The following is a 282,073-nucleotide window of genomic DNA, read 5'->3' on the forward strand; positions in this document are numbered from 1 at the left end:
CAAATATCTTGAGGTCTTGTCCACAAGTGAGAGAAGAATGGAGCGGAAGATAGGCAGGTGCATCGGTGCAGTGATGCCGACCCTATCAGTCTGTCATGGTAAAGAAGGAGCTGAACCAAAGACAAAGCTCTTTATTTTAAGTTGTGGGTCATGACCGAAAGAGCAAGATCCTGGAAATAACTGGCCGAAATTAGATTAGATATTAGATCAGTGTGGGTTCTCTCTTACAGAGACTGAGAAACTCCATCATCTGGGAGGGGTTTAGTTTAACTTATTCATTGCCATCCCAGTTAAAATGGATCTTTGACATCTATAGCCATCCATGGCAGTGCAGGGCTTGGCATTGCAGGCAATATACCCGCAAATGCAGCCAATTTTACAGTATGTGCTGGTAAAAATTTTGTTTAGTTGCACGGCGCAAGTATGTTTTAATTAGTGCGGTGCAATGGCTCATAGTTGATCTGTACAGATCAAGTGCCACGGTTTGGGTCGTACATAGTCCGCAAAGGTCAACTTCAAAATAAAAACTAATACACTGACGTCAATGCAAAAGCCTTGGTAGACTTGTATTTTGAAGTTGACCCCCATAGCGTGTGCTGGTGCAGTGGCTCAAGGCGGCTAGCTTGAACGAAAAACAAACACACTAGCTTGAACAATGCGGCTAGCTTTAAACAAAACACTAAACTAATAATACTCAGTCACAGTATAGCAATTTTATTTTCATCAATCACCTGAGTTTCGATATATCCCCTGCAATGTGCTCACATAACCCCTGTTTGGGAAACACTGAAATAGTGTTGAAGGTCCAGATTTGACTAATCATAATGTTTTCCCAAGAGGAAGAGGGTTTGGAGATATCACTATAAGAGCTGGCTCCTCTGCTTTGAATGAAATAATGTTCACATAAAAGCAATTTTATTTTTTTCAATGTCTTATTTTGCAGTTGTATAAAATAATTGACCTGTTTTGTTGCAGACAGTTCTTGTTACAGTACAATATTTTACAGATACATCTTGAGTTGCTGTCAATCTTCACGTCATCTGAACACACTATGCAAATTGAGACAACTATATATCAGAAAATATGGTCATGCTGTTCCTCCCCCCAGAAAAGGTGCGATCTAATCCTGTGACCAACTGAAGTTGTTAATAACCCAATGGCACTAGTGCGGCATATTCAATCATCCATCCATTGTTTTACGCTTACCCGAGGTCAATTTGCAGGTGCAGCACCTTAATCTCCCTAGCCACTTCGTCCAGCAACTCCTGTGGAATCCCAAGCTGTTTCTAAGTCAGCCGGGAGACATAGTCTCTCCAGCGTGTTCTTAGTCGTCCGTCCCCGGGGCCTCCTTCAAAGTGGGACATGCCCTGAACACCTCACCAGGGATGCGTCCAAGAGGCTTGCTCCTCTCAATGCGGATGAGCAGCTAGCTCAAACACTGCAGGGCTCTACACTAACTTTTGCACTGGTAGCACAGGTGCTAGGAAAACTGTTTTCGTTATAAAAGATGACCACTTTTTTTCTATGACAGTTCGGGGTTGCTTTGTGTTCTATTGATATTTGCTCTCCTCGTGGTTACAATACTAAATCCGTCTGTCCGATGTGATGCATGCTGGTGAAATATTGCGTGTAGGTTGTAACATGAAGCTAGCTGCGGGCGGCTAAGTGACAGATTGAGAGTTTGCATTGATGCCTGGGATTTGAGATGAGATGTTTATGACAGCAGCCATTCATTAGACTGACACCTCAGCATTTTTTCTTTATACACACACACACTTTCAAGGATGTAGTCCGCCTTTCACCCAAACTCTGGATGCATGATGTACAGTATTTCTTTAGTCTTTTACCAGTCGGGTTTTTTTACCAAGTCAAACAGACTGTGACCACTTGAAGGCACATGGGCCATGGACGAACACAATTTCTGGGGCATATTGTTATGAAGCATTTATTTTCACTTTTACTCTTTGATTGTTGCCAACTGGGGTAGTCATGGGGAGTGACATAGTATTACCCCACAATTCAGGATTGTTTCTTAATCATGTGACACATTTTTTTGGACTTGATGCAGGTCCATGCTATACTCAGCTGTAAGAGCTCTCTACTCAGTTCTATTCTGGTTGTGGTTGTACTTGGCAGGGTGTGGGTAGACTAAAATGTACTCTAATATTCTGCCCCTCTCATTTAGCTAAAAATGGTAACCAAACACCTCTTGGCATTATATAGAGCATTTTCTCACCATCATACATAGCTTTCAGAGAGTGCCACTCAAAATAGCATTACATTACACTGAGTAGTGTTTCTCATTTTTGGGATTCAGTGTGGTACCTCACTATGTGTTTCTACAAAAAGGGAATAGCTGATGCTTACCTTCTAATTAATCTTATTAAATGGTGCAACTGTACCTATTCCGGTGCAATTTGATGAGAAATATGCTAAAGCTGTTGGCAGAAACATGTCAAAAGCAGGGTAGATGATTTTGTTTTGAGGGGCAAACAATCATACACGCCTGCACACCTGAACTGGTTTGTGTCCCAGATTCGATACGATACGATACGATATACTTTTATTTTCCCCGTGGGGAACTTTTTCCTGGACTCCGTCCAGCTGCAGTTTACAGTAAGGAAAAAACAACAGAATAGAAAGAGATAAAATCAAAATTAAATAAGAAGTGCAGCAGTAGTTTACAGTGAGAAAAACAACAGAATAGAGAGAGATAATTAAAATAAATAATACACACACTCCTATATATATATATATATATATATATATATATATATATATATATATATATATATATATTGATTCATGTATTCATGTATTGCTGACTTTCAACTGCGTGTCAAAGTAAACAGGCTTGGCTTTTTAATGTTTCCTCCAAATGTGACAGCATGTGGCTCCGTTTAAGGAGGGACACAAAACTTCAAGCAGGACACTTTTAAGTGTGCGAGCTTGATGCTTGTTAAGGAGCACGTACATACACACTCCCATGAAGAAAGTTCTTGGTTTGAATCCCCCATTCTATGCGGTGTTTGTATGTTCTCTTTGTGCTCGCATGGGTTTTCCCCTGCTAAGTTCATTAAATAAAGACATGAAACTGTCCATGGGTGCAAACGATCGCCCGTATCTCCTCTCAGAGTCAGCTGTGATAGGCTCTGGCTTCTCCGCTACAGTTTACAAGTGTTATAAAAGATGAATGGATGTTTTGCAAATAACTGAAATTTGACATGTACCAAACAGACCTACGTATGTGCTTATATTTGTGTTAACTACAGCATTTTGCCCAAACAGTTCAGTCTGAGAAAACTGACAACTGAGGTGTAGTTTTTTCCATTTATTTTGGTATATTGCATGTTCTTTGATAGGCCTGATTTCGAAGGTCAAAGTTCCCACAAGTAGGTTTTGAACCAATTGCTACTTGATCCAGCTCTGTGCAGTGAATATTTTTCATTTGTGACTCAAGAGGGGCGTTAACAAGACTCCCTTATTGGTAAACATTACCGCTGTGGTGGCGGTAAGCTACTTAAGTAGCTACAGCTGCCCTGGGGCAGGCTGACGGAGGCGTGGCTGCCAGTGTGCGCCTACGGCCCCTCCGACCACCACCAAACATTCGCACCTTCCATACACCAGTGTGAGTAGCACTAGAGGCGATGTGTGTGAAGTGCCTTGCCCAAGGACACAACTACACATGACTTGGGGAGAGCGGGGATCAAACAGCCGACCTTCTCTACACCCTGAGCCACGGCCGCCACGCCCTTAGCACGAAGCAGCACATCCAGCAACACCAGCATGCCATGAAACTCAGTGTTGCCCCTCAGACCTGTGGAATGAACCATTTGCTTTTTTGTGTATGGGACTGGAGGGTAGATGTGTTTCAATACAACTACCTCTTCCTGGATACATTGTTGTCTTCTTCCTCTAGTCACTTTGTCTTGGCATGTTACCTCCTGACATACATGTAGTTTGAGGACAGTGAGAGATCATGCAGCAGAGTGCATTATGGAGGTATCAAGTCTGTTTCGCAGTAAGGTGCCATTTTCATGGTGAGGCATCACCTTGCAATTACCCCCCACAAACCACAGCAGGGGGTGTGTAATTTAGCACTGCAATGATTGATTGGTCTGTTTATATTTTACTTTGGCCTGACAGGAATCTTCCAAGTTCAAGTCTCAAACTCCAAGCAGATGGCCCAGGCAGGTCTTTGAAGGAAAAGCGTAATTAACCTTTGCAGGAGAATAACAAACTGGAACACAGTTTCGCTGCGGCCTGGCTGGGCCGCTTTGATGTGGTTTCTGTGTTTGCTCCATCATGCTCTGGATGGGGGCAAATTCTGGTGACCTGGACTGCCGAGGGGGATGTCTCACCCCGTGGGTCCATTCGCAAACAGTCTAATCTACAAGGAAATATAGAGACATGTACCGCTATATTTATTTACTATGGAGTTTGGACAATAATAAAGCTAGCTTAGCTTTATTTGCACATGAGATAGCATAATTTATAGTCTTGTTCAGAAAGGTTACAGTGTTTAAATAAGTGAACACAATTAGTTTACCTAAAACTGGACACTATATTCCAAATTAAAATGTTTGCTTGATTTTATTTATTTATTCTTTTGCGAGCTTAAACATTTATTGTATATCCCTAGCTAGCTATTGTCATATATATTTTTATATTTATGCTATATATAGCCTTTGTTTCTGATTGTCTCCATCTGGTTCCAGGAAAGATTCTGCTAAACTTCTTGTCGGGTTGACCTCTGACCAGTTGTCTTTGATCTTTTTCTGCTTCGCTTGCGGATTCCACTCAAAGGCCAGACGTGCTCTGTTTGTTGTTGGTTTCCTAAGTGTGCGTCCTACCATTTCCTCTTCGGCAAAAGGCAACATGATCTCAGGTATTCTGATGAATGCAAACCATTCCATGGCATGCGATACAAGCCATTCAAGAATACCATTTGCAAACCTTTTTCAACCTCTGTTCAATTGAATACACTACAACGGCACATATTTAATGTTCAAACTGATGAATATTAGTTACTGTTTTGTGTTGTGTAATTTTGCAAATATTCTCTCATTTTGAATTGGAGATCTACAGCACGTTCCGAAAAAATCTGGGACAGAGCCAACAAAAGACTGGGAAAGTTTAGGAATGCTCAAAAATTTGGAGCATTCCAAAGGGGAACAGGTTAATTGGAAACAGCTGAGTGTCATGACTAGGTATAAAAGGAGCGTCCCTGAAAGGCTCAGTTGTTGACTTGCATGGAAGTGGGTGAGGTTCACCAGTTTGGGAACAACTGCTTGAGCAAATTTCTTCATTTTGGTTCTCAGCATACAATTGCAAGGAATTTAGTGATTTCATCATCTATGGCCCAAAATGTCCTCAAAAGTTTCTGAGAATCAGGAGAAATCTTTACAAGTACGCGCTTGAAAGCCGAAAACTAACACTGAAAGGCCGAGCATTCGATCCCTCAGACAGCACTAAATTAAAAACTGGCATCATTGTGTAAGGCAGAGGTCTGCAATTAGTGGCCCATGAGCCATATTTGACCCGCCACTAATTTGATCTGGCCCACCAAATTACGTTGATGAGAAAACTAATTAGGGATGTTACAATATTTGATTTCATCGTGGTCATTTCTCAGTATAAAGTAATGAGCTGTACTGTTTAAAATGTAATTTTGTTGAGCGTGTTGCTTTACAACGCTGCTATAGCATTCTACTTCCTTGTTATCTGTTTCACAGCCAATTGGGTGGCTGCATATGCAATATACATTAATAGCATAATAGATATTACAAATGTAAATAATGGATTGACAGGGATAGAAATACATGGTAATACACTCTAAAAACAGTTGGGTCAAAAGTAACCCATTTATGGATCAAAAATGGACCGATCTACTCCATGGGTCAATTTGACTCAACTTTCTGGGTTGTTTTATACAAAATAATCCAATTGCTTTATCCAAGTAAAGGATCTGACCAATATTTATGAGTTGTTTTATGCTGAAAGACCCATTTCTTGTATCAAAGTTGGGTCAAATTGACCCAAGTAGAGGATCGGTCCATTTTTGACCCAACATTTTTTAGATTTTTTTGTCTTTAACAAAACCTTTGAGAAAATACATAGACGGTGTACTGTGAACTCTCCTGCAATAAGGTGAGGCTTATTGCATTACCATGAACTTCACAATAATTATCATACTGTGAGATTAATACCAGGATGAAGCCAAACCGTGAGCTTTATATAACCAGCACCTGTACTTGGAGAAAATTAGTTATTTTGTAGTCTGTATATGCCAACCTTTGGGTCAATTACTTCAGAATGCCAATATAGGCTATCGTGGCTATGCATATGATGATTGGAGGCGGCATGGCTCAGTTGTAGAGTGGTCATCTCCCATCTGTGAGGTTGCGGGTTCGATCCTCACCCCTAGTGACCATGTGGAAGTGTCCTTGAGCAAGACACTGAACACTGATTTGCTTCCAGAGGACCTGGCAGCGCCCTGCGTGGCAGTAGCCGACCACTGGTGTGTGTGGTTTAGAACCCTGTAAAGTGTTTCGTGTCTGTGAAAAGTGCTATACAAATTAAGCTTACTTAGTTACTCTAAGTATATTTCATCCCATAGTGATATTCTTAGTAGGAAAAGCAGCCTGCAATTGAAGTGTTAGGAAAAAATTGGGCCCTCGGCCAAACTTAGTTGCCAATCCCTGTCGTAAAGAATATTGCCATGTGTGCTCAGGAACACTTGAAAAAAAACATTGTCAGTTCACACTGTTCGTTAAAAGTTCAAACTCTAGCATGCAAAGCAAAAGCCATATATCAAGACCAGTCAGACATTCCGCCGGCTTCTTTGTGCCCAAGCTCTTTTGAGGTGGAATGACACAAAGTGGAGTAGCATTTTGTAGTCTGACGAGTCCAGATTTCAAACATTGATCTTGTGTTCTCCAGGCCAAAGAAGAAAAGGACAATCTGCATTGCTGTCAGCGCAAAGCTCAAAAGCCAGCATTTGTGATTGCATGAAAGGTGGGGGGTGGGGGTGTTTCTGCCTATGGCATGGGTAACTTGTGCATCTGTGCACATTCCACAAGCCACATTCTGCATTTGGTACAATGGCGTGGCTTCGTGATAAGAGTGCAAGTACTAGACTGGCCTGCCAGCAGTCCAGACCTGTCTTCTTGGAATGTGTTGTAGTCATCAATTTCAAAATGAGTGAATATTTGCAAAGAAATTAAGTTTATTAGTTTGACCATTATTATTTTGTCTTTACAGTATATTAATTAAATATAGGGTGAAAATAATTTGCAAATCAATATTCTATTTTTATTTATGTTTTACACAACATTACAACAATAGTTTATAATGTGAAAAAAAATTGCTAAACCATACACATGAGTTATGTCTGCAACATAATCACTTTGTACCTGCCACATTTATGCACAATCCTCTCCTGCCACATTATCCGGTGGGTTTTGTTTTTACTGCAACTGTCAGATTATAGACTGCAAACTCTAAAAGACTCCATCAAGCAGTGAGAGCTGGAGGCTATTTTCACTCTCAGTGGTGGCTTTTAATTTGTTGGATTTTTGTGGGAGCTCCATCACCAGCAGACCGTAGAAAATGCAGTGCTGGTTCTCTGCTCATTAGCCCTGTGTTGCAGCTTTCCGCACGACAGCCTGAAATGCTGCGTCGCATTGAAGACACCTTCTTTGAGCTCTGTAGTGATGACCGCAATGTGCGACATTCACTCACTGGACTGGTGCTTGTCAGTAGTTCTTGTTTCAGGTCAGATCAATAACCTGATTTAGTTAGAATGCTATGTGATTTGTAGTTATCGGAGGTAAATTAAGTACTAGAGACATTCTGTTGAAATCAATTCAGCGTTCACAAACTCTGGCTTTACATGTGACACATTTTTGTGGAGTTAATGCTAAGCCGTCCCACTGGATTCTTGACATTGGCTTGTTTTGCTTCTTTCTTAGCATTAGCCGCGTTTTCACCGCAGGACGTTTGGGTTTGGGGAGGGGGGTAGGGACTTTCACAGGAACCGTCCTCTCAGCCGGCCCGCTTGTGGCTGTGTCTCCACTGCGGAGTACGACCTATTTCGCGACGTCACGAGTTTCGATCGACACGTACAGTAAACACCGTGCGACGGTTTCTCCCGTGACGTCACCCAAGCACCGCACGACAAAAATCACAACGAGGAAAGAGAAAAACTTTAGGTGGTTGCTGTTTTTTTCTGCTTTTTTTATGTACTTGGCGTTGATGGATGGTTTGAGTGAGAGGAGACGGCATCTAGATGAAGAATTTGAAAAGGCTAACAGTAGAGCGGAACGAAAATAGGCAAAGGATTAAACTGAGAATGCATGCAATGAATTGTCGCGCATGAAGGTAAAATTTTTTTATACTAAATAATTTTTAGCCAATCAGCACGAAAGCCCGATCAGGAGTTTATCGGGCCAGCGTAGTACCTACCCTCGAGTAGGACCTGCGCTCATCCCCGTAAGTTACTGTATCAAACACCAATCCGACGTCGGCCAAATGTGGCCAACGCTTACCCCCTGTGACGTCGGCCCAGACGGTCAGCACGTCGCGTAAATGACGTAAATACACCGACTATTACATACCTTCAGCGCATGCGCGAGAAGTAATTCCCCTCCGTACCATCAACGGCGGTAGTCATTATTCCTTAAGGCAACCGGCAACCTCTTTACGGGTGCGGGATCCCTCGTGCTGTTTCAGCACCGCCACCTGTCGGTCGAGAGGGACGAAATAGAAACGTAAACTCATAGAGATGTTGACAGCGGCGCCGGGGTAAACGCGGCGGCCAGCTGGTGAAGCGAATACGGGTGTTGGAACAAACTTCGTTCCCGAACGCATGGATGTACTCCGTTGTGGCGTATCCTGGATCTTGCAGACTCCTGGCTGCTACTGATTGTCGGTTTACCCAAAAAACTTCGACCGTGCTGCCCTCTGCATTTTAGACGCAGTGCCGACCTCTAGCTTCTGAAGGAGCTTCCTCGAGAAAGGGCCATGCACCTATGTTTCTCCCACAAAGATCATTGACAAACAAAACCTTCAATTTGTGGGTGTTTTTCCTTTCCAACTGCCTGTCGGAGACCTGGACTGTCGCTGGTGTCCACCGCTATGATTGAATTACTACCGCCTGGCTGACTGTGCTTACTTGGACGATCCGAGGACGTCGGGCTGAGATGGTGGAACGGCGACTTTTAAAAACAAAACAAAAAAAACTAATTTAAATGTAAACGATGTCTATTTACCACATCGATCACAGCTTTGAAGCCACCTTCTTTGAAATCGGCCAAACTGTCACTGTTCTGTGTCATTTACCGACCTCCAAAATACAATAAGGACTTTACTTTTTAAATCTTCTTGCCAAAATCATGATGAAATATGATCATATAATCTTTATAGGGGACTTTAATATTCACGTGTGCTGTCCTGAAAAACCATAAAGTTGAGTTGAGTACTGAAGGAATTGTGTGATTACTATTTTAAGTGTAATCTTTGCGTGTTCAAAATGATTGTATCCGAGATCTGATGAACAAGGTTCCTTGCAAGGATTTATTTAAAAGCTTCCAAAGACACCGTTAGGACGCCACATCTGAATGCAACGTGATGACCCCAAGTGTGTGACAATTTACAGAACATCGACTCATTTATACAAAAAAGATAAAAGGTTCCTCCTCCCAGCTCTTGATTGAACAAAGGGCAGACATGTCATCTCCTAGTGAACAAATGTGTAATGTTGTTAGTAAGCAGACGTTTACATACAGACATGTTGATTCCAGGTTGGACAAAGGTGTAATCTTATTAGTAAACAGACATTTACCTACAGTTCCCCTTCTTGACTGGGGGAAAAATGCAATTAGGATCTAACCCCAGACTTTTAGACTCCAATGCCAAAAGGCTCTAAATAACATCATGCACATTCCTATCTTCAATAGCGTTGAGGGTGAGAGGATAAAATAAAGTTCACAAAATCATTACTCCACTGTATTATCTTAAACACTCATGATTATATCACATTGATATGCCTATAAGTAAACTCAAAAACAGTAAAACATCAAATTGAAAATATTAAATGTCTTCAGTACACTTGCTCTTCTTGCCCAGTGTGCGGATTTGCTAGCTAACAGCCAATCACAGTGATCAAATGCGCCCGACGCCTATTCAACATGTCAAATTTGCTTGAAACGCCCCCCAAGCACCCCCCCCCAGACGTCTACTAACTCGACCCGACTTCACAACAGTAATTTATACACTGATCAGACGCCGCATGCCGTCGGCACAACGCTGTCCGACTCCCGACGTTGGATTAGTGTATCTAGGCCTTAAATGTGGTCCGGTTGGGAAGGCTCCTGCCGTGGAGACGAGCACATACGGAGCTGGCCCCGTATATTTACCCCGAAGTTCCTGCGGTGGAAACGCGGCGATTGTGTGTTAGGCATTAGATTTGTTTTTTTTGCACACTACTGCAGCAACCCTTGTATGTGGTTCACGGATTGTCTGGTTTCCAATGGACTGGAGGGACTGTGAAGGCAGTGTGAGACTTTTTTGTAAGCTAGTTAGTGCGTTGTTGTGGTCTTGGCGTGGTTACGGCCCGACAGTAACTGTTCCAAATTGTTATTAAGAGTTGTTGCTAGCTTGCTTCTCTGCCTGATTATTTCCTACACGCAACAGTACTAATTAGTGCCTCTTACAAATAGTAACTGTGGTTTATGGAATAGTGATTTAGATGATACTTTATACGGGAAAGGGTGATGTTGTTTTCTCAAGATGTTATCTAGCAGCAGCTTGAAGTCTCTCCCACAGAGCGCTACAGTATTTTTTCCTCCGTCAACGACGTCTCCATGCGCATTTTTAACAGGCAGAAGGAACAATGTGGGCCTTGTGAGGGCTTTCCATGAGGTTTTCTTTTTTTTTTTGTTAAGGACGTGGCATTTCAGAAAAACTGCTTCCTTTCACTCCTCTACAATGGAAATGGCTTTTATGTGTCAATTTGGTGCACAGGCTGCTGATCTGGAAAACACACGTCGTTCACTTGATTTTGATTCAAACATACAAATTGACAACTTGTATGTGCTTCTTTCCCCTTCCATGAGTGTTAGTCTTTGAAAAGATTGTGTCCACAGTGGGGAAAAATGTCTGTGGGGGTGGAGAGCAATGGTTGTAATGTGTACAGACTGACTGCTACTCATTTCTATTTGCTGCAGTGTATAGCTTATATTTGGACTAAATGGGCCATTTCAACACCTTGACACACGACCCACATGGGTTTCAGTTCCTCTGTCATCTCATCATGCTGTGACTTGAAATGAACCCATTTGGAACCCCACTTGATTTGTTTTTGTCCGTGGTCAGGTTGTTACACTTGACTTACAAGTAGTTTTAGACAGTATGGATAGGTTGGTAACACTTTATAATAATGATTGTTAGTTAATCATTTGCGATGCATGTGTTGTTTGTTGATAACAAACAATAGCATGGTAAGCAACTGAACATGATTATGTGTTGTCACGAGAAAAAGATTGGGAAATAATATGTTGTTGTTATGAAAAAGATAGTTTGTTAATGATAACAACTAGTAGCAGAGCACATGGTCAATTGAAAATGTGTTGTCACTTTATAATAAGGGATGCAAAGGTATTTGCAGATGATTTGTACACACTAAAATATAAGTTGTCTTGTACGTTGGAATCACCAATATTGAAGTTCGGAGTGGATCTGCAAAAAGGTTTGTATTACTGTAATACCACAGATACAAATTTTTCAGCATTAATTCATAATTTCCCATAATTTTCCCATTATGACCTAAGGACATTCCCTTATCAAGAGTGAATCATTAGATAATGTTCACTAATTATTAATTAATAATCATTCACTAGTTGCAAATTACTGTGCTTCAATATGAGTTAATTGCTCATCATGACTTCCTCTTTTGCTAATGCATGTACAAGTTATTAACTAACAATTTGCAAATTATTGATTCCTAATCTTAATATTTACAATTTGTCAGTTCAACATTAGGGCCTCGTTCACATGAAAGCCAGTTTCAATGTATCCTCACAAGTTTCTTACCGTTTAGGCTATTCGTCTACACAATGGCACGGTTTCGGAGCTTGAAACCGATCACTTTTGAAATTGGGCTCCAGAGTGGAAAGATTTCAAAACGCGCCCCGTACACGTCCGTCTGGACACCATATGCAGGATACTCCAGTGATGACAAAAATGGTCGCACCTTGATGACAACGCATTGTCGCAGATTGATGACGTATGCGCCAATTCTCACGAGAGTGCGCGCAAACTGTCAGTCTGTCAACAACAATATCGGATAGCTGTGTCTTAGTCGTTTTGCGCAGCCTCCTTAGCTTGCTTATGCTTTTGCAGCAAAATATTTTGCTTCTTTATTCCCACGTTCAACAAGCGGTGTTGTACTTTAATCACCCGCCATTGTAATTTCTTCTATGTTCGTCTTTTTCATGTTGTTTTGATACATGCAAAGTCATGTTCCAATAAAGTTAGAAAAAAAAGTGTTCGTCTTCTACGCTTTTCTTGTTGGAAGATAAGCTTTTTCTTCCGCGTGTTCGTTTTCTTTCGGGTAGTGAGAATGTTGGTTATCTGAATACAGGCTGGAGATCGATGAACAGTTCCTTCAAAGCTTTTATTTCTACAGAATATTCCGGGCACAAGTGAGTTACAGACAATGACTGTAGCTTCTCACAAGTGCGAAGATTACAGAGGATTTACAATATTCTTATACTATCTTGAAGGGCGGTACCACACAGTTTCCAGTAAACAGTTCAACCGGAGTTGACCAGACATGAGATAATACTCAAGGACACTATTCAAACACAGAACAAAGCCCATTTGAGGAATAGAGGAAGTTATTCAGTCATGACTACACCTGGCAAAGATAGCGATATCATTCATGGTGAGGATATATCTGCAGAACAAAGATCTACTGCGGAAATAAGAAAATTAAAACAGTTATGACTAAATCTGGCCAGAAGACACACTTCATTCTCATGACTTCATCTTTAACTAATACATTGCAAATGATTAACTAACAATTGATAGTATAAAGTGTTATTAAGTTGTTGTTTTTTTTAAATATAGTTTTGATTGACAGGAAGCATTCATCTTTGCAGCCCTAGTTGTGATGCATGGCGTACCTTCAGGGCCAGGCGGTATGCAGCATCGGAGATCACTTGTCAGATAAGTTGTATTTGCACCTGCATCACTGATGAATTGTTATCATAATATTACTTTAATTATAATAATGCATGCTGGATTATGAGTATCAATGATTGATTTTTGTGCGTATTGAAGCAGTTGCACCAAAACGGAGTGCACTGCTACTACTACAGAAATTGTTATTGATTCAGTCTTCGACTACTTTTAATGCCAGTCTGGTTCTCGCATTCTTCTTGCTAAATGAGTGTGGAGTATTTTGTAGTGTAGCATAGCATCTGTACTTTGTTTATGTTTGACCTTCCCTCCTGCCTTCTCGAGGTTGTTCCTGATGTCACTAACAGCTGTATTAGGGTATTTCTTTACAACTATCAACTTTTTTCCATGGGCCACTGCTGGGTTTTTTTCCATGGTAAACCCTTTCGACATCTGTTACTTAGTACACCAGTGATTTGTTTATTCTTCAGAATATTTCAAATGGTTGTATTGGATATGTATGTTGCTCTGATTGATTTCCTGATGTTCTCTCAGCTTCAATTGCATGTTTTTCACTCACTTGACAGCATTCTGTTTTTCACTACACCTTGAACGAGTTATAAATATTATGTTCACATGGGCAAAACCTTACAGACAGTGGGCCAAATCCACTACAAATGCACTGTATCTACGGCTAACACCATAATTTGCTTTTCATTTGAGTATTGCTCTAATCATATACCGGCGCAAATACGCCCACAAAGTTTGACAGTTGAGCGCAGTTTGCACCTGATTTGCTACACATAGCAATCCTGGATTTGCTCCAAGAATACTATATGGCAGAATAATAGCAGTTGGGAGATTAAATTATCAGAAAGTGAGTTTGGACCGAGGAGGTGCAAAAACAAGAAACAAGAAAACAGCTTATGGGCATACGTTTACCTCATTAAGAGCTATTAAGCTGTAGTGAGAAGAGAGGAATAAACGTCATTCATTTATTCATTCATTTAATGTCCCTAAAATACAAATGATCCCCACCCCCCTAATTGATCGTTGATCAGCTCAGGCTACATCATGTCTTGCAGGCCTACATCACAAAATGCAGCACTAGCTACTAGCGCTAGCATGTTACAACAAAAACAACATTGTTGATTCATCACTTATTTTCATACACTTTAACAACAATTTCAACTTTTAGGCTGCTGGGCAAGGAAAATAGAGACCTTAAGGAGAGTATTTGGAGAGATTTCAAAATATTGACCACTAGATGTAGTTTTAGATAGAGCTAGCCATGGATAACCATTTTTACAATCTTACAATGACACTTACTTTAACCAAAATGGTCAGAACACACTTTGGTAGATGTTGAAGAAAAGGATATTTTTCTTCCGCGTGTTTGTTTTCTTTCGGGTAGTGAGAATGTTGGTTATCCGAATGCAGGCTGGAGATCGATAAACAGTTGCTTCGAAGCTTTTATTTCTACAGAATATTCCGGGCACAAGTGAGTTCCAGACAATGGCTGCAGCCTCTCACAAGTGCAAAGTTACAGAGAACTTACAACATTCTTATACTATCTTGAAGGGCGGTACCACAAAGCCCCCAGGAAACAGCCCACCTGGAGTTCACCGGACATGAGATACTTTAAAGGCATTATACTAACACATTGACTTCAACCACAGACAATGGCCCATTGTTGTGGAAATAGAGGAGGTCCTCCAGACATGATGACAGCCGGCATGAGATAAGACTTACAAAGAAATCATACTAACACACTGACTTCAACCACAGACAAATGGTCTATTGTTGTGGAAACAGAGGAGGTCCTCCAGACATGGCCGGCAGAAATCGCGACAACACTCACAAAGACACATCCACAGATAAAAGTTCTACTGAGGAAATAAGGAAATTAAAACAGTTATGACTAAATCTGGGCAGAAGACCCTCTTCATAGACTATGTCGGTTGGAAATCCTTTCGATTTATCTTTGCAATTCCGGACTAACCTCAGAACCAACTGGCAGATCCGTTTGGGAAAGGAGGGACATTTTGTACAATACTTTGAGTTGATTGGACGATGCAGCATCTTTGCACATTTGTTTTGACCAATCACGGCAACGGATGAACATTTCGTCTTTGGTCTCGTCTTAGGGGGGTAAAAATGCACTAAGATCTTTACCAGATAAAAATGCATGAAACACCTCTCGCTGTTCAACATTCAACAAGGAAACGGTGAGTAATTCTGCGAGAACAGAATTAATTGCAGAGTCCATTCATCTGTCGACAGCAAAATGGAAGGCGAGCATTGAGGGGCACTCTACATCTAATTTCCTTGTTCCGTTCTCTTAACAAAAATGTGTAGTTAGCATTTAGTGCAACAGGTGACTGACTATACATGCACTGAGGAACCATATAATTACTTGTTAAGTGTTAAATCCATATAGATTGGCTTACATGAATAAGCTGCTCTATTTTTTTGCCTGATGGTCTGCTTGCCAAATTTTGCTTGTTACCCTGTAGCGGGACAAGTTCCCACCTGAGCAGTTATTCCGCTATGTACAATAACACGCGATAGAATTTATGACTGAAAGGCTCAGTTGTAATCAAGTGGAATTTTCCTGAAAGTGATGACGGTTTTAGTTTAAAACAAGCATGTCAAGTCGTTGAGAGGCCAAGGAGTGATGTTTGCTGTCACAGTGTTACCGGCTTTCAACTGATTAAAAGTACCGGTATGCTACTTACTTTACAAAAATCATTGCACATTTAAAGTTTGTGTAAAGTGTTAAACACAATACTTGAGTAAGGGCATATGCTGTTTTTCGAACTGTCACTGAAAGCAACCACACCTCACAGTTAGATAGATAGATAGATAGATAGATAGATAGATAGATAGATAGATAGATAGATAGATAGATAGATAGATAGATAGATAGATAGATAGATAGATAGATAGATAGATAGATAGATAGATAGATAGATAGATAGATAGATAGATAGATAGATAGATAGATAGATAGATAGATAGATAGATAGTATTAGACATTATTAACATTTTTAATTCTTTATTTCATATATTAACCATGTTGAAATGTTTTAAGGATGTGTAGAGCAGGTGAAATAGTGTTGAACTCAGTATAATTTGACCTTAACCTTGTTTTTGTCTAAAAATTCCTCCTCAGTGGTTTGCGCACACACATTCTCTTCGTGAGAACAGATTTTGCCACACACATACCCTGAGAGCACCATCACTCATCGCCACTCTAAATCCAGTTCAATTTGTTTGTGAGATATTGTTTTGGGAAAAAAGTACGAAAAGTACCCTGAGAGTATATTTTGTCTAAAAAGATGAACACAGCTGCGGACTGTGTACGAAAATAATATTATGTAACATATTGTGTGAGAACCAATCTGTTTTACTTATTCATGATGGGAGGAGAATAGGTGTTCTCCTACTGATTTGGACTCTTTAAAAGCTGTATTCCGCAAAAGAGGGGGCACACGCGCACCCTTTAATTCCACCTTTTATGTGATGTTGAGTGTTGCCGTGACCGGAGATTCTCTGAAATAAATCATGCTTGCAAGGAGTTTTTCTTACAGGAAATCTGTCTTCAATCTTTTGGAACACGCAAAAGAGGACAAATAATTAGCCTCTTTCAAAAGATAGATAGATAGATAGATAGATAGATAGATAGATAGATAGATAGATAGATAGATAGATAGATAGATAGATAGATAGATAGATAGATAGATAGATAGATAGATAGATAGATAGATAGATAGATAGATAGATAGATAGTCATCCAATGAGGATGATGATGTGTGACAACTGCAAAAGGAATTTTTATCCCAGTTACAAGTTTAGCTGTGTATATGTTGTGTATGATGTTTAAATAGTGAATTGGTGGGAGGAAGATTTGTTTGGAAGGTGTAACTCACATTATGGTTGTAGGCTAGCGGGCTAGCTAGCAAGAAGCTACAGCGCGTTGCATGCCGCTGGACTCTCAGATCAAACTTTTGCTAAATTCCAGTGAATTTCCTCCTCCCGTCCGTGAAGCTTTTTCAAACTTCCCGCGTGTGGAGGACACGACTAGTCAGTTCGTTCGTTCCCACCTCCCCGACATGTAGCAACAGTCCCACTCGCGCGGGCGTGCACGCACTCTCTCTCGCTCTCGCTCTCGCTCTCGCTCTCGCTCTCGCTCTCGCTCTCGCTCTCGCTCTCGCTCTGTCCTTCTCTCTCGCTCTGTCTTTGTCTCTTTCTCTCTCGCCCTCTTTCGCACTCTCTCTCCTTGTAGAAATTGTAATCCCTCGAAGTAATCCCCATTTTTCATAAATTGATTACGTGTTTTTTCCTGTAACTGTAATGGCATACATTTACATTTTTTTTGCAATCTGATTACGCAACGGCGGTACATGTATTCCGTTACTCCCCAAGCCTGGTGATGTCACACACCATCTGATTCAAGTACGTAAATTAGGATTATATTTTTCATTTGACACGCCCAGTTGAGCAAATGTCTGAATTACCACCCATTTGTGTGCAGCACGAATGTCTATCATTTTGAACTGCCTGAAAGATGAAAATGTTAGAGACTTTCTACAGTGTAAACCTCTAGTCACCAAATTTGGTACTCTACATTATGATATTTAATCGACCCCTCCTCCAAGACCAGTAAAAATCATCTCCTGTAGTTGTTGTTTTTAAATCCTGCAGTAGACAACGAAATGAAGACACCCTGCTGTGTGGAGTCTGCACCTCTTATGAGTGAAGATAAGGTCAATGGATTACTGGCACGGAAAAGACCCGTTCTGGTTCCCCACTTTGACAGGCCGCTGTTGGTGGTCTGAGCAGGACTCGAGTCCTCTATCATTCATATCATGTTGCCCTGCTAAATCAGCAGACCCTCTTCACTCACGAGCTAGCGTTGCTGCAAGAACAGCCCCCACCACTGACCATCAATCACCTCCCTGACGGCAACAACAACCGTGAATGGCCAAGCCACTCGTGCGCTGTCTTCGCAGCCATCTCATCTCTCTATTTGTGTCTTTTTACATCTCCTTTTCCAGAATCACTCATTGCAATCATGTCTTTTCTCTTCATCGCGCTCTTCTCATGTGCCACTGTGTGTATTATGGGAAACCGTAGCATGACTTTACCGAAACAGAATCCTCAGTAGAGGACCAGGAGAGGTTTATGGTCGGTCATGGTGGGCCCACCTTTAAGAGTCTGGCTCCAGCACACGTCTTAAAACAGACAGATATGTGTTTTGATCGTGTGCCGCCACTGCTTCTCCATCCGGTGCCCTCCAAGAACTTTTCACATTATGTAATTAGGACCACACATACGGGCCAGCTGAGTGCAGCAGTTCTGCCTGCAGGTGTGACCTGCTGTCCCACCTCAATCTTGTGATGGCAGGCCATTGGGATGGTGGTGGGCATGTGAGCTTGGAAGGTGACTCCTGGTGCCAGTGTTGGGTTTCAAACTCGCCCGACAAAGGGAGAAGCTGTCAGGCCAGCGAGGGAGCAAAAGGGGTCCTAAGAGGGTGATGGAAAGGGTTTGAAAAAAAAAAAAACTGAAAGAAAGAGAAGCTTGCACTTTAGAAAGCCCCCTGCTGTTGCTATTCATGCTGAGAACTAATGTCTTTCATCAGAGAACCCAGTCGTCATCACCTGTAACAGCCCTTTTTTTTTTTTAAATGAAGCACCCCCCCCCCCCCCCCTTTTTTTTGCTAGCTGGTTGTAGTTTGATACATACAGTCCTGCTCACCATTATTGGCACCCATGAAGGTAAAAAAATAATCAAGAAAACATTTTATTTTTTTATAGAGAACTTGTGTTTTATCGGAAAGACCAAATAATTAAAAAACAATAAACAATGAGCGGAAAATAATAGAAAACTTGAAATGTGCTCTGTCACTGGTATTGGCACCCTTTCCTGTAAATCAGTATGGGAACACCATTGTGACACACCTTTGGTAAATCACAAATGAGAATTCCCTGTTTTAAATTGTCTGAGGGGTGCCCTTATTGCTACACGTGCAGTGTTTTCTATTTCTTCTTTGGAATTATATTATATAAATTGAAAAATAATTTCCTTTGTTAAATTACTTTGGACATCAAATTAAAAGGTCCTGATGATCTAAATTTGGTACATTTTCATTTATTTCTGAAGATATTGAAGAAATCATGCCAAAAAAATAAAGGGGTACCAATAACAGTGAGTAGGACTGTACTGAGAGTAATACTGCAACTGGTTAAATGAGCAGTGGTTTTATGTCTCACATAGAGAGGTTGCTTGGAACCCTGGTTTACCAGATACTAGAAGTCGTATCTGGTAATATGCTTGAGGTGAGCTGTGTCGCACTGACGAGGTAACATGCTGTGGAAAAAGCCAGCACGCTATTATTTTACAAATGATGACAATCAATCCAGATGCAATGTGTACTCTATAGTACACTCTAAAAACAGTTGGGTAAAAAAACAAAAAAACAAATTGGATCAAGAATGAACCAACCCAATTTTTTGAGTTATTTGACCTAAAAAGTTGCATAATTCATAACCCACAAAGCAACCCATTTTTGTGGGTTGTTTTGTGGGTTATTCATTTGACCCTACTTTTTGGGTTAATTGAATTACCCAGTTGAATTAGGTCCAAAAATAAATAATAGTAATAATAACTGACCGACTCTTGAGTTATTTAACCCAAAATGTTAAAAACCAAAATAACCCCAAAGGTTGGGTGAAATTCAATTAATAACCCACAAAGCAACCCAATTTTGGGGGGGTTGTTTTGTCTGATATAACTTTTTGGTTAATTGAATAACCCAATTGAATTGCGTCAAAAGTGGACTGACACAACTTTTTGAGTTACAGTATTAAAGCCAAAAAGATAGGTCAAATTAAATTAACAAATTTTTGGGTTGGTTTGTGGGTTATTCATGTGACACAACTTTTTGGCTTATATTAAATAACTCAAAAAGTTTGTCCCTTTTCAACCCAATTTATTGGTTACTTTTCATTTTACCCAATTGTTTTTGGAGTCTACTGTTTAATTTTAACTGATTTCATTACACACGTCAGTACGTTGGTGCACATATAATGTTGCGTTCATGTGTGCCATGGAAAATCGACAACTCTTCCACTCCCGCACAACTTTTGAAAGACGTGCTTCAGAACCGAAACTTGGCACCTAGGGGTGTAACAAAAACGTTTTGAACCTGAAATCCGGTTTTGAGTTTAATGATGCGAGTGCGCTGGCACACGGACTAATGAATTGGTCCAAAAATAGCTTGAACCGGCCGACAACAACATTGGTCAAATTATATTCTTTATGTTCACCCTTTGTATCAGACCAAATTATTATTTATTTTTTTATTAATTAATTGATTTATTTTATTTATTTATTTTTTATTTATTCGTGCTGCTTGCTTTTATTGCCGATGCTCCCAAACAATCACAACCTTCTGTGACTCGACCTGTCCAATGAGGGTTTCAATGAACATCTCTTTTTTTTTTAAATCTTTTTTTTATATATATTATTCACACAAAAATTCAATGTACATCATGGTGAAGTTAGCCTTCTTTCTTGCCCAAATTATTTTGATTTGGTGTTCGCTATCACGTGCTGATTAGAAATACGCAGATTAGTTGATTTGCATCGCCAAAAATGGGGTGAAGTAGGCGAATTTGGGGCGGGAAACGACGTGGAATCTGCTGCGCACACCGGCTGGGATCTTTGGCATTTATAAAGGGGAATTGCGTGCTGGTGTGTCTACGCATGGTTTTATAAATAAATAAAAAATTCTGTATACGTGGCGTTTGGGTTTCATTCCTAAGTACTTTTGTACACAGGTTCTCACGTATAGTCTTATAAATGAGGCCCCAGGTCCGGATTGGGCGGGGCGTGAATCGGCAGGCAGGAGCCCACACATTAGTTTCAAAATCACTCGTTTCGAAATTCGCATGTAAATAAAGATCATTCGCATCATTTTAAATTTACTCTCATAGTTAATCAACAATAACTTCAACTTTGATTACAGGCCATTATATTATATTTGGCACTGACTGCCTGCCTTTGTTACTAAGGGTGTTACAGAGTTGCAATAATTTAATATAAAAGTAGCAAAACTTAAATCCACTAATAGAAAAATTAACAACATAACTATATTAAACCTTGTCTGTACAAAAATAACCCATAAAAGAGGCAAAACACAATCTCAAGTGTTACTAGTAACAGCAACACAGCATAACGGGAAAGCCTTCTACGATTACCGTTGCTCTCCAAGTTAGCATCAGTCAGCTAAGTAGTGCACCAGAAGTGGTGAGAATACATTTCAAAATAAGAGTACAATGTTAGCTATATTAATCTTGCTGGTTTAACTTCATTTGGTAAGCGTGTTTTGTGAAATGTAAAATGTCCTGTCTCTTTTTTTGCCCATTTTATGTCCACATTCTTGTTCAAATAAACAATGATCGTGCTCTTGTAATGACATTTTTGATCAAATGCAATATGAATATCGTTGGCGGGAATGCTCATCTATTTTTACATTAATACACAAACTGTAAAAGTGTGTATTTTCATTAAGATGTGAACTAAAGTGGGCCGGTCTGAGCTCAGAAATTCCAGGGTTGAAAATGAGTCCCAGTCATGACGGTGAATTGGGAGTGCACAAAATATTTTCTTTCTCCCCTGTGGTGGGTGGGGCGTAACAAAAAACAATTAAGACGCATTGAAATATATACATTTATTTTCTCAACTGAAATGTGCAATATGAAAATATTACTAGAAGCTTATCCTTAAGCCTGGTTCACATGGCAGGAGAATTGGCCCGATTTTAGCCCTGAATTTCCCCTCCCGACAATTGTAATGACGGGCCGACACGCAAACGATAATCTTAACAGGTAATCCTGCCCGTACAGATATCAGCCCTTGGAAGGACCGCCGATTTGAAATCGGGGATATTCAACATGTTGGATTGTTTTGGCACGACTTTGCTCCGTGTGCGGTGTGCCCCGAGGACAAAGCACCGCACAGCCGGTTGACGGTGACGTGCAGCCAATCATGCAGCCGGTGGGGAATCCAAAATCAAGACAGTCATGACGCAGCAGAAAAGGCTGCCGCGGCTCCATACACGCATTCTATTTATTCTCGTGATGTTCATGAGGAGCCGCCAGTGCGACGTGACCACCTACAAGAACTGTGAGATCTCGCGAGAGTCGAGGCGGGACATTACGAGAACTACGCTCAGAAGCAAATCACTCTTCAATGGAAACACCTACAAGTCAAAACGATCACTCTATATCAGCAAAAAAAAAACATCACCTTTGCTGCCATGTTTCTAACCTCTTCAGGCCGAAGCAGTCGATTAGACAAGATTTGAGTGAATCAGCCCCGCCCACTAACTTTGACGGGCGAGTTTGACATCAGTATACATTATTGTTGTCTAAACATTTTGCACAGGAATTATTTTTGAATAAAGGAAACCTTTAAATAACTTTTATGCTGGGTTTATTAGATTAAAATCGAATAAAGTCGTAATCGTCCTGAATGTCTGTAAAAATCGAGATTTTATTTTTGGCCCATATCGCCCAGCCCTACTATTCGATATGTATCTCGATACACGAGATACATATCGAATCGTACTCATGTCAGAGATTACCACCCCTCGTATCGACCATCCCTACTTTATAGTGTATTACTAAAATGGCTGAATGGCCTCAATATGTTCTGGCAGTGAATAGGGTACAAACAGTTGTCCTGCTGTAGAATACATTAAGAATTCTAATGTATGTACTTTATTTGACGTTTGCATGTGACGTTCTATCAGTCACATGATGCTCCGCGGCAACTGTATCCACACAGCAGACAAAGTTCCCTCGTCTCCAGTGTCTCTCAATTGTCCGTTTATAAACAGCAAAGTGAAAGAGACAGGGATACGGTAGTGTGATATATCGCCATTGGCGACAGATTTGACGCCAACACTCTGCCACCTCTGTTGCCTGGCCTCCCACGCTCCCCAGGAGTTGCCGGCTCAACTGGGCTAAACTTAACTCCGAGCCCAGCCTGAATTTTGGACGCTCATTACCACACCCTTCCTTGTCAGTGCCGCCGCCGCCGCCGCCTTCTTCCCAAACACATGCGTTTGTGTGCTCGCAGCCAAAGCAAAGAAGCAGCTGCCAACCTGCTGTTGCTGGCTAATGGTGAGTCCTGACACGTCCAGAGCAGAAGAGAAGAACACGCAATGTCAAATGTAAAAGTGAATTCTAAATAGAGCCCGTCTATAAATACATTGGAGCTGCACCAACTAGGAGACCAGTGGCACCATCCAGAAATATATTGTATTGTTATTGATGGGGACTGCGACCTCCTCTATTTGGCTGTGTGTTGGTGTGGGTGGGAAAGTGGAAACAGGGCGTGGCTTCTTGTTGTCATCCACGCAAACAGTTTTCTCGCAAGGTATGACTGAAAGAAACATTGCCCAGAGGTGTCAAACTCATTTTGGTACCAGACAATTTTAGGTACGGCTTCATTTGATGTTGTTGCTTGTTACGTGGAACTAAATAGGTGTTTAACTCATTCACTGCCATTGACGGCTATAGACGTCAAAGATCCATTTTAGCTGCGTTGGCAGTGAATGGGTTAATCATCTAATTATATTATTAGATATGCACAAGAAATTGATGGACTCCTAGTTTTGAAATCAAAAGCCAAGGATAATAGTTTGTTCAATTTATGTAAAATTGGTAACTAAAACTAATAAAAATAATAATTATCGCAACATTATTTATTACACTTAACAATTTGAAATGTTGGTACAGATTTTACTAAGGAAAATGACAGTAGGGCTGAGCGCTATAGCCAAAAAATTGAATCTCTCTTCTTTTTTTTCAGTCATTCAGGACCATTACTATTGTAATCGATTTTAACCAAATAAACCCAACAAACGTTTATTTAAAAATTTAATTTATTCAAAAATAATTCCTGTGCAAAATGTTCAGACGACAATATTGTATACTGATTCTAAATCAATTTTAACATAAACTTAACATTCATAGTTTGTGCTTAATTGCCACAATTTAGTTGTTGGTAGTTATTGTAAACATGTCTGCCACTTGTGGAAAATTACAACTCACAAAAACATCTGGATGTAACAGAACATAAGAACAACAGCTTTTAACTCATTCACTACCAGCCATTTTCACTAAAGCAACCCCCTTCACTCCTGGCTTTTTTATTGGATTTTGACTGATTCTGTAAGGCCCAAAGAATATTGTGTTCTTTTTCAATAAAAACGTAGAACCGACCAAAAGCAACATTAGAGTCTCTTCTTTCATCAGGAAAAAAAAGTATATTTGTATCTGTTTCAGTTTTTCAGCAATTAGCATTAGAATATAGCTAAATTTCATCATTATTCACAAATCTGTTTAAAACTGTGGGAAAAACAGCTTTGTTGCAACATGGCCCTGGTTGATCTCTTATATTCTGCTGCCACCTGATGGATGTTTTTGTTAGAACTACCATTGCTTCTACCCTTCTCTTAAATTCAGAGGCTGCATCAAAGCCTTCTGTATAGTCTAGCATAAAAAAACAACAACAACAAAAACATATAAATCCATTTTTGGGACACTGGTAATATTTAAAATAGAACGTAATTATACGTTTTGGGGAGCAAATGAGTTAATAATCCAGAAGACATAATTCAATTTTAGACAAGAGAGCTATCATTTCATCACTTTTTGACAGGAATATCATAAATGTTTATATTTGAATCATTTTTAGCTGGAAGAAAGACTGGTGAGTGTGCGCATGAGTGAGTGTGTTTGCATATCTCAGAGTTGTTATCAAGAGTAAGAGTGAAATTCATCCAAACGTGCCATCATATATCTTCGCTATGACTGTTGAGCAGTTGAGTAACTGGGGAGAGAATGATGGATCTTTTCATGTTTTTAAAACAGACGAACCAAAACACAATCTGTTACCCAAATAGGCTCTTAAATGCCCTTTATTTCATCTAAGTCCTGCAATTCAATAATTCCTGCATTATTTCATCATTGTCTTATCACACTCAAATATACTGCCCGTGTACCCATCACTTTAACCTATACGTTAACCATAACAGCTGGAAAAAGTTCAACAGCCAGATGACAATCCTTCATCTTTCACACTGACCTGCATGGACGACCAAAAACACTTGAGCATGCATATGCCAGCACTGCAGTTGTACAGAAACACTTCACACATGCGCGCCAGCTGCACGTCGTCCCGCTGTGATATGTGTGACATTTCAATGAAGACTTTGGTAAGTAATGCGCCTTCACCGGCTGCAGTAAATCTTTCCTGGAGATGCACAAATGCCATTACAGCGCCGTCTTGCGTCATGATTGCTTTGTCATGTGACACTTCATATGCACGCAAATGTGTTCAGAACGGCATCAGTCACATGAATGGTGATGTTGACGATGTTCAAGTGGTAAATAATCAAATGGTTGAAAACAGTGCAATGTCTTCGGACTATTTTTCGAATCTCTCGTTTGGTCATGTCCATGCGTATTTTTCCAGGTGTTTTAATAATAGATGTCAGTGGCACACTTTTGTCGAAATACCCCAAAGGATAAGTAATTACAGACATAGGGCCTGATTTACTTAGATCCAAAACATCTGGCGCTAAATTGCATGTTCACTCACTCTAACAGATCGCAACAACAGCAGGTGTAAAAGTGGTGGAGACCGCTGTGTTTAAAAAAATAAAATATAAAGGGTTATGCGCTTTAGGTAGTGCTTTTAACAATGGAACATTTAGGAGCAAGATCACAATGACGATGACCAATGGATTTGGAAGTTTTAGAGGAAGAAACAACCATTTTACTGAGTTAAAGAAAAATATATCATTCTGATCACTTTAGAAAAGCCAGAAACCTTTTTTTTTTTGCCTGCCCACTTTTTTTTTTAAACCAGAGATAACGCTTGTCAACAAACGCAAACACCTAAGGTTTTCATAATAATAATAATAGTAATAATAATAATAATAATGATGATAATAATAATAATAATAATAATAATAATAATAATAATAATAATAATAATAATAATAAGGCTTTACACGATTTTTGGGGGCCGAAAAAACGGAAAAAAAAATAAAAATCACCGATCTGATCAGAAGATGGAGTAATTAATCTTCAGTATTTAAACTACCTCCACTTACGGGTGATAGGTACAGGCCCAGCCAACAAATAGCAAAAAAAAACACGTATAGCCTAAATGAAATGCACGGGGCAAAAAAAAAAAATGCTGCTGAACATGAAATATAACATAAAATGTCTTATTTCATTGAGACAATTTATGACGTCATTGATAAATCGGCCAAATTAAGACATTACAGCCAATCACTGATTTCGCAGCCAATCAATTTCTTTTCCGAAATGTCATAGCTCTAAATTATGCATTTTTGAAATGAGCATTAAAAATACACTTGGAGCCATCTCTGATTAAAATTTGCTGTTGGCCAGTGTAAATGGAGTGAACATTGCTGTGGACGCAATGGGCCGAATGCAAGCCGATCTACTCTTCTGGAAGCCACAACATGTTTTATAGCTGATCCAAGGTCAGCGAAGACGCTACTGGTGAACGAGCATGCGCTCGCCTTGGCTGCTTGCCTGGTTGGGTGGGCTTGTTGGTGGCGTCCGGGGACCGATTTACCAATTCCAAATGTTTGGTACTAGCTGCAACTTATACATGGACATTACTCAAGATGAACTGAGCGAGGGGTGTGCAGACTTAAGTCTGGGATTGCTAACGATATGAATCAATGTCTATGACTGATGCGTAGTCAGTTCTTCTTTCGGATGTCAATGTTGCAAATGATATGATGTGATCGATGTAACCTGTAATAATGTGTCTGAAAGGGAAAAATGAATAAAACAAATAAATAAAACAAAGCTAATTTAATATATTGCTTATCTAATATGGCTATAATATAATATAAAAATTAAAAAAGAAATACAAATATAATATAAAATGGCCCCAATCTCAATATTGATGACAAAAATAACAAATATTGTAAAATAAATAGTTGAATACCTCTCTGGAAGTGTCTTTGAAAAGGAAGAATTTTTAACTCAGTTTTTGTTTAAGATTTTATTAGATTATGCAGGCAGAAGAAATATTAGCACTCATGTTATGTAATCCCATTTCCAAGTGTTTTAGTGTTCGCGGCAGTGCCTAATAACCTCCTGCTGATGGATGTAGTCATGTCATTTATTTTCTATGAATTTGAGCTGCTTTGATATTCTAACAACATTGACCGAGCTCCCAGTGAGAACAACCTCAACTTCCTGTGTCAACAAGGCTTGTCCGGTGCAACCATGAGAACGGACGTCTGCTGGACGAGTCAGGTGGTGGTCACGGAGGGGCTCGCTGACTCGACTTGCACTACGTAGAAGAAGAAGAGGAAGAGAAGGAGGAGGGGAAGAAGAAGAGGAAGAAGAAAGAGAAAAGAAGGAGAAGGAAAAAATGAGGAAGAAGAGGAGGAAGAAGAAGAGTGAGAAGGAGAAGAAGAAGAAAATGAGGAAGAGGAAGAAGAAGAAGAAGCTTGTCTACCTGGAAGCTTGTGTGATGTTATTCCCCTGTAGTGGCTGTCTGAGAACTGGAGAACGATTGAGAAAGCAGGCAGCTGTGCAAACATCGACTCCAGCAGGTTCGTAACAGATGTTGAAGGTTCCATTGTGTGTAGGAGATGAGAGCCACAGAAGGAGACTTTATCTTTGCTACCTGATGCTCACTGGCCAGATTAAATGTTCGCCCAGACTGCAAATGTGGATTTTATCAAAGTATGGGAATGGAACTTTCACTTCAATGGCTGATGTCTGTACAAGTATCTCGAATTGTTTCTTGTTTGGAGGTTTTATTTCCGTAGCCCCTTTGCACAACTTTGGACTCTTTAAGAACATGGAATTTTTTATTTTATTTTGTATTTTTTCATACGGCTGTAGCGTGCTGCAAACTTACCAAGCTTATATGCAACATTTTTGCATTGTGAACTTTTTGTTTGTGATTGTGATTGGTTAGTTGAGATCCAATCATGAACCAGAAGTGGTGACATCATCCAAATGATGCGTTTTATTGGTCTAGACACGCAAATATGTCATGTCCACTGCAACCATCTATGGGTCTGAAGGGGTTAAGAAAAAGGCCGGCCATACATGCACAGGATGAGCCCAGGTGCAATCAAATCAAATATCCACCATGCAGTTAAAAAAATAAAAACTCTGGCATTTTCCTTTTGCTGATTGCCAGATTAACTGTGGCCAACACAGTGCACATTTTTCCTTTAATCATTCCCATGCACGTTCCTGGGATTGAGAAAATTGCTGTCATAAGTGGCATACAGAAATATTCGGTCCCCATGTGAAAGTAAACACAGACAAAATTCACCCTCGTTTGTTTTTCCAATTGTCTGTAATCAAATCACAGTAAAAGTGCAAATGGTTTTTGAACAAAGGATTTTTGCTATTGTTGTCAATCTACATAAAAATAATAATAATAATAGTCCGAGGAGTCTTCCAATACATTCTTCCTGCATCTCCCTCTTTCTTTTCAAGCCTCTCATCTGCGCAGCCTCTCATTTCCCCATGGCCATTAATTAGCGCTCACTTATAGGAAACAGATGACTTAATAGATTAGCGGCATGTTTTAAATTACTTTAGTACCTCCATTGTGGTTCTCAAGCAGAAACAAGAAAGCATTCCTCTGCCCGCGGGCCAAAATTCACAGGGGTTGAAGAGTGGCAGGACAGCTGGGCTCGGCCTTGTGGAGGCTCGCCATCCTTCTTCTTCTTCTTTGTTTTCCCAGGCACACAACTGTGTTGTCCCACACACATCACTCACGGCTTGACATGAATCCGTGTCTTGAAAGTAATTCCTCTTTTCAGATGTGATACTGTACCTTGACTCCCCCCCCCATGCTCCCCCACCCCCCAGCAGTTTCATCTCAAGTTCTGCACTTCAAGGAGATTTTCCTGATTAGTGTCACAGAGCCCGGTGGATGACATGCCTGACATTTTGCTCCACTTCAGCCTCTGTGCAGCTCAACCCGTGCGGTCTTCCATCATATACTGTACATATACAGGATTAGTCACGCATGGCTTTCCCTATTTTGGCCCGACGAGGAGCTTACAAATGCAACTGTAATCCTCCTCAAAGACTTCCAATGTTATGTCCGCTACTCGGTTGGTAAACAACTCCCACTGCCTTTCATTCTGCTACTGGACTTGAGCTCGGGTTTGACCTCTGTTACAATGCTTACGCTAGTATGACCTCTGTCAGAGGTATACTGTTTTGATGGTTTGTTTGTTTGTTTGTTTGTTGGTTGGTTACTTTCGAGGATGGTCGGAAGTCGGATATATCAGAGTTGTTTTTTCCCAGTTCAGACCCGAAAGCGTTCGAGGCAAAAGTAAACAACCAAAATGGCGGATAGAGATCAATTGTTTTTTATTTTGGTCCTCAAAAGTAATTTTGACCTCCAGCAAACATGCCTTCTCGCAATTTTGCAATTTTAATGTCATAAGCATTCCATACAGTTCGGTAGTTCGCTGTATAATTTCATGCAGGGAGATAGCAGCATACTGACACGTACGTTGTGTTACGTCAAGTTATGTCGAATATTTATGAATGAAGAAAGCTATCTAGTTTTATACGTGAGAAAAATTTGTGTTTTACCATTCACGGTCTGTGTTTCCAAAGGAGAGTAGAGTCAAGTGACAGCATATTGTAGGCCGTCGGTTCACAAGTGGGATTTCCGAGTTTCCGTACACACTTCCTGGTTTGAACTCGAAAAACTCCGACTTCCGACCATCCTCGAATGCAGCATTAGTAGACTTTACATCGATCTGATAGACTGGATCGTGATCGGATGATATTTTGCAAAATCGGTGATCAACTGTAATGTGATCTTTTGTGCGATAGATCAATGGTGTGTGTCATTGATCGGAGCCATGAAATAAAACATTATCGTAAAAGCAACCTCGATCACTCGTGACAAGATTACGTATGAAGTCAATACAATTTGCGTAGATAGAGGCCAATCTGTGCCAGACCAAATGGCTTCACAAAGCGTCCTGTGAACAGAATGTGGAGCCTGGAAGTTGGCACAGCGGGTAAGAAAGACCCGTTTGAACCAAGATAGCAATCGGATTTAGCATTAGAAATCGCAAAACACTCAGCGATATTCATGCACTTTTTCCTATTAACGTTAGAGAAGGAGATGTTGTAAACATTAAACATCGCATGTTATATTTAATGTTTATCAGCATTTTTTGAAATAATTTATGGAGTTTAATGTATTATTTTTTACAATGCATTTCAATGGGAGTCAATTGAACATAAATTTTATCTATGCGGGGGACAACATATAGTAGGCTAAATCTACAAGTCATTTAATAGATATGTTCATCATCTTCTAATCGATCTGATGATTGAGTATTGTTATTCAAATTCGTTGAACAATCCCAAAAATCCTGATCATGTAAAGCCTCATTTTTTAAAAACTGTATAAACAAGTTATTTAAATAAACATATTACTCCATCGTGATTATATTGATTGTCTTATCTTTTTCAATTTTTTTTTTACTGGCTGATCTTGTTAGTAAGTCCACCCCCCGCCACCACCACAATGCAAATGATACAGTCTCGATCATTTCTTACTATATTATATTATTCTCCATTAACAAAGAAGCAGCCAGCTGATTATAACACAAGCAAAAGAACACTTTTAATGAACTTAATTTCAATTGTTGCCTTCCACCGACCACAGTATCAAGATTGGTACACACCCAACGGTCATCATGATCAAGGAAGTAAGTAGCCTGCAACCCCCCCACCACCACCAAAAAATTACCTTTATCTTAGGGGAATTTATTTTTCTTTTTACTGTTTGAGTCATGATGGAACCATTACTCCTCTTCAGAATAAAAAAAAAAACAATCCGTTCCCATCATTCTTCATGAACCAGGAAAAGGATTCCTCAAAATTAGAATTGAAAAACACAAGCAAATTGTGGCTTGTACTTGTTGCCAATATAGCATCGTACTATCAAAAATATAAACACAATACATTTAGAATTGACATGCAAATGTACAAAGTAATAAGAGGCATATAGTGCACAATATTGTAGTACTGTAATAGGAGTATGCAAATAATGATGTGACCTTCCAGTGCCACATGGATGAATGCAGTAATCATCAACTTATGAGTCGATGTAAAAAGTAAATGGCAAGCGTGAAGAAGCTGTTGAAATGTCTGGTGCTTTTGTTTGACAGTCGTAACTTGGCGGCAGGCTCCATTCTTGACTGCGCTTGGTCACCTACAGCACCAGTGAAGCTCTTTTCTTTTCCAAATGAGACAGATCATTTCTTGGCACCGGCTGAATGTGGTTACACTTTCTTACAGGCCACCTTTGGGTTCCAACTTTTAGGGTTTGAAAATACCACAAACCAGGGGAATTACCTTTAAATGTTTGAGCTATTGACATTTGATTTGGTTTACAAACTACTACTTAAGGTACTTTTTTTTTGGTGCGGTGTGAATCAACAGCTATTATACATTTATGACTCCTCCATCTGGTCTTGATTAAGGTAATTGAAGTGTATTTAACATTTATATTATTTCTCTCACCTTTCGTGTGGTAGCAATACTAATGTAGCTATGCTGATGTTTTTGTTGGTTGTTAGAATAATGCTTACTTCATTCATATTGCCCACTTTCACGCTAATAAAAGAAAGGTTAAGTGTTAACAACCAGAGCTCCCTGGTTCCGAAATGTAGCTCAAGTAAGCTACGTGAACTTCCCAACACCAGCGGGCATGCTAAAAGAACCTAAACACTGGATTTAGAATTTTGTTTCTAAAAACATTATACATAATTGAAGGAGATTGCTGAGTATGTAGTACATAGTACTCAGTTGTGGAAATATAGCATTAAAGTGTCTCAGCTTTGACTTTTGCCGATTTTTTTTAGGCTATGGCTAAAATGGTGCCTAGCTACACACACTTCGGTTCAGGCATATGAGTCCCCCCACACCACTAAATAAGAACTCGAGGGCCTTTCGTCTGCATTGCTGGCTATTCGGCGCAGTTGCAAGTAAAAGTTATAATTACTTGGCCCAATTCCAAAAATATAGTGTGTAGTTAACTAGCTAGGATGCCACAAATGACAAGTTCCTTCTCCGGTTCCTCCTGCTTGCGAGTTTAATCTTTGCTGTCGAGGAGGACACCCGATTCCCTGCTGCAGTCTGTTATGCTAGATAAATGGGTGTCTCTTTCAAAATATAATTTAGTTTGTGTGGTGCAGGGGTGCAGCTGGGATTTTTAAACTGGGGTGTAGCTACACATTAGGGGTGTGAATTGCCTAGTTCCTTGCGATTCGATCTGTATCACGATTCATAGGTCACGTTTTGATTCGATACAGATTAATCCCGATATGAATCTTTAAGTCGATTATTGTGATTTTTTTTTTTCAGTAAACTTGTACAAGCACGATAAAATTTGTATGAAAATGTTCTTCATGCTCATAACTGTATTTAACATTACTTTTAACAGCATTGAAATAAAATATTATGGCTTAATTTTCCATTAATATAACATTCTTCCATGCTTAACTCATTCACTGCCATTGACGACTATAGACGTCAAAAATTCATTTGAACTATTTCTATTAGTTTAATTTTTTTTCCACTTTTGTTAACACGAGTATGAAAACCTAGAAAAAATGTATTGTACATTTAGAACAGATATAAAATGTGATTTAAGTTAACTATTGAAGTCATGCAATTATTTACAATTAAAAAATGTAATCGTCTGACGCCTCTAATTTTGTATTTTTTTCTTTTTTGTTTATTTACTTAATTATTTAAACTCAAGATTAATCACAATTTTTTTTATCTGTTCTAAATGTACAACACATTTTTTTTCTAGGTTTTCATGCTCATGTTAACAAAAGTTAACTAGTAGAAATAATTCAAATGAATTTTTGACGTCTATAGCCGTCAATGGCAGTGAATGAGTTTTAAAGTGTGAACTCTAACCCTAAGTAGGATGTTTTGTTGAATATTTCCATCAAACATTGATGTTTAAGCATCGATTCGGCTGCATATTGAATCGATACGAGAATTGCACGCTGTATCGCGATATATTGCTGAATCCATTTTTTTTAAACACCCCTACTACACACTAAAAAGCCGCTGTCAAATTCTTATTTGAATAAATACAAATAATTGTGTAAAATCTACGTACGTGAAATTCACACTTTAAATAAAATTTAAAATTTAAACATTGGGATTTCCCTAAAGTGCATTAAAAAGCAAAGCATTAAAAAAAAATCATGTTACATTAAATATGATGTGAGGAGCAGATTATGTTAACTCCACTGTTTCATAATAGTGGGTCAAAGGTGCATGAACGGCTCGCTTTTAGAAATCGGCAGATAATTGACATGGTTGTTTAAATTAACACTTAATGTGTGGGCATGCACTCCTGACACCCAACTGTTTACATAAAAAACGATAAAAATATATCCCTCTAAAACAACTAACTCAAACAGATTTTACAGGCATGTCATGTTTTTAAGAATGCATTTTGTTCACACAAAATGGCGTGTAAATTGATGTATGGTATGGATTGGTGGCAGCTGGCAGCTCCGCGGTGATTTCTGTATAACTAGAAGCATATTTCTTTGCTTCCCCCTTGAGAACAGAACACATTCCTGCCACCTCCTGTTTCACAATTCTGTGAATAAAGACGCATTTTGCTGTGCTGCATTGCAAATGAGAACTAAAAGAGAAACGCATACTTCCAGTAGTAAACCTCCACTTTTATTGCTTTTAGGTACCCGTAAGGGGAAAGGTGCCATGTGCATGCATGTTCACTATCCACAATTCACAAACATGGTCAAGTCATGTCAAGCAGTCATTGTCATCTGACAAAGAAAACTTTGTGTTTTTTTTTTATTTATTAGGAGTTATCAACTCCTCTGGGCCTATAGGTTTCTAAAAGAGTGCTTGGAGCACAATGAGAGGAACACGCCAAAGGAAAGCCCAATCCCCCAATTCTTCGCCCCCCTATTCTCACATTGAATGTTGGCAGCCTCACACTGAACAAATATACAAGCCAGTCTGCTCCTGCTTTGTTTCCTATCCCTCCCTGTGAACCTTCACTGACTCTGATGTCCTTGACGTTGTACTCAATGTCTTTGGTGCTTAAACCCTGTAGCTAGCACAATAAACACCTCGCGGATGGGCCCAAACATTGAGGAGGTTGCACTTCCTGTCAGCATGCGGTATTGCAAAGAAAGACCGGAGGAATGACAGGAAAGGTGACTGAAAACAAAAGTAGAAAAAATATAAAGGGAGAAAACGGAGGCCCGATTATCGTATGCCACTGAAAGATTATCCTGACCTCCTGTGGTTTGCTTAAGAAAGGCTTGAGCTCACAATCGTAAATATTTAGTCATTCACCGCAAATAAATGTCAAGTTAAATGGTTTTCAACCAAAATATGGTTACCACACTAACACTTAGCCTGGTTTCTTCTATATCTTGTCCCGCTACTTTCTCTTCTTTGTATTTTCTGGCTGTCTGGAATCCCTGTGGCACCATGCTGCCTCTCACAGGCCAGATTAAGTACTACAACAGAAATCTGTTATTGTAGACTTGTGGTTGTCGATGGGGACATCGTTATGTGTGACGTGTGCACACTACAAACGCAGAAGCACACACTTATCTTGTGTGGAGTCTGTCTCATTTAAATAAAATAAAAAATCCGATGTTACCCAACAAGATGTATCTTGATACATTACCAGCAAAACAATATTCACTCGAATTAAGAAGCGGTGTGATTTGACACACTCTATACTTTGAAGCCTAGTCACTCTTTACATCAGTGTGGTATGATACGATGCAATGCGATGTATATATAAACAGTTTGCATTTAATTTGGTGTACTTAAATATGGCCTCACATCACCTGTTTAACAGTAAGTAAGTCATCTGGTGGTGCTACTTTGAATAACTTAAACACTATTTTCTGCCATCCAAGCATGACGAATGTTAAAGACGTCCTCACAAATTTGCCTACCTGACATCTCTGAATTCTTTTTACTACATGCTTATTTTTAGACGGATAAGGATGGCTGATGATCACAGCGCATGCTTTTCAGGATTTACGATGGCGAGTCTATGCAGGACAGTGTGTACGTTGCCTCCCTTTCGTTTCTGAAATTTGGCCGCACGCATCTTTAACATTCCGTGGCTAGGCCAGCAAAGCAGGGAAACCCCAGCACTGAAATAAAGCAGTCAGCAGTCTGAGGTCAGACAAGCTCATATCAGCTCTTCGGTTCCTGCCAAGAGATGAGGTCCAGAGGAATGACAGGCCTGGTGTGGAGAGAGTTCATTTCAGTGTCTTGAAATAAGAGTGCGCGTGTGTGTTTGAATGGCAGCAAGGCAATCCAGCTGTTGTGCACCATTAGCTCTAATCAGCTCTCTGAGCACTCTGGGTGTTCTGAGACACTTCCACACACTGGCACTCTACAGGATATCACTCAACACACACACAAAACCACAAGCACTGGGTTTTACCTTGAAACCAGCAAACGATATTGATTCGTATCAACTTCCTGTGGTAGATGAAACTTTGGAAGAACTTGTACAAATGTGTGTGTGCGTGGTTGTTTGCATCCTGGTCTGAGCGTGCTAGCTATCCAGTCTGTGGCTCTCGCTGCGTTCAAGCGTCAGCATGTGTTGCACACATGTTTCCAGGCCTGTGAATCAGTCTTTGTGTAGAGCTGCATCCTTTACAGCAGTTAGTGTATTTCCTCCTATTACAAAACGGCCTGAATGAAAGCATTTTCAGTCCTTTATGGGTCCACGTGTATGCTAACAAACCTTGAGCAAGGAAACAAGTTGTGACTCCTCACACACACACACACACACGCAAACATATGCAACACAACAGATCGGCGCTGATCCCCTATCAACTTGGACAGTGACTGATCCTCATGGGCCGTTGGGGGCCTGTCCGTGACACTTCTCGTTCCCTCTGTGTGTGGGCCCATTGAGCCCGCTGAGGTTTCCCCAGCAGACTTGAACCACTGCTGCTCTGCAACAGCTGCCCAGAAAAATCAGAGCGGAGGAATTCCAACTTCAGAAAAGCCTGAGTGAAATATAATGTGTACATTGTAAATAAATCAATTATGTTCATGTTGAGCCTGTGTTGAATTTTTTTTTGCTTAACCCATTCACTGCCATTGACGGCTAATTATTTTTAACTACAGTATTTCTATTAGTTTAACATTTTTTCCACTTTTGTTAACAAGAGTATGAAAACCTAGACATTTTTTTTTAATAATCTTCTTTTATTTTTTTTTAAAGAAAAGATTATTAGAAATTAGGGGCGTCAGGTGATTAAATTATTAAAAATTAGGGGCGTCAGGCGATTAAAATTTGTAATTGTAATTAATCGCATATAACTTCAATAGTTAACTCACGATTAATCACAAATTTTATATCTGTTCTAAATGTACAATAATTTTCTTCTAGGTTTTCATACTCTTGTTAACAAAAGTGGGGGAAAAAAGTTGAACTAGAATAGAATAGAAATAGTTAAAAAAAAAAATACGTTTATAGCCGTCAATGGCAGTGAATGTGTAAAAGAAAGTATCCAAACTCAAGGAGAGGTAGGGGTTACATGTGTTTATGGGGGAGGAAGGGGGGATGTCACATTTAGCTACAGTAATTTCTGGACTATAAGCCACTACTTTTTTCAATGCATTCGACCCTACGGCTAATACAAAGGTGCGGCTCATCCATCAGATCACAAGGGGGCGCACTATAAAGGAAGCGCAAGAGCATCAGGCAGAGCAAAACAAACCAAGTGAGCCCAAACACAGTAGGAGAGACAGAGCGAGACAATTTGCGCCCTCATTATGGAAAAGAAAGTAGCGGGAACCAGGTGCGGTAACATTAAAATACCTGCGGCTTACAGTCGGGTGCAGCTTATATGTGTAACAAACTTGAGTATTCCCCAAATTTAGCTGGTGCGGCTTATAGTCAAGTGCGCCTTATAGGCCAGAAGTTACTGTACATAGTGGTTGTGAAAACGGTGTTCTTTCAAGATATGTAATGCCCAATTTTTTTTTTTAGTATTTATAAAAATGCAATGGTTTTGACATAATTCCTACACGGAACTAAGGACCAATTGAGTATGGTATGCACGTATGTTTTTGGCATGCCAGACTTATGGGTGACTTCCATGTTCATCCTTAAGTAATTTTGAGAAGAATGTACAGTCAAGTGTTACGTGACACACCTCTTATGACGCCGTCTTTGGTATCACAACAACATCATTTCCGCTGACAGCCTTGCGAGGAGATTTGTCCTGAAATGGATCGCGCAAGGAAGTAAATAAACAGCCATATGTCCCCATGGATGTTCAAAAGCAAGTCTTTTTACCACATAGCCATATTTGCAGAGCTACTCAGCACGTCTGCCACTTTGTTGTTGTTCTTTTTTTTTTTTGGTTCACATTTGCACATCACGTAAACTAAGCCCACAACATTATATGAATGCATAGAAAATAATACATGTTTTAAATAAATTATAAAGATGAACACATTTCATTTACAGTCTCACTGCAGACAGTAAATCACAGACGGCAGACAGGAGTCAACAACTTTTTCATTTTTCACCCACCAATCAGCGTAGCACATGCAAGCCGAACCGTGCATGGAGTGTAATCCATACACATCACGGATCAAAGATGATCTGTTGCAAACGCCAAAGTGGCTAAAGTTACAGTGTCACCCGCCACAGCTGAAATTCAACTGCATTGGGCGGGTTGGTGGGTGTTAATTTCAAGCCCTGCTGTCAACCTGTGCACACATGCACAATTGATCTAAGTGGACATGCATACAGTAATGGAGAGAAGTTAGAGAAGGTCCGAGTGCCGGTGCCTCAAGAATCAATTTCCATGCTTGGTCTGTAATGAAGCTAAGTCCTTAGACTGAGCTACTGCCATAAAGAAATAATCAGAAAAACATGTTTTTTTTATGGAATTTAAAGGAAAAGGCGCCTCCTGCCATGGTAACAAGAACTCAAAGTGTGGTGTCCACCTACAGGAAGTCCTTTTTAACTCATTCACTGCAATTGACGGCTATAGACGTCAAAAATTAATTTGAACTATTTCTATTAGTTTCACATTTTTCCACTTTTGTTAAGAGTATGAAAATCTAGAAAAAAAATTATTGGACATTTAGAACAGATATAAAATTTGTGATTACTCTTGAGTTAACTAGTGAAGTCATGTGATTAAATACAATTAAGAATTTTAATCGCCTGATGCCCCTAATTAGAAAAAAAGAAAACAATTATTATTAAAAAATTAGGGGCGTCAGACGATTATTATTATTTTATTGTAATTAATCGCATGACTTCAATAGTTAACTCACGATTAATCACAAATTTTATATCTGTTCTAAATGAACAATATTTTTTTCTAGGTTTTCATACTCTTGTTAATAAAAGTGTGAAAAAATGTGAAACTAATAGCAATAGTTCAAATGAAGTTTTGACGGCTATAGCCGTCAATGGCAGTTAATGAGTTAAAGTGTACGTTCCCTGGTTACTGTTAATTAGCAGCTGAGCGCCTTCAGAAGCAAACAACGTCCACAACACGAGAGCCGAGTCGTCTCACTTTCCCTACTCCTCTTCACATAAACATGCTGTTCCAGCTGACTCACCCGAAGCTCCCCTCACACACATCTACACACTCTCACAAATAAACATACACACAAGTGATGCGCACACCAACATTTGGCCTGGACGCAGCTCGGCACATTCTTGCGGGGCATGTTGACACCCCGACAGGCAGGATCTATGAGGACTTTCTGGCATGGCGAGCATTTTGTTATTCCAACAAATACTGACTCCCATTGCTCGCAGCCACAGAGCAAATAAAGAATCAAGACGAGTTTTTCCGTGGCACCACACGCAACGTGGTGACTATTGACACGTGTGATTACTTCTCAGAGGCAGGTTTCGTGTCATATTTAGTCAGAAAGGTATCTGCAGACCATGTAAAGACCATTAAGACCCACACAGTAAATTCTGTAGAGTCAATTTTACTCTAAACAGTCTATTTGGTCCCTCTCTAAACAGAATAAATTTTACACTTGGAAGAGCGTAAAATATTCAAAGCAAATTTTGGTCAAAGTATTTTTCCTGTGTAGCCTCTACGAGAGAATTTGCCTATCCCATGAAAAAAAAATGCTGTATTAAAGAGTTTTCACTCAGAAATTAAAATTTTGCAATGAGAGATTTGGACTAAATCTTACTGTTTAAATAAATAAATACAAATAAAATCACTCATGTGTTGAGGAACAAACCCACGAAATGTAATTATTTTACTGTAACACTTTTGGGTTATCATTGGAATGTGCCGTTAGTGATAATGTAGTGGTCTATGGGTATATTTAAACAAACTGCATAGTTTGACAAAAAGGAATGTACTCTTAATGTTTTATTTTTTGCCAGATATGACAGTAGGAGATAAGAAACATAAAACTGCATACACAAAGTATACGACAACCCAGTAATTTAGGATTCACATAGAGTTATGCAAGTTTCAAAATGCTGGATTTATAAATCCCAAAGTCTGCTGGACTAGGCTCCAAAGCACCATGACCCCAATGAGAACAAGATGGATGGTTAGAAATTACAGAGCCTAGAAAGCAAGAATCTCAATAAAATTGGAATGCAGAGAGTTGCAATCTATTGGACTACAGTATTGTACAGAATATTACCGTACAAGTAGGAGGCAAGAGTGTTCGCACCCACAACTGTGGTGCCTTTGAACAAGCCGACAAAACCCTGAACTGCTTCCTAAGGGTGACAATTGTCACTCCATGCTTTAGTGTCACAATTGGTGTTTATACTTGGAGTTTTCATGCTGTTAAGAACAAACTTTGCTACATTCTTCATTAAAAGTGGAAATCAACCTTAAATATTTCTTGACAATAATGACCTCACTAGTCTAAACATGGCATTCCTATTACAATTATTACATTTGTGGAAAATGAGTTATGCAGCAAAATCCAACCGTTTTTATCCATCCATTTTGCCACTTGCTGTCGACTGATGATGATATCACAGTTGCTGAGGGCTTAGGCAACGACCAATCACAGCTCACCTGCTTTCTGAAACTGACTTATGATTGGTTGTTAGCTGAGACCTGAGCAACTGTGATGTCATTTTCACTTGCCAGCAAGTGGCAAAATGGCCGCCTTCAGATATTGATAAAAACTGCTGTATTTTGCTGCTTAACTCATATTCCACTAGTGCAATATTAACCAGAATACCGTATTTAGACTAGTGGGGCTGAATAGAACATATTATTGTTGAGAATTTTTTTTTGTGGGTGGGGGAGGGTTGACTTTCCCTTTTTTTTATAGGGTGAACAAATGTCCTCTTTTACCTTGTTATGTCCACTTTTTTCCATCCTGTTGGGCAGAAGTGGTTATAAATTCTATTCATGAAAATGTCTGGTTTTCATTGTGGGACAAACGGTGATGTTTCCACAATTGGTGGACCACGAACTGCTCACAAGGCAGAGATCGCGAGAGATGTAGGGGGGGGGAGGTGGGTTTTGGGTGTGTGTGTGCATGTGTGTGTTATTATTGTAGTTACTATTGGTCATCTTTTTACATACCTCACTACCTGAGCTTTCAAATAAGGTCTTGAGCTACTTCTTCGGCCCGGAATTTTAGCTCACTGGTAACACTCTGAGCTCACAAAGCGGAGCTATTGTCAAAAAAAAAGAAGACGGTTGGGCTTAGAACATTGTGTACACAGTTGAAAGGCTTGGTAGTAGTAAAAAAACAAAAACATTACATTCACCCATAATCAATAGTCTCTTGTCAATATTACAAATATCAGAAGTACGTACAATTGAAGGATTTGTGATCAAAAGGGATATCATCCGTGACACAGCCGTTGGTTTAGGGAGGAATTTAATCTTCTCGACGACTTTCACTACGTCTCCTGCTCTAACTTGCAACGCACCAATTATCTTGTTGTGGTCTTTTCTGCTTTCATAAATAGACTTTCTTACGCCTGAGGCTCCTTTCAGGCTCTTTTAATGATCATAGGATGTCTATTCTAATGTGGGGCAAAGGACTGCTAATGCTAAACACATGCGCGCAGGGCTTTACAGTGAAGACGGCTCGTCTTTTAAGTGATAATTATTTGAATCCTCTGCTTCTCGCAACATGTGCTTTACATGTGAGCCAGCCTGCAAGACAAGTGTAAAATGTTGGAAGACTTTCAAAGCCACAAGTGCGTGCGTGTATGTATTATTTCATGGAGATTAAGAGAATCGTGCCTTTCTTCGTTTATTTCGCCCTTATTATTGACAGTTTCTCTCCATAGTGTGTGTGTGTGCAGCCCACTTGTTCTTGGCACACTGAGCGCTGGCTGGAACATGACTCAGATGCCACTGGAGCAGGGTGCGTCTCCTGTTGCCAACTGCACACATTTTCAAAGTCAAGATATGCAAAGGCCAGAGTTACCCTTGTTTGTGAGGAGAGTCAAAATTGCTTGAGCATTAACAGCAATGTTTAAATTACTGTATGTTATTTTGCTTCGTGTAAATGCAAAGGAGAGCTCAAAAGGCCAGTGAGTGCTGCAAAGGCTGATTCTCGGGCCTTGTGTGCCTCCAGCCCATGTCCTGCCTAATTCTTCACTTCCCACACAATTTTCCTGCCTTTGAAGCCGGCGGCCAGACAGGATGGCCCACATCCTGTACGAGACAGGAAGGAGCGCTTTCTGTGCAGCTCCATGGATGACCTACAGCACAGGTAACAAACTTAAGACTAGACAGACGAATCTGGCATGCCACATCATTTATCAAGCATTTGTGTCTACTTTGTTTCTTGCAAAAATCTGTTCTAAATTTTTTTTCACCTGTAACTTTTGCAAGCGTTTTTTTGTTATCATTAAAAAAACAAAAAAACATTAAAGTTAAATTTTCATTGACATCTGATTTCAGATAGCCATCAATTTGTTGTGGGCCGTGGGTAATTAACTCATTCACTCCCAGCCATTTTCACTGAAGCAACCCCCTTCGCTCCCGGCTGTTTTACTGGATTTTGACTGATTTTGCAAGGCCTACAGAATATTGTGTTCTATTATTATAAAAACATGGAACTAACTAAAAGAAAGATTAGAGTCTCTTCTTTCATCAGGGAAAAAGTATATTTGTATCTGTTTCCGTTTTGCAGTAATTAGCATTAGAATATAGCTAAGTTTCATCATTATTCACAAACCCGGTGAAAACACTGGGAAAAAGAGCTTGTTGCAACATGGCCCTGGCTGATCTCTTATACTCTGCTGTCACCTGCTGGCCGTTTATTGTAATAACTACCATTGCTTTAAGCAACCTCTTCAGGCCAGAAGCTGCATCAAAGCCTTTTGTATGCTCTAGCATAAAAAACTTATTATTTTTTTAACAAAAAAAAAACAAAATAAATATAAATACGTTTTTGGGACCATGGCAATTTTGTAAAGGGAGCAAATGATTTAAAGGGGAAATCAACCTTAAACATTTCTTGACAATATGTTAAATGTAACCAGAATGCCATATTTAAATTAGTGGGACTGCAGACTGCAGATGTCTGATACCACTCAACTCTTGAGTAGTCATTGATACCAAGTACTACCGATACCACTGCGATACATAACATTTCCCCCCTAAAAAAAGATGACAGATGATTTTAAAGACCTGCTAATATAGCATTTTTCCTTAAAATTACTTGAAATTAAAGGCAAATTTATATTCTTCTCATTTCTATTTCCTGAAGGTAAAATGGCCACAAGAGGGAGGCCGATAATGGTACAGTTAAATGATTTTATAAGAATTCCTGATTTAAATGAAACGTAACATTCGGGTTTTGGGATATATCACAGTACTGAGACAGCCTGGATCAAGGTTTTAAAAGATATTAGAATCGATATGGACATGGGCATGCTCTTGTCTTAGTCTTGCTGGATCTAAGTGCTGCCTTTAACACTGATGACAGATAATTTTATGTAACCCTGGGTGAAGGCTCCTCTTCAGAGAGACACGACAGGGTATGTGGTGTTCCCCAGAGCTCAATTTTAAGCCTGTTACTTTTTAATTTATATCTCTTGTGTCTCCTGATGACCCAGGATCACTTGATGTCCTCTTTAACTGTATTTTATACATGAAGTCCTGGATGGTAGCAAATTTCTAACAGCTCATTCGGAACAAAACTGAGGTTTTAGTAATTGGTCCTGAAGCTCAGAGAGAGAAACTTTTACCTAAACTATAGCATTATGTCTTAACCCCTCTCAACAAGTTAAAAACCTGGGTGTTATTTTCGACTCTGAGCTTATATTCTACATATTAAAAATGTTATAAAAACAGTTTTTTAACACTTAAAGAATATAGCCAAAGTCCGTCCGTTCCTCTCTCTCTCTCTCTCTCTCTCTCTCTCTCTCTCTCTCTCTCTCTCTCTCTCTCTCTCTCTCTCTCTCTCTCACACACAAACACAGAGAAGCTAATGCATGCTTTTATTTCTAGTCGTATCGATTACTGTAATGCTCTCCTTTCTGGTCTTCCTAAGAAAACAGTTGCTACTCTCCAACTACTACAGAATTCAGCAGCCCGTGTGCTGACAAAGACCAGAAAGCGGGAGCATTTTACGCCTATTTCAAAGATTTTAAGGTTCTGTTATTGACTTATAAAGCTCTTAATGATCTGGGTCCCTCATTTTTATTAGATCTGCTTTTACCATATCAACCCTCGCGGACTCTGAGGTCCTCTGGCACTCGTCTTTTAACAATTCAAAGATTTACAACTAAAACCCATGGTGAGGCTGCATTTCAATTCTATAATCCACATATGTGGAATGGCCTGCCAGAGGACCTTGGGGCCGGAGAGAATGTCGATATTTTTTAAAGGAGGCTCAAGACCCACCTTTTCAGTTTAGCGTTTGGCTGGTTTTATTTAATTTATTTATTTTTGTATATCTCTTACTTGTTAATTTTATTTCACTTATTTATTGATTGACCTTTACTTTATCCAGATTTTCATTTTCGATTTTTTTGTCTTTTACCTGTTAATTTTACTTCACTCATTTATTGTTTTAATTTTATTTTCATTCTGATTTTATTTATTTGTATGTATTTCTTACTTATTCATTTTACTTTACCTATCTATTTATTTCTATCCTTTTCTGTTTTAGCTCCAGTGTTCTTCACTGGGGACTGTTCACGTTGGGGGCTGTGTTTGTCTCTGGCTGTGGGGTTACCACCATGTTGGGTGGGGGGGCCCTGGCTCGGCAGATGATGGTTTCCTCTGTTTTCCTGGGCTGGGGTCCTCCCTGGGGTGGCGTCCTTGCGGCTGGGGGCTGGGCATAGCGCCTGGTGTGGACCTCCCCCAAGGATGGCGTATCCTCACTTGTGTGGCAATTAGTCCGTTTGTTATACTTATGTGTGGGAATATGATGTTATTGGATTATGTGTCTAGAGGTTGGGTGGGCGGTGGAGGGAGTGTTTTTGTTGTTGTTTTTTTTCATATGTAAAGGACTTTGAGTTGTTTCTTTACATGATAAGGTGCAATATAAATAAAGTTGACTTGACGATACCTGGTATTGGTACTCCGCCCATTCCTGTGTCATAATGTGATGAGACAATTATAGACCCCTAACGTTAACCATGACAAAAATTACTTTGACCTACATTACCTTTTAAAAATAGACATTCTTGAAGCCTCTTATTAATATCAAGAAAACATACCCAGTTTATGGCGGTCATGTTTGTGATGGACCTTACATCAGCAAGGAACAGCTGACTTTTTATTTCATTGGACACGGGGCCCAACATTCATGTTTATATAGAAAGCTGATTTTTATAGCCTAGATCACAAGCAGTTTTGGATCTGGATATTATTTTCACACAAAGCTTTCAATAAAAAGAAATGATAGCATTATATATGGCATCATTATTTTTGGATGCAATTAAAGGGGGCAGTAATATCCACATTTTTTCCACTCATGTTTCATGATTGCAATTTGCAATCATGATCTGGGTCATTTCAGAGAGAAAGATGTAACATTAGACTTTATTTTTAATCGGGTTATGCATTTAGATTTTACTACCAAATTTGATATGCACCCACCATATTCACTCTACACCACCATCAACCTAAGCTGTCTTTTTTACTACGCTCTACACTGAGGTCTGTGTTCCATCCGTCTGCAGTTTGATGTTAAAAGGAGCAAAGTTGAGAGTGCAGTTCCTTCCAAACCCTTTTTCATGCCCATTACCCAACTGTCGCTTATTTTTGGACATGCAGGCATGCCACTTTTGCCAGACTATTGCTTTTCAGTGTAATGAAAACGGGCACACATCCAAAATGCTTGGCCGCCATCCAGAAAGCAAGAGTGACAGTGGCTGTTGTGCAGTTCCACAGCTGAGGGTAAAATTATTGCTGTGTGTTCAGCGGCAGGAGTCCCACCTCTGGCAGCACAAATCGGATTTGCTGCCCAGTCCGTGCTCAAGTTTGGGAACCTGTCTCTGCCAAATATACAGCTTTAATTTAGACTATCAAGACAAAGTACAGCGGTTTTGAAGCCACAGCACTGCAACTAGAGACCCCAAGGTTCATAAAGAGAGAAAATAAGCTGGAAACGCACATCACCACTTTTTTTTCTCTTTTGAAATATATTTGTAGTGCAACATATTTACTTCAAGTGTAAGTTAAGATTGGTTTTCAGATCTGCTGCATTTTGTTGACAGTGTACAACCACAGCTCAGAGCCCACTGTGAATCTAAGTGAAAAGAGCCCCCTTGTGGCAGTGGTGAAGTAGAACTTCCTCAGTTAAATTCAAGTTAGTCACATTTGTATTATCTTATGTGGTATCAAAAAGTTCTGCCGCTACAGACCCAACAGTTTAAACAAGGCTGGAGCTATACTTTAGGTGATGGAAAAGCAAACCTCTTCTACCTGTGCAGATTCTCCAAGAATGCATATTGATAAACCCTAACCCATAACCCAGAACTCGTCAAGAAAGTTTTCCCAGAAGGCTGGTGGGAATTGGCAATGAAAGTTCAACACCTGGGGCATTACAGGAAACAGAGCAAAGTGTTGCAAACGGTTTGTTTGCCAAGCTGAGGCTGCGGTGCAGACGTGTCGGCGAAGAACAAGCTGAGCAAGCGCGGATGCCTGCGTGGATCCAGCAGTCATCCTCTTCCTGGCACTTGTCAATGCACGCCCCAGCGAAGAATATGAATAGAACAGCTGGCTGACTAATAAAGCGGGATTTGGATGTGTGTGTTGTTTTTGGAGGGCAGTTATATGTAAAATCTGTTTGGTATGCAGATCTCATTACCTGTATATGGTTTGTTTTATGAGGGGAGGGAATTATGTTCATCAACATTGAACTTCAAAAGAGGAACTCTCCTCTTAGGTCCACAACGTTACGTCCTGCCAATGAAAAATGAGCGTCTGGGATAGGCTCCAGCGCGCAAACACCCCCTGCGACCCTTGTGACAAGTGGTTAAGAAAACGGATGGATGGAGGTGGATTTGCTGCTTAATTCATATTCATATTTATAGCAAAATTAATCAGAATGTCGTGTTTACACTATATTGGGGGTGGAAAATATTATTGTAAAAATTAAAGAACATTTTTGGTTTATTTCCTCCCTTAAAAAAACGTAACCATTTTGAAAAGTGATATGTCAATAAGAAAGCGCCTCATGGAATCATGGCAAGAATATTTGTAAACAACATAATAATAGATACACAAGAGTGCGTTTGAAAACCAAACATAGGCATATACGTACATATCTGGTGTGTGCAATGAATCAAAGAGCAGAAGGAAAGGTGACAGGGGCCATTTGTTGTTGTGGCTTATAGTCTCAAGAAAGTGACAGCAGTACCCGAATGCCAAGCGGTGCTCAAAGTGGGTCGGTGCTCAATCACACAGTGCCTGTGTGATATACGTACTACATCACAAGCGCACCTGTGCAAACATTGAGAAGGAGGGGCAGCAGAGGCATTACCTTCGAGTAAGTTGCGTTCTGCACACTGTAATTCTCTATATCTTTGTTTATGTCAGTTTGGTGCAGTAGTTGTGGATACGAATCAGGATAAAATAGTCTATAGTGGCTGCTCTGTCTGTAAATTTTCTAATTTGTCAGTGGTGGATGTAGTCTCGTCTCAGGAAACTGCTGTCTGACTCAAAAGATGAACTTTTTCCTCTCATGACTGCCAAGACCACAGCAATTTATTTTATAGTTTTATTTGCATCCTCAGGTTTATGTTCTTTGTATTTTATGGTTGACAGCCTATATGGTTTCTGTGACTCACCCCCCCCCCCCTTCCCCCCAAAAAAGTGACTGATGCCAAAGCACTGTGGTGTGAGTGATTGTATGTTTAGGCGTGTCTAGAAGGACCAGGGTGTTATTTTATGTCAAAGGTCTCTCCATTGATGGATGCAGAATATTTCTCAGAGCCAAAGGTTTCTTTTACAACTTATAGAAGAGAGAACGCAGACTACAATACACTATTTTATTCGAGATGAGACAGAAGAGAAACATGGAGCTTCACGCTGCACATTTGAAGCCGGAATGAATAAAATACTGCTCATGGAGAAATTAAGGGAACACCTAAATCACACATCACAGTTGTCAAATCTAAACTTTTAAGAACCAAACCCACCCAGATCACTGACTTTGTAAGGACTGGATTCAGTCACATCTAGTGCAGTGGTTCTCAAATGGGGGTATACGATTATCCCTGGGGGGTGCATGAAGGTACAGTACTTCAGGCGTTTACGAGTAATATATTGAAATAGATTTAAAAAGTGGCATCAATGCCAAAATAGAGCTTGATCACAGCAGTTTCCTGGAATGACAAAGATTCCCAGTGAAGCACAAGCCCAGTGGCTCACTAAAATGTCTCATTAAGTTCAAAACACCCAGTTCAGTGCAACAATTAAAAGTTGTAAAATTGTCAGTCTAATTTTAAATTGTTATATACATTAAGTTTTTTTTTAAGGAGTTTCTGCATTTATTTAAAATTAAGTCATTTTTTTATTTTTGAGAATGGATCTCAAAGGTGGACACTTTATGATGATTTTTTTTTTATGTGCACAAATCTTTATAATTATTTATTGTTATTTGTTAGTTATATAGTTTTATTAGTTATATTTTATTAGTTGTAGTCTATAGATACTTCTACAAATGGAGTTACAAAGTTTGATATATCAGACAGTGCTGTCACGGTCTTTTTTTTTTCTTTCCTTTTTTTTAACTAACTTTGCTTTGTGCTAGTTAGGTGGTACTTGGTTTAAAAAATATTTCACAGAGGGTATATCATTGAAAAACGTTTTAGAGCCACTGGCCTATTGCATCGAATACTAGCAGCAGATGTCAATTAGTGCACAGTTTTGCCTCACTGGTAACATGTCGTTTCCCTACTAGTATGTCAAAGTTGTCCCACCATGAGTGTGCAGAAATGTCATACAATAGTGGAAGAAAGCAGTGGAAGCAAAATATTAGTAAGACGCAGTCGTTCTAAATGTGTGCTCAATGATCTTAAATACAAGCAGGAGGATTTTGAATTGGATGCATGACTGAACCAGGAGCTGTTGGGGGACAAGGGTGATGATGTGTTGGATGGAGGGAGCTCGGGTTATGATGCGGGCTGCTGAATTCTGGGGCTGCTGAATTCTGGGCCAACTGAAATTTATGGCGGTATTTGTGAGAGAGGCCAAAAAGGACAGAGTTGCAATAACCCAGACGAGACTGTGCACAAGGATGGCGGCAGTGTGAAGGGGGCATGGAAGGGCGGAGACAGTTGATGTTCAGTAGACGGAGGTAGGCGGAGCGGGTAATTTTCTTTAGTTTTGATGTGGGATTGGAAACATGTCAAAGATGATTCCCAGACTCTTAACTTGGAGTGAAGGTGAAACGGTAGAGATGTCAATGCTGAGAGGGAAAGCTGGCTGTTTTGGAAAGACTAGAGTTTCACGAAGTTTAGTGTAAACCAAGTTTTTCATTTCAGAGATGCAATCGGTAAGGTAGCGCGTGTGGAAGAGGGTTTGGTGGGGAGGTATAGTTGGATGTCATCAGTATAAAAATGGAATTGAATGTTAAATGTATGGAAATTATTGCAGATGAGGAGGAGGAGGAGATAGATGAGGAGGAGGTGGGGCCCCAGGACAGAACCCTGGGGCACACCTGAAGTGCCAGATGGGGGGAAGGATTCCAGGGATTTGAGTTGGATGAACTGATTTTACTAGTATATGGACCTTAAGCTGGATATTGAAGAAATTCTCAAACGCTTTTTCCTATGCCTTGTGTTTAGTGCAAAAGTGTTTCCATCTGTGAAGCGAACAGGAGCAAATAGAACATGAGCTAATCGTGTTCTCTAGCAAAGGACAAACAGGCTGCATGTGCCAGGCTGTGAGCACAGGTCCTACTGGTGTATGTCAGACCCTGTGAACGCTGAGGAGTCTGTGTATGAACATTTTGAATTTGGAAAATGGGTGCATCTGAGAGAGCGCCTAAAAGTGGTCCTGCTGGAGGATCCGCCTGGTGTACTGGCCTGTCTTCTGATATCATCTCCACCTACTTGACACAGTTCCTAGGGAAGTGACAATATTGACACGCTCAATTTTTTTTATTACTTATGGAGTAGAACAAATGTGTAAGATTGATTTTTTTTTTCAAGACCAAATAAAGCCAGAAACCTCTTTGGGTCAAAGCTTGATAAATTCCAGACTCTCGCAGGACTAAACATAACAAATGAAGACCAGCAAGTGTCACCGTTAAATCAGGGATTCTGGATTGGGTCAAATTGGGGGACGGTCACATTCATGTCGTTGGAGTCTTTCAACAAAGTTGCTTGAAATTGATCCTGATATAACCGGGAGGGAACGGCCTGTGTTTGACACACATTGCACATGTTTGAGCCTTTATTTTTCTTGGTTTTCCTTTTTTTTCTATCTATTTATACTGCATTGATCTCTCCATCTGATAAAATGTGTATAAAAAATCTCTATGTCTATGTGTCTTGACTACTAAGTCAAAAGTTTTACCCCAGAGTGTAAACACTTATACAAGGTTATTCAAATTGGCAGTTTGAAGGGGAAGGTAGCCGCCCCACAATATTTTCAATAACATCCTCTTTAAAGTTTTGCTCTTCTCGTGTGTAAAGAAACTACTTAAGAATTGTACATTTTAAAAGCTTTGTTTCCTCATTTGCACTTTCCTTTTTGGCTCACATGCCGTGTGGAAAATGTCCTATAACCGTTTACTTGTTATGAATGTACGTGTGCTCATAAACATCTTCTTTTTTCCTTTTTTTTTCTGCTGATTTTTTCCGAAGGCTAGACTCCTGGGCCAGACTTGCCAACCCCTGTCATTAAGGGAAGAGAACATCTTGTAAAGTAGTTCATTAAAAGTGTTTATAACTCCAAGTACATTAGGCAGCCTTTTATTTCAAAACACATGGAATTATTTTATATTAACTAAACATTGGCATAAGATGGAGTAAAATAACTTGCTGTATAGCAGAGGGTGACTTTATTTCTAATTTGACAGTTTCTCTGTAAGCTGGTAGTTTTCTAGCACTTACATTCAAAATCCTGAATAAGCAGAGAAGAGGGGAAAAATCTATAAAGAGGTCTTGTTCACCTGACCAAACAGCTTCTGAACAAACAGCCGTTTGTGTTGTAATTTTGGCTTCCCCATCCCCACTTTTAGAAAGAAAGGTAAATATACCTCTCCGGGCTATATAGGGTGCACCTGAATCAGCCCATGGCAACCAGCAGATCTCCAGTTCATCGGAGCCAGATATGGTAAAAGTGCCACTAATGCATACATGCACTCTCAAATTCCCCAAAACACAATTTGCAGGTCACATACCACATATCCTTGCATAGCTTCAATATGCTGTTGATCAGAAGCGTGTCATACACATGTTGCTACATTGTCGTATGTGTTGGCAGACACAGCCCTTCATTTTCTCAGCAGTAATAAGTGAGTCCACGTGCGGTAATCATCAGCTGTGTGTCTGCAGATGTGTCCTCTCCGCCCCTGGTGGCTCGGTACTGTGGGAAAACCTGTCGGATGATAGAAGACCCCGACATACGTAAAAAGGTAACTGAAAAGAATAGAATGTTAGCATTTTGCTGAAATTATTATTCTGCTCTCGGAAGAAACTCTAACCAATACACCGTACCAGAGTGTACTGCTATTAATGTGGGGCCATGGTGAGGCCAGACTAAGTGGCTTCTGTTTATTTATGTATGAAAAATACTGGAATATAAGATGGCTGGCCTGCAGACACAGAGGCCCTGCAGACCTTCTTCCAACGGCAAGAAAACCAACTGGGCCAAAGAAACTCTCCATGACACCACAGCTTTATTTTTTAGCCAAATGTACTCATTCAATCTCGTACAGTAGCAAATATTTCTGTCAGTGAAAGAAATAAATCATGACATTTATGACTTTAATGCTTGCTATACAATCCCGTGTGTATTGTGTGGTATAAAAGCTAAATTTCATACTGAATCCTCAGAGGGGAATACTGCAAGCCGGTTTAGGAGAAGAACGTTAAAACCAGTCCTGAAGCTTCTTCATAAAGTATACCGTGAAAGAAAAAAACAAGAGCTCTGCTATTTCAACAACATTAGAACATTCTTCAGTGGCATTAGAAAATATTTGGAGAAACCCAAGACATGAGGCCGTGGTGTTGGGAGAGCTATCGGGCACGAGCTGCCAGGAGAAGATGTGGCTTGGAGGAATGTGCACAAACACAGTTGCTCTTTTGCTGCATTGCAACTGCGCCACTCTTGATGTGTCTGGATTTGCACTTTTCACATCAGTTTCACAAACTTTACCAGCACAAACAACTTGGTCACTACCTAGTGATGGATAAAGGAAGCTTCATGAAGCACTTGTGATATTTTTTGACTCCTCTAGATGGCACTCTTGGATTAAAGATGCAGCGGAAATATAATCATTTTCCTTTTTAATAGCATTTATTTAAATCAAGAACACCATCTAGAGGAGTAAAAAAAATATATTGCAAGTGCTTCATGAAGCTTCATTTTCCAATCACAACGCACAAACGACATACTTTTATGGTATTTTGTTGAACTAATCAGATCCCAAATATAATGCCAAAAAATGTCGATATGGCAACAAAAACAATCACATTAAGCAAATTTGCACTTATATAGCACTATGGCAGTTTAAAGATGCTATTTTTTTAACACATTTTATTGTATTATGCCAACAATAATCCCTCAAGGAGAAAGTCCATTTACAGTGTACAAAGCAAGGTCTGGAGTTTGGTATGGAATAACCTGTAAGCCCTGACTTAAACCCCATCAAACACCTGTTTGTGGTTAACTTGAAAAAGATTGAGACCTAGACCGTCTCGTCCAACAGTGACAATATTCTGTTTTGACCAGGTGTCCCAATACTTTTGTCCATGCACTACTTCTGGTTAACTCCCTGTTAGGCCTTCCTAATTATTTTGCGGGCAGATGATGGTTTGTGGCTGTTGTTTCTGGCCCTTTTTAATGCGCCCTGTCAGGTCACCAGCTGCCCTCTCAGCAGACAGCAACTGTGTTTACACAACCTCCAATTCCAGCGTTTTCATCTGTCAAGTTTGTGTAAATGAGTCAGTGCGAGTCAAGCTTGACGGCTGTTATTTTCTTCATTGCACAGCACAGTCACATGCTGGTTGGTGCTCACACAGAATCATACCTTTGTGGAGTCAAACTTGATCTACTGTGCAGTTTGCCACGTGCTATGTGGTAGGTCTTGTTTTTGACACAGCTGGACCATTTTTGATGCACCAGGTTCAATTTTCACGTAGCATTAACACGGCACAAGGCATTTGATGTTACACACAGTGATGTCGGTAACACGTTACTTCTAAATGTGCAGTTATCATGGAGCAATTTTAAACTAATGAATAGTAAAATATAGAAAAACACCCGATTCCTGACACCATATAATACTCACTAAAGTCACTGAACAAATACATTATAAAACACCAAATAAGGAGAAACTTGGGTATTGAACATAGAGAAATACATTGGGGGAGTATTCAAATTAACATTCACATCTGAGGGAGGGACATTGTTTTCAGTACATTGACCTGACCATTCATATGTCCATAAAAAGCAAGAAAGCGAAAAACTTGCATTTAAGATGCAAGCAAGTACAATCACTACTTTGAGTTTGTATCAGCTAAAACTAAAATATTAAGGTTTGTTGCCGTCAACAGTGTTATCTACATAGCCTTAATGACAACATGTCAACATTTTTTACAGTCTCACCCGATTGTGACTGCAGGAAGTCCCCAAATGAAATTGTTATATTTATGAATAATGTACACTAGAAATGTTGAATTTTGCCATTACATTAATAGTTCAATGTTAAGTAAATAAGTATTTTGAATTGTGTATATATATATATATATATATATATATATATATATATATATATATATGTACATACATACACATGGACACCTTGTTAAAAACAATCACCAGTCTTTCGATTTTTCAGGAAACACAAAAAACTGAACCATTTGCATCATGAGATGATTTTGGCAAAAAAATTAAAAATTGCAAAAAAAAATGACTGAGGCAAATATTTTAAGAGGGTGACGATATAATAAAAACAAGTACCAAATTTGTTAAGTGAAATCCTGAAAATATTTTTTATTAAATTAATTATAAGTCAACAGGTGTTATCTACATAGCTTCAATGACATGTCAACATTATTTACAGTCTCACCTGATTGTGACTGCAGGAAGTCCCCAAATGAAATTGTTATATTTATGAACAATGTACACTAGAAATGTTGAATTTTGCCATTACATCAATAGTTCATTGTTAAGTAAATGAGAATGCTTTTAATTTAGAAAATATTACAAATGTATTATTTGGATAATGAGATTTTGACAAAAAAATAAAAAATTGCAAAAAAAAATGACTGAGGCAATTATTTTAAGAGGGTGATGATATAATAAAAACAAGTATCAAATTTGTTAAGTGAAATCCTAAAAATATTTTGTAATTGACATAATTATAAGACAAAGAGGTTGCTGTCTTTATTATTAAAACCTGGTGCCTTTTTTGTTAAGTATGGTAGTCAGTAACTGCTAAATATAACTATTAAAGTAACTTGAAATCTAACCAACTTACTTTGATAGCAAGTAATCAGTAAAGTAACTAAGTTACGTTTTCAAAGTAAGTGTGGCAACACTGGTTGCAAATTATTAAAAGCATGCAGGAAATGCATGTGTGAAAATGCTGGTTTACTGGTAGTTTGTTTTGGATTAATAGAAGCTTTAAGTAGTTCTGCCAAGGTGTCAGTCATGTAATGTTGGAGTGAATGGCAGATTAAGGTTCTTTTCATTGCGCACCCGTGGGGACTTGTAATAGAATTTCAAGGCAAAGCTATGTCCTTGCCTCAGTGAAAATACAGCACGGAAGGAATTTCCTGAAAAGAAATTCAATCCATTTGCCATTAAACAGCACAATATGCACTGTAGGAATCATCAGCATACTGTAGCATCGGGTTTGAGGTACATCTGCGATCATATCTAAAATAGTAGCTGGTACAGTTTGCATTTCAAGTATTTAAGTATTTGTTTCTTAAGACAATGTAGATAGGTCGTGTATGGACGGGATCAACGGGCAGTCAAGGATGTCAGCGGCTTCACTGAAGATGGCTGAGGAAGAAGCGGTAGTAATCCACGGCTTTCCTGTGCGGGTGAGTCTCATGGAGCGCGGCTGGTGTTGAGTTTCCATTCAAGCAGCTGGGCCAGGGTGTTGTTTCGTGGTCATCCTTCAGCCCTCTTTTGAAAGCGGATCGTCAAGCACGAGTCGCTCTGTGAGGCCCGAAGGACTCGGCCACCTCTGTCCTTACGTGCCTGTTGTGGACACAGCACCTGTGATCTTGGCCTAATGTGGGAACACAAGATGGTGTGAAGGCGGTTCAGGTGATGAAGAAAGACAGGACGGCGAAAATAAATGTTCTCAGCTCAGACAGGGTGTGGACAGCGAAGCTGTGAAGTAGCTCTCTCGCTGGGAGAAGAACTTGACACTGACCTTTGCCAGATTGAAGATTGATTGATTGAAGATGAAGCTTGACCATGTGGTGATGGGAATTTCCCCAACATGGGAAAACTTCAGGGTTAATTTTTTTCCCTTGTATTTTGTCTGGACACACACGGTAGAAAATAATTCTGTATTTGGTTTTGTTTGGCAGGGCTCTTATGTTTTATTTGGAGCCATGAACTAAAGGATGAGTAGTGCAGTTAGACCAGATGGAGCCCAGAGACCACTGGAGATCTCAGAAGCACTAAAAATACTGTGTGAGACGTCTTTTTTATTTGCAGTCTTTGATCCTCAGGTGCCTCCTGGGATATGGAGTCCTACCATTGGCAGCTCTAGTGAGGAGCCCCTAATCCCCGTGGCACCTATTGGAAAGCCCTCTTATAGTTGTATTTTAATTTATTTTTTGATCATGAAGTCAAATCTACAACACCACTGAACCCCACATACTGCACAAGCTCAAATCAAAACTCCCAATTAAAGCAACCATTTCCTGGTTTGTTTAATCAATGCAAACGTGAAGATTAGAATTTCCCTTCAGACATGGTCAAATGTAAGCAAACAAATTGGCTGCTAATTGTACACTTGACCAAGATGACAATGGTTGAAAAAAAAAAAATATATATATATAATTATGACTAGGCCTATTGTATTAAATACTTAAAGACTAAGACAGATACTGTGCCCTTGTTTTTATTCAAATGTACTTTCCTCTCCCACCTGGAGAATGTTATCACCATCCCATGAAAGGGGTAATTTCCCATTTGACAAAAAAAATTAAGAATTAAACTCGTCCAACCCAAGGAGATAGCTGCTAGCAGTCAGATGATAAAACAAATGGCTGGAAAATAATTGTTGCTCTTGAGAAAGTGTTTGTTCTCCGCCTCACTTATTCTTCAGGCTGTGGGTGTAAATCATTGCCAGCCTGAAGAATAAGTGAGGTCAAGGCTGTAGGTAGGCAACATGCCACAAACACTGAAACTAAAGACACTAGATGAATTTAAAAGCTATCACAATCTAATGCTGTGCCAGGAAGGACCTACAACAATATTTCAGCAGGTAAACAATACTTGCATGTATTTTACATATGTTTTCTTTCTACATAATGAATCTATGGTTTCAAAAATATTAAAATTAAATATTCTTAAAACAGAGATTACTTGGTTGGGGAATGTGACTTTCTATCTATCTATCTATCTATCTATCTATCTATCTATCTATCTATCTATCTATCTATCTATCTATCTATCTATCTATCTATCTATCTATCTATCTATCTATCTATCTATCTATCTATCTATCTATCCGTTTCCTACTGTTTATCTTCATTGTGGTCTCTGGTGAGCTGCAGTTTATCTCAGATGACTTTGAGCGAGAGATAGATGGGGTGTCGCCTATCAATACACATTCATACCATTTGACAATTTAGTCTTCAATAAAAAAATATATATATATTTAACCCCTGGGCGTTATTTGTCCATTTTTTGGCTTTTTGTTGGTTCTGACCAAGCCATTTCAAAATAAAATAACGCCCAACGTTTTCGGATTGTTGGAGGAACCGAGTTACCTGCAGGAGTTCAGATTGCCTTAATCTGATATTCCATATTTGCTATTTTATATAATTTCAAAAAGTATTTTAAAATGCCAAGTTTAATTATATATAATGCACCATGTATGGATTGTCATATATGGCAAATAAAGAGACGTAATCTTGATATTAAAACACGCCTTACGTAATTAAGTAAACGTCAGAAGAACCCCCTCCCACTTGCTTTACCTACAAAATCCAATGCTGCCACTAGATGGCGGAATATCATCATTTATGAACATGTGACAGTCTGTCGTTATGGCAATGACGCTGACCAGTGCAAACCGTAAGCACCTCACATTATCTTACTAAATATAATTGTCATTTCACCTGAGTACATTTCCATGGGTTATTTGCTTACATGTACTGGTGTCGTTGGTAGATAAGATCATAACAAACTTTCACTGAATACCTCGAGCTGAGATGGTCTCTCCTTGCTACCCATGATGCATCGCTTTATTTAGTGTTGTCGCTTAGGGAGATGATAGGAACCTGATCCAGACAGCCAGACGGACACAGCCGTTCTCCGCTCTCCTCGCCCTTCGGCAGCATCAGCGACATGCTCGGCGAGGCACAACATCCTTAAGCCGCGGTGGCTTGTCTTGTTTCACCACGATTTGCCCGTCTTCGGTCAAATTGTCCACGGACGGAGTTCATTTCAGCCTCAAGGTAAGCAAGCACACAACGTCATATGTTAACGGGGGCGAGGGGTGTGTTATGTTATCGTTAGCTGTCCCCGGCTAAGCTAACATCCTCACAAAGCGTCACACGGGAACTTCCCATTTTATGGGCGCGCAATTGTTTCATTCAAAGAATGTCGTTATCGCCTTCGTATTGTGTTTAAATGGCCCGTGCACATGCGTATATTGTCAGTTCCGCATTCCAAGCGGGTTGCCAACTCTGATATGTTCCATGCGAAAGGCTTTTATGTCTTAGAAATGCCCTTCATCAGTGAATAAACATGATGGTATGTGTCCAAAATGCTGATGGGTGCCTTCCTGTGGGCCTCGTCTCCACGTATCGTCCACAATGCACAAACCATCTTGCATTAATTGCACCCGTTTTCATTTTCAGTAACAGCTACTAGGACGTCTCTTTTGACCCTTTCCAATGAAGACACGAGCATAAGACAATGTTCGTTTTAAGGCTGCATTGGTGTCCTGATAAACAAACAGGAAGCGATCTGCTCCAAATGTAGGTTAAGCTGTGCCGCTCGGCACGGCCTTTTGTTTACCACTACCGCGAATTGAACATTTTTAGCTTGGTACCGATAAAGATGCTCGTGTGTTCGCTTTGGACCTTGGCAAGATTATGGTACGGTGTCGTCCGGTTGATGTATGCCGCCTGGATGCAACGTCACGTTGTGTGTGGCTGGCTTTGGGTGCTGTCCGCAATGCAGAGGTGCTGAAAGTGGAAGTGCACTGCGAAGTATGCAGCATCCACCCTTACACGCTCACGCACAATCATACACACACACGTATTAGGTATACTTGCACAATGATCAAAAATGAATATGTTCCTTACTAGTTAAGTAGACATTTGACTTCATTTTTCTGACGACATTTTGATACTTGAAAACAGACTTTGTCAAAATAGGATCAGAACTTTTTTCAGCCTTCACTGTTAAAAAAATGAAAAGGAGGAATCTTGATTGAAATACTTTGCCATCACAATGGTAGAGAAATTCCTCAGACAGTGTCAATCAAATCCAAAACATGTAAATCATGAGCTCAAAGCGGTACCCAATGTTGTGTCAACGACTGTGGGAGTGCCGTGCTGAGGCTGTTAGCTGGTGGCTAATGTTTCATGCTGCTGCAGTTCATTGATTATTAATGTTGTATCTGGAACGTTCAACACAAGCAGGTTTTGGTACACAGCAATATTCCAATGCTTTTACGTAAATGCATGCTATCTCTATGGTTTGGCTGATTATAATCACCAAAGGGGGAGCTTCACTGTCATATCCGACACAATTGTCCGCCTGGAGTCACCTTGATGTGATGGCATGACTGGTGTGAGGTTATGCCTTAGCAACAACACGGAAAGCAATCTGAGCTATTCTAGGAAAGGGGCTGGGGTGAGAGCAATGCTTTACTGGAAGGACTCAACATTACTCATCAATAATAGATCAACTCCTCAGCCTTTATGGCTCACCAAATGCAAATGTTTTTATTGTATTTTATTTTTATACTCCCTATGTTTTAAAGATTCTCGCAATATTTCACTCTTTAAGCAATACGGTCAAAGGCGTGTGTCCAATTAGGAGGTGTTATATATTATTTATAGTATAGTGATGTTATCCGAGGGCTGTGGGAAGCATGTATCAGATGTATGCAGACTTAAAGATGCTTGCGTCACTCTCAGAGGCCTGTTACGTTAGATCAATGTGCTCCAAGCTCTGCACCCACTTTAGTTTCAATTTCCTTTCTTTAAAAAAGACACAACGTACAAAATGCATTCTTCTCAGAAGAAGAGGTGATGCCTTGTACCAGATTTAGATTTATTGTTTTAGGCAAACAAATATATAAAATTCACAACAGTCAATTATACCATACTGTATACATGGTGTCCGATTTGGTTAGCACTGCCTCTTAGAAGCCATTTTTTAACATCACATGAGATGTGAAAATCTGCACGTTGTCAGATTAACTGATGGTGTATTCAGTATGTATACCTTCTCCGTGCCAAACAAACCTTGACGCCTACTCATTCTGCCCAAATCGAGCTGGACCAACTTTTAATGATGCTGGATCAGCTTTATGGTTTATTCCAGGTTACAATCCAAACGCCATGCAATGAACTTAGTGTCATAATGTCATCAGATCATGCAGCACAAGAAGACACGTCCTAGAATTGGTTGTCATACAAATATTGACTATAACTGCTCCTGTGTTAGTGTAAAGACTATGTAGTGTTCTGATTTATGCACATATTGGAGTTACATCGCAAACCAAGAGAGCCATGGCCTGATACTAAAAGAAAATAACTTGTAAGTTGTAGAAGAAATAGAGCCTTCTTCTCAAGCATACCTTTCTTTTGTTTGTGTTGGTTGTACTAGGGATGGTCATGATAATCAATTAACTGAGAGTTAAGAATTCTGTTCTGTCGATTGTGTGGTATCGATTGTGGCACGTGTCCTGAAGCATTTCAAGAAAATAGAGTGCACTGAACTAGAAGAGCAACATTACGTCAGCTATGGGAAGTTTCATTCACATCATGGCTACTCCTCCAGGCACCATTATTTTGTACAATATTAGCATTGAAAAGGGGTGCTCAAAACATTCAAGCACCTTTTATGATACAGTAATTTCTGGACTATAAGGCGCACCTGACTATAAGCCGTGCTGGCTAAATTTGAGGAATACTCAAATTTGTTACACATATAAGCCGCACCTGACCGTAATATTACCGCAGCGGGTTCCTGACACTTTTTTTTTTCATAATGAGGCTGCAAATTGTCTCGCTCTCGTTCTGTCTCTCCGACTGCATTTTTTGCTCACTTGGTTTGTTTTGCTCTACCTGACACTCTTGCGCTTCCTTTATAGTGCGCCCCCTTGTAATCTGATGGATAAGCCGCACCTTTGTATTAGCCGCATGGTTGACTGCAAGAGAAAAAAGTAGCAGCTTATAGTCCAAAAAGGACTGTACTTGTTTTTGCCAAGGATGTTTGGTGGAATCTCTGCATAGCAGGCTTCAGAGAGATTCTCACATCTCGTACTGTTGAAAAAGTCACAATTCATCTAAAACTGGTGTTCCTCAAGGAGTCAAATCATGCCCACCCTATTTTAATTTGCTAGGTTATTTCATTTCAATTTTTACTTCCATTACAGATAGATTATAAGAGACCTTAAAGTTACCCTTGTTTACATTGTAACATTTTCCTTCTTTTGTGTGTGTGCGTGTGTGTGAATGTAATCAGCCATGGCATCGGCCAACGTTCCGCTGGAAAATCAGCTGCACAGTGCACAGAAGAACCTGCTGTTCCTCCAGCAGGACCACGCCAACACACTGAAAGGGCTGCATGCGGAGATACGCCGATTACAACAGCAATGCACAGGTGACTTTCCCGCTTGATGTTCCTTTAAGAATCTTTCTTTTTTTTGAGAGAGATCAGTATTGTTCATTCGGCAGTCTTACCGAGTCAACAAGTCAACGTCTCATCATCATTGCTCTCTTTTGTGTGTGTATGTGCGTGTGAGTTTGTGCTCATTAATTCACATGAAACCTGTTAAAAATACCATACCCCTTCACCCTAACCGGGTACTTCAGAGTCCTGCCAGTCATGAAGTTGTCAGGAGACCAGAGGAAGGAGCAAAGAAAAGAAAGATGAAAAAAGGGCAATCCAGCACCAACCATACAAACACCTACTTACCAGAATCTTTCACCAACCCCAGAAACATCTAAATTCCAACAAATTAGGGAGACCTCAAGAGACCAGAGGAAAGACTAAAGAAAGGAAGGAAAGATAGATGAAGCCGAATGAGATCCACAAACACCAGCCTCCACTGATTCAGCGATCAGTGGGAGAAGCAAATTATGTTTGAATTTCAGAGGAATCTCATTCTGTCGCCAAGAGGAATTTCAAGGGCAAATAGCATTGACAGAGAAATCTCTTTAATCTTGTATCGATCCATATCTCTATTTGCCTGACACCTTTTTGGTTAAAACTGTTCATTTTGGTCACAAAAAAATGCATAAAAAGCAAAACACATTACTGTACACACTTGTTGAACTAATTACAAAGCATATCGTTTTAAAAATGTGTAAAATGTGAAAAGAGTAGAGTGACTTTCATAATAACAGTAACCGCTTCTTTGTTGAAATGTGCCTGCGAGCTGCCTGATGATCACCCTCTTGTATTTTCACAGACCTGACATATGAGCTGACAGTGCGAAGCTCCGATCCTTCAGGTAAGATCCCGTTACCAAGTGTGTTTCTCCATTTCTAAATCTGTGTCGAAAATTCATCATTTCTAAGGGATTTCTTTGAATCTGATCACAAAATGGCGAAAGTGTACGACATTCACAGCAGGCGGCGAGCTGTGAATCATTGCATTGTGGATCTCCTCATTGTTCATTAGATTTGTCTGCTGTTTGCCAAGTGCCCAACCCCCACGTTGCCATGGCTGACATCATGTGACTCAAGTACTGATACTGGCTAACAGGACAGTTGTTTAACAACCAGGGAAGCTCCAAGCAGGCAACATGCAGCTCTAGTTCTTTTAAGCTATATATTTGTTTGTATACAGCCTGATCCTGCGTGTTGCTGGCTTCGTTTTTAATATGGCTCAGACCAGATTTGTAGAGTATCATAAGCGGCTCACTCATGAGAGGGTGAGGGAGAGGCACTATCATGTCAATATGGGCCATCAGAGATTGGAGTGCAGGAAATGAGATTATGTGTCACAGCCCTAATGCACGCACGGCTTGCTCAGCATCACGGCGCCTGACAACATACCACAAGTACTTCAAAACATGTATAGCAATTCATCTCAATAGACAGTTTTCATTTTGAAAAACTGGAACAAACAATAATCACGATGCTTTCTCACTTTATTATACACATTTTACATATCAGTAACGGAGCCATCATATAGTTTGTCTGGGGTGTGGCCATGTTGAAAAACAACAAAGGTCATCAGAGAGCGAGGTCCTTGGTGTAATGTGAGACAAGAACGTTCTGTACACAGCACGAGTACTCCTAATGATATGCTTGTCACCTTCAAAATGCCCCTGGTTTGCTCTCTTCACATGGTTAAAAACAGGTTGGCATCGTCATTGACTGGACTGGATGACTGATGGAAGTGCCCACCTTTTGGCGTGTGCATCAGCACTTTCAGCAAATTCTTGATCATGCGAAGCCTCACAAAAAAACACAAGAAGGACCATGTGTACTCACCGCGATCGACAGAAGTAATGTGTGCATTTTTTTCAAGGCTTCACATTATCAAGCATTCGCTGAAAGTGCTGAGGCACACGCCAAAAGATGGGCACTTCCATCAATCATCAATTCCAGTCAATAACGATGCTCACCTCTGGTTAAAAAATCCCAACAAGCCAAATGACAGATTGAAGATAGAGATAGACCGGTATGTTTCTTTCAGGGCCGATACTGATGCCGATTATTAGTAGTCAAGGAGGCTGATAACCGATATTTGAAGCCGATATATTTAAGTCCAGATTTTAGCAAGGAACATTAGGTAGACATATGAATTTATTTTAAGGGCCACATAAATTGACGATGTAATGTGTACATTATGTAAACATACATGATTTATAGTGCATACTGTTTTATTGTGTATATCACTGGGGTCGCACCTGAATTCTATGCTGTGGGCGTTATGTTTACTAATTATTAACCAGGGTTTCCCCCGATGCTTTATAGGCCTGGTGGGCCGGCATGCTTTTATTTTCACCCCGTCAATGAATATTAGGGATGTAGCGAAAATGACAGTCGTGGTATCGCAATATTAAAATTGCCAGAATATCGTTGTCTTCATGTCACAATATTAAAAACAGCACATCTGTTAAAAAAGTGAGATTGTGTTCCATTTGTGTAGTTATAGCACCCTCTGGTGGTTAGTTTATTAGTGCAGTTTAATTTGAATTTGGAATGTTTTGGTTACTGCGGTGGTTTTCTCTCATATAAATCAGTCATACAACAAATACCTTTATTTTATTTATTAATTTCTGCAAAATCGTGAGTTTTTACTAAGGGTGCTCAGCCGATTAAGATTTTTAATCAGAATTAGTCACATCACTTCAATGGTTAACTCACAATTAATCACAAATTTTATATCTGTTCTAAATAAACAATAAAATCTTCAGTAAAATATTTTTCCTATGTTTTCATACTTTTGTTAACAAAAAATAGAAAAAAATTAAACTAAGAAATATGGCTGCATCTTTTAATCATTGATACAGTAATTTCATAATTTATAAAATTAAGTTAAAATATACAAATATGTACTGTACTGTAAAAAACGAGTGTGATATTGATTTGTGTTGAGGTCATTTTTCTGCCACTAGATGGCATAATTGCATTTGTAAGACGGTGACAGCACAGTGCATTTTTCTTTTCATTTTTAGAGCTATCTAATCTTTAACGTGAAGTAACTTGTGAAATTCTGCACATTTTTAAAATTGTAAAATACAACTTGACCCAAGTCTCCCCAAATATATGCATTATTATTACATTTATTACTGCAAAATTTTAACGTGGCAGCTGCATTGTGACTGGAATTCCCCCAGTACAGGCTTTCCATGTAGGGGGCGGTTACTAATCGCGCGTTAAAGGAACTTTAAATTAACTCAAAATTAATGCACTAATTTTGACATCCCTAGTTTTTACACAGTATCGCGAGTTGTTTTTATATCGCCAACCTCCCCACAATATCATGATAATTATCGTATCATACTGTTTGGATATTGTTACATCCCTAATGAATATGATTCGGCGCTTGTCGTTCAACATCAACGGATATTTCCCGAGCTAAATTTTGTTTATCGTCCAATCCAACCCAAGATTGAGCAATGCAAAATGTTGAAAATGGCTTGTTTTCTTTTACGGTGCAATATTTATGATTGAACAAACTTGAGTTTTTTTGGGAGGATTGGGCGCAATGCTAGTAATATGTACTGTACTGTTCCATTAAATTGTATCAAAATGTCACTGTTATATTGTTTTCATCATTGTCCTAACTGGTCGGTATGGCTCATGCAGACAGCGGCGAGGTGCGATGCCTAGAGTTGCAAAGGAGGTGCGAGGAGCTGGAGGCGGAGCTGAAGAAGAAGGAGGAGGAGAACACGGAGCTGATCAGGGACCTGGAGCAGAAGAACGCCATGATCTTCGTGCTGGAGAACACCATCAAGGAGCGGGAGAAGAAGTACCTGGAGGAACTGAAGATGAAGAGCCACAAGCTGGCCGTCCTGTCCGGAGAGTTGGAGCAGCGAGCCAGCACCATCGCTTACCTCACGTCGCAGCTTCACGCCACCAAGAAGAAACTCCTGGCGGGCAGCTCCTCGGAGGCCAGCCCCAACGTCAGCCCGGTGGCCTCCTTCAAGCCCACGCCTCCTCCACCCAAAGACAGGCAACCCGAAACCCCGCGCCGCCGTATGAGGAAGAGCCTCTCCCAGCCCCTCCACCCCGAGCTGACCGAGGTGTACCGGCTTGGCACCGACGGCAAGCGGGTGGTCCTGCGTGAGGCCTTGGACGCTATGCCCGACCCGACGCCCTTCCTGCAGGCGGGGAGAGAGTCTCCGGATCTGCAGGTGGTACGAGAACGACCCGCCGTCATCCCGCCTATCGCCTCGGAACGCCCGCCCGTCACTCCCTCGGGGGCCATGGCCAGCCCCCGGCACAGCCCGGCTCGGGACCGCCAGTATAGGGCTCACGTGGGGGTGGCTCACCGCATCCCCCATGGGACCCCACCCATGGCCCCACCCCAAGCAGAGCTGGAGACTCTGGCAGTGGACCAGGTGAAAGACGAAAAGGTTGTGCGGAAGCGTACTGGGGCTGACCGGACAGTTTAAAGTAGTCGCACACGCACATGAATGCACACACGTTACGTACACTACTCTCAAAATATTCTGGATATTCGGCTTTGCTGTACCTTTTCCTGAAACACACCAATACACTACTTTTTGGGCACCTTCTGGCGCCATCTTGGTGCCCAAGCAACTATGTTGAACTGAGCGGAGGAGCTCCATCTAGTAAGGCCTTCTTGTGGCATTGTTAGGCAAGTGCAAACCCTTTTGAGCTGATGTCAGTTTCTCACTTTAACAGTGGGGACGAGGGGGTAGTCAGTGTTCAATTTGACCTCTAAAATCTTGAATGTCCCACTGTCGACGTGCACTTCTATGCCTTTCAGTGACTATTCGAGTCTCTCTTAAGTAAATCTCTAACTTACAACCTGTTGATGACACTGAAACTCTAAGCTCAGCATGTTGAAGAGGACTTTGATTGTACTGGTTGAGACACGTGCATTGACAAGTTCCGATTTCAAATTAAGTTCGGGTGACGTCCATTTTAGGTACATCCTGAAATTTTACCCGACCAATTATGCCATAGCCTTTGTGAGTAGTGTATACATGGAGTCCTCGAGTTACGGGCGAGTTCCGTTCCTACGTTGGCAATGTAATCAAAATTTCGACTTAAGTCGGAATTCACTGTTAAAGTCAATATTGACATCAAAATACTTTGTACGGTAATCTTGCGGTAACTTTTAGGCTCGTGCTAGTCGGAACTAATATTTCGTTTTTCCGCACGGACATTCATTGCTGACGGACGGCAAAGCGGAGCTCGTGGGAAATGTGACGCCGGCCTGCTCGATGTACGTCCATTGCTGGAGGTAACAACACAACTTTAAATAACTTAAATTACTGTGGGAAATCAACAAAAAAGAAGGTGCTACGGACGAAGCACGGGCGCCGTCAAGTCGAAACGACGTAACTCGAGGCCAAATATACACACGGAGGCTAGAGAGGAGCCCAAGCACTGTGTAGCCTGCTTTCTACGCAAAAAACACTGCAACGTAAACAGAAAATGACGCAACGGATCAACAGACGTTTCTTCGTGCACATTTGAAAAGGACGACTGTAGCGCAAAGCATGCCAAATGTTTCTTCTTTACAACCCAAGCGAGTGTTGTATTATACACGCATCATTCTGTCCTGTGTGGTGCAATCAACACACCCTCAGCCAAATATCTGCATCAGTGCCTGCTTGGTGCATACACGCACATCCACATGACGCAGTGTAGTGACGGCGACCAGTTGTCTCAGGACGTCATGACAAACGATATAATTGAGATGTCTACAGCTGCAAAGGACAACGGCACCCGTTCAGCTAATAATCTGAATGTCTTTCACCGATGTCTTTCACCCTCTTGCAAAGTCAGTTCAAATATATGACTGAAGGTTGCATAATCAAGGTGAACTGGTAACGGCACATGTATTTATGCTTCAATTCAATGTGAACTAAAAGTCGTGTATTTCTGGGAAGAATAATAAGGACTGAAACATCTCTAATAGCTCTGTGTTATTTGTGATAAAAGGGCATTTGGAAAAACACTGCTGTAATAGGATTTTGTGATATAATTATACTTTATGAAGGCTGTACATTTGTAAGTAATTCCTTTTTTATTTTTATTTCGTGTTTATTAGAGAATACAACGACACCTCAGATGGTAATTATTGTCACTTTATATCCTGCTTTTCACACAACACTTACCCTTAAATAATAATATAAATCCACACAATAAAGCTTTTTTTGGTTGCCTCCTTGATTCTGTAGATGTTGACATGCATTTTCCTGCAGCACAGCAGGCTACTTACTGAATGGAGCCGAGTTGCTTGAAACCCTCACATAACGGGCTCCTCCAAATAAAATTGGTGCATCTTCAAAATGGCCGCTATATAATAATTCTCATAGATACAGTGAGAAACATCCATTTTCTATGCTCAGGCTCTATCCCAGCTGAATTTGGGCAAGAGACCTCCCTTCTCCCTGGACTGCTTGTAAAACAGACAATCACAAAAGCGGAAGAGGAAGAGTGGGACACGGGACAAGAAGGAGGAGGTGGAGAGCAATCTTTTCTGATCAAATCCTGACTAGGTCCTGAATCATGGTCTGAGCATGAGAGAGGCATACCTGAGAGTCCAGCCTAACCTCAACCGTTTCACTGTCGCTGGAATTATCAGGACCTTCAGAGTAGAGAACAAGTACTACAGTAAATCTATTTGCCTTGTCTTCTCTGCTGTATAATATTGTAATACTGCATATCAATAGAATACAGTGTGCTGACAGTATTTGTATTTTGCAGGACTGAAGAACAAACGCATTGTTTCTACAGCGCAGGAGCCAGAAATTGTGAACATGTTGAGGGAAAACAATGCCATCACACTGAAGCAAATCCAAACGAGGATCCTTGCAGACCATGCAATATTCCATAGACCATGCAGAGGTGCCTTGCCAGAGAAACCATCCTCTGTGATGTGGGGTGGATGAGGCCCTGTGGCCAGATAGAAACGGGAGACTTGATGTGGTGTAATTCCTCCTGTGGGGGTGTTTGAGGCAAACTTATGACTTTTTTTCCTTTCTTTTTTTTTACATGCATTTTCTGTAAATAAAACAATGAATTGTTGCATACTTGTGTGATATTTTATGCTTGAAGAAGTGAGCCAACACACCCGTTTTCCAAAAGGAAAAATCCATCATTCTCATGAGGCATTGCTATTCACATTGTATGTTGCATTTTTATAATTGGGTTTTCAATTTTGCACTTCAGTGTGCTGTGAAGTCTTGGTAGTGTGCAACAAATGCTGAGCTTTGTGTATCAATTGACTGGTACGTGTGTGTCATTCAAGAATGTGTGTACCAAATGAGAACACGAGTTCCATTTTGTGACGTAAGAGATTTGATGGCAAAGTGTCGACTTGAAAAGGGAGTGTCAGATCTAGCATCTTGTGTGTGTGAGGTTTTCAGGTTTGTGTGTACAATTTGAAGGAATGCGTTAAGTGTTTTGAGAAACGTGTGTTACGAACTGTGGAAAACTGTAAATTTAATCCATGTCTTGGAACATCTGAAATTAATGAAGGCTCCAGTCTGGAGGGCCTGAGCTGAGCACAACTGTTGAGTCAGATTTTGTATCCGCTACGTCAACGTGCCATAATACAGTATGTATGTCATGTTTTTTTTGTTTTTTTACAATGTTTTGGATTGACGAACATGTATGATCTAATTTTGATTAGGATAGATTACCATGAAAACAGTATTTGATATATATATATATATATATATATATATATATATATATATATATATATATATACACACACACATATATATATATATATTTGAATCAATACTTATAATTTTTGTATTCATTGTTAAAAATCGAAGTATTTTTAATTCAAAGTAGCGTTACGCGATTAACGTCCTCGACTGCAGTGTTCATCAGAGACCCCTGGTGGTCAAAACTATAAAGACATGTAAATCCGGAAATTTCATAATGTAATTTACAGACTCACTGAGAGTGAAGAATGTTCAGGGACAATGTCATACAGCTGACAAAAAACACAAATCTGATTAAAATAAATTTTATTTGCAGGAAAAAATATTGAGTAAAACTCACTTCTCGGTCTTGACAAGTACACTTAAGCAAGATGTGTGTGTGTGGTTTGATATGCATCATTTGGCAAACAACATTATGACAGGAAAACCAATACATAACATTTACTACAACTATACATACACTCAAACACAAACTGCTTTTAATTGTCAAAGTCATCCTAAATTAAAAGCATTCCCAGTGGTGGCATACCAAAGAGAATACAGTATTTCAAAAACACTCATTAAAATTTTGACCACAACCAGATGAGAGATAAGCGGAAAGTTTCTTATTTTCTTCTTTGGCATGCATCCACAGCAAAGGCATTTAGAATTTAGACTGAATTAAGTGCCTTTAACCTGTCTTTACTTAGTAACAGCGTTAGTTTTACTCTTCTGCTTCTAGCTAACAGCAAAATTCCAGGTCACTTTAGTTTGTCTTCACAATGCAAAAATCTTCTTTCCTTGTACTGCACGGTCCTGCATGGGGAGGAAAACACCTTGTGTCATTTTAATATTTTTGGTTAGCGGTATTATTCCATTGAAAAAGTGATGGCAAATGACAGCCCACCTGAACCTTTAGAGTGTCAGCAGCTCAAGTTCTTCTTCCAGCTGCTTGGTGCTAATATTCAAGTCAGTGTCAGGGACGGCGGGCAGTGAATCCAGCAGGTCGTCACCCGGGATGCTCGGCAGCAGCTGACTTGGAACCTCTGGATTTGTGGTGGATTCACCCAATAGCGATTTCAGTTCTGCCTCCAACTCATCATCATCTACAAAAAAAATAAATTAAATTGTATCTTTTATCCTCAAATAGATGGAATAGTGACATGCTTCATTTGTGTTGTTTACAGAAGTTTCCAGTACACAGTGAAATACCAGGTGTTGGTGATATTAAAGGAAAACAGGACAAATCATCTCAAAACCTTTTCCACTCTTAATGTTGAAAAGTAATTGTGATTTTTTTTTAGAGAGGGAAATAAAAATAAACTGTGGTTGCAAAAGTATGCACACCCTCATAATTGGGGATGTGGCTGTGTTCAGAATTAAGCAATTGCATTCAAACTCATGTTAAATGGCAGTCAGCACACACTTGCCGTTTAAAGTGCCTCTGATTATCCCCAAACGTCCAGCTGTTCTAGTAGGCTTTTTCTTTCGAGCAGAAGCCTGAGGTTTTGTGATAACATTCACTGCTATTAGGCACTGTTCATAATTCCCTCCACCTTGACTAAGGTCCCTTTTCCAGATGCCACAAAGGATGATGCTGGACCACAATATTTTCCAATGTGTGGAAAATATTTCCTTTCACACAAATATTTACTTTACAGTTTTTCTCCATAGGTTTGGCACATTTCTTGAAACTGAGATGACATTTTCAAAACTGCAAGCTCATTTGGCCAAACAGACTTACATTTGTGCAAAACCTATTAGTTCATTAGCAAAAGCACATATCTATCCCAAAACTGGTCAAACACGCTTCACTCCAACTTCAAGTTCCGTTACTGTCACAACTACAGAGATCCTTCTCAATTGCTTTGGCTCATCTGCATTCACTTGGTGTTTTTCCCAAAAGTAACTTGGGTGGTTTTGCACACCATGGATCATCTGCAAAAGCTCATATCTCTCCCAAAACAGCTTACCTATGTGTCAAAATCAAATTTCTGTCTGTGCCCCACAATGCATCATCCCTTTGGCATTGTGTGAGTTTTGTCACAACAGCAGAGGTGCCGCTAACAAAATAAAATTATATATAAATCTGAGGGGGGGATTTTTACAAGAATAGTTTTTAAAGTTTGCAGTTAAGGATCCTGAGACACCCTGCAAATATGGCAGCTCCTTCACCTGATACTCTATATTAGTAAAAAAAAAAAAAAAAACAGCCGTGGCTGCAATTTGAGACGTACCTGTGCCGGTCACTGCTCCAGATATGGCTTGATTCACCTCATCTTGCTTGTCACATAACTGGTTCGATGACAGAGGATTTGTTTTAGGACCCAAAGTGTCAAACTGAGTCAAAAGTATGCAATATTACTTTTCAAATGAACTTGCCTCCTGGATTTGATCAAGAAGGCTTTCAGCGCCTTCTACCGTCACGTCGTTGAGAGAGAGTCTGAGGCTGGCCATTCCCGCTTGGTACGCTTGGAGAACCTACAACAAGACACCATTTCAGCATTGACAGACAACGTTCATTTTCAGCCTATTTGTTTTGTACGAAGCTACCGTTTTATCCGTCTGTGACTGGGCGATGCGATCCAGGATGCCTCTGATGGATTCTAGCTGTCCAAACAAGTTGTCTGCTCTCTTTTCCACCCTTTTCCGGCCTCTCAGACACCTCAGTGCCTGTTGAAGGGACAATAAAGAGGAAGACTGAGTGTAATGAATTTGATTGGTTTGTTGTTGCCTTTAACCATGTTTTGGAGCGTCTTCAGCCCTCACCTGCGTTTTTTTCCCTTGCCGAAGTAGAACTCTTGCCTCTTCTTTGCACCTGGGCATGAGTAATACAAAGCAGCTTTAAAAGAAAAGTACCTAATCAATCGTGTGTGACTGCTTTGTGGGTGGCAGTGACCAAGCAGTAAGTCAAACAAAGACACGTGGACTACAATTGCTGGGTAATTCATCACAGCACATTTTAGCAATGCCCAGAAAACACACATTACGAGCAGTAAAGAAAGAAGAAATCAGCATGTGTGACTACACAACGTCACTTATTTGGGCCAATCATTATTTACTACTAATAATCTATCTTTGCTTATCTCTATGCCAGCGTCATGTGACAGGCAGAAGTTGTGGCTGTTATTATGAGTTGATGTACTTATCAGCCTCCAGGCCCAGTTTCTCCAGACGCTCCTCCAGCAGTTTCTCACTACGCTGTAACTGGTAGATTCCGATATCAACATCACTGACAATGGAAACACGACCCTGCCCCGGCTGGCAAAATTTAACAATCTGTTAAAAAAAAAGAGACATAAAAAGACAGCTAGGTTGGAAAAAAGAGGACGAGAGGTCATTTATGGAGTGATGCGTTATGTAGTTTACCTTCTCCCCCTCATGCAAGAAGACCGCCACTTGTTTCTCCCTCTGCAGCTGCAAAAGAGCCATGCACAGAGTACTTTCATCAGCACACTCACTGGAGGAGAGTGTATACAGCTCTTGAAATGACACGACAGAGCGACTCGCAAATTCGCTGCTTTGGTAAATTCTGAGAACTTCAGCTGCTTTCTCCTGGGAAGAAAAAAACAATAAAGAGTGGAGTTACCATAAAACAACATAAATGGAGAAAATACACCATCCTCATCTGTTTGTCTACAGTTACACAAAAAAAGTTTTACATTGTATTTAACTATATGCGTAGGGTAAATATAGCGGAATATCCAAAGTTGAACACAATCCATTCCGTGAGACTGGATGACTATTACTATTGATTATGTAATCACGCACAGAATGTAGATTTTGTGGAACGACAATGGCAAAAATAATGTTATTTTATTGCTTTTGTAAGACTATAAATCTTGCCACTAAAGGGATCACATAATAAAATCTCACTTTAGGGTACCTAAACAAACAATTAAAACATAAAAGTAATTGCAAAACACACTTCTGGAGTTAATCATTTAGATGCTCACAACTTGCATATTTGCATAACATCCCACATGACTAGGATTGTTTGTTTGAATTACCAAGTTTCATTCTGTAAATGATGGTTAAACTCCCAAATTGGGCAACATTTGAGACATAATTTTTGGAGGTTCTTCCCTATATCATCTCACTGCCAGTGACTCTCTATTCTGATTCTGGTGCACATAAATGGAAGCTGAGCAACACACCTTCACCAGTTCGATGACAACAAAAGACTCCTCCAAAGGTACTCGGCTTCCTCCTAGTAAAGAGGAGAAAGTCCATTTGAGAGGCTTCACCAGCAGGAGGCCGACACCCCATGACAGCCAGCCACAATCAACATTGGCAGCAAACTCAGACTCTCTCTGAAGCTGGCCACATCTGGAAATCCGAAGTGAAAGGGAAATACATGTGAATGTTGATTTAATGGAGGCCATTCAAAACACCATGTTGTCAAAAGTCTGTTAGTTCCAGAGTTGGCCGCTGTTGTTTACGAGCGCTGTGGCTCAATCAACAGACAGACTGGTACACATATTTTCAGGTTGAGTTGAAGTCACCACATATATATACAGTAAGACTTACGTCATGTTTATTATGTAGGAGGAATTTTGGGATATCGGAAGAAAATAGCATGGAGAGAACATGCAAACACTGACATTCAGTTGTGAAATGTAGCAGACCACCTCACATTGCATTGCATGAAATCGGAGCTTATAGTGCAGTATTTACCTAGACATGGACTGGATGACAGTTGTCAAGCCCAGAGGTGATTTTTCTTTCCTCCTGAAGGTCTTGTTGAGGTCCTGCAGATTGACACACACAGTGCGGCTGTGTCTGCAGTTTTGGACGACCAGAGACGTCCAGAAGTCCATTTTACTGTCCCAGTCCATCGTGTTCACGTCGCGGTTCTCTTTGAAGTCGGAGAATAGAAAATTCATCCGTTCGTCGTCGTCCCATTCTGAAGGTAGTGTCGTTTCGACGGTGCTTGACATGTTTGAGGCAAATAAATTCAGAAAGTGCTAGCGCATTTTGTTGCAGCGGAAATTTGTTGCTGCGCTTCCGGTGACAGCTGGAGATCCCGGAAATGGACGACGTACTCGCAAATCCTATTTATTTATTCGCAATCACAACATCCTCATTACTTGATCCTGTTACATCTTTGTGCTTCTCAGCAGAAATCTCACCGAGACTAGAAGAACAACAGAGGAGCGAGGCGGGACTTTTTTTTTTTACGTCATTTAATGAAGACGGCAACTACCTATGACGTCACACAATTGAACTGCGTCACAAACGAACCCTTTTTTCTTTTAAATTAAAGTATCACCTTTACGTTTTATGTTTCAAGTGCTTAACACTACCCATCTCCCCCCGTAAAACTGTCAAAAAGTTTTTATTTTCTTATTGTGGCTACATGCATTTGTCAAAATTACATCCGAATCAGCCCGGAAATGGACCAGCCGTTCACATTTTGACAGCGCGATCATATGCAGGGGCTGACGAGTCGTCCACCACTTTGAACTTTATTTAAGTGTAGGCTACTATATGTCTGAGTGTAAAATAACCAATGTCTGGTCATCAGCACAGATATACAGGACATCAAAGGAAGACTTTTTTTTTCCTGAGGGGTAATAAAGCGTGTTTTATTCATACTTCCCTGTCAATAACTTTACATTGCAACACTGGAATAAAGATTTGGGACTAACGTCCAAAACATACATTAGTTCAAATTCAAAGTGGTTATGGATACCAATGCACAATCCATCCCGATATTGAAGTTTCACTCCTAATTTTGCCAACGCACCCCCCAAAAAATATATTTATTTAAGATTAACACTATTACATCATATTTTAAATAACAAATACAAGATCTATGACAAGCAACTAATTTGTCCTCTCCAAGCATCTTATAATTTAATCCATTTGAATAAAATGTTTGTTACTGCAGAAAAATAAAATGAAGACAATCGTAAGGATATCAATTGCCATTAAAATATATATTTTTTAATGTGAAGTGCTGCACTGATGACTTTAGGTTTTTAAATTTTTACATGCATAACATTCTTTCTTCTTTTTTTAAACAGATTTCAAACAAAACATCGTTTTCCAGTGACTGATTCAATAAATGCTCATACATTTCAACAATAGCAATATATACAGAAGCAGTGACTTGATATTTCAGTCAACATGGCACTGAGGCTTAATTATACCATTAATGTAGGATTTCCTAGGACTTAACTTTTTGAAGTTAGTCATTTAAAAAAAAACATGTAAAATAACAAAACTTCCATACCAGTACATCTCAATCAATTACAATAGTACAAAAGTTCCTTTATTTCAGTTGTTGAAATCACAAGGTGAAACTCATTATCCAGATTCATTTCATTCAAGTTTCCATTAGCTGTAAACTATAATAATGAAAGTAATACAAACTGAGCATTTTAATATTTCACTGTATAGTGGATTTATATACAGTTATACATCTTTTTTTTTCTTTTCGAATTGAATTAACAAAATAAATTGAGTCATCCGCAACAAAATTATTGGAGATGCACCTTTTGTTGGCACGTCATATTGTCTCTCACATTTCTACTTCACACTGAGATCGACCAGCAAGTGCTGATAGGCCAGGGAATTGCCCTTGAAGCTGGCAGCCAGCACGATGTCCTTGTTGTCGACCGACACCAAGCTGAAGGCCCTTGGGGCCCTCATGTTGATTTCTTGGAACGGCTGAAAGCGCTGAGTGAGATCATCCCACAAGTACACTCTTGAAAAGGAGAAATCACTCCCAAGGATAAGATACTGCCGAAGTCCCACCGTGAAGGGATACACTACCATCGAGCCGCGAGATGGAAGAGTCTGGATCTCGATAAAACGCTGACCTTCCCAGCGGAGGATCTTTGAGTCTCCAATGAAGCGTGTGAGGCAAAGGTAAAGCGCCTTTCTAACCCAGAAGTGTTTGACCATCTGCACGTCAGCTTGCTCTGTGATTTGGGAGAAGAAATCAAATTGCTTCTGGCCACGGTTCCACTGGTAAACCACTGGCGGCTGAGTGGCGCTGGAGAGGATGAGGTGAGACTTTCCTCCGACATCGAGGAACTCCACATGGGTGTCGCGGTGCCAAGGATGGAGGGACTGATAGGAGTAAAAACCATTGCTGTTCCATCGGTAAATGCTGGTTGAACCGGCCTTAGAACTGTCTGCTACTACAAAATACCATTCTCCATCCAGCTGGAACGTCTCCACAAAGTTGGGCTTCTTCACCCGAGTTGTGTCAATGTCTTGTATCTTCACAAAGCGAAGAGGGTCCTCTTCCCACCTGCAATTTCATGAAAATCCTTATTGTGGTATGGCATCACAGTTAGCAAGCAAACTGTACAAGGAAACGGCATCTGTATTATAGGGTCTTGATTTGAGCTCTTGTTTTATATTCATATTCTGATGCCAACCAAATATCGTCAATCTATAGCAAAACTAAAGGAATTGGTGCCAAGTTTCCAAAACCTATGGAGGCTAATGCATACACATGATGTCACATGTTTTTATTTCTTTTCAACGAACTGTATATGAACTTGATAGGCTCCTGCACCCCCGCGACCCTAGTGAGGAATAAGCGGTTAAGAAAATGGATGGATGGATGAATATGAACTGCAAGCCAAAACAAGTGTACATATTTCTCTTTTTTAAAATGGAAGACAACCCGAGAATTTTTGGGGGGGACAATGATATGTTCTATGCAGCTCCAGTGGTCTAAATATGGTATTCTGGTTAATATTGCTTTAGTTAAGCAGCAAAGTCCAGCAGGTTTTATCCATCTCAGGGGACGGCCATTTTGCCACTTGCTGTCGAATGAAGATGACATCACAGTTGCTCAGGTCTCAGCGAACAACCAATCACAGCTCAGCAGGTTATTTATTTATTTATACAATAGTATGTTCTATGCAGCCCCACTAATCTAAACGGATAAATTTTGCGTTGTTAGAACATGAATCAGGACGCAAAATCCAGCCGTTTTTATCCATCTCAAGGGATGGCCATTTTGCCATTTGCTGTTGACTGAAAATGACATCACTGTTGCTAATGGCTCACGTATCGACCAATCATGGCTCACCTGATTTCTGTAGCTGAGATAGGTTGTTGCAAGTGGAAACATGGCCGCACCCTGAGATGGATCAAAACAGGTTTGCTGCTTAACTCATATTCCACAAACACAGTATTAATCAAATTAATGTGATTGCCCTCTAAAATAATGATTACTAATTATTTGACGGGTGAGCTCATAAAACCGAGAGTCTCTTACTTATAGATGTGAGAGCCACCAAAGAGTTGAGCCACAACCATGTAAAGTGTGTTGTTTATCACCACTGGCTTGCAGTACAGTGCTGAACGAGCTGCAAAGACATACAATGTAAAGGCAGGATTTTTAAATGACACAATAAAAACAGGAGGTCACAGGAAGGATGTTACATATTTGTCACCATAACTTACACGTAATATTATGAAATGTCCTAAAGGTCATCTCTACATGATCCCACACATAGAGAGTGCAGAAACCTGATTCAGGTTGAGAGAAGGCAACAAACTGATCTCCGTTGAATTCATAAGACTCCACAGAGACGGAGTGGAAAGGAAACGTTTCATAAACAGCAAAATCTGAAGAACAGAAGAATCGCAAATCACAAATTTGCCATGAGATTTCTCTTAATATCCAAGATTGAAGAAGTTGAAACCTGCACTGATGCAGTTGAAGTCTCTCGGGGCAAGGTCATGGATTCGGCGTCCCTGGAATTCAAAGGGGCTTGCACAGTATATGGGAGGAACGGAAGTATTGGTATTTTCTATCCAGTCAACCAGCCACTTGATCTTACAGTCACAGCAGAAGGAGTTTCCTCGCAAGTCCCTGAAACAAGCGATGCAACACGGAAACCATTTTTTGTCTTAAAGTCCGTTTAGTGGCTGAATGACAGCATCATTGTCAACTCAGACAAGCTTACAAACAGACACTTACAAATCCGTGAGGATGTCCAGATGTTTAAAGAGATCTCTGGGCAGGTGTTGCAGCTTGTTGTTAGAGAGGGATCTGAAAAAGTTCCGTTGATGATTCAGTTATGCACCGCTCACCTTAAATCGAGACTACAAATATTAGACCAGAGTGCAAAATGGCATGCCAGGAGTGATGACATACTCACAAATGAGTCAGAGATTTTAGTCCTCTGAAGGTATACTTTGAGAGAGTTTGGACATCATTATTCTCGATGAACCTGGGATTAAAATACAAGTTATTGATTTGGAGCACTAGATTATGTTTTATTAACTCATTCGCTGCCATTGACGGCAATAGACGTCAAAAATTCATTTGAACTATTTCTATTTAACCTTTTTTTCCATTTTTGTTAACAAGAGTATGAAAACCTATAATTTTTTTTGTACATTTAGAAAAGATGTAAAATTTGTGATTAATTGTGAGTTAACTAGTGAAGTCATGCGATTAATTACGATTACAAATTGTAATCGCCTTATGCCCCTAATTTTTTTAATAATCTTTTCTTTAAAAAAAATTAAAATACAAATTAATAAACTTTTTTATTTCTTCAAGAAAAGATTATTAAAAAATTAGGGTCGTAATTAATCGCATGACTTCACTAGTTAACATTTTTTTATATCTATTTTAATACAATAAAAAAAAATCTAGGTTTTTAAAACTCATGTTAACAAAAGTAGGAAAACAATGTTAGATTAAAAAAAATAGTTAAAATGATTTTTTTTACGTCTATAGCCGTCAATGGAAGTGAATGAGTTAATGCAGGCCAAATGAACAAAAAGCAACTTTTAGAAGCTAGTAAAAGAGATTTACAAATACGTTATTATTATTATTAGTAGTAGTATTATTATATATATTATATGACTTTAAGTTGGCCACAAATTAAGATGTAGAAAATGCAGACTAATAGGAATTAATTTTCAAGATTCAAATACTTCTTATATGTGCACTTTCTGGCAAAGTACACAAATGACAGCATGTAATACAGCATTGAATCTCCTTTGTTTTGCATTTTGATACATACAGAGAATATGCTGTGCAATCGTTCATAGGAGAACAAGGTTAACATTTACAGCAAGTCGCATAGATAACGACATTCATCACAAATGCAAGTGACCCACTGGCTTTTGTCTGCAGTCAGAGGCAATAATCAGTACACATCAAGTCAACCTCTAAGTGCTTTCCGAAGGCAAATAATTCAAATGGCACATTCATCACTTTACATTGTGGTCTTATTATTGGCTGCTTATTATTTATTGCTCACTTGAATTAAGTCAGCTTATAAATGAACAGAACATGACAAGCAGAAAAATTGTGCAAGGCCAGAAATGTCTCAAATCAAAGTAGGATTATGTGTTTTGCCAAATGTTTATAATACGTCTTCAAATCCATATATAATAATTCAAATGGAATGCACCAGTAACCCATGTCGTGAATAATCAGTCTCTAATGCATCGTAACCTGATGTTATTTACATTTACCACCTAAATGCATCAACTTGTCCAAAGATGGCAACTACCTGTTATCCATCCAACCATCCATCCATTCATTTTCTTGACCGCTTTTCCTCACAAGGGTTGCGGGGGTGCTGGAGCCTATCCCAGCTGGCTTCAGGCAGTAGGCGGCACCCTGAACTGGTTGCCAGCCAATCGCAGGGCACACAGAGACGAACAACCATACTCACAATCACACCTATGGACAATTTTGGAGAGTTCAATTAACCTGCCATGCATGTCTTTGGAATGTGGGAGAAAAGCAGAGTACCCGGAGAAAACCCACGCAAGCAGAGGGAGAACATGCAAATTCCACCAAGGAAGGCCGAAGCCTGGAGTTGATATCACGTCCGCTGCACTGAGAGGCGGACGTGCTAACCAGTCAGCCACCGCTGCCCGCAACTGCCTGTATGTTAAAGTAATTGAATTTGTACTCACAGGTACTGCAGGTGAGATAGGCCAGCAAAAGCATCATCCGAAATGGTGGAGAACGTGTTGGAGTTCAAGAGTCTGCAGATACAATCAAAGTTGCAAAGGAGATGCTTTAGTAAAACAAAAAAATACATGCAATAAACTACAGTATATTCAGATTCAAGAATTTTTTTTTTTAAATAAATGGAATATTTTAAAAAGCATTTTCAATATGATTTCCAACATTTGAGATGCGCAGGTTAATACACTTTACAAGATTCATGTGAACTCCACTTTGCTGTTCATTGCAAATGTGTCCTGTATATTGTGCAATGCAGTACTATGTAGTTCAGTGCACAGTAGAGTTGCACACTATAATAGTGTACTACTGGCATTACATTTTCAATACATCACAATACATTTAATGTCATGTCTGAATATAAAAATGAGAGGTTGCAGACTCGCACACAAAAATAAGAGAGGCACTCATGATTGCATGTGACAGACAAATGGGCTTTTGTCAGGCCACAACTGAGGCACTCAGTCATCAGGGATGACACTGATACAGAAGCACGACTCGTATTCCTGCTCTGTCACCACTGTTTTCAAATGCCATTCATTTCAAGTGGCTGGCGTGCTTTCATTGTCAAAGCACATTAAAAGATAGATGTATGTTCCTATATGGCTGGTTCTCAGGAAGTATGATCCAGCCAGATGCTTGAAAGTCCGTATTTTTTCCCACTTTACAATTAATCACCAGATTTCGCTGCTTGTGATATTTGTGAACGTTCTGCAGAGAGAACATAAACAGCCTTACTGAGATTTGTGGTGTCAATTGGTGAAAAATAGCTGTTGTGAACTTTTCCTCTTAAAGTGACATGCCATCACACCCACGTAATTAAGGGTCCTTTATATTCTTAAAACCTGTTACTCACTTTCAAAAATAGTTATTCACCAATAAAACCCCAGAATGTCAATGCAACACAACACCATTTAATCAAGTCCCACGCTGTCCATAATTTGACAATACATCTGCATAAAAAATTACGTTACACGCTCTGTGTCCACGCGTTACCTCTGACAATTTACTACGGTAATGTAATGCATACTTCCACCAGAAAAAAACTTCACTAAGTTGAACCACAAGTTCACAGTGAAATATGATGTTACATTAAAAAAAATTAACAAGCAAAAAAAAATACAGTAATAATAATTTTAAGTAAGCTGCATGTCGAGCGTGGTGTCTAGTTTTATTGGTAACGCAACATACAATGAAATCAAAGGATATATTTTCCCTCTGGTGGTTACATGCACTATTCCTTCAGTGTTTTCTTACATGTGAGTAAGCAAGATTTGAGCGACACACAGTTCTGTTGAGGCATTTTGTACTTTACGAAGAGAACAGCTAATAAGTTGTGGCGTTAACGTGATCCTCGAAAGCAACATGGCGGCCATTGTTCACCGTTCAGAGGTAATTTTCTATATTTAATTGGTCATTTGTACCAGTTTTTCAACTGAATATCTTTGTATGAAGGTAGTGAAGGTCAATTTCTGGCTTTGAACCAAAAGTTCATTTTTGGGCCCTCATGTCACAATACCTGGACCATACTTTCTGAGACCCTTAAAAAGAGAGAAAGTAAATCGGTTACACATGTTTGAAATGAAGTACACTGTTGTTGTGATACACTTACAGGAACTGGAGTAGGTGAAGGTGCGAGAAGGCTCCCTCTGGGATGGCGGTAAATGCTGCGTTCACCATCGTCCTGTGCAGACGAGCAAGGATGTCCGTTAACCAGGAGGGAGATTTTACAGGCAGGGCCGGAATTCACAAGCGTGACGTCATGAGCTTTAAATGAGTTTTCGTTCCCAACTGTTGACCTATTTCATTACATTGAGTGATCCTTAGAGGACAGGCAGAGCCAGCGGATCTGTTGCCAAGCGCAACAAGCGGTTCATTCTGTGTTCCATGTTTGGCATATATGAGAATGTTAATACACAAACAAAAACATTGCATAATAAAATGGCATGCTTTCTGTTTTTTCAGCTGATGAAAACACACAGTGCATGCATTTTACTTGTCAGGACATTAAGCAGGATGACATCATCATCAATGATGTCAGCTATGACTTCACACAAGTGCAGGAAGAAAACAGTTTCAACTCACAGAGAAATGATCCCAGGTGGGAAGCTCTTTGGTATTGCCTTTGTATCCACACAAAAGGCACTATCTTTGGTACAGGAACAGGTCGCAGGACAGCGGGGAATCTTGATGGCCTTTTTGGTGTTTGTGTCTCCAGGCAGGCAGAGAGACAGACACAGAAGCAGCAAGTAGATCACACTCAGGCATCTCGGTCCAAGTTCCGTCATACTTGAGCAGGAGGAGAAGGTGAAGCCGCGTGAGCAGAGAGCAGGTGCCGTGTTGGGAGACAACGAGCGCACTGCCTAACAGCCGAGCACTGATGTCGAGTGCTGAGTTGAGAGAGAGGGGACGGGCTCAGGAGGGGGGCCGAGGGGGCTTCCTGTGTCTCCTGGGTGCCCTGCCGTTTCCCTGGTTTCATGTTCAATGCTGCGAGAGAAACTGTGCAGCAAGAACGACGAGAAATGATGCTTTCTTGCACCAGGCGGTACCACTGAATTATTTACTATCACTCAGAGAGTACAAAAAAAGGCTGAAGATACATGAGGCACAAATTCAGTCTTTTACTTTTTTCATACTCTACATAGACAAACAAGCATCCATACTCACATTCACAACTAAGGATAATTTAGAGTCTTTAATTGACGTAAGGAACATGTTTTTTGGAATGGGGGGGAGGGGGAGTTGTGTACCTGGAGTTAACCACACAAGCACAGGGAGAACATGCAAACTCCACGCAACAAAGCCGGAGCGGCTACATTTGAACCCAACGACCTCTGAACTGTGAGGCGGTAGCGCTAACCAGTCTGTCAATGTGCTGTAAACCTAATTACTTAAGAATATAGCCTACAGTAGATACATAAATAAAAACCTCTTAACACCCCTGCTTACATGTCAGGTTGTTGTGACCTATATAACATATGCATCATTTGAAGAAAAAAAACCCGAAAAAAAAAACTTTAGAGTGGGGAAGTAAAAATAAACAATTGAGATACGGTACAGGTGGTTGCACAAGTGTGCACACCCTCTCATGACATTTTTTCAAGTTACATAGAGCAGCACAAGCCATCATGTGCAGTGAGCTTCTGGAGCATCAGAGAGATCTCATTGTTCAAAGGTATCAGTCAGGAGAAGGGTACAAAATGTATTTTTGCAAAAATACATTTTAAATCTCCAAAATTTATGTGGGGAAATATGTTATAGTCTAATTTGAACTTTATTGCTGTAATTCCAAAATACTGCCCTGTCCTCAACAAAAGTGCACCATACAATGACGCAAAGGGGTGGCAGCAAGCTTTGAGGCTGATTGTGTTGCAGGTGGGCAGCAAATCAAAATGTGAATGAAGATAGCGTTTTCATATCATTAATCTCCGTCAGCCACTCCCAATTGACACCAAGATAGAAGTTAAGATGGACCATTATTAGTTGAGTGAGTTTGCCATACCGCCAAAAGCATATTGCAAGCCAAAGGTTGAGCTGCACTATATTGGTTTACAGCAGGGGTGTCCAAACTTTTTCCTTTGAGGGCCGCATACAGAATAATAGAAAGATGTCAGGGCTACTTTGACATTATCTGACTTTGTTAAACAAACTAAAACTAATAAGTCAATTAATTATGTACTATAGTTTATCTAGTTTTTAGTTGTTTTTAAACATGACAGTTTAGAATTTTTCTTGATTTTGGGGTGGCTCACACTCCTGTATCCCACAAGAATAGATCCGGCCCAGCCCTCAGCAAATCTCCACATTCAGAATCAAAGGAAGATTAATTTAAAATTTAAAGCATTTAAAGTGTTTATACTTGAGGATCTTAGTTAATCATTAATGTGATATGTTCACAAACTAAACCTTGACACAGACAGCGGAACATGGAAGAAATTATTTTTGCTTCTGGAACTGAAATATCTGACTTAATTAAATTACAAAGAAAAGTATTTCTATTTTAGATCTAAATAGTTTCTTTGTATATGTAGAAAAGCAGACTGTGTCAAAAGTTTTTTTTTTGTATATGCTGAAGGCCGCTTGAAAATGGATGGTGGGCCGCAAATGGCCCCGGGCCGTAGTTTGGACATATCCGGTTTGCCGCGTAGCTAGTGATGAGTAACATTAGTGAGTAACATTTCCTGATGCTTAGCCAATATTGTATGTTCTATGTGGGAACTAAAGACTCAGTACTGTTTTGGAAAAAAATGATCTGAATACAAATTCTGTACAGTACATGTAATTTTTTAGATGTCTAGATGTCCGCGTCTCACCCAAAATGAGTCAGCGACCACCTTTCGGGTCCTGACCCACCAGTTGATAAACATTGGTGTAGACAACAAGCTAGGGCTCGTTTAAACATAATTGTCCACAGTCCACATATTTCCAGTCCTAAAATGAGTCTGATTCACTTAAACTGAATTCATCAACTCTATATTGCCAAAAGGGTGTTGATATGATGACTATTAGTGGTTGTTTGCATCATCCATGTGATTGACAGGTAATCAGCCCAGGGGTACACTGCCTCTCACCCTAACTCGAGACTCAATCTTCAAATGATGCAAAGGGCATTAGCAGTTCAGAAAACATGGACTGCTGCTGCTGCACTTTGGAAGAAAAACAAACACCACAAGAGGGCGCTAATGGCCATCAATTGAAGCAGCATGAGCCATGCAGCGTTCATGGCTGGTGCCAGGCATTACCAACTTCTCCTTACAAGGACTCTGTTGTCACAATCACAAGCAAGGAGTCCTCACGAGATCAGTTAGGCAGTCAACAATTAAAAACTTAACACAGTGTCCTCTGTGTCCAAAGCACAATTGCATTATCCAGTTATTTGATGTCCATCTTCAATAAAATCCTTCTTTAAAAATTCGCCATAGCCATGTGCTTTCTTGTCTGCAAGATGCAGCACTTCTTTTTGGTGATTAGAATATTATCTTTCAAAGATGCAAAAAGTTGAGCGCAGAAAGTCTTCGGTGGCTTAAGTGTTTTAAGGTTTGTTTTTGTTTTGCTGTAGTTTGATGCTAATCAGAGGGCTTGTTGCAAAGTAGGCCTATTTGAGCAATTATCCCTCAAGCCTGATATACCACTCAGTAATGTATAGTACTGAGAAAGACTGAGAAAGAATTAAAATGTCAGTGGGCTACAAAATTATGGGTGGCGTCTTAGCTATTTCCCGGAAAGCAGCTGTTGCTATGGTTTATTTTCTTTTGTGATTTTTTTCGGTTTTGTCCTGCTTTTAACAAATAGTGCAAGTGGTTGCAAGTTATGCTCAGTGTTGAATATTAAGCCCTTCCAACTCTGCTTGAAAGAGCAGCTGGCAGGCCCAACTTGCCCTCTATGAGAGGGCAGAGCAATCAAAAAGACTTGCTAAATAACCACACACAAACCTCATTCATTCAACTGTTGTAAGAAAACACTTCAGTCAAGCTGAAACTGACACCCGTTTTGCAGTTAATATATAATTATTTTAACAGTTCATCGAAGATCATGACATTCTTTGTCAGAGGTGCTGGAGAAGAAGGTTATTTGTGAAAGCAGATATCAGTGTGGTTTTCATCTTGGTTACGGAACATTGGGTCAGCTCGACAACCTCGGCAGGTGTACTATAGCCTCCCAAATACAGGGTTTGCGCTCCCTATACGCTTGGCAGCAATAAGTTGAATTGGTTTCTAGTGAGGGTCGGACTCTGTCAAGACTGCGCTTTGTCATCGATTCTGTTCGTGGACAGAATTTTGAGGTATTGAACCAGGCGGTTTAGTCGTGTTGCATCTACTTTTTGCAGATGATGTGGTTCTGTTGGCACCATCAAGCCGTGATCTTCAACTTTGGATGGAGCTGTTTGCAGTTGAGTGTGAAGCAGTTGTGATGAGAATCAAAAGCTCCAAATTTGAGACCATGGTTGTGAGTAGTTAAAGGGCGGCGTGCTCTCTCAACGTCAGGGATGAGATCCTGCCCCAAGTGGACGATTTCAAGAACGTTAGGGTCTGACTTTTGTTCTAGGAGTGAGGGAAGGATGAAGATGGAGATTGACAGGTGGATCGGTGAGGCGCTTGCATTGATGCAGACCGTATCGTTCTGTCGTGGTGAAGAAGTAGCTGAGCCAAAAGGCAAAGCTCTCAATTTACCGGTCAGTCGACGTTCCCACGTTGAACAAGACAAGGATACAAAAGCTGAAATAAGTTTCCTCCACGAGTTTCCCCGAGCTCTCCTTTAGAGATATAGTGAGTCAGAAGAGGGTCCAGATGAAGTGGCACAGGCATTTGATTTGGATGCCTCCTGCAGGCGTCCCCGGTGATCTATTCAGGGCATGTCCCAGGAGACCATGGGGATGACCTATTTGACCACATCAAGACCAAATAGACTCAGTTTTAGAGTAATATTTGCACTCGGAAGAGAGTAAAATAAAGAATTGGAGAAAAAAAAGTCATTCAAGGGATGAGGGACGAGCTCATCTCCTTCAGCGTGGGAGACTGCCACTCTACCACCTGAGCTATACCTCTCCTACTGTTTGCTTATTTTCAACAGCACATTGTTTGGTCTCGGCGTTACGAAGATTCCAGCTGGCACGAGCGATATACTAACACACAGCAGAAGCTGCGTGGCTCAGGGAGTAGATTGGCTGTCTTCCAAGATGAAGGTTATAAGTTTGTTCCTCAACCCTTGAGTTGCTTTTATGTTTTTCAATTCTTTATTTTACTCTCTTCCAAGTGTAAACATTACTCTAAAACTGAGTCTATTTGGTTCCACTCTAAATGTCAAATGCACTCTACAGAATTCACTGTGTAAGGGGATGGGTAAGCCGACTCAGAATTAGCTCTGCACATGCACAGTTGTGATGTGTTGATCATATTTGAGTTTAATTTAATCCCACTTGAAACAAAGCCTTAAGTGGACATGTGTTGTGATAATATTAAAGTGTGTGGGATGTTTTGGGACACATTTTAATATGTTGTATTAAATAATATAATAAAAACACCTAAATCAACACTGAAGAATAGCACCTCAGTGCTGGTCTTGACCAGTCTTTGCAGAAAATCCAGAGTCCGGCCAGTCCGAGATCAAGACAAGACTAAGACTTTTGGAAGTCCAGACCAAGACAAGACCTTCAAAATGTGATCTTGAGTGCTATACTACTACAAGTTACCGCTCATTCCAAGAGCTCAACATTAGTGATTGCACTTCAGCGAGCAGGATTTGGCAGTACTAGTCAGGTATTGGTAGTCAGTCATTTGTTAAAAGATCTTATGCCCGGCTCTCATCACATCTGCCACCACACTACTGTTATTTTTAGTCTTTTAGACTTTTAAGACTCCAAACACAGCATAGAAAGAATTGTTCTTAATTATAAAGGATCATGTTAGAATGGAAATTTCCACCTTAGTGCCAGTTCTGTTTTAAACCCACATCCCATTCTGATTATGGGCCAAGGAGCCTGAAAAGGACTCTCTGTCTCTTTCCACTCCCGTTTCATTCATGGTTTGGCCTCTTGGCCGCACAGGAAACAGGAACAGCAAAACAAGAAGAAAGACTAAATCTGTTTCACCTAAGTTCTTTTCCAGGGAAAATCCCAGCTGCTCCAGGCAATGCATTTCAGACAGGAGCCACAAAGGTGATAAGACCTCAGACATGTACACACACAGACGCACACTTTTATAGTGTCGATTGTTTTGGAGACTCGACTGCAGCATGTCTGGCAACAACAAGAGTGTAGTGCATAGTGAAGAACAGACATGCACAAGGGCATAAATAACTGGGTGATTTAGAAACATTAACTCATTAACTTCATGAGGCCACCAACTGCTAGATGGTTGGAATGCAGTTGGCCGACCCTGAAAGTGAGCCCATAGCAAACGTCCTTTGAAGCGCAAATGATACATTCACACATGACCATGAAATTCAATTAGTTAAGTGTTTGTCCAGAAAAGTTTAAATTTAATGGCCCATTAGAGCATTGCGAGTATGCAAATACAATTCACATTGGAGGGTATAAGCATTATTCAACCTGTTGCGGACGACCAGGTGGTGTACAACATTTAATTTAGCTGTGGGCCTTTTTAGCAAAGTGACCATCTCAGATTTCTTGCTAGTTCAAGGTAACTTAGCCACTGGATGTTATGTCTGCCAGTTTCATGACAGGCTTAGTTTGATTAATGAGAGTACAAAGACATTTTTCTTTTGGATGGGTGATGATTAGAGTCTTGTGCACATTTGCTCATCAGGTCATCAGCCACACAAGGCCTTCACGGTTGGAAAGAGCTGAAATGAGCGAGACATGCAGGATAGCCAAGGTGATGGCACTATCATTAGTGACTTTATAATCAGTCCTCATTCATCTGTTCTATTGACTAATTTTCAGTATACATTTTAAGATTCCAGGTAAGGATAACCTCCCCAAATAAAAGGGCATGTTTCTTTTAACTGTGGAGATGTATTCCACCTTTCCCTTGCCTCCACCCCTCAAGCAAAGCTGCCATAAAAGACAGGTGATATACCTCTTACACAGGGATGTGTCGAAGGAATGCATGTGCAGGTATCCTGCTGCCTGTAGGGACTGTGGAGAAAGGCCCAACACTCCCATTGATCCTGTGTGACAAAGGCCCTGACAGGCCCATATTATATGTCGGAGCCTGGAGGAGGTGTCTGGATCTCAGACTTGTGCTGAAGAAAGTCGATCTGGTGAGAAAGAGGCGGAGCCATACCTGGAGGCATAGTTGTTGTTGTTTTTTTGTAAGGATGTCAACACACACCTTGCAAGAAGAGAATCCACTACAAACTGACTAACCTCTTTTCACTGACAAAGAAGCAAACCCATCTCATTTTAACCTACCACACCTGTGTCACTAAATACTATGAAAATGCTTTTCAAAAACAACACCAGATTTGTTTGGCTATGAGACAAAGTCCTAGCAGCTTTCAGCTTCTTCACTAGACCCAGGCTAATAACACCGCATGTACACTAATAAGGACATGACCACCTCAAATGCTCAATAATCTATAAATAAAAAATGTTCAATAAATTATACTGTACAGTACATCTCTGTCTTCCAACTACCAACACACACTAGAATCAGATTAAAATTATTTAGTTGGAGAAATGTATTTGGGGCTTACAAAATACAATAGCACATATACCCCAATAAACAAAATTACAATTTCAACTTCAATCTCACAGCACCCTACAAAAATGTCCCACAAGCACCCTCTCCAGGAACTCCAAAAAAGGTGGGTACTCGTAGCTGCTACACTTACAGGACAATACAGACAATCTAGTCTTCAATTAACCTAACAAGCATGTTTTTTGTAATGTGGGAGGAAACCGGAGTACCTAGAGAAAACCCATGCAAACATGGAAGAGTACTGTACATACAAACTGTCAATATGTCCAGATTCAAACCCTTGCCTCAGAACTGTGATGCTGATGTGCCAAGCACTCATCCACGAAAGGGCACGAAATGTGACTGCTCATCCAGATCACTTCAACGCGGATTCTGTTATCTTGTTTACGCCATGAAATATATTTTTTAAATGTACTTTTGCACAGACAAAGCTCTTTCGGTAGAGCACAAGACTCTTAGGGCTCATCAATCTCTCAATTGTAACGTTCCTAGCTACTCAGTCCTCAAAACATTGAAAGCGACCTGGAAGTTGTTTTAACACCGACATATTAAGGAGCGTCTCAAACTCGCATGGAGGTGCGATGATCGAGCATCGAGGAGCTTCCACCGACTAGCTTAAATAGAGGGATGTCTGATGTATACTTTGTATACTGTTCTATTTGGAGCAGTACTTGATACCACCACTTTACACCAATTTTAATTGAAGATGATTGGGAAAACAAAATCATGTCCTGTATGAGGCTGGAACTCATGACCTTCAGATTATGAGACTGACGCGCTACCAACTGCGCTAACAAGGCCATATGCTAATTAGAAGCAAAGCCTGAAAAGTGGATTGGTTTAATGGGCTGTTGTCAAAGAAGTTGACTTTTTCTAACTTCAACTAGGACAAAAGAAGACATTTCCCTTGAACACTTGCCATTGTAAGGCAGTTATTCACATGCATACTCTGGTCATAAGGGTTTTAAAGTAGGAGGTGGGGAAGTAAATTTAACACGTAACTGAATCGGCTGTAAAAGGATTTGTGCATACTCTCTTTACATTAATTTTAACTAAAGATGTTTGGGAAAACACAACCATGCCCTTTATGATACTTAAATTTATGAAATTCAGATTATGAGACTGACACAACTGCGCTAACAAGGCCACATGCAAACTGGAAGCAAAGACTGAAAGGTGGAAGGGTCCAATGGACTCAAACCTGTACATGAAAATAGAATGGTTGAACAAATGTTGACAAACTGTCCAAGAAGTTGACTTTTTTGGACTGCAACTATGATGAAAGAAGACATTCCCCTTGAACACTTGCCCTGAATGAGGCTTGAACTCATGACCATCAGATTATGAGGTAAGAGTTGGGGAAGTAAAGTCATAACGTGGAAAAAGCGGTTGTACAAGGATTCGTGCATACTCTCTTTACACCAATTTTAACTGAAGATGTTTGGGAAAAGGTAGTAATGGCCTGTATGAGGTTTGAACTCATGACCTTCAGATTATGAGACTGACGCGCTACCAACTGCGCAAACAAGGCCACATGCAAACTGTAAGCAAAGACTGAAAGGTGGAACGGTCCAATGGGCTCAAACCCGTACATGAAAATAGAATGGTTGAACAAATGTTGACAAACTGTCAAAGAAGTTGACTTTTTTGGACTGCAACTATGACGAAAGAAGACATTCCCCTTGAACACTTGCCCTGAATGAGGCTTGAACTCATGACCTTCAGGTTATGAGGTAAAAGGTGGGGAAGTAAAGCCAACACGTGGAAAAAGCGGTTGTGCATACTCTCTTTACACCAATTTTAACTGAAGATGTTTGGGAAAAAGGAGTCATGCCCTGTATGAGGATCGAACTCATGACCTTCAGATTATGAGATAGACGTGCTAACAAGGCCACATGCAAACTGGAAGCAAAGACTGAAAGGTGGAATGGTCCAATGGGCTCAAACTTACATGAATATAGGCTGGTTGAACGAATGTTGACAAGTTGTGAAAAAGTTGACTTTTTCAGACTGCAACTAGGACAAAAGAAGACATTACCCTTGAACACATGCCCTGTATGAGGTTTGAACTCATGACCTTCAGATTATGAGACTGACGCGCTACCAACTGCGCTAACAAGGCCACATGCAAACTGAAAGCAAAGACTGAAAAGTGGACGATTCAATTGGCTCAAACCCGTACATGAAAATAGACTGGTTGAACAAATGTTGACAAACTGTCCAAGAAATTGACTTTTTTGGACTTCAATTCGGACGAAAGAAGACATTACGCTTGAACACTTGCCCTGTATGAGGCTTGAACTCATGACCTTCAGATTATGAGGTACGAGGTGGGGAAGTATAGACAACACGTGGAAAAAGCAGTTGTACAAGGATTCGTGTAGACTCTCTTTAGACCAATTTTAACTGAAGATGTTTGGGAAAAGGTAGTAATTCCCTAGGTGAGGTTTGAACTCATGACCTTCAGATTATGAGACTGACGCGCTACAAACTGCGCTAACAAGGCCACATGCAAAATGGAATCAAAGACTGAAAGGTGGAATGGTCCAATGGGCTCAAACCCGTACATGAAAATAGAATGGTTGAACAAATGTTGACAAACTGTCCAAGAAGTTGACTTTTTTGGACTGCAACTATGATGAAAGAAGACATTCCCCTTGAACACTTGCCCTGAATGAGGCTTGAACTCATGACCATCAGATTATGAGGTAAGAGTTGGGGAAGGAAAGCCATAACGTGGAAAAAGCGGCTGTACAAGGATTCGTGCATACTCTCTTTACACCAATTTTAACTGAAGATGTTTGGGAAAAGGTATTAATGGCCTGTATGAGGTTTGAACTCATGACCTTCAGATTATGAGACTGACGCGCTACCAACTGCGCAAACAAGGCCACATGCAAACTGTAAGCAAAGACTGAAAGGTGGAACGGTCCAATGGGCTCAAACCCGTACATGAAAATAGAATGGTTGAACAAATGTTGACAAACTGTCCAAGAAGTTGACTTTTTTGGACTGCAACTATGACGAAAGAAGACATTCCCCTTGAACACTTGCCCTGAATGACGCTTGAACTCATGACCTTCAGATTATGAGGTAAGAGGTGGGGAAGTAAAGCCAACACGTGGAAAAAGCGGTTGTACAAGGATTCGTGCATACTCTCTTTACACCAATTTTAACTGAAAATGTTTGGGAAAAAGCAGTCATGCCCTGTATGAGGATCGAACTCATGACCTTCAGATTATGAGACTGACGCGCTACCAACTGCGCTAACAAGGCCACATGCAAACTGAAAGCAAAGACTAAAAGCAAAGACTGAAAGGTGGAATGGTCCAATGGGCTCAAACTCGTACATGAAAATACACTGGTTGAACAAATGTTGACAAACTGTCCAAGAAGTTGACTTTTTCGGACTGCAACTATGACGAAAGAAGACATTCCCCTTGAACACTTGCCCTGTATGAGGCTTGAACTCATGACCTTCAGATTATGAGGTAAGAGATGGGGAAGTAAAGCCAACATGTGGAAAAAGCAGTTGTACAAGGATTCGTGCATACTCTCTTTACACCAATTTTAACTGAAGATGTTTGGGAAAAGGTAGTAATGCCCTGTATGAGGTTTGAACTCATGACCTTCAGATTATGAGGTAAGGGGTGGGGAAGTAAAGCCAACACGTGGAAAAAGCGCTTGTACAAGCATTCATGCATACAATGGTACCTCGGTTCACGAACGCTTCAGCTCATGAACTTTTCGCCTCACGAACATTAAATTCGCGAGCATTTTGTCTCGGCTGACGAACTAGTTTTCGGCGGACGAACCAAATCTCGCGACACGAGAAATCACGAGAAGCTGACGCACGCTCGCGGCGTCCCAGTTCGTCGCCCCCTTTGTTTGAGTGCGGTCGTGGTTTGTGTTCAGTACACATTTTGGATCATTTTGGAGTACTTTTGGAGTGTACTTTTGCTACCATGGGACCGAAAAAGACCCCACAAAAGGCTAGTGTTAAGCCTAAGAAGACATTGAAGAAAATTACGGTCGAGCAGAAGAAGGAGATCATCGACAAACACGAACGAGGTGCGCGTTTGTCAGCATCAAGTGAGAGCATCAAGACCATGTTAGCAAAGTGGAGTGATGTGCAGGATTTTGTCGAACAGTACCATTCAGAAAAGACTGTGGCTATGAGAATCATCAACATGATGAATGATAATGTGATGCCTCAGTTTCGTAAGACCTTACAACTCAGAAAGCAACAGGTGTCAATTAAGAGGTTTTTAGTCAGCAACAAGGATAAAGAGTCTCCTAAGAAGTGTTGGCTGTTGGCTTGCAGGATTGAGAGTGCTGCATCTCTTGATGGTAAGATGGGGTTGGGACAACAGTACAGCTGTTAGGCCAAGATGTCTTGCTGGTGAGAGAAATGACATCTTTGAGTCAAAAGAACATCTACTGAGTGTGTTACTAGTAGAGTGGTGGGATGGAACAACACCAATTCGGCGGATGCTTGGACAGCCATTGCTGCGGCACACACTGCTTGGACACACTGGGGCAGGGCTCTGGCGACAGCATCAAGTTTCTTTGAGTAGTAGGCCACTGGTCGCATTTGTGTACCATGTTGTTGGAGTAGGACGGATGTCATGAATCCGTCTTTGCAGTCCACTGTTTGGGTGAACAGTTTCTTGTAGTCGGGTAGGCCCAAGGGGCCTGTGCTTGTGATGGTCTGTTTTATCTGATTGAACTTCTCATTAGCTTCTTTCGTCCATGTGATGGGATCGGCCAGGGCGATGTCTTCTTGGTAAATTAAATCCACCAGTGGTTGCGTTATTTCGGCGAAGTCCAGAACCCATAGACGGCAAAAGTTCACTAGGCCTAGGAAGGCCATCATCTGTCTTTTGGTCTTTGGTTTGGGGGCATCAAGGATAGCTTGTTTCCGATCAGAGGTTAGTTTTCTTCCTTCTGCCGATATGATGTGACCTAAGAAAACTACTTCGGTCTGAGTCCACTGTAGTTTGGTCAGTGAGGCTTTGTTTCCTGTCTTTGCCAGGTGTTGACACAGTTTCACTGCTTCTTCTTGATTTTCTTCTTTGGTTGGAGTGGCGATGAGAATGTCATCTACGTGAATCAAGATTTGAGTGGTTTCACTGTGTTCATGGAGGCTCAGACAGTTGTTGATTTCTTGAGAGAAAATAGTGGGGCTCTCTGCATAGCATTGGGGTAGTCTCGTATAGGTGTACTTCTTTTGATTAATGACGGGCAGACTCGTGCAATGGGATGGAAAAGAAGCCGTTGCTTAGATCAATTACTGTGAATCTGTTGTGGCTTCAGCGCATTGAGTAGAGTGTGGGGGTCGGGGACGCAGGGGGCTCTCTGTTTTACTGCCTGATTTACGGCTCTTAAGTCGTGGACCATTCGCCAGGTCGTGGTGTCTGCTTTCTTTACTGGAAAGATTGGAGTGTTACAAGTTACCTTGGGGGCTTCTATGAGCACTCCAGCTTTTACCATGTTCATGATTACTGGTGTGATTCCTTCTTTGGCATCAGGTTTGAGTGGGTATTGATTGATTCGTGGGCGATAGTTTGTTCTTGGTTCAATTGTTACTTCTGTGGCTGTGGTCATTAGGCCCACATCGTTTTTTGACGCTGACCACAGCTGAGGTGGTATTTGATCCATGGCGTCTTTTAGTGCCAGGATCGTGGTTTCCTCCGGATGTCATGTACTTAGGTGGGTGCTGGGGACAAATGTTGTCACCCAGTTTAGTTTTTTCCTCCAGACCACGTTTCCTGATGACATGATGCGTTTAAATCTTCCATCTTGACATGGAGTCCACGGGAGTCGTTGTTCGGATCATGTTACATCTCTTATTTTTGATCCTATGTCTTTCCATCTCCAGCCTGTTGGTTTTGCCAGTGAAATGTGGAAGGGAATGCCAAAGCCTTCATATGTGGTTAATGCATATATGTAATCTGGAAAGATTACTGTGGCTGCCATCCATCCTGCCTGTTCGTCCCAAATTAGGTCCTTTATTTGGGCCCGCATGGTTGTCAATCGGGACCATTGATCAAAGAAGTCTCTGTCCTCTTTGTTCGGGGCGAAGCGGATGGTGGAGTGAAGTGGGTACGTGGTTTGGGGCACCCAATTTGAATTTGGTAGGCTTTGTTCTGGCATCTGTTGCAGATTGTTTGTTACTGATGTTGGACCTTTTTGGATCGGATCCAGACTGTAGAATGGGCGTGGTTTGTCTTTTCCTTCTAGTACTAACATCTGCATTGGTGTTTCTTGTCCTCTTTTTGTCACGACCATGCTAGAGCCTTCGACCATTAATACAAGGCTCATGGTTTTTATCAAATCTCGTCCGATGAGGTTTTCAGGACAACGAGGCACGTAAACGAAAGTTTGATCTGGGTATTCTGTTCCGTCTTCATCAATAATGGTCAGTGGTTCGGTAAAGTAATGGATGGCTGGTCTACCTCCCACTCCTATGACCATTATTGTGCAACTTTTTGACAATTTGACACCTGTTGGTAGATCAGTGATCACGGAGGATTGTGCTCCTGAATCCACAATGAATTTCAATGTTGTAGTAAATGGCCCTAAGCCTAGTTTTCTTACTGCTGGGTCAATAGAGGACATCTGGCTAAACAGGACTGTCAGGTCAAGCACCTCGACGGTCGTTCTGGTGTCATCAGGGTTTTCATCACTTGACCTTTCCTGCTCGCGTCATTCGGTTGGATCCCAGTGGTCAGATTTTGGGGTCTCAATTTTTTGTTTGGAGCGGCAATCTCGGGCGAAGTGGCCGTACTTGCCACAATTGTAGCACACATCCTGTCTGGTGGCTGGTCGGCCTCTTCCTCTTCCGCGTCCACGTCCTCTACCCCGATTGGGTTGGTTTTGGTAGTAAATTGGTCCAGAAGGTGGAGGAGAGGCATGTTGAAAAAATGTGTGCATGGCATTGAAGACTGATGATTGCGCTTTTTGTCTTTTTAGGTCTTCAGCGTGTGAGGCCCAAGCTACGAGATCATTCACCGGGGCAGTTCTCCAGGTGTGGTAATGTTTCTTGATAAAATTGACTGTACCGTCCACTAGTCCATCCAGGAATGTTGCCCGCAGTAATGTTTGGTATGTGCTTTGTGCCTCAGTGCTTTCTTCGATGCCACCATGTAGTTTCAGTACGTCTTGGAGGCGGTCCACATATTTTTGTGCGCTTTCTTCAGGTTCTTGGCGGCATTGGCGGACTTTAGTTAAATCAGGTGGTTTCTTGAACACTGCGATGGCTCTTTCTAAAAGAGTATTTAGGGCGTTGTCTAGTTCTTGGCCTGGTTGGTAGACCTGGCCTTGTTGGTTGGCTGGAGCAAAGGCTCCTTGGAATCTTCCGACTCGATGTCCTGCGGTCAGACGTAGGACGCTTAGTAATTCATTGCCATTGAGGTGATAGGATCCATGTAGTTCTCTAATTGCAGCTGCCCATTTTTCAACGTTATCTTCAATGGGAGGAACTGATGCGCATGCGGCTACTTTTTCTTCTTCAGTCCATGGGCGATAGAGCAGCAAGGTCTGTGGATGGGCGGGTTGGCCAGGGTTTGGCATTCCATAAGCTGGGTTGGCTACAGCTACCATGGGATATGCTGCCACCTGCTGGATGTCTGGGTATAATTTTGTTGTTGCAGCCAGGACGTCTGCTGTTGGTTTGTTTGATCTTGTACGGCTTCCAATAGGAGGGGAGGCTCCGTCCCCAAAACTCGTGGAGGTGGAGTTTGGGGAGGAGGTAGACGGGGTAGGCGGTTCCCGCTGTTGGTTGACGTTTACTTCCTCTTCTGGATCATTTTGCTGTTGCACTTCAGCTGGTGCATTTCCGTTGTCTCTTCGTCTGGCGCCGGTTTCTTTCTGTATTTTCCTTTTTTCTTTTCTCACTTTCCAAAATGCTTTCTGCCCTCATTTTACACTGTTTTATCCACACTTCAACAGCACGTAGTTATGCTTCCAATTTTTCTACATTCTTTCCCTTTTTAATCTTCTTTGCTCTTTTCTCCACTAAACTTTTCTTAACTTCCTCTTTGTTCCTGACATCTCTCAAAGACGGGTTAAAATCATACTTGGTCACCCAGGATTCCAGATACTTGCACGCATTAGCGTCAAAGCTTGCAATAAACTTAACATCCTGGTGTTGTTCTATTTCTTTTCTCAATGACTGGCCCATTGTTTCTACTCCGGAGCGGGCAGCAGTTACTCCCTTTCCTTATCACACACACACACACACTCACACACACACACACACACGCACACACGCACACACACACACACACACACACACACACACGCACACACACACACACACACACACACACACACACACACTCTTTTCTGTGGTGCACCATTTTCTAATTTAAAACCATGTTTTGTGTTTTAGGCGATTATTTTTAATCGCAGTCAGTTCTGTTCTGACCTGATAAATCTTAGTTATATTGAACACAGATATTTTGGTAAACAATGAGTGGGGAGGTGTAAATTATTACGTATTTACGGCAACGTTTAATTTCCTCTACCCGGGCACCCGAAAACTACACTTTTATTTAACAAGTTAAAAACTAGTCAATAAAAGTATTATGGATCTCATCTAATAAAACCGTGATCCCTTTGATGCCCGGATCATATATACCATGGGTTTTTCTATCTTCACGGGCCAACGCCCAAGCGCTTTGCTTTTACTCCCCACTTTTCTATTTTATGTTACTTCTACAGTATATTTAGTGTTCCTTTTTCAAACTTTTGTGTAAATCGTGATAATTAAACAGCATAATACCTGTTAGTCCTCAGTGCCGGTCTGGTTCGCAGGACCCGGTGTCCGGGCGAACAGCCGGGGCCGGAGCGGGGAGACCCGTCCCGCAAGGGGAGACGCTGTCGACAGATTCTCGGTGTCCTCGGTTCGGCGGCGGTCGTCCGTCCAGATGCAGGTCCCGGGTTTCGGCACCAGTTAAATGTTGGGTCTGATATTACAGATCCCCTTAGTTACCGACCGTGCACAAAGGAAAAACGAGGCAGAGGCTGTGCTTTGTTTCAATGCAACCGCGGCTGGGGAGAGAAGGGGAGACGTGAGACGTTGACTCACGCTCGGCTCCGTCCGACTTCCTCTCCTCCCCCGGCCACAAGTCGCTTTTATTACAGTTAAGTTTCAGTTTCATTTTCATATAAACATGGTTAAGTTTCTGTTTTCATATGTCATGGAAAAACACAGAACAGTTTGAGCAAGTTGAGCTGCGCCTTAGGCGCCGCCTCTAAACGACAGTTGATAATATAAAAACATGAAAATATATACAGGATATTCTTTAAAATACACATAATGTTAAGACTACTGTTTTAAGCAACTTCACAGAAGCAAAGAAGAGAAGCCACACCGGAGGACTCTCCTTCCAAACAGTAACTCCCTCCCTCCCTCCCTCCCTCCTCCTCCCACTCCATTCCATCAAGCCTTCAACTACTGTACCATCACAAAGGCAAGTTGCAAGTTTTGCAAATAAAAACACTTTATTATACAGTACAGTGTATTTCTTTAATTACAATACAATAGCACATTTATTATACATAAAATAAGGTATATTTAGTGTAGTTTTAAGGCTTTTTTAGTAGAAAATTGTGTTTTATGGGGACCTGGGAAAGGATTATTCTCATTTCAATGGTTTCCTATGGGAAATACTTGTTTGGAAGACGAACTTTTCGGCTCACGTACTCTCTGTGGGAACCAATTAAGTTTGTGAGCCAAGGTACCACTGTACTCTCTTTACACCAATTTTAACTGAAGATGTTTGGGAAAAGGTAGTAATGCCCTGTATGAGGTTTGAATTCATGACCTTCAGATTATGAGACTGACGCACTACCAACTGCGCTAACAAGGCCACATGCAAACTGGAAGCAAAGACTGAAAGGTGGAATGGTCCAATGGGCTCAAACTCGTACATGAATATAGGCTGGTTGAACGAATGTTGAAAAGTTGTCAAAAAAGGTGACTTTTTCGGACTGCAACTAGGACGAAAGAAGACATTACCCTTGAACACTTGCCCTGTATGAGGCTTGAACTCATGACCTTCAGATTATGGAGTAAAAGTTGGGGAAGTAAAGCCAAAACGTGGAAAAAGCGGTTGTACAAGGATTTGTGTATACTCTATTTGCACCATTTTTAACTGAAGATGTTTGGGAAAAGGTAGTAATGCCCTGTATGAGGCTCGAACTCGTGACCTTCAGATTATGAGACTGACGCGCTACCAACTGCGCTAACAAGGCCACATGCAAACCCAAAGCAAAGACTGAAACGTGGAATGGTCCAATGGGCTCAAACCCGTACATGAAAATAGACTGGTTAAACAAATGTTGACAAACTGTCCAAGAAGTTTACTTTTTTGGACTGCAAATATGACGAAAGAAGACATTCCCCTTGAACACTTGCCCTGAATGAGGCTTGAACTCATCACCTTCAGATTATGAGGTAAGAGGTGGGGAAGTAAAGTCAACATGTGGAAAAAGCAGTTGTACAAGCATACTCTCTTTATACTACTACTGACATGTTATAACCTAAATACTGTTGGGGCAGATTTTAATGTTTTCAGTCGAGTGAGGGTCATTGGTCGGGGTCATTATTTCAAAGCAAAGTCAACTGGACCAATACGAGCGGGACACAGATCTCTTCAAAACAAACCCCCACCAACAAAGACCACCACCAGAGGGGCGTGATGCAGCCATCGTCACAAAATGTACCTGACTCCACCTACTGGCCTACCACAACCTGATGGAGAGCAGAGGTTTCTGGCGCCACCTGGTGGAAAGTTTCCACAATGACTGCACCCTGAACTCATATACAAATGTGATAAAAGAAAACTGTTCCACTACCCAATGCACACAATGACTGCACCCTGAACTCACATGCAAAAGTCTTAAATGAAAAACTGCTCCAATGCTTCCTTAATGCATTCCTGCGTCCCGAACTGTCCTGTGAAAAACTGCTCCACTATGATGGTGACTCATGATGTTTCCTTGAGTTAGTGATATCAGACCATATGATGTGATACTGACTGTTTACACTGCACTCTATATTTTGACAGATATAAGGTGATAACATTTACAGTAAAACATTACGTAAATAGAACGAACTGATTGACAACACTCTATACACACAGATTTATTATATTTTAAAACTTTTGATGTTTATTTGGATTTGATCTGATTTGTTTATCTCTGTCTATTTTAAAACAGTCAGCTTTTTGGACAAACATCAACAAGGGGGACTAGCAAGCTTAATGGTAACATTAAAACTAAGGGCAACTTTATGTATTAATAATATTTGATGGATTGGCTGAAAACTGAGATTCTTTGTAAAATTCATTGGCTTAAGCTACAATATTTTTATAGTACAAAAGATAATACAGGTAAATTTCGTGTGGTTTCAGAAATTGAAAATAGCTAATGTGAATAAAGATAAGATACAATTTATTTCAATCTTAATTATTATATTTTACGCTTATTGAATTTAGTCTTTTAATATTTTCCAAATTCTCTTTTGAAATTTAAATAGTTGCTTGGGACGCATTGTTGAATTTACTGGTTAAATGTAAAATTTTCCCCTCTTTTTAAACAAAAACGCAAGCAAAATTTATTTACTGCAGAACTTGTATATTATTAGAGTCTGAAAAATTCTCTAAGTCGATTTTTTCAGATGGGGGAATTATTGGTCGGTCTGGGTATATCGTCGCGAAGGACACAAACAGTCCATGTTGAATTAAATAAATATAAAATTAAAAGTTAGTCTTAATGTGATAATTATAGATAGTCCGTGAGAATGAATTTTACAGGAGGACAATTGGGGATTTCCTTAACCATGGAGAAGGAGTAAGTTTTGGCAGAGACGGCGAAAATAAGGTGAATATGTTCCATTTCTATTTTCCCCTGGGGCCCTGGGGTTAGATGTTTTTTTTTTTTTATTATTTGTTGGCGAAAGTTGCATCTATTTAATGGCTGGAAGCACATTCATGCTATTTCTATAACAGTAAATATTATAATAAAACATTTCAATAATCATTATATTCTGTAAACAAAATTGGCCTCGTCAGATTTTAATTGGCTAAGATTTTCATTTTTGCATTAATGAATGTGCTCAGGTCATTTAAGTCAGCCAAAGGCTGGATCCTAATTGAATGTCACAACAAACAGAATTTTTTCCCACAGGACAGGCCTACAGAACTTTACTAACATTTACTAACTCCTAACTAATAATACTACCAAAATGCTCTTTCAAAAAGAAGGGATGTGAATAAATGTTTATTAGTGACTAAATTAAAATATTTTGCACCCAGATGAGGTGATGAAAAGGTCAATCTAGTCCAGTCCACGGGGCACCTGGTTCCACAGCTTGTCTATCAGACCAGCCGGAGGTCCGCCCTCTACTCAACCCCCACCTTCAGGAGCCAGCCACCAGCGGGAGCCAACTGAGAAACCAGTCAACTGCTCCAGTGACCAGACGTGCCAGCTGAGAGGCCATTCAACTGCTTCCAGTTTCCACCAGACGACCTGAGGATTACCCAATGGAGAGAGGAGGAATGTGTCCCTTTTCCAGGGCGTTCCACAAAGAATGAGTCACACCTTGGGCCCGGTGATCATCTCTGGCAGTTGATGTGGGTTCTAAAAGAGCTGAAGGATCCATCCATCCATCCATTCCCTTGACCGCTTGTCCTCACAAGGATTGTGAGGGTACTGGAGCCTATCCCAACTGGCTTCGGGCAGTAGGCGGGGTGCAACCTGAACAGGTTGCCAGCCAATCGCAAAGCTGAAGGACTCGGTTTAAAAAAACAAACGCAAGAACGAAAACGGAACTGACAAACGTCAACAAAAACTTCCCTAGCCCAAACGACAACAAGTCTTCAATCGCGTCTCCAATTGCACGTACATAATGACACTCTTTCTCATACTGACTGTCATGCCAATTTGCTATTTTTGGGATCCCCCACCACAATTTTTGAACATAATCACAACACATTGTCTTTATATATGATATGCTTATTTTACTGAAAAAAAAATATTTTGATGAATCACATTGTTTTGACATATGACTGACCTGCTAAAAAGAATGTTTTCATTTTTCTCTTCTTCCTATGTTGCACCTGCCATTGCGATGATGAAGATCCCGCTGGAATCCTTTGGTAAAAATGTTTAAATATTTAGTTATTGGGCTTTATTTTAAATAAGCCCAAAGGGTGGACTGATAGATATTATAACATTTTTAATTTCTTCATTTCATATATTAACCATTGTTATACATTATTAACACTTTAATTCTTTATTAACCATGTTGAAATGTTTTATAAAGGTAGAGTAGTGTTGCACTCAGTATAATTTGACCTTAACTCTTTCACTGCCAGACGTTTTCAGAAACGGGTTGTCCCCACTGCCAGCCGATTTAAGCATTTTGAGTGATCTTTCAAGGTCCACAGAAAATGTTGTGTTTGGACTATGGAAACACACATACTACCAAATGAAAGATTGGACTCTCATCTTTCATCAGAAAGTTTCTTTCTGCCTTATTCCGTTCTTCAGTAATCAACAATAGAAAATGGTTACTTTCACCGAAATTCTCTGTTTTGAAACAAAAAACGGAGAAAAAGAGCTTTTTGTGAAACGATGTTATTTCATGCACTCTAGTGAATTGTACACTTCTTTTTGTCCATGAATGATGCCACAAACACCTAAATAGTGCTTTACTTCTGTAAAACGCTTTCACCAACAATGAAAAAGTGTTTTTTGATTGCAAAATACGTTTATTTCCATTCAACAGTGTAACAATTTGACAAAACAATTTCGCAAACTATTTACAAATGTGTGCAACTGTGGTACTACTTACAATTATGTGGATGTTTCAAATACAGTTTTTCCTTTTGTAACGCTCTCTTGCGTGCAAGGAGACGCCAGGACTCGCACAACAGTTTACTTTCACTTTCGCATTGGTCCGTTTTGCGTGCAAACGTTACACTTTCTTGACGGCCTTTTATTCCCCGGAAAAAGCAAGTAGCAGACTGTACCCACTACTCCGATGAATATGCATTGGACTCGGGGCACTCTCCGTCGTCCGATCGAACGTCCGCCTGTGCGTGCTCAGTTGCGCTCCGCGTTACGACACCGTCATAGCCGCCACGTCAGCGGTTCCAATTTCGCCGTCAAGCTCGGATTCACCTTCATCATCATCGATGATGATCATCGTCGTCATCAATGTACTATTTTAGCGTTGGTCGATGCCTTTCGTCTTGTAAGTGTAGAGCTGCTTGCAAACGCTCGCCATTGCCCGTTCCCTCCTCCATCTAGCTCCATCTAATGTCTTCTACTGCCGCGTCAATGCTTCCCAACCACGGAGTCACCACCCTCATCTTCATCATCGATGATGATCATCGTCGTCAACAATGTGCTCTTTCAGCGATGCTTTTGGTCTTTGAAAAAAACGGCTCGGGCGTGAGCTCCTCGCGACCGGCCGCCATTTTTCCTTTGTCTTCCATTCTCATCTCCTGCTCGACGCTCTAGCTCCGCCTCTACTGACGCCCACCCGATCTTGTCAAAAGAGAGTCATCGCTGCCCTCTAGGGGCCAAAAATATTCATAAGGCACAACAGACAGGCTGGAAACTTTCACCAGACATGCGGAAGGGTTTCCTCTACCCGTTTCAAAAAAAAAAAAAAAATCATTGGATGACGTCTTTTGACGTCATTGGCAGTGCTCCGTAGGTTTTTACTTGACATCTTTAAACATCAGTGGCAGTGAAAGAGTGAAGATGGGACATACTATTTAGTCTAAAAAAGTTCCTTCTCAGCGTTTTGTGCGAAAACACATTTGGTCCTTGAGAACAGAATCTGTTTGGATCACCACACCTGACTCTGTTTTCGCCATCGCTCATGGAAAAATACCCAGAGAGTATGTTTTGTCTACAAATGAAAGAGAGGAGGTCTTTTTAACTATAAGAAACCGTTGTGCACGCGGAAGAGCTACATTAGACGCTCTGAATCCCACCTAAGTGATGAATTAGAGGCTGTTATCTGTCCAGAGATCTCTGACTGATGAAAAATCATTTTTGCAAAGGTGTATTTTTCTTACATTAAATCTATCTTCATTTTTGGAACACGCAAAGAGGACAAAATAATTGTATTCCTCTTTCAAAGGCCACATGTAACCTGAAAGCAAAGACTGAAACGTGGAATGGTCCAATGGGCTCAAACTCGTACATGAATATAGGCTGGTTGAACGAACGTTGAAAAGTTGTCAAAAAAGTTTACTTTTTCGGACTGCAACTAGGACGAAAGAAGACATTACCCTTGAACACTTGCCCTGTATGAGGCTTGAACTCATGACCTTCAGATTATGAGGTAAGAGTTGGGGAAGTAAAGCCAAAACGTGGAAAAAGCAGTTGTACAAGGATTTGTGCATACTCTCTTTACACCAATTTTAACTGAAGATGTTTGGGAAAAGGTAGTAATGCCCTGTATGAGGTTTGAACTCATGACCTTGAAGACATTTAACATTTTCAATTTGATGTTTTACTGTTTTTGAATTTACTTATAGGCATATCAATGTGATATAATCATGAGTGTTTAAAAGAATACAGTGGGATGGTGATTTTGTGAACTTTATTTGATCTTTGTACCCTCAAATGCTGTTGGAGGGGCAATGTGCATGATGTTGTCAGAGTTTCTTGACACTTAGGGACTGAAGGTCTGGGGTCAGATTTTGATGACTTCTGTTCCCCCAATCAAGAAGGGGAACTGTATAAAGATGTCTGTTTACCATCAACCTTACACCTTTGTTCAATCTAGGAGATGACATGTCTGCCCTTTGTTCAATCAAGAGCCGGGAGGAGGAACCTTTTATCTTTTTTGTATAAATGTGTCGATGTTCTGTAAATTGTCACACACTTGGGATCATCACGTTGCATTCTGATGTGATGTCCTGACTGTGTCTTTAGAGGCCTCTAAATAAATTCTTGCAAGAAAACTTCTTCATCAGATCCTGAATACAATTATTTGGACACGCAAAGATTACACTTAATATAGTAATTTAATATTCCTTCAACCTTCAGATTATGAGACTGACGCGTTACCAACTGCGCTAACAAGGCTACTACATGCAAACTGAAAGCAAAGACTGAAACGTGGAATGGTCCAATGGGCTCAAACCCGTACATGAAAATAGACTGGTTAAACAAATGTTGACAAACTGTCCAAGAAGTTGACTTTTTTGGACTGCAAATATGACGAAAGAAGACATTCCCCTTGAACACTTGCCCTGAATGAGGCTTGAACTCATGACCTTCAGATTATGAGGTAAAAGGTGGGGAAGTAAAGCCAACACATGGAAAAAGCAGTTGTACAAGCATTCATGAATACTCTCTTTACACCAATTTTAACTAAAAATGTTTGGGAAAAGGTAGTAATGCCCTGTATGAGGTTTGAACTCATGACCTTCAGATTATGAGACTGACGCGCTACCAACTGCGCTAACAAGGCCACATGCAAACTGGAAGCAAAGACTGAAAGGTGGAATGGTCCAATGGGCTGAAACTCGTACATGAATATAGGCTGGTTGAACGAATGTTGAAAAGTTGTCAAAAAAGTTGACTTTTTTGGACTGCAACTAGGACGAAAGAAGACATTACCCTTGAACACTTGCCCTGTATGAGGCTTGAACTCATGACCTTCAGATTATGAGGTACGAGGTGGGGAAGTAAAGCCAGCACGTGAAAAAGCAGTTGTACAAGGATTTGTGTATACAGACGCTCCCCTACTTACGAACATTCGAGTTACGAACAACGGTACATACGAACATGTCTGCGCGCATGTCAAAAAATGTTCGGAAAGAGATGCTGTAAGTTAGATTTTGTATTGCGCACCTTTTTCCGAGTACTGTAGTGCTTCTTTTCGCCGCTAATACCGACGCTTGGCGCTGTGAGAGCTCACCCAGCATTGGAGGCTCAGCAACGTGTCGAGGAGGAGGAAGAAGAAGAAACGCCTGTCGCTCATAGATAAAGCCATCGCACTCTTCGAGCAGCAAGACCCAAATATTGAACGTTGCACAAAGGTTGCAAATCAATTGAATGATGCCATACAGTGCTACCGCATCATTTATGATGAAAAAAGAAGAAAACTGTGCAATCGTCGTTAGATCGCTTCTTTCGGCCAGTTTCTAGTAAATCCTCCAAGGAAGATAATCATCAACCCTCATCTTCTTCTCCTCGACCCTCAACTTCTTCTGACATTGAAGTTACGGAGGAGGAAGTAAATTTTGAAGCCCATTCCAGCGACGACGAAGAACCTCTCATGATATAAAATGCTCCTCTTCCTCCTCCTCCATCAAATCCTTAAGCATCGAGTACATCTTCCAAAAGTAAGTTAAACTTCATTTTATTTATCTTATTACGTACATGTACATACTGTGTGTGTCTCTCGCTCTCTCTCTCTAACATACGTAGTACAGTACTGTACGTATTCTCTTTAAACATAAATTATAATACAAACTATAGCACTGAAGCAACTTACGAACAAATTCACCTTACGAACGATCGCTAGGAACATAACTCGTTCGTAAGTTGGGGAGCGTCTGTACTCTCTTTACACCAATTTTAACTTTAGATGATTGGGAAAACGCAGTCATGCCCTGTATGAGGATCGAACTCATGACCTTCAGATTATGAGACTGACGCACTACCAACTGCGCTAACAAGGCCACATGCAAACTGGAAGCAAAGACTGAAAAGTGGATGGTTCCATTGGCTCAAACCCGTACATGAAAATAGACTGGTTAAACAAATGTTGACAAACTGTCCAAGAAGTTGACTTTTTTGAACTGCAACTATGACGAAAGAAGACATTCCCCTTGAACACTTGCCCTGTATGAGGATTGAACTCATGACCTTCAGATTATGAGGTAAGAGGTGGGGAAGTAAAGCCAACACGTGGAAAAAGCGGTTGTACAAGGATTCGTGCATACTCTCTTTACACCAATTTTAACTGAAGATGTTTGGGAAAAGGTAGTAACGCCCTGTATGAGGTTTGAACTCATGACCTTCAGATTATGAGACTGACGCGCTACCAACTGCGCTAACAAGGCCACATGAAAACTGGAAGCAAAGAATGAAAGGTGGAATGGTCCAATGGGCTCAAACTCGTACATGAATATAGGCTGGTTGAACGAATGTTGAAAAGTTGTCAAAAAAGGTGACTTTTTCAGACTGCAAGTAGGACGAAAGAAGACATTACCCTTGAACACTTGCCCTGTATGAGGCTTGAACTCATGACCTTCAGATTATGAGGTAAGAGTTGGAGAAGTAAAGCCAACACGTGGAAAAAGCGGTTGTACAAGGATTTGTGCATACTCTCTTTACACCATTTTTAACTGAAGATGTTTGGGAAAAGGTAGTAATGCCCTGTATGACGTTTGAACTCATGACCTTCAGATTATGAGATTGATGCGCTACCAACTGTGCTAACAAGGCCACATGCAAACTGGAAGCAAAGACTGAAAAGTGGATGGTTCCATTGGCTCAAACCTGTACATGAAAATAGGCTGGTTGAACAAATGTTGACAAACTGTCCAAGAAGTTGACTTTTTCGGACTGCAACTAGGACGAAAGAAGACATTACCCTTGAACACTTGCGTGTATAAGGCTTGAACTCATGACCTTCAGATTATGAGGTAAGAGGTGGGGAAGTAAAGCCAACACGTGGAAAAAGCACTTGTACAAGGATTCGTGCATACTCTCTTTACACCAATTTTAACTGAAGATGTTTGGGAAAAGGTAGTAATGCCCTGTATGAGGTTTGAACTCATGACCTTCAGATTATGAGACTGACACGCTACCAACTGCGCTAACAAGGCTACATGCAAACTGGAAGCAAAGACTGAAAGGTGGAATGGTCCAATGGGTTCAAACTCGTAAATGAATATAGGCTGGTTGAACGAATGTTGAAAAGTTGTCAAAAAAGTTGACTTTTTCGGACTGCAACTAGGACGAAAGAAGACATTACCCTTGAACACTTGCCCTATATGAGGCTTGAACTCATGACCTTCAGATTATGAGGTAAGAGTTGGGGAAGTAAAGCCAAAATTTGGAAAAAGCGGTTGTTCAAGGATTTGTGCATACTCTCTTTACACCATTTTTAACTGAAGATGTTTGGGAAAAGGTAGTAACGCCCTGTATGAGGCTCGAACTCATGACCTTCAGATTATGAGACTGACGCGCTACCAACTGTGCTAACAAGGCCACATGCAAACTGGAAGCAAAGACTGAAAAGTGGATGGTTCCATTGGCTCAAACCCGTACATGAAAATAGACTGTTTAAACAAATGTTGACAAACTGTCCAAGAAGTTGACTTTTTTGGACTGCAACTATGACAAAAGAAGACATTCCCCTTGAACACTTGCCCTGTATGAGGCTTGAACTCATGACCTTTAGATTATGAGGTAAGAGGTGGGGAAGTAAAACCAACACGTGGAAAAAGCGGTTATACAAGGATTCGTGCATACTCTCTTTACACCAATTTTAACTGAAAATGTTTGGGAAAACACAGTCATGCCCTGTATGAGGATCAAACTCATGACCTTCAGAGTATGAGACTGACGCGCTACCAACTGCGCTAACAAGGCCACATGCAACCAGGAAGCATAGACTGAAAGGTGGAATGGTCGAATGGGCTCAAACTTACATGAATATAGGCTGGTTGAACGAATGTTGAAAAGCTGTCAAAAAAATTAACTTTTTCGGACTGCAACTTGGACGAAAGAAGACATTACCCTTGAAGACTTGCTTGTATAAGGCTTGAACTCATGACCTTCAGATTATGAGGTAAGAGGTGGGGAAGTAAAGCCAACACGTGGAAAAAGCAGTTGTACAAGGATTCGTGCATCCTCTCTTTACACCAATTTTAACTGAAGATGTTTGGGAAAAGGTAGTAATGCCCTGTATGAGGCTCGAACTCATGACCTTCAGATTATGAGACTGACGCGCTACCAACTACGCTAACAAGGCCACATGCAAACTGGAAGCAAAGACTGAAAAGTGGAGGGTTCCATTGGCTCAAACCCGTACATGAAAATAGACTGTTTAAACAAATGTTGACAAACTGTCCAAGAAGTTGACTTTTTTGGACTGCAACTATGACGAAAGAAGACATTCCCCTTGAACACTTTCCCTGTATGAGGCTTGAACTCATGACCTTTAGATTATGAGGTAAGAGGTGGGGAAGTAAAGCCAACACGTGGAAAAAGCGGTTGTACATGGATTCGTGCATACTCTCTTTACACCAATTATAACTGAAAATGTTTGGGAAAACACAGTCATGCCCTGTATGAGGATCGAACTCATGACCTTCAGATTATGAGACTGACGCTCTACCAACTGCGCTAACAAGGCCACATGCAAACTAGAAGCAAAGACTAACACCTAAATAGTGCTTTACTTCTGTAAAACGCTTTCACCAACAATGAAAAAGTGTTTTTTGATTGCAAAATACGTTTATTTCCATTCAACAGTGTAACAATTTGACAAAACAATTTCGCAAACTATTTACAAATGTGTGCAACTGTGGTACTACTTACAATTATGTGGATGTTTCAAATACAGTTTTTCCTTTTGTAACGCTCTCTTGCGTGCAAGGAGACGCCAGGACTCGCACAACAGTTTACTTTCACTTTCTCATTGGTCCGTTTTGCGTGCAAACGTTACACTTTCTTGACGGCCTTTTTTTCCGGGGAATAAAAAGCAAGTAGCAGACTGTACACACTTCCTCCGATGAATATGCATTGGACTCGGGGCACTCTCCGTCGTCCGATCGAACGTCCGCCTGTGCGTGCTCGGTTGCGCTCCGCATTACGACACCGTCATAGCCGCCGCGTCAGCGGTTCCAATTTCGCCGTCAAGCTCGGATTCACCTTCATCATCATCGATGATGATCATCGTCGTCATCAATGTACTATTTTAGCGTTGGTCGATGCCTTTCGTCTTGTAAGTGTAGAGCTGCTTGCAAACGCTCGCCATTGCCCGTTCCCTCCTCCATCTAGCTCCATCTAATGTCTTCTACTGCCGCGTCAATGCTTCCCAACCACGGAGTCACCACCCTCATCTTCATCATCGATGATGATCATCGTCGTCAACAATGTGCTCTTTCAGCGATGCTTTTGGTCTTTGAAAAAAACGGCTCGGCCGTGAGCTCCTCGCGACCGGCCGCCATTTTTCCTTTGTCTTCCATTCTCATCTCCTGCTCGACGCTCTAGCTCCGCCTCTACTGACGCCCACCCGATCTTGTCAAAAGAGAGTCATCGCTGCCCTCTAGGGGCCAAAAATAGTCATAAGGCACAACAGACAGGCTGGAAACTTTCACCAGACATGCGGAAGGGTTTCCTCTACCCGTTTCAAAAATAAAAAATAAATCATTGGATGACGTCTTTTGACGTCATTGGCAGTGCTCCATAGGTTTTTACTTGACGTCTTTAAACATCAGTGGCAGTGAAAGAGTGAAGATGGGACATGCTATTTAGTCTAAAAAAGTTCCTTCTCAGCGTTTTGTGCGAAAACACATTTGGTCCTTGAGAACAGAATCTGTTTGGATCACCACACCTGACTCTGTTTTCGCCATCGCTCATGGAAAAATACCCAGAGAGTATGTTTTGTCTACAAATGAAAGAGAGGAGGTCTTTTTAACTATAAGAAACCGTTGTGCACGCGGAAGAGCTACATTAGACGCTCTGAATCCCACCTGTTTAAGTGATGAATTAGAGGCTGTTATCTGTCCAGAGATCTCTGACTGATGAAAAATCATTTTTGCAAAGGTGTATTTTTCTTACATTAAATCTATCTTCATTTTTGGAACACGCAAAGAGGACAAAATAATTGTATTCCTCTTTCAAAGGCCACATGTAACCTGAAAGCAAAGACTGAAACGTGGAATGGTCCAATGGGCTCAAACACATGAATATAGGCTGGTTGAACGAATGTTGAAAAGTTGTCAAAAAAGTTGACTTTTTCGGACTGCAATTTGGACGAAAGAAGACATGACCCTTGAACACTTGCCCTGTATGATGCTTGAACTCATGACCTTCAGATTATGAGGTAAGAGGTGGGGAAGTAAAGCCAACACGTGGAAAAAGCGGTTGTACATGGATTCGTGCACACTCTCTTGACACCAAATTTAACTGAAAATGTTTGGGAAAACGCAGTCATGCCCTGTATGAGGATCGAACTCATGACCTTCAGATTATGAGACTGACGCGCTACCAACTGCGCTAACAAGGCCACATGCAAACTGGAAGCAAAGACTGAAAGGTGGAATGGTCCAATGGGCTCAAATTTCCATGAATATAGGCTGGTTGAACGAATGTTGAAAAGTTGTCAAAAAAGTTGACTTTTTCAGACTGCAACTTGGACGAAAGAAGACATTACCCTTGAACACTTCCCCTGTATGAGGCTCGAACTCTTGCCCTGTATGAGGCTTGAACTCATGACCTTCAGATTATGAGGTAAGAGGTGGGGAAGTAAAGACAACACGTGGAAAAAGCAGTTGTACAAGGATTTGTGCATACTGTCTTTACACCAATTTTAACTGAAGATGTTTGGGAAAAGGTAGTAATGCCCTGTATGAGGTTTGAACTCATGACCTTCAGATTATTAGACTGACGCGCTACCAAATGCCACATGTAAACTGGAAGCAAAGACTGAAAAGTGGAATTGTCCAATGGGCTCAAACATACATGAAAATAGACTGGTTGAACAAATGTTGACAAACTGTCCAAGAAGTTGACTTTTTTGGAATGCAACTATGACTAAAGAAGACATTCCCCTTGAACATTTGCCCTGAATAAGACTTGAACTCATGACCTTCAGATTATGAGGTAAGAGGTGGGGAAGTAAAGCCAACACGTGGAAAAAGCAGTTGTACAAGGATTTGTGTATACTCTCTTTACACCAATTTTAACTTTAGATGTTTGGGAAAACGCAGTCCTGCCCTGTATGAGGATCGAACTCATGACTTCAGATTATGAGACTGACACGCTACCAACTGCGCTAACAAGGCCACATGCAAACTGGAAACAAAGACTGAAAGGTGGAACGGTCCAATGGGCTCAAACTCGTATATGAATATAGGCTGGTTGAACGAATGTTGAAAAGTTGTCAAAAAAGGTGACTTTTTCGGACTGCAACTAGGACGAAAGAAGGCATTACCCTTGAACACTTGCCCTGAATAAGGCTTGAACTCATGACCTTCAGATTATGAGGTAAGAGTTGGGGAAGTAAAGCCAAAACGTGGAAAAAGCGGTTGTTCAAGGATTTGTGCATACTCTCTTTACACCATTTTTAACTGAAGATGTTTGGGAAAAGGTAATAATGCCCTGTATGAGGCTTGAACTCATGACCTTCAGATTATGAGACTGACGCGCTACCAACTACGCTAACAAGAACACATGCAAACTGGAAGCAAAGACTGAAAAGTGGATGGTTCCATTGGCTCAAACCCGTACATGGAAATAGACTGTTTAAACAAATGTTGACAAACTGTCCAAGAAGTTGACTTTTTTGGACTGCAACTATGACGAATGAAGACATTACCCTTGAACACTTGCCCTGTATGAGGCTTGAACTCATGACCTTCAGATTATGAGACTGACGCGCTACCAACTGCGCTAACAAGGCCACATGCAAACTGGAAGCAAAGACTGAAAGGTGGAATGGTCCAATGGGCTCAAATTTACATGAATATAGTCTGGTTGAACGAATGTTGAAAAGTTGTCAAAAAAAGTTGACTTTTTCGGACTGTAACTTGGACGAAAGAAGACATTACCCTTGAACACTTGCCCTGTATGAGGTTTGAACTCATGACCTTCAGATTATGAGACTGACGCGCTACCAACTGCGCTAACAAGGCCACATGCAAACTGGAAACAAAGACTGAAAGGTGGAACGGTCCAATGGGCTCAAACTCGTACATGAATATAGGCTGGTTGAACGAATGTTGAAAAGTTGTCAAAAAAGTTGACTTTTTCGGACTGCAACTTGGACGAAAGAAGACATTCCCCTTGAAAACTTGCCCTGTATGAGGCTTGAACTCATGACCTTCAGATTATGAGGTAAGAGGTGGGGAAATAAAGCCAACACGTGGAAAAAGCAGTTGTACAAGCGTTCATGCATACTCTCTTTAGACCAATTTTAAACTGAAGATGTTTGGGAAAAGGTAGTAATGCCCTGTATGAGTTTTGAACTCATGACCTTCTGATTATGAGACTGACACGCTGCCAACTGCGCTAACAAGGCCACATGCAAACTGCAAGCAAAGACTGAAAGGTGGAATGGTCCAATGGGCTCAAACATGAATATAGGCTGGTTGAACGAATGTTGAAAAGTTGTCAAAAAAGTTGACTTTTTCGGACTGCAACTTGGACGAAAGAAGACATTACCCTTGAACGCTTGAACTCATGACCTTCAGATTATGAGGTAAGAGTTGGGGAAGTAAAGCCAACACGTGGAAAAAGCAGTTGTACAAGGATTTGTGCATACTCTCTTTACACCAATTTTAACCGAAGATGTTTGGGAAAGGTAGTAAGGCCCTGTATGAGGTTTGAACTCATGACCTTCAGATTATGAGACTGACGCGCTACCAACTGCGCTAACAAGGTCACATGCAAAATGGAAGCAAAGACTGAAAGGTGGAACGGTCCAATGGGCTCAAACCCGTACATGAAAATAGACTGGTTGAACAAATGTTGACAAACTGTCCAAGAAGTTGACTTTTTTGGACTGCAACTATGACGAAAGAAGACATTCCCCTTGAACACTTGCCCTGTATGAGGCTTGAACTCATGACCTTCAGATTATGAGGTAAGAGGTGGGGAAGTACAGCCAACACGTGGAAAAAGCGGTTGTACAAGGATTCGTGCATACTCTCTTTACACCAATTTTAACTGAAAATGTTTGGGAAAACGCAGTCATGCCCTGTATGAGGATCGAACTCATGACCTTCAGATTATGAGACTGACGCTCTACCAACTGCGCTAAAAAGGCCACATGCAAACGCGAAGCAAAGACTGAAAGGTGGAATGGTCCAATGGGCTCAAATTTACATGAATATAGGCTGGTTGAACAAATGTTGAAAAGTTGTCAAAAAAGTTGTCTTTTTCGGACTGCAACTTGGACGAAAGAAGACATTACCCTTGAACACTTGCCTTGTATGAGGCTTGAACTCATGACCTTCAGATTATGAGGTAAGAGGTGGGGAAGTAAAGCCAACACGTGGAAAAAGCGGTTGTACATGGATTTGTGCATACTCTCTTTACACTAATTTTAACTGAAAATGTTTGGGAAAACACAGTCATGCCCTGTATGAGGATCGAACTCATGACCTTCAGATTATGAGACTGACGCGCTACCAAATGCGCTAACAAGGCCACATGCAAACTGGAAGCAAAGACTGAAAGGTGGAATGGTCCAATGGGCTCAAACTTACATGAATATAGGCTGGTTGAACGAATGTTGAAAAGTTGTCAAAAAAGTTGACTTTTTCGGACTGCAACTTGGACGAAAGAAGACATTACCCTTGAACACTTGCCCTGTATGAGCCTTGAACTCATGACCTTCAGATTATGAGGTAAGAGGTGGGGAAGTAAAGACAACACGTGAAAAAAGCAGTTGTACAAGCGTTCATGCATACTCTCTTTAGACCAATTTTAAACTGAAGATGTTTGGGAAAAGGTAGTAATGCCCTGTATGAGTTTTGAACTCATGACCTTCTGATTATGAGACTGACACGCTGCCAACTGCGCTAACAAGGCCACATGCAAACTCCCAGCAAAGACTGAAAGGTGGAATGGTCCAATGGGCTCAAACATGAATATAGGCTGGTTGAACAAATGTTGAAAAGTTGTCAAAAAAGTTGACTTTTTCGGACAGCAACTTCGACGAAAGAAGACATTACCCTTGAACGCTTGCGTGTATAAGGCTTGAACTCATGACCTTCAGATTATGAGGTAAGAGTTGGGGAAGTAAAGCCAACACGTGGAAGAAGCAGTTGTACAAGGATTTGTGCATACTCTCTTTACACCAATTTTAACCGAAGATGTTTGGGAAAAGGTAGTAATGCCCTGTATGAGGTTTGAACTCATGACCTTCAGATTATGAGACTGACGCGCTACCAACTGTACTAACAAGGCCACATGCAAACTGGAAGCAAAGACTGAAAGGTGGAATTGTCCAATGGGCTCAAACCCGTACATGAAAATAGACTGGTTGAACAAATGTTGAAAAACTGTCCAAGAATTTGACTTTTTTGGACTGCAACTAGGACGAAAGAAGACATTCCCCTTGAACACTTGCCATGAATGAGGCTTCAAGCCATGACCTTCAGATTATGAGGTACGAGGTCGGGAAATAAAGCCAACACGTAGAAAAAGCGGTTGTACAAGGATTCGTGCATAGTCTCTTTACACCAATTTCAACCGAAGATGTTTGGGAAAAGGTAGTAATGCCCTGTATGAGGTTTGAACTCATGACCGCCAAATTATGAGACTGACGCGCTACCAACTGCGCTAACAAGGCCACATGCAAACCGGGAGCAAAGACTGAAAGGTGGAATTGTCCAATGGGCTCAAACCCGTACATGAAAATAGACTGGTTGAAAAAATGTTGAAAAACTGTCCAAGAAGTTGACTTTTTTGGACTGCAACTATGACGAAAGAAGACATTCCCCTTGAACACTTGCCATGAATGAGGCTTGAACTCATGACCTTCAGATTATGAGGGAAGAGGTGGGGAAGTAAAGCCAATTTGTGGAAAAAGCGGTTGTACAAGGATTCGTCCATACTCTCTTTACAACAATTTTAACTGAAGATGTTTGGGAAAAGGTAGTGATGCCCTGTATGAGGTTTGAACTCATGACGTTCAGATTATGAGACTGACGCACTACCAACTGCGCTAACAAGGCCACATGCAAACTGGAAGCAAAGATTGAAAGGTGGAATTGTCCAATGGGCTCAAACCCGTACAGGAATATAGGCTGGTTGAACGAATGTTGAAAAGTTGTTAAAAAAGTTGACTTTTTCGGACTGCAACTAGGGCGAAAGAAGACATTACTCTTGAACACTTGCCCTGTATGAGGCTTGAACCCATGACCTTCAGATTATGAGGTACGAGGTCGGGAAATAAAGCCAACAGGTGGAAAAAGCGGTTGGACAAGGATTCATGCATACTCTCTTTACTCCAATTTTAACTGAAGATGTTTGAGAAAAGGTATTGATGCCCTGTATGAGGTTTGAACTCATGACCTTCAGATTATGAGACTGACGCAATACCAACTGCGCTAACAAGGCCACATGCAAGATGGAAGCAAAGACTGAAAGGTGGATGGTCCAACGGGCTCAAACCCGTACAGGAATATAGGCTGGTTGAACGAATGTTGAAAAGTTGTCAAAAAAGTTGACTTTTTCGGACTGCAACTAGGACGAAAGAAGACATTCCCCTTGAACACTTGCCCTGTATGAGGCTTGAACCCATGACCATCAGATTATGAGGTATGACGTGGGGAAATAAAGCCAACACGTGGAAAAAGCGGTTGTACAAGGATTCGTGCATACTCTCTTTACAATAATTTTAACCAAAGATGTTTGGGAAACAGTAGCGATGGCCTGTATGAGGTTTGAACACATGACCTTTAGATTATGAGACTGACACGCTACCAACTGCGCTAACAAGGCCACATGCAAATTGGAAGCAAAGACTGGAAGGTGGATGGTCCAACGGGCTCAAACCCGTACATGAAAAAAGGCTGGTTGAACGAATGTTGAAAAGTTGTCAAAAAAGTTGACTTTTTCGGACTGCAACCAGGACGAAAGAAGACATTCCCCTTGATCATTTGCCCTGTATGAGGCTTGAACCCATGACCTTCAGATTATGAGGTAAGAGGTGGGGAAGTAAAGCCAACACGTGGAAAAAGCACTTGTACAAGGATTCGTGCATACTCTCTTTACACCAATTTTAACTGAAGATGTTTGGGAAAAGGTAGCGATGCTCTGTATGAGGTTTGAACTCATGACCTTCAGATTATGCGCTACCAACTGCGCTAACAAGGCCACATGCAAACTGGAAGCAAAGACTGAAAGGTGGAATTGTCCAATGGGCTCAAACCCGTACATGAAAATAGACTGGTTGAACAAATGTTGAAAAACTGTCCAAGAAGTTGATTTTTTTGGACTGCAACTATGACGAAAGAAGACATTCCCCTTGAACACTTGCCATGAATGAGGCTTGAACTCATGACCTTCAGATTATGAGATTGACACGCTACCAACTGCGCTAACAAGGACACATGCAAATTAGAAGCAAAGACTGGAAGGTGGAATTGTGCAACGGGCTCAAACCCGTACATGAAAATAGGCTGGTTGAACAAATGTTGAAAAGTTGTCCAAAAAGTTGACTTTTTCAGACTGCAACTAGGACGAAAGAAGACATTACCCTTGAACATTTGCCCTGTATGAGGCTTGAACCCATGACCTTCAGATTATGAGGTACAAGGTCTGGAAATAAAGCCAACGCGTGGAAAAGCGGTTGTACAAGGTTTCGTGCATACTCTCTTTACACTGATTTTAACCAACGATGTTTGGGAAACAGTAGTAATGCCCTGTATGAGGTTTGAACTCATGACCTTCAGATTATGAGACTGACGCGCTACCAACTGCGCTAACAAGGACACATGCAAACTGGAAGCAAAGACTGAAAGGTAAAATTGTCTAATGGGCTCAAACCCGTACAGGAATATAGGCTGGTTGAACGAATGTTGGAAAGTTGTCAAAAAAGTTGACTTTTTCGGACTGCAACTAGGACGAAAGAAGACAGTACCCTTGAAAGCTTGCCCTGTACGAGGCTTGAACCCATGACCTTCAGATTATGAGGTACGAGGTGGGGAAGTAAAGCCAATTTGTGGAAAAAGCGGTTGTACAAGGATTCGTGCATACTCTCTTCACTCCAATTTTAACTGAAGATGTTTGGGAAAAGGTAGCGATGCCCTTTATGAGGTTTGAACTCATGACCTTCAGATTATGAGACTGATGCGCTACCAACTGCACTAACAAGGCCACATGCAAAGTGGAAGCAAAGACTGAAAGGTGGAATTGTCCAATGGGCTCAAACTGAAGACATTTAACATTTTCAATTTGATGTTTTACTGTTTTTGAATTTACTTATAGGCATATCAATGTGATATAATCATGAGTGTTTAAAAAGAATACAGTGGGATGGTGATTTTGTGAACTTTATTTGTTCTTCGTACCCTCAATGCTGTTGGAGGGGGAATGTGCATGATGTTGTCAGAGTCTCTTGTCATTAGAGACTGAAGGTCTGGGGTCAGATTTTGATTACTTCTGTTCCCCCAATCAAGAAGGGGAACTGTATAAAGATGTCTGTTTACCGTCAACCTTACACCTTTGTTCAATCTAGGAGATGACATGTCTGCCCTTTGTTCAATCAAGAGCCGGGAGGAGGATCCTTTTATCTTTTGAGTATAAATGAGTCGATGTTCTGTAAATTGTCACACACTTGGGGTCATCACGTTGCATTCTGATGTGGTGTCCTGACTGTGTCTTTAGAGGCCTCTAAATAAATTCTTGCAAGAAAACTTCATCAGATCCTGAATACAATTATTTGGACACGCAAAGATTACACTTAACTCTTTCACTGCCAGACGTTTTCAGAAACGGGTTGTCCCCACTGCCAGCCGATTTAAGCATTTTGAGTGATCTTTCAAGGTCCACAGAAAATGTTGTGTTTGGACTATGGAAACACACATACTACCAAATGAAAGATTGGACTTTCATCTTTCAGCTTTCATCAGAAAAAAAAAGTTTGTTTCTACCTTATTCCGTTCTTCAGTAATCAACAATAGAAAATGGTTACTTTCACCGAAATTCTCTCTTTTGAAACAAAAAACGGAGAAAAAGAGCTTTTTGTGAAACGATGTTATTTCATGCACTCTAGTGAATTGTACACTTCTTTTTGTCCATGAATGATGCCACAAACACCTAAATAGTGCTTTACTTCTGTAAAACGCTTTCACCAACAATGAAAAAGTGTTTTTTGATTGCAAAATACGTTTATTTCCATTCAACAGTGTAACAATTTGACAAAACAATTTCGCAAACTATTTACAAATGTGTGCAACTGTGGTACTACTTACAATTATGTGGATGTTTCAAATACAGTTTTTCCTTTTGTAACGCTCTCCTGCGTGCAAGGAGACGCCAGGACTCGCACAACAGTTTACTTTCACTTTCTCATTGGTCCGTTTTGCGTGCAAACGTTACACTTTCTTGACGGCCTTTTTTTCCGGGGAATAAAAAGCAAGTAGCAGACTGTACACACTTCCTCCGATGAATATGCATTGGACTCGGGGCACTCTCCGTCGTCCGATCGAACGTCCGCCTGTGCGTGCTCGGTTGCGCTCCGCGTTACGACACCGTCATAGCCGCCGCGTCAGCGGTTCCAATTTCGCCGTCAAGCTCGGATTCACCTTCATCATCATCGAGGATGATCACCGTCGTCATCAATGTACTATTTTAGCGTTGGTCGATGCCTTTCGTCTTGTAAGTGTAGAGCTGCTTGCAAACGCTCGCCATTGCCCGTTCCCTCCTCCATCTAGCTCCATCTAACGTCTTCTACTGCCGCGTCAATGCTTTCCAACCACGGAGTCACCCTCATCTTCATCATCTATGATGATCATCGTCGTCAAAAATGTGCTTTTTCAGCGATGCTTTTGGTCTTTGAAAAAAACGTCTCGGGTGTGAGCTCCTCGCGACCGGCCGCCATTTTTCCTTTGTCTTCCATTCTCATCTCCTGCTCGACGCTCTAGCTCCGCCTCTACTGACGCCCACCCGATCTTGTCAAAAGAGAGTCATCGCTGCCCTCTAGGGGCCAAAAATAGTCATTAGGCACAACAGACAGACTTGAAACTTTCTCCAGACATGCGGAAAGGGTTTCCTCTACCCGTTTCAAAAAAAAAAAAAAAAATCATTGGATGACGTCTTTTGACGTCATTGGCAGTGAAGCGTAGGTTTTTACTTGACGTCTTTAAACGTCAGTGGCAGTGAAAGAGTTAATATCTGTTTCATTTTCGTCTTATTTGTGTTTGTCTGAAAAAAAAAAAAGAAAAATTTTTTTTTTTTTGGGGGGATTAATGAGAATATTTTTGATCTGTTATATCGTAGTATCATAAGTGAGACGTCACTGACTTTATAAATATTAAAAACGACTAATTAATACATATAATGGACGACATTTTTGATCAAGATTCCGGCTGGTTTGATTTGCATAAACTTCCGGTCCATATTCTGAACCCTTCGCTGAGCGAACAGATAAAGGCTGCAACGCTCGTGATGATTGAAGCGCTCCCACCACGCCAGAGAACACAGCAGGAGCTGAGGCGCAAACGTGAGACGGAGGTTGCCGATCTCAAGAAGATTGTGGAGGACGAGGCCAAAGCCCACGAGCATCTGATGGCCGACATGAGACAGAAACACAACCAGGCCTTTGACGAGCTTAATGAACAGCTGGAGCAGGCCAAGCGGAACAAGATGTCTATGGAGAAATCAAAACAGGCCCGAGAGAGCGAATGGAACGAGGTGCAAATCGAGCTCAAGACCCTGACGCAAGGCAAATCCGATTCAGAGCACCGTCGCAAGAAAGCAGAGTCCCAAGTTCAGGAGCTTCAGGTCAAATTTGGAGACAGCAAACGGCAGAGGCAGGAGATGGCGGACAAGATGGCCAAAATGCAGTCTGAGCTGGACAATGTCAACAGCCTTCTGACTGAAGCCGAGGGCAAAAACATCAAATTCAGCAAAGACCTTTTTCTTCAGTGGAGTCTCAGCTTCAGGATGCACAGGAACTGTTCCAAGAGGAGACTCGTCAGAAGCTCAACATCTCCACTCGCTTGCGGCAGCAGGAGGATGAGCAGAACAACCTGCGCGAGATGCTGGATGAAGAGGAGGAGGGCAAGAGAAACGTGGAGAAGCAGGTCTGCTACGTTTCAGGCACAGCTGGCCGACATGAAGAAGAAGTTGGATCAGGAGACGGCCAACCTGGAGAGCGCGCAGGAGGCTCGCAAGCGCGTCCAACGTGACGCCGACTCGTTGCAGCAGCAGCTGGAAGAGAAGACGGCCGCTTACGACAAATTGGATAAGACCAAAACCCGTTTGCAGCGGGAGCTGGATGACCTCATGGTGGATCAGGACAACCTGAGGCAGGTGGTTTCCAACCTGGACAGGAAAGAAGAAGTTCGACCAGATGCTGGCTGAGGAGAAGACCATCTCCAGCCAGTATGCCGAGGAGCACGACCGGGCCGAAGCAGACGCCAGGGAGAAGGACACGCGGGCGCTAACGCTAGCCCGTGAGCTGGAGGCCTTGGAGGCAGATGCCCTGCACTACCAGGAGGATCTTGCCACAGCCGAGAGACTCAAAAGACAAACGCAGGCAGAGAGAGACGAGCAGGATGAGATTAACAACGGCAATGCTAAAAATGCTCTGCTGACTGAAGAGAAGAGGAGGCTGGAGGCTCGCATAGCCCAGTTGGAGGAAGATTTGGAGGAGGAGCTACTCAACACCGAGATGATCAACGAGCGTCTGAAGAGAACCACACTGCAGATGGAGCAGCTGACCACGGAGCTTGGCGCCGAGCACAGCAGCGTCCAGCGACTGGAGGGCGCTCGTTCCCAGCTGGATCGCCAAAACAAGGAGCTGAAGCTGAAGCTGCAGGAGCTTGAAAGCACCATCAAGTCAAAGTACAAGTCCACCATCGCCTCCCTGGAGGCCAAAATCGCTCAAATGGAGGAGCAGCTCGACATTGAGTCAAAGGAGCGTCAACAAGCATCCCGGCTGGTCAGGAGGACTGAGAAGAAGCTGAAGGAGGTCGCTGAAAGAAGATTCATTGGAGTGCCTTTTCCATGGGCAAAGATGGGCAAAGATGGGCACAGTTGATTCGCCTGGAAAAGCTGATCAAGTGTCAATCTGCTGGTGAAAGGGGGAAATCACTCAATGGTGATTTGAATCACATGCCCCTTTTCATCAATTCACAAGGATAGAGTCACACTGGGAATGAAGTCCCGTGACCTTTCCTGTGATCTCTGGCAGTGAGCCAGGGTTCGGAAAGAGGCTGACAAACGGCTCTTTTTTTTTAAAAAATTGACCAACTGTCGAACGCACTTTTCATTCAACAAGACCTTCATCAGGAGATGGCTTCGAGGAACGGACACATCTGCTATTGCGTCGTGACACTTAACCACATCACATAGTGTTATGCCTCACATTTATTATGCCCCTTCCACTGAATTTTTTAATGAATCAAACTGAATTCTAACTGCTAAGCCCCTCTATCTTTCTCTCTCTCTCTCACCTGCTATTCTTATTTTCTGAACTCCACACATAAACATTGCTTCATTTTTGCGACGATCAAGATTTGCGCTGGACTTTCTCTATAGACTATTGTGGGATTAAATGTCCGGTTTTTGAACTTATAGAAGTTCAATGGTAGGACTGAAGACATTTAACATTTTCAATTTGATGTTTTACTGTTTTTGAATTTACTTATAGGCATATCAATGTGATATAATCATGAGTGTTTAAAAAGAATACAGTGGGATGGTGATTTTGTGAACTTTATTTGATCTTCGTACCCTCAATGCTGTTGGAGGGGGAATGTGCATGATGTTGTCAGAGTCTCTTGTCATTAGAGACTGAAGGTCTGGGGTCAGATTTTGATTACTTCTGTTCCCCCAATCAAGAAGGGGAACTGTATAAAGATTTCTGTTTACCGTCAACCTTACACCTTTGTTCAATCTAGGAGATGACATGTCTGCCCTTTGTTCAATCAAGAGCCGGGAGGAGGAACCTTTTATCTTTTGAGTATAAATGAGTCGATGTTCTGTAAATTGTCACACACTTGGGGTCATCACGTTGCATTCTGATAAGGTGTCCTGACTGTGTCTTTAGAGGCCTCTAAATAAATTCTTGCAAGAAAACTTCTTCATCAGATCCTGAATACAATTATTTGGACACGCAAAGATTACACTTAATATAGTAATCTAAATATTCCTTCAAAACCCGTACATGAAAATAGACTGGTTGAACAAATGTTGAAAAACTGTCCAAGAAGTTGACTTTTTTGGACTGCAACTATGACGAAAGAAGACATTCCCCTTGAACACTTGCCCTGAATGAGGTTTGAACTCATGACCTTTAGATTATGAGGTACGACGTGGGGAAATAAAGGAAACACGTAGAAAAGGCGGTTGTACAAGGATTCGTGTATACTCTCTTTACAACATTTTTAACTGAAGATGTTTGGGAAAAGGTAGTAATGCCCTGTATGAGGTTTGAACTCATGACCTTCAGATTATGAGACTGACGCGCTACCAACTGCGCTAACAAGGCCACATGCAAACTGGAAGCAAATACTGGAAGGTGGATGGTCCAACGGGCTCAAACCCGTACATGAAAATAGGCTGGTTGAAAAACTGTCCAAGAAGTGGACTTTTTTGGACTGCAACTATGAGGAAAGAAGACATTCCCCTTGAACACTTGCCATGAATGAGGCTTGGACTCATGACCTTCAGATTACGAGACTGACGCGCTACCAACTGCGCTAACAAGGCCACATGCAAACTGGAAGCAAAGACTGAAAGCAAAGACTGAAAGGTAAAAGTGTTCAATGGGCTCAAACCCGTACAGGAATATAGGCTGGTTGAACGAATGTTGGAAAGTTGTCAAAAAAGTCGACTTTTTCGGACTGCAACTAGGATGAAAGAACACATTAGCCGTGAACACTTGCCCTGTATGAGGTTTGAACCCATGACCTTCAGATTATGAGGTACGATGCGGGGAAATAAAGCCAACACGTGGAAAAAGCGGTTGGACAAGGATTCGTGCATACTCTCTTTACTCCAATTTTAACTGAAGATGTTTGGGAAAAGGTAGTGATGCCCTGTATGAGGTTTGAACTCATGACCTTCAGATTATGAGACTGACGCGCTACCAACTGCGCTAACAAGGTCACATGCAAATTGGAAGCAAAGACTGAAAGGTGGATGGTCCAACGGGCTCAAACCCGTACATGACAAAAGGCTGGTTGAACGAATGTTGAAAAGTTGTCAAAAAAGTTGACTTTTTCGGACTGCAACTAGGAGGAAAGAACACATTACTCGTGAACACTTGCCCTGTATGAGGTTTGAACCCATGACCTTCAGATTATGAGGTACGACGCGGGGAAATAAAGCCAACATGTGGAAAAAGCAGTTGTACAAGGATTCATGCATACTCTCTTTACACCAATTTTAACCGAAGATGTTTGGTAAAAGGTAGTAATGCCCTGTATGAGGTTTGAACTCATGACCTTCAGATTATGAGACTGACGCGCTACCAACTGCGCTAACAAGGCCACATGCAAACTGGAAGCAAAGACTGAAAGGTGGAATGGTCCAATGGGCTCAAACTCGTACAAAATATAGGCTGGTTGAACGAATGTTGAAAAGTTGACTTTTTCGGACTGCAACTAGGACGAAAGAAGACATTACCCTTGAACATTTGCCCTGTATGAGCCTTGAACCCATGACCTTCAGATTATGAGATTTACGCGCTACCAACTGCGCTAACAAGGGCACATGCAAAGTGGAAGCAAAGACTGAAAGGTGGAATTGTCCAATGGGCTCAAACCCGTACATGAAAATAGACTGGTTGAACAAATGTTGAAAAAATGTCCAAGAAGTTGACTTTTTTGGACTGCAACTATGACGAAAGAAGACATTCCCCTTGAACACTTTCCATGAATGAGTCTTGAACTCATGACCTTCAGATTATGAGGTAAGAGGTGGGGAAGTAAAGCCAATTTGTGGAAAAAGCGGTTGTACAAGGATTCGTCCATACTCTCTTTACACCAATTTTAACTGAAGATGTTTGGGAAAAGATAGCGGTGCCCTGTATGAGGTTTGAACTCATGACCTTCAGATTATGAGATTGACGCGCTACCAACTGCGCTAACAAGGCCACATGCAAACTGGAAGCAAAGACTGAAAGGTGGATGGTCCAACGGGCTCAAACCCGTACATGAAAATAGGCTGGTTGAACGAATGTTGAAAAACTGTCCAAGAAGTTGACTTTTTTGGACTGCAACTATGACGAAAGAAGACATTCCCCTTGAACACTTGCCCTGAATGAGGTTTGAACTCATGACCTTTAGATTATGAGGTACGACGTGGGGAAATAAAGGCAACACGTAGAAAAAGCAGTTGTACAAGGATTCGTGCATACTCTCTTTACAACATTTTTAACTGAAGATGTTTGGGAAAAGGCAGTAATGCCCTGTATGAGGTTTGAACTCATGACCTTCAGATTATGAGACTGACGCGCTACCAACTGCGCTAACAAGGCCACATGCAAATTGGAAGCAAAGACTGGAAGGTGGATGGTCCAACGGGCTCAAACCCGTACATGAAAATAGGCTGGTTGAACGAATGTTGAAAAACTGTCCAAGAAGTTGACTTTTTTGGACTGCAACTATGACGAAAGAAGACATTCCCCTTGAACACTTGCCCTGAATGAGGTTTGAACTCATGACCTTTAGATTATGAGGTACGACGTGGGGAAATAAAGGCAACACGTAGAAAAAGCAGTTGTACAAGGATTCGTGCATACTCTCTTTACAACATTTTTAACTGAAGATGTTTGGGAAAAGGTAGTAATGCCCTGTATGAGGTTTGAACTCATGACCTTCAGATTATGAGACTGACGCGCTACCAACTGCGCTAACAAGGCCACATGCAAACTGGAAGCAAAGACTGAAAGGTAAAATTGTTCAATGGGCTCAAACCCATACAGGAATATAGGCTGGTTGAACGAATGTTGGAAAGTTGTCCAAGAAGTTGACTTTTTTGGACTGCAACTATGACGAAAGAAGACATTCCCCTTGAACACTTTCCATGAATGAGTCTTGAACTCATGACCTTCAGATTATGAGGTAAGAGGTGGGGAAGTAAGCCAATTTGTGGAAAAAGCGGTTGTACAAGGATTCGTCCATACTCTCTTTACACCAATTTTAACTGAAGATGTTTGGGAAAAGACAGCGGTGCCCTGTATGAGGTTTGAACTCATGACCTTCAGATTATGAGGTACGACGCGGGGAAATAAAGCCAACACGTGGAAAAAGCGGTTGTACAAGGATTCATGCATACTCTCTTTACACCAATTTTAACCGAAGGGGTTTGGGAAAAGGTAGTAATGCCCTGTATGAGGTTTGAACTCATGACCTTCAGATTATGAGACTGACACGCTACCAACTGCGCTAACAAGGCTACATGCAAAGTGGAAGCAAAGACTGAAAGGTGGAATTGTCCAATGGGCTCAAACCCGTACAGGAATATAGGCTGGTTGAACGAATGTTGAAAAGTTGTCAAAAAAGTTGACTTTTTCGGACTGCAACTAGGACAAAAGAAGACATTACCCTTGAACATTTGCCCTGAACCCATGACCTTCAGATTATGAGATTTACGCGCTACCAACTGCGCTAACAAGGCCACATGCAAAGTGGAAGCAAAGACCGAAAGGTGGAATTGTCCAATGGGCTCAAAACCGTACATGAAAATAGACTGGTTGAACAAATGTTGAAAAACTGTCCAAGAAGTTGACTTTTTTGGACTGCAACTATGACGAAAGAAGACATTCCCCTTGAACACTTGCCCTGAATGAGGTTTGAACTCATGACCTTTAGATTATGAGGTACGACGTGGGGAAATAAAGGCAACACGTAGAAAAAGCAGTTGTACAAGGATTCGTGCATACTCTCTTTACAACATTTTTAACTGAAGATGTTTGGGAAAAGGTAGTAATGCCCTGTATGAGGTTTGAACTCATGACCTTCAGATTATGAGACTGACGCGCTACCAACTGCGCTAACAAGGCCACATGCAAATTGGAAGCAAAGACTGGAAGGTGGATGGTCCAACGGGCTCAAACCCGTACATGAAAATAGGCTGGTTGAATGAATGTTGAAAAACTGTCCAAGAAGTTGACTTTTTTGGACTGCAACTATGACGAAAGAAGACATTTCCCTTGAACACTTGCCATGAATGAGGCTTGGACTCATGACCTTCAGATTATGAGACTGACGCGCTACCAACTGCGCTAACAAGGCCACATGCAAACTGGAAGCAAAGACTGAAAGGTAAAATTGTTCAATGGGCTCAAACCCATACAGGAATATAGGCTGGTTGAACGAATGTTGGAAAGTTGTCCAAGAAGTTGACTTTTTTGGACTGCAACTATGACGAAAGAAGACATTCCCCTTGAACACTTTCCATGAATGAGGCTTGAACTCATGACCTTCAGATTATGAGGTAAGAGGTGGGGAAGTAAAGCCAATTTGTGGAAAAAGCGGTTGTACAAGGATTCGTCCATACTCTCTTTACACCAATTTTAACTGAAGATGTTTGGGAAAAGATAGCGGTGCCCTGTATGAGGTTTGAACTCATGACCTTCAGATTATGAGACTGACGCGCTACCAACTGCGCTAACAAGGCCACATGCAAACTGGAAGCAAAGACTGAAAGGTGGATGGTCCAACGGGCTCAAACCCGTACAGGAATATAGGCTGGTTGAACGAATGTTGAAAAGTTGTCAAAAAAGTTGACTTTTTCGGACTGCAACTAGGAGGAAAGAACACATTACCCGTGAACACTTGCCCTGTATGAGGTTTGAACCCATGACCTTCAGATTATGAGGTACGACGCGGGGAAATAAAGCCAACACGTGGAAAAAGCGGTTGTACAAGGATTCATGCATACTCTCTTTACACCAATTTTAACCGAAGGGGTTTGGGAAAAGGTAGTAATGCCCTGTATGAGGTTTGAACTCATGACCTTCAGATTATGAGACTGACACGCTACCAACTGCGCTAACAAGGCCACATGCAAACTGGAAGCAAAGACTGAAAGGTGGAATTGTCCAATGGGTTCAAACCCGTACAGGAATATAGGCTGGTTGAACGAATGTTGAAAAGTTGTCAAAAAAGTTGACTTTTTCGGACTGCAACTAGGACAAAAGAAGACATTACCCTTGAACATTTGCCCTGTATGAGCCTTGAATCCATGACCTTCAGATTATGAGATTTACGCGCTACCAACTGCGCTAACAAGGCCACATGCAAAGTGGAAGCAAAGACTGAAAGGTGGAATTGTCCAATGGGCTCAAACCCGTACATGAAAATAGACTGGTTGAACAAATGTTGAAAAACTGATCAAGAAGTTGACTTTTTTGGACTGCAACTATGACGAAAGAAGACATTCCCCTTGAACACTTGCCCTGAATGAGGTTTGAACTCATGACCTTTAGATTATGAGGTACGATGTGGGGAAATAAAGGCAACACGTGGAAAAAGCAGTTGTACAAGGATTCGTGCATACTCTCTTTACAACATTTTTAACTGAAGATGTTTGGGAAAAGGTAGTAATGCCCTGTATGACGTTTGAACTCATGACCTTCAGATTATGAGACTGACGCGCTACCAACTGCGCTAACAAGGCCACATGCAAACTGGAAGCAAAGACTGAAAGGTAAAATTGTTCAATGGGCTCAAACCCATACAGGAATATAGGCTGGTTGAACGAATGTTGGAAAGGTGTCAAAAAAGTCGACTTTTTCGGACTGCAACTAGGACGAAAGAACACATTACCATTGAACACTTGCCATGAATGAGTCTTGAACTCATGACCTTCAGATTATGAGGTAAGAGGTGGGGAAGTTAAGCCAATTTGTGGAAAAAGCGGTTGTACAAGGATTCGTCCATACTCTCTTTACACCAATTTTAACTGAAGATGTTTGGGAAAAGGTAGCGGTGCCCTGTATGAGGTTTGAACTCATGACCTTCAGATTATGAGACTGACACGCTACCAACTGCGCTAACAAGGCCACATGCAACCTGGAAGCAAAGACTGAAAGGTGGATTGTCCAACGGGCTCAAACCCGTACAGGAATATAGGCTGGATGAACGAATGTTGAAAAGTTGTCAAAAAAGTTGACTTTTTCGGACTGCAACTAGGATGAAAGAACACATTACCCGTGAACACTTGCCCTGTATGAGGTTTGAACCCATGACCTTCAGATTATGAGGTACGACGCGGGGAAATAAAGCCAACACGTGGAAAAAGCGGTTGTACAAGGATTCATGCATACTCTCTTTACACCAATTTTAACCAAAGGGGTTTGGGAAAAGGTAGTAATGCCCTGTATGAGGTTTGCACTCATGACCTTCAGATTATGAGACGGACGCGCTACCAACTGCGCTAACAAGGCCACATGCAAACTGGAAGCAAAGACTGAAAGGTGGAATTGTCCAATGGGCTGAAACCCGTACAGGAATATATGCTGGTTGAACGAATGTTGAAAAGTTGTCAAAAAAGTTGACTTTTTCGGACTGCAACTAGGACGAAAGAAGACATTACCCTTGAACATTTGCCCTGTATGAGCCTTGAACCCATGACCTTCAGATTATGAGGTACGAGGTCGGGAAATAAAGCCAACACGTGGAAAAAGCGGTTGGACAACGATTCGTGCATACTCTTTTTACTCCAATTTTAACTGAAGATGTTTGGGAAAAGGTAGTGATGCCCTGTATGAGGTTTGAACTCATGACCTTCAGATTATGAGACTGACGCGCTACCAACTGCGCTAACAAGGCCACATGCAACCTGGAAGCAAAGACTGAAAGGTGGAATTGTCCAATGGGCTCAAACTCGTACATGAAAATAGACTGGTTGAACAAATGTTGAAAAAATGTCCAAGAAGTTGACTTTTTTGGACTGCAACTATGACGAAAGAAGACATTCCCCTTGAACACTTTCCATGAATGAGTCTTGAACTCATGACCTTCAGATTATGAGGTAAGAGGTGGGGAAGTAAAGCCAATTTGTGGAAAAAGCGGTTGTACAAGGATTCGTCCATACTCTCTTTACACCAATTTTAACTGAAGATGTTTGGGAAAAGATAGCGGTGCCCTGTATGAGGTTTGAACTCATGACCTTCAGATTATGAGATTGACGCGCTACCAACTGCGCTAACAAGGCCACATGCAAACTGGAAGCAAAGACTGAAAGGTGGATGGTCCAACGGGCTCAAACCCGTACATGAAAATAGGCTGGTTGAACGAATGTTGAAAAACTGTCCAAGAAGTTGACTTTTTTGGACTGCAACTATGACGAAAGAAGACATTCCCCTTGAACACTTGCCCTGAATGAGGTTTGAACTCATGACCTTTAGATTATGAGGTACGACGTGGGGAAATAAAGGCAACACGTAGAAAAAGCAGTTGTACAAGGATTCGTGCATACTCTCTTTACAACATTTTTAACTGAAGATGTTTGGGAAAAGGCAGTAATGCCCTGTATGAGGTTTGAACTCATGACCTTCAGATTATGAGACTGACGCGCTACCAACTGCGCTAACAAGGCCACATGCAAATTGGAAGCAAAGACTGGAAGGTGGATGGTCCAACGGGCTCAAACCCGTACATGAAAATAGGCTGGTTGAACGAATGTTGAAAAACTGTCCAAGAAGTTGACTTTTTTGGACTGCAACTATGACGAAAGAAGACATTCCCCTTGAACACTTGCCCTGAATGAGGTTTGAACTCATGACCTTTAGATTATGAGGTACGACGTGGGGAAATAAAGGCAACACGTAGAAAAAGCAGTTGTACAAGGATTCGTGCATACTCTCTTTACAACATTTTTAACTGAAGATGTTTGGGAAAAGGTAGTAATGCCCTGTATGAGGTTTGAACTCATGACCTTCAGATTATGAGACTGACGCGCTACCAACTGCGCTAACAAGGCCACATGCAAATTGGAAGCAAAGACTGGAAGGTGGATGGTCCAACGGGCTCAAACCCGTACATGAAAATAGGCTGGTTGAACGAATGTTGAAAAACTGTCCAAGAAGTTGACTTTTTTGGACTGCAACTATGACGAAAGAAGACATTCCCCTTGAACACTTGCCCTGAATGAGGTTTGAACTCATGACCTTTAGATTATGAGGTACGACGTGGGGAAATAAAGGCAACACGTAGAAAAAGCAGTTGTACAAGGATTCGTGCATACTCTCTTTACAACATTTTTAACTGAAGATGTTTGGGAAAAGGCAGTAATGCCCTGTATGAGGTTTGAACTCATGACCTTCAGATTATGAGACTGACGCGCTACCAACTGCGCTAACAAGGCCACATGCAAATTGGAAGCAAAGACTGGAAGGTGGATGGTCCAACGGGCTCAAACCCGTACATGAAAATAGGCTGGTTGAACGAATGTTGAAAAACTGTCCAAGAAGTTGACTTTTTTGGACTGCAACTATGACGAAAGAAGACATTCCCCTTGAACACTTGCCCTGAATGAGGTTTGAACTCATGACCTTTAGATTATGAGGTACGACGTGGGGAAATAAAGGCAACACGTAGAAAAAGCAGTTGTACAAGGATTCGTGCATACTCTCTTTACAACATTTTTAACTGAAGATGTTTGGGAAAAGGCAGTAATGGCCTGTATGAGGTTTGAACTCATGACCTTCAGATTATGAGACTGACGCGCTACCAACTGCGCTAACAAGGCCACATGCAAATTGGAAGCAAAGACTGGAAGGTGGATGGTCTAACGGGCTCAAACCCGTACATGAAAATAGGCTGGTTGAACGAATGTTGAAAAACTGTCCAAGAAGTTGACTTTTTTGGACTGCAACTATGACGAAAGAAGACATTCCCCTTGAACACTTGCCCTGAATGAGGTTTGAACTCATGACCTTTAGATTATGAGGTACGACGTGGGGAAATAAAGGCAACACGTAGAAAAAGCAGTTGTACAAGGATTCGTGCATACTCTCTTTACAACATTTTTAACTGAAGATGTTTGGGAAAAGGTAGTAATGCCCTGTATGAGGTTTGAACTCATGACCTTCAGATTATGAGACTGACGCGCTACCAACTGCGCTAACAAGGCCACATGAAAATTGGAAGCAAAGACTGGAAGGTGGATGGTCCAACGGGCTCAAACCCGTACATGAAAATAGGCTGGTTGAATGAATGTTGAAAAACTGTCCAAGAAGTTGACTTTTTTGGACTGCAACTATGACGAAAGAAGACATTCCCCTTGAACACTTGCCATGAACGAGGCTTGGACTCATGACCTTCAGATTATGAGACTGACGCGCTACCAACTGCGCTAACAAGGCCACATGCAAACTGGAAGCAAAGACTGAAAGGTAAAATTGTTCAATGGGCTCAAACCCATACAGGAATATAGGCTGGTTGAACGAATGTTGGAAAGTTGTCCAAGAAGTTGACTTTTTTGGACTGCAACTATGACGAAAGAAGACATTCCCCTTGAACACTTTCCATGAATGAGTCTTGAACTCATGACCTTCAGATTATGAGGTAAGAGGTGGGGAAGTAAGCCAATTTGTGGAAAAAGCGGTTGTACAAGGATTCGTCCATACTCTCTTTACACCAATTTTAACTGAAGATGTTTGGGAAAAGACAGCGGTGCCCTGTATGAGGTTTGAACTCATGACCTTCAGATTATGAGGTACGACGCGGGGAAATAAAGCCAACACGTGGAAAAAGCGGTTGTACAAGGATTCATGCATACTCTCTTTACACCAATTTTAACCGAAGGGGTTTGGGAAAAGGTAGTAATGCCCTGTATGAGGTTTGAACTCATGACCTTCAGATTATGAGACTGACGCGCTACCAACTGCGCTAACAAGGCCACATGCAAACTGGAAGCAAAGACTGAAAGGTGGAATTGTCCAATGGGCTCAAACCCGTACAGGAATATAGGCTGGTTGAACGAATGTTGAAAAGTTGTCAAAAAAGTTGACTTTTTCGGACTGCAACTAGGACAAAAGAAGACATTACCCTTGAACATTTGCCCTGAACCCATGACCTTCAGATTATGAGATTTACGCGCTACCAACTGCGCTAACAAGGCCACATGCAAAGTGGAAGCAAAGACCGAAAGGTGGAATTGTCCAATGGGCTCAAACCCGTACATGAAAATAGACTGGTTGAACAAATGTTGAAAAACTGTCCAAGAAGTTGACTTTTTTGGACTGCAACTATGACGAAAGAAGACATTCCCCTTGAACACTTGCCCTGAATGAGGTTTGAACTCATGACCTTTAGATTATGAGGTACGACGTGGGGAAATAAAGGCAACACGTAGAAAAAGCAGTTGTACAAGGATTCGTGCATACTCTCTTTACAACATTTTTAACTGAAGATGTTTGGGAAAAGGTAGTAATGCCCTGTATGACGTTTGAACTCATGACCTTCAGATTATGAGACTGACGCGCTACCAACTGCGCTAACAAGGCCACATGCAAACTGGAAGCAAAGACTGAAAGGTAAAATTGTTCAATGGGCTCAAACCCATACAGGAATATAGGCTGGTTGAACGAATGTTGGAAAGTTGTCAAAAAAGTCGACTTTTTCGGACTGCAACTAGGACGAAAGAACACATTACCATTGAACACTTGCCATGAATGAGTCTTGAACTCATGACCTTCAGATTATGAGGTAAGAGGTGGAGAAGTAAAGCCAATTTGTGGAAAAAGCGGTTGTACAAGGATTCGTCCATACTCTCTTTACACCAATTTTAACTGAAGATGTTTGGGAAAAGGTAGCAGTGCCCTGTATGAGGTTTGAACTCATGACCTTCAGATTATGAGACTGACACGCTACCAACTGCGCTAACAAGGCCACATGCAAATTGGAAGCAAAGACTGGAAGGTGGATGGTCCAACGGGCTCAAACCCGTACATGAAAATAGGCTGGTTGAACGAATGTTGAAAAACTGTCCAAGAAGTTGACTTTTTTGGACTGCAACTATGACGAAAGAAGACATTCCCCTTGAACACTTGCCCTGAATGAGGTTTAAACTCATGACCTTTAGATTATGAGGTACGACGTGGGGAAATAAAGGCAACACGTAGAAAAAGCAGTTGTACAAGGATTCGTGCATACTCTCTTTACAACATTTTTAACTGAAGATGTTTGGGAAAAGGCAGTAATGCCCTGTATGAGGTTTGAACTCATGACCTTCAGATTATGAGACTGACGCGCTACCAACTGCGCTAACAAGGCCACATGAAAATTGGAAGCAAAGACTGGAAGGTGGATGGTCCAACGGGCTCAAACCCGTACATGAAAATAGGCTGGTTGAATGAATGTTGAAAAACTGTCCAAGAAGTTGACTTTTTTGGACTGCAACTATGACGAAAGAAGACATTCCCCTTGAACACTTGCCATGAATGAGGCTTGGACTCATGACCTTCAGATTATGAGACTGACGCGCTACCAACTGCGCTAACAAGGCCACATGCAAACTGGAAGCAAAGACTGAAAGGTAAAATTGTTCAATGGGCTCAAACCCATACAGGAATATAGGCTGGTTGAACGAATGTTGGAAAGTTGTCCAAGAAGTTGACTTTTTTGGACTGCAACTATGACGAAAGAAGACATTCCCCTTGAACACTTTCCATGAATGAGTCTTGAACTCATGACCTTCAGATTATGAGGTAAGAGGTGGGGAAGTAAGCCAATTTGTGGAAAAAGCGGTTGTACAAGGATTCGTCCATACTCTCTTTACACCAATTTTAACTGAAGATGTTTGGGAAAAGACAGCGGTGCCCTGTATGAGGTTTGAACTCATGACCTTCAGATTATGAGGTACGACGCGGGGAAATAAAGCCAACACGTGGAAAAAGCGGTTGTACAAGGATTCATGCATACTCTCTTTACACCAATTTTAACCGAAGGGGTTTGGGAAAAGGTAGTAATGCCCTGTATGAGGTTTGAACTCATGACCTTCAGATTATGAGACTGACGCGCTACCAACTGCGCTAACAAGGCCACATGCAAACTGGAAGCAAAGACTGAAAGGTGGAATTGTCCAATGGGCTCAAACCCGTACAGGAATATAGGCTGGTTGAACGAATGTTGAAAAGTTGTCAAAAAAGTTGACTTTTTCGGACTGCAACTAGGACAAAAGAAGACATTACCCTTGAACATTTGCCCTGAACCCATGACCTTCAGATTATGAGATTTACGCGCTACCAACTGCGCTAACAAGGCCACATGCAAAGTGGAAGCAAAGACCGAAAGGTGGAATTGTCCAATGGGCTCAAACCCGTACATGAAAATAGACTGGTTGAACAAATGTTGAAAAACTGTCCAAGAAGTTGACTTTTTTGGACTGCAACTATGACGAAAGAAGACATTCCCCTTGAACACTTGCCCTGAATGAGGTTTGAACTCATGACCTTTAGATTATGAGGTACGACGTGGGGAAATAAAGGCAACACGTAGAAAAAGCAGTTGTACAAGGATTCGTGCATACTCTCTTTACAACATTTTTAACTGAAGATGTTTGGGAAAAGGTAGTAATGCCCTGTATGAGGTTTGAACTCATGACCTTCAGATTATGAGACTGACGCGCTACCAACTGCGCTAACAAGGCCACATGCAAATTGGAAGCAAAGACTGGAAGGTGGATGGTCCAACGGGCTCAAACCCGTACATGAAAATAGGCTGGTTGAATGAATGTTGAAAAACTGTCCAAGAAGTTGACTTTTTTGGACTGCAACTATGACGAAAGAAGACATTCCCCTTGAACACTTGCCATGAATGAGGCTTGGACTCATGACCTTCAGATTATGAGACTGACGCGCTACCAACTGCGCTAACAAGGCCACATGCAAACTGGAAGCAAAGACTGAAAGGTAAAATTGTTCAATGGGCTCAAACCCATACAGGAATATAGGCTGGTTGAACGAATGTTGGAAAGTTGTCCAAGAAGTTGACTTTTTTGGACTGCAACTATGACGAAAGAAGACATTCCCCTTGAACACTTTCCATGAATGAGGCTTGAACTCATGACCTTCAGATTATGAGGTAAGAGGTGGGGAAGTAAAGCCAATTTGTGGAAAAAGCGGTTGTACAAGGATTCGTCCATACTCTCTTTACACCAATTTTAACTGAAGATGTTTGGGAAAAGATAGCGGTGCCCTGTATGAGGTTTGAACTCATGACCTTCAGATTATGAGACTGACGCGCTACCAACTGCGCTAACAAGGCCACATGCAAACTGGAAGCAAAGACTGAAAGGTGGATGGTCCAACGGGCTCAAACCCGTACAGGAATATAGGCTGGTTGAACGAATGTTGAAAAGTTGTCAAAAAAGTTGACTTTTTCGGACTGCAACTAGGACGAAAGAACACATTACCCGTGAACACTTGCCCTGTATGAGGTTTGAACCCATGACCTTCAGATTATGAGGTACGACGCGGGGAAATAAAGCCAACACGTGGAAAAAGCGGTTGTACAAGGATTCATGCATACTCTCTTTACACCAATTTTAACCGAAGTGGTTTGGGAAAAGGTAGTAATGCCCTGTATGAGGTTTGAACTCATGACCTTCAGATTATGAGACTGACACGCTACCAACTGCGCTAACAAGGCCACATGCAAACTGGAAGCAAAGACTGAAAGGTGGAATTGTCCAATGGGTTCAAACCCGTACAGGAATATAGGCTGGTTGAACGAATGTTGAAAAGTTGTCAAAAAAGTTGACTTTTTCGGACTGCAACTAGGACAAAAGAAGACATTACCCTTGAACATTTGCCCTGTATGAGCCTTGAACCCATGACCTTCAGATTATGAGATTTACGCGCTACCAACTGCGCTAACAAGGCCACATGCAAAGTGGAAGCAAAGACTGAAAGGTGGAATTGTCCAATGGGCTCAAACCCGTACATGAAAATAGACTGGTTGAACAAATGTTGAAAAACTGTCCAAGAAGTTGACTTTTTTGGACTGCAACTATGACGAAAGAAGACATTCCCCTTGAACACTTGCCCTGAATGAGGTTTGAACTCATGACCTTTAGATTATGAGGTACGATGTGGGGAAATAAAGGCAACACGTGGAAAAAGCAGTTGTACAAGGATTCGTGCATACTCTCTTTACAACATTTTTAACTGAAGATGTTTGGGAAAAGGTAGTAATGCCCTGTATGACGTTTGAACTCATGACCTTCAGATTATGAGACTGACGCGCTACCAACTGCGCTAACAAGGCCACATGCAAACTGGAAGCAAAGACTGAAAGGTAAAATTGTTCAATGGGCTCAAACCCATACAGGAATATAGGCTGGTTGAACGAATGTTGGAAAGGTGTCAAAAAAGTCGACTTTTTCGGACTGCAACTAGGACGAAAGAACACATTACCATTGAACACTTGCCATGAATGAGGCTTGAACTCATGACCTTCAGATTATGAGGTAAGAGGTGGGGAAGTAAAGCCAATTTGTGGAAAAAGCGGTTGTACAAGGATTCGTCCATACTCTCTTTACACCAATTTTAACTGAAGATGTTTGGGAAAAGGTAGCGGTGCCCTGTATGAGGTTTGAACTCATGACCTTCAGATTATGAGACTGACACGCTACCAACTGCGCTAACAAGGGCACATGCAACCTGGAAGCAAAGACTGAAAGGTGGATTGTCCAACGGGCTCAAACCCGTACAGGAATATAGGCTGGATGAACGAATGTTGAAAAGTTGTCAAAAAAGTTGACTTTTTCGGACTGTAACTAGGATGAAAGAACACATTACCCGTGAACACTTGCCCTGTATGAGGTTTGAACCCATGACCTTCAGATTATGAGGTACGACGCGGGGAAATAAAGCCAACACGTGGAAAAAGCGGTTGTACAAGGATTCATGCATACTCTCTTTACACCAATTTTAACCGAAGGGGTTTGGGAAAAGGTAGTAATGCCCTGTATGAGGTTTGCACTCATGACCTTCAGATTATGAGACGGACGCGCTACCAACTGCGCTAACAAGGCCACATGCAAACTGGAAGCAAAGACTGAAAGGTGGAATTGTCCAATGGGCTGAAACCCGTACAGGAATATATGCTGGTTGAACGAATGTTGATAAGTTGTCAAAAAAGTTGACTTTTTCGGACTGCAACTAGGACGAAAGAAGACATTACCCTTGAACATTTGCCCTGTATGAGCCTTGAACCCATGACCTTCAGATTATGAGATTTACGCGCTACCAACTGCGCTAACAAGGCCACATGCAAAGTGGAAGCAAAGACTGAAAGGTGGAATTGTCCAATGGGCTCAAACCCGTACATGGAAATAGACTGGTTGAACAAATGTTGAAAAACTGTCCAAGAAGTTGACTTTTTCGGACTGCAACAATGACGAAAGAAACAAACTGAAAGCAAACACTGTAAGGTGGAATGGTCCAATGGGCTCAAACCCGTACATGAAAATAGGCTTGTTGAACTAATGTTGACACTTTTAAGAAGTTGACTTTTTCGGATTGCAACTATAACCAAAGAAAACATTTCCCTTGAACATATAAGACAGTTATTCGCATGCTTACTCTGTTCATTAGGGTTTTGAGGTCGGAGGTGGGGAAGTAAAGCCAAGAAGTGACTGATTCGGCTGTACGTGCGTTTGTGCATATTTTCCTTACACCAGTTTTAACTGACGATGTTTGGAAAAATAAAGCCATGCCCTGTATGAGGCTTTAACTTATGACCCTCACATGCTATTCACGACAAATCTTTTTTGTAAAGGTGCTCATGTTGGAGGTGCGGAAGGTAAGCCAAGAAGTGACTGAACTGGCCAGTGGTGTATATATGGCATATTCCCACTTCTTTTTCAGTCAGTTTTGCGTCTACCCACTTCCAAATCCTCAATTTTGCGTCTACCCACATCTGACTCCTCCTGGACGCGCAGTTTTTGCGCACCATTGAGCCAGATGACATTTACTGTCCATAACACATAAATACTTTTACGTCTCTTAAAAATATTTTTTTTCCCTTGTATTATTCTGACCTTTCTTCTCATAAATACAACATTTTTGTTTTGGAAAAACACAACTTTTGCGCACAAAAATGTTCTTTATTCCTATAATACTATACATACGCCATATTAATATATATTACACCATATTCCACCTTTATCTGATGGATATTTCTTCCAACACGTCAACCATAAACCAAACTAATACATGAAAATAGCTATATAATAACGAAGCTATTTAAAAGATGACTTTTTCAGACTGCAATTTCCCGAGAACTCTGACCAATTTAAGATAGCTTTTCGCACAATGTTTTTCTCGTAGTATGCTAACAAAGCATTTTCAGTATCATTGGCTATTGCATGACACATTGGTTTTACACATTGTGTTTTGCTTGGACAGATTACATGTTACATTAACCACATTGTGTTTTGGTAGAGTACTGCACACATTTGAATAATGTTACATTTAATCATTAGTTTCCAAGTATTTGCTGGAATGAATTAAGTTTGTTCACAGTTAAACAATATGTTACACTGACCAGTAAAATCGGTCAGTGGCATTTACACTTTTACAATATGATGTATATTGATAGTCACAAGGTAAAAATGGGAACAACAACCTACTTTTTGGTACTGATAAAAAAAAAACCCTGATGCTTAATGTTTTGCTAGGATGTTTTTGAACCATTGTATAAATGAGGGCAGATAAATGAACTTTGCCGTTTTTTCTGTGAAAGAAAGCAAAAAAACTGACTGAATTGGCGATATGTGTGTTTGTATATAATTAGCTTGAATCAACTTGAAATGAGGTTAGAGAAAAGACAGGTGTGTGACAGGTGCTACCTACTGAGACAGCACTATGGCTTTTTTTCTGTTGCTTTGTACAAGAGTGCAATGCATCCCTCCATTAGTTATACTATACAACACTAACTTACATCTTATATACAGTATAAGTGTTTAAGTGTTAGTTTTATGCTAATTTTGTTTTCAGGTCCAATCAATACTTCCTGTTCAAACAATTAAGACTTCGTATTTATCGTACTTAATTTTGTACAAAGTCTGTGCATGCCACGTGCAGGCGAGAAGTTCTTCCAAGCTAAACAGCAGTCACACATTTTTGTTGTGATTTAAGAGTAAGTATATTATTTCCCTTTCGTTTTACATTTGATATTTTATAGCTTCATAAACATTTTGGTCTTGTCTATTTGACACCGACGTTGCTGTTTGTGGTTATCTAGAATTTTCCTTTGTAGCTATTCATTCAATGCCATAATATTTAGTTAGGTGCTGTCGAGACAAAATCTTTTTCCATCTGACCAGAGTTTCGCTTCAATGTACGGTAATAAAACAAATAGCAACATCTAATATAACACGTTTCAAATCAGATAGTTATTTACATTGAGTGGAAAACAGATTCAGAGTTAAAACTTTTGACAGGCAATTGTATTGAAGCTATTTTATGGACACAAGTGCTCATTTAACTATTTAATAATTAAAAAAAAAAAAAGTACCAAATTATCACTTGCACCAAATATAACATTATATATATGTATATATGTACTTTTGGGATAATATTCAACTTGGACTGCTGTAAAACATGCAGAGCTTGAATTATGTAGTTTTTTATAAGGAAGCGCCTATATATAAATATTAAATGACCATTTAAAAAAAGGAATGGCTTACATATTGTGCATATTTGTTAGTGGGGTTTTCATACAATTAGCTGTGGGCGGGAATCCAAAAGTGTCTGTTTCAGGTCAGTAAAATGTGCCTTAAAATAAAACAAACAGAATGTGCATCACTCTGTCATTTTTCAGTTCTTTCGCTAACCATTGACACAACGAGGCTGTTTTGGACTCAGACGCAGAGGAAGAAGTGGAGGGTAAGGCAGCTTTTAATTAACAAAACAAAAGCTCTTCAATGAGAGAGGAAAAATAACGACTATACAAACATTAACTGAAAGCGCTCCAAAAGGGAGGAAGTTCACAACTACATTCAAAAACAAAAATCACTCTATGACTAAACAAAACTAAGCTATACAAAATTACAAACAAAGGTTCTCTCACGAGACAAGGCAAATAAAGGCAACAAGGCAATTGGATATCCAGGCTGTGGTCTATGGCAGGCTTCAGTGGCTCAAACGAAAACACTTCGGCACAAGACAGGGAAAACGCAGACTATTTAACACATGAGGGTAATGGGGAACAGGTGGAAACAATCAGGGATCAGGGTTGACACAGACACCACACGAGGAAGGGCAAGTGACCTGAAACGAGAGGAGTCAGACTTTTCACAATAAAACAGGAAATGACAAGACACCCTCACCGCGGTGTGACAGTACCCCTCCCCCTAAGGCCGACTCCTGACGGCCCAGGCTGGTCAGGATGCTCCCTAAAAAAAGTCTTCAATTAGAGAGTCATCCATGATGAAGCGGGAAGGTATCCACTGTCTTTCCTCAGGCCCATACCCCTCCCAGTCCACCAAGAACTGCCTGCCCCGGCCCCGCTTGCGGACGGCCAGCAATCGCTTGACTTTGTAGACGGGCCCCCCATCCACAATCACAGGAGGCGGCGGGGGCGTAGGAGCCGGAACCAGAGAACTCTCCTTGACTGGCTTGACTTGGCTTACGTGGAACGTTGGGTGAACACGCAAGGACCGAGGCAGGCGAAGACGGACCGCGGCCGGGTTGATCACCTTGGAGATGGGGTATGGGCCCACAAACCGAGGCGCCAACTTTTGGCATGGCACCTTTAAATGCAGATGTTTGGCTGACAACCACTTTGTTCCCTGGCTGGTATACTGGAGCAGGTCTCCTTTTCCGATCCGCTGCTCGCTTGCCTCTGTCCCTCTGGCGCTCCAGAACCTGCCGAGCGGCTGCCCAGACGCGATGGCAACGACGGACCAAGGCATGGGCTGAGGGAACAGAGGCCTCAGACTCTAGGTTAGGAAAAAAAGGAGGGTCGTATCCAAAAACGCATTTGAAGGGGGTGAGTCCAGTAGCAGAGGTGGGCAGGGAGTTATGGGCAAACTCAACCCAAACCAGGTGTTTGCTCCACGATGCCGGGTTCTGAGATACAAGGCACCGTAAACCGGTTTCCAGCTGCTGGTTGAGACGTTCCGACTGACCGTTAGCCTCAGGGTGGTACCCTGAGGTTAGGCTGGCTTTGGCGCCTATTAGGCGGCAAAATTCCTTCCAAAAGCGTGACACAAACTGGGGCCCCCGATCCGACACAATGTCTCTAGGGAACCCGTAAACTCGAAAAACTTGTTTAATCATGACCTCAGCCGTTTCCTTGGCTGAGGGAAGCTTTGACAAGGCTAAGAATCGGACCATCTTAGAAAATCGGTCAACTACTGTGAGAACGGTGGTCTTTCCTTTGGAGAGAGGAAGTCCCGTGACAAAATCCAGGGAAATTTCAGCCCATGGTCGAAGAGGCTGTAGCAGACCCATGCGCGATCTGGTGGATGTCTTGTTTCGAGCACATACCGAGCAGGCCTCGATGTACTCCCGGACCTCCGGCTCCATGGAAGGCCACCAGAAACGCCGGGAGTTGCCGTAAATTGTCCGTCGAACTCCCGGATGACAGGATAGAAGTGAGGTGTGACCCCAATGGATCACCTGTGGTCGCAGCTGCTCTGGAACAAATAGCCTATTCGCCGGGCACCCTTTTGGTGGGGTTGCCTCCCCGTTGGCTTGTTTCACTTCTCTCTCGATAGGCCATGTCACGGCTCCAATCACACAGTCCGGCGAAAGGATGGTCTCTGGTTCCTTAGTTACAGGCTCAGGATCGTAGAGACGGGACAGGGCGTCGGGTTTGACGTTTTGGGACCCTGGCCTGTAAGTGAGAGAGAAGGAAAACCGATTGAAGAACAGTGCCCATCGGGCCTGGCGTGAGTTGAGTCTCTTGGCTTTGCGTATATATTCCAGGTTCTTGTGATCGGTCCAGACCACGAATGGATGCTTTGCCCCCTCAAGCCAGTGCCTCCACTCTTCCAGAGCAAGCTTGACGGCCAGAAGCTCTTTGTCCCCAACGTCATAGTTCCGCTCGGCCTTGGATAATCGTCGTGAAAAGAATGCGCAGGGGTGCATCTTTCCATCCTTCTCTGCGCGTTGAGACAGGACAGCTCCGATCCCCTCATTGGATGCATCCACTTCCACCATGAATTGCCGCTGTGGATCTGGTACTATGAGGATCGGAGCTGTGACAAATCGTTTCTTGAGTTCTTCAAAAGCGGCTTCAGCCGCCGGTGACCAACTGAACCTCACCAGAGTGGAGGTGAGGGCATGCAGAGGGGCAGCTATTGCGCTGAACCCTCTGATGAAGCGTCTGTAGAAGTTTGCGAACCCGAGGAACTGCTGAACCTTCTTGCGGCTAACAGGAGTGGGCCACTCCGTCACAGCCCTAGTTTTAGCCGGGTCCATCTGAACCCTCCCCGGAGCTATGACGAAACCCAAAAAAAGAGACGGTTCCAGCATGAAAGACGCATTTCTCGGCCTTAACATACAGTTTGTGCTCCAGCAGTCTTTGAAGAACCTTGGAAACATGGATCTGATGAGTGGCTAGATCTGTCGAGTATATGAGTATGTCGTCTAAATAAACATATACAAACTGGTCCAGAAAGTCTCTCAACACGTCATTGATCATGGCCTGGAACACTGCAGGAGCGTTAGTGAGTCCGAAGGGCATGACCAGGTATTCATAATGGCCACTAGGTGTATTGAACCCTGTCTTCCACTCATCCCCCTCTCAGATCCTAATGAGGTGGTAGGCATTGCGCAAGTCCAATTTAGTAAAGATCGTGGCTTGTTGGAGATTTTCAAAGACGGAGGACATGAGAAGAAGAGGGTAGCGGTTCTTTATCGTAATGTCATTAAGGGGGCTATAGTCTATACATGGCCGTAAGGAACCATCTTTCTTCCCCACAAAAAAGAAACCTGCTCCCGCTGGTGATGAGGAAGGACGAATCAGTCCAACCTTCAGAGAAGTTTCGATGTAATCCCTAAGAGCCGCCTTCTCTGGTCCTGAAACAGAATATAGGCGTCCCTTGGGAATGGTGGAACCAGGAATCAGTTCTATGGCACAGTCATAGGCACGATGGGGTGGGAGCGACATGGCCTTGGTCTTACTGAAGATCTCCTGGAGGTGATGGTAGCATGGAGGCACGGCACTCAAATTCGGGTATTCTGCGTCTGTGAAGGATTTGACAGAAATGTGATCAACCGTGGTGATGTCTACTTCTCGGTTTGGTGAACCAATCCCATGGCTCACACAATTCTTTCCCCATCCCAGAACATCGCCAGTTACCCAGTCTACATGGGGATTGTATTCACACAACCAAGGGTGTCCTAGGACCAGGGTCCGTGAAGGACACTGAAAAACTAGGTGCTCCTTATGTTTGCCGACTTGGAGCTGGATGGGTTCTGTGATGTGCGTAATAATAAATAGTTCACTTCCATTCAGGGCCCTAGCCTTAATGGGCTTGATTAACGGCTCAGTCTTGGCTCCTAAATGTCTCACCAGCCCCCAGTCAATTAGGCTCTCGTCGGCCCCAGAATCTATCAGGGCATAGAGGTCTGTGGGAGTGGTGTGATGGTTGATCCTCACTGACGTGAGTCTTCGTGGGGCCGCCGCCAGAGTCGTGACTTGACTCACCTCTTGGGTCCTTTTGGCTGGGCAGGCGACCACGAGGTGATCTCGGTTCCCGCAGTAGAAACACAGCCCTTCCCGCTGTCGACGCCGTCTCTCCTCCAGCGAGATCCGCGCTCTGCCCAGTTGCATGGGCTCTTCCTCTGGTTGCGCGGGAGCTGGTTGGCGCTGAACTGACAGAGATCCGAGAGGAGCTGACCCCCCTGATGTTGAGAAGCGCGGGAAACCCTCCATTGTCCTGGTCCGGCGAGCGCGGCTCTGCGTCACCTCCTGCAGCCGATGATCCGTCCGTATGGCCAGGGCGATGAGGGAGTCCAAATCCGGTGGAAGATCGACTGCGATGAGAAGCTCCTGGATGGACGTTGTCAGGCCCTTGAGAAAAACGTCGTAGAGTGCCGTGGTGTTCCAGCCACTCTGCCGCAAGAGTGCGGAAGCGTATGGCATAGTCACTCACGGAGTCCCTTCCTTGGATCAGACTGCTTAGCTGCCGGGCCTTTTCTCAGTCGGAACAGGCTGGGTCAAAGACTCCCTGAAGAGCGGCTCGGAATTTCGGGGCGGAGCTGCAAAGTGGGGAACAGCGGGCCCACTCTGCCGTGGCCCAGGCTCTGGCTCTTCCAGTCAGGTGAGAGATCATGAAAGCCACCCTTGAACGATCTGTGGGAAAAGCCTGGGGGGAGTACTCAAAATGAATGTCACAGTCTGTAAAAAGGCCTTGCATTGTCCTGGCTCTCCAGAGAATCGCTCAGGAGAGGCTAACTTGATCCCTGATCCGGTATATGGCACGGGTAGGATCGGCAAGGTAGCTTGAGTCTCTGGCTCGGCCGGAGGGCTATTGGTGCGACTTCGAGCACCCGGAATCTGAGCTGAAAGCTCAGTCATTTGCGTTGCCATGGCGGTCTGAAACTCCTCCTGTCTGCGTAGACGGGCATCCTGAGCCCGCAAAGCTGCGATCCATTGCTCTCTTTCTGCTGAGTCCATGCTGGCCGAAGTGTTCTGACACAACGAGGCTGTTTTGGACTCAGACGCAGAGGAAGAGGTGGAGGATAAAGCAGCTTTTAATTAACAAAACAAAAGCTCTTCAATGAGAGAGGAAAAATAACGACTATACAAACCTTAACTGAAAGCGCTCCAAAAGGGAGGAAGTTCACAACTACATTCAAAAACAAAAATCACTCTATGACTAAACAAAACTAAGCTATACAAAATTACAAACAAAGGTTCTCTCACGAGACAAGGCAAATAAAGGCAACAAGGCAATTGGGTATCCAGGCTGTGGTCTATGGCAGGCTTCAGTGGCTCAAACGAAAACACTTCGGCACAAGACAGGGAAAACGCAGACTATTTAACACATGAGGGTAATGGGGAACAGGTGGAAACAATCAGGGATCAGGGTTGACACAGACACCACACGAGGAAGGGCAAGTGACCTGAAACGAGAGGAGTCAGACTTTTCACAATAAAACAGGAAATGACAAGACACCCTCACCGCGGTGTGACAACCATATGCGGTCTTTAGAAGTGGTTTGACTGAAGAAATTATTCCGAATCATCCTAAACGTTGAAGCCAAGTTGCTAATGCTAACGGTCTATTAGAAATGAAAGCAAGGTGAGCTGTGTTGCTAGTATATGCTCGTAAGCTAACCAACTGCACTGAAATGGGACATGATGAGAAGAATGGAGCTTATTTCAGTTTTTTTTTTAACATGCTATCATAACAGTTGAAGACAGAACATTAAATAAGAATGGTAGAATATCTTACATGTTGTTAGGATTTTTATTTATTTAAGTAATTTAAGTGTAATTGTGTAGAAATCTGTTGATAAAGTTTATCTGTAACTTGTTTTTCTTCTCATTATTAACTTATTTCATCAGAAAACTAAGCAGAGACATGTCATGCTGCATGTTTTTCAGTTGGTGAGGCAAGTAAGAACCTTTATATTAATTATTGAGCTAATGATGAACATTGCATTAGTTTCACACTATAATTTAACAAATATGTAGTTGTTGTACTTCGTTGCTTTTAATATAATATATTTTTGTACTGTTTTGACGAGCCACGTGACGTACGGGTGGTCACAACGTCTTCAAAACAAGATGGTTAATTGTTAATTCACTACTTCTTGTCCTGAGCTTGATGTAAACTCCATGAAAAGGAAATAGTCAGGTGAACAAACACCCACAAAGGTATTAGAAGAATCCAAAAAGAATGGAAGCAAACTAACTTCCACCACATCCAAGTCTTTAAACCTAGTCTTCTAACCTCTGCCTCCTCGCCCTGTCTTCCCACATTTGGGTCCTCAAGCTCCCCCATTCTGACATCGTCACCCTCTTACATTAATTGCCTGTCATTTTTATTTTTTTGCCTAAATCATCTCTTCATGATGCAAATGGTTAAATTTTTTGTGTTTCCTGGGAAAAAATACTTAGGTGATTATTTTAAGAAGGCGCCCATTTGCCATTTACAAGGACATAAAATTTATTAGCGCGTCATTTATGGACACTTTTTTGCCTAAATCTCTCTGCCACTTGCTATTTATCATCCTGCCTAAATTTGGCATTGCTTCTAAACAGAACCCACTATATCACATCGCTTCATTTACACTAATGTTTTGCTTGTTGAAATTTCCTCGAAGTGTAACTAAATTGGTATGAATCATTACAATGTGAATTTTATATCAGGAATTAAAGAGCTCTTAATACGGTCCTGGTTACTGCTGTTACATTATGCAATTTGTAATTTGTGCTTTCGTTTATTTTAACTGTTGCCTTGCATCATGCGCTGAAGCATAATGGAGGGATGGACACCAGTTGAAAAAAGTTAGATTAACAAAGCCTTCATTAACAAATGCCGCATGAGGGCATACAAAGACTTATTTGTTGTTCATGTTTAATAAATAAATAAATAAAACAGCTTTAAAATAGACTTTTTAATGTTAGGAGGCAGATACAGTATCTGTTTTAGTTTGTAGTTAAAAGCATACTTAACCAAAAATGAAACTTTTATCTATTCACCCTCATGTAGTTGAAGTGTTCGTAGAGGTTTCTGGATCTTCCCAACACACAACTATTGTCAGCCCTCCTGCGTGTTCGGATGATACAGAAACCTACGAACACTTGATATGCATGAGGGTGATTAAATAAAGGTTACATTTTAATTTTTTCAAAAGGTTTGTTTCTACCATATTCCGTTTTTCAGTAATCAACAATAGAAAATGGTTAGTTTCACCCAAATGCTCTGTTTTGAAACAAAATACGGAGAAATCAAGCTTTTTGTGAAACGATATTATTTCATGCACTCTAGTGAATTTGACACCTTTTTTTTTTCCATGAATGATGCCACAAACACCTAAACAGTGCTTTACTTCTGTAAAACACTACCACCAACGATGAAAAAGTGTTTTTTGATAGCAAAATACGTTTATTTACATTCAACAGTGTAACAATTTGACAAAACAATTTGACAAAACAATTTGGCAAACTATTTACAAATATGTGCAACTGTGGTACTATTTACAATTGTGTGGATGTTTCAAATACAGTTTTTCTTTTTGTAACACTCCCCTGCGTGCAAGGGGACGCAGCAGGATTTGCACAACAGATTAGTTTCACTGCGATTGCCCCTTCGCATGCAGATGCTACACTTTCTTGCTGGCCTTTTTTTCCGGGGAATAGCAAGTATATACTGCAGTGTGTGTTTGGCCATGTTGCCATCAAGTCTACTCTCAGGATCATGATACGGTGGTGTTACGTCTGGCTTCCTCATGTCCTTCAGTACCCACTCCGCCGATGAATATGCATTGGACTCGGGGCACTCTTCGTCGTCCGATTGAACGTCCGCCTGTGCAGAAGTGCTCGGTTGTGCTCCGCGTTTTCCGGCTTTAGCATCGCTAGCCGGTGAGGCTTTATGACGTGATCATAGCCGCCGCGTCGACGCTTCCAACTTCGGCGTCAACCTCGGAGTCACCATCATCATCATCGTCGTCATCAATGTGCTCTTTAGCATTGGTCGATGCTTTTCGTCTTTGAAAAAAATGCTCAAGCGTGAGCTGCTTGCAACCGGTCGCCATTTTCGCTTCCTCAGCCATTCTCTCCTCAACACTCTAGCTCCGCCTCACGTCTTCTACTGACGCCTACCCAATCTTGTCCAAAGAGAGTCATCGCTGCCATCTAGTTCCCAAAAATAGGCATTATACTAACTAAATCTGCTTGATACTTTCAGCACAGCTGGCCAAGGCTTTCCTCCACCCGTTTCCAAAAAAAACATAGTGAACGTCTTTTAACGTCTTTGGCAGTCCTCCGTAGGATTTTACTAAACGTTATTTAACATTTTTGGCAGTCAAAGAGTTAAGAACGATTTTTTATTCAAAATGATTTGATTGACAATGATTTTTGCTTCAATCTATAGATGTGCAAGGAATTGTAATGATTTTACTCCAGTTTGACTCGCTAATGCTAATTAGTGCGCTACTCGCGGCACTTTTATTACTCAAAAGAACGGCTCCGCGCTGAAAAAAAAACAAACTTTTATTGGAATAACTTGATCGTGACTTTCCTTCTACTCTCTAATGTGGCTACAACTTAACAGTGTATTAGACCGTGTGGAAACACGCTGCCCCTCAGTGGCCAAACCGAGTACAACATGAACAGCGCTCTAAATAAGGGCCACAGACAAAAGCAAGACCGTATAAAATAATTTAAATAAAATTGATTTTGGGACATTTAAAATTGATTCTGAATCATAATAAATGAGAATCGCGATTCTTATAAGAATCGATTTTTGGGCACACTCCTAACAGAAAGCTGTATGTATAAAAAAAATAAGTTGGGTGTCATCAAACCGTTCAAGTTCTGCAAAACTAACTTTTGAGTTAATCAACTAAAAAGAAAAGAAAAGAGACAACTCAAAAAAGTGAGGCAACCGATTACCTCACTTTAGTTACGCTAACTTATTTGGGTTAGCAGTGTGGCTGAAGTACCGTTACAAAGAAGTTTAGGGTTGTTGTTTTTTTTTTGGGGGGGGGGGGGCAGAAACGAAAGAAGGACCATCTCCTAGTCATAGACAAATGATTGACAGGGTTTGCCCCAAGCTCAGCTCTGCTGTCATGTCACTTCTACAGACGCAGCAGGGCATTGAGGCCTCGTCACGCAGATGGCTATCCCGCAAACAACAGGCTGTCAGTGGAGACGGAGCCACAAACAGCTGACGAGAACAAAAGAAACAAAGAAACCCACTGTTATCATCCTTGCCTCACGGGAAAACATTTTAAGCCAAGGAAGAATGTTTACTAGTGTCTTGATGCCAAAAACTAAAACTACAGTACACAGACAAATTGTGATACTTTACACATTGAATGCAAGAATTACAGTGGCCCTCAAGGGTCACAAAACTCTATATTAGTCATGTCAAGGACCTTTGCTGGAACAGCTCTTCCCAATTCAACACTACACCCAAAACACCAGAAACTAGAAAACTAGAAACTAAAACTAAAAAATTGGTCGTCACTTGTGCTCTGTATTTTTGTCGCCCTCCATGTTGGTTGCCTGCCGTTTTAATGGTACACTGTTGCTGCGTCATTGCATGTTTTAACAATGGCGAGGGAGAAAAAGAGGACCATTAAATGACACATTAATCAAATTGATTAAATGTATTGCAGAATGTCAACTGAAGGTTATTGAAATGTACTTTTTATGTCTGTCTTTTACTAAAAAGGCCACGGTAATCAAATAGCAGATAATTGGGATTAATTATCATAAATGTATGCAATGAAATAAAATTAAAAAAGTGGTGGAGAATATTCTGCCATTACAATCAATATGCACTACACAGTCACACAGACACAATGTTTAAATTAAAATGACTAAGGAAAGGGACATGTACAGTATACACTTCACTTTGCACATGGATTTTGGCCAGAATGATATTCATAAGCTCCAGTTTGTTTGCTGCAACTATCCCTTAATTCTACTAAACGATTTGCCCTCCATCTTACGAATAATTGTTTCTTTTCGAGGAAAGGAAGGTGCACAGGTTGACGTCACCACTGCAGGACTTCTTCCCTCCCCCCTAAAAAAAAATCACAGCCCTCCTCTCCCTGATCAATTAAGTGTCTCCTTGTATTGGGGGTGACAGAGTTGAAGCGTGCCTCATTCATCACCAATGAAGGGAGATTTCTTGCAAACTACTAATCCAAACCTGACATGAATCAAAGCCTTCAGGCCTCAATGGAGATAAACCGGTACAAAAATCTTAGGAAAAAAATGGAATTGTGTGATGACCATTTTAGGAGATTCATTTTGCCTTTAAACTCACATAATACACATGAATTGGCATAAGGTGTAAGACATTCAAAAAATAAAACTGCTAGTTTGGATATGGTTGATGAGCAAATCATGTGTTCTTTATAATAATAATATGTTCAGCCCTACCACGGTATTCTGATTGATATTATGTTTATGGAACATGAATTAAGGAGTAAAATCCACCTGCTTTCGTTCATTTTACGGGGCGGCCATTTTGCCACTTGCTGTCAACTGAAAATGACATCACAGTTCCTTCGAGCTCAGCCGCTCAGGTAACAACCAATCACGGCTCACCTGTTTACTGAGTTTGGTTATGTGACGTTCAAAAGCAAAGTCGTGATCAATGGCCGAGGCACTTTGCTTTCTAAAGAAATCAATATAGAAAGTGCACACATGGATTATAGTAGTCGACTGACTAGTCAGTTTTACTGTTGCTGCTGTGCTGGATGATAACCGAAGATCCAAATTCTTCCTGTGCCATCTGTCCCAAGTGATAACACCCTTCACCTAATAGCACCTGTACACCATTAGCAGCTCATAAAGCAAGATTTCTCCTGTCATTGCTATTCTTATATAGAGCTCTTCAGAATCACCTCAACCACAAAACGCACAGGGGACTTTTATTGCTCCCCGTTTCCAGGCATGGAGAAAATGTCACCCCCAAAACAATGAGGTCATATGTTTGTCTGACTCGACCATGTACTCCGTGACATGAGCTGATTCATCATTTGCTCTTAAATTGTGACGCATACAACCAATACACACTACTTCATAAAATAGTGCTTTTGGCTAAAAGTATGTACTTAAGAATATATAGCATTTGTACAACAAAAAGATGTACTCTGGATCAATAAAATATGTAAGAAGACGGTTAACCACCCTCCTCACTTGTGTCAAATTGAAATTCAGTGACAGTTCAAAAACAGCATATGGCCTTCAATCAATCAATCAATCAATCGCCTTCATGCTTTTTAATTACACAAGGATTTTTGCAATTTGTAGGCTGCCTGGGTCCCTATCACCAGTAAATAGCAGGGGCACATTGTATAGAATATATATTGTGGTGATATTTATTTTTAATTTGTCTTCATGTGCATACTCAATATTGGAGTAATCCAAAAATAATCCAGTTACATTACTTTAATATTATGGTAATTGGATTACATTACTAACAAACAAAAAATTAGCAGGTAACTTGTTAACTGTAATGGATTACATTTTAAAAGTAACCCTCCCAACCCTGACTGAGTCTACTTAATTTAAACAATAAAGACAATAAAGAGCGACCAATAATGGCTGGTCATCGGCCCGATCTTGTCACACACGCACAGGGTCAAGCTCGGCAAGGCGTGGGTCGATGTGGGGTGAACCTAATTGTTTGACCCTGCCCACATGGATTCTAAGTGTTTTTACACACAAAATAGTTTAAACTTTTTTTTTTTTTCAAAATTCACAGATTTAATGATGCACCATCACGTTTATTTATCTTTTTAACATTATGTAACATCCAAAATCAAAAACACTTAGCTCCGCCCTGGCTGACTGAGGGTTAACAAGTATTTGACGGAAGTGGTCAAAACGGCCATTTTGACGCCCAGCAAACAGATGGTTGTAGGGCTACAGAAGCACGCCCAGTATGTTCATGAGGCCTAAACATATGGGACTCGTTGGTTCTGAGTGTCCTGGGCATTGTGTTCATAAGTTGTGGTAAAAAAATAAAATAAAATTAAAAGTCCTCCATATAGAAATGATAGGTATGCATGCAGTACCACGTGTCCCCAGCTGATGGCACACTCCCTGGATGGTTGAGGTTAGTATGGGGTAGATGCCACGGACTTCCGGGTTTCACACATCAGCGTCAGTGTCGTTTCCAGCCACTGATGACCACGTTCCAACACTCGCACCCCCACCGATGCATCCCCCAACCGGAGGGGGCATTCCCATGAGGGCTGTGACGTCACGTGCAAAAGGTCAATACCCCCTTTGGGATTCAGTCAGTTTGCAATTTTTCGATGTTCAATAAAGTGTGATAAGCATGTCATACGACTATGCACTATTAAAGCCTTCAAATAAACCAAAAAAACAAAACAAAAAGAAGGCGCTTAGAATCGTGAGAATCAATGTGGGTGGAGTCAAACGTTTAGGACCACGCCACGTTGTGCTAGGCTCGAACCGCACTCACTCTGCAGCCAGGGTTTACTCGTCACAACTTCATGTCAGCCTCATCACACAGCAATGACCATCTGTACTGACCCCAACTCTTAAGAGCTGGCTTTTAAAAAAGGGTCAACTGGTGCGAACACGGTGTGGTTAGCTTCAATTGGCTGCACGGAGATTGCAAGCCAGGTGATGCATCAGTCAGTGGCAGGAAGCCAGAAAGTGATACGGGATCAAGGTTGGTGCAGCACTAGCAGTTGCCAAGCCATTCACACGAACATAAATCACATGTTTATAGCGGGCCGTGACACTCTGCCATCACCAACATGATGTCAGTAGCACATTAGCAAATCTAATCAGCAACCAGAGAGAAAATGGCCGGGACAATAAATTGACAACTATTTTGTCCCTGTTAAAATAAATAAATAAATAAATAAAAACACATATACACACACTGCTTAATACTTAGACTCATTCAAGGACTTGAGATCATTCTGTAAAAAGCTTTGCCATTTGTTTTTAAAAAGCATTTTATTTCATGTAATCCATTTATGAGGATGGAAATGTTCCACAAGCCATCATCCAAAGCCTTTTGGCAGCAAACGCAAGTCACTTTAAAGCTAAAAGGTAAGTTTATCATACGGCATGCACACACAGCTAAAGTGCATGGCATTTAATGCAGCTAATTAGGGCACATTTTAAAAACGGGAACTACATGTTGACAGTTGGAACTGTTACTGAACCAGATGTATAAAAGTCAGTTTTCTTTACTCACACTCGCACATTCAGTCCGTCACACTGATACAGTCATCATGGTGCAGAAGCGAGCACCCTCAAATATCGAGTTACACTGATATGCATGATGGACTATGAAAAAGCATGTTTAAAAAAAATATAGAAAATACCGTATAGATTTACTATTTATGGTTATGATATTAAATGAGGGCAATCAAACCTGGAAAAAAATAAAACAGTCATGTGACATCTCCCCTATGGACTATACTCAAGAATGCATCAAACAATCCTTGTACAAAAGAAAACTATTATGGTGATAAAAACAAGAGTATAGTGTAAATACATATTTATATATATATTCATATTTATATTTTCCTAGCAGTATTTACAAGAAGTTATAGCGAATGACGCAGCGTACCATGGTCCTGCATGTTCCTTGGAAATATTTGGTCTGTAAGGCAAAATGTTGTCCCGGTGAACCGAATGAATAAAAAAGGCCTGACGTGATCCGAGTCGATTCTTGAGTGTCCTGTCCTGCGCGGGGGTGCGAGACTCATTTTCGACTCTGTGACAAACGTCCACTCCTGATAATAGAAAGTGCCCCGTAAACATCGTTCCACCATAGAATCTGGAAATGGCTGCGCTCTGCAGTCCTTGAGACCCAACAAATTCTTTGAGGTTGTGTCTGAACGAGCACCGGCGGGTCCTTAGCTTCATCTCTGGGAATGTCGGGGAAGAACGGAGGAAATGTCAACGTTTGCGTGCGTGGTGATGAGGTATCAGCGTTTCTTGATGGCCGCTCCGTTGGAATGGGGCGGGAGCTTTGGGAGGCAGGGCTCCTCAGCACCGGCGTCGTGGGAGAAGACGGAGTCCTCGCCAGAAGAGCAAGTGGAGCTGCGGGTGTCGGGGTAGTTGGGGGAGTATTGATCCGAAGGCACAGACAGCTCTAAATACTCCTGGATGCAGGAAAGACTCACATTCAACACACTGTGCTTTCCACAGAGAAAAACATGGCCGCTGCTTTCACCCCTGATTAGGAAAGGACTGACCTGGTTGGACGTCATGGCCAGACAGCGGTCCAGGTCCTCCACAAGCTGCTTGAATGTGGGCCTCTGGGTGGGCACAGCATGCCAGCAGTCCCTCATCATCATGTACCTGCATGAGGTCAAAGGTGAGAAACTTAGCTCAAATAGTCCACTTTTAGATCTTGGAGTGTTAACTAAAGATAGACTGAATATCGACCGTCATTTTCGGCATTTTAACAAAACTTAGCAAAATTGGATGGTCAATAAGAGATGACTTAACTTCAAGGAACTATTACAGTATTAACTCATTCACTGCCATTGACGGCTATATAAAATCAAAAATCAATCAAAAATTCATTTGAACTATTTCTATTAGTTTAACATTTTTTCTCACTTTTGTTAACAAGAGTATGAAAACCTAGGGTAAAATGTATTGTACATTTAGAACAGACATCAAATTTGTGATTAATCGTGAGTTAACTAGTGAAATCATGCGATTAATTATGATTTAAAAAAATTTATCGCCTGATGCGCCTAATTTTTAATAAACTTTTCTTTTCTTTTCTTAAAAGAAGAAGAAAAGATTATTAAAAATTAGGCGCGTCAGGCGATAATTTTTTTCGTAATTAATCACATGACTTCACGAGTTAACTCACGATTAATCACAAATGTTATATCTGTTCTAAATGTACACAATTTTTTTTCTAAGTTTTCATACTCTTGTTGACAAAAGTGAAAAAAATGTTATAGTAATAGTTAAAATGAATTTTTGACGTCTATTGCCGTCAATGGCAGTGAATGAGTTAATAAGTTATCTTAACTTTTTAAGAAATACTGATGACAAATGGGAGCTTCCTGCACTTTAACAAAAAAATAAACAAGTAAAACAAAAATAAGTTTAACACGTCACTTGTAATGAAATTTTGTTACATAAAAACTTTATTTACAGTAAAAACTTTAAAGAGCTGTTTACTACTTTAGGTTTTCATTTAACTGAAGACATGCTGATGACCCTGGGAGATCCCTGCACTTTTTGACAGAATTTTAAAGGTATTATATCACGCTATTTTAAGCCCTTCCACAGTTAACTCTAGGCATATAATGATCGATAGATAAAGATTTATTTATTTTTGCTTTGAATTCATTTGGACAGAATGTTTACTGATAAATGCTACTTTTATCACTATCCTGCAAGCATGGAGCGCTCAGAGAAAGTGGGCGTGTGTTTAGTCCGCAGAGGCGGTGCGGGGCTGGGTCCGCTCCTAATGATGTCAGAGTGAGCACCTGCTCGTTTTATCGGGTTAGGAGGGGCCGGTGCTTGGAGAGCAGAATGACCAAGAATTTCTCATGAAGGAAAACACCACTTCGGTGATGTTTTTAGTGAGGAATTAGCATTTTGACATGGCTAAAAGCTAAATAATAAAAATTAAAAAAAGAGGATTTTTCACATTACTGTCCCTTTACAACAAAGATGTCAATTCTCTAGGGATGTTCAATACTACTTTTTTTGCAGACCAATACCAGTATGACCACCAGTATGAGTCACCAATATCCCCATTTCTCTATATGCCTTAAATTAAAAGTAAAATCTTCAACATGTTGCAAATTTTAAAAGTTACTTTAACAAACATGCTTACTGGAATTACAACAAAGTTAAGAATTTGATTTTTTTTTTTTTTTATTTCTACTGCAAATTAATAATGGCTCCAAATATTGGTTATTCGGCCTCCTTTACTAATAATAATCAGTACTGGCATCAGCCCTGGAAGAAAAAAAAAAACAGGTCCATCACTAGTGTTAACCTTATGTAAATAGTTCCAGTAAATGCGTCTACTGAATGGAACCTCTTAAGTATATTTTGAATGACTGAAAAATATGGCTTTTATGAAATACCGCTTTTGAGCCATGTTCATATCTGATGTACAACATTTCAATGTGATCCAAAAAGAAGTCCTCTGATCTAGGAAGAATAAGATGGGTGGATGTTCAGCCACATTTTGATTCTAGGCTGGGGGCTGAAAGGCAAACAGTAATAATAAATCACTCAATTGAACCTTTCGTGTGATGATTAATAAATGTGGTTATTCTGGGGGAAAAAACTACTCAAACTGAGGGAGTTAGTAACAAACTAGAACGACCAAACTAACGGAGCTCAGGCAACCCGGGAAGGTAGCAAATTGTCGACAGTTTTTGGATTTGTTGCTAACATTCCGGGAGAAGATGCCAGATGAGGTCATCATTTCCTTACAGCTCATGAGTGCATGTGGAGGGTTTGTCCATGCGGTGACCTTCCTTCAGCAGCTTAAAAAGTTCTTCCACCGGGACGCCAGGGTATGGAGAGCCTCCCAGGGTAAAGATTTCCCAAAGCAGAACGCCAAATGACCAGCTGCACACAAACACAACATGAAGTTTTCAGCATTTTGCACTGGGACTGAATGGAGAAAAAACACGACGTGATACTCACACATCACTTTGGTGTGTGTATATTCGATCAAATAGCGCTTCGGGAGCCATCCATTTGACCGGTAAACGACCCTGTGGTAAAGTATTTCCCTTACAGTTATTTGCGCTCTTCAAATTGAAAAGTATATCCCCCGAAATGATGAAAGGACTTACATTGGTGGTCTTTTTGTAGTAATCAATGTGGTGTATGTCTCTCGCCAGGCCAAAATCAGCAATTTTCATCACATTGTCTTCAGTTACCAAAACATTACGAGCAGCAAGATCTCTGTGGATGCACTATAGGGATGAAAAAGAAAAGATTTTGCAATCAACATTATGAAGAGGTTTGAGTCAACGTTTCTTTCATCTGCTGTGGTTTTGCTTGTCGGACCTTTTTGGAAGCCAGGTACTCCATGCCTCGGGCCACTTGATAAGCGCATGACACCAGGTCTTTGATGGACATGTTCTCCACAGGAACTTGGTCTGGGTTGTAACAGTACTCCATGCCTGGAGGGCGCCGCGCATGCAGAAACTCCCTCAAATTACCTTTGGACGCATACTCCACAATCACATACAAAGGACCTGCAGAAAAATGGACATGATGACGGTTGGAAGTGTTAACAATTTGAAACCATTTTATCTATATGTACATCTATAATGTGTACCAGTGACATTGAGGCAAATGAAAATAGCTTTTACGCTCTGACAAGGGTGATAAAAATCCATGGATAGAGCGCCTGCCAACTATTACTCAAGATTCATTTCTATGCCAGAAAAGCGAAGCAAGCAGCTCTTACCATCCTGTGTGCAGGCTCCAAGCAGATTTATGATGTTCTTGTGTTTCCCAATGATCTTCATCATTTCCATCTCTGAAATCAGGTCTGACAGGTCTTTCTCTGTGGCATCAGCTGGAGGCCATCACACATATTAGCGGGATTAGTCCATATTCTGCTTTCTCGAAACCAAGCGTGTAGCACTCATTTTACAAATGTGTGCTCTTATTCAAGACAATGAATGAGTACAACTTTTGTTCAATCCCCACCACGGCCATTCCAACTGTTGTTTACAGTGAGTGGGAGGCCACCAATTACTGCACTAATCCAAGGCAAGTTTCAAAGTCTTACTTACACTTCAACATTTTCACTGCAACTTTTGTCTCGCGGTTTGGCTTCTCTTTGTCGAGACCCAGTGCCTCTCCCATCACCACCTGACCAAAGCAGCCCTCGCCAAGGGGCTTCCCAAGAACAAGTCTGCAAGCAAGACAGTCAAAGAATGAGTTACTACTTCACGACATTGATAGGTTTAAACTAGGAGTGTCAGGCGATACATTTTTTTTAATCATAATTAATCACAATTTCAATAGTTAACTCATGATTAATCGCAAATTTTCTATTCTATTCTAAATGTACAATAAAATGTAATAAAAAAATTCCCGAAGTCTTCATACTCTTGTTAGTAAAAAAGTGGGAAAAATTTAACTCAAATAAATATGGCTGCATCTTTTGGTCATTGATACAGTAATTTCATAATAACATAAACTAGAGTTAAAATTAAAAAGATGTACTGTACTATAAAAAAGGAGTATGATATTGATTTGTGTTGGTCATTTTTCTGCCACTAGATGGCATAGTTGCATTTGTAAGACGGTGGTGACAGCTCAGTGCGTTTTTCTTTTCATATTAAGAACTACATTTTAATAATATGAAGCAACTTGTGAAATTCTGCACATTTTTAAAATTGGAAAATACAGCTTGACCCCAGTTTTCACAAATATATGCATAATTATTAAATCTATTAGTGTTCCCTTGCTATAAAGCGGTTTACTTTTCGCGGTCTCATGGTTTTTTTTAGTACAATTTTGCATGTTTTTTTTTTACAGTAATGTACCTATTTTATTAAATTTATTAAGGTTTGAACATTGAGAATGTTTAAACATGAGAGAAATGTGAGAAATGTAAATGCCTTGATGAGAAAAGTGTATAAACTGTGTGGTGAGGGGTTTTAGAGCCTTAAAACATTTATAATAAATGTAAAACATAAAGCTACTTCGTGGATTTCCTTTATCGCAAGTATTTTTTGGAACCTAACCCCAGCGGAAAACGAGAGAACGCTGCACTGCAAAATTTTGCAACTGGAATTCCCCTAGTACAGGCTATTAATCGTGCGTAAAAAAAAAAATTGTGGCGCTAAAAGAACTATAATTTAACTCAAAATTAACTCACTATATTTCACACCCCTAGTTTAAAACTGCTTTTCTTTCATAGCACTCCGATTCATGGGGTAGGTGTAACCTGAACATTTTTGATGCGTTAGACTGCTTTCTTAAGCCATGTTTCCGCTCCAGTTTGATTAGTGACAAAATGGTTCACATGAGTAAATACAAATTTTTGGTGGGATGTTGGAGGAAGCTGTAGCATCCAGAGATGAGCCATGCAAGCACAGGGACAACATGTAAACTCCCAAAAAAGAAGGCCAGGGCCGAGAATCAAACGCCGAACTTCATCACTGTAAGGCAGACGAGGTAAACATTCCAGCATTTTTGTTCAATAAAACCATCATTATTATAGGAGCTAATGTAATTGTTGAGCAAATAAGTAATTTGGAAAAGGAACAAAATAGCATAGGCTTAAATTGGAATAGCGTAAATCTATTCAGCGCACAAGCTAACCGTACTACACTACTTTTTTTGTCCAATCAGGTTTCAGCTTCCATGCAGCGTTAAACTTCCCAAAGCCTTAAACTCAATTGTACAATCGAACCAATCAGATTACAAATTGAATAGACATCAAATACGTGCATACCGATCTCGTGGAAGCTCCCAGCGGGGATCTTGCGGTAGTTCATACTCGGACACCCCTGACAACATTGGAGAGCCGCTTGAGGAAAGGCGAGGTCGAACCAACATCACACCAGAGTGGATGGAGGAACTTGAGTCCACGGACACCTGAGATAAGGAAGCCTGACATTACTCCCCTCATAGTGAAACAGACACAGATGACTGCCTAAACTAATTTACTGAAGAACAAGTTGGGGGGTGGGGGGGAAATATTTTGTTGAAATAACCTCTAGTACCGGTTCAAGAAGAACACGATACCTACCTGATACAAAACTTGGGCTCTTGACGATCTCTATGGAAGCATGCTTTTAGTAGAATTAAAGCATCAACATACACTCATACAGGTCAGAGCAAAAGGGGTGTTGTGAGAGAAAGGAGTGGGAAAAGGTAAAAATGTTCCAAACCCCCTATCTACTTTCTGTTACCTGTCTGCGCAGAGGGATGCTTTTAGCCAGCTTGTGGACAGCCAGCTGGCTGTTGAAGTCACTCTTCTTGGAGGAGGTGCGAATCTTCACAATAATCACGATGGCAACCATGACCGCGATGAAGAAGAAGCCCACACAGTAGATGACCACCTCCAGATAAGTGTGGTTGGCCGGAGGATAGTGTGGGACGGCTACATGGAGGGGGATTGCAGGCAGGGGAGTAGCATCAGCAAAGTGTACATATGGAAGGAAACATGTTGAAACATACTCAAAGCACTTACAGCATACACACACACACCAACATACAATCAAGCAATTGTGTCACACGCACACTTATAATGTTCTAGTGCCACAAGGCAAAAGCTCACATGTCGTTTAATTACTTGTGTAGAATTTTGTGTTGGTGCTAGTGATACACATTTTTTTTTAAAATGAAAGAGCCAATAAAAGTATATAATTAAACTGATTTTAATGTAGAAGTGAATCTACATAAGATCTTGTTTTTATCCTCCCATTTGATAAAAAGGACCATCATGGACGTGTATGTATTATTAACACCAAGAGTTGTGTGTAGCCTTATGGACAACACACTGAGGCACACGTTAGCTTGGGATGGGACTGTGTATTGGATCATTCAGAATGTGATGATCATATGTTGAGCAGGGGTGTCCCAAATTCCTAAAATCTACATCTAAAATTTGTGATTATACGCACTCATATTTAAGCAGTTTTATGTATCTCAAAATTTTTGAATAAATGGGTCCTATTTTCATCATACCTACTGTTGCTGACTATTGTTCTTTGTTTGAATAGTATCACTTGATCAAAGTTGCTTCTAACATTTAACATATATGTAAAAAAAAATAATACAAACCCAATTCCCCAAAAGTTGGGACACTATACAAATTGTGAATAAAAACTGAATGCAATTATGTGGAAGTGCCCAAAATTTTATTCAGGGCAGAACATAGAGAGAACAGGTCAAAAGTTTAAACTGAGAAACTGTATCATTTTAAGGGGAAACTATGTTGATTTTAAATTCCATGGTGTCAACAAATGTAAAAAAAAAAGTTGGGACAAGGCCATTTTCACCACTGTGAGGCATCCCCTCTTCTTCTTACAACAGTGTGCAAACGTCTGGGGATCGAGGAGGCAAGCTTCTCAAGTTTAGAAATAGGAACGCTGTCCCATTCTTGTCTAACACGCGTCTCTCTAACTGTTCAACTGTCTTGGGCTTTCTTTGTTGCACCTTCCCCTTTATGATGCATACAGTAAGCCTTCCTGTTTGCGATGCAGTGCCGTTTAAGGGCCCGAAGATCATGGGCATCCAGTATGATTTTTCAGGCTTGACCCTTACACAGAGATTGTTCCAGATTCTCTGAATCTTTGGATGATGTTATGCACTGTAGATGATGATTACTTTTGCAGTTTTTCGCTGGTAAACACCTTTTTGATATTTCTCCACTATCTTTCTGCGCAACATTGGAGGAATTGGTGATTCTCTACCCAGCTTTGCTTCTGAGAGACACTGCCACTCCGAGAAGCTCTTTTTATACTCCAATCTAGTCGCCAATGGACCTCATTGGTGGTAACTGGTCTTCCAGCAGTTTTTTTTATAAATGCAATAGACTTCTTCAGCCTCTTATTGCTACCTGTCCCAACTTTTGACCTGTTCTCTATGTTCTATTCTGAACAAAATATTGAAATTTGGCACTTCCACATACAGTAATTGCATTCAGTTTTTATACACAATTTGTATAGTGTCTCAACTTTTTGGGAATTGGGTTTGTGAAAGGATGTATAATTTCTGCTGATAACAGATCTATATCGGTATCGGACAATACTCTAGGCTGCAATATCGGTACCATATCGGAAGTGAAAAAGTATCGGGACACCCCTAACATTAAGGTCATTATACCATTTATATACACATAAATACATACATACACAAACACATACATATGTATGTATGGGTGTAGGGCTGGGCGATATGGAAAAAAAATCATATTTTGATATTCATTTCAGATATCTCGATAACGATATTAGTATAGATTCAGAGAAAAAGCAAAATATCAATCCAAAAGGATGTGAAAAATAGTTGTTTTTTATTATGTCTGACAGTCATCAGCATTAACAAAGTCAGCAATAACGAATTTAATTCACATTGTACTGCAACTGTGCTTTACCTTTTAACGATTAAAAAACTATTTAGTTACACCAGAAGTGTTTGTTTGATGCAGTTAACACTCACACACTGTGGACACGCCACAACTGATTTTGTCGTAGTTTTCAATATTAATGTCTGAAATGTTCATATCTAGATATGCATTTATTGTCCAGCCCCAGTATAATGTACTATGTATTTATGTACTGTATGTATGTATGTCAATTCTTAATTCTGTCTAACAAAGAGTTACATAATGGAGTCCCATCCGACCATCTGATGTTCTTTGCATCCCAAACCAAGTGTACCGCTACACCCATCACCAACACCAGCATTGCACGAGTGAGCTGCACTTGTGTTAAGAGGCTGACTGACAAGCAGCTTGATAATTGGACAAATGCCCATTCCAACACGGAGGAATGAGACACAAAGTACAGAGAGCCAATTATCAGAGTCGGCCGGACGATTCGCAGCAGGAAATGACACGAGGGATACATGTCATTTTAAGCGCTTGTCAAAGACAATTAGCTTTACGCTAAATGAAATGCAAACATCTATTTAAGTACAGAAAGGCTTGGAGAGTTCAAAGTGAAATCTGACCAGAGATGCCAAACGACTGTTTAAAAATAAACCTAGCTAAGGTCAAAAGGAATTCTTCACCTTTTTTCTGCCTGATTCTTTAAATTGTTATTATTACTTTATCCAGACTAGCTTTGAGGCAGGTTGAGAGTTGTTTGGCATTCTTAGACTTCATGTAAGCACAGCAAGGCCCGCAGTGAGGAAGGAGCCATGCTGAGAGAAAGAAAGTCAATTTCAACTTGCTTTCTCACAAGCTTTCTCACATTTGGACAGAATTCCATTAGTTTCAAATTCTGGCAAATGTGAAGGCAGGCAGACAGACAGACAGACAGACTCTTGCAAAGGAAAATTACGGGAATATAGGGAGGGAGAGGCAGAAGCACTGATACCTTCAAAAACGGTCAACCATGCAGAGTGATGAGAGAACCCGATAGAATTTCCCGCCAAGCAGGTATACTCCCCAGCGTCATCAAAAGACACATTTCTCAGTTGCAGGACTTCCATTTCCTTGTCCGTGGTGTTAAGGCCAGCGGTCTAGAAAATAAAGGAAGTAGACCCAACAAGAGGCCCAATAGAAAGAAGGGAACCATGAGTAAAGAATTCTGAGAGAGAGAAAAGTGACAGAGGAGAGATTTCCTCCTCCTACATCAAACACCATTTTTCCCAAAAAGGTATGACTTGAAGCCTGTCGGGGCGAGCCCCCCGACACACAACAATCTGTTAGTGGAATAGCTAGTTAGGGTTACGAAACCCAACATTGGGCCATCCCATCACCATGTTGAATACCTCAGTCTCATCTCCCCATGCACGAACGAGATGGGCAACATGGAAAACTCTCCAGCAGAACAGATCACACTCACACTAGGGCACACCTCGCATTCCTGTCTGTGGACAGTGAGCAGCAGACAAACAACTGGACGTCTGTGAAAGAGGAGAAAAAACAAAGGGGGTCCAGACAGTGTGAAGAGAGTGTGTCAGCATGTCAAAGGGCAAGGGAGCAAAATTCAAGATGGCAAAATGGCTAAAGGTAGAATGTGAGGACAGAGGAAAGAGTGAGTATTGAGAATTAGAGACTAAACACTTTCAACTGTTCTGCTGGGAATTTTCCATAGCGTCATTTACAGTCAGGAGCACTGAGGCAGGAGAGAAGGAGGGAGAAAACGGAGGGAGGGTGGGAGGAGAGAAACAGCTGAGGTTGTCTCCTGTTGTACGGGCCTAGATTTTCCAGGTGCGCTTGGGAGTGTCTCCACTGTGTTGTCCTGTACAGCTGCACAATGTTTACCTGTGGGCTCAAATCTGGTGACAGTCAGCCAGGCCGACTGATTGGCCTCGCCTATATAATTGGACACTTTACAAATATATTCTCCACTGTCCTCCTCAGTCACATTGGAGAGGGTCAGCAACTGAGCGTCCGAACTATTGACCCCAGAATGCTGGAAATAAAAGAATGTCACGGGCAACTCAAACAAAGAAGTCGCATGTGAGACATTTCATCAAAATCACTTTTTGACAAATTGCTTGGATTCCATTAGCTTTATTTTTTATGCATTTAGCTCAGTGGTTCTTAACCTTAATTTGAGTCAGTGTCAAGGTCACAGTAGAGCTTGGCCATCATTGGCTGCAGGTGATCCCGCTACATTGCTTGGCCTATCTGTGCAGCAGGGAATTTGATGCGCACAGAAGTCGACTTGTGACTGTTATGATGGTTGATTGTACGTCGTGATTTCTTTATTATTGTAATTCCTTCATATTATGTCGAACAAAAAAATGAAGTGGTTAGATTTGTGCAATATAAATTCACATGTATAACTTCAACGTATGGCGTTTCACAGGGTTTAATTCCGGGGCCTCTGCTGTTTTCATTGTATCTGCTGCCCCTGGGTTCCATCTTAAGAAAAAAACAGTGATTGTTTTAAAGTGCTCTATAAATACAGAGCGGAGTTGAGTGATGGGAGTCAGCGTCCTAACTGCATGATTTGCAATGCCAAGTTGAACACTTCTAGTCCAGCACAACTAAAGGAACCCTTCCTAAAGCCGCATGGAAGATGGGGAATACAGAAACACTTTTTGAAATCAAAGTGAAGAGAGCCAGATTTGATGGTTTAGTACCTCCAACAAGGTTAAGAACCACTGATTGAGCTACTGCAGCAACACTGTAACAGCAGTGTGGGCAATTATAGAAAAACAAATCAAGAGTGAGCTCCTACCTTGAGAATGCGGACATAGGGTAAGCCGTCTCCACCGACGCGACTCCCGTTGACCTCGATGTGCTTTAACCACTGGATGTGAGGCTGAGGGTCGCTAAAGACCTTGCACTCAAACTCCACATCGCTGCCCACCACTGCTGTGCGATTAGCAGGCAGGCCAGCCTGCAGGATGGGCCTGTGTGGAGAACGCTCTGCAACACAACCAAAATGTGTATAAATACATATACGATGATGACATTTTTTGTATAAATTTGACTTTTATTTTAAATACATATATGGATGAATGATGTGTAATTTGCAGACGCATTTTTTTGTTGAATGAAAGTGTAACTACACAGATTACAGGTTGCATTTCATATTAGTATGTCAGTACTTCTCTCCCTAAAGCAAAGATTTATTGTCAGAGTTATGGGCCTTGTTGAGATCCAGCCACCCCAGGAGAAACAGGCACAGGGAATGCGATTTATAGCACCAGAGTGAGAGCATGTCAGGGCAGGACTGAGGTGCATCATCAGTCCTCCATTCTGTGAAACTTAAGATGTACAGTATATACCAATAAGGGACAGATTCAGTATGTTCGCCTTGTGATGTCAACCAGGGTAAAATAAAAAAAATACACAAAAAATGACGGCCTGGTCGATATGGGGCACTTTCAAAATAATAATAATCAAACAGAATTTTGCGGATTAAACATAGATGGGGCAAGAACTAAAGGACAGTGATTGCTGACAGAACATTATTCTCTCTCTCTCTCTCTCTCTCTCTCTCTCTCTCTCTCTCTCTCTCTCTCTCTCTCTCTCTCTCTCTATATATCATTAAATGCAACAAAGATGACATTTAGGTTAGTTTTTATTTTATTATTATTTTGAAGTCTTGACCCTCATGACAGAAAAAAATGGCGTATAAGAAATCTGACTCATGTATACTTCATGTATAAATCATGCCAATAACTTTCCTCATTGTGCCCTATTTTTGGGCCCAATGCAAGTCTCTGGCAAAGCGAGGTCTAACTAAACCCAGAATAGAACCCCAGTAGAGCTCTGAGATCTGTAGACTCGGGTCAATTAGTGGAGTCCCAAGTTCAAAGCAAGCATGGTGAAGCTGCATTTAGCTGCTATGCTGCACGCAAATGGAATAAGCTGCCAATAGAAGTGAAGTCAGCCCGGAGTATAAATGCGTTTAAACCTTGTTTAAAAATGAACTTTTCTCCCATACCTTTGATTGAGGTATTTCAAACATTTTTAAATCAATCTTCTTCTTTTTTTATTAGTAATCCTAAAAACCTACTTTTACCAAATGTTTTAGCTAGTTTTAAAGGTATCCTGTTATTGTATTTAAATATTGTTCAATGTTAGCAATTTTCCTGTTGTTTGTAAATGCCTTTAGGTGCTGTCTCTCCTTATGTGAAACACAGTTGCTTTATGAACAAAATTCACATTTAAAAAAAAAAAGAGAGAAAAAAAGTTGCGTTACCTTGCCTAACTGTGCGCTTGGTTGTGAAATTGAGGGCATAAACTAAAAATATCAATCTTCTAGATAATTGATAAATAATCAATAATTGGCAGCTAATCAGATAATTGATCAAATGAATTGTTAAGTGTTGCATTTATGAATACATAAACTCCAGATGGAAAAATATATTGTTATATTGAAAAAAAATACAAAAAGTTGTTGTAAATATTTTTTTAGAGTCATCACCTACCGACAACATCCAACTGGTAGGTGTGATTGATGCTCCCATACTGGTTTTCCACCACACAGGTATAGTTTCCCTTATCGGAGGGCACTACAGATTCCATGATGATGGTCCAAACATGGTCGCGAACCTAAGCATTGAAGAAAATGGGCATTACACAAAATTCTATGCATAATCAATTTAATCAACATGTAATTCAGAGTTTCCCCATTCTATCAAGAGTCCATAAAAATGATGGCAAAGCCAGTCAAGAGAAGAGTGAAAATCTTCAGCGGATCTCTTTTAATGAGGAAATAATATATACTTCTGATTTTACAAGACTGCCAGTGCCTACTAATCTATTTTGAAGCCAGTCAAATGTTTTTTAAAAATAGATCATATATAAGATAACATGAATTGGTTTGAGTCTAGCTGCATTTCAAGGGAAACCTGTAAGTACTCGTATTTTACATTTTGCACTTGGCTTTCCATTTCTTTACAAGTAAGCCAATTAAGACAAAACAAGAACTTTTTCACATCTGCTTTCTGAATATGAATGTCTCACTAATATTGTGGTAAATGAAGTGGAATGGTAACAAGGTCCTACTTCCTGTAGGCAACATATCTTTCAAGCAGCAGATCTTTTCTACCCACAGGAAAATTTGGTACATATTATATGCATGTATGCAGCAGCCTGTCTTATTAGCACCGACAGATGACTGGTTCGTTTCACGCTAAAAAAAATTTTTCCATAAATCTGCCGAGACCAGGAATGTGTGATTGGCAAACAGACCTCTAAGGCAATGGCAACATCAAACATGCGTGTACAGAGCCTGAGCCCAGCGCTTTCCCTCATTTAGCCAACACAAGAGGAATCCAGCTGCCTGCCGCCAGATGTGTTGTGCTTGACTTCATACATGTGGTCCACATTATTCCCTTCTTCCTGCACGTCTCTAAGCAGACGATATACAGTATATGAACAATAGAAGTCCGGCCATAAAAGCAAGCGTGAGCGAGATGAGAGACATCCCGAGCCGCCAATGTGGACCTTTGCACCATGAGTGAAAAAAACAGCAGCCAGATGGTAAAATGTAATGCCTGGCTGTTGTGGGCTGGGCAAAGGGGGAGGGAACAGGCAGCTGAGAGGAAACTCCTAAATGTATCCCAGCTGGGAAGGAAGAAGACTTGGCGATGCATGAGGCTAAACTAGCCTATATTGTACATTGATAGAAATAGCAGACATTGAGGAGGAGGAGTGTGTTTTTGTTTTTCTCTAAATGTGTAAACACATGCCCCACACACCTGTGCAACTGGATCGTCCTATTTAAAATATAAGTTTTATGTGTGCAAAAGAAAACGACATTCAACAACCTGTTAGATGTTCCGTTCAACATGTAATTCATCCTTTGTGATCAAATATGTGTAGGAGCTATGACAAAAGAAATCCGGCAAATCTCCGAAAGACCTCTGCGTGAAAAAGGTTGCTTCAATCGGCAATTGGTCTTATCTTGACTACTGCAATCTCCCATTTGATCAACAGTCAGTCAACTATGAATTCAGCTTGCTTGGATAGAGGGCGTGCTCTGTGTTTGCTCAGTGTGTTGTCGGATCCGTGTCACTGTGTTATGCATCTATTTTACAACAATCAAAATACATGTCATAGGCAAAGTTCCTGATGTCCTGTGAAGATAAGAATACATTTGCACTCCTGCTCAAAGAGTTTGCGCTTCCAGAATAAGCAACAACTTGCTAAAAAAAGGTTATAGTTGAAAATATTAGAAGAGCAATGGACTCTAAAGATCAATAGACATCAAACTGACCTTAAAACCTCCAATTCGATGGTCTCTCTTAAACTCTTTTCCATTCTTGTACCATTTCAATGTAGGTGTTGGGTTGCCACTGGCCTGACAACGAAACTTGACAGTCTTGCTGGCAGGGACGGCATGTAACTTTTTCTCCATTTTTTCCGGATGAGCCCATTGTGGAGCCATCGCTACAACAAAGAAATACAGACACTCAGTTAATCCATGGTTTAAATACAATAAAACAACACTCTGAAAGTTTCTGAATACAAGCAAAAAAAATTGAGTTGTGTTTGTAAAATGTGAGTTTTGAAGTACGAATAAAGCTTTGAGCCAACTCACGCAGTAGTTTCTGACTGCCTAATAATTTAGCTTCCTCCGAAGAAGATTCTTCATCCTCATCATCGTCCTCCGACGAGGCCAGGGTGTCAACTGTTTAAAGAGAAATATTTTATTAGGCATTTTAGTGTCTTGACTTATGATTACATGACTGTTATTGCATCCGGTTTCATTAGTATACCTGTGACGTTGAAAAAGACACTGTGGTTGCCAAAGGTCATGCATGCGTACAGGCCAGAGTCTGCCAGCTCCACCGTCTCAATCTCCAACTGGCCATTACGTATGCGTGTGTGTTCTCCATCAACTACGACCGCATGGTCTTTAGTCCAGTTGAAAGCATGTAGGGGGTCCTTGGTGAAGCAACTTAGGTCCAGACGATCCCCAAGATAAAGGGTGAAAAGCTCAGCTTGTGTTTCCACGGCGACTAAAAAGAATAATGAGAAATGGTTTCCATTTAGTAGCTCAGATAATATTGTCATTCCCAAATAGTTATAAAAGAAAGAAATAGCCCAAAGCAGCAGCAGCAAAATCACAGACAGAATAAATATAAAGTATTGTTGTTGTTTTTTTTAACCAATCAGACACCACACAAAAATGAGCCTGTCCATTTGAAAAATGTACTTTAATCATACAGCAATAACCAAGAGACACTAGAAAAGATCTTCTTTGATTTCCTTCTGGCACAATGCCCGCGGTGCCTCTTCCCCAAATTAAATTGCATCTTAAATGGGGCCCAATCGGCAAATAGGCAAGGAGCCACTTGGGATAGGAAGGTGAAATTCGATTACAGGAATGAAGAGCGGGGAAGCGTCACAGGGCAGGACACCTGAGCCCCCCGTTCTAAATTACTACATAGAGGGAGGGAGTAACCCAATTATGTTGACACACAGTCACAATGGCGTTGTTTGTGTGGTTAGAAAGGTAGGAAGCATCACAGGCCAACTTTTCTGAATTTGTTGCTCAAGGATACCACGTAAACTTTTGTAATTCATTTGGAAGTTATTTGCATTATTGTGAGCTATTATCAAATGTGTTGTTTGTAACATGCCAGAAGACCAGTGGCCATCTCCAAAAGTGATTTGCCGAAAACATACCTCATCACAACAGTAATCACGTACTGTATAAAGCATAACAACAACATAACCCCTCCCACCACCACAACAAAGTCCTCCTCACAATAGTAACCAGGAAGCCCGAGAGAGTTAGCATGTGCACATGAGCGCACAAGTGAGGGCCTGCAGTGGCAGGTTCTAGTACCAGTTGCTATGGTGACCCCACTCGGGCCTAGTAAAGGTATTTCCTGAATCGCACATGTCTGACAGACTCTTAATCCCAGCAGGAAAAGGGGCCAGGGGGGTAGGATCAACTTTCCCCTCCGAAAAACACAACATAGGGGTCCAAAGCAGAAGAGACATTTATAGTGATCCAACCTGGATGCAAGGAAACCTTTTACTCCGTGTGAGGGCCATTCAGTGTTTCTGTTCCTGCCCTCTAAACGGAGATGCCACTGATAAAGCTGTGTCAACATCCCAGCTGTTAATCTGGCTGCAGACATCATAAAACGCCCAGAAAAGTTGTTAAAAAATGGTTGGTAGACCACAGTCCAGTACATTAGCTTAAAGGAAAACTGCAATGAGTGTGACACAAAGTATGTGGAAAAAGTATCCCACTAAAAAAGTTGTGTTGAAATTACATGATAAACACTCAAGAAGAATTTGTTTTCAACTCTTCACCCTCAGCCAAGTGTGAACCTCAGTGAATATTTCTTCTAAATATGAGCATATTTGATCTCTGTGAAGCCTCATGCCGCTATGATTGAATTACACTGGATTAAAGAACTTTGCCGCCCATCTGGACAGCCCGGCCAACTATTTGGTGAGACAATGATTGACATCGTTTAAAATCAGCCTAATAACAGAAATCCTTCAAAGAATTTATGTGAGGAGGTAAGCATGCTGACACACTTAGGAAAACGAGGGGTACCAAAAAAGTTCACTGGTGTGAAAGGAAGAGTTGGCGCCAGTCGCTGGAACACACTCTGGCTATGCGATAGGAAGCAATATGCTGCATGAATGACTTGTGGGATTTCCTGCTCCCACTGAAGTGATGGCTAAATGCAGCAAAATCTGATGGCCGGTCGGGGCTCTGTAGTGGTACTCCGTTAAGCAACCAAAAGAGACTGAAAAGGCATTTGGGACAAAAGCCAGGACATGTAGGAAGCGCAAGAATAGCACAATGGCCATTAGCAAGTCCCCCAAAATTCACTTGAAAACTGTTTCTCGTGAAAGCACTCCAGTGGAGGGCCCTTTCACTGCTAAATGAGCTGATGATAATTAGCATGGATTAACAGTTGGAGCTGACTAGGCTTTCCGTGGAGAGCAATGTTAAACTTTCATTATCCTTCAAATGAGCTAAACATTATTTAGCTTCACTCTCAAACTCAAGAAAAATAAGATTACTTCAATGAAAAATCTATATATAAAACACCTAATTGTTTTATTATTAAAATTACCAATACCTTAACTAAAGTATTTCCCTTACAATAAAGAATTCAAAGCCATCAACAGTTCACTGCAAGCCACGAAATAAGTCAAAAATAGTCGTGATTGAACTGGTTCAACACAACAATTTGTGCTAAGGGATTTTTCTCCCAAGAATGGGACTCACAACTCAGATTTAAGTTGCCAAATTTTAAGACCTGCAACTCGACTTAGATTCGTCCACTAAAGACTTGAGACTTGACCCGGACTCTTCTTTTGGTACTATTGAACATTACAAGTCTCTATGGTGTGGCTTAATTGCTCTCATTACTGCATCTCATTACTCCAAATGTCTGTGTGTGTGTGTGGCTCAGGTGCCAGCTTGTAAGATGTCCCTCTCTCCCTATTTTTCGATACACCCGAGCAACTTCCAATGTTAATGGCCTAGAATAGACAAAAGCAACAACAACACATACAATCACCAGCAAGGTAAACACGGAACAACACTGCCATTTGTTATAACTTTTGCTTTTAAAGACTTTATCCAGCAAGTCGCACTCGTGGTAAGGAACTTGAGACTTGACTTGGATTTGGCCTCAGAGGCTCTTGATTTGACTGTGCTTTGGCTTCACTCTTTCTCATGACAGTGACTATGTTTACAAGCCATCAATATTCGGGTTAAGCTTTAAATTACGGTTTCTGAAAGATTCGGAATAACTCGTTTACATGCGTGAGTAAAACTTGCTACATGCTAATGTGATCAACACCAAAGACAGTGTAATGACGCAAATAACATCATTTCAGTCTCTTATTTTCTCCAATCAATAAAATACATTATTTTCATATCACTCTTAGACTTAGAGTTTTTAAAAAATCCAAATAAGAACCTATTTGTTTTTTTGCACATATTTACATGGGCTTTCAAAATTAGATTTTTTTGCCAGTCCCCTTTGAGCCAGCAGATACATTGCAAGGAGCGAATGGCCGGGAGACTCCAGTCGAGTCACCGAACCTCCACCTGATGACCCGCCTGCACCGTAGCCTTAGTAACAGGGAAAGAGGTGTGTGGAAGCAGTTGGAACCTGGCACTGTCATTGTTTTCTAATCGCACAATCAATTGCACTTTGAATGTTCTTGGAAGCCACATTGATGGCTGATTTAGATAAAGAGAAAAATAAAGATGTGTGACTGTATGCCAAGTATGAAACGCGCAGTGAGTGACGTTCTGGGCGTGGGAGGGAAAAACACAACTAAGCGCTCGGCGTGGATGCTCTGATTGTCGTGAGACATACTTGGACCGTGAACCTAAGCAAAATTTGCCGACAAATGTTGCTTTCTCCAGCTGTTGTGTCGTAGTGAGTCAGACGGTCGCTTGGGTCGCAGTACTGATCGAGGATGTGGGAGTTGGGGATCTTGTTCTTCGGGTGCCAAGCAACTCATACATGGAATTCTGGAGAGTCAAAGCAAGTGCTGGGTGCTGTATGGATCTTGGCTCCAATGCTTTCAGGACATCCACCTTCTCTGTGCTCTTCCTCTCTGGCATGATGCAGCTGTAACCTTTCATCACAGCTACGGCCAGTGACAATCCAATATCAGTGTTGCCTGAGGTAGGCTCAATAATGGTGTCTCCTGGTTTGAGGATCCTCTCTCTCTCTGTGTCCTCCACCATTCACAGATGATGATGAACTCACACTTGGCCAATATTTCATCCAGCCATCCATTTTCTTAACCGCTTGTCCTCACAAGGGTCGCGGCAATATTTCATAATATGTTGGTTTTTTGTCCTTAAACTGGGGCGTTTGTGAACCAAGGTTCCACTGTACTTGCAGGATAATGAGATTCATACCAGGTTAAAAATTTAAACTTACAACTCAAGAGCCTATTCTTCGCAATGCAACCATTAAACAGCACATATTAGAAGGCAATGGGGTACAAACTGCAAAAATAAAAATACAGAAAAAGAGCAACTGAAGCAAAAGGTTCAACCAAAGCACATTTATCATTAAATGCTTGTCCAACTGGCCTCTTGGGGTAATCAGTGTATTTAATTTGATCAGGGGGAGCGCCTTTTCGTATATCTGAGCAACACATAAAGCCTCTAGAACTAATGAAAGAAACATGCATACTAGATACTAGATAACAATTTCCATACAACTATTTTGTTTCCTTGCTCAAGACAAAAGGAATGAAACTAAATGCTTCTACTGTGATTGTTTGTCGACAGCTGAAGCCATCCGTCACCCAGCAGGGAAGTGGGGGGAAATGAAGCATTCCCAAGCTAAAGTCAGAGGGGGAGCAGGAGAAAAAGCACATAGGCGCATAAGATAATACCTGGCCATTTGGTGAATAAGACCTGAGGAGTGTCTCACACTTCCCCAAGTAAATACTGCAGCTCATCTGGAAGATAATCATTCTCAATAAACCTTATTTCTAACGATGGCCCAGCATATACCACATCACATACACTGGATACAAAAATATATGTTTCATTACTAGGAAAAACAGGAGCTGGAATAGTGGTAGGGCTGCCCTTGAGCTACAGATGGAACTCATTTATTCAGCATGTCCTACCATTGGCTTAAATGAAACCGTTTAGAAAAAGTTTATTTTAGGGCCCAAGCCTCTTATGCTTCATTATTCTGATTATAATGCTGAGCTGATCATATCCCTCCGCCGATTACCACTTCCGACTATATGGTGTGTCAACACCCAAAGCCATCTACCCAGGAATTTAGACAACTATTATAGTTGGCGCCTGTCCAAAAGGCACAATTATCGAGGTTCCGTTTCACCCTGTCTCTCCCCTTCATATGGAAGTAAATCAGTTGAAACTGTATCCGTCATAGAACGTCCTTGCATTACACATTCCAGTTTAAAGCAATACACCATTGAAAACTCATTTTACAGTATTCAATTAGGCTGTGAGTCTAAAGAATAAAAATGCAAATATCGCTGGCATCTTCTTCCCTAAATTTTAAAGCCAATTAAAACTGCTCCTCTCGTGATGTAGGGTTAAGCACGTTGAGCACAACAAAATGTAGCTGGCGCAGGGAGTAAAAATTGGCCGGATATTTACCGTCCAAGGTTAGAGGCCGTCCACAAATCACACGATACAGGGTGACGCATGTTAATGGGAAATCGAGTCCCACATACTGTAAAACGCAACTTGCGGACAGTCCTCAACTTTCACTCGCTATGCGGCGACTGAATGCATCTTCATCATTGGCCACAGTTTCATCTTCACATTCGGCTGGACTCAAATCTTCGCCGAGTCCCCCATGGCTGTATTGCTTTTGAAGAAGTGCTTCGTTGCTGGTGTAATTCCTCTCCTTTATGTTTTCGTGGGACGCAATAATTCCTCGTGAGTGTCTGTGTAGTCATTCGAAGCAATGTGATTTCATGCGTGTTTACAGCACGCAATACGTCACAATCACATGATGTCCTAAAATGGACGCTACCGTACCTAATGCAAAAATATCCCTAAAAGTACTATAAAATACTAATTGCTCAACATAAATACAGTAGATTTTTCGGGGAAGAGTTGAGTAACCATTTCACAGAATACCTGCATGGTTAGCTTTTAATAAATAATATATTACTTTAACCCATTAAGGCCTAAAGCCCCTGGTAAAACATGCCTCTAAAACCTAAGGGTGACTTTTGAGTCACCCCCCGAAAACTTGGAAGTTTTCCTGGCAATTCAACAATATTAAAAATAATTAATGTCTCAGCTGCTGAAGAAGATAGAAACGTAATTCTAAAAACATTTCAGAACTTACTTGTGGCGTTCACACAAACCTAAGTTTATTATTATAAAACTTCAATATATATATTTTTTAAATCAACAAACATATGTCGCATCTGCGGGTTTATAACTCCAAATATATTTACCTTCAAAACTGGAGCGCAGTCGTAATGACCTCGGGGGATTGAGTGGTAATTATTCGTCGTCCATTCCGTTACAAAGCCGTCAACATTTTCAACATCCTCATTATCTACAAACATATTTCTTAACAATATGTCACTGTCGACTCCTTACACTGATTCGAGTTCTTCCCGCGCCGTCGTCAATCGCATAATTTATTTCATAACTCCCGCAAATCTGCATCAACCAGAAACACTTGAATAAAATTCCAGGACATCCTACGAGGCCCACGTCACCCTCTCGTGCATATTCTGATTAATTTAATCACCTAAGAGACCAAGAATTGGTCAAATGACATATCCGCTGGTCATGCGCTCCCGGCCTTAATGGGTTAAGGTCTGTCAGTAGTGAAAATGTGGTTCTTCAAAAAAAGAGATCCCTCCAATAAAAGACGATTCGATACGCATCTCGATATATTGACAAATATGATGACGTTTTCAGACTGACTGTAAAATGCAAGCCAGGCCAGTAGTTGACACTTTGTAAACACCCATTGCATGCACACCAGCTGCTTGTCCAATCTACACAAAATGTCTTTTGAATACTGTTTGCTGGCATATTTGTGTTATGTAATGACTTCGGTACGTAATGGATGTGGTAATGTACACTTTGCTGGGGAAGCGTTACAACCACAAACATGATGATCACACTTTTTCAAGCAAGCAACAAGCATGTATTTTCTTTCCAGATGAATGTTTTCACTGTTTCCATCGAGAAGAGTTTTAAGACCCTTATTTCAGCATACAAAATACCGTTGTCATGTAAAGAAACGTTCAAATGACACGGTTCCATTCTTAGATTTAAAAAGAAATGTGTTAAAAAAAAGCCCCTAAAATCGAGGACACTGGTAAAAATCGCAAACTTCACTATTGTATTATGTGGTAGTGTGTCACATTCATTCCAGTTCAAACAACAACGCTTTGCTTATCAATGGACTATAGAAGTGTAGAGTTGAGATGAAGGAAACTTAGAAGTTGAGTTCAATCAGCTCTAAAATACAAGAACCCAAGTAGGTGGAGAAGTTGGAAGTATATCCCACAAACTTACCTTCATCGGGGATGGCGGGGCGGCAGTGTGTCCTTAAAACCTGGGCAGAAAAAGCCAGAAGCAGAAGTACACTTGGCCTCATCAGCATCCTGTTGAGGGAGCTATAATTGTTGGCTTTTCTGCGACTGGAACTCCATTCAGAACTTTGGGGCATCAACAGCTGGTCATTTGCAGATATAAACTGTGGAAAATAGGAGCACAAATGCATGAGTCTGCCTGTCTTAAAAGTACAACTCAGCAGAGAGCAAAAAGCCTAAAATAGGACAAGTAATACAAGTATAGAGTTTTTCTTTTTTTAAACAAGAACATTGTAAAAGTAGAGAAAAGTTCTCAGTGACTGCAAAGTTCAGGGAGGTACTTAAGGACTATGTGTGTCATTATTATTCATAAACACTGATCATGTGAAACGCAGACAACCAATCTTAGCACAGGCAGTGATCGTTGACCTGGGTTTGATTGAACCCCAGGGGTTCGGTGAGTCAGTGCCAGAGTTTCGGCGGAGGACAATATGATGAATATGAGCAATATCAATTCACATGTGTAACGGAACGTACGGTGTTCTACAAGGTTCAATTCTGGGGCTTCTGCTGTTGTCATTTGCATCTGCTAACCTCTGGGTTCCATTGTAAGAAAACTGTGCTCTATGAATGTAAGTGAAGGGAGTCAGCGTTCCTAACAGCTTGATTTGCAAAGCTAAGCAATTCTAGCCATCCATTTTCCAAACCGCTTATTCTAGTCTAGCTAGCTAGCAAAACTCAAGGAACACTTTCTTAAGAAGCATGTAGATGGGGAATACAAGAACACAAAACTTTCTGAATTCCAGGTGAAGTCAGATTTGATAAAACGGCGACTCTCCCTTGTTCATTTTGTTCACCGGTAAACCCTATGCCCACTCCTTGAATTTGGAAACAAAAAATCGTATTTTATTTTTCAATAAGGAAGGTTTTGGTTACACTGGGCTAGACACATCTTGCATAGAATTGCATGAGATGTTTTGTCCAAAACCTTTGTGTAACCGGTGAATATAAAGTCATGACGGTTTTTTTGTTCTTCACATGTATACCCTACAAAATTGAGCACTGTGACTGACCCCCCCACACACACACATCTGCTTGCATCATCACCCCCTAGCATCTGGCCTCAGAGATTAACGCTTGCCCCTACCCCCCTCTTGAGGAATCTGTTAAAGACCAAAAAACTACAGCGTGTTATGTGACACCGTTGTAGAGAGACATCATTTCCACACCTCAAGATCTATTACCTAACATTTGGTTTTGGTCCTAGCCCAAGAGCCTCAACAACCATTTGCTCCCATAGGCTGAATGGAAAGGGAGGAGAGGAAAAAACGCACGCACACACACAATTTGCGGGGCTGTCCGACTACAGCAGAGAGCTGGAAATAAAGTTCTTTGTGATCAATTGTGCAGCGAGTACATGAGTAAGTTAGTAGTAAAACAACAAACAACATCACATGTGATTCAAAGCCCTAATTGGTTTTATTTGTTTACCCAGAGCAATGTTCTGATGCAGCTGTGCTTTCTTTTAAGCATTAATCACCAGTGAGTGTTGAGGTCCCAAAAAGGCACTCCATTTAGCCCTAAACCAATCCATTTTCACTTTCCGAGAACACTTCACTATTCCAGCAGCTGAGTTGTGCCATGGGGAATCAAGGCTGACGAAGAAGCTTGGTCATCGCGGCTTTGTAAGAAGTGACTCACTCGTTGGGAAGATTCCAAGAAAGTGCTTCTGCGGCAAGACCGCACGGTCCCTGTTCTCTTGGCATCACGGCGACCAGTCAGCGAGAAGGAGGAAGTCGCTTGTCGAAAGTATGACACAAAGCTCTGTCATCCTCAGTTCCCATGAGAGTGAGGGTCAAACTAAACTGTGTTTTACTATGCACATACTCAGCATAGGCTCTTCAACTTGGTTTACCAACGCCCATCTGAACTTGATCTGAATTAATATTAACGATTTTATTGTATAATATACAAAATTGGCAGAGCCTTGCCAAAGCAATCTACATCGGGCACGATAGTTTTGGTTCATATAAATAGTTTTTTTGTTCACATATTGAGACTTTTGATAAAACCTCTTCTATAGTCAATATTCATTCTGATTTCTTAACACAGAAAACAATTCAGGAAGCATATCTAAATGAAAATATATAATGCACAGCATTTAATGTTTAGCTTTCTTTTCATACACTTAAAACCCAAAATGATCTATAATGTTTTTGTTAAACAGATATCGCCTGACAAGAAAAGACAAAAAAGCGAAATGAAAAAATGTGGCCAAAGTGTAAGAATCATTTTGAGCTTAACAGGACATGATACATGGTTGTAGACAAATTTCCTCAAATCACTTTAATAGCACAAGACTTACTGGCTGTCGCGAGAAGTGAAGCCACCGGTGGCCCTCTTACGTTGCCACTCGCTAAGGCCGCCTAACTTGAATACATTGATTTCTCCGCAGCGTTTTCATGTTATTTTCTGCCTCGTTAGCGAAAATGACACTGATAAGACTAGGAGAAGCGCTGCATGCACATTTCAATGGTAAGAATGTGCAGAATGTTGGCTATATTTGATCGCCAACTACGGCAACTGCACTAGGTCAAACAAAATAAATAAGAAGTGCCCAGAAGACGTAACTTCTGTTCTCTGCTGATTGGTTATTTCCACTGTCTGTTTGGTTAACTTTGCCCCGCCTCAGAAATGCGCTTTAGGGCAGACTCACTCGCTGGTACAGCAATGAGTCTGGTGTCAAGGCTAATCAGACAGTACTGAGAACGTGAGTTATTAGTAGACAAGAGTATTAGGACCAGACTGGGCCCATTCACTTGCATTGACTTAAAAATAATCTAAACTTTTGTTTGTTAACCTAGGAAATTCTTTATTAACTCATTCACTGCCATTGACGACTATAAACGTCAACAATTCTTTTTAACTATTTCTATTAATTTAACACTTGTTTCCACTTTTGTTAACAAGAGTATGAAAACTTATATATTTTTTATTGTACATTTAGAACAGAGATGAAATTTGTGATTAATCGTGAGTTAACTAGTGAAGTCATGCGATTAATTACAATTAAAAAAAATTATGGCCTCCTGCCCCTAATTTTTAATAATCTTCTTTTTTTTTTTAATGAATTTATGGCAGTGAATGAGTTAAGTGCATAAATGCTACAAAGAAGCGGTTTCCATTAAAAAGGGGGTTGGATTTTTTTTATTTATGCATAAAATTCCTCAACTCTGCAATTCTGTCGCCCCTTCTCAGTTATTTCTACTCTTCAGATCATTTACCAAGGCCAAGATATACACTTGCACAAAAACAAAACCGATTTTTTTTTCCTACAGCCTTACAATGCAGACTTGGTTCATCAACAGCATTCCACGAGATGACACTTAAATGTAAAAACAATCAGTGTCAAGCTGCTTGACACATTGCCATTTGCTTCACGTGCACATCCAAAATTCCTTTCACAGCAAGCCTGGTACATTGGGTGTTTACATTTCTTAATGGGTAGTTGGAATTGCATACTTTATTAATAGATACAAACAATTTTAGGAACATATCGCAATTTCTATTCAATTCACAACTTTCTTCAAATCAACGTTCAGGGCAATAGTCACAATGTACAGTAGCAATTACAAACATAACAGGAAAAAAATACATCATTCATACCATCAAAACCTTCAACGCTATTACTGTAATAATGCACTTAAGAGGCTGTATGAATAAGTCTTTTTTTTTTTTTAATGGTTCAATAAGCAAGACCGACTGCTTTCCATCATACATGTATAAATATGCATAACAGTTTATGTAAAAATTACGGATGTTCGAGACTACTTTTTTTCAGACTGATACCAGTATCGGTACACAATCCTAGAGTTCATTTTAATTTTGACATTTTAATACATCGGAGGAGAGCAAGACGCAGAAGGAGTAGTCATGGCAATTTCCGGTATCAGAAGTAGAAGGTTTCGGTTTTAGTAGAAGTAAAGGAGTTCCCTGTCTTTGACATGTTAGCTCCGGTGTTAGCTAGCTCTGTTCTTCAGCATTGGACTCAAGTCACAATCAGGCAAGTAAAACATTAATGGACAATGGCAATAAAAAGCCAGCTAAAAAGATAAAGTAAGAATGTTGGTGCTGCTTTGTGGTGGCGTCTTCTGCAAACAAGTATTTACAGTGCAATGCTCGAGGAAGGTGGACGTAAATAACTTTACACATTACACTGTAGGATGAAAAATATATATTTTTTAAAACAGTGCACATTACTTAGTTGAAAATTAGTATTATTACCATGTATTTTTGAATGGTATTGCTGTTTTATTTAATTTGATCTTTAATTAAATTAATTGCTTTTAATTTTATGTTTAATAAATGTAATTGTTTTGCTTATTTCAAATAGATTTAAAAAGTCAATAATTATCAGTATAGACTTATATGAAATACTTAATAGAGGCGAAACCCGGATTTTTTGCAACATTTGTCAGAAAAGTTGCCAAATCTGATATTCACTCCCTACGTAAGCATTGGCCACTCAGTGAGATGCCACTGTGTGTTTAATAAGACACTGCTCCTGCCTGAAAACCTTGAAGCAGTCTTGGTGAAACGTAAAGTTCACCAAGGAGTGTAAACTCTGCAAGTTCCCGCCATACTTTTAGTAAAGGATGCACCCATTCCCTTAACTGCTGCTCGTCTCCTCCTAGGGCTTTCTTTGCAACAAAGAGATACATTTTGTCACAGTGCCGTCTACTTCTCGTCAAAACCAGCGGCAAAAGCTTCCATGTTTACTGCCTGGCAGATAGCTACATACGCAAGCAGAGCTTGTAAATGAGGACATACTGGCACCGGTGTATTGTTGCCTTTCCGTGCTGCCGCGCGCAGACCTTGTGCGAGTGCAGTGTGAAAAGTATATGGCTGTTCAGTGTAATGAGTACTATATTCATTATATCATATCAGTTATGTAAACAAATTAACTTTATCAATCAATTTATGAAATAAATAGCATATTATTTACTGTTTTATTCAGTTTTTAATGAGTTTTATTAAAAAGGGGTTTACTTCTCTATACACTTGTATGACAGTTACGAATGTTAAAATGTTGCATTAAAAATTGTGCAAAATATTAAAAAAAAATGTTTCACAGACCTTGACACAGATTGAACTGAACTGACTCTGCAAATGTATATTGTATGGGAACATCTCTTACAAAAGTCCACAGGACGTGTTGAGAAATTAGAATTAGACAACCAACGTCACGACACAACATGTCACGTCACAGAACTGATTGTGTTAGACTTTGGAGCTTCCACTGGACAAAACTTTACAGCATTTCAAGTATGGCCAGAATCCAATACAAGCACCTGAATTAAGACCACTTAATCAAGCAAAAATAAATACCATGACAACTACAAGGAATCCAAACAACCCCAAACAAAGAATACTTTCAATCACACAAGATGTAATTGAGTAATATTGTCAGAAGGAGAATTAGTACCAGGTGTAAATGTATTGCTAAACAGACATATTTGCACTTATGCAGAAGTTCATATAACATCACTCAGCCTCCTTGACAGATTTCATGACAGTTAGAGCAATAATGGTGTTTGACAAGCATAGCTTAACAGCATTTTCTAATGACTGGCCACAGTGTGGATTTTGTCTGAGCTTTTCTTGTGTTCGAAAATCGTTTGGCATGGTGGACAAACAACTGTAGAACATTAAAATGATACAATGTACATGCATGTTGCTGCAAAAAAAAAAAACAGCACAGCAGCAACTCAAGTCATTGTATTTAGTACATTATAGTATACTTTACTAACTTTACATCAATAACATTGTGCCTTACTATTTGCACATAAGTTAGTATTGGCTAAGGATAGTTTTCTATTATTTATTTATATATACATGTTTTTTTTTACATCACAAACACGGAGATGCACCCCAATTTCGTTGCATCTCCATACAATGACAATTAAGGCTTAAAATAAAACTATTTCAAATGTTTAGATTCGATTTATGGATGCAATGACTATGATATTTAATTGTTATATATATTTTCTGGCATTTATTTACGACTGTCCGCAATTGAAGATACGTCAGGAACGTTATAGAAATACTGCAGAGTGTTTAATTGTTGTTTATAAACGTATATATTTCTTGAAAGCGCAAAAAAAAAAAGATTTGTCCAAGAGTAATGAAATGATTCATCTATGCATTCCTTTTGAAGAGAATGACCTTATCAGTAGGATCTCAGCGGGAAACAATGCTAGCCCCACAGCACGTCAACATACAATAAAAACGTGTTTGGGGAATAAGAAAAGAAGCTCACCTTACTGGCGACCAGCCAGCGTGGGTCTGATAAGAACACTCCGGAGCTGAGATTGGAGGGAGAAAAAGTTCCCCCAGAAAAAGGGAATATCCAGTCGGAATGAGTGGAAGCTGCGACACTCACTTTGGTCGCAAATGTGGAAGTTTAGCTAACAAGCTCGCGCATATTTTCCCCAAACTTGCGCGGTGAAGAGAGTGCGCGTGCAAGATTAGAGATCAGGGAGGGCGATGCAGGGGAAAAAACTTCGGTAGGATGAATCGGATTTGAGTTGATCGGATGTAATGCGAGATACAGTCAGGCTTTTCTTTCCGAGGTTTTTTTATTTTTAATTTTTTTTAACGCCGCTAACACCAACACTGTTGGCTAACTTCGGTTGTTCCGTCGTCCATTGATCTCATCGTCTTCACTCGAGATGAATCGCAGTCCTCTCACCTCCGAGGGAAAAAAACTAAGTTCCTTAAGTCTGTTGCTGTTTGTATTATTTCCTCGCGAGAAAGGGCCCTCAAGTAGATTCTAAAAAGTTATTAGGAGTATTCCTAGTGGAAGAAAAATGTTCAGCAACGGGAATCCGTGAAACTCCAAACCGACCCCTTAATTTTCAGACGAGTGGATGTGCATCCTCTGGGGCATTGACTAAACGCAACTGTGATAACTTCCGGTCTGCGGTTTGAAAATAAAAGCATTTTATTGTGAAACTGGAAACTTGAAAACTACCTCGTGTAGTGTCTCCTACCTACACCACATTTCATTCAGTTGAAGTATTTTTAACTAATATTCAACTATTCTGAAAAAAGAAATAAACAGTTTATGAAATAACCGCACAAAATAGTACATCACTGCATAATAACAATAATAATAATCATAATAATAATACTGCTACTATAGATTAAGGATAATGTATTCGGGAGAAATACGCCAAATGTTTTAGGACTCATCAAGAAAACAGGTGGTGAGTAATGGCAGGCTCTCGTCTCACCTGACATATACCGTACACAGCTTTATTTTGAAGTTGACGTTACCGAGTCTTCGGGCTGTTAAGTGTATTTTGAGAATTGACGGCGCTCTGTTGAGTTGGAAGAAACCTGGCTCCCCCTGGCATCCATTACACCTCTGCGGCTCCCCACAGGCTCACACTTTGCATTGTTATGAACTTGTGAGGTTTGAAAAACATTGTTTTGCACTGCATTTCTATTTGTAACGTTATATTATACCAGAGGTGGCCAAGTTCGGTCCTCGAGAGCCACTATCCAGACTGTTTTCCATGTCACCCACCTACAGCGCAGCTGAATCTAATGATCAGCTCATTAGCAAGCTTTGCAGAAGCCTGATGACGATCCTGATTATGAGTCAGGTGTGTTAGTGGAGAGAAACATGGAAAACAGGCGGGATAGTGGCTCTTGAGGACCGAACTTGACCACCCCTGTATTATACACTATAGTTGACTACAATGCATCAGAAGACAACTGAAATAAAAAAAGATAATTCTAAATGTATTCAATAAGTGGTCACCATAATGACAGTTATCATCACTATATCCTATGTCCCTGCATTTAATCATAGACCACGATTTATGTTGTTACGTAAGATTTTGTGGAAATTTATTTTAGTGTATATCTATAAAATGGTCAGTGAAAGTAATACCACTGTCCTCTGTTTAAATTGAACTGAGAGAAGCATAACCTTTTTTGTCATGTCCATGTGTTAATATTTAAGCAGAGGTGCTGCTAAAAAGTAACCTTGCTCTCACAAGATATATTCTCACGGTATTTGTGAGTTCACAAACTCCCGATAATCCATTTTGTACCGCTCCCCTTGATTTCCACCGATACGAACCACTGGTGGTTCGGACCAATAACAGAGTGACATTGTATTTGGGGGCGGGATATACAGCTGTGACGAAAATAAGAAACGCCGAAGCCGTGGGAAGAAATAAACCAAACATGGCGACACCGGTGGACGAATGCGTGGACGTTGCAATTAATTCTGTTCTCGCTGAATTAGTCTCTTGTATCCGCATATCAACATTGCAAAACCGACAACATAAACTCAACGCCATGATATCAGCTAGTCACAACAGTCGCATGTCAGTGACGACATTTTCATCCTTTGCCGTTATTGGTCGAAACAAAAGTTAGGTAGATGTGCACACGATTCTGCTTCGTCCAATCGGCTCGAAGTGTTGTACAGCATGCCCCGCCTTTCCCGAGCAAATCAACGCGGAGCAGTCCCAGGCTGATATTGTGGAGAACTCCCTCGAGTGAAGCACAAAGGCTAACAGAAAAGCTAACTGACTGGAAGTTTAATTAGGAGCCCTTATTACTAACTAAAATAAATGCATACTGGCAATGTGTATGTAGAGGTGCAGAAATCGGTAGTGTTACAATACGTTTGTTTTTTTCAATCCAATACATCCTCTTCTCCTGTGGATCGACATTTAAATAATTTTTATCGGATTTGATGATTTAGTCACAGACATTCCCCCAAAAAGTGTTATGTTTTTTTTTTCATAAATGCGAAAAATAAATTGCATACTAATTTACGCAACAGTGCATTTATTTATCTTGACTGGAAAGGGGCTCCGCGCCCATAAAACCTCTGATCCTATTATCCTAGACTCGCCCCTAGGGGGTAAGCAGATGCTGAAATAAATCTTCACTGAGTGTGATGAGCTTTGGTGTAAATAATTTTTGAGGAATGTGTTTTGCCCCGCACAAATTCACAGCACTTTACGCAGCTTCCTGTTCAAAGCAGCAAAGCAATCAGTTTTCTTGTGCTGGCGGACAGATCTCATGCTTTGGCATCATTTCAAGCACGATCACAAGTTTGGAACACATCCACCGAGTCAACACGGTCTGATCAAAACAAACTTTTGACTGGTGCCTTTGAAAGCCTTTGACTTTATGTCACAGATTACAAATGATTGATTGCTGCTAAGCACATGAAGTCCATCTTGGTAGGTAGTCAGATAACAATGGAACAGATGCGGATTTGAACACGTAGCAGCTTTTCGTCATATGCACAACGTTCACCCTGTGTGATCTTAAGGGCGTCTATAAATTCAGGTGAGTTTATCGTTATTGTAGAGATGTTACATACAGTATTTCCTTTTGAATATGATTTTACAAAGTGGGTACTGTAATTCACCTCTGGCAGTCTCTGGCTTTGGCTCTTACAAAAAAAAAAGATACTACTGGATAACTTTTTGCAGACCCATTGCGGGTCTAATGTCAAATTCTATAGCATGAATAAAATATGTAGCTACCAATGCAGCATTGATATCACTATGAGATTTTAAAGACCTCTTAACAAGAGTACTAGGAAGTCACTGCAACTGGCAATAAAATATTGCAACATGGTTTCTTCAATTAATGCCTGGTGATTAATGTTAGTGAATGATTTATTTTGTTTGTGGGTTTTTTTGGCGTGGAGGGTGGAGAGTGGAGGGGGATCAACCTAAAACTTACACCTGCATGACAGAAAACTGAAATGTTAGTTATTGTTTGTACGAATTTGTGACTATAGGCATACCTCTTTGTCCTCTTTAAAGAAACAGTGTGTAGAATTTAGCACCATCTACTAGCAAACTAATAGAATGCAATGACCTTTGTTCAAAGAGCACTACGGTGCCTCAGAGAGACCACACTTTGCAAGCCTACCACCAATTGCAACATTCGTAAAGTTCTTCTCCTGGTAGAAAATGGCCGCAAATTGTCAGTCTCCTGTAAGGCACAGCACAGCAAGTAGTATTTTTTATATTTAAAAAATTTACATTTATGTGGTTGAACTTTTTTTTTTTGTATATATATATATATATATATATATATATATATATATATATATATATATATATTATTGAAATTAACAGTGGGTTTTCAAAATGAGTGAATTATTAGTTCACCACTAGATCGTACTAAATTCTACACACCTTCCCTTTAACAATTTACTTATTTGTCAAATACACTTTTTGGTGCAAGTAATCATTGTAGTAGGAGTTCACATATGACAACTTTATACAGTACAAACTAGAGACAATGGAAGCATGTTTATTGGTGTAACTAATGAAAGTGAAATTTGTGCATCCACATCTTACAACTTCAGAACAACAAAATTGCTTTGCTTCTGTATCACACTGTAAAAAAGACAACATTTCACCCATAGTTAAACAATAAAACAGTAGGTAGTAAATGTTATTTATTTTACAAAGATTCCCACATGGGCATCGTATGATCATTTGATTTGAAATGTGGAAAATTCTGTCAAATCTGTAACACTCCATTTCACACAAAGTAATTGTGACTATTAAAGAGCGGGTGATTATTTATTTATTTGCAACACACTGCCTTTCTTCTGCAGCCTTCTTCGTTAATTCAAAGACAGTCCAAAATCATTGTTTTGAGTTCCAAGTCACTTAGACTCAGTTTTACTTTTCATAAGTTTGTATATTTTTACTCTCCATTTAGGACATTTGTATGGTATGCATCCAACAAAAGCTCTCTTTCAACACAATCTATTTCAGAATGAGGTGGGGCATTTCTTGGTCACCGCTCACTCCTTTTCTGTCTCGTGAAATATGCCAGACTCTGTTAAAAGCCAAGAATACTTTATGCAAAAGTAAACCGAAGGCAAATTTGACCACAGATCACCACGAAAGTACACAGGTAGTGGGAACAATATCTGTCCTCAGGATGCTTTGCATCATCATTTTCCTAGGAGCTTCCGCATCATCCCAAAAGGATGCCTCATTGTCCGTCCTTGTGTTTGCATTCCATTGTTAACAGGCAAGTACAAATGTCCTCCTTTTATGCACAAAGCCCTCATCCTGGTCTTCCAATCCGTTGCTTGAGCTCTACCCTCATCCATCCATCAGCAGTGGCCCTGTCCCTCACCCCGCCCAAGCTAACCTCACCACCCCCAGCTTGGTCTTTGACACAACGCTGTTGTGATTTTCCGGGTCTTTATGCTGCCTGTTGTCTGAGGCAGATTGAAGACCCTTTGTTTGCGTCCGCCCCTGTCCTGAGTGGCCGGGAGGAACCAGCTGGGCTGCGAGTGGAGAGACAGGAATGCGCATATGAATGGACCAGTGTGTGTCGGGCACCTGCTGACAGAGGGACGACGTGCCTGTATAGTTCTTCTTCTTCATCAGCGTAACCAACTTGTTCAATTATACGCACGGCGTAATGTGTAACGTTCCCTTCATACTCATCAAAGTACTGAATTGTCTTTATCATTTGTAGTTGTGTAGTTGGTGTTGCAGCTGTACAGTCCATTCCATAAATAATTAGATATCGGCACAATTCTCAACTTTTTGGTTCTAAATATCACTATAATGGATTTGAAATGATTATTTACATCCAAATCAGGTGAACGGTATATAGGAGTTACAATTGTTTGAATATACTGCTTTCCAACTTTTTGAGGGCCCAAAAGTAATAGGATATATTAACAAGCATAAATCAAACATTTTAAAGTACTTGGCTGCAAATCCTTTGCAGTTAATTACAGGCTCAAATCTGGAACATCACCAGATGCTGGATTTCATCCCTGGTGATTCTTTGCCAGGCCTCTACTGCAACCGTCTTCAATTTCTGCTCGGTATCTGCCTTTCAGTTTTGACTTCAGTGATGCTCAATTGGATTCTGGTTATGTGATTGATTTGGCCATTAGGTAACATTCTACTTCTTAGCCTTAAAAACAGTTGCTTTCACAGTATACTTTGGGTCATTGTCCATTGAAGAGGAATAAAATTATTTTGTTATTATTTTGCGTGTTCCAAAAATTTGAAGACAGATTTAATGTAAGAAAAAACACCTTTGCAAGATGATTTATTAAAAAACAGAGATCTCTGGACATCGTAACAGACTCCAATTCATCACTTAACAGGTGGAATTTCAGAGCGCCGAATGTGTCTCTTCCGCGTGTAAAATGGCTTCTTATAGTTAAACCGACCGCCTCTCTTTCATTTGTAGACAAAACATACTCTCTTGGTACTTTTCCATGAGCGATGGCGAAAACAAAGTCAGGGGTGTGTGTTCGAGACAGATTCTGTTCTCAAGGACCAAATGTGTTTTCGCACAGAACGCTGAGAAGGAATTTTTTAGACTAAACAATATGTTCCAGCTTAGTTTAAGGTCAAATTATACTGAGTTCAACCTTATACCTTGAATATTGTTTTAGATTTTCTGTTGTTGTTGTTTTTTAAACCCAAGCAGCCTGCTTGCCTTTAAAATTAAATTACCTTTTTGAGTAGACACCTGCCTCGCTCCTTTGCATCCCAACATTTGGAAAGTCGGAAAGTCTGCAGTTAAAAAAAACATGTTTGTTTTATTTCATATCCATTGTTGTGGTCTTTAGAGCTAAAACGATAAGAACTGTAGCATCAGTATTGTTGGACCAGACTGTAGCTCCACCTGTCTGAATCCAATCCACACAAAACATCTTTCGACAACCTTTCCAAATTTGAGAGCAACTTATTGTGCACTGATTAATGTGAAGGGCTACCAGTATAGAGTAATACACACTTCTGAAATAGAAAATTTGCTCAAATTACCTTTAATGATGGTATTATTAGGTTAAAGTCATCAAAACAAAAACAAAAATGATAAAAATCAGCCTTTAAAAAACACACACACAAATCCCTATCATGCTTTTATACAATAAGACTTTTATTGTTTCGCTAATGTCTGGGCTTCTGAGGGAAATGAGCATGAAGGTGTGAGAAATATTGTTAATGGCTTCAGCAACACTCAGTTTTAATGTATACTGTAGCCTAATTATAGTTCACTCATCTACACACATTGGTCCTGAAGTTCCACCAACACACTACCCCCATATCACTCTACAATTACTACAATAAAAAATAAAAGTGGTGGGAGGTTGGGATCAAAAGTGAAGTTTTTCTTTTATGTTATATGCAGTACAGTATATGCAATGCTCTAATTGGTGTTTTCTGCACAATGAAAGGGCCCTTGATGCTGAATGCTGCACGTCATTAATGAAAGCTGTGTGATAGATCAGACTGGAGGGGAAGAAAAAAAAAACGGTTCTGGTTTATGTTATTTCAGAGAGCCCCTCAAATGGGCTCAGTCTCATGTACTATAAGCTCAACATCTCCCCATCTATGTACATTGAGCACCTCAAACATAAAATTGTATAATAGATTTGGAAAAGAAAAATGCGAACAAACACGTTTAAATAAAAAAAATACAAAGTACAACATTGCAAGGAGCACGTCTGCCAAGTTTCTTAGATTTGGAAAGTGATTTCTAACAGCCATCTGCTGTGATAGGATGTAGACATATGATCCCAAAAGCCTCATTATTGCCCTCTGAGTCATATGGTATAGTTTATGACTTGTTTGTCTGGCCCTGCTTTTGGGAAGATTGCATCTCCATAATCAATAAAAAACAAACCATCCACCTAAGCAATCAGCCCTATGTAATAAGTTTCAAGAAAAATAAACTCCCTTCTCTAACATACCCACAACAAAATCCTGGCACGCTGATTGCATATTTATTCCTGAAGAAATCTGTTTGTGATGAAAGTTTCTTTGTGTGTGTGCGTGTTTGTGTGTGTCTATGTTCTGGTTGCCACATGAGGATGCAAAAGCCTTATGATGGATTAAGCAGTCTCTAGACTTATACGATTCTTATCACCTGCTTACCTGGCGAATGGAAGATGTGTAGCAACACTTCAAACAGGAGATAACAAGATACTTTCAAGAGCGAGTGCGGACCCCGATTGGATTAAGCATCATCTCTGAGAAGCGGCTCCCACAGATTTGATTACATCCATACAACCCCCTCACCCCGCACCCACACCCCCACTTCTCTAATGCAGATGAGACAACATGCATGGAACGGGCCTCAATGCCAGTCTCTGATACTGAACCCTTAATGCGTGCCCATCTGCCAGCTTTTTACCTGATTACTTCAGGTGAGCACAGGCAGGTCCAGTTCTGCCAAGGGCAGCTGGAAGGCTTTGAAATTGGCATACATTTAGCACTGAAAAGAAAATAAAGAAGCGACCATCCGTGTGGCAATCACAGTAACATAGTAACTGGTAACATTAACTACTCTTCATCTCCAAAGTGTAAAAACATAGAATCACTGTCATTTCTACCCTCATCCTGTTTTAAAAAAAAACACACACACACACAAGTTTAAATCCACCCAAGCATTGCAAACAGACCACCATCTATTTCTGATGAAAATAACATCCATTCCTTCTTAAACTTGGGCTCATTATGGTGGAAGTGGGTTCCCGGGCCAGGAAGTTTCATTGCTTTCCAAATAAATCTCACTAAACAGAGCTGTAATCCAAATTCCTCATCTCGTGGAGTCCTCCCGCGGTCTCCACACAACATGAAAGCTCTCAAAGAGCTCAAGGCATCAAAATCACACCTTTTCATTCTCTAAAGAGCAACATCTCAACAGATGAGGATGAGTTAGAAACAGCTGTTTGAAAGTAACAAATGTGAAAGAATACAATTTTGGACTGTTTTAATGTTGATTACAGTATCACCTGGCATGAGTGCCAATCAAAACCTTAACTCTTGCATAACCATAACCCAAAATGAGCTATTTCTTCAAAACTATATGAATGTTGACTGAATGATTCAGAGATTTATTTGAGTGGAAAAAGGCTCCCTCATTCAAGTTGGGTGATCGTGCGCCTTGGCTGTGTGTGAGGAAGAATTCGTCACCGAGCGTAAACAGCACTCTTGGCAAAGTACTCTGAACTAAAACACCCCCAATACCGCCCCATCTGCCCCCCAACACCCATTCTCCTTGTGCTGTGTGGCGTCAGCTGCAATGAGCTCCAGATGTGGCCTGGCACCCATCCAGTCGCTGCACTGGATGTGGTTTAGAAGGTAGTTTGGAAACACCACCCACCGGCCGACCCAATGAAAGTTGCTCAGATTGAAGAGGGCAGATTCTGTCTGTGTCTGTGTGGTGCACTGCACTGTAGAGCATTTGTCTTTAACGTGTACATGTGTTTCTTACTCAAGTGGAATTCAATTTGAATACGTAATAGATTTTTTCCCCATCTGTTTTAGTAGTAATAGAAAGACTAATCAATGTATTGCCAGTAAATAAACATGATAATGTTTGGTCGATACACAGTGGCTAAAAATGATACAGCATATCCACTTCATATTTTGTCATCAACAACAGCGGTTGTTAATAAGATAGAATAAGCAACAAAGACTCCACTGTGTTTATCAAAAGTATTTTTTTTCCATCAGCATCTGTAGCACAGCCCTTTTGCAAGGCCGTTAAAAACAGACGGTTAAAACTAGAGAATGATGGCTTGCAAGTGACATTATAAATATGCCATGTACTTTTTGCCATCATGGAAAGACCCAATTCATTTTTAAAAGTCAAATGGAAAATAAGTGTCAACCTACTATATGACTTTTCCAAATGCTGCTGTTTAGTTAACTTCCCTATGGTAGGCAATGTCTTGAAATTAATTGTGGAAGCCCCATGTGGTTCTGCGCTGACATAAGCACATACAAGGGGTCTTTGCGTTACAAGAAATAACTTCATGACGACCAGATTGTTAGGTAATCATTTATCAGTCAATATTGCCTAAAAACAGTAGCCATGCTCATCATTACTTCCCCCAATGACATACAGGCGTCCGTTGACAGCAGCCATGACGTGCCACGCTCGCCCCACTGGCCCGTCCGCACATGCTCTCCACTGGTTGGCCGCTGGGGTCATCATAACAGTATAGGTCTCTCTTAGGTACGCCCGCCCTCTGCGCCCACAAGTAGCCCACTGTACATTTTCCCATCTATTACAGGCTGCTCCACTGGCATGGGCGTAAACCTACACTCAAGAATAAACAATTAAGAGAAGATTGGCGTAGGTTCCTTATGAGTGGTGAGTATGTAGCGCCCTCGTGTGCACACAGGCAGAGTTACAGCTCGTACCGCTCTGCGGAGAGGAGACAAACTCCCAGATTAGTGTGCGGGTCGTAACGCTCTACCGAGAACAGCTCCTTGCTGTAGTCACGACCTCCAATGGCGTAAATAAATATGGTCGCCCGCCACGCACACGCAATGGTCCGCGTGCTGATGCTGCAAAGGTTGGATGGAGCACCAGCTGTTGTGACGAGGGTCGTATCTAGACAATTATTATTATTATTATTATAATAACAATAATGAGTGATGACAGGAGTAGATTATTGTCAGAATTTGAAAATGAGCGCAGATTGACGCTTGTCATCATAGAAGTCAATGTAGATTCCATGAACATTTTGACAACAGCATTCGTATTTACAGTACAACTTGTTGTTTTAATTAAAAAAAAAAACTTTTGGGGTGGGTGGGGGGTTTCCATGGCAATTATAAGAAGCGTCAATGAATTTGAATTTGAATTTTTTTTTTCTATTCAAGGTCTGGCTCAGTTTCTAACCTCCAGCTTGGGTCCAAAGCGCATTTGCAGTTGGAAATTAAAATTCAATAGAAATACTACTGTATAGAAAGGCTTGGTTAACTTTCATTATTATTATAATTATTACTATTTTAATGCTTCATTCAATAGTATCGAGGTCATTTTTGTTTTTGCATTTCATATGAAATGTGCACTGTGCATGTAAAAATAACTGAGGCCCCTTTCTTTTAATATAACTTTTTGCCCAGTTTAAGGCCTTAGACAGGTGGCGCCAGACGACTTCCTATATAAAGTGAAAAAACAACAACAACAACAACAGGAAAGAGGAGTATGGGCTGCTGCCAAGGTGGTTATAATTCACTAGTCATGTCAGCGCAACAATCACATTCACATTCAAATAAACTGTTCGAATCCAAGTGCATGCATTGAATCGATGTTCAGCTGTTATCTAACGTCAACACTCAGAGGTAAAAACGCAGCTAGCCAGCTAATAAGCTAACGTTAAAACCTCACTACTTGAAGATCCAAAAATAAACGTTTGTCATTAAAACAACGATAGCAACAAACACAGTAGCGCTGGTGGAATTTAGCACGTTGACGTTTGCTGATATGTTTGCTTTGAGGCGCTACTGTGATGATATTGTGTCCTATTGGTCAGTCTTATCTTATTCGCCCGCCCTTTTGTCCGCGTGAGCCAATCAGAAACGCACAGAGTCAAAGCGTTTCAGGTTATATACTTAGTTTTATGAAAAGAATATGCAGTCGCATCCACTTACTCTGTTGCATATTTTTGACGCCTTCACGCTACTACACTAATTAATTAAATTTTACGTGCATTTCAGGCGTGTCATACTGTCATTATTTCTATGAAACACTAGAGGAGGCTCTTGACTACAGAATGATTGCGGCTGGTCCTTTCTCGTGCACTCTCTTGATCAAGCTACAACCGATTATGACACCCAATATTAATTTGAATCGTTTAATTACGGAAGCGTATTGCATTCACTTGAAAACCCCCAAAAACAAAACAACTCACAATACAAAACAACACGCTGCCGTATTTAATAATAATAATAATAATAATAATAATAATAATAATAATAATAATTATTATTATTATTATTATTATTATTATTATTATTATTATTATTATTATTATTATTATTATTTAGGTGTCTAACTAAACAAAATAAAATAAAATATGACAACGTTGAAATCAAATGTTTAACAAGTAAAAACAATGTGTAGTGAAGTGGTATATGTGCTGCCTTTCGTTCAGATGCGTTGTATTCATTTCCCAGGCGGTGTCATCGCCAGCTCTAAATCTGGATTTAAAAAAAAGAAAGAAAAAAAGTGGGTAGTGTCAGGAGTGATGATGTGAATCCAATTTAGAAACTGTGCCAAACAAAACCTGCGAGAGACTCATGGGACAAGCTAAAATGGACAACGCTGTTTGCGAGAGCGAGATTCAAGGTTTGAACTGTGACCGAGCTGTGTTATGGTACTCTCGCTTCTTCTGACAAAAAAAAAAGCATTATAAGTTCAAGAGAGAACTACTATCCAAATTGTCAAAATTCTGCTTTGTCACCATCTGGTTACAGTATTTTTTGGTTCTGCATGTTTAGCAAGAATAGATGCGGATGTTCTAATTGTATAAACGACAACATATTTTATCTGCCTTAAGTAGCTCTTTGCTTGAAACAAAGTGTTGTATGTATTCATTCATTTTCTACAGTTTATCCAGTGTTACACCTGAGGTGGGATACACCATCAGGACTGGTTGCCAATCAACTTCAAAAGGATTGTTAACAGGAAGTGATCCTGTATTTGTGTGTATTTGTATCCGTGTTTACTCCCCTTGACCCCCAACCCCATTTCTTTGTTTCGCCATTTGTTTCAGTGAAGAGATTCACCCCAACTTGGAACCAGGAGGAATGGATCTCAGAGTTGATATGGAGAGAGATATGACCTGGCATTAAAACAAAATAAAGTGAAGTGAGAGAGAGAGAGAGAGAGAGAGAGAGAGAGAGAGAGAGAGAGAGAGAGAGAGAGAGAGAGAGAGAGAGATAGAGAGGACTAAATGGGGCAGGAGTTTGAACTATAGTATTGAGTTTTTCTTAATGGTGAATTTGAGGTTACTTGCCAAATAGACAAACTAATAGATGTTAAAAACAAAACTGCAGTTTGTTTACATTCAAACATGAGCTGCTGCAGCCAACACAAGTGACGTCACACATGTTTCCAAATGTGAGGATTTTTTTAATTTTATTTTTTTACAAGATTTATATTTAACCTTTTGATTTTTACATAATGGTTTGAACTTGTATTACTTTATATATAACTGTTTTGGCCTGTGGTTTAACATTTCTACTTTAAGGGTTGTTACTTATTATTGCACTCATGTGTGCCTTAAAAAATAAAGAAAATACAAACAACTGTTCTTGACCAACTCTAGGTGTTGGCGTCCATGGGTGCAGATTCTATACGGCTAGTCAATTAAGAAAATTATCAATACACACAGTTGGAATTTTCAGTAAAACGCTAGCTCTCATGGCTCCCGCACATATCGGCACAGGATTTTAATTGCATTACATAAGACAGCCAATACAGTACCCACACAGAGCCAATTACAGGTGCAGGATAAGTTTTCAGGACAAAAAAAAAATCCTGATCAAGCAGTTAGACCATTGGTAAAAAAGACATGATTCCGCTGGGCCTTATTAAAAAAAAAAAAAACTGTTGGGAAACTCTAGCAATATGCATGTCTTATTCATCTGTTGTAAACGATTGTGTCCAGGCATTAGTCCTACCAGGACTGACCAATCAGAGAGAAGGATGTTGTCCTAAATAACACCATTTCATGCATATATGGTGGGGAGGTTGGTATCTCAGTAATATACTGAGATTTTACAAGAATTAGCTGGCACCTTTTTTTGCCAGTTATTTCCTGTAAATTCTACAGTAAATTTGTTACAGTGTGGTTAAAAAGCGGCTTCTGGTCACAATAGATAGACTTCTTCCTAGAACAAGAGCTTACAGTAAAAAATAATCAGAAAGGGTAGCATTCTGCTTGTAACAAAAATACACTGAAAAGTACGTACAGTATGCTTTCAGAATCATATTGGTGATGACTGTCAGTGTGGCAGTATAACCTTCAGACTATGCCGGGAGATCCGGTTTCACTTGACCTTTTGTGGCGGCCAATAAAGGTTGGTCTTACTTAGCCATCATTCGGAGATGAGAATTCCATCTTGCTGGCCGGGGGAAAATGTGGACTTAGAACAAACGAAACACAGAAGACTGCACACACACGCACACAGGTCATTTTCAGCCAGTCCATTCCACGGACTTAGAATGGCGTTGGCTTGTCAAAACTAGAGATAGCGAAGACAATTCACCTGAAAATGTGACATTTTAATGATGCTTGCTGTCCATCCATCCACCCATTTTTTAAACCGCTTGTCCTCACAAGGGTTGCGGAGGGCGCTGGAGCCTATCCCAGATGGCTTCGGGCAGTAGGCGGGGTACACCCTGAACTGGTTGCCAGCCAATCGCAGGGATGCTTGCTGTCAACGGAACAAAATTGCAAAAGTGCCATTAGTTGTCTGGAGTGTTTGTAAGGAGTAAGCGTGTTATTATCTCATCCAGTGAGGTGTAATTGTATTTTTTTTCTCTCTTTTGGAAATTGTTTTGCAAAAATTTATAATATGGGTTGGTCTTGCGTCACTAGGAATTTCATTCAATTTTGATACAGTTCTGATGAATTCATCTCGGTTTGCTTAAAAACACTGCTCAGTATAAAAATAAGTGAGGTTTGAATTACTGTATTTTCGGGGGGAAAAAGCAGAATAAAATGTTTTGGAAGTACAGTAACTTATGTCTAAATTATCATACAGTATTGTATACTACTAGAAAATATTTCATGTAATCCTCAACTATTACTATGCTAGACAGTACTACTAGTAGTATGTTTTTAGTCTAGTCATTTATAAATCCTTCCGTAAGTGTTAAAGTTAAAGCTGTTGTCTGCATTAGAAATGCAATGCTGCTGCTGGATTTCACTTTCCTTTGATCCTTCCTCTGGTCTCCTGACAACTTCACGACTCTGAAGTATCTGGTTAAGGTTTGGGATTTTTAACAGGTTTCAGGTGAATTAAAGAGCTCACACGCACGCACGCACGCACGCACGCACACACATACAAAAAGCGATCATGATGATGTTGACATGTTGACTGAGGAAGGCTGCCGAATAAACAATACTGAGCTAAAAAAAAACAAAAAAACAGAAATGCAATGCTGCAGCAGGTTGTTGTTGTGCTGTATATCAACACCAGTTGTATAACTAGTTCATGTTGAAGAGCAAAGGAAAACAACTCTACAATTAGTTGGGGACAACAAAACTCCAATGGTTTCTCCAATTTATTCTACTTTATATCCCAGATGGTTTCCATACCAACTACCTGCCATTTTATTCATGTGGCCCAAGAGACCTTGATCCTAATATATAAACATTGAGTCCCAGTTGACATCTTCGACTAAAAGCCTATCTATTTGTAGTCTTCGGTTGTTGACCTGATTTTGACAGATTGAGTCGATTGCATTTCAAATTTTTCGAAATGGGAACAAAGTGAATCTGCTGCGTTGGGCATTTGCACTCCCTTCACTGTGATTTGTACGGTGAATGGGAGGTTGTAAAGTCAGTACGGTACATTCCTGGCAGGTGCAATTTTGCTGCGGCTGTTCCGTATTTAGGAGCCTGGCAATCCATTTTCCTCCGCGCCAAAGTCCTGTGGCAACTCACTCTGATGTTTAATGCCGTTTGTTGTGTGCTTGCTGTTGGGTGACATTTATTCTCCCTACAATGAGAATGGGGTTTGTTTGCATATTGCACTTTAACAGGATTTGGATATTGGATCCATATGTAAGTGTTTTTATCAATCATATTTTTGAAATATATACCACTGAGATATTTCCATGCCCCCTTGCGGAATTCCAAACAAAACACTATCAATCAATCCATCACCTTTTATCGTTATTGCTTGTCCTGTCCGACAGGATGCGAGAGCCTTTCCCTTCTGAATTGAGGTGAGAGGCAAGGTCACCTTCGACAGACCATCAGTCAATTACAGGACTGACACATATAGATGGAAAATGACACTGGCAACACCACTGGCAATTTAGCATCTCCAATTAAGTCACCTTGCATATTTTTCATTCTTATGAGACAAAGGGGCGGGGGGGGGGGTGTACAGTATTGTCAAATCGATGTCACATGGGGCCCACGTGTAGTGAAGCAGTAAGAACTATTATACAAGGCGTCAAGAAGGCACTGTAGCAGCAGATAGTTTGTCTGGACTCTGCTTTGGCAGCTGCTCTCAAAGGGGGGAGGGAGGGAGGGAGGGAGGGAGGGATGGCTTTTGCATGGCCGACTTCTTATGGAATGTCCCAGCCAGGCAACAGAAGCAACTTTATGTCCCCGTCTGACTTAACATGAAATGATGAATTAACATGCAGCTCATCGTGCAGAACGCGCTGCATTTCCTGTGAGACTTAATTTCACAAACACTGACACATACAGTAACCTTGGTAACAGCTGTCTGAAACATTAAGAAGAGAGCACTGTTAGATGAAACTAATTGGGGATCCATTCTGGAGCCTGAGTGGGTGTTTGGTCATATGTGCTACTGGAGTCACGAAGTTAAGGAATATGACCCCCGCAGCATCACATTGCAGCTGAAATTATTTGGTATATATGTGCTATTTATTAAATGGGTGACAGGAACATTTTTATTTCCTGGAACAATGTATACACAATGCAACTACGGAGGAAGTCTGAAGGAAGATGGATTATAGCAACAAAATAACCATCTGTAGGTCCATTACGCAGATGCAAGGATCTGTTTACAATATGTTTGCGTCAGGATTTATATGCACGACGATTTATATGAATTAAATCGAGTGGTCAGGTCCAATGCACATCACATTGAATTTCCCCTTCAATCTGTTCATTCAAGTGTTTTAACAAGCCACATCTCGGGTCCATCTCCCAATTTCTCTTATGTTAATGGGAGAACAATACATATCCTCAGCACCATGCACCAAAATTGAAATCTTTTTTTTTTTTTTGCTCGCTTTTATTTCTTACTAGACTTAATGGTCCATAGGAAAACGTGTATTTCCAAGTGGATAGTGATTTGGAAACATTAAGGAAGATCAAAATGGAGAAATTAAGTGTCAGTATTGTGCTTGACTCAGAGGTTCAACACTATTGTATGTGGTCCATTAATGAGATGCTACACACAGCAATTAGATCGTGCTTAGCACAAAGAACAAAAACAACAAAACAAGCCTTCATTAGCATATTGATTGTTCACAATATTGTACACTACTGTTCTTCGTGGCAAATTGAGCTATGAGGTAGTTTCCATTTGAGACAGATTTGTTACAATTTGGAGCCAGAAAAAAGGTTGAAAACAAGCGCTGTATTGCCTTTACAAAGATAGTTATGCAAATTTTGAATTGATGCTGTCATAGAAGTACTGTATTAGGGTTAGCAGGAACAACATTTAGGTTTTATTTATTGTAGATTTGACTGACATGTCAATCTTTGATTAATACTGGACTGTTCTGCTTATCTTTGAAGATGTTTTTTCTGCTCAGATCAGAGGTGAAATATCTAGAAGAGTTCAGTTGTGATCACTTCAATGTCATTTTATGAGAAGTCGCTAAATGTTGCTAAATCATGTACCCACAACCACTGCTGCCATGATCCACAGGATCAAGGAAGCGCTAAGTTTACACCAGCTTTCCATAAACGTTGTTTGTGTCACTCAAACTCCGTATGGCTATTAGCGCTGGCGAATAGGCTTAGGGAGTAACAGAATACATGTACCGCCTTTACGTAATCAGATTACAATTTTTTTAACTGTATTCCCTTACAGTTACAGGGGACAAAAATGTAATCAGATTACAGGTACATTTATTAAAAATGTTTTTTAATTACTTCGAGGATTACAATTTCTATGATGAGAGAGAGAAAGAGAAAGAGAGAGAGAATGAGAGAGAGAGAGAGAGAGAGAGAGAGAGAGAGAGAGGTGGGGACAAATGAATTGACTAGTTGTGTCCTCCACACGCGGACAGTTTGAAAAAGCTTCACGGACGGGAGGAGGAAATGGTGATCGGTATTCACTGGAACTTACTCGGAGCGAAAGTTTGAGCTGAGAGTCCAGCGGCATGCGCTGTAGCTTCTTGCTAGCTAGCCTGCTAGCCTACAACCATAATGTGAGTTACACCTTCCAAACAAATCTATCTATCTATCTATCTATCTATCTATCTATCTATCTATCTATCTATCTATCTATCTATCTATCTATCTATCTATCTATCTATCTATCTATCTATCTATCTATCTATCCATCCATCCATCCATCCATCTTTTTAAAAGTAACCCTCCCAACCCTGCTGGTGAATTAGATGCTGTTTATCATTTGCATAGCGATGGGCAATTTCTCTGCCAAATGTATGCAAATCTACCTCATTTATAATGACCTACCTCATTTACACACGCACAAAAACCACGGAACGCAATCTGATTGGCAGCTGTTATACATTATTAACATTTTTAATACTTTATTTCATATATTAACCATTGTTATACATTATTAACATTTTAATTCTTTATATTAACCATGTTGAAATGTTTTATAGATGTGAAGTAGGTAAAGTAGTTTTGAACTCAGTATAATGTGACCTTAAGATGGGACACATTGTTTGGTCTAGAAGTTCCTTCTCTGTGCGAAAACACATTTCTGTTCGTGAGAGAGAGCGCACACTCCTATAACTATGTTACATTAGGAGCTGTTGAGTTCAACTTGTTTGTGAGATTTTGTTATGGGAGAAAGTACTGAGAAGTGCCTTGAAAGTATATTTTGACTAGAGACGAATACAGCTGTATCTGTGTGCTGAGAATTCTGTTTTTCAACCTGTATTTTTCCATTATATAACACATTTACTTATTCATGAGGGGCGGTGTTGGAGACACTGTTCTTGCGATTTGATTGTAATAAAGTGTGGGCTCTTCGAAAGAGGAGTGGCATTATTGATCTGAAACTGTTGGAGTTTGATTCAATGATGTAAGGGAGATCTCCGGAATAAATCATCCTGCGCAGGAACTCTGTTCATTTCTTATCCCATAATTTGATTTATTGGACACGCAAAAGTATGGATTTTTAATATACCTTCTTCACAGCGCAGTTCGTGCTGAATTTCCCCATCTGCGCGTTCTTAGTGGATTACACGCTTCCGGATTGCTCATTTATGCCAGTTAGCGCCGTGCAAAAGCTATGCAAACCTTTAGTGAATCTGGCCCCGTGTTTACGGAAGTACCGGTACATATGGTCAGCTATCACCTTATCACATGGATTTACATGTAAGCACATGCCTTATCATCTTATATCGCCAGAGCAGTGATACAACGAAACCAAAAAGCGGCAAAGACGTGGGAAACAAACAAAGCTAACATGGACGAATGCATGGACGCTACAATTAATTCTGTTGTAATTCTCTTGAATGAAGAACAGCGAGAGGCGTGCCATGCGTTTTTAACGGGGACGGTTCGTGCTTTTGTATTTTCAACCTACGATGACAATGACAACGACAACGATAGCTTCAACCATTGTACTGAATGTCACGCCTTTCCCGAAAAGATCACTTGATTGATATTTTCGAGAACTGCCTTGAGTGAATCACAATTATCAATCACAATTATTGCCAGTTTATGAATTTATATTATCACCACAAATGTCAACTTTGCGTTAGCCACAGGGTCGAATGCAAGTGAAAAAAGTAGCGGCTTGTAGTCCAGAAATTACTGTACTGTATACTTCATCTATTATTATTATTTGTTTGCTTACTTTAATACATAAAAAAATACATTGTGCTATTGATAAGAGGAACACACATTGGTAAGTGCGCATCTAGGCAGCACGGTGCATTATGGGTAGGCCGGCTAGTAGCCTGCTACCAACTTTTCATTTAAAACTAGTGAAGTCTAACAGGAGAAACTCGGATTTGGACCATTTCAACAGTTGGAAAGTTGGTGGTTTTTATTTAATCTATTTTAAACATGTATAGCGTGTTGTTACTGACCGCCCTCTGCCGGTTAAAAATGGCGCCAAGTGCACCTGTTGATTTGTCACTTAAGTCTGAAAGCCATTTAAACAATGCTTGCACGGTTTACGGTATACAGTTACGCAACGAGTTTCAGCACGCCAGTCTACGCCATTCAAATGATGGCTAGCTATTTTGGTAGCCACGTTTTTTTTTTAAACTTGATTTTCACACATGCACAAATGGAATGCACACTTCACTTATATAAACTCATTTTTCCCTTGTGTGTAAATTTATTTGAGTATGTTGATAATTTTATTCATGGTGTAAAGTCTGGGATTATTCATTTACTGGATCAAATATTTGGAAAAGTACATATTTTTTTCTTTTTTTTCCCTTTTTTTCCCTGGAGAGCTCAGTATTGTTCATTCAGTAATTTTACCGATTTGACATGTCATCATCATTGCTGGAAAAGTACATCTGACACAGAATCAAAAGCAGCGATCTCCCACCATAGAGTCAAATTATTTAACATTATACCACACGCTAGATAGTTAAAGGTCCTCATTAAAAGTTAACTTTACCAGCTAAGGTTGCAACATTTGCATTTTTAAAAAATCTCAAAACCATTATAAACTCATTCACTGCCATTGACGGCTATAGTCGTCAAAACATTTTTTTCCCCACTTTTCTTAACAAGAGTATGAAAACCTAGTATTTTTTTATTGTACATTTAGAACAGATAAAATTTGTGATTAATTGTGAGTTAACTAGTGAAGTAATGCGATTAATGAATTGATTTAATTGCCTGACGCCCCTAATTTTTCAAATCTTTTTTTTTTTAATTGTATCAGGCGATTATTTTTTTGTATTGTAATCAATTGCATGACTTCAATAGTTAACTCACAACCAATCACACATTTTTATATCTGTTCTAAATGTACAATTAAAAAAAAATCTAGGTTGTCATACTGTTGTTAACAAAAGTAGAAAAAATGTTAAACTAATAGAAATAATTAAAATGAATTTTCGATGTCTATAGCCGTCAATGGCAGTGAATGAGTTAAATAAATTAATCCCAGACGGTAATATTGTAAAGAAACGTATTACTTTCAAATGGATGTAACTAATATAAAATATATTACCGGTACATTTTGGAAGAAACTTGCCCAACACTGGTAATCCTTATAGCCCAAGGGCAAAAATAAACTTTTGTACGAGAACTCACAAGGGCATAAACTATCTGTTTTTATTTTTTATTCACCACTGGACTCCCATTGCAACTGAGTAGCAATAGGGTGAGCTTTGTGTCAGACGTGACCTGCGCGACTGATCGGGGTTGTTTGTCATCGGCGAGCACCGGTAGCATTTTGGCATTTGTTCTTGGCCGAGGTTATTTAAAGCCTCCGGGGATTTAAACGGCTATGTTGCAGTGATGGTGTCAAGGATCACTTCAACTCCCCTCATGAAAAGGGCTGTAATAAGGCGGCCAAGATTGTCCTCCACTCAATCAAGTGCTGCGTGCACATAAAACACTGTAGCATGAGAGGTGCTCAGAGAAATATTGAGCCACATAATCAATGTTAGTTTCCTTTTTTTTTTAAATTGAACTCAGATAAAAGAATGGATTGTGCACCATTTAAACACTCATAATTAACTTGCTATAAGCATTATTAGCCACGAAATTATGACTGCATTGCGAGAGCTCTATCGAATATTTTTCCTTTACACATTCAATATGTCAGAGAGGTATTAATTCAGCAATACTGTATGATAATTATGGTGGCTGTACAACATTAGCTACTGCATCATCCTGAGAGATGTTCCTAGAATTTCTGACTCACTCATGTAACTAATTAGGCAAGATAAATCAGTACATTTATTGATCACAAAAAGCATATTGTACATTTATACCTCTCTTAAAGTATCAACCAAAACATTCTTATCGTAGCCGAACATATTGATTGAATATCGATATATTATATTGTGCAAAATGTAGTCATGATGTGTTGGGTGGTCAGTATATATGCATGTACCGCAGGGGTCCATTTTTGTTGTCGTTTGTGGTACAGATTTTTGTGTTATATCTTGTAGGGTTCACAATTCACAAACAAATTTTAGACCCATGGGAATGCCTTTCAAAAGAGCCCACCGTTGTTTGAAATTCAGTTTAAAGAAGTAAGCACTAAGAGTAGTAATCCAGATCAGGAATGGAACATTTATTGCACTTTAAACTAATTATTATGAATAAAAAAATCTGTTTGTGTACTTTTGGCAACTCTTCAGTTTCCAGAGTGCATTGTGTCATGCAGTAATGAACTTTTTCCTTCCCAAGGTCGTTTATCGTTATCAAGTATGTTTTTGGTAGGATGGTGTTTTGCTCAATGGTTGAGCACCCGCACCATGTACTGAGGCAAGTCCTCAACTCAGGCAACTCTGGTTCGATTCCTGTACAGAGCGGGTCTTTCCCGCTCTCTCAGTCCTAAATGTTGTCCAAACTTCAAAAAACAAAAGCCAAAAACAAAAAAGTAATAACGTGCTCATGATCCGTGCAGTCCTACAATTCTACAGTATTAAGTAATTCTGTGAGAACAGAATTAATTGCAGCGTCCATTCGTCCATGTTAGGTTTGTTTATTTGCCCCGGCGTCGGCGCTGACTTCCTGGTTTTCCTGGTCACGCCCCCAAACACAATGTCGCTCCGTGATTGTTCCAAACCACTAGTGGTTAGGATCGGTGGAAATCAATGGATTCTCGGGAGTTTGTGAACTCACAAATACCGCGAGAATACATCTTGCGAGAGCAAGGTTACTAGACAGTACCCCTTTCTAGGTAATTTTCCCATAAAGGGTACAAATATGCGATTATATGGTAAATGGCACTTCATTTATATAGCGCTTTTCCACCTTACGAGGCCCTCACATACAACTACTCATTCACCTGATGACGCAGAACCAGGAGCAACTGGCGATTCAGTATCTTGCTCAAAGATACGTCAACGTGGTCACAACATCATGGGATTGAACCCACAACCTCAAGGATGGGCGATGACCACTCTACCACTGAGCCACGCCACCCAATGGTACATATTTGCCTACAAATGGTACGAATCACAAGTGTCCTGTTTGAAGGGAACAGCAGGTGTGCCCTTTAGGGTACCGCCCCAGTGACGAGCCACTGGACCGTTAAAGGTCAAATTTAGCATTTTTTTTTCTGCCAGTGTCGAAACGAATACATGTTATGGTATTAACTAGGGGTGTGCCAAAAAATCGATTCTCATAAGAATCGCGATTCTCATTTAGTACGATTCAGGATCTATTTTAAATGTCCCCAAATCGATTTTATTTAAATTATTTTATACTGTCTTGCCTTTGTCTGTGTGTGCCTTTATTTGGAGCGCTGTTTATATTGTACCCGATTTGGCCACTGAGGGGCAGTGTGGTTTCACGCAGTCTGATACACTGTTAAGTTGGAGCCACATTAGAGAGTAGAAGGAAAAAGTCACAATCAAGTTATTCCAATAAAAGTTGTTTTTTTTTCAGTGTGGTGCCATTCTTTTGAGTGATAAGAGTGCCGTGAGTAGCGCGCTAATTAGCATTAGCGAGTTAGACTGGAGTAGATCATTACAATTCCTTGCATATCTATAGATTGAAGCAAAAATCATTGTCAATCAAATAACTTTGAAGCAAAAATCGAAAATTGATTCTGAATCAAATCGCAGACCCAAAAATTGGAAACGAATCGAATCGTGAGACATTCAAAGATTCCCACACCTAGTTTTAACACATACAGAGGCTGAAGTGAGAGAACTTAAGCTTTTGGTTTACACTGTGCGCTTAACACCTGCTCGGTATCACCTGCAGCCTGCTTGCTCAACCAGTCTTGTTATTGTTCTCATTTTCCAGTGTCTGTGCTTAGTCAATTCATACGTGCACAGTGGTTCAGGTCCCAATATCAAACGTTAAACTAAATCTAAATGCAAATGTATGAAACTATCAAATCCTTTCAAAAATTTGGTCATCCGTTTTTAACATTCAGACATGTTCTTCTATAGCAATGTGTAAAAAGTTATTATAATGGCACCAACAAAGTGACAAAAATTATTAATAGGCTACTGAAATTATGATCTCACATATTCATTGTAACTTTAGCCATCTAATGGACACGCATTTTGTTGCTCTGCCTGGCATAGATTGATTAACATAGATGTTTTTAATGATTGTGTTAGGGTTCACAAGGAAATGACAGCATAGGACCCAATAGCGAAATGGAGCGGAGTCGTTTTTGGAGGAGGTTTGTGGTGTGTTTTATTGAGGTGGTGAGCAAGATGACCAAGGCCAGGACACGTGGTTGGCAGCGAGTGGGTAAGTTCTCGGCCAACTTGCCAATGCGCAGATGGAGTGTCGAAGGAAGGGGCCAATTGAACCGGAGGTGGCGGGAAACAAGCAGTCCGTTTGAGGAAGCGTCGAGCAAGGCTGGGCAGGGAGGCACGGGTGAGACAATACAAAAGTTTAGATACAGCAAAATTCACAGTAGAACAAAATACCACACAAAGTCTGAATCATCTGGCACCCGCTTGCAGATCAGCAGAGGTCTTATGGCCAGGAGTTGATTGCTGATCAGCTGCAGGTGCGCTCCCGGAAGCAAACAAGGCCACAGGCCCATCCTGTGGTGACTGCTTGGGAATCACTGCTGCATAGCCTTGCTGACATTTATGACTCATGCAATAACGTGATAACACCTTTGCCATCTGCAACCTAATTGCAAGATGCAGCTGAATGCATACTGCTGCATTAAAACACAGCTCAAAAAGGGTCCTAAAGCCGTACTTTATTGTGTTTGACAATTTTACAAAAAGACAAATCAACAACCCAATGTTGCGCATTGACAAGGGGAACAAATTACAATGAATCAAGGATGTGGCGCACTGGAGCGAGCAAGTCACGCTCAAGGAATGTTTCCTTGAATTATACAGTCTGTGACACATTCAACCTTTAAAAAATGTCACCTTTGTGTAAATCCTGCCTTTTGTAACATATGTCTCCCTTGGAATCCAAATATGGTCGTTTGTCTCATTCATACCAATTTTATGTTTATGTACGTGTAGAGGAACACTTGAGTGAACTGAAGAAGGCATCAGTGAGCTATTAACAATGGTTTACTTATTATTTTGCAAATATTTTGTGCATCTTATCTGTTCTTGTTCTCCGTAAGCTCTTTGACTGGCATGTTTGTTTTGGAAATCATAAACACACATTCCTCCTCCCCAGATTACAAAAGCTTTTCTGACTTCCCTTTTTGAGCTTGGACAATTTTCATGTCATCAACGCGCCACGTAACGCTCACGGCAAACTTTGTTGGAAAACAATTTTATGTCATCCTAGACATAAGACTCTCATGCTGAAATGATTCCGCCTTCAACCAAGACAAGAGCAGAAAAACAAAACAAAAGCTAAAAGTGAGTGACAGTAAAGTGACAATGGGAAGTGAGGGGTAGCCATCTTAACTCATTCACTGCCATTGACGGCTATGTATGTCAAAAATTCATTTGAACTATTTCAATTTGTTTAATTTTCCCCCCACTTTTGTTAACAAGAGTATGAAAACCTAGAAAACAGTTGTTATTGTACATTTATAACAGATATAAAATTCGTGATTAATCATGAGTTAACTACTGAAGTCATGCGATTAATTAAAATTAAAATGTTTAATCACCTGACGTAATTAAAAAAAAAAGATCACTAAAAATTAGGGGCGTCAGGCAATTATTTTTTTTAAAGAATAAAAGATTATTAAAAATGAGGGGCGTCAGGTGATAAATTTGTTTTAATTGTAATTAATCACATGACTTCACTAGTTAACTCACGATTAATCACTAATTTTATATCTGTTCTAAATGTACAATAAAAAAATCTAGCTTTCATACTATTGTTAACAAAAGTGGAAAAAAATGTTAAACTAATAGAACTAGTTAAAATACATTTTTGACGTCTATAGCCGTCAATGGCAGCGAATGAGTTAAGATGGTGGAAAGTTGCTCATTAGGGGAACATGATTTCCCGGCTGCTCTCCCTAAAGTCGAACATTGTTTCTTGAGTGGCCTATCAACCAATGTGTCGGTGTCAAGTGAACACCTATGGAGTTGCTGGCGGTTGGTGCCGAGTGGCTTGGCAACAAACGGCTATTACTGTGCATGCCAACAGCCTCCACTTGAGACAGCCGTGTGCGGGGACAGTGTGAAGGAGCAGTTAACTAAGAGACATGGAAAAGGAGGTTGAAAATAGAAGGAGGTGTTGCCGTCAGTGGTCGCTGGGCACAGATTGTAATTGTGATGATGTTTGGATAGGGAACACGATGCAAAAGAGCAGGCTGCGCACAGAAGATCTAATTTTTCCGTAAAACTCGCTGGAGGCTAATCACCAGACATTTTGCAGATAATGACAAATGACAGGGGAAAAAAATCTGTTAGCCCTCGGAACGAAAACACAGCAATTCTTAATCTAATATCTGTGATGAAGCATTCAAAGCAAGCGAATATTTCAGCAGTGGTGACTTATGCATTCGGGTCAGTGGCTGACGAGAAGGCGCTCTACTATGTGCATTATACATCGAACAGGAGAGTTATTAAGTAGGGCAGCACCGTGGCCTTATCGTTAACACATCTGCATCAGTTCTTCAGGGTCAGAGTTCAAATATGTTTTGAAGGGTTAGTCAGAGCAGCAAAATCCACCTGTTTTTGTTTATCTCAGGTTGCGACCATTTTGCCACGTCCTGTTGACTGAAAACGACATCACAGTTGCATTGGGCTCAGGTAACGACCAATCATGGTTCAGCTTCCGAACGTCACATGACCAAACTCAGAAAACAGGTGAGCCATGATTGGTCGTTACCTGAGCCCTGTGACATCATTTCCAGTCAACAGCAAGTGGCAAAATGGCCGCCAAATGTGATGGATAAAACCAGGTTTATTTTGCTAATTAATTCATATTTCAAAAACGTAATAATCAGAATGCCACGTTTAGGCTAGTGGGAACACATAGAACATATTATTAACTCATTCACTGACATAGACGTCAAAAAATCATTTTAACTATTTCTATAAGTTTAACGTTATTTTTTTTAAACTTTTGTTAACAAGAGAATGAAAACCTTGAAAAAACAATTAGTGTATATTTCGAACAGATAAAATTAGTGATTAATCGTGAGTTAACTAGTGAAGTCAGGTGATTATATACGATTACTAATATTTATTGCCTGACACCCCTAATTTTTAATATTTTTGGTTGGTGTCTGTGGATCTCACTCTGCTTCGTCTGTCCTTCCTTCCTTTCCTCAGTCTCTCCTTTGGTCTCTTGAGGTCTCCCTGATTTGTTGAAATTTAGATGTCTCTGGGGTTGGTGAAGGACTCTGGTTGGTGGCCTGGTGGGTGGTGTCTGGTCGGTGCTGGATTTCACTTTCCTTTCTTTTCTTTGGTTCTTCCTCGGGTTTCCTGACGGCCTCACGACTCTGGCTGGAAGTGTTCGGTTTAGGTGAACGGTATGGGATATTTTTTTTTCAATAGGTTTTAGGTGAACTAATGAATACACACTCACTCGCACGCACGCACACACACACACACACGCACATACACATAATCACCCACATAAAAAAAAAAATAAAAAAAATGCATATATATATATATATATATATATATATATATATATAAATTTAAAAAAGGAGAGCAATGATGATGACATGTCAAATCGGTAAAATTACCGAAAGAACAATACTGAGCTCTCCAGGGGAAAAAATATATATATATTTCTTTTTTTAAAGTTCTTTTTTTTTTAAAGAATAAAAGATTATTAAAAATGAGGGGCGTCAGGTGATAAATTTGTTTTAATTGTAATTAATCACATGACTTCACTAGTTAACTCACGATTAATCACTAATTTTATATCTGTTCTAAATGTACAATAAAAAAATTCTAGGTTTTCTTACTCTTGTTAATAAAAGTAGAAAAAAACGTTAAACTAATAAAAATAGTTCAAATTAATTTATGGCAGTGGATGAGTTAATTGATGTCTTTGAATTACCCATGGGCGTAAGGTTTCAATAAGCGCTATTACTGGCTCTTAACGGTAATGAGCTCTTTTCTTTCGCTTTTTTGAGGGAATGTCTAAGCAGGACCCAAATGATTGGCTACTTGCAGAGTTGAGTAAACAAGCCACTTCTTTGAAGTTAATTGCTTTCAATTAACTTTTTTCTCTCCTTCTCAGTGAACACTTAGTTGGAGGGAGGGAGCAAGGCAAAAGAGGCACTGCCAACACTGATGGCTTTTTGCTCTGATTGTGTATTGTCCTAAAAATAAAATAAAATAAACTGTGCCCACGGGTACTAGTTAGCTACAAGGACAACATGAGTAGCCTAAGAGTCTGCAAAAAAAGAAAAAGAAAAATGAAGTTCACCAGTTATGGGACACTGTGACTTGCTAATAATTAAATGAGAAGATTCTTTTTTCCACATTTATTAATTTATTTATTTATATATACCTAACATTGTATATGTGTCTTCTGTACCAAATATTGTATACAGTATTTTGTTAAAATAAAATAGATTGTGTTCAATGGGGCGAAAAAAAAGGTTTTTTTTAAAATTTTGTTAGACCGACATCCAGCCATTACTGTTCAACATTCGTTCGTCGCCGTGAGAAGGGAGTGCGCACGGCGACTTGCAGCATGCAGCTATTAGTATTTATCAACTAGGGCGACCAGCTACTGAAAAATGGACCGGGCATTTGGGAAACTCATGAAATTCCCGATGGCCAGTCCGCCCCAGGTCAGGTGTCAGGTATCTGGTCGACTCTTTCATTATACATCTCTGCTATGTATGAACTGCTGAACTGTTGAAAAGTATGAAATGTACGAACAAGCTGCAGCTGTAGTGAATATTTTGGTATTCAGATATATACGGAAAATTCTATTGAATGATAGGGTATTCGGATAAAGATGAAAAATAGATATACATTTGCTTGGTGAAAGAATAATTATGAATACAGAAGACAATAAAAACATATTTCCACTTAATAATGATTGACCAACTAGGTTTCATTTCTAGACAATAGTATTCTAAAATTTTAATTTAAACTGTGCTTAGCAGCACATTATTTTTCTCTCTAGAAATATTAAGCCTGAGTGGCGCAGGCTTGCGAGGTCACGCAGCGTGTGTTGCTTTTTCGGCAGGCTTCCTTCAGTGATGCAAAACCTTTCAAAGCCTTTTGCCACACTCTCTCAAACCCTCTTTATACACTCAAATCAAACCCCTTTTCTGGTCACAATCAAATTTTGGCAAGTGTGTCCAAGTCTGCCTCTTTATTAAGTTGTTTGAGACACAACAAAACTGGCGACCAGGACGAACCATCTAATCTGTGAAAGACTCCGACTGCACTGTCTGTTTGAAGAGACAGCAGAGCTCTGCGTTCGCGAGAAAAGAGCATCGTGAGTGATAAGAAAAGCTAGGCTAACAGCTAACAACAGCGCAGAGGGGAAGGAGAAGCCAAATAGAGGAGTTTGATAGCGCAAATGAATGTGACATGAAAAGAAAGCCCCTTCATTCTTCATCTTGAAGGACATACAGCCTCCTCAGAAATCACCGCAACCCAAAGCCCCTTGTGTTAGCAGAAAGATTTCGCTTTCACAACAGAAATGAGTCTAAAGATGAAAAGCATTGTAGATTATGTTGCCGAACTACATAAGATGACTCAGTTCTGTAAATTTGGAGCAGGACTTTCTGATACATTACGTGACAGACTAATTTGTAGCATGTATTGCCACAGCAAGAGACTTTTATCAGAGAAAGATCTCACGCCGGAAAAAGTAATGGTTATTTTAATATCAATGGAGACATCGGCTAAAGATGCTCTGCAGCTACAGAAAAGGGCCATGGACAGTGACAAGATGGCAATGCAATACGGCACTGTTCATTTTGGACTTATTTCCTGGTCTATTGTGCTATAAAAAAAAAAAAAAGTATCGCCATAATTTAGATGACACTTCTAACCATCTCAGGTTTTATATTCTTCTTTCAAGAAAGAATAAAAAAGACATTTATTGCTGAAGTGACTGGCGAACACAGTCAACCCGTATAATAGCAACCGGTCCGTTACGCTAGCGTATGAATGGAAAACCGTGACTGATTGTCGCCTAAATTTATGGGTACATGTGCAGAAACATGCCAATGATAGACAGCAATATGATCGGTTTGTTTACGATTGGTCGTAGTTTTCTGAAATTAAGACACGTACAAGTCCCCCATAAGGTACGAAGGTAACCGCTAACTCTGTTGGCCTAATTCATAGTAAGGCTATAAAGGACCTTTTTTTTTAAGTATTTTAGTCTATTTTCAATGATGATGATGATGGCAACGTGTGATTTGTGTTTGTGTTTTTCTACATGTGTCATAATCCCAGTACTGACCAAATTTCCGGTGAGGGCATCGTTTGCTTTCAGCAGCATCGATCAAAAACTTTGTAAAGTTAATCCAAGGGAAAAGACTTGAGACAGCACAAGAAGCACACAAAAAAGAGACAAGTGAAACAAAATAACACAAAATAAAATTAATAAATATCATAACTATGTATACAAGTACAGAGAATTAATAACAAGAAGTAGGGAAGTGACTTAGTAAATAAAATAAGTATCAATAAAATAACATGCAGCAAACTCCATAAAACACTGACAGTTACATGCTGAGTCAAAAGACATATTTCGAAAAATATCGAGATATGAAATTTTGTCAATATGGCACAGTTCTGAATCCAACCAGCAAATAATGGCAACTGCTAGCCAATCTCAGATAGAAGGGGGTGGGTCACAGAGTCATTCATTCGGACATATTTGTTTACAGAAATGGTGAGCGGTTTTGTTGCGAATGAACTTTTGAGTTGTTTTTCGGTTGTCTTTTAGATTTCAGGATGAACTGTAGAACATTAGATTTAGGTTGCACAAGTGTCCCCCCACCCCCAAAATGTAATGCCCCCCCCCTGTAATTTGTTCCTACAGGCGGGTCTGGCTTATATGTTAATGTTTTAATAAAATGAAATCAGAAAAGACTTAAGGTAAAGATACAAAGCATTCCAGGCGTATATGAGAGACATCGATGGAAGTAAGTCTGTCAATATCATGAGCGATTGTGTCGAAGGCTGCACTCAACTTGAGATCGATGAGGATAGTTTAATGTCCAGTCACCTGTCAAGAGGAAGAGAACTAAAGATGAGTGGTTTCTTTTTGCTTCTCTTCAAGAGTAAGGTCTGCATTAAAATCCATGAATAAAGAAAACAAATCAGCGTCCCGCAGTGTAAGTTCCGCAAGGATGATTTCAGTCCACTTTTGCACAGATGTTAGTATGTAAGCATTTACTTTATACTATTCCAGAAGTACCCTGGCTCCTAATGACCTTGTGAGATACCAACATGAGTTTTCACACTTTTATTGGCCAAGAAATGTGAAGCAGATTCCCTATAGTATTGGAAGACAGGGTTTTAGCATTTGTTGTTATTAATGTGCTGTAGTACAAAAAAGTGAGGAAAAAATAGAGCATGTCTAATTGTGCACACTGAAGAAATGCAATGTCTCAAACAGACTATAATACATTCTTGGCAACTTTATATTCTGTGTTTTTCTTATGATCCAAAGGAGAATATTCCAAAATTAAAATGCAAGGAACCAAATAGCAATTATTTTCATAGAATAACCCCATAAATCGAGAGTGGATGATTGACAGATGGATGATTTTTGGACCACCTTTATTTTACAACAAATTGTATTTTTTTCTAGTATGTAGGCCACCTGTGCTAATTATCATATCCCAGTTAGACATGAATCAAGCCATATAATTTTAATTTAGCAAGTTACATAGACAATAATGTATGACTATACTCAACAACATGTGCATTTATTCATTTAAATTAATACTTTCTTACTGGAAAATGAGTGAAGGTCTGAGATCGACATTTCTTCAGATTGGTGAAGCAGACCGTGTGTGCACATATTCTAATCATTCAATGTCCCCACTGGCCCCAAGTGTGTGTGTGTGGGGGCGCGTGGTTGCGCGTGCGTTGCGCGTGTGTGTGCCACGGAGGAATTGATTATGTAACATGTTCCCAATCACATCGTCGTCTGAGCGCGAGGATGTGAGTGAGGTCGCTTTAAGGAATATCTGTGCTGCCTTCAGTCCCGAACAGCAGGACGCCCCCCTCCCTCCCTCCTACCTTTTCTCCGACACCACCACTAAAACTCTGTCGTTTTTTGGCTCACCTGGCGCCAAGCAAAGCGTCTCCAAGTCAACGCAGGAGGCTGCATCTCGGTAAGACATTCTAATTAAATTCTCTTGTTTTCGAGTGAAAAGTAGAACAGTAAAAAAAAAAGCAATGCTTTTTTTCTACATTCATTTTTGGGTGTGAAATTTGAGCCCTGGGCCGCTGTTAATATTCCATTGGAAATATTTACTGAAAAGACATTTTCAAGTGGATTGCCGTTTTCCCCCGTCTTTATTTCTTGTAACGAACCTTGTGTGATGCTTTGAGCAAAGTGGCGCGCTTCAGTTCAGGGTATGTGCCGGGCGTCCCACGTACGGGAGACGCACTTTTGGGGTGCAGCCAGAGAAAGAGAAATCTCATCCACCTGCCCGAGATACCCTCTCGAACACACACGCATCGAAACTCGAGGCTCAGATGCAGACACACCACAGCAGGGATGGTGGGAAGGACATGCACTCGCTCTCGCGCGCATGCAGATTGTCACTTTCACACTTTTCATCCTGTCATGCTTCTCTTCCGCCACTGCTGTCTCCCATTTGTGCATGAGCAAGTCCAGACCGGTGCCTGTTGTTGTTGTTGTTGTTGTTGTGTGTGCGTGTGCGCGCGCGAGTGCCTGCTTCAAATGACGGATGTCCTTTTGCAAAAGTTATAGAATTTACCACAATAAAAACAAAACATAACAGTAAATACCACGTTAGCAACTACTTTTAACTTTACACCTTGTATTGTACAATTCAAAAACCTATAATTGGTCCAATTTGCATATTAATCTGGATAGATAGATAGATTGATAGATGGATGGATGGATAGATAGATAGATATAGTGACTCATATAGTGTCTAAATGTCTATATAATCTGTATAATTTCCTGCTTTCGTTTTAAATAATTTTCTTACTCTAACCAACCCCTCCCCACCCCACCACCACCACCACCACATTATGGGCTCTATTGTCTTAAAAACGGGTGCAACTTCATTCCGTCAAGGCAAGTGTAGTTTCCTGTGTTTGGGACTCGGTTGCGCCTCACTGGGTGTATTCTATATACTACAGCATGCCCCTGGTAAATCTAGCAAAATTAAACTAGATTTTAGACCTGCTGTAACCAGGTCTAAGTGGTGACACAAGTGGTGTAACGCAACACAGACGTGAGCGGTGGGTAACGCTTGATTGTTTTGGGCCGAGTACAGCCATGGATGTGTGCTACTGGATAACCAAGCAGGGAGCAAAAATAGGCTGAATGTCTACATGTATGTGTTTTATTAAAATATAAAAAATAAAAATAAAGAAGCTCTCGGTGCTACCGCGCGTTACGATATAGGTCCACGGCAAAAAAACTCTGAAAGGCAAAAAGAAAAAGTAACCCATTGGCACAAGAATAAGTGGCACGACCAAACAAAGAGGCGCCACCCTGTGGCGCAATCCCATACTACAGATTATTACAGGTTCTTGCATATATCATTCTGGGACAATCCCTCTGAATCATTGTAGAAATAAACTATTTAGTCAATGAATTATTATCATTGTCAACTCAAAAATATTTTCAGAAACACCCCCATGACAGCGCGGCGCACAGTATTGGTGGTTCGGGGTGGGATTGTCAAACAGACACACGATCAGGGATGCAAAGCAGTCTACAATTGCCCGTGTCACATGCACGGCCGACGACATAATTTGCAAGTGGAGATTTTTTTCCGGTTCCTTTAACGGTAAATGCGCTGATCTCCGGCGTGGACTCCAGCAAATCCTTTCGTATTTTGACCGTACGCACCTCTCTGCTGAATTTAACTGGATTATGAGTGCAGCCGCTTCCAGTCAGCTGTGTTCCGTCCAGGGCTGGAATGGCGTAAAAAATAGGCCCTGGCAATTTGACTTAGGTCCAACAGCCCAGCCCAATTACTGAACACCCTTGGCTACCACGTAGCTCTACCACTGATGTTTATTGGCTCAGTTTGCTCTCTATATTGTAAATGGATAAATGGGCTGCTCCGTCTAAATTGTGGGCCAGTCTCTTGGGGTAAAATGGAGCAAAAATAATAATTGAATAGCACCACATCGGCCCCAAAAGATACCGGCCCACCAGGCATCTGCCCTGAATGCCAGATGGCCAGTCCAGACCTGGTTCCGTCCCACAAAGGCACACAGTGTAGTGTTAATTTCATTTACGAAAACTAAACTAAAATATTTTGTCAACACATATTTTTAACCAGATGAAAACTAGACGAGACTAAAACCCTCATTAATAAACAATAACTGGGACTAAAATCAGTATGCATTTCAGTCGACTAATGAAGACATGAAAAATACTTCACTTAATAGAAACCGGGCTAAAATCTATGGACATTTTAGTTCATGAACAAAGACGAGACAAAAATTGTATGATTTTGTAAAATCCTCTCTGTCACTGTGACACTGTCATGTGACATACAACGACACACCCACTTTCAAATCTGCAGCTACCGAGCGCAACATGCACAAACACATGAGACAGGCAGGCGGTGGATTCACTGTGAAAGGTTTAAAAAAAAAAGAAAAGGAAATTATAGTTATAACAGAACATTAATCCAAAGGCTACAACGTTCCAACAATAATGTTAATCCGACCGCTAACTCACACTGGTTAATTTACTAGCTCGTAGCATGGAGCCATAGTAGCCACTTGTTGATATACTGTAATTGCGTGTGAAGTTGTTTTTCATCAAAAAGATGAGAGAAAATTTTATGTGAAATAGTTTTAGATCCAAAACATTATCTACAGGGGGGAAATGATTGTCCTGACTAAAACTAGACTAAAAACATTGACTGTTTTTGTTGACTAGAACTAGATGATTCAAATTATGTTTCTTGGACTAAAATAAAGACTAAAATGCTAGATTCATATTTGATTCAAATTTGACTAAATGAAAACGGGATGAGGTTACTTTGATAAAAACTATTAACTGTGATTGAAACTGGACTAAAACTGAGACTAAATTTAAGATTAACACAAGCACACAGTAGAGCAAACGTCTTTTTTCCCTGTGCTATTCTAGCAAAATACCCCCAAAAAAGAAGAAAGAAAATATCACACATGTGCAGAATTAGAATGGACTTGTTACTTTACCTGCTCTGGGCAGAAAAATAGGGCCCCAAGTGTTTAATCTACATTAATTTCCTTTTAATACATTTAGCCTTGACTTAAAGTAAATAGTTTAAATATCCAAAAACTGATCACCTCTAAATATTTACATAATCTGTATTCAAATAGATTTTTCTTTCAATACAAATAAGTCGGTTTGGTCAAGCTGCAGCTCTTCATTTGGTTTCAATATTGAACACGTTGAACCATCTTTGTTTTGGACTCCAAGCCTCAATCATTGCCCTAGCTTTGTTTGTAATCACCACAGACAAAACCGCAATATAATAGCAAAGATAGCCGCCAGCAATTTATGTCCCACCTGTCAACAGCTATCAGCGTTTAGGGCTCTTTAAATGAAAGGTACGTAATAAATCTGCTATCCCGGGTAGATTTCATTCTGTTAGCATAGCTGTTAAAAGCAACACTTTTTGCAGAAGTAATCTGTGGACAAAACAGACTTAATCAGCATTGAAATGAATATGTACACACACACCCACACACACAGTTGTGTGTGCTCCTTTTGTTTGTGTAATGGACCGTTCACCGAGCAGCCATTTTGGTAAACATGCACGTAAATTACATTAAGGAAGGCTCTGTTCTTATTTTCAGAGTCCTAATTAACATGATTAGGGATAGCTTTATTTACCTTCCGCATTGATGGTGAAAGAGCTGAACAAAGATGTAGGAATGGCTTTGCAGTTGATCACTCCGCATACGGCAAACTATTAAAATGATCAATTAACGAGTGATGAGAAAAAGGATGGAAGTTCATGATATCAATGGCCATTTAGAAGGCTTGTTCCTTCAAACACAGAAACGGAGCACATTCTCCCACTCAAGAAGATTGAAGCGGTGAGACAGGACAATTGTCTCAGAGCAGTCATTATCTCCATCATTATGGTGGAAATCACATGCTATTTTAGAGACGCTATAAAGTCTCGATCTGCACAGTTCACTGGATGATGCGCTCCTGCCGGGCAGGAGAGTGATGAAGACAAATCTGCCGAATGAGTGACATTCCGCATGTATGCAAATGATATCAAGCTATCCCGAAACGATCATTCTCAGCAGGGTGCGTGATATTTTAATATCTCCAGAGAAGATTACCGTTTAATGACAAGAACTTTTTTTTTTATTTCCTTGCAGAAAATGAAGACCACTGCACAGAAGAAAATAATGCGAGGCTCTAGAGACTGCCAACGTTATTCATAAAATAATTACAGAACATTTGACTCAACAACCCCTGTGCATCTCAAGTGATCCCGATATCATGGAGCAACAGCCCAACTACAACCAAGCCTTGTGGAAAGAGATTCCGTGGGACTTCACGGAGGACTGCTCGCTCTCGCTGAGCGGCACCACCTTCCTCATCGTGGCGTACAGCGCCGTTCTGGCGGTGGGACTGGTGGGGAACTCCTGCCTGGTGCTCGTCATCGCCAGGCACAAGGAGATGCGCAACGTCACCAACATCCTCATCGCCAACCTGTCCTTCTCCGACATCCTGATGTGCATCGTGTGCCTGCCGGTCACCATCATCTACACGCTGATGGATCGCTGGATCCTCGGGGAGACTCTGTGCAAGCTCACACCTTTCATCCAGTGCGTCTCGGTCACCGTGTCTATCTTCTCTCTAGTCCTCATCGCCATGGAGCGCTACCAGCTCATCGTCCACCCCACCGGATGGAAGCCCATGGCGAGGCAGTCCTACTTAGCGGTGGCTCTCACCTGGATCACCGCCTGTTTGATCTCCGTGCCTTTCGTCAAGTACAGCATCCTCACATTGCCGTTCCAGAATCTCACCGCCCCGTTCCCGGTCAACGATCAACTTGTTTGCATGGAGCGCTGGCCTTCGGTTCAAACGCGCCAGGCCTACACCACCTCTTTGCTCATCTTCCAGTACTTCCTCCCCCTTTCCCTCATCATGCTATGCTACCTGCACATCTATCTGCGGCTGCGCAGGAGGAAGGATATGGTGGACCGTGGCAGGAACACCACGGAGAAGAATAACAAAGGCGCCACAAGGATCAACATCTTGTTAGCTTCCATCGTGGTGGCCTTCGGCCTCTCCTGGCTCCCTCTCAACATCTTCAACACGGTGTTTGACTGGAATCACGAGGCCATCCCGTCCTGCGGCCACGACATCATCTTCTCCTTCTGCCACCTGGTCGCCATGGCGTCCACCTGCATCAACCCGGTCATCTACGGCTTCCTCAACAGCAACTTCCAGAAGCAGCTCAAGTCCACCCTGTTGCACTGTCGCTGCTGGGCCGTTGCAGAGCGCTATGAGAGTGTGCCGCTCTCCACTGTTAGCACGGAGGTTACCAAGGGGTCAGTCCTGAGCAATGGCTCCAACGGCATCAATACTTAAAGCGAAGCTTTTTGGTGGGAAAAAAAAGAAAGCAACAAAACAAACCCGCTCTTCAGCATCCTTTTATTTGATTCTTTCAAGGCTTTTTCTTTTGTTCAACGGAAGAGGATTAGGGCCAGTGAAGAGAAAAAAATAAAGGTTTGCTGGATTCTGACTTTATTCTGACTTTAAAGTCAGAATTTTGATATTAAAGTCAGAATAGAAAAATGTCAGAATTATGACTTTATTCCCACAATTCTGACTTTAAACTCAGTCAGAATTCTGACTTAATAGTGAGAATTCTCACTTTATTCTCAGAATTCTCATGACTTTAAAGTCTGAATTTTGAGATTAAAGTCAGAATAGAATAAAGTGAGAATTCTGACTTTAAAGTGAGAATTCTGACTTTATTCTATTCTGACTTTAATCTCAAAATTCTGACTTAAAAGTGAGGATTCTAAAAATAAAGTCAGAATTTTCACTTTATTCTGAGATTAAAGTCAGAATAGAATAAAGTCAGAATTCTCACTTTAAAGCCAGAATTCTCACTTTATTATATTCTGACTTTAATCTCAAAATTCTGATTTAAAAGTGAGGATTCTAAAAATAAAGTCGGAATTCTCACTTTATTCTGAGATTAAAGTTAGAATAGAATAAAGTCAGAATTCTGATAATGAATTCTGAAAAAAATTCAGAATTCTCACTTTAAAGTCAGAATTATGAGAATAAAGTCAGAATCCTGCCAACCGCTTTTTTTTTCTCTTCACTGACCCTAATCCTCTTCCGTATTTATTGTTCAATGCAGAAGCATGGTTGACATTTACAGCGGACCTGACGATAACTGTCCAGAGGGAAGTAAAGTCACGTCCCCGGCATGACTGGTGCCCTCTAATTGTTATGATTACTGACTAGAAGGAAGTGACAAAATGACAGGACAAAGGTCGGAAAGGCTTGAAGTTATAAAGGATGACTACAAGACACACTCCACATAAGAACTTTGTGCATTTGCACTCTGTATAGTGCTGTGGGACCATTAAATATTTATTATGGCCATCTACAAAAAAAAAGGCCACATCTTAGATGGTATCTCTTCATGCTGCTGTCATTGTATTTCAATACTTCCAACCTGCTTTTTTTGCAAACTGTAATTCTGTGCATTGGAAAGCTCAAATGAAGTGACAAGGACAAGGTGGGCGTATGGCAAATGCTGACAGTATTGATGACTAAAAAGTAGATTGGGGCCCGTGATGAGTTCATGATTATTGACCGGGTAGATCACACCATTGAAGGGAAGAACATTTTTGCTGTGGCTCTGGGCATTTATGTGCATTATCTGTATGTGTTTCTTTTTAACTATACTGACAAACAGTGTAATAAACCTCCCAGGCTGAGACATTCCACATTGTCCGCTAGGTTGTTTGCATCGATATATTGTGCAAGTTGGGGTAGTTTTGCTAATACATTGTGCCATGCAGCATATATCAAGTGCAAAATAAAAAAAATAAAAAAAAGCCAAATGGGCAATTCAGGCCAAAGTTTGATTCCTAAGCTGTATATAGGCTAACCCTACTACATGAATGTATGGCCTGTAAAATATGTGACACTTTCAGTTTATTGTGTGGTTGGCAATAAAAAAGCACTGTAGCATAGCAGGGAAAATGTTACTCATTTTGGTATGTGGATTGAATTAAAATATTTACCATTATTTTGAGTGATGTAGTCATTTATAAATACACAATACATTATTTTGTTGTATATGACAGTGTTTGTGGTCTTTTTTTCTTATTGCATTGTTTTTCTTTTTCACCTAAAATCGATCCATTATAGCTTCGACCAGCTAATTGGTCTTCAAAGGCAAACAATCACAGCCAGCCCAGACTGAACATTTTCCACCCCCCCTAGAGATGAAGCCTGAGTCACTTGCACCATTCTTTTCGTCAGCAAAATGTATAGCTCGGATTTTCAACCAAAATCACCCTTTGCCGTGTCATTTACTGTTTAATCAACGAGTCGCAAAACACCTCCAATGGGTTACTAATTGTACTCCCCCCTCCCCCCCCCCCCCAAATGTCATAGTCCAAAAAAAGAAACATTCAATTTGATCATAAAGGTAATTGGTAAATGAAGTACACTTACATGTTACTTTATATACACCGTATGTTGTCCAAAGCACTTTACCAAGCCTCATATTAACTTTTTTAAATATATATATTTTTATAAATATCACAGTGTACTCGGATGCTCTAACATAGCCGCATTAACCTATGAAAAAGTTCCTTTTTAGTTTAAAATAACTTTCTTTAACCTCCAGGATTTCTTGAACCCAAGGTCTTCTTTTGGAAAAATTTCATTAAATCCATCCATCATTTCCATACCAGCTGCTAATTAACGCTAAGCTAATTTGGGTGTTTGCATATTTTGCCTCCCTTGCTAGGACAGCGTGAGAGACGTGTGGTTTCCTATGGTCTGGGGGGGGGGGGGGGGGGGGGGTTAACAAGAAAGAGGATGTTGGACGGTGGGAGAGAGGGAAGGGAGAAATGACACTTATAAGTGTTGTTATAGTTTTGGTCTGACCCGTTCTGACAAATTTTTTAAAATGTGGACATTTTAGCATGACAAAGTCCTTTATTTAAAACACAATATCCTATTATCTTCTGAGAGACACCTGTGTCCTTTCTAATCCAGGAAAAAAAAATGCTGGTTCAATAAAAGTGACTTTAAATCAACATTTAGCACGGGTATGAATAATTTCGGGCTTGACTTTATGAATTTTTTAACACAGGTCAAAGCCTGTTCACTGTCTCTTTCTCAGATCACAACGCATTTTAGATGCAGAATAAATCAGTGTTGCACTCGGTGCCTGCAATGTTAAATAGTGTGGGGAGGAAGAAAACAACACTCAACTCAGAGCTCAGTGGGATTTGTGCTAAATATTCATGCTGAGGGAATGCATATCAACACAAATTCACTAGCCACTACATTAGGTACACTTGCACAATGCGATCTAATATGAGAACTATATTAAAAATATTTCTACAAAGATAACTGGGCTGCTTTGATGGACACTATCAGAGGTATAATCGATATGGTTGCTGCGTTATTGTAGTTTTGTGGAAACAGCTTGCATCAATTAGACTGAGAAGTTTATAGCTCTTTTATCGGATCACATTAAATTGTAGTGCATCGGAGGTCAACGAGTCTAAAATGACGATGCTTATAGGCTACCAACTACAAATATGATACCAAATGTCAATGTCATTATGTGTATGATATTTCTAACCTCTTCTAAAAGTGTTTCTCACAACTCGTCTGACGTCGTTCCAGGGCAGCCTCTTAAATTAGCTCTCTGAAGGCCTCGTCAAGATAATTGACTGCACACGTTCTCCACCATGGCCTGTGATGACATCTGCTGACCTCTGCTGCCCCCCGAGGCACGATGAGGAGCACAAAGGCAAACATAGTCCAGAAACAGTTTATACAACGCTGTCTTACATTGTTACACAAGTCAATATTGAGAGGGGATGAAGGATTCTAGGGTCATTATGGTGCAATGAAACACTGAACAACTAATGAGTTCACAGGATCTGACACTCCCAATTTGTAGAGTTTTTCCAGAAAAGATTTGTAATCTGCTCCGGGCATGTTCATTTTGGGATATTCTCCTGGAAGCAATAGTCTTTAAATCACAGGAACAACACAAACTATAAAATCAGCAAGAGTGCATTTCAAGTTGTTGTTAAAGCTGCATTAAGCAAGTTTAAATGTTAAAATTACAGATTTTTACACATTTATATGCGTAAGCAATGCCCTGATGTGTAGAGCAAGCCCTAACGTGTTTACAACAACTGTCTCGATAAGCCTATAAAGCTCTTCTAAATAGGGGCATTCGGGGCGAAAAAGCTAAGAATGTGACGTCATGCGTGCTCCCGCATTATTATTTTCTTTTTTTTCACTTCCGCATTGTTATTTTAATTTCTTTCTTCTTCTTTTTTGCGTGATTTGAATGTATTGCTAGAATGGTCAAAATAAAAAATAAAATAAAAATAAAAGCTGCCACTTCTGCGCCATACCACACAGAAGAAGTAGTGCTCACCCTGAGACACTGAGATAAACAACACAACTGCAAGTGCAAGCTTTTACAATGATGAGTATGGAATCTGCCGGGAGTAAGAAAAGGACGCATTCGAGCACGCCTGGAACTCTGGCACGGACCCCCCAAAAAAGAAGAAAGGTAAAGTTTTATCCAGCGCGACAAAACGAGCCAAAATATAGTCTGATAGGCGCAGACAGAGGACCCGTGTAAACATTAGAGCAGTGACAATGACAGTTGGCTTCCTTACTGAGAAGGTAAGTTATGTTAACAAATAGGGGTGGGAATCTTTGAATGTGTCACGATTCGATTCCGATTTTTGGGTCAGCGATTCGATTCAGAATCGATTTTCTATTAGGCGTGATTTTTGATTCAAAATGATTTGATTGTCAATGATTTTTGCTTCAATCTATAGATGTGCAAGGAATTGTAATGATCTACTCCAGTCAGACGCGCTAATGGTAATTAGCACGCTACTCACGGCACTTCTATCACTCCAAAAAACGGCTCCACGCTGAAAAAAACAAACTTTTATTGGACTAACTTGATCGTGACTTTTTCCTTCTACTCTTTAATGTGGCTAACAATGTATTAGACCGCGTGGAACCACACTGCCCCTCAATGGCCAAACCAGGTACAACATGAACAGCGCTCCAAATAAAGGCACACACAGACAAAGGCAAGACAGTATAAAATCATTTAAACAAAATAAATTTTATGACATTTAAAATCGATTCTGAATCGTACTGAATGAGAATTGTGATTCTTAGAACAATCAATTTTTGGGCACACCCCTATTAACAAACGTCAAAGTAAGCTGTAAACAATAATGATGACAAATGAAGGTGGAAATCAAAAGTGAAAATTGCCTATGAGCGTTGTAAATGTGATCTAGAGGACATGATCCGTGTATGGCTGATACATTAGTGTTCCTGTGTTACACATTCTGTTGTCTGCATTCTGGGGTCCGAGTGTTAGTGTACGCATCGCACGTCTGTCGGGGGAGAAGGAACTCAGCTACGTGTTGTTGTTAGCTCGTGTGCTAATTCGGCTAGCGGGTTAGTTTCTTGTTTCCGGCGTTGGCCGCGGCCAATAAGCTACTACTAGCCGGTTGTATGAAGACAAATAAAAAGGGGAGATTAGCAACCACGTTTACTGGCAGCATTCTTGTGAGCCGTCACAGTATTGTTCGCAACTTCAGCGTCTTTCCAGTCAACAGCTTATATAAACAGAACAGACCCACATTTCCAATGCTTCCAAGAACACGTTTGAAATAAAGACTTCATTTTTAGTTGCGTGATTTGAAGTATTATGAGGAACTAATGAATTTGAGCTTTATTGTTTATTTGAACTACAGTATGATGGCCTAAAATATTACTAGATAATAATAAATTCCTTGCAAGCAACTGCACTATATCACGGTATAAAATTAGATGATCTGTGCAAGCAATTTGTTCTGAATTGCTCTATCATTGTCTTATCATTATCTTTCTATTATTCTATCAGTTGAAGTCATATTTGATAGTCTGTAAATAGTGGCCTCTTGCCAGAGGAGTTTCTGTTCGCTCGTGCTAGTGTAGGCCTGCGCGGCTCATGCACGAGCATCATGGAGGCTGCATTTACACTTTAGTCCAGAGGTGGCAGTTGTGTGAAAAACTTTCAAACTCGATTAATGCAGATATTTTTTAATTTAAATTTTTAAATAAACGTTTTTTTTTCTAGTCTTACCAAATGTTAATTATTTTAATTCTATTGTTTCAACAAGACAATTTTACATCAGAACTTTCATCTCTAATAAAAATGGGTAACGGCCAAAACCCCTTTGGCCATAAAGCTCATGTTAGGTGTCCCTTTAACAAGGTCATCAGGAGTCCGGCTTCTGGAATACTATAAATGGTGACGTAGAATAGAATTATCCTTGTGAAAATTACAGGACATCATTTTTGCTTTAACCTTTATCAACATTGTTCTGCTGTATTCTGAACAAAAAACACACGCAGGCAGCTTAATGTTGCCTTATACTTGAAGAAAAGAGACCCACATAGCAAAATACTGTAATTTAATGTTGAATTATGGTGAAATTGTTTATTTTTGGTTGAAGTTGATAAATCTATGTTTATTCAATATTTCATTACAGTTGCCATTTCAGCATTTGAATTTTTGTTGTTGAATTGGCATTGTATATAGATGCTGCGATTTCAATGTTGAAATGTCAACATTAAATAGGCATGGTTTCAATGCTTTCTCAATTTCAATGGCATGCACCCGTGCCCGTGCCCGCAGCCCACGAGACTTGTTCTTCAAACCAGTTCAAACCAGCTAACAGTTGGCAGCGGTTGGCAGCTTTTAGCATCTTTTCAAGTGACAAAAGAAGACAAACTGGTAAGTCCGAAGGAGAACATATTTTCACCCGCAAATTCCAGCATGTGAAGTTTGTGAATTAGTACTAATTAATAATTATTATGATGTTGTAGCTTAGCGTATTAGCATTGTTAGCATTAGCTAGCGCTAGCATTCCAGCTAACGCTAGTGGTCCGGTTGTTAAAAACTCTTTTATTTATTTATCTTTTATTTTTAATTACTCATTAAGTATATTTAAGCGCCTGTTAATTTTAACGGCACATTCATCTTGTTCAAAACTCTGTAAACTTTAACCGGCTGGTCAATTATTAGATATAATATATCTCAAAGTTGATTCAATTGATTTTTGCATTTTTATCCACGTTGATGTGAGTCACAAATATAGTAAACTCCTGGCCTGGTTTAAATCATATTTAAAAGCTTTCAGTTATTAAACACATTTGGATTGTAGCCCTCACCTGCCTGTTATTTTCCTTTTTTTTTTTTTTTCTTTTTCTGGGAGATCTCAGTATTGATCATTTGAAATGTCATCATCATTGTTCTCCCTTTTTTTTTTTTTTTTTTTTTTGTATGTGTGTTTGTGCGTGTGTGCGTGCGTGTGTGTGTGCGTGCGTGCGTGCGTGCGTGAGAAAAAAATAAAATAAATAAATAAGAATTCCCATACCGTTCACCTAAACCGAACACTTCAAAATCCAGCCAGAGTCGTGGGGCCGCCAGGAGACCCGAAGGGGGACCAAAGAAAAGAAAGAAAAGCGAAGCCCAGCACCGACCAGACACCACCCACCGGGCCACTAACCTTCACCAACCCCAGAGACATCCAAACTCCAACAAATCAGGGAAACCTCAAGGGCCCAAAGGAGAAACTGAGGAAAGGTAGAAAGGACAGACGAAGCAGAGTGAGATCCACAGACACCAGCCTCCACCGAATCAATGACCTGAGGGAGAAACAAATTGTGTCTGAGTCTCGATAGATGCTGGTGTGGTGGATCTAGCATGCATGAAAATCTCCACCAAAGAGGGGAGCCATCGACCCCCGCCAGGACAGAGCAAGCGCAACACCTCAGGGCCCCCCAGGCCGCGGCCGCGCCAAAGGACGACCCCCGGGCCCCGCAGGGGCCACCGGCCAGAGAGCAAACCCCGGAGCAGGAGCGCCCCCCACCCCAACGCGGCCCGCGCCCCCAACCTAACGCAGCAGGACGGGGCACTGCAGGCCCACCAGGCACCCCACCGGCCCTCAACCCCCGTTCCCCCCGTGACCCCCCCCCCCCCCCCGCCACCCACCCCAACCCAGCCCCAACCGCCCCCAGGTCCCCAAATCCCCACACACCCTCCCCACCCCAGCACCCCCAACCCCGGCACCCCCCCACCAACCAAGCCGCCCCCGCCCCCGCCCCCACCCCCACCAACCGACAGCCCCCCAGCACCCGACCCCAGACCCCGGGGACACACCGCACCCAGGCATCCGCGCCGAAGAGGGGGCCGGGCAGTGGAGCGGAGAGGGCACCCGCGCCCACCCCACCACGCGGAGGGACGGAACACCAGGGGCAGAAGGGGAGATGGGGGCACCGGAGGACGGGCCCCCCCCCAGTTGTGTGGTGCATTAAAATTTGGAGGGGAGCTGCAGGGCGGAGACGGTGTCTCCACCCCACCCCACTCCCCCCCAAAGTGTGTTATGTGCCCTAAAATGTATTGTGCAAAACTAGTGCAGTGAGTTAAGAGGAGCGACCAGCTGGGCCCCCCCCAACCGGGCGGGGGGGGGGGGGGTGGGGGTTAGGCGCACCCGCCCACCAAAACCCCCACCCACCCCACCGGGACCCCGGAGCGCCGAGACCCGGGCCACGGATGGAACCCCCGGCCTAGGGGAGGGGGAGGAGGGCGGACAGGGGAGGGGGAGGGGACGGGGGAAGGAGACGACAGGAAGGGCAGGAGGCAGCGGCAGGGCCGCAGAGAGAGGGGGAGAGGAGGAGGAAGGGCAACGAGGGAGAAGGGACAGGGAGGCGGAGGACGGGCGGGGAGAGGTGAAGAGGGAGAGGAAGCAAGGGGGAGGAAGGGGGAGGGGAGAGGGAACCACGGGGCACCCCGGCGGCCCACAGGCCCCGACCCGCGTCGCCGGACCCAGAGCGACGGACCGCGCCGGGGCGGCACCGCCCCGGACACCAGGGAGAGCCCCGCAACACAGCACCCACCACGAGACCCAGGGAACGACCAAGACGCAGCCGCCACCCAGCAGCCAACAGAGGGGCAGACCCGCCCACGCCCAGCCAGGGGGGACAGCACCTGTAGAGTTAGTCCCCTGGCATGCAGTGAATCCGAATATTAGCCTTTAGTGCCCATTGGAGGTGAATCTGCTCGATCCTGTTGGCAGCAACTGGGTTCCTGACTATAAAAACACAACCATTAGTAACAAACTGCCAAATGCAGAGACATCAATGTAAGTTATCACGATGTGGTGGCTCTCGCTAACAGGCAGAATTAAATAACCAGAATTAGGTTAAAATATTCTATATACGTAGACCATGTTTCTATAAATTTTGATATTTGTTTTTTATTTGAGGCAGATATTTTTTCCATTAAAATGTGATTTATGAGGAGGTTAGACCATTGGTCGATATTCAGAGTTTGTTTATTTTTCCAGTTAACAAGAATTGTTTTTTTAGCGATAGTAAGGGCTACAAGTGTAGATTGAAATTGTTTATGTGGTAGGTCAGTTGTTGTTAGGTCACCTAGCAAACACAAGTTTGGAGATAAAGGTATCCTATAGTCCAAGATAGCGGAAAGTTTTTCTAAGACTTTAGTCCAGAAATACATAACCGGGGTGCATAACCATAAAGCATGAAAATAAGTGTCTGTAGTGTTTTGTAAACACTGGAGACAAATGTCGGAGTCGGAGAGGCCCATTTTCTTCATCATATATTGAGTAATGTATGTTCTATGGATTATTTTGTATTGGATAAGTTGTAAATTTGTGTGTTTTGTCATTTTAAATGCATTTTCACAAACTTGAATCCAAAAGTCAGATTCTGGAGCTATAGACAAGTCTGTCTCCCATTTTAAGATGGGTAAAGACATTTTATCCGTATATGAAAGTAACTTATATATTTTTGAAAGTTTTTTTGTTGTTGTCGGAGAAAGCTTGGTAATATCTTTAGCTAAGCCAGGCGGTTGGAGCGTACCCTGAAGTGTTGGAATTTGTTTCTTTATCATATTTTTAACTTGCAGATAATGTAAAAAAATTCCGTTTGTTATTTTGTATTTTTGGAGCAAAGATGTATATGATATAAACATATTATCTGAGAAGAGATGGTGAAGATGTGTGATTCCTTTCTGCTCCCACACACCTAAATAAAACGTTTGGTTGTTAATTCGAAAGTCAGGGTTATGCCATAGGGGAGAAAGCCCACAGGGCTCCACTTGGGCTTTTGTAATTTCTAATGCCTTCCACCAAGCAGTCAGGGTGGCGGAGATCATTGGGTTTTTAAAACAATTATGTCGCTTAATCGATGTTGTAATAAAGAGTAAATCTAGAAGTCTGAGGTTATTACAATCCTTCTGTTCTAGTTCCAGCCAACAGTTAGTGTCTCTGTTGGGTTGTGCCCATAGAACGATATATTGTAGCTGGTTAGCTATATAGTAGTACATAAAATTTGGTGCCTCTAGACCACCTTTGGATTTACTTTTCTGAAGAGTAGATAGACTAATCTTTGCTTCTTCTTTTTTTTCCAGTAAAATTTTGTAACGGCTGAGTCCAACAACTGGAACCATTTAGCCGTAGGTTTAAATGGAATCATTGAGAAAAAATAGTTTATTTTAGGTAAAACTTTCATTTTAACGGTGGCTATTCGTCCTATTAAAGAAATAGGAAGATTATTCCAGCGTTCCAAGTCACTATGAATGTTATCCAGAAGTGGAGAAAATTTTAAATGAATTAAATCAGTTAATTTAGGTGAGATTTTTATGCCTAAGTATTTTAAATTACCTATAGGAAATGAGTAATGTGGGTCCTGGCTTGCAGGGTTCCATGAATTTTCTGTAATAGGTAGAAGTGTTGATTTTGTCCAGTTAATAGAATAATCTGACAACTGTGAGAATTTAGTTATTAAGTTAAATACTTCCCCTAACGAAATCGCCGGGTTTTCTAGATAAAGAAGATAAAAAATATCATCGGTATATAGATTAATTTTATGTTCTGTTACCCCAGAGTGAATTCCTTGAATCCTTCTTTCCTGGCGTATGGCTATTGCAAGTGGCTCGATAAATATTGCAAATAATAAAGGAGATAGTGGGCATCCCTGTCTTGTGCCTCTCTGTAAAATAAAGCTCTTAGATATAATCCCGTTAGTAGTAACTGTAGCATTGGGAGAATCATATAATACTGACACCCAGTGGATAAATGATTTCCCAAAGCCAAATTTATTTAAAACAGCAAAGAGGAAGGACCAGTTAACTTTGTCAAAAGCTTTTTCTGCATCCAACGATATAATAACTGCCTTCTTATCATGCCGCTGTGACATGCTAATAAGGTTAAAGAGCCTCCTAATATTATTAGTAGAGTGACGATCTTTAATAAAGCCTGTTTGGTCGCTATGAATAATTGTCGAGATTACTGTTTCTAATCTAGATGTGAAAGCCTTAGTAATAATTTTGATATCAGTGTTAATTAGTGAAATCGGACGGTAACTTGATGGAAGGGTGGGGTCTTTTTCTGGCTTTAATAAAAGTTTAATTGCTGCTGTATTCATGTGTGGACGTATGTAACCATTAGTTTTAATTTCTGTTACTACTCTTAAGAATAGCGGAGCAAGCATTAACCAGTAGTGCTTAAAAAATATAGCCGGATAACCATCTGGGCCAGGTGCCTTGCCATTAGGCATACTATCTAGAGCACTGTACAACTCGTTTATAGTAAGTGGCGCTTCTAACATATCTTTATATTCAGTAGTTAACTGAGGCATATTTAAGCTACTGAGGAATGCCTCAATATGCTCAGGGTTAGGTTTGTTAGTTTATGAGTATAGGTTGCGATAATAGTTATAAAAAATTTGATTAATTTCTTCTGGTGATTGTGTACATTCACCAGTTGTCCCTTTAATAGCCGTTATAAGAGATTTTTCCCGATTGCGTTGAAGTTGGTTTGCAAGAAATTTACCTGATTTGTTATTATATTCAAAGTTGTTGTATCTCAATTGTTGTATTATAAACTCTGTCTTTTTAGTTAGCATATCGTCTAACTGTATTTTTGTATTTTGTAAGTCAGTCCATATTTGGTCATTTGGGTTTATTGCGTACTCATCCGTCAGTTGTTTAATTTTATCTTCCAAGTCATTTTCAAATTTTTGATCCTGTTTCTTTTTATAAGATGAATATGATATAATTTTACCTCTAATTACTGCTTTCCCAGCTTCCCAGAGAAGAGATGGCGATAGGCCTGGAGAGTCATTTATTTCCAAAAAGTCTGCCCACTCTTTCCTTATAATTTTATCAAACTCTGCATCGTTTAGCAGAGAGATGTTAAAACGCCATGTTGGTGGTGGTTTAAAGGTATAATCAACTTGTAGGGAAAGTGAGACTGGTGCGTGGTCGCTAATAATAATAGGATGTATTTTTGTAACAGTTTTATCAGCAATAGAGTTATTTGTAAGAAAATAATCAATTCTTGAAAAAGACCGGTGTACAGCGGAAAAGAAGGTAAATTCCTTCTTATTTGGGTTTTTAAGTCTCCAGCTGTCGACGAGGCCAAAATCATCCATATATTCCCCTATTACTTTAGTAGATTGTAATCGCCTTATACATGTTGTGTTATTAGAACGGTCTATTAATGGATTTAAGACTGTGTTAAAGTCTCCTCCAATAATAATAGTAGAGTTCGCTGCTAAATCAAACAGCTGAGTGAAAAATTCATGGAAAAAGGCCGGATCATCATTATTAGGGGCATATAAATTGCCAAGTGTATATATCTTATTAAATATAGTTACCTGAATAATAATGTATCGGCCCTCTGGGTCTGTTATTGTATTATTTAGAGTGAAGAGTAAATTCTTATGTATGAGTATACAGACTCCTCTTTGTCTGCTGTTATAAGGGGCAGAGTATGCTTGGCTAAAATTCTTATCAATAAGTAATTTTTCTTCAGATTTTTGTAGGTGGGTTTCTTGCAGGAGGCAAATATCTGCTTTTAATTTTAAGAGATGGTCTAAAGTTTTTATTCTTTTTGCCTGTGAGCGAGCGCCACAAACATTCCAGGAAACCAGAACTAATTTATGCATACAAACAATATAGGCTCAGTCCTGTGTAAATATCTGCATAGGCCATTTGTCAATACTGGCATGTTATAGGATAGAATCAAAGTAGTTAGGTGATTTATATAATTTGTGTAAAATATAAGGAAATGTGTAAGTAAATATAACAGTGAAAAAACGGGTAGGGATGTGAAAGTGAAGGACGTTAGTGGGGAGTTAAACAACATTATAATACACCAGTAACTGGTAACCCAAGCGAGATTTTTTTTTTTTTTGTTTAAATCTACTTTTAGATATAGTTATGTATTATTATTATATTTATAATATAGCGTAAACATAATGAGTATTGATATTTTAGGTTTTATAACCACATATACATTATATGTATATGTATATGTATATGTATATGTATATGTATATGTATATGTATATGTATATGTATATGTATATGTATATGTATACATCTAATAATCAAACAAAGTTTAGTTCCATCGATGCTAATTAGAACAGCCAGGGAGTGGAGTTGGGGTTCCGGAATAGTTGGCCATCGATGTATAGTTTATCAACGACCATCATAGTCCGTTTACCCTCCTGCCTATTTTGATTCATTATAGGAAACAGTACCTTTCGCCGCTCATTAATCTCTCTAGGGAATTGGTCATTCATTCCGAATGAGGTCCCTTTAAGCTCCCGTCCTTTACTTTTAACAAATACTTTTTGTATTTTGTACCTGCCTGTTATTTTCCAATGGGGTATATGCCACGGAGGAGGCTGGACTTCCGACTTCCTGGTTTTCACACATCAGCTTTGTTTCCGTTTCCTGTTTGCGGCATGTGGGCCGCGTTCCAGTTCTTGCGCTTTCGCCTTTGTGTCCCTCGGTTGCGCGTTCCCGTCGACGGGTGGGAGTGTGTTAGTGTGTCTGTCTTAGTTGTCCGAAGCATTTCAGAGAGTTGAGATGTCCTGCGAGACAGAATTACTCACCGTTTCCTTGTTGAATTTGAACAGCGAGTGGCGTTTCGTGCATTTTTATCTGGTGAGAGAGACAACTTAGAATTTTCAAATGACCTAATGTGTTTGTTTGTTTGTTTGTTTGTTTTTTAGGAAGTCAGATAATCTGGAGAAAGCACACAGAAGCACAGGGAGAACATTCAAACTCTATACAAGAGGGCCGGACCCAAGATTTGAAATGAGGACCTCTTGACTGTGAGGCAGATATGCTAACCATTAGACCAGGAAAATGTTGTCGTCTTCTTTCTTCTTCTTTGTATTATTACTATTATTAGCAATAGCATTAATAGTTACATTTACCTTATGAGTGGCTATACTTGTTCAGAGAAGCAGCTATAAAAGCATGTTATTAAACTATTTAATTTAAGTAGTCTTGACACAAATATCTGTACCCACCTCACTTGCTCAAATAGAAAAAAAAGAAACTCACAATCAATTCTCGGCAGACACTTCATTATGCGTAATGAAGGTATAGGAGGCTTCTTGATTCACACACTCACAGAGATACCGGCAGTGCTACAGGCTTGCATCCTGGGAGTTTAACTCAGAATTCACTTTGCTGCTGAATACATTATAGGGTGGATAAAAGTGCTCTCTAAATTCGTTGTTCTTTTCATTGTTTGATTGCATTGAAGCATCTCATTTTAGTGGCATGACTAGAATTTTAGAATACATCAAATATAGCCACATAACATCTATGCTACTTTGCATGTTAACACTAAGCATAGGGATTCAACCCAAAAAAATAATCCACCCATGCATCGAAATACCATTTATCCATCCATCCATCCATTTTCTTAACCGCTTGTCCTCACAAGGGTCGCGGGGGGCGCTGGAGCCTATCCCAGCTAGCTTCGGGCAGTAGGCGGGGTACACCCTGAACTGGTAGCCAGCCAATCGCAGGGCACACAGAGACAAACAACCATCCACACAATCACATCTATAGACAATTTTGGAGTGATCAATTAACCTGCCATGCATGTCTTTGGAATGTGGGAGGAAACCGGGAGTACCCGGAGAAAACACACGCAAGCACGGGGAGAACATGCAAACGTGCTAACCGGTCATCCACCGTGCCGCCCAAATACCATTTAATACACAAAAAATAAATTAACTTACTGATGGCGTTCCCATGGCCTGCGGAGGGTCGACTGTCTACATGATGCAACATCCTCATCAACCATGTGACTTGTGGAATATTTTCTAATATGTTAAGCTAATGGGAAAATAATAAATACATCAATTTTTTTAAGGATTTCAAATTGGCTGCCGACTAGTGAGTTCAGTGTATACCGCGTCTCGCAAAATTCAGCTGGGAAAGGCTCCCGCACACCCGCAACGGTAGTAAAGATAAGCGAAACAGAAAACGGATTGACGTATAGTTAATGCTTAAGTTTAATTCTAAGAAGCAGGGACAGGCAACAAATGCTATTTTTTCCACTGTAAAGGTAGTTTAAATTGTTCAAAATACAAACAGAAACAAATCAATATGCAAAGCACTTTAACGGTAAATTTTTATGGTGCAATCATACATTTTATTTTATTTTTGGTAGAATATTCTGTTTTAAATCAGTTACATAGTAAATTGTATTTCTTTTTTTTCCCCACATCTTTTTGGCGAGTGATGGGGCAGCGCAGTGGCCAAGGACAATCAAAAATATTGACCAGTCACCCCTGCTGTTGGTGTAAGTCTAACTGGAGCCAAAAGCTTGTTGACTTATCTTAACACGAAGACTGAAAAGGGGACAAACGTAATCTGGCTGATAACAGCTCTTCAGTTCACTTGTAAATCCATTACGTGATATCACATTTGTTTTCAACCTTCTGACTAAAAGCGACAACTTGCCATTTGCCAGGGTGTCATTTGCCACGCTATGCCATGACAACCAGTTGCTAGGCAACCAGTAGAGACTTAAGCAAGTTACTGGTCCCAGGCAAAGTCGTGCTTCAGTGTTTGCATGTCTTAATGAGCGCCAGGGTTGTTGGTAAGGGAACGTTTGAGCCATTAAGGGCTGTTTTTATTGACAGCATTGATGCTAAGATAACGATGAATAACATTTTCCTTTTATTTAAATAAGGTTTTATATGTGACAAAAGTTACTGAAGTTATGAACTAGGATTTTGCATTCATGCTTTATTGTATTGTATTCAATGGCAAAAATTTCTCATCCAGTGCCAATGTTATCATTTTAATTAAAATTAATAAATAGCTGAAAATCATTTCTAGCAGACTGGGCAAAACAAGTGGTCGGATTCTCTTGTTTGGTCCAAAAAATAATTTGGTAGACTTCACCCCTAAACTAGGGCTGACATGCTCCATGACAGAACGTCAGACAAACATACAAAATTACTTTATAGACCGATAAGGAGGGAAAAAAAGTGTATTTATGTACAGTAAATCACAATTAAAAAATAAATACTGTACATCACAATACAGTATGGCCAGTTGCTCCTTTATAAAGAGCCCCCCCCTTAATAAAGCACATTCAGTATGTTATCCAATTATTTAATAATGAGAAATGTGCCTTTGAAAGGCAAATGTTCAGGGAGAAGCCGTTTTTCATGGATGTGCTGCAAATCTGGCGCCGTGCTCTCCTTCAGCTGCTCACCGTGTCATGACGAATCTCAGTGACACTAATTAGATAAAAATCCAGTGCCGTGCCTCTCCGCAAAAGGTATTTTCCTGATTAGTGTTGTTCGAAATCATGCAAGAGTCCTCTTTCATCATCAAGTTTGCCTGCTCGCTTCACTTGTTCCGTCCACTTTAATAAATTACAAATCTCTGATTGAGGTCTTTTGCAAATGACTACCTTGTGTGAATATTTCATGTCGTACTGTGCATATTTAACCTTTCATGTATGTAACATTGTATTAACCATGCATGAAGAAGATTGAGACGTCTTGAAGGGGCTCTTTACACATAACGCTGTGACATCATATTGGTTTAAAATGATATGGCTTACTCTTTTCCTGTTTTGCGCAATATGGCAGTCGTGTATACCTGTACATATTCCTAAGTAAATAGTCAAGAATAGTTTTTAAAAAGATTATTTTATATCTGTCCATCCATCTTTGTTTGACACCAATAATGCCAAACACACTTTAAAAAAAAAAAAAAGAGAGAGAAATCACAATGTCAGACATTTTTTGATTAAAATAATGGAAATGTTCATAACAATAATTAAAGTATTAGACCAATCATATTCTATGACTGACCAGGATTGTTTATTATCTTACAGATAATCATCCCACAGTATATCTAACATCACCAGGATGAAGAATATTGACTTACATCTGTGAATGCAAGAAGAGGCATTTCTCCAATTTGGTGTTTGGGAGGAGCAAAGACACTTACAAAGACAATGTATACGTTTGTGATGGTTAGTTTGGCCAAGTACTGTAAGCAGCGCCTGGAGAATAACGCAATTTTTCAAAAACCGGAAGAGACCGAAGCCGTATCGCGGCAACGCGGGAGATTACGGGCAAAGAGCGCCGTAATTTTCTGTCTGGTGTGTTTGCTTATTAACAGCACATCACTTAAACGAGTTTGGGAAAAACAATTTCCATTGCAGATAAGAGCACAGATGGACAGCGGGATATGAATAGCTGTCGTTCATGTGATCGGTATTTGTTTATCTGCCACTTTGGATGTCGGGAGGATATGCTAGGCTTGTAACGGAAAGAGTAGACGGACTCATGTTTGTTTTCGTTCTTTTTTTCTCTCTGTATAACCCTAATCAACAAGGTTATAAATTTTTCAGTCTCCTTAGATGTGCTAAGATGACGACTTAAAAGTTGACACGCTGTAGAGACACCGGCCCGGAATACTGCATCTGAGCAAACACGGCACAATGACAAAGTTGCTGTCATACGACCCCTCCATAATTCAAACATTGAATTTGTCACAGCGCCCATAAGGTCGGGAACACACATAAAAACAATCGGCCTGTTTCCGTCGTGGTTTTTTGCCCCTTCCCGAACAAGGACACCCAACACCCCACAATTATGTTTGAGGTGTGTTAAGAGTGGATTTGTCTCGATAATAGGGTCTAAAACGAGGGGCTGACAATCTTAAATATTTAACGTGTTCACTATTTACGAGTCTTTATGTGTGTGGGTAAAGCAGACTACCCTTGAGGCATTTGAGTCTACGGACTACTGAAAGTATGTCCTACCCGATACCCATTCAGCCATTTTCCAAACTGCTTGTCCTCCCTCACTGGGGCCACGAACGTGCTGAAGCCTCTACCAGCTGTCTTCGCGTAGTAGGCGGCCTATCTAATGTCTTTTTGTGTGTTTGTTTAAGCCTGTAAAGCCTGAACGGTTAAATTTATGAGAGAAAATTCAGATTCTTTGTAAATTTATTGGTTCTTTTGAACAAACAAAAAACTTTTGAAAATCAACTTCCGCATATGACTTTTGATTTGTGTCATATTTAATACATATGGTCACAATGCTTTAAATGAAAATTTATAACTGTCAAAAATATAAAAATAAACAGAAATATCAACCATATTAGTATTTCCAAAAATCTGAAAGAACATTTCCCACTATTAATAAATGTAGATGTCTCTCCTTTCTCAATTGGGGTGATCTAGCAAAGTCGCTGGAAAAGTCTTCAGCTGGGTGATACTGCCCTCTAATGGATAATCCGTGCAATGCATGTGTCAGATCATATACGTCAGGGTTTTAATGGGGAAAAAATAGTGTACTCATGAAATAGAGGGCTTAAAATGGCTTGTTTGGCACTATAGGGATAAAAGCGGGTTCCCCAGATGAAAATAAGTATTTTCCAAAGTAAGTATTTTCTTGCTAACAATACTACCTTTCATACCCAGAAGATACCCAGAAGCGATTGCTCATCTTCGTCTCTGGACTATTTGGAAACTCAGAACATTGTTAGAATGCACTGTTCAGTTATTCCAAGCGCCACACTCTGGGAGTGGCAGAGCATACTCTGGTTGCTCTGACTGTCGGAGCATAGCTGCAGACTGGCAGGACACATGGAAGCTGTTCAAGCAAGACGCAAGCAAAGTTTGTGGCATGATGGGATTTTACCTCATTCACCATTCTTATGTTCCATTTACCGAATCGTTGACAGTTTAGCTTTAGCGGAAACAGCACTGCCTGAATAAGCACAGTGGGAGGCGGATGCCGCTAATCAAAGAATCCAACATTTCTGACGTGTATATAAAGCAAATTTAACACAGTGGCAGCAATTGATCGATTTCCAATATGAGATATGTATTTTATATTATTTAGTTATGAGTACGGAACTAAACGTAAATATTGAAAATGGATCACTCTGTACGCCCACATATATATATATGAAGTGTTCAGATTCAAAATAAATGTGGGCGTATGGAGTGAAAACAGCTCTTCTGCAACGTGAAGCCTCAATCTCAGTCTTCTCGCCCTCATTCCAAATTAATGCTGGTAAACGGCTTCACACCTGTTTTGCAGTAAAACCCCGCACAGTAATTCACCATTTTTGAAATGTATCAATTCAATCACTCACTAAGAACCAGAACAATAGAGCCTAGAGCTGGTTGTGTGACTGCAAAATGTTACTAATATGTACAAGATTTGTCAAAGTTATGTAACATACACAACATTTAGGCTATTTAGTTAATGTTTGTGTTGGTTTGTCAGGCTTTTTTTTAATTTATTTTTTTAGCAAAGCATGTGGGTCAAAGAAGTCAAGCTATCACGATACAATTTCCTTCCAAGGGGAGTCGACAATAGAATAAAGAAGTTAGAACATAATTACTCGCTGATTGAGAGTGACCAGTTCAAAACCAGTGGTGCCCAAGTCCGGTCCTCGAGAACCCCTGTACAGCCTGTTTTCCATGTTTCCCTCCTGCAGTGCAGCTTAAGCTAATGATCAGCTAATCAGCAAGCTTTGCAGAAGCCTGATAACAATCTTGATCATGAATCAGGTGTGTTAGTGGAGAGAAACATGAAAAACAGGCTGGATAGGGGCTCTCGAGGACCGAACTTGGGCACCCCTGATCTATACTGTTGACTTATTTATTTATTTTCTAAACAAAAAGCAACGGCATGCCGTGTGGGAAAAACAACATGAACATGTAACTTTAAGTCGTTACTGATAGAGATCATTAAAACGCATTCGTCTGACTTTAGTGTTGTCATTGCAGTGCGTGGGTTCAGTTCACACTCAGTGACGGTGTGAATGCAGAGTGTGAATGGTTGACTGTCTCTAAACCCAGGCTGTGATTGACTGGCGACCAATCCAAGGTGTCGACTGCCTTTCGCCCCTTGTCAGATGAGTTGGCTCCAGCTCCACGCGACCCTGAACAGGATCTTAAACCGTTCAGAAAGGATGGGCGGAACTTTGAGTAGTTTTCTAGCGCCGTTTGGTGGTGGAATATGAAATTACGGATAATGTGTTGTCTATTAATGCCCTGGTTAACAAAACAAACATGATATTTACTAGAGTTAAAATACCCATAAACGTTTTTGTAACCAAGGAAGAATATTCTACATGTGTGCAAGAAAGGGAAGGAACATGATCCAAAGGAATGATGTTAGGCTCACCATTTCACATTCAAGGACATACATAACTGCAGTGGGAATATAACTGAGGACGTGTGGATTCATGTATGATAAAAGAGGCGAAGACGAGGAAATGAAATGACAATGGGTGGAATAGAAGCCTCACCTCCCGCTTTAATTTGCTCATTCATCTTGAGAGCACAGTAGGGAGTGGGTGGGTTGAGGTGGGGAGAGAGAGAGAGATGGATGGGAGAAAACCCTAATCTGTCATTAATGAAAGATAAAAGGATTTTAAAACAGAACAAATCAACTTGTAGTGGAATTGTGAATAATGGGGGGGGGGGGGGTAAGCAAGATTTAAGAGAAGCGGGATCAACATAAACAAGTGCAAGATGGGCAGAAGTAGAATGTTAAGAAAGGTAGATGGGATTAGAATGGAGATAAACGAGAGTGAAGCGATGTAGAGATTAAGGAAGGAAATCAGACAAGATGAATGGATGCGAGGCACAGAGGAAGAATAAAGGAAGATAGATGTGAGAAGGAAAGATCATATCTGAAAGGTAGGCATGAAGGGTTTATTTGTGCATCATTGCAGTTGTGGTCTTTTCATCCTCGTTTTACATATTTTAATATAAATTTGTTTGTTTTTTTACACCCTGGACTACACAAAAAATCACAATGCAAAGAACTGTTCAGATATGCCAATATGAACATTTATTGTACAACCAGGTTATTTCATTTTTAAAGTTCTTCGTCCAGATTGCCTACCAGCAACATTGCACTGAAAGAAAAAAGAGGGGCTTGTTGAGATTTAATCGAAAATACAAAAACATTTTAGTCCAAAGTATACATTTATCATAAATTCACACACATACACTGTGTTACTATATAGATACTGTTTAGCCTTTTCAGTAAATGCAGAACTTACATAAGATTCTTTTATCCTGCAAATTTTGGCAAAGGGTGACAATTCTCCACATGCCAGAAATATGCAAGGCTTGCCTAGTTGCTGAAAGCCACCAACCATCTTTGGAGGAAAACACACACATTGATCTCTGATATAAGATTGAATAAACGAAAGAAATGCTATGGGATTGTTGGATTTTAACCGGTACATTGGTTTGCTGGTCTGAAGAGTGCAGCGCTCGTTTCCCTCCAGGGTTCAGTCCATAAGACCAATGCTGACCACAGATCATTTGCACTGATGTTGCCAAAATCAGCGGCCACAGCACCCAGGACTTCATCGCCATACTCTGCTCAAGATTAGGTTGTCGATACAGAATAGGCATTCAAATCCATCATCTTCTTAAAACATAATACAGAAACATCACAGATTTTGATAAGTCCATTTTACCTTTGTTGTAAGAGGCAAGCTGCTCTCAGTTGTCTGTTGTCCTTAGTGGACCCTGCAGAGCATCATCCAAGCTATATATTTGCTTGTCTTTCCTGACGAAGCCCATTCATTTCACTACAGGGGGTCTCAAAGTGGGATTAAGCAGTCATGACCTTCAGGCAAGCAAAAAGATTACTGTGTTCTTAAAAGACATACGATACATGTGCATTTCCATAATTTGTCCAACATGGAAAAAAAAAAATTCTTCCAGTGGTTCTACTCAAAAGTAAATGCAGTATTTCATTTTCTTTCATACAATTTTGATGATTATGATGTAGTTGACAGCGAACAAAAAATTCAAATAAAATCGACCATCGTAAGAAATTTAAATAGTGTACAACTTACTAAAAACAATCATTTATGATAGAAATTGGCATTCTAAAAATCATGTACGTTCATATGCAGCCATTACTTTGTTGGAGCCCCTTCGGCATGAATTATGGAGGTGATTTTGACCTGGGTGGAACATGACAAATGAGGAGGAACAAAAGACTAATGCAAATTCTCTTTTTTTAATGAGTTTATTTTTAACAGTCAAATAATGGAAAAGTTTTTTCCACAGTCAAGTGCAATAATCATTAACAAGGAGATGTACGCCCCCAGTTCGAAACAAAACAAAACAAAACAACCATTGCTCCATATTGCATTCACAATGTGTTCAAATAAATAATCAGATCCCTTCCTTTGACTTTCACACTGACGGTGTGATATGCTAACATTGCCTTCATCAATCACTCTCACAAGCTTGGTACCTTCTGTTAAACAGAGTCAAAAGTATTGCATCAGAGCAGCGCTCGCTGAGCTACAGCTAAATGTTCAAAGACAAACACAGACATGCAGACAGACACAGTCAAGCAAGGAGAAGATTGATCCTTGACAAAACAACCTCTCCTTGAATCTATTTACAATCTTTTTTGGGAAGGTTTTTGGAAGCACTGGATTCAAGAAACATTGAATACACAATTTACATTTTTGGGGATGAAAAGATATACATTAACTTGTGCAAATAGCTTCAAAGCATGATTATGTGATTATACAGGTATGTGGAGAATTACCAACAATGATACAAATGTGACTCCAACCTTTAGAGTAAACAAGATGAATGAATTGATCTCTCTTAATTTGAAAACTAAGATGTGACCTATGTGAATATTTTAGTACGCAGCATCACAGTTGAATACATGCAAATGGATCACTGATGCAAAAAAAGAAAGAAAAAAGGTTAGATCCACAAAGCACAGGAAGAAGAATGAGCTTTTGGAGCACAAAATATTGAGAACGGTGAAAGCTGTTAAACTATGTGTTGCATACCTGAGCCGTGTTGACATCTAGCTAGTCGCATAGTTTCACAGCACTTTGAGCCTTGACACTGCTCTCTTGTAGTTTTGGCTTTCATTTAGAGAGTGTTTGTATCAGGTCAAAGTTATTTTTGGAGAAATGTATAACAACACAGCAGCATTCAGAAACTGCAACCATTGTCTGGTTTGAATTCCTATGAAAATATACACAGGTATAAATTATTGTGCCAAATGATTGCATTCAGACACTTCTACATACACTAAAAACATTTTTTTTGTTTTCTAATGTGCGCGGATAAGCAGTTCCTCCCTATGCCATCAGCTTATCATGGTGGAGGGGTTGGTGTGTCTAATGATCCTAGGACAGGGGTCAGCAACCTTTACTGTCAAGGGCCGTTTTAGGCCAAATAAATAACCAAAAATCTGTTTGGAGACGCAAAACAGTTGAATATTGTGATGAAGGGAAAATTGTGCTAGTGTTTATACTGAGAGCCGAAGAACTAATTAGAGCTGCACCATAAAACAAAAAAAAATGCAAAAAAGTTCATTTTCTTCTACCTTTCGGCTTCGTTTTTTGTTGTTGTTATAATTTTTCATACATTTTTGGACTTTTCTGCCTTTAAATTTTGGGCAATTTTATGGACATATGGTAATTTCCTGCCTCCTTTATTTTTTGGACATTTTTTTCTGTCTTTTTTGCTATAAATTTTCATTTTTTGGCAATGTTGAAGACAATGTTATGGTAATGTTTGAGATTTGTTCTTTTGTTTTTGGACATTTTATGGTAATGTTTTGAGTGTTTTCTTTTCTGTCTTTTTTTTATTCAATTCTGACATTTTTTGGGGCAATTTTCTGCTACTTTTTGGACATTTTATCATCTATTAAAAAAAAGACCAAAAGAAAGGTTTTTCATCTGCCTTTCATCTCTCTTTTCTGACAACTTACAAATTTGGACTCATTAATTCATTAAAATAATATTTGAATATATATTTATATTAAAAAATAAATGAATAAATATGTAACAAAATACTATTATTATTTATTTTTTAAGATTCAAAGGGAGCTACAGTAGAGGGACTAAAGAGCCACATGTGGCTCCAGAGTTGCAGACCGCTGTCCTAGGAGCTGAGTTGTCTGGGTCAGGGTCACCCACGACAAACAGGTCCTAGACGTGGGACCGGACTAAACACAGCTCAAGGACTCCCTATGATGAGGAAAACATTTGGACTTTGTTTTCCCTCACCCAGATGTGGGTCACCGGGGCCCCCTTCTGGAGCCAGGGCTGGAGGTGAGGCTCGATGCCGAGCGCCTGGTGGCCGGGCCTGCCCACTCCACAGATGTGTGATATATATTGTCCCCTGGCCTGTACGTTGGTGTTGTTCACCTAAGTGGATGAGAGGGTAGCCTCCCTTTGCTTTCAGGGGTCCTGACTGCTTCTTGGGACTCCAATGCTCACATGGGCAATGACAGTGAGACTTGGAAGGCATGGCTGGGAGGAACGCAACTTTGGTAAAAGCAAAACCTTGGGCATGGGAGGAGTCTGGCAAGGCCGTGGAGAATGACTTCCGAACGACTTTAGAGAAATTCTGGTCCGACATCGACGTCTCAGTGCACCATCAACCCTGTGCATATTGGGGATGGGGCAGTGTTAACATCGACTCGGGACGCTGTGAGTCAGTGGGGAGAATACTTCAATGACCTCCTCAACTCCAGAGACGTCTTCCCATGAGGAAACAAGAGGCGGGCTCTTGCTATCTCTGGGACTGAGGTCACCGAAGTGGGTGGATGAGATGCCTACAATTGCTTTGAGGACTTGGAGAAGGCAATCGACCGTCTCTCCTGGGAGATCTAGTAGGTACCTGACCTCGGATAAATGGATAAGAATGGATGGATGGATGGTGGATGAAAAGACACTAAAATACATCAACAACCCTGGATAAATAGTGCGATATTTAAAGCTAACATGAGAGAGGTGGAATGTCAGGGAAGTGCATACAATTACCTGCGCTAATTGCAAGTCAACAGATTGAAAGTGAAGAAATATACCATCAGAGGCTGTAGTAGTTGAATGATTAAAGGAGCCAGCAGTGGCCGGGTTGACGTGCATGCTCAGTTATCTAACACTCTGCGACATGTGCAGCGGCGTCAGCATCTCTTCAAAAATGGCTCCTTTTACATTGGACCCCCTCAGGTTAGCCTCTTGTAGATCACAGCCAGACAGGTCGCAGTTCTGCAGCAAGGAAGCAGGTACACACATACCAATGAGATCAAAAAAAATGAGAGGAAATCTCACTGTGATGTGACAAGATTCAGCAACCTGGGATGAAATTCAAATGGTTTGCCTCGTATTACATCGTTGCAACAAGGATGAAATAAAAAGTATTGTCTGATTCATGTTGATCATCTGAGCGTTGAATTCACATAAAATTATTTACAAAGATAAGGCAGTAAAGATTGTTAAAGTATTTCTTAAAAATTGTCTGCGTACATTTATAAAGGTTTGCTCCTTGGAATGGATTATTGTATATATATATAAATTTAAAAAAAGGGCCGGGGTACAAATATAAAAAAACTGAACAAATTAGAGGTTGACCACATCCACTAATTAACGTAAGCTTAAAAAAGACGTCACAAATGTGTTTACGCTGGTGATTTATTCAGTGTTAATGGCTCTGATGGACTCATCTCACCTCAAGATCCGTCCCTGCTAAAGTGGCTCCCCGCAGGTTGCAGTTTTTCAGCTTTGCATTTTTCAGAGTGGCCACCCGCAGGTTAATGCCGGTCATTTGACTTCCTTCCATATCGACTCCTTTCAGGTTGGCACCTATTTGCCACGATATTGACTCGTAAGAAAACCACAAATAGGTGAGCACAGCTGCCTTGGTTAAAGATGTGTGATGGATTACCTTCCAAGTTGGCCTTCAGCCCAGAGGGATCTTCAAAGTTGCATCCTTTAAGAGAAGCTCCCTCTGCATTGGAGCAGAGCATCTTCACACCTTGTAAGTTAGCACCCTTTGAGACAGCAAGCATAAGAATAGCGTGTTACATTAATTCACACTTGTAAGATATTTGCTTGTGTGCCCGCTTCTTATGTGCTTAATTGGGTCAATGTGGCTGCATGTGTGGACAGAACGGCCCTGTCTTCACATGACTGAGGAGGCGGGAGGTGTGAAGTGGACCCCCCCACCCAAAAAAAAACGGCTTCATTGTTCAATGACAGAATGCCAGTGTCACGGGTGAGATGCAGCCTATTTCAATGGTCGTCAATTATACGCTAATTTTGGCTATTCATGTGTTGGGCTGGTCCTAATCCCTGGCGAATAGCGAGAGTCGACTGAAAGGTAAATAAAAGAGTTGTTTAAATAGACTGGATAGATTTCTTCTCATCAGCTCAGTTATCTTTAAAAAAATAAAATAAAATGTATGTACTGATCGGTGATTGGCTCTAAAATCCTGATTGTGTAAATCTTCATACAAACTATCATAATTAAATTGCAAATAAGGCAAATGATAGCGAAACTTTGAGAAGAGACAGTAAAACAGATTGACTCACATCCAGGTTGGCTCCGGACAGATCGGCCCGCTCCAGATTGGAACAACACAGGTTGGCGTGTGTCAGGTTGCAGCGACTGAGATTCGCCATCTTGAAATTGATGTAGCGCAAATCGAGCCGGGACAGATCCGCGCCACTAAAATTAAGACCCTAAAATATTAAGCAAGAGGATCACAGACACGCAACATAAGATGTTTTAATCATATCTTGTGAATAAAATATGAAGCAGTTTGGTGTTCTGACATAAGTTCACAACTAAATGTTACTGAAATCCTTCTTTGGCATTTGGGATTTTTTAAAACCTGTGACAAGCTACACCAATCAGCTACAACATTAGAACCATGTCCTTAATATAACTGAAGCCAATACAAGAGCTGTATCAAATATTCTGCCTATACATATATCATATGAGTGCTTGACAGAAATAATAGTAATAGTGCTAAGTATGGTACAGTACAGTTCTATACCATTGAAAAATACAACCACAGCAATGAATAGGTTAAATTTATACCACTTTCACAGTGTCAATCAAAATTTTACATTAATATCTACATAAAGACATAATATTTGTTATAGATTTTGCAGTGGTGCTATGATCTGAATATGCATACTTATTTTTGCTCCACTCTTAATTTTTAATGTGTGAAGTTCCATAACACATAAATCAGAGCTCTTAGATTGGCAGATAATCATATTTCTTGAACAAATCTACGGGACGCATTTGATGTTTCCAAAAGGCGTTATGATACTTTAAGTTAATTATATTTTTTAACTCACTTACCTGGCACCGTAGCTCAGACTTGGTGGGTGTAGCCAAAAGAAAACGCACAAACTCCTTGCGGGAAATGGGAGAATGGTCTTCAGGCGGCTGCGAGTTCTGGTATCACAGTGCATATATGACAGGTCAGCGCACACAGATAGGACATAATGACACTTTTTGATCAGTTTTAAACAACATTACCTTCATGACCAATTCCAACTGATCAGCAAGTTGCTCAATTCCAAAAAAACGAGCCTCCTCAAGAACACCTGGAAGACAGTTTTTACCACTGTTCATATCGATACATTATGGCTAAACAATTTTTGAAAATAATCTAATTGCTATTTTTTCCCCTTCAATATTGCAATTTAATATGTGATTCTTTTTTTAAGGTCCTCTTTCCCTGCACTTTTTTTAAACAAACAACAGTTATTGTACATACTGTAAATGTTTTGGATTCATATTAGAATTTACGCTAAAATAAAGTGAACCATGAATGAATATGACAGAGTTTATTTATCTATCTAACTCAGAAAGAGTTGTGTACTTACTAAACATTTTGACTTGCAGTCTTTTACGTTCACAACAACTTCACAAAATTCTACCAAACCAGTGTGGCTTAAACATAAGTCAGTAAGTCGTGAATCCGATTATAACATTAATACAAACAAATCTGTGGCTCTATCACTTCAACTTTTCATATTTCATCAAATGAAGATATGTAAACATGTGGACTGCATTTCTTAAACATTAAACATATCTAGACACGACATAAATTATTCATAGTAAAGCCTATTGATACTGACCAAATGAAATGAAGCAAAAGCCCCCCCGCAAACTACAGCCTTTGCGATGTCATTGAATTTGATTCATTGTTTAGCCCTACTATATTTATTAAAAACATATTCATACCTCTTATATTAATGCCCTCATTGATAATGAGCTGGCCATGTCTCAAGTAATTAAGAATGGGCTCAAAATATTCAGGGCTGCGGTCAATGAGGTAGGCCCCGTGCTCATCTTGCTTGTTTCCCCAGACATCTGGAGGAAAGAGACACAATTCATAAATCTATTTCAACCAAAGGCTCACATTGAAACTAATGTGAAATAGAGCTGGGCAGCTTGAGTGACCCACTGTACCTTTCTCTCGAAACATGTGAGCGAGCATACTTTCAGGCTCTTTGCTGACCAGGGTACTCCTAATACACACATTTAGTAAAAGGATACAAGTAAGACAAACAAGAGAGTGCATTAATAAGGGTACACATTGCTGTAAGTAACAAGAGTAAATGTCACTCACCTGGTAGTGGTGAAGAGACGACCACCAATGTTCAGGGTCAACCAGTCAGTGTGAGCAGCTTGTTGATCAGATCCAACTTTGACTTCATTTTGAAATTCTTTGAGCAAATACAAGCGATAGTCTTGAAGGTTCAGTCAATGGAAGACACAGACTGCAGACATTATGCAACTCACCAATAAATGGATCACCTTCTGAGACATACAGCACGTCATCGTCTCTATTAATGCCAAGACGAGACCATTAGACACAGGGCAATAAAACTTAGCTAATCTACATATTATTGTTGTGTGTGTTTACCTGATTAGGGCAATGTCGTCGATGAGACCTCCCTTGCCATTATATAGACATGATGCTTTGATTCCTAATTTATTGCTGGCTACAGATAGTAAGTCAGATAAAGCCCCATACACTGCTACAACCTGAGCAGAGAAAATACATTCACTGAACAGTATTACAATCTTGCGACAAGTTTGGTTTCACTTAGGTGTGTACGTGTAGATACGTATAAGGTACAGCTCATGAAAGAACCTCAAATTGTGAATGAATGAAAGCAATTGACCAATAAATGTATGAAATCCAACAAAAACAGGACAGTCAAATAGCAGGCCAAGCGCCCTCGCACAACAGCGAGTCGAGTTTTTAACCTACCTTGCCATTTATAGACGTCCCGTTAACAAATAACGTGACTCTTCTCATTATTGCTCTTTGGTTATAAGTGCTGTGCGTCTTGCAAGAATGCCGCCAGCAGACGTTGTTTGGTAGTTTCACCTTTTTATATTTGTCTTCACTTCAACGGCTACTGTTGGCCGTAACCGACGCCGAACACAAGAAGTAACCTCGGACACAAGAATGCAAAACAGAATGTGCAACACAGGAACACACAACGTCGTTCGTTACAGTACTTTGTTGGAATCTTCAAAACAACTTCGTGCTTGCCTGCTAACATGTACCGTATGTCAAGCTTGCTAGCTAGGATAACACAGTCAATAACACGAGACCGAAGGTGCCTTCACTGTAATCTGGAACTCATGTAAACATTTAAAAAAAAATTGAACTATAATGTTTGAAATATTAGTATTTTAAAGTTGTTGTCAATTTAAAAAAAAACAAATAGATTATGGTTAATATTAAATGTCACTGAAAAAAGTACTGATGCAGACTTTATATACATAGTTGTCAAATAAACCACTGTTTTAGATAACATTGAAGGTATCTTTTGAGTACCGTACTGCTATTGGCTCAGTGTGGCTCGACGTCAATACGTCTTAGGTGACGTACCGGGTAGATTTTTCTGAATTCAATTTTAATGGGTGCATCAAGTTTGCTCTCAACGTTATGTTCTGTTGGTATAGATTGAGAAGGCAGACCTGTTAATGCAGTACAACGCAAATTTTGTAACCAAACTAGTATGGGGCTCGTGCGCGGCGCGTCATCATTACCAACCATTTTAAATGCGAATGCTACTGTCATATTTAGCCAGCCGTTGCTCTGCTAAGGGGTGCAGTAACGCCTCCCGCAATCGCGAAGGGAAATAAACGTTTCCAGACTGACTCCTGCTTAGCGGAAGACCGAGGACAGCCTCGTTGCAGATGTCAATGTCGATGGATTGGTTGTCAGCTGTAAGACTATAAAAAAAAAAAAAAACGCCGTCGACAACCTTCCGTCATCAGCGAGGGTATGCGACGTACATTTCCCAACAGTAAGTTTGAAAAGATAAAATAAAGTTTCGAAACCCCTTTACCCCCCCCCCAGTGCACTGTTACAAACTGTAACATTATAGAATGTGATGTATGTATAAAACGCTTGAATGGTGATGATTGAATTTTAGTTATGTTACTGCAGACGAACACAATGGGTCCAGATGGAGAACGTTGTTGCTCGTGTTGCACACTTCCTGGATCTCCCAGTGTTTACCAGACTGTGGACGAGATGGACTTTGAACGAGGTTTGCATCGTTTGAGAGATTAGAATGTAAACTATCTATTGAGGTGAATATCAAAACTGTATTGTATGCAGGTGTGTGGTCTGCTGCCATGAATGGAGATTTGAAGCGAGTCCAGTCAATGATCCAAAAGGGTACCCATCCAAACCTCAGGGACACAGCAGGATATACAGCTCTAGTAAATTCCCCAAGAAGATGTACTATCATTGTGTTAATTGTTCCTGTTCGACGAATCTTAACTGTTTCATTTGTGCACATTTTGTTTCAGCACTATGCAAGTCGCAGCGGTCATCTCACTGTATGTGAGTTTCTGCTTGAAAATGGAGCTTGTGCATCTCCTCAGACACCAGGCGGTGCCACGCCCCTCCAGCGGGCAGCATTCTGCGGTCATGTGGATGTCGTTAGATTATTGCTGCTCCATAAAGCTGATCCAATGATCTCTGATGATGACGGCGCATCTCCTCTTCACAAGGTAAGATATACCCACCAAAATAAAGTCATGTGCATACTGCGTGATGAAATCACAGAAACATCTCATTGTTTCAACTGTTGTTTCTGTTATTTTGTAAAATGCTTGGTCAGGCTGCAGAACAAGGTCATGAAAAGGTGTGTCAGCTGCTTCTTGAGGCCTGCCCCGCACTTTGCAGCCAGAAAAACAAGCGGCTCCAGCTACCCTACCAAATGGCCCCTCAAGAACATTTGCAGAAGCTCCTCAAACAATTCCTGTAAACAATACACAGGTAGTTTAATACAAAGCTTCAAAATGAGGTCAGCACACTTTGACGACTCAAGATCAATTGAGGATTCTATGGTTTGCTCAAAGGTGCCATGACCATGCTTAGGAAACAGAACACACACTATCCCAGAAACAAGCCCGGAGTGACCTGATGCCAGATGGCCAGATCCCCTATAACTGAGTGATTGATTGCCTTTCACAGTAAAGGCCACATAAATTATGGCCAGCACATTGACATGAACTTGTTTATTTTATTTATTATTTTATTTTTATCCATGTCTTTTTAAACTTATTTTCCTATTTTTATGTACAGCACTTTGGCTTCCCCTGTGGATCTCTTAAATGTGCTACACAAATAAAGTTTATTGATTGATAGATTGATTGACCTCGCTTTTAATGGACTATTTTCTAATAAACTCGAACACTAGAGCTGCTATTGAACATTTGTCACCTACAAACTCAGTAACTGAATGTCGAAATTCTTAGATGTTCATAATGCCTTGTCACCACCATCTAGGTCTGTGCGCTATGGCTCAAAATTCATATCACTGTATCAATTGCATTCCTTTGCGGTAATGGAATGTATCATGATATAAAATTAAGGTTAAACATATTTTAAATAAATAATAATTAAATAAATTATTAATTTCTGGACAGTTTAAATTATATAGTCTGTTAGAGAAGCTAAATCGATAAAATAAAGACGAAACAAATATTAATTAGGATAGCATTTATGCAAATCTAAAGTCAGAATTAAAAGTTGGCACTCCTTGGTGCGTTATAATGCAAAAAAATACAGCTGATATGTTAAAAGAAAGCAGTGTACAACAGGCTTTGAGTTTAGTTTTCTATCAAATTCAAATATCTGTCACACAATTCAGATTCGTAGTCACAAGAGACTGACTCCCGATCTGTCATTTCTTCTGTTAATCTCTAGATTTTACAGCGAAGTAAACCGTTTACTGGAGGAACATTTGACACATTGTCTGGCAACACGCCGCCAAGGCCAACATCAAAATAAACCTTACCTAACCAAATAATATGTGGAGCACAATGCCTTGGAACGCTTTTATTTTGAAGTCGAACCCGGTGTCTTGACAAATCAGCACAGCCGTCACTGTCAGAGTAGCATAACTTGCACTTCTGTGCATGCGCTGTACGGAACAGGTCATGCGCAGTAAGAAGGGGTTGGGTGTTGAGTTTATGCTGATTTAACGAGGTATGCTAATCTGACAGAACACTGGCAGCATGAGAAATTTTGGACATGTTAGGTCTGAGAGTATAAAGAGGGTTTGAGAGAGTGTGGCAAGAGGCTTTGCAACGTTTTTCGTCACTGAAGGAAGCCTACCGAAAAAACAACACTCGCTACGTGCACTCACCTTCGCAAGCCTTAATATTTCTAGAGAGGAAAATAATGTGCTGCTAAGCACAGTTTAAATTTAAGTTTTAGAAAATTATTGTCTATGAATGAAAACTAGTTGGTCAATCATTATTAAGTGGAAATACTTTAACGCTTAGAACGATTTATAAATGACTAGTATTCATGATTTTTTGGGGGACTAAAAACACACTACTAGTAGCATAGTCATAGTTGAGGAGTGCATACAATATTTCCTAGTATACATTATAATAATTTAGACACGTTTCTGTACTTCCAAAACATTTTCTTGTGCTTTGTTTTTGTGTGAATTTTTATTTTTATACTAAGCAATGTTATTAAGCAAACCGAGATGAATTCATTCGAACTTTATCAAAATCTATTCAAATTTCTAATGACGCAAGAGTAACCCATACCATCAACTTTTGTAAAACAATTAACAAAAAAAAGGGGGGGGGGGTGAACTAAAATAACAGTCGAAATTACACCTCACTTGCTGAGATAAAACGCTTACTCCTTACAAACACTCCAGACAACTAATGGCACGGTTGACAGCAAGCATCATTAAAAAATGTCAGATTTTCAGGTGAATTGTCTTCACTGTCTCTAGTTTTGACAAGCCAACGCCATTCTATGCCTGTGGAGTAGACTGACTGAAAATTACTTGTGTGTGTGTGCAGTCTTCTGTGTTTCGTTTGTTCTAACCCCACATCTGGCCAGCACAGATTTCTCCTGATGAGAGAAGATGGAATTCTCATCTCCGAATGATGACTAAGACCAACCATTACTGGCCTCCAAAAAAAAACGGATCTCCTGGCATAGTCTGAAGGTTATACTGCCACACAGCATACTGTACGTGCTTTTTGGTGTATTTGTGTTGCAAGCAGAATGTCGAAGATCTTAAACTTATAATGAATATTTTTTTGAATGTCGAAGAAGCGATTCTCTTATTCATTCATTTTGGTACTGTGGAAAAATACATGAAACCTGGATTGATATTCAGGATTGGCTTTCTATCGTCTACACCAGAGACTTGCTTACTTCAAAATGTGAAAAAAAATTAAATATCCGGTGGGATGGCAACTTTCCTTTTCCTCATTAGTTTATAAGAAGTTATTGTTACAACATTAGAAAAATACAGACCCTCCAGGAATAAGTAAATGGAAACCTTTAAAGAAATATTATTTAAATATTGAGAGAACTATATCAGCGGACAAAAATAAACAAAAACAGTTTGATTTTTTGTTTGGAAGCAAATATTTGAGGCCCTGTAGTTAGCCCAATACTATTGGTATTATTGAGTTAAATTAATGTACACTGTTAAACCGAATAAGTTAGCAGAACAAAAAAAAAAGTGAGTTAATCGGTTGCCTCGCTTTTTTCGAGTTGTTGCTTCACTTTTTTTGAGTTAATCAACTTAAAAGTTAAAGTTTTGCAGAACTTGAATGGTTTGATTACACCAAATTATATATTTTTTATACACAGTTACTTAGAAGCTTTCTGTTATAGCAACTCAATTATTCTCAGTTACTAATTTATAAATGTTATAAAACCACTGGATTAATTTAACAGAAATCCAAACCATAAGTACACTGTGTGTCCTCATGAGAATCCCGGGAATGCTGGAGTCTATCCCAGCTGTCTTCGGGAAGTACGATACGATATACTTTTATTTTCTCCGTGGGGAACTTTTTCCTGGACTCCGTCCAGCTGCAGTTTACAGTAAGAGAAACAACAGAATAGAAAGAGATAAAATTAAAATTAAATAAGAAGTGCAGCAATAAGTAGAAGACTTCACAGAAGTATACATGTGTAGAGATTTACATTGCACACACCCATATACACGCTCCTATATATATATACACACACATGAGTATGTACACAACACAACACAACACAACAATGCACCATATATCTTATTGCACTGAGTTAATGTTAATGTCGGTTGTTAAGCAGTTTGATGGATGTCGGCAGGAATGAGTTTTTGTAGCGGTTCAGCCTGGTTCTGGGGGCCCTGAATCTCCTGCCGGAAGGCAGTAGCTGGGTGCACCCTGAACTGGTTGCCAGCCAGCCAATCGCAGGGCATACACAGACTATCTAGGGACAATTCAGTGTTTAATTAACATACTGTACCATGCATATTTTTCGGAATGTGGGAGGAAACTGGAGTACCCGGAGAAAATCCACGCAGGAACGTAGAGAACATGCAACCTCCAGCCAGGAAGGCCAGAGGGCCACCATGCCGCCTGCTATTAGCATATGTTTATAATCTAACATACATTATTAATAATTTATTTAAAGCAGATAGGAAACTGAGAACAAATTCTCATTTACAATGTCAACTATAGGGCCAAAAATAAAATTACAAATTAATAAGTAAAATAAGTTATGAAACATCAGCTAATTTATGTTTTTAAGTTACCCAAAAACGAGTATAGTTCAATTTAATCTCGGGGTTTGTTGGTTATGTTTGTGATGTTGGTCTTTTGTGTTGTGAAAAAAGAGAAAATTCGTTAAAAAAAAAAAGAACGTCAGAGGAAGCGAGAGTATCATAACACAGGTCACATCACAGTTCAAACCCTGAACCTCGCTCTCGCAAACAGCTTTGTCCATTTTAGCTTGTCCCATTAGTCTCTCGCAGGTTTTGTTTGGCACAGTTTCAAAATCGGATTCACATCCTAACACTACCCACTTTTTTTTTTTTAAATCCAGATTTGGGACTAGCTATGATGATACTGATGAAATGAACACAACGCATCTGAACGAAAGGCAGTCCCACTACACTACACGTTTGATTGTATTTATTATTATTATTATTATTATTATTCCTTTTCAAATGATTATTTTCTGTCATAATCGGCTGTAGCTTGATCAAGAGAGTGCACTAAAAAAGACCAACCGCAATCATTCTGTAGTCAAGCGCCTCCTCTAGTGTTTCATAGAAATAATTACAGTGTGACACGCCAGAAATTCACGTAGATTTATTTAATTAATTTAGTAGTGTGAAAGCGTCAAAAATATAAAACAGATCAAGTGGATGCGACTGCATATTCTTTTCATGAAAGTATAATCACCTGAAACACATTGACATTGCTTGGCCTACGGTTTTGTACGTTTCTGATTGGTTCACGCGGACGAATGGGCGGGCGAAAAAGATAAGACTGACCAATAGGACACAAGATCATCGCAATAGCGCCTCAAAGTAAACATATCAGCAGACGTCAAAAATCATATCTTAACGAGAGATTCCAAACTTGAACGAAAAACAGCGTGCGTGCGTCCACCAGCGCTATTGTGTGTTTGTTGCTGCCGTTGTTTTAATGACACACGTTTATTTTTGGACCTTCATGTAGTGAGGTTTTCACGTTAGCTCGTTAGCTGGCTCGCTGCGTTTACCCAATGAGTGTTGACGTTAGATAACAGCGGAACATTGATTTGAATACATGCACTTGGATTTGAACAGTTTATTTGAATGTACTGTGATTGTTGCGATGACATGACTAGTGAACTATAACCACCCTGGCAGCAGCCCATACTCCTCCCTCCTTTTCCTGTTGTTGTTTTTTTTTTGGACCCGAGTAGCTGTTGAATCGCTTTATGTCGGAAGTCGTCTTGATAATGCTAGCGCCAGCTATCTAAGGTGATGAAGCCTGAACAACACAGCCCTGCCATGGCCGACAACGGACAGCTGAGTCTGGTGGGCGGTTCGGTCACCGGCGGCTCCTCAACCCGCCGCGGCCGTCAGACGTACAGAAGTTCGGCCCATTCCCAAAGCCTCCTGGACAGCCTGCTGGGGCTCCGGCAAGCTGGCATCCTGTCCGACGTGGTGCTGCTGGTGGAGGGTCGAGCCATCCACGGCCACCGTGTGCTTCTCGCTGCCGCCTGCGATTACTTTAGGTAAAATATTCGAAACATTTGTCATTAACCGTCCTGGACTTGTGACGCCGCTTTAAATAACATCAACAAATACATACTAAATTATCTTTAGACTTCATTAATAGTTACTACTGATAGTTGATGTAAAATGACACTTACAGAAACCTACTTGCAATCAACAGCCTGTCAGGTGCATCACATTTGGCGACGCACTATTATTTTGTCCTATGACACATCATGCATGGGTGTAGTGTGAAATATGGAACAACTTTACTGTCACAAGTTAACACATTGTACACATACTTGAAGGGTCTGTATCTTTTAATGTGACAGCTCCCGCATGCAGTCACTAATTCGACCTCACATACTGTACACAGGGGCGTTTCTAGATCCATTGGAGTTAGGGTTAGGGTGCATGCCCTTTTCGCACGGATACCCAAAGTGCCCCTTTGTTCATTTATTTATTTATTTTATATAACAAAAAAAAGTTTGAAAGTAGTTTTGTTGGCTTTGAAAACTAAAATTAAGCAACATAAATTTACATAAAACTAATTATAATTATTATGTTATTATTGGGCGGCATGGTGCCTGACTGGTTAGCACGTCCGCCTCCCAGTGCAGAGGACGTGAGATCGAGTCCGGGCTTCGGCCTTCCAGGGTGGAGTTTGCATGCTCTCCCCGTCCTTGCGTGGGTTTTCTCCGGGTGCTCTGGTTTCCTCCTACATTCAAAAGACATGCATGGCAGGCTAATTGAACATTCCAAATTGTCCATAGGTGTGATTGTGAGTGTGGATGGTTGTTTGTCTCTGTGTGCCCTGCGATTGGCTGGCAACCAGTTCAGGGCGTACCCTGCCTACTGCCTGAAGCCAGATGGGATAGGCTCCAGCGCCTCCCGTGACCCTTGTGAGGACAAGCGGTTAAGAAAATGGATGGATGGATGGACGTTATCATTGGAGGACGTCACACTACAAGAGCCCCATTCTGCTAGCTCGCTTGCCACTACACCTGCGGTCAGTAAATTGGTCGCTCCATTTGTACTTAAGTCTCACTCACAGTAAACAAAGGCCAAGGTCATAGAATGCAGAAAACTCAAGCAAAACCAATGCCTTTATTTGCTAGATCTTGTAGCCATGATCACAGAGCATGCTGCGTGCTAGCCTAGCTTAAATTGAAATGTAGTGACGCAAGTTGATGTCTGACATTTGGGGCGCAGTTGCCTCCTAAGGACGCAGGGAAGATGTCCAGTTACCCTCAGTTTCATAAAGGCCACAATCCTTCCCATCCACTTTCGCCGCGGCAAAAATCTCTAAAACTAACGTTCCGCTTCCATTGGGACGCATGGAGCTTGTGTAGTGTGTGCAGCTTATGCTCCAATTACTGATGCGTTTATGGTACACAGAATATGTCGGAATTTGTAACTCTCGCTCAGAATTTTAATAAACTTCCTGAAGACTCCAACTCGTAGCATGTACTCAATGATAGCTGAATTGAAATATACAGTACTTCAAAATATATGTGGAAATGATCTTTGTTTTTATTTTAAATAATCTTTGTTTTTATTTTAACTAACAGCTCGTTTTGGGGGGTTTGCAGTCAGAGTAAGGTCCTAATGAGGAACAGGTAGAAGTGTGTTCATAAATTAGGGGGACGATGAAAAACAAAATAATAAAATAAAAAAAAAAGAAGAAAAAAACAACAACAACAATCACAGCGTTTTATCAAAAACAAACAATGTATCTTGCTGAGAGGTGGCAGTTAATTGTTGGGTACAGTCCCAATAATAAAATATTCACATCTACTCCTGCAGAAAAATAATAAATGGCATTTGCTTTTACCCGAATTAAGCTAAATGTAAAGTAAGACATTTTTCATGCTACTTGCACTATAGGAAAATCCTAATTGTACAGTTTATGTAATATTTTTTATTAATTTTTTCTTCATAAATGATTTTTCATACACAAATGTCAAAAAGTTTTTATGGTGATTGGCATTGGTTTCATTATGTGTGATTTATTGTTTAGCCATTATTTCAATGAAGAATTTTACAATGGAATACCCGCCCCCCTCCACACACACACGTACGTACGCACATATCTACATGCACACGCTCTAACAATTTCCTGAGCTATTCATCTACTTTAAGAACCCCCCCCCAACCCTCCACACATGGCGGCTCGGTGGTGACATGGGTTCGAACCCCAAGTGGGTGGATAGTGCAGGCACGTTATCATGTGCCCCTTTTCTTGCTTTGAGCACCTGCCCTTCCAAAGGTCACTGCACGCCCCTGCACGCAAGCATGGAGAACATGCATACAGATACTCTTTAAAAAATTTGAATATCATGGAAAAGTTCCTTTTATTTCCATAGTTGCATCCAAAAAGTCAAACTTCCATAGATTCAGGGCCCACAATTTAATTGATTCCAAGTATCCATTTGTTTATTTTTACATCATTTGGGTTTTCAGCTCATAAAACCCATAAAAACAGGATTTCAAAAAATTTGAATACTGTTACGAAAATGAAATCAGCCCAAATTTTGCAGGACATTACTTTTTTTAAACTGAGTGTAATCTACTACACTCAAAACTTCTACACAGGCTTCCCCAGGTGTCATTAAATTGATTGTTTGGTTCATTTGTCTCAGTTTGGTTCAATATGTGAAAGACTTGACAACTGGCCAGAAGAACATCATTGATAGGGTATGAATAAGGCTGGGAAAGCCACAATAGGTCATAGCTTGCGGTGTCCAAGGGCAAAATGTGACGGGAGAAGATGCACCACCAAAACAGATGACCGTGGGCTTCAGCAGATTTTCAAACCGAGCAGATTCAAGAAATGGCAGAGATAGAGAAAGTGGAATGAGGCAGGAGTCACAGCACAACAGTCTGTTTCCTCGGGTCAAGCCACTTATGAGCTTGAACCATTGTAGGAAGCGTCGCAACTGGGCCAAGGAGAAGAAGGACTGGACTGTTGACCAGTGGTCCAAGGCCTCTTTTCTGATGAAAGTAAAGTGTGCCTTTCATTCGGGAATCAAGGTCCAAGGGTTTGGAGGAAGACGGGCGAGGAACAGAACCCAAGCTGTTGAGGGTCCAACATGAAATATCTAGTCGGTCATGACTTGTGATGTAATGTCCAGTGCAGGTGTTGGAAAACTTTGCTTCCTTAAATCCAAGGTCACAGCAACAGTCTACCAGAATGTTTTAGAGAACTTCATGATTCCCTCTGCTGAGGATCTGTATGGAGATGCAGATTTGATCTTCCAGCAGGACCTGGCCTCTGCCCATACCGCCACAAGCACCAAAACCTGGTTTGATGCCCATACCATCACAGTGCTTGCCTGGCTACCCAACTCGCTGGACTTAAACCCCATTGAGAATTGATGGGGTATTATCAAGAGCAAAATGAGGGACGCCACACCAAAAACTTAAACAAAGAAGAGCTGACAGCAACCATCAAGGAGATCTGTGCTTCCATAACCCCTGGGCAATGCCACAGTGCTTAGAGGTTGTTATTAAGGCAAAAGGATTTCCAACCAAGTATTAAAGTTTGACATTTCGTTTTGAAAGTACAATATTTGGATTGATTTGATGTGATCTTAATTTCTCTCTTTTTTTCTGAGAAGTAAATAGTGATTTCTTAACAGTATTCACATTTTTTTGAAATCCTGTTTTTGTGGGTTTTATGAGCTTGAAGCCCAAATTATGTAAAAAATAAACAAATGGATACTTGGAATCAATTAAATTGTGGGCCCTGAATCTATAATCTATGGAAGTTTGACTTTTTGGATGCAATTATGGAAATAAATGAACTTTTACATGATATTCAGATTTTTCGAAAATGATCTGTATTCCACACGGCAAGGCGGCATCTTGATATGAACCCCAAAGTTCAGAGCTATAAAACCGATACCAGTACGACTTGTTTTGAAGGTGCTTTGTGGAGTTTAAAATGTTACAGATTTTTCTACATCATGCATGCTCCACTAATTCCTAAAATGAGTACAAAGAGCCCTGACCTTTTAACTGCCTATCAGCTTGTATCTTCTCTTCAGGGAGTGGTGGCGGGTGAAAGGTTTAAAATTATCTTTCTTAGTCGGATTTTTTAATGTCACAAAAAACTTAAAACAATTTTTTTTTTATTAGGGTCAGGGTGTGTAGACTTTTCATATCCATGGTAAGGCAGCATGGTGCCGAAGGTCCCCGGCTTCCTCCCGGGTTCGACAAACATGCATGTTAGGTGAATTGTGGAGTCTAAATTGTCAGTAGGTGTGCTCTGCAATTTGCTATGGAACAATCCAGGATGTCATCAGCAGGCTTCAGCTCATCCACAACCCAAAGTTCCCTAACATAATGTCAATTTATTCTACAGGGGAATGTTCACTGGAGGCCTTCGAGAGATGCAGCAGAATGAGATTCCAATCCATGGCGTGTCCTATTTGGGCATGACCAAAATACTGGACTATATCTACACTTCAAAGATCGAGTTAGACCTGGACTGTGTGCAGGAAGTCTTGATAGCGGCCACATTGGTGCAGGTGTGTTTTTTCTTGTCTTGTCATAATATAATGGGGTAACACACAACAATGCTAAATACAGAGGTACCACCAAAACCGAACATGATCTGTTCTGTTGGTTGTCAGCCAATCTTCAAATAGTTCATGTCAAATATTTTATTTTGATTAAAAAACACAAATCTAGTATGAGTCCTTTTGGTTGAACTCTAAATTGTACAACTTTGGGGTTCCACTCTTTATGTTACGTTTGGTATGTTTTTCATCTTTCAAAAGCTTGAGGATGTCATTGGCTTCTGCTGCGAGTTCCTCTTCTCCTGGCTGGACGAGAGCAACATACTGGAAATGCATCGCCTCGCTGATCTCTACGGACTGCAGCAACTCAATGCCAAAGTCCACGCCCACATCCTGAGCAACCTGCAGGCTTTGTCCCGCACGGACGTTTACCGACGGCTCCCCCAAGAGGAAGTATTCCGAGTGCTGAGCAGTGATAAGCTGGAGGTGCAAAGTGAGAATGAGGTGTACGAGGCAGCGCTTCACTACCACTACAGTCCTGAGCAGGTGGAGAGTGACCAGGTGTACTTGCAGGTCAGTCAGGTGTGTCCATCTTCTTTTCTCTCCAGTCACCTACACAAAAGGACAATGCTATTCTCGCTGTTCTTCCTCATGCAATGAACAGGACACGTTCCAGACCCATTTGCAATTGGTGAAAATCTGTGACAGAGACTATATAAAATATAAAAAAACATTTTATATAGTTTTATAGATTTGAGCCCTCCCATACACTTAAACATACATTCTTTTTTTGCCTTTTCTCATTTACTCAAACGGTTCTCCAAATAAGAGGATAAGCAGAAGTTTAATGTAAAACTGACATAAAACAAGAGAATAAAATATTTTTGGGGAGAGTGTTACAGTTAGAGAGAATTACAGGAATGCCTCCAACTAAAATATGTTCTTATAGTTTAGGATGTTGTGCGTCCCTGGAAGCAATCACTTTGGATCTTCAATAAACTGTTTAAAATAGCTTTAGAAAAAAAAAAGTGGTTTTGTGGCATTAGTCAGAATTCAGTGGGGTAAATTGTGCCATTGATAAATGAAGTAAAAAAAGGCAATTTTAATCTCACAAATGATAATGATATATAAAAGGAAGACAAATTCATTACAAATCTTTGATTTGCAGGTTTTAGAGGCCTTTTCTTTTTTCATTCTTTTGCTTTTGCTGTTCAGCCTTTTTATCTTCTCTTTCTTTGTGAGCCTTCTCCAACTCCATCTTCTCAGGTATGCCAGTCACAATTCTTGTTTTCACTTCTTTCTTTTTTAAACAATACTGTTCTTTCTCTCTGGATTTTGGCAAGGGAAAAAAAATAATTTCTTAAAACACATAACCCAAGTGAGCAGAACAACCAGATTTGTCACTGCTCGGGATGGTAAGCCCGAGCATATTTTTTTCTTATCCCTACATTTTTTTATGGCCATCCTGCAGATTTTTATGTCCTTTCCAGTCTGACGTATGGTCTTCCCCTCTTTCACTGTTCTTTCCAACTCCTCAAAAGGAGTTGAAACCCTGTCTTCCTTTTGCATCTGGTGACAGGATGATTTTTGGACAAAAAATAAGAATGGCACATCTTTTTAGTGGTCAAATGTAAGAATACAGTTTACAACAACAATAAAATACAGTAAAGTAATATAACGTAAATAATCATAATTTAGGGGAAGTTTTACAACTTAACCTGGGTCTCTTGACAAAAATTACCCCAAGCCCACCAATTTGAGAACAATGCATCCCCAGCTGTTTTGAGCCAACATTACGCTAACCAAGACTCATGATGTAGCTTACTAAAGCACTAAAACACGTGTGAACTGTTTTCAAATTAGTTTCTAATTGTTCAAACACAGCCATCAAAAAAACCTTAATCATAGAAATTTTACTTTGGAGGGCAAAAACATGTTTTATGAACTTTCATGTGTTTACCTCTCAAACCTTTTTTACCAGATGAGCGAAATGGATGTCTTCAAAAATATGTGGTCACATGATCAACTTCTTCTATGTTTTTTTTTTAAATAACAAGGGTGGAACTACTTGCCCCTTGCACAAATGACCCCACTCTCCCCTATATTTAAACCCCAAAATCTTAAACCAAAGTATAATTTTGTCTAACAAAAAAAAACAGCTAGCTTAATGCTAACATTGAATTGCTGGAGCGGGGCTAACAGCAATTAGCATATATGTTACATAATCGTATACCTTTTAACAACTTCTACTATAAAAGTAAAGTAGAAACATTTCTTAACACGGCATTCTGTTTAATATTGCATTTGTGCAGTATGAATTAAGCAGCAAAATCCACCCGTTTTGGTCCCTTCACAGGAGGAGGCCATTTTGCCACTTACTGTCAACTGAAAATTACATCACAGTTGCTTGGGGCTCAGGTAATGACCAATCACGGCTCAGTTTGTGATCGTCACATGACCAAACACAGAAAACGGCTGAGTCATGATTGGTCGTTACCTGAGCCATTTGGCACTGTGATGTCACTTTCAGTCGACAGCAAGCAGCAAATTGTCCGCCCCCTGAGATGGATGAAAACGGGTGCAATTGGCTACTTAATCCATATTCCACAACCGTAATATTAGAATGCCAATGTCAGAATGCCATGTTTAGACATTATTTGACTTGACCTCCCAATCTCATTTAATCTCTTCCAGTAGACCTCAGTGATGCCCTGCACATTCCTGCACGACTTGATACTAAATTCAGAACAGTTGCTTACCATGATTTAACGGCGATGTGAACGACAAACCATGATACAGCGATTCTTCCCTGTCCATCTAAATGTTGCTTATTCCGCTATACTGCAGGACAATCTGGAGATGCTTGATGCCGTGCGTTTTTGCCTAATGGACAAACAAGTGCTGCAGAGGTTGTACGATAAACTGGATCAGTGCCCGCTAAAGGAAGCCGTGTCCGCCGCCCTCTATTACCATGAGCAGGAGATCTGGCAGCCAGTCCTTCAGAGTCCTCTCACACAGCCCCGCTCCACCTTCTACTGTATCTTGGCCTTCGGCGGGATGTTCTCTTCCCGTTCTCATATGGACAGCGAGCACCTGTTCCAGGTGTTCCACCCTAGCTGGAATGAGTGGAGGGCACTGAATGCAGTGAACACTCCCCGGATGTCCAACCAGGGAATTGCTGTGCTTAACAACTTTGTGTATCTTATTGGTGGAGACAAGAATACCAGTGGATTTCGTGCAGAGAATCGTTGCTGGAGGTGAGGACTCCATTATATGGCTTCTATCAATATATTATTTAAAAAAAATCTAATTGTTTACAATAATATGTTCTATGCAGCTACACTAGTCTAAACACGGTCTTCTGAGTGAGGTTGTGTTTTTGGAAATGTGAATTAAGCAGCAAACTTTTCTTAGCCATCTTTTGGGGGAGGGGGGGTGCACTATGCCACTTGCTGTCAACTAAAAATGACATCACAGTTACTCAGGGCTTAAGTAATGACCAATCACGGCTCAGCTTGTAAACGTCACATGAACAAACTCTGAAAACCCTTTAAAGTGGGCAAAAAGTTATATTAACAGAAAGGGGCCTCATTTGTTTTTACGTGCACATTTCATTTGAAATGAAAAGACAAAAAAATGACTTAAATATGATTGAATCAAGCATTAAAAAATATAATAATGAAAGCTTCTAAGCCTTTCAATACAGTAGTATTCAATTAATTTTTTTTGAATTTTAGTGTCCAACTGCAGATATACTTTGGACCCCAGCTGGGGGTTGGAAACTGAGCCAGACCTTGAATAGAAAAAAAATCTACAAATTTATTGACACTTCCTATAATTGCCATGGAAAACAAGTACACCCCCAACAAATTTTAAAAAATTACAACTTGGGTAATTATTTTTTTTAATGCACAAAAGTGGGGAATCAGGTAAAAAAATAAAAGAAAAGTGAATATGTGGGTGCCTACATACCGTAAATATGTATGCTGTTGTCAAAATGTTCATGGACTCTACATTGACTTCTATGATGAGGGTCAATCTGCACTAATTTTCTTCCTTTATTTGTGAAGTCCTGATAATAATCTACTCCTGTTATCATTCATATATCATTATTATTTGTATTATTATTATTATTATTGTTGTTGTTGTCTAGATACGACCCTCGTCACAACAGCTGGTGCTCCATCCAACCTTTGCAGCATCAGCACGCTGACCATTGCGTGTGCGTGTTGGGCGACCATATTTACGCCATCGGCGGTCGTGACTACAGCAAGGAGCTGTGCTCGGTGGAACGTTACGACCCACACACTCACACCTGGGAGTTTGTGTCTCCTCTCCTCAGAGAGGTACGAGCTGTAACTCTGCCTGTGTGCACACGAGGGCGCTACATACTCACCACTCTTTGTAAGGAATCTATCCCAGCCTTCTCTTAATTGTTCAATCTTAATTGTAGGTTTATGCCCATGCTGGAGCTGTGACAGATGGAAAAATGTACATTACTTGTGGGCGCAGAGGGCAGGCGTACCTAAGAGAGACCTACTGTTATGACCCAGCGGCCAACCAGTGGACAGCATGTGCGGACGGGCCAGTGGGGCGAGCGTGGCACGGCATGGCTGCTGTCAACGGACGCCTGTATGTCATTGGGGGAAGTAATGATGAGCATAGCTACAGGCGGGATGTCTTACAGGTACATCATCATCACTTTTTTTTTCTTTTTTCTTGCTATATATATTTTTAACAATATGCCTGTTTAATGCCTTTGTATTAGGCAGTATTGACTAACAAATGATTAACTATGCTATGTATCTATATGGAGGTGGAATTTGTTAGAGCCCTTAAGCCTGAAAATATTTGCTACTCAGCTCTAAATCTAGATCACAGGTGGCACTTTCACAGATGAGATTTTAAAAACAAAAACAAAAATGGTCAATCGTATGTAAAACGAAATTAGAATTGATGTGCATCAATTTTTTTTAAATTATTTATAATGAATTAATTAGTTAATTAACCAGTTATTGAAGACAATATATTAAAAAATGTGCACTTGTTTATTTTTAACCAATATTTTTAAAATATTTAAAATAAGTCTATATATATAAAAAAAAAAATTCTCATAAGCAAGCAAATTGAAGGGAAAATAAAAATACAAGTATAATTAATTTAATTAGAAATAATTACCAACTATTTGATAAAATTAAACAAATTTAAGTCATGTAATAGTGATAATATTTTAATGTAATTATTTTACATTTATTAAGATGTAACTGTAAAATAGCATATTTTACTAATATTTTTGTATTGTATTTGTAGTCAACCAGTTAAGGGTGTACCCCACCTACTGCCCGAAGCCAGCTGGGATAGGCTCCAGCGCCCCCCGCGACCCTTGTGAGGACAAGCGGTTAAGAAAATGGATAGATGTATTTGCAGTGAATATATTACAATATTATTTAGGGATAAAAATCCAAATAACAAATTTCAGGACAAAAAAAAATATGCAATGCATTTTACAGGCTAATGAAACCGACATAAATACAGCAATTTTACAAATCTAAACAGACGTGAATACCGGTACATCTCACCCTCTTAATGAAATTGAGAGTAACATGTTATATTGATAATTTGTTGGGTACAAAATAATAACTTTAAATGTCTTCTTTTGATTTAAAAAGTATTTTTTTTAATGCAATTTACCACAACTATTGTATATTGTGTTTCAGATGGCGTGCTATGAGCCCTCGGACAACTCCTGGACTTTACTGAGCCCGCTCCCTGCTGGCCATGGGGAACCCGGCATGGCAGTATTGGACGATCGCATCTACGTCCTGGGCGGGCGCTCTCATAACAAAGGCAACCGGATGAAATACGTTCACGTGTTCAACACCGACACGGGTGAGTGGGAGAGCGACACGCCGATGAAGGAGCGCGTCTCAGGCCTGGCGGCCTGCGTGGTGCTCATGCCGCCAGCTGTGTTGGCACTCGCAAAGAGCTTGGAGCAGCACCTCAAAGCATCATGGGAAGATGACTTTTTCAGCTCACACACCAGCACGGATGAAGACGAATGAGCACGTGGCTGAGCACTACAGACTTGAAGGTACCTTTAATCATGATGATCTTATTTATGGCATGGTTACTGCCCTTTTTTAGTGCCTCTGAAAATGCCACTTCAAGTAAATGTGTGCACTAAACATTACTTCTCTGATTAGCAATGGTCACAATGGGGGATTCTGTGGGACTGATTATTTTAGTCTATTAGAGTCTAAGATCCAATAGCCAGCGCTACTCACACGACCGCTTCTGAAGGTCATGGGCAGATTTGATTGACACGCCAGCACATAAAAATGGACATCATCATACATGTACAACAGTGCTGCCACATGAAACGTCTCGTGGGTGTGCAACATTCACTTGCATCTATGGGAAGATCAACTGCATGCACGCTAGACGTTATTTTGCGCAACACCACACTGGCTGTTGCGCAAAAAAAAAAGAACATTGGAGCAGAGATTCTCCCATCCCTTTCGAATAACATTTTTGCTTCCCATAGTTGTTGAAGAAAATTGTTTGACACAGAAATGTCATAAGCCCTCTAAAATAGTGCAACCTTATGGGACAAATCTGCTGTGACATTTCGTTAGCATATCAAATTGATGCCATAATCAAAGCGATTGTATGACTTTTTTTTTTTATGGCTTTTATGGGTGTCTTCAAAAAGCCTATCTGTCTTTATGCAGTCATCTTTGTCTTCCACTACTATGCAATATGTGGAGATCGCAGCTGGCTACACTTAAATATGAAACACACCCACAATATAAAAAAAAGAGGAAAAAATACATACACATATTATGTCTCAATGGTCATGTGTACATGGTGCAACTTTGGATAGTTACACAGAAGATGTTACATAAAACGTTTTTTATAAACTCCTGCACCAATTTTTTTTTTTTTAATAATTAAATATATAATATAATATAACATAAATTTTGAAAAATCGCCCCTGATTTTCTGGTATCCACACACATGCTCAACAAGAATCATGGCAGCCGGCGAGTAGGTTTTTCATCAGACCGCACTTTACTAACTCGCCGGCTTTATCTCAGAGCTGTCGCTGCTTCCTGATGTGAGGCAAAGTCCTCTGAGATTTGGCTCATCCCTTTGTTGTCGTGACGCGCACAACTGAGGGGTAAATAACCGGTTAAGGGGTGGAATTGGGATTGGCATGGGCGATGGCTAGCACCCGCACCATGTTTAGAGGCTCGTCCTCGGAGCAGGTGACCCCGGTTCGATTCCCGGACTGTGCGGTCCTTTCCTGCAGGTCATTACCTCTCTCTCCGACATTTCCTGACAGTTCGTTAGTTGTCTTATCAATTAAAAGGCTAAAAGCCACAAAAAAAGAATTGGGATGGGCCCTAATTATTTCAACCCAATATAATTGTCAACTGCACTCTTCATTTTAAAGAGTGTCGTTGTTAGTTTAGTTCTTCACATCCTTTACACCGAGTAATACCAGAAGATAACCCAAAAGCATCTTCAGGTGCACTTTAACATGGTGCCTTTTTGTTTTGCACTTCTGAAAGCTTCCGTGGACATAAGTCTACACACCTGTTACAATGCTATTTTTTTTGTGATGTCACCCTCCAAATTACATAGAAATACATTAAATCAGTTCCAAACATTTTCCACCATCAAATTAATACAATCTAAACAACGCAATTGAAGAACATCAATGATTTTTTTTTTTGACGGGGAAGTTAAAACAGACAACTAAGATATGCCTGCCCATCCATCCATCCATCCATCCATTATATAGAAACCGGTAAGTAGCCCATGCTTATTAGCGCCAACACAAAACTGCTAAGTCACCACCAAAAGAACATCTTATTTACAGTGAAGCATCGCAATGGCAGTTTTGCTTTGGGGATGATCCCCCCCCCCCCCCCCCAGTTGCATCTGGGCCAATGGCGGAAGGAATTATGAACATTAAAATTGAATTAAAATCCTTAAGGCTTCTGCTAGATAGCACAAAAAATGTCAGGAAAAGCCTACTAAAACAACTCAAAAGAGGCATTTTAAACAATGGCATGTGTGTCCTATTTAATGTGAAGAGTTAAATGGAAGTTTCCCATTTATGTGATTGGTTAATTATGTAAATCCAAAGTGATAAGAAGCTATACAGCCGCTCAGTTGTTTATTTTTACTTCCCTTCTCAAAAGGATTTTTTTTTCAATTGTCTTGTATATGTTTTATACAAGTCTAAAATAATAGAATAATTTATAATATATAATAATATTATAATAATAAGAAGAATAATGGTGGCAAAAGTTTTGCACTTTCTCTCTTGATATCACAAAAACCTTTCATTTGTATATGGTCTGCACTGTGCAGACTTTTTACATCCATTGTATATTTGTGTATGGAATTAAGTTTGTATAGTGATTTTTATTTTATTTTATTTTTTTTAGTGATGACGAGCCTTAGGCGCCTGTGCCTCTAGTGTCACAATATGATTGCACTGATTGATAATGGAAGCAAGAATGCGGCAAGATAAAGATCTCAACTTCAAAATCATGATCTTTCTGTTGTTTTAATGTGATGAAAACCCAAACACTACTGTCACTTGTGCGTTCCTTCACTCTATTATGATTACTGTGCAAGATTATGTCATGATGGAACCCACCGAGAAGTGTCGAATTATCTGTTATCTAGATGATCAAACAACCCCGAGCCGGTTTTGCACTGTTAATTAGTTTGCTACTGTTTGATAACTCACTTATAATTTAATGATGCAGATAAGCTAAAAAAAAAAAAAAAAAAAAAAAGTTGCACTACTTCACATTCTTTGTGTGTGATTTTTTAAATATTAAAGAAATATTTTCCCTTCCATGTAACCCATAGGTGTCAAACTCCGGTCCTCAAGGGCTGTAGTCCTGCAGGTTTTGGATGCTTTCCTTCTCCAACACAGCTGATATATCATCAGCTCACCAGCAAGCCCTGCATAAGCCTGATAATGATCCTGTTGATTGGAATCAGCTTATGTTGGAAGTGGGAACCCTCCAAAACCTGCAGGACTGCGGGCCTCCAGGCCCGGAGTTTGACACCTATGATGTAACCGGTTAAGCCCGTCACCCAAGATATGCAAGTGTTGTAGTTGTAGGTTAAATGCTAACAACTTAGCATTTTTCCTATAATGCCACATGGCATTGACTTATGCACTGCAGGCATAATAATAAATCCTAAAAATATGAATACAATTTTTTATGTACTTTATTTATGAATATGTTGGTATAATGTAGGCCAAATGCTTAAAAAAACAACTTTTTTTCCTCTTCAATACACTATGGCATTATGGGGGGGAAAATGCTGTTTTTAACATTTAGGCTTCATGTACACTCGAACGTATTTGTAAATATGTTTAAACATACTTGCAATTAGGGCTGGGTAACAAATCAAATTAATTGGATACATCGTCATTTTAAAAATCGAATTGTTGAAAATTTGCTAAATCGTGAAATAGAATTTTGTCTTTTGGATTATTAAAAGCTGTTCTTATGTTCTGTTACATTCAAATGTAATTTTGTGGCAGAATGCTGGATGGGTGCTTTACAAGACATGTTAACAAAAGCTATCAACTACTTAATTGTGGCATTTAAGAAAAAACTATAAATGTTAACTTTATGTTAAAACTAATTTAGAATCAGTACACATTATTGTTGTCTGAAGATTTTGCACAGGAATTATTTTTGAATAAATAAATAAATGTTTGTTGGCTTTAATAGTTTAAAATCAATTAAAATCGTAATCGTCCTGAATGTCTGTAAAAATCGAGATTTTATTTTTGGGCCATATCGCCCAACCCTTCACAAGTTACACCTAAAAATACTAATAATAATAAAATATTCAGAATTGTATACCCAGGAAGAAATATTTATTTTGGGGGATGTTCCAGTTCAATGAAAAACAGTACTGTATATTCAATATTGTTGAATCACTATATATGCATGTTATTATTCACATCTCAGCTTGAAAAAAACTGAACTGAACTAGTCCTCTTCAACTTTCTTTGTCATTTGCCCAATCAAGTCAAAATACAGCCCGATATGGCACTGAGAGCTTTGCAGCGATTTCCACCAATTGAATGTTTTGTAGCAAGTGGATTGGCACAGGTGGACCGACTGACACCATCGGGGATTGTAATCGTTGCTGGCTTACTGCTTTTATTCCGTTCGGCCAGTCTCTTCTAGTTCCTCTCCATTTGGCCGTGCACTCCATCAGCTTTATGAAGGTTGACTGCTGCTTTCCTCTCAAGGGTGTTTCCTCTACATCTGTTAGCCCACCGCCACCCCCCCAACATCCCCCCCACTTGCTATCTTTCACACTATTGTGCTGCTTGTCTGGAGGGGACCCGCTGACACCAGTCGCGGACGTCCACGATCAACATGCGTCAATCTCTCTTTTGTAAAGCTGGAGTAGCGCCAAGGGATGCTTCAAACAAATGTCTTGCACTTAACCACACCGGCGGACTTTATAGACGTCTTAGTGCAAGTCGATGTGCTGCTCTTTGACCATTATCAGAGCAATTAAAAGGCCCGCATTTTGCTTTAATGTGAGACTGAGTTGATTACACCCGGTGGAATTGTACAAAGCGAAAAGGTACTTTTCATTGTCATTCTTTTTGTAAAGCAGAAACCTTTTCCCATATGTCCTTTGCAACTACTCAATAGACTGTCATTCAAACTTCTCATGAAGATGCATCCTCATTTTAAGAATTCCAAATTCTAATATACATTTAGGAATGCAAAAGTTTGCGTTCAAAAAATTGCTGTTGAGGATTTTACTGTTAGCCTTAGTCACAATAGATAGAGTGTGACTAAGGCTTTTATTCCTAGTGAAAAATATTCAGTAAACAATAATACGTGTGAACAGAACATGATAATCGTATATGAGATCTTTTTCACTCGGGCTTTAAAAGCGGTCAAAGCGCCAAGACTGCATCAATCAAGTTTTTGAATCCTCATGGCCTCGGACTCGGGTCAAACCGTTATTCTGATGCTGTTGGACCTCACCGCTGCATTCGATACTGCTAAACACCATATTTTATTATCCACAATTCTGTGGCGTCCGGTCCTGTCTTGACTTCCAATATTTATGTATTTTTACTCTTCTTCCATACACAATTGTTATACTTTTTTATTAGGGACAGTGGCCGATACCAGTATCAGCAGCCATCTTGTGGCTGTTGTACGATTAGGAGCTAGACATTAGGAATTAAAAGAATCGAAAATTGTCATTCATTTCATGTAATTTGAAGGAGAAATGCTATATTGGGAAATACAGGTCTTTCTTTGAAATGATCTGTTATTGTTTTGGAGGGAATTTTATGTACTAGTGGTATCAGTATTTGGTATCGGTGACAACTCATTCTGGTATCGGTCTGAAAAAAAATGTCATCTAATTTTTTTACCTTTTCACGGTTGTATCCACTGTTTATTCCCAGGCAAATCTCAATTATACCTTTATTTTCCACATTCGATAAACATAAACTAGCTAGGGTAAGATGTAACATCTATACAATATTTCTCTGACCTTGAAACAACTTGTTTTCCGAAGCCAAAGTGACTTAATTGGCTGTTTGCATTGCACAGCAGGGCAAGACCGACAAAGGGGCTGAACATTGTTGTTCCAGCAGCCCCCGACAAAATGAATTGTACACTAGATGAGATGTGTTCCTGGAGGATGACGCCCCCCCCCCCCTTCCCTCCCAAGCACCCCCACCCACCCTTCATTTACAACAGTCATTAGTGTCCCATGTCCATCCCGGGTGGAGGCGCAGTACTCAGCCTGCGTTTTGCAGTTGTGAAAGGGTGGCCAACAACCCCCCATTGTCATGCTCTTTGGAGCCTTTCACATGAAGAACAAGAGTCGTGCTTGGCTTTATGATGCTAGTGGGTAAACCCCAGCAGGTGAGCTGCAGTCGCACTTACGCAGAGTCTTTAATTCATGCTGGGCCTGTCGAAACTACAGAGTGGCGCTCGTTAGAGCCACAATGGAGAAATACAAATAAACACCATTGGAAGATGTGCTGCTTATTAATAAACATGGCAGACACACGGGCACATTCATTTTTAAGCTCATGTACTTTCCAACTCAAATTCATTTTTTGTCATAGTTAAGGTTTCTCTTGGATGGCATTATGACTGTGAAAAACATGTGAATGTACACAGTACAGTGCCTTGCGAAAGTATTAGCACCCATTAAACATTTTGCCCTTTTGTCACATTTCTGGCTTCAAACAAAGATATAAAATGTTGTTTTCTGTGTGTTGGATCAACACCAAGTGGGACAAAATCGTGAAGTGGAACGAAATTCATATGATATTTTGAAAGTAGGGCACGCAAAATAATTCACCCCCTTTTCTCTCAGTGCAGCCTAATGACTTCATAATTTCCCTGATGATTTCTGAATGATCCAATGTTGACTTAAATCACTGATAATGATAAATAGAGTCCACCTGGGTTTAATATTGTCTCTGTATAATGTCAATAAACTTGTTCTCAGAGGTCTTAAAGCGTAAAGAGCATCATAAAGACGAAGGAATACACCAGGCAAGTTCGGGAAAAAGTTGTGTAGAAGTTTAAAAAGCAGGATTAGGACATACAAATATTTTATAAGCATTAAACATCTTTCTGAGAACTACAGTATTTGACCAATCGTACTGCAAATAAGAGATTGTGGCGAATAGTTTGCAGCACAACTATTTAATTGTTATTGGTATTTAGTGAACAAACTGTAATATGTTAAAAGTGAGGAAAAAAGAAGCTATGCACTTTTGACAGATTTTCTGCCAAATGAGACACAAAATACAGTCATGTGAAAACGCCGCAGAGAAATCAATGTATTTAAGCGAGGCATCTTTAGTGAGTGGGACGGAGCTGCGCATACAAGTCATTACTACAAAGACCAAGATTCCTTGCGAATTCAAATAAGTGAAAAAGAAGACGAAAATACAGAGCATGCGCACAGCGAAAAACAATGCGCCATTCAATCCAGGTATTCCGAATTTGTTTAAATGCGCAAGAATTTGGGCTTTGAAATTCATCATTCATCACAAGCTAGCAACATAGGTAAAAAAAAACAGACGTACCTGTGTTTGGGAAGTTTGATGAAACGACACAAAAGAGTCTATAACCAAGAAGAAGAATAGTAAAGTGCATTTCCAAACAATAGCAGGACACCTACTTGAAATGTTGATTTAAGGCGACGGGTGATTCTCACGCTCTGCATAGTATGCGGCGAGTGGCTCTTCATTTAGCGTTATGGTGAGATATTCATGGACCATATTTGTTCTACGGCGCCTTGTGCCATGTTGGCACATTTGAGGGGGATGCTGCTAATATAGTTACATCAAAATGTGGCATTGTTGCAGAATATCTACAAAAAATACACAGTGGATTTGCGTTTGTTGTTGTAGCATTTTATTATTCAGCCATCTCCCAGCCCCTCCCCTTGCCTTGTACTTGTGAAAAGTTAGAAATGAAATCTAATCTAAAATACTTTTTAAGCAAAAGTTGGCCAAGAGATTTTGAGACACCAGACAGACTATTTTAGCCTTTATTTTCAGATCACATCAAAACTGGGAGACAAAAATTAATTGCACACTTTCTTATGATTACTTTCTTTCTTTTTTTTAATACAAAAATAATATATACACTAGAAGGTGGAATGAAATACTAAATAAATAGACAGCTCAACACTAAACCAATTTCTCAGTATGGCATTGCACACTTTTGTAGGCATAGCAAGTCTCAGTCCAGCCAGTCGAAAAGCAGCAGACAGCTCATTGCTTGATATCACCGATTATCGTCACCGATGTCACAGACTGCGTGCAAACGTGTCAGCACAGAGAAAGTCACTCAGTCTCCAATGGAGAGGCGCTCACCAGCAAGAATAAGAGAACAGCGGGTACTGGCTCCATTCCGTCACGTTGCCATGGGGATAGCCGTGATGCACGGCTTGCGTGGTGTAATCGGCGGTCAGGTGGTGAGGAGGCGGGTACTGGGCCGGACCCGAGCCGCTCCACTGACCCAGGGGCTGCTCGGCGCCGTAGGGGCCGTAGATGTGGTGGCCCAGGACGCCCGGCTTGCTTGCTTGAGCCACAGTCATGTTGAGCACGCCGGCGTAGTCTTGGGAGCTCGGGAGATGCTGGGGGGCGCAAGGGGAGGGGGCCACTTCGTGTGTGCGGGCCTTTGACGACTCGTGGTCAGGGACGGGCACGTCAGGGACGCGCGACTCGAAGCTGCTGCGACCCGAACCGCTGGCGCTGCTGCCGACGCTGGAGGACGGGGAGGGAGACTTTCCGTACTCGTGGAACCTGAAAACCATCCAAGACAGGAGATCAGCATTGTGCTAAAAATGCTGTCAAAATGTGCTAACTGTGGAAAGTCATTTTTTCTTCTTCAGACTTTACTTTTACACTCTACATTTGAATACGGGGAGTCCTCGAGTTACGAACGAGTTCCGTTCCTACGCTGGTGATGTAACCCGAATTTCACCTTTAAAGTCGATATTTACATCAAAATACTTTAAAAAAACATATTTGCGTCACCCGGAAGATGCCGGAATTAATATTTCATGTTTCCGTACGGATATTCATTGCTCACAGATGACAAAAACTTAAACACGTAAATGTGATGCGCCTATTGTGGGAAATTAACGAAAGAAGGTGCTACGGGGACGAGGCATGGGCGTCGTAAAGTCGAAACGTCGTCGGTTGCATATGTCGTAACTCGAGGACTGCCTGTATTTACTTTGTACTCCTGACATCATCAAACATTCTCATTCATGGCCATATTTAAGCGAATTGTTTAACGTTTTCATCGCCAAAAACAATTTGTGACGAAAGTGTTTTCTTGTGGTAGCTGGAAAAAAAACACCAGTTTCTGGTGTTCAAAAATGCTCCATCTTATTTGCTAGAACACAAACAGGGAAGTCTTAAGGTGCTATCATTAGGGAATTTATTTAGTTAGTTGGTTGGGATGGGATTAGCATTGTTGCTGTTTTGCTAGCATGAAACATGAACTAACGATAGCTACTTAGTAGCAGCCAGATGCTGATTCTAATATCTGGCAGAATACAATTCCGATAACCAATTAATCGGCTGATTAATTTAAAAACAATCTCATGAATAAAATAACTTTATTTCACTCTTTAAAAGTGTGTTTGTGAGTCACACACGTGACGTAGCAGATTTGCCTCAGTATCTCTGAAAAAGGAACCGAAAAGGGTAAACTACTATTTATGCTGACAGTTAACCTAAGACACAATAAATATACTATAATTTATGCAGTCTCAATTATTACCTAAGCTTAAAGCCCAGAGGAACAACATATTTGGTGTGATAATGTCACACACGTGACAGGAGAATGGCTCATTTGTTTAACTTCACCGAGGACAATCAGCTCCAACTAATTTTTGACTATTTTAACATATCAAGTATCAGCCGAATAAACTGGCTAGGCCCTAATAATATCATTGAAAGTAATTTGCACAAAAGAACAAATAATGGATGGATGGATATTATTTAAGAAGTGTGTGCTAAACTTTAATCAGTACCCAAAAAGAAGCTCTCTGCTTCATAAAGTGGTGACCGCTGTTCTACCTAATTGACCATAAAATTAAACGTCTACTTTCAAACTAAAGTTTCGAGTCCCTACTTTTTTTTTACCTTTAAGTCAAGTAGTCCAATTAGTACTTCTACTTTGAGCTCAATCTTTCTTTACACAACGTTCTGTATTTCTGCGTAAGTCTTTGCCACCTCCGATCTTCGCCAGTCTTCTCACCTGTAAGGCTGGTAGGATGCCAGAGCAGGAACCAGCTGCTCCGTGTTGTAAACGTCCCGTGATTCAGCAGCGGGAGGCGAGCCGTTCCTGGCGCCGACGTGCTCCCGATCTGCAGACCAAGGGGAGTAGCGCTCCTCCTTGATCTCCTCCACCTCCTTCCTCTTTTGCAGCTCCGCTTCATCTCCCTCGTACCCCTCAAAAGACGACTTGCAGAAATCTGTGACGGCAGAAACGCTCAGATTCAACTTCATAGTCGGGAACCAACCTTAGGAAAACCTCTTTTCTTGCTTCCCTTCCGAGTTCCACTTTAAATGACCATTTGGCCTGGCATGACTATTACTTATTCGCCATTTGTTGAATGCCGCATTCTTTAGACTTGAAGAATCTGTTATTAAAGATTGTGGCTGAATTCCCCGGATAAGAAAATGTGCCATGGCCATGGGCCATTTGAGCATCTGACGATGAAATGATCTAATACCTGATGGACTCTCCTCTTCAGGCTCCCTGTTCATTTGGGAGAGTTTGACTTTCTTGTCCAGGTCGCCCAGGTTCTTGTTTGCGCGCCTGCAGAGGACCACCAGTAAAAAGCATTTTCAGTAATCAGACCTTGTTAATCGTTTTATTCATCGTTTGTTACCTTTTCTTAGTTGTGCCTTCGTCACGAAAACCTTTGGCGAACGGGTTATGGTCGATCTTCAGTTTGGTGATCTGTGGTGAAGACATCAAAAGTAGATTAGAATCTCAGTCCGCCGTTGGGGTCTTGGCCGTAAAGCCTCAGAGCCCAAAAATGACCTTTGTGTTCTGGTAGGCGGTGACCGCTGTGAACGACGTCTCCGGGAAAGTGAACGTCTGGAAAACGCTCCAGCGGACGCTGAACAGGTCATCGGCTTGAACGATGTGGAAGCGCGGGTGGTAGCGATGCATCGAGTGCAGGATAATCTGCGGACAGGCGCAAAGCAGCTCAAATTCTGTACTTTAACCGGATGGATTGAAACTTTGGAATTTACGTGTCCGTGTTGGTCAAGAGTGTTGTTGGTGAGCTTGAGCTTGAGGAAGGAGATGGACTGCTTCATCCAGTGGCTCCCCGGAGCGGGGGAGTCGGGGTGCAGGTACGTCCGGCAGGGGGGCTGAGGCTCCGCTTTCCCCGCCACCTCCCATTTCTCTTTATTCCACTGTAGGACGCAGACGGAATGTCATTAAAGGCTAATCTGTCGTACAGAGCCAGGTGAGTGACGGAGAGGGAAGTTCATCTCCCCTTCCCACAGTGAGAGGAGGAAGATAGAGGAGAGAGTGAAGGCTGGCTGTACCACCCACTGAGATAGGGGGGTAGTACAGTGGGCTCCCAGCAGGGGATAGAAAAACAGGAAGAGATAGCACTCTTTGATGTTCAATGTTAGCAGAGGGGGAAAGGGGTGGGAGGTGGGAGGGGGGGTGACAAACTTGTCTGGGGAGGCTGAGAGAAATCAGCAGGCAAAGCTCTACAAATAAGTAAAGAAAATGTGTCTTGATTCAATGATTCTTGCGGGTGAAATTGACACATTGGAAAGGTTAAAAGGAGCTTTTCAGTATGTATAACTTCTGCTTGGCTTAATAAGTCTAATCAAATGTACAATGACATAAAATGTGTACCTTATATCGGAAGCCATCCACTGGCACCATATCAACCAGTAAAATGTACTTGGCACAAGGAATAAGACCGGACAGATTGACCTTGCAGTGTGGAAACATTCTCCTGGAAAACAAGTGAGCGTGTGAAAAGAAGACAGGAAGCGCTTTTGAGCATTATCGCTGACTGTTTTTTTTTTTCTGCACATCTCACCTGCCCGGCTTTGTGATGATCATCTCTGTTCCGATCTCGTGGAAGGTCCTCCACAGTTCCGGATCCTCCAGAGTCATTCGGATGTTACCCTGCAGATAAGTATCACCCGAAGCCATGGCAGATGGAGGAGGGCCGCTGAAGTTGGCCTTCAAGTCTAGAAAACAAGATGCAATTAACTTGTTTTAAAAACAACATCCTGATTATTGAGCAAGAAAAGTCGACTTACCCCTGATGGACTGCATTCTCAAGATTCACCAGTGTAATGTATTAAAAAAAAATCCTTTGTTGAGGGCCAATAAGGAATCCAAGTAATTATATCCACTGTTCTTTTTGTCTTGCGCCAAAAGCAAATCCAGTCATTCAGCCAAGTGGCATTGGTGATGTGAGCATCCTTCAGTCCTTCACTCTGGGATGACCGTGACTTTTAAGGGGGCTCCTGCAGTGGGTGGGGTCAGGACGGCCATTCCCAGGCTTTGAAGTGGCACAATGATGAGTCAGTGTCCCGCTGTGATTGGAGGTGGCAGAAATCAAAGAAACTTAACAGCGCCTTGATACCGTCCCCACAGGAAGAGGCTCGGAGGAAATGCATCTTTATTAACTGCTAAGAGACTTTTAAACAAATATGGACGTACTTCCCTGCCTGTAGATCAGGGATGGTGGGGCAGTGGCACCAAAACCTGTGTAAAGATCATTCACACAGACAACCACACACAAAAAAAGTGTGCGTGCAATGTGCTAAATGACCTATTCACTTAATCCTGCAAAAGAGAGAGAAATTATGTCAGAGGACAGCTAGTGAGGAAAGAGGCGGAACAAAAACAAACCCAAAAAACTCCCCCCAAATTTTCTTTTGACAGAGATGTCACATATGTCTCAAGTCTTAACATTCAGGTTTTAAGGCAAAGTCACGAGTCAAGCCATTTTATCATACTCAGTCACAACATACATTTTACATTAGTCACTTAGCACTCAGTGCTAGTTAGCTGTAACACACTATCACATACATTTTTTTAAAGGTCCTTAACCAGTCTCCATATTGTCTATTACTTTACTGTCTTTCAACTAATCATATAGACTAAACAGTTTGAATCTTAAATTAATTTCTGACTAGCTATCAGTGCGCTAAACTGTGAAGCTAGCCAGTCACAACATAACATTAGCCATTTTGCACCCAGCGCTAGTTAGCTGTATTAACACACTATTGCATACTGTACTTTTTTAAAAATGGTCCTAAACCATTCTACATATTGCCTATTACTTTATTGTCTTTTCAATTAAGCATATAAACATTTTGCATCTTAAATTCATTTTTGACCAGCTATCCGTGAGCTAAACTGTGAAGCTAACCTAGCTTATCTGCGCCTGTAGCTTTCATAGTGATGGATCAAGTTCAATGTCATAATTGTGTGTCTGTTATCTTTGTATATTGCTGTTCTGTTTTTTTTGCAATGTTCAAAAACATATTCTTGAATCTAAATGTAATCATCTGTAGCGCTCTCTCCGTACTTGATTCATGACTTGATAGCATGGGCTTGCTAGCTACACAGAAATGTTTCATTCAAAAACGAAACAAATGGCAGACTATCTTTTGTTTGTCTTCAAATGTAAACAGGCAAAACTTGTTTAGTCATGTCGTTTAAGTCAAGTCGAGTCTCATGAATACCAATTCAAAGTCAAGTCGAGACTTTGAAAAATTCTAGCCAAGCAAGTCCTGCGTCCTACAATTGGCGACTTCAATTTAATTCCAATCAAGTCATGTGACTCGAGTCTCCCACCTCTTTAAACACACGTTCACCTTCCTCTCCATAAAATAAATAACACTGGGAGGGAAAGTCGGTGTAAACCCATAATGGCGTGATGATAACACTCCTTCCACAGGTACATTTTACCTGAGGGCGTCCTCTCGTGCCTGTAGCACTGCCACCAGTGGGCGCGTGTGTATTGGGGCTGTCTAGACAGGCCCACGCTCTGACAGATAATCTCATTAGGCTGGTTTCCCTGCGAGGGGTTAGTTTCTGCATGTGGTGAAAGCCTGGCAATTAACAACCAGTTAGCACCACAAGCCCAAAGTCAGCCTTGAATGGGACAGGAGGGACGAACAATAAAGACCCGCCGCAACAACCCGACCGCCCTCCCGCAGCCAAAACCCCAAGTGTCATACGTGGGCCCGTCTCCGCTCGTGTCATAGCATGTTAATGCGGGCCATACAAAGAAGATTTGAATTGAAGTGATTTTTTTACGTCTGTCAACTTTTTTTTCTTTGCATCGTCACATCACTTCCTCTTAACGTTCTCATTGTTTCCCGTGCTGCATACATACAGAGCCTTCTCTTAACACCTTTGTACAAAAGCCGCTTCACTAACTGTATGGAGAGTGACACATAGAAACGGCTGCACTTTAGAGAACATTCTGGCACTGTGTAATGAGAAATTTCAGGGCGCATAAAGATTCCCTGTGAAAATATTGACGGCGTTGTTTCACACTCGCGCCGGGTCGATGAGGAATGAAAAGGAAAATAACACGCAGCTTGTAATGATGCACTTAAAGACGCAGAGAGCAATCATTTTACAACCAAGTGACGTTAAATGCAGGCTTCTCTCAGAACAACCTAACCCCCCCCCCACACACACACACACACACAACAATTTAACACTCTCTTCCTCACACAACATTGGCCTTGAAGAAGTGCGATGTGTTTTTATCCTCCTTATGTGAAACCAGTTGTTGCCGAGGAGTTATTAATCACAGGTTGCGTGTGGCTGTCCTCACTTAGCATTTAGCACGTAGCACAAGGCTGCATAGGCATCTTCTTTAACCAAGTCAGAGGTCATTGGTCCATCTCGGTGTTTAGGGTGTTAACATCTTGCCAAAGGTAAATAGACTTTCACCTTAATTCATCGACACGCCTCTTTACACTGCTTAACGTCTAATAATTGGTGTTTACTTACTGCTCCTCACACCCGCCTTAAAGCCTGAGGGGATCACGCTGGAAGGCCGTCCACATCAAACAGGATTACAACTAACACTAACACTTTTTAGTATAATATATGCAGGCTTGGGAAGTAACGGAATACATGTACCGCCGTCACGTAATCAGATTGCAATTTTTTTTTAAACTCTATTCCATTACAATTACAGGAAAAAAACATGTAATCAGAGTACAGGTACATTTATTAAAAATAGGGATTACTTCGAGAGATTACAATTTCTACAATGAGGGGGGAGAGAGAGAGAGAGAGAGAGAGAGAGAGAGAGAGAG

General features: G+C 40.6%; 9 protein-coding genes, 64 non-coding genes and 1 pseudogene across 80 annotated transcripts; 5 read left to right on the plus strand and 69 right to left on the minus strand.

Annotated features, from left to right (window-relative positions):
• Positions 1-57,322: 57,322 nt before the first annotated feature.
• ccdc92 (coiled-coil domain containing 92) lies at positions 57,323-68,120 on the plus strand. Of its 3 annotated transcripts, none has more exons than XR_013293582.1 (5): positions 57,323-57,642; positions 60,893-61,030; positions 61,842-61,883; positions 64,696-67,701; positions 67,795-68,120. XR_013293582.1 is itself a non-coding variant. In XM_077562478.1 (4 exons), exons 2-4 carry the CDS (start codon positions 60,895-60,897, stop codon positions 65,502-65,504), a joined length of 987 nt encoding a protein of 328 aa, XP_077418604.1. In that variant the 5' UTR covers positions 57,323-57,642; positions 60,893-60,894; the 3' UTR covers positions 65,505-68,120. The 3 variants fall into 3 exon arrangements, 1 of the variants encoding a protein (XP_077418604.1); XR_013293583.1 differs by having other exon boundaries at positions 64,696-67,693; XM_077562478.1 differs by having other exon boundaries at positions 64,696-68,120.
• Positions 68,121-69,054: 934 nt separating this feature from the next.
• On the minus strand, positions 69,055-73,922 carry chmp7 (charged multivesicular body protein 7). Its single transcript, XM_077562083.1, has 10 exons — positions 73,422-73,922; positions 72,902-73,073; positions 72,114-72,299; positions 71,890-72,023; positions 71,514-71,562; positions 71,298-71,417; positions 71,127-71,225; positions 70,982-71,039; positions 69,652-69,850; positions 69,055-69,560 (listed from the first exon to the last, which is right to left on the minus strand). The coding sequence occupies exons 1-9, from the start codon at positions 73,682-73,684 to the stop codon at positions 69,660-69,662; spliced, it is 1,272 nt and encodes a 423-aa protein (XP_077418209.1). The 5' UTR covers positions 73,685-73,922; the 3' UTR covers positions 69,055-69,560; positions 69,652-69,659.
• Positions 73,923-74,671: 749 nt separating this feature from the next.
• On the minus strand, positions 74,672-82,212 carry lgi3 (leucine-rich repeat LGI family, member 3). The gene is made up of 9 exons (XM_077562081.1): positions 81,799-82,212; positions 81,326-81,397; positions 79,662-79,733; positions 77,879-77,950; positions 77,698-77,769; positions 77,420-77,589; positions 77,178-77,342; positions 76,990-77,080; positions 74,672-76,008 (listed from the first exon to the last, which is right to left on the minus strand). The coding sequence occupies exons 1-9, from the start codon at positions 81,999-82,001 to the stop codon at positions 75,279-75,281; spliced, it is 1,647 nt and encodes a 548-aa protein (XP_077418207.1). The 5' UTR covers positions 82,002-82,212; the 3' UTR covers positions 74,672-75,278.
• A 7,389-nt stretch (positions 82,213-89,601) lies between these two features.
• Positions 89,602-89,674, minus strand: trnam-cau (transfer RNA methionine (anticodon CAU)). The gene has a single exon. It is a non-coding gene; the product is annotated as a tRNA-Met (tRNA).
• Positions 89,675-90,332: 658 nt separating this feature from the next.
• Positions 90,333-90,406, minus strand: trnam-cau (transfer RNA methionine (anticodon CAU)). Its single transcript has one exon. It is a non-coding gene; the product is annotated as a tRNA-Met (tRNA).
• Positions 90,407-90,923: 517 nt separating this feature from the next.
• On the minus strand, positions 90,924-90,996 carry trnam-cau (transfer RNA methionine (anticodon CAU)). The gene has a single exon. It is a non-coding gene; the product is annotated as a tRNA-Met (tRNA).
• Positions 90,997-91,692: 696 nt separating this feature from the next.
• On the minus strand, positions 91,693-91,766 carry trnam-cau (transfer RNA methionine (anticodon CAU)). Its single transcript has one exon. It is a non-coding gene; the product is annotated as a tRNA-Met (tRNA).
• Positions 91,767-92,077: 311 nt separating this feature from the next.
• Positions 92,078-92,150, minus strand: trnam-cau (transfer RNA methionine (anticodon CAU)). The gene has a single exon. It is a non-coding gene; the product is annotated as a tRNA-Met (tRNA).
• A 6,529-nt stretch (positions 92,151-98,679) lies between these two features.
• Positions 98,680-98,752, minus strand: trnam-cau (transfer RNA methionine (anticodon CAU)). Its single transcript has one exon. It is a non-coding gene; the product is annotated as a tRNA-Met (tRNA).
• Positions 98,753-99,064: 312 nt separating this feature from the next.
• Positions 99,065-99,137, minus strand: trnam-cau (transfer RNA methionine (anticodon CAU)). The gene has a single exon. It is a non-coding gene; the product is annotated as a tRNA-Met (tRNA).
• Positions 99,138-105,311: 6,174 nt separating this feature from the next.
• trnam-cau (transfer RNA methionine (anticodon CAU)) lies at positions 105,312-105,384 on the minus strand. The gene has a single exon. It is a non-coding gene; the product is annotated as a tRNA-Met (tRNA).
• A 1,143-nt stretch (positions 105,385-106,527) lies between these two features.
• On the minus strand, positions 106,528-106,600 carry trnam-cau (transfer RNA methionine (anticodon CAU)). Its single transcript has one exon. It is a non-coding gene; the product is annotated as a tRNA-Met (tRNA).
• Positions 106,601-106,911: 311 nt separating this feature from the next.
• Positions 106,912-106,984, minus strand: trnam-cau (transfer RNA methionine (anticodon CAU)). Its single transcript has one exon. It is a non-coding gene; the product is annotated as a tRNA-Met (tRNA).
• Positions 106,985-107,296: 312 nt separating this feature from the next.
• trnam-cau (transfer RNA methionine (anticodon CAU)) lies at positions 107,297-107,369 on the minus strand. Its single transcript has one exon. It is a non-coding gene; the product is annotated as a tRNA-Met (tRNA).
• Positions 107,370-107,679: 310 nt separating this feature from the next.
• Positions 107,680-107,752, minus strand: trnam-cau (transfer RNA methionine (anticodon CAU)). Its single transcript has one exon. It is a non-coding gene; the product is annotated as a tRNA-Met (tRNA).
• Positions 107,753-108,064: 312 nt separating this feature from the next.
• On the minus strand, positions 108,065-108,137 carry trnam-cau (transfer RNA methionine (anticodon CAU)). Its single transcript has one exon. It is a non-coding gene; the product is annotated as a tRNA-Met (tRNA).
• A 311-nt stretch (positions 108,138-108,448) lies between these two features.
• On the minus strand, positions 108,449-108,521 carry trnam-cau (transfer RNA methionine (anticodon CAU)). Its single transcript has one exon. It is a non-coding gene; the product is annotated as a tRNA-Met (tRNA).
• A 309-nt stretch (positions 108,522-108,830) lies between these two features.
• trnam-cau (transfer RNA methionine (anticodon CAU)) lies at positions 108,831-108,903 on the minus strand. The gene has a single exon. It is a non-coding gene; the product is annotated as a tRNA-Met (tRNA).
• Positions 108,904-109,214: 311 nt separating this feature from the next.
• On the minus strand, positions 109,215-109,287 carry trnam-cau (transfer RNA methionine (anticodon CAU)). The gene has a single exon. It is a non-coding gene; the product is annotated as a tRNA-Met (tRNA).
• A 1,805-nt stretch (positions 109,288-111,092) lies between these two features.
• trnam-cau (transfer RNA methionine (anticodon CAU)) lies at positions 111,093-111,165 on the minus strand. Its single transcript has one exon. It is a non-coding gene; the product is annotated as a tRNA-Met (tRNA).
• A 706-nt stretch (positions 111,166-111,871) lies between these two features.
• trnam-cau (transfer RNA methionine (anticodon CAU)) lies at positions 111,872-111,943 on the minus strand. Its single transcript has one exon. It is a non-coding gene; the product is annotated as a tRNA-Met (tRNA).
• Positions 111,944-112,255: 312 nt separating this feature from the next.
• On the minus strand, positions 112,256-112,329 carry trnam-cau (transfer RNA methionine (anticodon CAU)). Its single transcript has one exon. It is a non-coding gene; the product is annotated as a tRNA-Met (tRNA).
• Positions 112,330-112,487: 158 nt separating this feature from the next.
• Positions 112,488-112,560, minus strand: trnam-cau (transfer RNA methionine (anticodon CAU)). The gene has a single exon. It is a non-coding gene; the product is annotated as a tRNA-Met (tRNA).
• Positions 112,561-112,719: 159 nt separating this feature from the next.
• Positions 112,720-112,792, minus strand: trnam-cau (transfer RNA methionine (anticodon CAU)). The gene has a single exon. It is a non-coding gene; the product is annotated as a tRNA-Met (tRNA).
• A 313-nt stretch (positions 112,793-113,105) lies between these two features.
• On the minus strand, positions 113,106-113,178 carry trnam-cau (transfer RNA methionine (anticodon CAU)). Its single transcript has one exon. It is a non-coding gene; the product is annotated as a tRNA-Met (tRNA).
• A 289-nt stretch (positions 113,179-113,467) lies between these two features.
• On the minus strand, positions 113,468-113,540 carry trnam-cau (transfer RNA methionine (anticodon CAU)). The gene has a single exon. It is a non-coding gene; the product is annotated as a tRNA-Met (tRNA).
• Positions 113,541-113,852: 312 nt separating this feature from the next.
• trnam-cau (transfer RNA methionine (anticodon CAU)) lies at positions 113,853-113,925 on the minus strand. The gene has a single exon. It is a non-coding gene; the product is annotated as a tRNA-Met (tRNA).
• A 310-nt stretch (positions 113,926-114,235) lies between these two features.
• trnam-cau (transfer RNA methionine (anticodon CAU)) lies at positions 114,236-114,308 on the minus strand. Its single transcript has one exon. It is a non-coding gene; the product is annotated as a tRNA-Met (tRNA).
• A 311-nt stretch (positions 114,309-114,619) lies between these two features.
• trnam-cau (transfer RNA methionine (anticodon CAU)) lies at positions 114,620-114,692 on the minus strand. Its single transcript has one exon. It is a non-coding gene; the product is annotated as a tRNA-Met (tRNA).
• Positions 114,693-114,997: 305 nt separating this feature from the next.
• Positions 114,998-115,070, minus strand: trnam-cau (transfer RNA methionine (anticodon CAU)). The gene has a single exon. It is a non-coding gene; the product is annotated as a tRNA-Met (tRNA).
• Positions 115,071-115,382: 312 nt separating this feature from the next.
• On the minus strand, positions 115,383-115,455 carry trnam-cau (transfer RNA methionine (anticodon CAU)). The gene has a single exon. It is a non-coding gene; the product is annotated as a tRNA-Met (tRNA).
• Positions 115,456-115,767: 312 nt separating this feature from the next.
• trnam-cau (transfer RNA methionine (anticodon CAU)) lies at positions 115,768-115,840 on the minus strand. The gene has a single exon. It is a non-coding gene; the product is annotated as a tRNA-Met (tRNA).
• A 312-nt stretch (positions 115,841-116,152) lies between these two features.
• Positions 116,153-116,225, minus strand: trnam-cau (transfer RNA methionine (anticodon CAU)). Its single transcript has one exon. It is a non-coding gene; the product is annotated as a tRNA-Met (tRNA).
• A 1,303-nt stretch (positions 116,226-117,528) lies between these two features.
• On the minus strand, positions 117,529-117,601 carry trnam-cau (transfer RNA methionine (anticodon CAU)). Its single transcript has one exon. It is a non-coding gene; the product is annotated as a tRNA-Met (tRNA).
• Positions 117,602-117,913: 312 nt separating this feature from the next.
• On the minus strand, positions 117,914-117,986 carry trnam-cau (transfer RNA methionine (anticodon CAU)). Its single transcript has one exon. It is a non-coding gene; the product is annotated as a tRNA-Met (tRNA).
• A 2,685-nt stretch (positions 117,987-120,671) lies between these two features.
• On the plus strand, positions 120,672-121,875 carry LOC144048737 (uncharacterized; annotated as a pseudogene).
• A 1,379-nt stretch (positions 121,876-123,254) lies between these two features.
• On the minus strand, positions 123,255-123,327 carry trnam-cau (transfer RNA methionine (anticodon CAU)). Its single transcript has one exon. It is a non-coding gene; the product is annotated as a tRNA-Met (tRNA).
• Positions 123,328-123,475: 148 nt separating this feature from the next.
• trnat-cgu (transfer RNA threonine (anticodon CGU)) lies at positions 123,476-123,548 on the minus strand. The gene has a single exon. It is a non-coding gene; the product is annotated as a tRNA-Thr (tRNA).
• A 325-nt stretch (positions 123,549-123,873) lies between these two features.
• trnam-cau (transfer RNA methionine (anticodon CAU)) lies at positions 123,874-123,946 on the minus strand. Its single transcript has one exon. It is a non-coding gene; the product is annotated as a tRNA-Met (tRNA).
• Positions 123,947-124,257: 311 nt separating this feature from the next.
• Positions 124,258-124,330, minus strand: trnam-cau (transfer RNA methionine (anticodon CAU)). Its single transcript has one exon. It is a non-coding gene; the product is annotated as a tRNA-Met (tRNA).
• A 532-nt stretch (positions 124,331-124,862) lies between these two features.
• Positions 124,863-124,935, minus strand: trnam-cau (transfer RNA methionine (anticodon CAU)). Its single transcript has one exon. It is a non-coding gene; the product is annotated as a tRNA-Met (tRNA).
• Positions 124,936-125,246: 311 nt separating this feature from the next.
• On the minus strand, positions 125,247-125,319 carry trnam-cau (transfer RNA methionine (anticodon CAU)). The gene has a single exon. It is a non-coding gene; the product is annotated as a tRNA-Met (tRNA).
• A 311-nt stretch (positions 125,320-125,630) lies between these two features.
• Positions 125,631-125,703, minus strand: trnam-cau (transfer RNA methionine (anticodon CAU)). The gene has a single exon. It is a non-coding gene; the product is annotated as a tRNA-Met (tRNA).
• A 463-nt stretch (positions 125,704-126,166) lies between these two features.
• On the minus strand, positions 126,167-126,239 carry trnam-cau (transfer RNA methionine (anticodon CAU)). The gene has a single exon. It is a non-coding gene; the product is annotated as a tRNA-Met (tRNA).
• Positions 126,240-126,773: 534 nt separating this feature from the next.
• Positions 126,774-126,846, minus strand: trnam-cau (transfer RNA methionine (anticodon CAU)). Its single transcript has one exon. It is a non-coding gene; the product is annotated as a tRNA-Met (tRNA).
• Positions 126,847-127,390: 544 nt separating this feature from the next.
• trnam-cau (transfer RNA methionine (anticodon CAU)) lies at positions 127,391-127,463 on the minus strand. The gene has a single exon. It is a non-coding gene; the product is annotated as a tRNA-Met (tRNA).
• Positions 127,464-127,774: 311 nt separating this feature from the next.
• On the minus strand, positions 127,775-127,847 carry trnam-cau (transfer RNA methionine (anticodon CAU)). Its single transcript has one exon. It is a non-coding gene; the product is annotated as a tRNA-Met (tRNA).
• A 545-nt stretch (positions 127,848-128,392) lies between these two features.
• On the minus strand, positions 128,393-128,465 carry trnam-cau (transfer RNA methionine (anticodon CAU)). The gene has a single exon. It is a non-coding gene; the product is annotated as a tRNA-Met (tRNA).
• Positions 128,466-128,777: 312 nt separating this feature from the next.
• trnam-cau (transfer RNA methionine (anticodon CAU)) lies at positions 128,778-128,850 on the minus strand. The gene has a single exon. It is a non-coding gene; the product is annotated as a tRNA-Met (tRNA).
• Positions 128,851-129,161: 311 nt separating this feature from the next.
• Positions 129,162-129,234, minus strand: trnam-cau (transfer RNA methionine (anticodon CAU)). Its single transcript has one exon. It is a non-coding gene; the product is annotated as a tRNA-Met (tRNA).
• A 312-nt stretch (positions 129,235-129,546) lies between these two features.
• On the minus strand, positions 129,547-129,619 carry trnam-cau (transfer RNA methionine (anticodon CAU)). The gene has a single exon. It is a non-coding gene; the product is annotated as a tRNA-Met (tRNA).
• A 312-nt stretch (positions 129,620-129,931) lies between these two features.
• On the minus strand, positions 129,932-130,004 carry trnam-cau (transfer RNA methionine (anticodon CAU)). The gene has a single exon. It is a non-coding gene; the product is annotated as a tRNA-Met (tRNA).
• Positions 130,005-130,315: 311 nt separating this feature from the next.
• On the minus strand, positions 130,316-130,388 carry trnam-cau (transfer RNA methionine (anticodon CAU)). The gene has a single exon. It is a non-coding gene; the product is annotated as a tRNA-Met (tRNA).
• A 311-nt stretch (positions 130,389-130,699) lies between these two features.
• On the minus strand, positions 130,700-130,772 carry trnam-cau (transfer RNA methionine (anticodon CAU)). The gene has a single exon. It is a non-coding gene; the product is annotated as a tRNA-Met (tRNA).
• Positions 130,773-131,083: 311 nt separating this feature from the next.
• trnam-cau (transfer RNA methionine (anticodon CAU)) lies at positions 131,084-131,156 on the minus strand. The gene has a single exon. It is a non-coding gene; the product is annotated as a tRNA-Met (tRNA).
• A 311-nt stretch (positions 131,157-131,467) lies between these two features.
• Positions 131,468-131,541, minus strand: trnam-cau (transfer RNA methionine (anticodon CAU)). The gene has a single exon. It is a non-coding gene; the product is annotated as a tRNA-Met (tRNA).
• A 310-nt stretch (positions 131,542-131,851) lies between these two features.
• trnam-cau (transfer RNA methionine (anticodon CAU)) lies at positions 131,852-131,924 on the minus strand. Its single transcript has one exon. It is a non-coding gene; the product is annotated as a tRNA-Met (tRNA).
• A 695-nt stretch (positions 131,925-132,619) lies between these two features.
• On the minus strand, positions 132,620-132,692 carry trnam-cau (transfer RNA methionine (anticodon CAU)). Its single transcript has one exon. It is a non-coding gene; the product is annotated as a tRNA-Met (tRNA).
• Positions 132,693-133,226: 534 nt separating this feature from the next.
• Positions 133,227-133,299, minus strand: trnam-cau (transfer RNA methionine (anticodon CAU)). Its single transcript has one exon. It is a non-coding gene; the product is annotated as a tRNA-Met (tRNA).
• A 312-nt stretch (positions 133,300-133,611) lies between these two features.
• Positions 133,612-133,684, minus strand: trnam-cau (transfer RNA methionine (anticodon CAU)). Its single transcript has one exon. It is a non-coding gene; the product is annotated as a tRNA-Met (tRNA).
• A 311-nt stretch (positions 133,685-133,995) lies between these two features.
• trnam-cau (transfer RNA methionine (anticodon CAU)) lies at positions 133,996-134,068 on the minus strand. The gene has a single exon. It is a non-coding gene; the product is annotated as a tRNA-Met (tRNA).
• Positions 134,069-134,763: 695 nt separating this feature from the next.
• trnam-cau (transfer RNA methionine (anticodon CAU)) lies at positions 134,764-134,836 on the minus strand. Its single transcript has one exon. It is a non-coding gene; the product is annotated as a tRNA-Met (tRNA).
• Positions 134,837-135,370: 534 nt separating this feature from the next.
• On the minus strand, positions 135,371-135,443 carry trnam-cau (transfer RNA methionine (anticodon CAU)). The gene has a single exon. It is a non-coding gene; the product is annotated as a tRNA-Met (tRNA).
• A 544-nt stretch (positions 135,444-135,987) lies between these two features.
• On the minus strand, positions 135,988-136,060 carry trnam-cau (transfer RNA methionine (anticodon CAU)). The gene has a single exon. It is a non-coding gene; the product is annotated as a tRNA-Met (tRNA).
• Positions 136,061-136,371: 311 nt separating this feature from the next.
• On the minus strand, positions 136,372-136,444 carry trnam-cau (transfer RNA methionine (anticodon CAU)). The gene has a single exon. It is a non-coding gene; the product is annotated as a tRNA-Met (tRNA).
• Positions 136,445-136,989: 545 nt separating this feature from the next.
• Positions 136,990-137,062, minus strand: trnam-cau (transfer RNA methionine (anticodon CAU)). Its single transcript has one exon. It is a non-coding gene; the product is annotated as a tRNA-Met (tRNA).
• Positions 137,063-137,374: 312 nt separating this feature from the next.
• trnam-cau (transfer RNA methionine (anticodon CAU)) lies at positions 137,375-137,448 on the minus strand. The gene has a single exon. It is a non-coding gene; the product is annotated as a tRNA-Met (tRNA).
• Positions 137,449-137,758: 310 nt separating this feature from the next.
• On the minus strand, positions 137,759-137,831 carry trnam-cau (transfer RNA methionine (anticodon CAU)). The gene has a single exon. It is a non-coding gene; the product is annotated as a tRNA-Met (tRNA).
• Positions 137,832-153,423: 15,592 nt separating this feature from the next.
• On the minus strand, positions 153,424-183,550 carry fgfr1a (fibroblast growth factor receptor 1a). 3 transcript variants are annotated; one of them, XM_077561150.1, is made up of 18 exons: positions 182,929-183,550; positions 176,593-176,773; positions 169,322-169,564; positions 169,144-169,233; positions 168,820-168,992; positions 167,027-167,150; positions 165,325-165,515; positions 163,507-163,651; positions 160,375-160,565; positions 159,915-160,057; positions 158,242-158,363; positions 157,911-158,021; positions 157,505-157,695; positions 157,288-157,410; positions 157,136-157,206; positions 156,920-157,057; positions 154,696-154,801; positions 153,424-154,602 (listed from the first exon to the last, which is right to left on the minus strand). In XM_077561150.1, exons 2-18 carry the CDS (start codon positions 176,744-176,746, stop codon positions 154,426-154,428), a joined length of 2,493 nt encoding a protein of 830 aa, XP_077417276.1. In that variant the 5' UTR covers positions 176,747-176,773; positions 182,929-183,550; the 3' UTR covers positions 153,424-154,425. The 3 variants fall into 3 exon arrangements, with proteins under 3 accessions (XP_077417276.1, XP_077417275.1, XP_077417277.1); XM_077561149.1 differs by having other exon boundaries at positions 159,915-160,056; positions 160,368-160,565; XM_077561151.1 differs by lacking the exon at positions 163,507-163,651 and adding an exon at positions 164,400-164,550.
• Positions 183,551-214,570: 31,020 nt separating this feature from the next.
• npy8br (neuropeptide Y receptor Y8b) lies at positions 214,571-220,473 on the plus strand. The gene is made up of 2 exons (XM_077561742.1): positions 214,571-214,777; positions 218,991-220,473. The coding sequence occupies exon 2, from the start codon at positions 219,115-219,117 to the stop codon at positions 220,210-220,212; it is 1,098 nt and encodes a 365-aa protein (XP_077417868.1). The 5' UTR covers positions 214,571-214,777; positions 218,991-219,114; the 3' UTR covers positions 220,213-220,473.
• Positions 220,474-242,308: 21,835 nt separating this feature from the next.
• On the minus strand, positions 242,309-249,703 carry kctd9a (potassium channel tetramerization domain containing 9a). Its single transcript, XM_077562436.1, has 12 exons — positions 249,355-249,703; positions 249,004-249,125; positions 248,880-248,923; positions 248,707-248,803; positions 248,547-248,605; positions 248,319-248,447; positions 247,608-247,675; positions 247,428-247,523; positions 246,647-246,796; positions 246,000-246,105; positions 245,784-245,917; positions 242,309-245,323 (listed from the first exon to the last, which is right to left on the minus strand). The coding sequence occupies exons 1-12, from the start codon at positions 249,400-249,402 to the stop codon at positions 245,207-245,209; spliced, it is 1,170 nt and encodes a 389-aa protein (XP_077418562.1). The 5' UTR covers positions 249,403-249,703; the 3' UTR covers positions 242,309-245,206.
• Positions 249,704-249,985: 282 nt separating this feature from the next.
• ankrd39 (ankyrin repeat domain 39) lies at positions 249,986-251,765 on the plus strand. 2 transcript variants are annotated; one of them, XM_077561723.1, is made up of 5 exons: positions 249,986-250,405; positions 250,535-250,651; positions 250,723-250,826; positions 250,917-251,120; positions 251,231-251,765. In XM_077561723.1, exons 1-5 carry the CDS (start codon positions 250,384-250,386, stop codon positions 251,375-251,377), a joined length of 594 nt encoding a protein of 197 aa, XP_077417849.1. In that variant the 5' UTR covers positions 249,986-250,383; the 3' UTR covers positions 251,378-251,765. The 2 variants fall into 2 exon arrangements, with proteins under 2 accessions (XP_077417849.1, XP_077417850.1); XM_077561724.1 differs by having other exon boundaries at positions 250,549-250,651.
• Positions 251,766-256,247: 4,482 nt separating this feature from the next.
• On the plus strand, positions 256,248-270,405 carry klhl22 (kelch-like family member 22). Of its 3 annotated transcripts, none has more exons than XM_077562322.1 (7): positions 256,248-256,659; positions 261,006-261,171; positions 261,424-261,744; positions 264,010-264,419; positions 265,316-265,508; positions 265,616-265,849; positions 266,880-270,405. In XM_077562322.1, exons 1-7 carry the CDS (start codon positions 256,406-256,408, stop codon positions 267,222-267,224), a joined length of 1,923 nt encoding a protein of 640 aa, XP_077418448.1. In that variant the 5' UTR covers positions 256,248-256,405; the 3' UTR covers positions 267,225-270,405. The 3 variants fall into 3 exon arrangements, with proteins under 3 accessions (XP_077418448.1, XP_077418449.1, XP_077418450.1); XM_077562323.1 differs by having other exon boundaries at positions 261,424-261,735; XM_077562324.1 differs by lacking the exon at positions 256,248-256,659 and adding an exon at positions 256,846-257,648.
• Positions 270,406-274,753: 4,348 nt separating this feature from the next.
• tbx16 (T-box transcription factor 16) lies at positions 274,754-279,218 on the minus strand. The gene is made up of 9 exons (XM_077561718.1): positions 279,041-279,218; positions 278,815-278,968; positions 278,625-278,727; positions 278,003-278,167; positions 277,788-277,934; positions 277,633-277,703; positions 277,474-277,559; positions 276,996-277,212; positions 274,754-275,527 (listed from the first exon to the last, which is right to left on the minus strand). The coding sequence occupies exons 1-9, from the start codon at positions 279,054-279,056 to the stop codon at positions 275,092-275,094; spliced, it is 1,395 nt and encodes a 464-aa protein (XP_077417844.1). The 5' UTR covers positions 279,057-279,218; the 3' UTR covers positions 274,754-275,091.
• Positions 279,219-282,073: the final 2,855 nt, after the last annotated feature.

Source organism: Vanacampus margaritifer, chromosome 3, assembly GCF_051991255.1.
Source record: "Vanacampus margaritifer isolate UIUO_Vmar chromosome 3, RoL_Vmar_1.0, whole genome shotgun sequence".
NCBI lineage: Eukaryota > Metazoa > Chordata > Actinopteri > Syngnathiformes > Syngnathidae > Vanacampus > Vanacampus margaritifer.

Bases quoted from the DNA above. Each gene is read 5' to 3' on its own strand.
- ccdc92 (XM_077562478.1), top strand. From the start codon at position 60,895: ATGGCATCGGCCAACGTTCCGCTGGAAAATCAGCTGCACAGTGCACAG. The intron at 61,031-61,841 runs GTGACTTTCCCG...GTATTTTCACAG, and splicing joins ATTACAACAGCAATGCACAG to ACCTGACATATGAGCTGACA. The intron at 61,884-64,695 runs GTAAGATCCCGT...TGGCTCATGCAG, and splicing joins GCGAAGCTCCGATCCTTCAG to ACAGCGGCGAGGTGCGATGC.
- chmp7 (XM_077562083.1), bottom strand. From the start codon at position 73,684: ATGTCAAGCACCGTCGAAACGACACTACCTTCAGAATGGGACGACGAC. The intron at 71,563-71,889 runs GTACATCAACTC...ACTCATGCCCAG, and splicing joins CTGGGCCTGGAGGCTGATAA to GTGCAAAGAAGAGGCAAGAG. The intron at 71,040-71,126 runs GCAAGTTCATTT...TCATCGAACCAG, and splicing joins TTCTTGATCAAATCCAGGAG to TTATGTGACAAGCAAGATGA.
- lgi3 (XM_077562081.1), bottom strand. From the start codon at position 82,001: ATGACGGAACTTGGACCGAGATGCCTGAGTGTGATCTACTTGCTGCTT. The intron at 79,734-81,325 runs GTAAGTGTATCA...TTGTATCTGCAG, and splicing joins CTTCACCTACTCCAGTTCCT to ACTCTTGAACTCCAACACGT. The intron at 77,770-77,878 runs GTGAGTATGTCA...GAACTTTTTCAG, and splicing joins CTAAAATCTCTGACTCATTT to ATCCCTCTCTAACAACAAGC.
- fgfr1a (XM_077561149.1), bottom strand. From the start codon at position 176,746: ATGCCCCAAAGTTCTGAATGGAGTTCCAGTCGCAGAAAAGCCAACAAT. The intron at 168,993-169,143 runs GTGAGTTGGCTC...TCTTTGTTGTAG, and splicing joins AGGCAGTCAGAAACTACTGC to CGATGGCTCCACAATGGGCT. The intron at 154,802-156,919 runs GTAAGGAAATGA...GACCTCATGCAG, and splicing joins TCCACATGCACTCATGAGCT to GTACATGATGATGAGGGACT.
- npy8br (XM_077561742.1), top strand. From the start codon at position 219,115: ATGGAGCAACAGCCCAACTACAACCAAGCCTTGTGGAAAGAGATTCCG.
- kctd9a (XM_077562436.1), bottom strand. From the start codon at position 249,402: ATGAGAAGAGTCACGTTATTTGTTAACGGGACGTCTATAAATGGCAAG. The intron at 249,126-249,354 runs GTAGGTTAAAAA...TTCTCTGCTCAG, and splicing joins GGACGTCTATAAATGGCAAG to GTTGTAGCAGTGTATGGGGC. The intron at 247,524-247,607 runs GTAATGTTGTTT...CTGTGATACCAG, and splicing joins AGTTGGAATTGGTCATGAAG to AACTCGCAGCCGCCTGAAGA.
- ankrd39 (XM_077561723.1), top strand. From the start codon at position 250,384: ATGCGACGTACATTTCCCAACA. The intron at 250,652-250,722 runs GTTTGCATCGTT...TATTGTATGCAG, and splicing joins CGAGATGGACTTTGAACGAG to GTGTGTGGTCTGCTGCCATG. The intron at 251,121-251,230 runs GTAAGATATACC...ATGCTTGGTCAG, and splicing joins GCGCATCTCCTCTTCACAAG to GCTGCAGAACAAGGTCATGA.
- klhl22 (XM_077562322.1), top strand. From the start codon at position 256,406: ATGAAGCCTGAACAACACAGCCCTGCCATGGCCGACAACGGACAGCTG. The intron at 261,172-261,423 runs GTGTGTTTTTTC...ATCTTTCAAAAG, and splicing joins TAGCGGCCACATTGGTGCAG to CTTGAGGATGTCATTGGCTT. The intron at 261,745-264,009 runs GTGTGTCCATCT...GCTATACTGCAG, and splicing joins TGTACTTGCAGGTCAGTCAG to GACAATCTGGAGATGCTTGA.
- tbx16 (XM_077561718.1), bottom strand. The intron at 277,704-277,787 runs GTCATTTTTGGG...TCTTCACCACAG, and splicing joins CCGCCTACCAGAACACAAAG to ATCACCAAACTGAAGATCGA. The intron at 277,213-277,473 runs GTATTAGATCAT...CTGCCGTCACAG, and splicing joins TGAAGAGGAGAGTCCATCAG to ATTTCTGCAAGTCGTCTTTT.